The sequence below is a fragment of the Podarcis pityusensis genome (assembly GCF_964106645.2).
Source record: "Podarcis pityusensis genome assembly, chromosome: 2".
Classification (NCBI taxonomy): Eukaryota; Metazoa; Chordata; class Lepidosauria; order Squamata; family Lacertidae; genus Podarcis; species Podarcis pityusensis.
The window spans coordinates 70369774-70651623 of NC_138029.1; the positions used below are offsets into that span (position 1 = coordinate 70369774).

At 45.6% G+C, this 281850-nt stretch overlaps 14 protein-coding genes and 1 long non-coding RNA gene across 31 annotated transcripts; 10 read left to right on the top strand and 5 right to left on the bottom strand.

The window, feature by feature from the left end:
• Positions 1-1189: 1189 nt before the first annotated feature.
• On the bottom strand, positions 1190-20062 carry RGS14 (regulator of G protein signaling 14). The gene is made up of 15 exons (XM_080991512.1): positions 19459-20062; positions 15492-15513; positions 14563-14717; positions 13537-13629; positions 12601-12744; positions 12069-12218; positions 11827-11947; positions 11574-11695; positions 9169-9372; positions 6758-6834; positions 4992-5118; positions 4021-4102; positions 2970-3028; positions 2551-2662; positions 1190-1970 (listed from the first exon to the last, which is right to left on the bottom strand). The coding sequence occupies exons 1-15, from the start codon at positions 19501-19503 to the stop codon at positions 1657-1659; spliced, it is 1827 nt and encodes a 608-aa protein (XP_080847638.1). The 5' UTR covers positions 19504-20062; the 3' UTR covers positions 1190-1656.
• A 3306-nt stretch (positions 20063-23368) lies between these two features.
• On the top strand, positions 23369-41030 carry LOC308470815 (uncharacterized protein). 6 transcript variants are annotated; one of them, XM_080994281.1, is made up of 19 exons: positions 23371-24008; positions 24265-24369; positions 24789-24967; positions 26171-26376; positions 26741-26878; positions 28297-28480; positions 30135-30228; positions 30995-31093; positions 31300-31390; positions 33709-33915; positions 34270-34378; positions 34657-34753; positions 35902-35996; positions 36243-36367; positions 36576-36759; positions 36984-37096; positions 37194-37287; positions 38632-38706; positions 39615-41030. In XM_080994281.1, the coding sequence occupies exons 1-19, from the start codon at positions 23954-23956 to the stop codon at positions 39660-39662; spliced, it is 2298 nt and encodes a 765-aa protein (XP_080850407.1). In that variant the 5' UTR covers positions 23371-23953; the 3' UTR covers positions 39663-41030. The 6 variants fall into 6 exon arrangements, 5 of the variants coding, with proteins under 5 accessions (XP_080850411.1, XP_080850409.1, XP_080850407.1 ...); XM_080994282.1 differs by having other exon boundaries at positions 23372-23667; XR_013982664.1 differs by lacking the exon at positions 39615-41030 and having other exon boundaries at positions 23369-24008; positions 36984-37055; positions 38632-38687.
• A 2755-nt stretch (positions 41031-43785) lies between these two features.
• LOC308471886 (ADP-ribosylation factor-like protein 3) lies at positions 43786-51497 on the top strand. Its single transcript, XM_080996176.1, has 6 exons — positions 43786-44157; positions 45274-45417; positions 45888-46004; positions 46797-46847; positions 47623-47808; positions 47948-51497. Exons 1-6 carry the CDS (start codon positions 44140-44142, stop codon positions 47993-47995), a joined length of 564 nt encoding a protein of 187 aa, XP_080852302.1. The 5' UTR covers positions 43786-44139; the 3' UTR covers positions 47996-51497.
• Positions 51498-51646: 149 nt separating this feature from the next.
• On the top strand, positions 51647-58226 carry LMAN2 (lectin, mannose binding 2). The gene is made up of 8 exons (XM_080996172.1): positions 51647-51941; positions 52490-52608; positions 52744-52861; positions 53610-53689; positions 54122-54283; positions 54815-54929; positions 55180-55299; positions 57256-58226. Exons 1-8 carry the CDS (start codon positions 51662-51664, stop codon positions 57414-57416), a joined length of 1155 nt encoding a protein of 384 aa, XP_080852298.1. The 5' UTR covers positions 51647-51661; the 3' UTR covers positions 57417-58226.
• A 2936-nt stretch (positions 58227-61162) lies between these two features.
• Positions 61163-67300, top strand: TMED9 (transmembrane p24 trafficking protein 9). The gene is made up of 5 exons (XM_080996175.1): positions 61163-61400; positions 61721-61821; positions 62809-62934; positions 63070-63216; positions 64271-67300. The coding sequence occupies exons 1-5, from the start codon at positions 61247-61249 to the stop codon at positions 64418-64420; spliced, it is 678 nt and encodes a 225-aa protein (XP_080852301.1). The 5' UTR covers positions 61163-61246; the 3' UTR covers positions 64421-67300.
• Positions 67301-67669: 369 nt separating this feature from the next.
• B4GALT7 (beta-1,4-galactosyltransferase 7) lies at positions 67670-73843 on the top strand. The gene is made up of 6 exons (XM_080996174.1): positions 67670-67809; positions 68638-68988; positions 70846-71071; positions 71418-71501; positions 71652-71756; positions 72991-73843. Exons 1-6 carry the CDS (start codon positions 67760-67762, stop codon positions 73144-73146), a joined length of 972 nt encoding a protein of 323 aa, XP_080852300.1. The 5' UTR covers positions 67670-67759; the 3' UTR covers positions 73147-73843.
• Positions 73844-74257: 414 nt separating this feature from the next.
• On the bottom strand, positions 74258-81836 carry LOC308471883 (uncharacterized protein). Its single transcript, XM_080996173.1, has 5 exons — positions 81637-81836; positions 80229-80579; positions 77700-77910; positions 76472-76574; positions 74258-74813 (listed from the first exon to the last, which is right to left on the bottom strand). The coding sequence occupies exons 1-5, from the start codon at positions 81684-81686 to the stop codon at positions 74374-74376; spliced, it is 1155 nt and encodes a 384-aa protein (XP_080852299.1). The 5' UTR covers positions 81687-81836; the 3' UTR covers positions 74258-74373.
• A 16996-nt stretch (positions 81837-98832) lies between these two features.
• N4BP3 (NEDD4 binding protein 3) lies at positions 98833-122200 on the top strand. Of its 3 annotated transcripts, none has more exons than XM_080996166.1 (5): positions 98833-98975; positions 115494-115925; positions 117962-118498; positions 120336-120593; positions 121061-122200. In XM_080996166.1, exons 2-5 carry the CDS (start codon positions 115524-115526, stop codon positions 121628-121630), a joined length of 1767 nt encoding a protein of 588 aa, XP_080852292.1. In that variant the 5' UTR covers positions 98833-98975; positions 115494-115523; the 3' UTR covers positions 121631-122200. The 3 variants fall into 3 exon arrangements, with proteins under 3 accessions (XP_080852292.1, XP_080852294.1, XP_080852293.1); XM_080996168.1 differs by lacking the exon at positions 98833-98975 and adding an exon at positions 113837-114239; XM_080996167.1 differs by lacking the exon at positions 98833-98975 and adding an exon at positions 114321-115097.
• A 3824-nt stretch (positions 122201-126024) lies between these two features.
• On the top strand, positions 126025-135296 carry RMND5B (required for meiotic nuclear division 5 homolog B). 2 transcript variants are annotated; one of them, XM_080996170.1, is made up of 10 exons: positions 126025-126164; positions 126563-126731; positions 129463-129608; positions 131089-131223; positions 131548-131648; positions 132068-132234; positions 132525-132690; positions 132768-132870; positions 132998-133152; positions 133688-135296. In XM_080996170.1, exons 2-10 carry the CDS (start codon positions 126593-126595, stop codon positions 133749-133751), a joined length of 1176 nt encoding a protein of 391 aa, XP_080852296.1. In that variant the 5' UTR covers positions 126025-126164; positions 126563-126592; the 3' UTR covers positions 133752-135296. The 2 variants fall into 2 exon arrangements, with proteins under 2 accessions (XP_080852296.1, XP_080852297.1); XM_080996171.1 differs by lacking the exons at positions 126025-126164; positions 126563-126731 and adding an exon at positions 128688-128950.
• A 1773-nt stretch (positions 135297-137069) lies between these two features.
• Positions 137070-139250, bottom strand: NHP2 (NHP2 ribonucleoprotein). Its single transcript, XM_080996179.1, has 4 exons — positions 139021-139250; positions 138834-138903; positions 137710-137815; positions 137070-137461 (listed from the first exon to the last, which is right to left on the bottom strand). Exons 1-4 carry the CDS (start codon positions 139175-139177, stop codon positions 137336-137338), a joined length of 459 nt encoding a protein of 152 aa, XP_080852305.1. The 5' UTR covers positions 139178-139250; the 3' UTR covers positions 137070-137335.
• Positions 139251-139319: 69 nt separating this feature from the next.
• Positions 139320-170773, top strand: BRD8 (bromodomain containing 8). Of its 5 annotated transcripts, none has more exons than XM_080996160.1 (28): positions 139320-139439; positions 140149-140245; positions 142411-142480; positions 142771-142820; positions 143798-143920; positions 144027-144107; positions 144543-144607; positions 145111-145247; positions 145600-145815; positions 147666-147810; positions 149711-149920; positions 150362-150642; positions 151015-151449; positions 152136-152229; positions 152352-152398; positions 153605-153810; positions 154189-154281; positions 155672-155740; positions 156898-157075; positions 157370-157474; positions 158774-158818; positions 163650-163949; positions 164340-164813; positions 165154-165296; positions 166247-166336; positions 167672-167740; positions 169220-169450; positions 170328-170773. In XM_080996160.1, the coding sequence occupies exons 1-28, from the start codon at positions 139421-139423 to the stop codon at positions 170332-170334; spliced, it is 4080 nt and encodes a 1359-aa protein (XP_080852286.1). In that variant the 5' UTR covers positions 139320-139420; the 3' UTR covers positions 170335-170773. The 5 variants fall into 5 exon arrangements, with proteins under 5 accessions (XP_080852286.1, XP_080852288.1, XP_080852289.1 ...); XM_080996161.1 differs by having other exon boundaries at positions 139339-139436; XM_080996162.1 differs by lacking the exon at positions 149711-149920.
• A 1704-nt stretch (positions 170774-172477) lies between these two features.
• On the top strand, positions 172478-186920 carry KIF20A (kinesin family member 20A). Its single transcript, XM_080996180.1, has 19 exons — positions 172478-172617; positions 174493-174651; positions 174935-175021; positions 175443-175562; positions 175881-176019; positions 176120-176307; positions 176405-176549; positions 176947-177147; positions 177323-177434; positions 177630-177701; positions 178150-178293; positions 178512-178677; positions 179943-180098; positions 180619-180758; positions 180895-180997; positions 182149-182359; positions 185070-185161; positions 185369-185506; positions 186314-186920. Exons 2-19 carry the CDS (start codon positions 174511-174513, stop codon positions 186635-186637), a joined length of 2679 nt encoding a protein of 892 aa, XP_080852306.1. The 5' UTR covers positions 172478-172617; positions 174493-174510; the 3' UTR covers positions 186638-186920.
• A 1586-nt stretch (positions 186921-188506) lies between these two features.
• Positions 188507-204053, bottom strand: CDC23 (cell division cycle 23). Its single transcript, XM_080996169.1, has 16 exons — positions 203873-204053; positions 201570-201642; positions 200763-200900; positions 200525-200567; positions 200066-200171; positions 199719-199851; positions 199197-199374; positions 199016-199113; positions 198154-198235; positions 197858-198011; positions 197516-197635; positions 196903-196978; positions 196345-196406; positions 195230-195308; positions 194887-195006; positions 188507-189748 (listed from the first exon to the last, which is right to left on the bottom strand). Exons 1-16 carry the CDS (start codon positions 204010-204012, stop codon positions 189578-189580), a joined length of 1773 nt encoding a protein of 590 aa, XP_080852295.1. The 5' UTR covers positions 204013-204053; the 3' UTR covers positions 188507-189577.
• A 3821-nt stretch (positions 204054-207874) lies between these two features.
• LOC308471890 lies at positions 207875-230493 on the top strand. Of its 4 annotated transcripts, none has more exons than XR_013983205.1 (4): positions 207875-208663; positions 213817-213936; positions 217691-217817; positions 228075-230493. It is a non-coding gene; the product is annotated as an uncharacterized lncRNA (long non-coding RNA). The 4 variants fall into 4 exon arrangements; XR_013983206.1 differs by lacking the exon at positions 217691-217817 and adding an exon at positions 226135-226307; XR_013983207.1 differs by lacking the exon at positions 217691-217817.
• A 23999-nt stretch (positions 230494-254492) lies between these two features.
• On the bottom strand, positions 254493-272791 carry GFRA3 (GDNF family receptor alpha 3). 2 transcript variants are annotated; one of them, XM_080989559.1, is made up of 8 exons: positions 272523-272791; positions 265382-265660; positions 264090-264182; positions 262933-263266; positions 261581-261690; positions 260760-260894; positions 258362-258501; positions 254493-257897 (listed from the first exon to the last, which is right to left on the bottom strand). In XM_080989559.1, the coding sequence occupies exons 1-8, from the start codon at positions 272566-272568 to the stop codon at positions 257757-257759; spliced, it is 1278 nt and encodes a 425-aa protein (XP_080845685.1). In that variant the 5' UTR covers positions 272569-272791; the 3' UTR covers positions 254493-257756. The 2 variants fall into 2 exon arrangements, with proteins under 2 accessions (XP_080845685.1, XP_080845684.1); XM_080989558.1 differs by lacking the exon at positions 272523-272791 and adding an exon at positions 267035-268531.
• Positions 272792-281850: the final 9059 nt, after the last annotated feature.

A 281850-nucleotide genomic window follows, 5' to 3' on the forward strand; every position in this document is an offset into this window, starting at 1 on the left:
GCCAACTACCGCAGCATGGCAAGGAACACAAAATGTGGACACTGGAAACAACGCTGATACCCCGCGCCCAGCATCAAAGTAGATCCCCAAAGGGAGAGGTCACCCACCCACCCATCCCAGAAACGTTGTGCCACAGCGTCCCCTAGCGCTGACTTGAGGAAACGGAGGGAGCCCTGACGCTGAGGAGAGAAGGTGCGCCCCTTCTACTTTGCTCCTCGCGAGCGGAGCGCCCCCTAGCCGACCAGCAACTCAGGAGAAAGACCCCTGCTTCGGAATGACCCCTGCTCTAGGAATGGCCGCCGCCCGCAAGACACAGCTCGCCCGGGCTTACCTGGCTGTTGCTGGGGCTGCCGGTGGCTCTTCCCGTCCGGGATCTCCGCCTGCACTGGCTGCTCCCCTCCCCACTCTCATTCAGACGGTGAGGGGCCGGCACATGCGGTCAGGGGCAGCCAATGGGGAAGCAGCTGCCTCCTCCGCCGCGCTTAGCATGCGAGGCGGCGGCGGCTCGGTAAGCACCTCGGGGACTGAGCTGGGCGAGGGGATGGGGCATATCGGGAGACGGCAACCCCGCCCGCGCGACCTCACCCACACGCCGCTTGCTGGCTGGTCTCCCCAGCAAATGCACACAAGCAGATCGCGATTGCTGAGCAAAGGCTTGCAGAGGTTTCCAGGGACCTAGGAATGTGCGTGTTCTGTGTGCGTGGGGAGAGCGCGGCAACCCCACAACTGGAGTGTTTCCAACCCAAATTTTCATTCCTCTCTCTCTCTCTCTCTCTCTCTCACACACACACACACACACACACACACACAAATTGCCTGCCCACAGAGCACATCTCCACCGTTTTTGGAGAGGGATGGGGGACCCAGCTCCTAACCAGAGACATACACAGCTCCAGCGAAGGAGATTCTGTGGTACAGTTGGTGTGGGCTTGTCGGATCTGCACACCAAACGCTCAACCCAGGGCAACTGGGAATTGGGTTGGGAGTCCTCTTCGCTCAAAGCCGTGCCGTTTCACGTGAAGGATGTGGGAACCTCTCAGGGGCAGCATAGACCCCAAAGCAGTTCTGTCTCCACAACTCCTGCACCCCAGTGTGTCTGCCTTGAGGGCTGCATTCGCAACCCACTGCTGCCACGCTGCCCAGAAAGGCATGTGCTGCCGTGCACAAACTCGCAGAGACTCAGGACAACTTAAGCAACAGTGTTATCTTACATTTTACAAAGACTGAAAATTACAAACTATATACAGGCGTCATCACCACCTGCCACAGAGATGCGGTTGCTGCTGGGGCAGCCATGGGCAGCTGTTTCACAACACAGAGCAACACCGTACGACGGTCTGGTACAGCAAGTGAGCAAGACTGGCATTTTCCTGCCCAGCCAGCATGGGCAGCTCCAAGGGAGGAGAGTCAGCCAGAACATTAGGAGGACACGTTTCTATTCCTGGAAGACAGGCTGGGGGTCCCTAGAGGTGGCTGCAGGCTGTAGCCAAGCCTCGGACCATATTCCTATGAGAGGGGAGGAGTCTCTGTGAGGCAGAACATGGTACCACAACATATACTGAACAGGAGGGACCTGACCTCACTGCAAGGAACATGAGGTTGACTAGGCCTCCTGGAAGGGACTAGTATGGCTGGTGGATGGGGTCATGGAGGAGGTCACATGGCTGAAGGTTTCCCAGCAGGACCTGCTGATGATGGAGTTCCCGTAGGCGGCTTTGAAAGGGAAGCCTGAGATACCAACTGCTTCTTCTGGGCCTGACACTGAGAGACGGTGGCTGCCTCAGCACTGGGGGCCTCAGATGTGGACTTTTTCTCAGGGGCTGGGCTGGATGAGGAGCTGGTCTTGCTGGAGACACCATCTTGTTCAGGCAGCTGAAGGAAGTCAGGTAGTTCTAGATCCTCTTTGGACAGGAGGCCACGCTGGTCATTGACTCTGCAGCTCTGTGCCCGGTTCAGCAGATCCACGAGCCCTGAGAGGCGAGAGAGAAGGAATTTGCTGTAGTTCTGGCGGCCTAACAATAATTTATTATACTAGCTGTCACCTTTCTATTCAACAGCCTTCTTCACATTTAAACCTTTCTTTAAAAAATGGCCAATAATCCAGGCAGAGGGCCTTCTCGGCAGTGGCGCCCACCCTGTGGAACACCCTCCCACCAGATGTCAAGGAAATAAACAACTATCTGACTTTTGGAAGACACCTGAAGGCAACCCTGTTTAGGGAAGTTTTTAATGTTTGATTTTTTTGTTGTGTTTTTAATATCCTGTTGGAAGCTGCCCAAAGTGGCTGGGAAGGTCCAGCCTGATGGGTGGGGTATAAGTAATATATTATTATTATTATTATTATTATTATTATTATTATTATTAACAACAACAACAAAGTAGTGAGGTTGAAAATTGAATGCATTTACAGAAATAAACATGTCAACATGTATGCAGACTGACATAGCACCCTTTAATTCCCTGGGACTGCATTGCTTGCTTCCTAGTCAGTAATAAGCATCTTATTTACCTCCCCTATCTATCTGACAAGTAAGATCAGAGAAGATTTACCTTCCAAGTCATACGTGCGTCTATTCTGTTTGCTCCTAGGAGGCTTAGTGTAGGAACAGGACCCCTCACTGAATGAATCAGATTCAGATTCTGTCTCTACAGAGCTGTCATCCTGGAACCACAGTGAGAGAAGGCACGATTATAACCAGAGCCAAAAATTGCCAACCCGGTACCTACCTAAGCACCATGACATAAGCCTAGCAAAACCAAAACAAGGTGATATGCATGGCTGGTGGGATGGGGGGCAGAAAAACATCTCTGGACATACAAAACTAGTATTATCAGGAATACTGCTAGGCCAAAACTTTTCTCACTGAGATCTACATGCAGGAAGGCTTTGTTCTAAAAATAAAAATGGAGCAGCATTCTGTCATGTAATTGCCCCAGCTAAGGTAATACAACCCATGGCCAAGACTCACCTCACTCAGCTCACGAGAAGGGCTTATTGCAGAATTTCTCACACCAAGAGGTTTCCCTTCTGCAATAAAGCACATGGATATTAAATATCCTGGAGGGACAGCAGAACAAAGAGTCAGACCTTAAGCTCTGACAACAATGGGAGAATGGCTGGAATGAAGGCTGAGAATAAGAGATGATGGAGAAATGGATCAGGATTTCCTGGAAGAGACAACATGGAAGAGGCTGGAAGCCTATAAACTGGGAGCTGAGAGAACATGAATGGACTGTCCTTGAAATGATTCAAGTGTCGATCCATGTGCTAGCAAGAACACTGGCAAAAAGAAGGAAATGCTGTGTTTACAAATGTGTCATGGACTAGGGAAGTTGTGGGTTTGGAGTACAAGATGAGAGGAAGTAGCAATGTTGCCTTCTCTTTTTCTGACACGACTCCTATGTTTTCAGCAGCTGTATGACGAGAGCCCATTCAACAGGGGACTCTCCCCTTCCCTGCTGCTTCCTGCTGGAGAAAATCTTCACTTATCACACAGCTATGAAAGGAGCCCTGCCAGAAAAAAGCGTCAACTTTAGTGGGCCACCTATAAAGTTACGAGACAGAGGTGGCTGATCAGAGCGAATGTGGAGCAGGATGCGACACTGCATGAAATCTGGTATTATCCCCCACCCCTGACAAATATCACCGTGCTACAGCACATAAATGCCCTGGGACATGTGGTTGTGCCTGTGGCCTCACTGCTTATGACAAATGGCTCTTCATCTAGCCTGTTCACTGTGAGTGAGAGCTGATTTCCTCACCACCATTCTGCAACCAACATTGAACAGGCTCATTGAGTGGAAGGTGCAAAAATTAGCGGTCTGCTCATCAACACTGGCAGGAAACACAAGGCAATCCTGTGCATCAGCCTCCCTCCCTCCCAGAGATCCACATGGTATTCATTCTTCCCTGTCTAATACTGTACTGCACAGTGCCATCTACCAACTATCCATTGAAAAGTGAACAAGGTCAAGAGGAGGTCAAGATATTAGCAACATGTGCCTTTGAGTTTCACCTACCTGTATCTGACTCCAGCACAAGCTTCTGAGAAGCCACAGTGGTAACTTTCTCTTCCATATTAAGAGCTTGGGCCTCACCAGGCTGCAGCAGGAGAGCAGAGTTAGAGACACAGCAAGGCAAGGAGTTCATGTCAGGGTGGATGAACCAGAACTGTATACATGCTGCTAGAGTGGGCAGCTTTCCAAAAAGAAGCTGAACAGAAATGGCCATGTGCTGTAGCCCACCAACCCACAAAAAGAATTAATGGTGTCTGAGACACGGGGGATCCCTCTCTAGCCTGGAGAGCTGCTGGACCTATGAATGGCCTGCATTTAGCTGGAACAGAACATTACCATGGACTCTAGTCTGGGTACCAGTCTCTCCTGGCCTGTCACTTCACTTGCTCCTGCTTAACTAGAAGGGGAAAGCATTGTCCCTAATAAGAATGTAAAAGAGCCCTGCTGGATCAGACCATAAGCCCATCTAGCCCAGCTTCCTATTCTCCCAGTTGCCAATCAGGTTGCACCCATAAGTGGAATGTGAGTGCAACAACACAACAACGAGGAACTCCTAGTAATGGTATTCAGAGGCAATTGGTATTCAACGACTAGTAGACACGGGAAGCTCTTATCTTGTCTGCTCTTTTAGAGCCATCCAAGTTGGTGGCCATCACTACAACTTATGGTAGCAATTTCCATAGTTTCACTATGTGCTGAGCAAGGGGTGCTAAAAAAAAACTGGGGGAAAGCTTAAGATCCAAATCTAACTAGAAATTCCATCCCTACAGACCCCAGCATAACCCCACAGAGAGGAAAACTGCAGGGAGGAAACTCCAAGTTCCATACTCCTTAACCATTTACCATACTGGCTGGGGTTTATGGGTCTTTGAATCCAACAACATCTGGAAGGCCACAGGTCCCCCACCACTGGACTGGAGTCACCCAGACTTCATTTCTGTGTCCTGTTTCACTTCCTCAAAGACCGTTCTTACCCGTCGAAGCAGGACTCGTGTGAGATCCAGGCCGTACTTCTCCACGATGGGCTGCAAAGCCTCCCGCAGCTGCTTAGTAGATTTCGCCAGAATGCACACTGTCTTATTCAGGGGCATGATTTCTAGCCTATAAGGAGAAGAAACATCAGAAATATACCCAATGGGCACAGTACACTGCATCTGGCACTGCCACCTTGCATAACTTGTGCACCCCAGTAATCTACCCCAGGTGAAGGATAACCCTCACTTCCTGATGCCTAATGGTAGGAAACCAAAGAGTACAGTTCTGATTCCCCCATTCGAAGCCCATGGGCAAAGTCACAGAAACTGAGCACATAGGAAAGCAGTGCAGGAAGGATGGTAGTTTCCTAATACTGTGCCCATATATGAATCACAGCAAAGTGGGCAGGGAGAAGAACATTCAAGCAGGTTGTCTTGAATGAAATCCTAATGTTGTGAACCCCTTGTGATTTAGGGTCTGAGAGGCAGAGTCTGTTCTGGAGCTGTGAGCCCTGACCTGTGTTCATGGTGATACAGCAAGGTTCACGCAGATGGGGGGAGGGTGCTATCTCCCAAGAGTTTTGCAGACTGGGGCTTGCAACACGTATGGCCTACTCACTTGGCCACCAGTACCTGTATGGGAGACTCAAGGGAGTGTGAAGAAGATAATGGGGGGGGGTGCTTCCACCTAACCCACCCCCTCTGCCTTTGAAAGCCTTAATGCTGCCTGAATTGGGGATACCAAAGGGGCAGCACACCCATTGGGGAAGCTGAGGCCTTGACATTTGGTTGGCACAACCTGATTCCTAGCTATTTTGTAGTGGACTTAGCCGCAGTAGCCAGAGCATCCAGGACTAAGATAAAACTGTGCAAACTCCTTTGTTGTTCTTGCCCCTGTCAGGAGGTGTCATGTTCCTACATTCATTGTACTGAAAAGTTGCATTTTGCATACTGTTTTATTATTGCTGCTATGCAGAGACATCACCTTGCCAACAAAGGTCCATATAGTTAAAGCTATGGTTTTCCCAGTAGTGATGTATGGAAGTGAGAGCTGAACCATAAAGAAGGCTGATCGCTGAAGAATCAATGCTTTTGAATTATGGTGCTGGAGGAGACTCTTGAGAGTCCCATGGACTGCAAGGAGATCAAACCTCTCCATTCTGAAGGAAATCAGCCCTGAGTGCTCACTGGAAGGACAGATCCTGAAGCTGAGGCTCCAATACTTTGGCCACCTCATGAGAAGAGAAGACTCCCTGGAAAAGACCCTGATGTTGGGAAAGATGGAGGGCACAAGAAGAAGGGGACGACAGAGGACGAGATGGTTGGACAGTGTTCTCAAAGCGACAAACATGAGTCTGACCAAACTGTGGGAGGCAGTGGAAGACAGGAGGGCCTGGCGTGCTCTGGTCCATGGGGTCACGAAGAGTCGGACACGGCTAAACAAACGACTAAACAACAACAACAACACCTATGACATTGTTCTTGCAGTTGTTGATTTTGTGATGTATTGCTGTTCTCCTTGTTGTAAGCTGCTCTGAGCAGTGTGTGTGTGTGTGTGTGTGCGTGTGTGGTATGTAAAAGCAGCATAGAGATAAAAGTGGCATCAACAGCAGTAGACAGAGAGGTGTTGGGTTTGCCTATGTTTCACAAATAAAGACGGGCCCCCATCCCTGGGGCAGACAGCCCTGGCTCCATGTCAAGAGGGATTTAGCTACAGAATACATGGCCAATGCAGAGCAGGAGGGGTCTACAGCGATTACACTCACTCAAAGCTGACCCTGGTCTCCAGCTTCACCTCCTGATCCACCAGGACTAAGCTCTCCTGGTTCAGTGCCAGCGGCTTCTGTGAAAAACCAAGCAAAGGCAGACATATTAATACAGCAAAAATTAAAACATGGATGTGTTGTTGTATATATATGGGTATACGCAGTGCTTTTTTAAAAAAAAATGTTTAGGGGTACTCTCATTGTTCCACTCATATTGAAATACTGCCCCTCAATGAGGCCAAATTTAGATTCACAAAGTGTTTAGGTGCATGCATACACCTGCATCCCCCCAGAAGAAAAGCACTACATATTTGAAGTAAAACTAGAAAATAAGGCCACAGGTGTGCATGAGTTTAAAAGCTAATGAGACCAAGGATGCAAGTCTGGGAAAATAGCTTTAATAATCCTGCATGATACGTATTATGAGACAAAACAATCCTAGTGATTAAGGGCTTTTTCCTAGTTTACATTTGTTTGCTTGTTAACATTTCTTATCATCGGTATGAATCACCTCCTAGCATGAATCCATGAACACCACTGTTATTTTCCATATGTTGCAACACATGTGTTGTTGCAACATCAGCGCTTTCTAACATTCCTCATGACGCCTCAACAATGCCTACTAATCTTTCAAGATGCCTTTCTCTTGATCAAGTTTATTTTTCAATTGTTTTGAGTATTTTGGAATCATATTTTTTATTTGATTATTTGTGCACTCGGGTGGTAGTGACAACTCTCTGCAAACAGAGAGGTTACTAGTGTAGTATTCTGGCTTGAGGACAGAGGGGGTCCTTTGTTCAAATCTTGCCCCTACCAGTACTGACAATCTGTCAGCCTCGGTCCTTTGTCTGTGTACCTTATAAGGTTATTGCAAAGGTTACTGAGATAGGCCATGTGCAGCACTTCGAATGCTCAAGAAATGCTGTTTAAATGCTGACTACTGTATTAAATATAGTTCTAAACATGTTTACTGAGAACCTACTTCAGAGAGATGTATCACCTAATAAGTGTGTTTAGGATTGCAGCCTTCTGAAATCCTATACAGTACACAGTTACCTGGGAGAAAGTCCCTTGAACCTCAGTGGAACTTACATCTGAGTAGACATGCATAGGTTGCTTTTTCTTTTTCTTTTGTACCAGGAAGCTTTCTGAGATTATTTCATTAGGAATGACCTATAAGTATATGTACACACGCTGTAATCAGCTATAAGCTGGATATTATTTGCCTAATGCAAATATGCCTTCTGAAATACTTGATATACAATCAGGGTGGATCTCTGGGGCTTACCTGTGGATAGGTAGGTAAATATTTGTCTCTGGCAGCACTTTGTAAAGAACAACATTGAAGGTATTTGAATTTCAGAGGAATTGAAACTATGAAGAGGCCCAACCCCTGGGCAAAAGAAAGATTCACCCTGCAGTGAACCTAAAGTAATTTCATTATGAGTTCTTTCCTTGTCAGCTATGTGGGGTAAAATTAGCTGGCTCAAGGAGATACTTGAAGAATAGTGGGTGTCCCTTGAAAAGTGATGATGGTAGTGTGTAACTCATATTGGTGCCTCTAGCAATCCATCTTCAGTGTCTTATCCATCTATAATGGTATGGGGTTGCTTGTGCGTAAGTTGCCGCCTCTCCTGGCTATGTTGCCTTGTTAAACCTTTCTGTCTGGACAGCCCTTCAATTCATGGCTGCCTCAGTCGCTAGCAGAATCCGTCAGTGGGCGTTTCTTAAACCTTTTCCAACATAAAAGTTGTTGGACACCCAGTCTCCTCCTACTTTCTCTGCGCGGAAGTCTTCTGCGCAGGGAGGGCGTGGGTAGCGGAGGACCAGTGCTCTCCCCGCTGGTGTCCGGTGAAGAGTCTGGGAGCCCTCTCGCCGATTCCCCCATCTGCCCCTCCTTATTCCTGGTGTTGCACTGAATTGCTTCCCCATCTGCTGAGCTGCCTCTCTCCCTGCTGGGCCCTTCTCCAGCATCATTTGAGAGCCTTCCCTCCACCTCTAGCTCCGATGTCAGTTCTCTGACACCATCATTAGTATTCTGAGCCTTCAACTAGCTGATCTTATGGGACAATACTGTACATTCATTATCTCAGTAATTCTTACAACAACCCTATAAAATGGGCAATTGTTGTGCATGGCTTTTGAGACTGAGAGAATGTTGGTTTGCCTCAGGTGGGTTTGTACCTGCAGTGAAAATTCAGGCAAGTACTTCTGAACTCACAGCTCACAAGGGAAGCTACTGCATTGTCCACCAACTGGACAGTTTTTGCCCTTTGAAAGAGGTTACAGCTGCTGTCTCCGTTTATATTTGACCTGGAAATACACACACACAGCATCCCTTCCTCTTAAAATTTCTGCCGTGGCATTCCTCCAGAAGTTATTTTCCTTTTCCTCCCATAGGCTGGGCCTACCTTTTCATTCCCCACAAGATAGATCTTGACATCAGGCAGGTGGAGGCCCCGGCGCTGGCAAATCCCAGCCAGCATGTCCTGGATGGAGAGTCCAGAGCGCACAGGGGCCAGAGAGGCAGTCCCATCGGGAAGGTAAATACAACAGTACTTGACAGGCTGGTTCTGACTGTCAGGTTCTGAGCCAGTCAGGCTCTGCCTGTTGTTCTGGAGGAAGGAGAAATCAACACATTCAGCATCACTCTTTGGCTGGCTCAGCTACTAGGATAAAAGCTCAGGGTGGACACCAGATGATTTCTAAGGTCTGATATATAATATTATCTGTGGGTGTTTTGGGGCTTCTGGACAAATGTACCAATGATAATAGCCATACCCAGAATTTTCATACATAACTGTACATCATTTATCCCTCACCTGTGTGCAAAACATAGTTGCTGCACCATGGATTATAGAGAATGAGGAGATAGAATACTAGAATGTACACAAGTGGCAGGGGGTGGTGGGGTATAATGCCCTTCTTCTGCTTTTCGAATGGGTGCTATTTTTTAATTATTTTTAAACTTTCCTCTATTTAGGAAACCATATTTTGCATCTTGCGAAAATGTTTAGCAGAAGAAGAACTCTGCTAGATAAGACCCAAAGTCTGTCTGGTATCCTGTTTCCCACCACGGTCAATCTAATTGCTCAGACAAGCTCATAACATACAAACACAAAGAGTCCTGCAAGCAGCAATGCATTGTTGCTTCCCAGCAAAAAGTATTGTCAGATCTACTACTCCTGAACATGGAGGTTCTCTATAGCAGGTATCTTCAACCTTCTCAGGCTCAGGAACGACTTTTAACCCAAACATGCATTTGAGGACCCATTTCTTAGTCTCCCTATTGATATGCTAGTTTTGCTACATGCAGGAACTACAACAGGGGAGCAATTTAAATATATGATCCTTCCCTACTACCTACAGTTTGAAGTAATACATTTTAGAATTCTACTCTTGCAATCTACATTTCTCATTCTGGGTACTGTATAGAAAAGTGTAAAAAAAATTCTGGTTCTAAGATGTGTCAGTTTGGCAGCCTAAAGTCCGCAACTCTTGCTTTCATGTCCAACAGCTCCCCCTTTCTGCAGATCTGGCACTGGTGCTATGAATACAGTGCACAGACCTTTGCATACATCGAAGTAAAAAATTCTTTCCTGTAGCACCTTAAAGACCAACTAAGTTAGTTCTTGGTATAAGCTTTCGTGTGCATGCACACTTCTTCAGATACACAGAAGAAGTGTGCATGCACACGAAAGCTTATACCAAGAACTAACTTAGTTGGTCTTTAAGGTGCTACAGGAAAGAATTTTTTACTTCGACTATGGCAGACCAACACGGCTACCCATCTGTAACTTTGCATACATGTCGCTCTTGCAGACTAAGCCTGTAGCGCTAACCACATTTGCCTGCAAATAAGCACCACTGAACCTGGTGAACTGTGCTGAATCATGCCTGGTCTGTTGGCATTTATGTGTAATATCTATCAAAGCGAAAGAAAAATCTGATCTAATCCACTGTCCAAGAAACAAGTACAGTGGTACCTCAGGTTACATATGCTTCAGGTTACAGACTCCGCTAACCCAGAAATAGTGCTTCAGGTTAAGAACTTTGCTTCAGGATGAGAACAGAAATCGTGCTCCGGCGGCGCGGCAGCAGCAGGAGGCCCCATTAGCTAAAGTGGTGCTTCAAGTTAAGAACAGTTTCAGGTTAAGTACGGACCTCCGGAACGAATTAAGTACTTAACCCGAGGTACCACTGTACGCTGTATATGCATGTGCATATACTAAACAATAAGTAAATAAAAATCATCATTTTGCTCCCCCAAAGCTGGTTCCATTGGAACAGGTCTGTACTCTGTAGTTTACATTCATGTTATGCAGATCAGGCAATATTCAGCACCCTGCTGTTCCTGCAGGGTTTTCTAGCAATGCTTCTCCCTAAGGATAATGTCACTCCCTGTTCTCCTTTCACTGGTCGTTGTATTCAGGAGGGGAGGATTGCCTCCCCACCAGCTGGGACTCCCTATGGCTTTAAGCAACATCTTTTCAACAGTTCCAGGGTTCTGCAGCTGCGGAAAATACTGGGAGCTGCCTCAGCAGCTCTTTCCAGGAGCATTTGCAGAGCTGAACTGCACATTGTTGAGAACTCCTCCACACTGCATAGTCACATAGCCCATTACAGATTGCGTGGGGGCTGGGCGGGACAGAGCGTGCAGCAGCCGTGGCAGAACATCAAGCAACAGCAAAACGCCTACTAGCGCAAGGAAGGGAGCGTGACCCCAGCAGGATGGGGTAGGCAACAGCAGCACAGGTCGGTTTTCACTGCCCTGGCCCCCCAAACCCCAGGCTAAATAAGTCCCAGAAGCACTTGCCTCAGTCTGGGAACTGTTGGTGGCGTAAGATGAGAGGAAGCCCAGGTCCAGGCTAGCCGAGGAATTCAAAGAGCCTTGAGACTCACGCCAGTGGGACGGCCCTTCACTGCCATTTCTTTCCTCTAGGACAGAGAATCAGCAGGTTTTTGGAGGATATGTGATCCATGGCGATCGGGCACTTTATTAACCACCCTGATGCCACCCAGAGACACCTGAACAATTGTGGTGTCCCAACTATCGGCTTTGGACTCACCTCCCCAGTGACGCTCTCTCCGGTCCCCTCTCCGAAAGGATCTCCGAGGGCTCCTGCTGCCTAAGTTGCCACCTTCCTCCATTCCTAGTGGCAGCGATTTCCCTGCTTTTAGTTTCGTTTTCTAGGGGGAAGCCAGAGAGCGCATCAGCTCATGGCATGCTGGAGCAGGTTAGGGGGATGAAGTGGGGAAAGGCCACCCCCTAACTTTCCCATGCAGTCCTGTTCAAGAGGAGGCCCTGTACCTTGCCATGGTCGCTTGGGGGGCTGCCACTTCGAGAGTGAGGCCTCAGCTCTGGCAAGGGCTGCCCTTGGCTTTCGGCCTTCGCACATGCCTGATACAGTGGAGACTTGACGAAGCGTGCGTAGCTGTCAAACTTCATCAGGTTGAAGATCTGGAGCAAGAAGCCTTGGGTTAGTCATGTGCCCATCACTGTCCCTGAAGCAGGATGCCCTCCAGGACTTGGATCGCCTCAGAGGGACATAGGAAGCTGCCTTATACTGAGTCAGACCACTGGTTCATCTAGCTCAGTATTGTCAACACTGACTGGCAGCAACTCTCCAGGGTTTCAGGTGTACCTGGAGATGCCAAGGATTGGGCCTGAGACCTTCCACACGCAAAGCAGCTTTTCTGCTACTGAGCTGCATCCCTTCTGTTACCTCAGAAGACTTCAGCAACGATGCTTCGCATTACTGATTGGAGAAGCAGCAGGTGGTGTTCCTAGATTCCCACACAAGCCCACATCTCATAGGCTAGCTAAGGCGGACTGTTCTCACCTGGAGTTGTTGGACGTGAAACATGTCAGGGGTGGGGGTGGCCAGCATCTCCTCACCAATCCAGGCCTGCCTGTCAATATTGACCGGGCTGACTGAATGTCTTGACAGGAACTCATCATAGATCCTCCTAGCCTCCTGGGCCAGCTATGGAGAAAGCAATGTGGGATGAGACGAGTTATGACGTTACTACAGGTAACAGCTGCTCTCTGTGCCACTCTTCTTGTCTCCTTTAGTGTAGGCTATAGGAGAAGAGTGTCAGGGTTCCTCTAGTCATAGGGTTGCATGCAACCAATGCTTGTATGCAAATACTAGAAAAGTATGAAATTGCTATTCATTTGGTTGCAAAATTCAACATTATGCGAATCCTTCCTTCCTTCCTTCCCATGCCTGGTAAAATCTCCAAAGCCAGAGGGAGACTCAAAATGTTTCTGAGCCATCAAAAGGAAGTATTTTAATGTGCTGCATAGCTCCTTGCCCTTCCCTATGACTAGTGACGAAAGCAGGGAAGTATACAAAAAGCCAATTTCCACAATGTGTCTAGGTAGCAGAATCCAGCTTTTTTCAGCCAAGAATTTGGCTTCCTCGGGTACAGAATTTCTTTAGTGTTTTATTTTTAAGCACAGTTCATGTAGTGTAACTGAGAGGCAAGGAGTCATCCTGACATTTCTTAGCATATCCCCTCTTCCAAATCAGGCAATGTGTTTTCTGAGCAATGATAAATGTGCTGCCTGCATCTTGTCTTCATTTTATAAACTGCAGTTTCTAAACCTTGTGGTTAAAAAATAAATATGAATATCCCACTCAGGGCAAATTAGGAACAAACTGAGCTACACTTGCTTATATCCTCTCCCTTTCAGCCCCCCAGGCAGAGAAAGAGTCTGCTTTGTGCTGGTTTTGGGTTTCATCTGCGTTGTCTGGCCTTGGTGATGCTCTTACCTGTTGGGTGCTGCCAGCTGGGATCTGCTGAAACCGTTCACAGGCTTGCCAGAAATATACATTCTCAGCACTAAACTCCTTCTTCAGGAACTCCTAAAAAGAGGTGGGGGTAGAGATGAAGACGACCCTCCCTCTGTCCCAGGACTCTCACAATTTAGTGTCCTGTGTAGATCAAAGAGTTCATCTAGGCACCATTCAGCCAGGTACAACAAATGCAAAGCAACACAAAGCAAAACATTATGTATACTCTACGACAGGCACATACTATTGCAGGCTCACACATACACAGGGGGGGCTGGGGGCGTACCTCTGCTTCTCACGGAAGGGTGAGCCATTTCCTTCTCCATTGTGGAGCTGGACTGGGGGGAGCCTCCCCACCCTGTCCCCGCTCTGCAATGATTATGAAAATACCCCCCCCCGCCACTCTCTCTACTCTTCAGGTGGTCAATCTAATTAGCAGAGAAGGAGCCATTTTGTCCCCTTTGTGGCACTGGGCTGGGTGGAGAGGCTTCCCCCTCTCCACATAGCACCACACCATGGTGGGGAGGGGAAATGCACCACCCTTGCTTGATTCTGCATGCTTTTGCCCCAGTGGCAGCCACCAGAAAATTGGGCCAGAGGCTGACAGGCCACTAGAGAAGGCTTAGCAGGCCAGAAAGGGACGTAGGAAGGAGGGTGCGGGGGGTGCGGTGTGCCCCGGGCGTCATCCCTGAGGGGGTGACAAAATGGCGCACCGTGGGGGGCAGCACATACCGCGGGGCCTGGCCTGCAGCGCGCCTGAGCCATGCGTCTCTCCTGGGAGTGACGTGGTGGCTCAAGGCCCTGCGCTGCCCCAAACGGCAGCGTGGGGCTTGCGTCCGCCAGGTGGACTCCGTGGGCAGCTTGCCGCGGCACCCTCCTGGGTGGATCACTGCGGTGCCCCTAGCTAGCTACACCCCTGAGGCCAAATAAGCCCCATGGACTGACCATGTCCTGCCCTGGGTTGGAGGGAGATCATGATAAACAGAAGTGCTGTGTCTTACTCACAGTAAAGTAGGCCACACCAAGTCGGTCCTGCAGTAGTGTCTCAAAGGATTCTGCCCACCGTGCTACAGATTGCCCCGAAGAAGGAGAAGCGTTCTGGGTGCTTGGCAGACTGTCCACACTGTTATTACTGCCCCGAGCCCCCGAGCTGTTTAACTCTGTGAACAGAGAGAGATTTCAGGTCCTTCCCAAGCCCTAGAGTGACACTGAGTTGGGGGTCTGCCCAACTTGGCTACCTGAGGGAGAGGTCTAGATGACAACCTCATTTCACATATTGCAGGTGCCTTTGGCTCTCCAGATGTGGCTGAACTACAACTTCCATAATCCCAGGCAACTGGTCATGATTGCTGGGGCTGATGGGACTTGTAGTTTGGCAGCATCTGGAGGGCCAAAGGTTTGCTACTCCAGACATACAGAAACCAACTGGAGTGGCAACTGAATATTATTTCAACAAGATGGCATCCTCCACTGCGCCTGAGGACAGCAGGCTAGTGTAGGAGGTGCAGGCCATGCTGTGTGGCATAAGCAGTCCTGTCATCCAATACTTCCTCATCTCTCCCTCTACCCCCAGCATCCTTCTGAGGTAGACACCTAACTCCACATAATGAAGGGGTTGGCCCAGCAACAAATCTCTGGCCTCTGTATACCAGCTGATAAATGTTAGAGCTGGAAGTGGCCAGTCTGTTTCCTGGCAGAATATCCTGAGAGATATTTTGGGCAACGTTTGTTTCACCATCTAGTTGCCTGGAGCTGTTTTATGTAATTCAGACCACCAATGTGAGTGAGTGTGAGCAGGTCTTCCTGTTGCTTGTAGAGTTTACCAACCTTTGCACTGCTCCACCCCTACTAGCCAGTGAGCCCTGCTGTCATGGTCAGGTCTTTAACCTTCCCACATGCCCAGCACCCTTCCCAAAGACAGGCGGCCTACTTACCCCCATCTGACACAGCCAGGCCCTGCAAGAGAAGGATGAGAGTGGTCAAAAGAGTTCTTAGGGAATGCAGAATGCAGCAGGGCCAGTACCGCTGGGGACGGAGGCAGCCTCTGCTCCAGCATCAGACAGCCTTCCAGGACATTCTGCTGCGCACAGCAGATGCAAGACAGCCGTCTGCTACCAGAAAGCTTCCAACCTCAGGACAAGTGCCAAACTGTGCCGCATCCAATCTCCTGTGCTGTTGTGAAACTCTGTCGTGGTCAGAACTCGCTGTAAGCAATGTAAGATAGGTGGGAAGGAGGTGCTGACCTACACGAGAGCAGGAGCCTACCACTACCACCCCTGGACCCAGCTGCCTTTGGGATAAAGTAAGCTGTAAGGTAAAGGTACCCCTGCCCGTACGGGCCAGTCGTGTCCGACTCTAGGGTTGCGCGCTCATCTCGCTCAAGAGGCTGGGAGTCGGCGCCGTCCGAAGACACTTCCGGGTCACGTGGCCAGTGTGACGAAGCTGCTCTGGCGAGCCAGCACCAGCGCAGCACACGGAAACGCTGTTTACCTTCCCGCTATAAAGCGGTACCTATTTATCTACTTGCACTTTGACGTGCTTTCGAACTGCTAGGTGGGCAGGAGCTGGGACCGAAAGACGGGAGCTCACCCCGCTGCGGGGATTCAAACCGCCGACCATACGATCGGCAAGTCCTAGGCACTGAGGTTTTACCCACAGCGCCACCCGCGTCCCAAGTAAGCTGTAGGCCCACCTTATTCTCAGATGCACCCCAGGAGGAATGACCCAGGGCCAATACTATTCCATACCGTCCAACATTTCCTCAGATGAAAATAGGGACATTCTATTCTACATCAGGAAGCTTCTCCCGCGTTTGATCTCCAGCACACATAGACGTCTTATACATATATACATCTGTCACCTTGAGCCAATTACAACCTCTCAGCCTAACTTACCTCACAGGATTGTTGTAAAGAAAAAAAATATGTGAGGGAGGGGACTGTGTACACCTTCAACTGATAAATGGAACTGAAATAACATTTCAGCAGTACACTGCTTTGAGTCCCTGTCAGGGAAAAGGTGGGAAAGAAGAAGAAGAAGAGGAGGAGGAGGAGGAGGAGAAAAAACTGTGAGAATGATCAGGAACATACCAGAGAGTAAATCCTATTGAACTCAGTGGGATTTAATTCTGATTAAAAATGCTTAGGGTTGCCCAGTCGTTACCCATTTACCTGGGAGTAAGCTCCTTTGAATACAGTGGGACTTACTTCTGAGTAGACATGTAAAGGCTTGCAGTGTAAGGCTCCATTTACAATAAAGGAATAAACGCCCCATGTGTTTTCTAAAAAAAGGCTGGCTGCTGAAGCATTTTAATTAAACGATTTAAAACGGACTGGTGACCTTTTCCTTCAGAATTATAGGAAGGGGCTTTGTATGCGCTCCACCATTTCCTTCATTTGATGCAGGTAATTTATTTTCAGTATAAGCAGCACTCCGTTTTTGCACACACACACATATACACACACCACTTTAATTGCTCTCTGAGACATGGAGGGGAAGAGAATGGAAAAGTAGGACATTCCTGGTTCAATCAGAAATGGTGTTCAAAGTGTAACATTACTTGTATAATGGCACCAAAGGGCCACACACAAGACCTAGAGCAGGGGTGGAGTGGGTCAAGTGTGGCCCTTCAGGCCTTTCTATTTGGCCTCTAATTCTTTCTGCTGTCACAATACCCTCTTGAGCCTCACCCCTCACCTGCCCTGCTTTGCACCCTCCCTATTTTTGCCTGACCAGAATGTGTCCTTTGAAGAACTCTGATAACACCTCTTTGGCTTGTCTGAGTATATGTAAACACTAGCCAATCATTGCTCTGCCTGCCTTTGCCTCTGGCACCACCTGCCACTGAAGGAAATGTGGCTCTCAGGCTGACAAAGGTTCCCCATCCCTCAACTCGAGACTCCCATCCCAAGGACCATCCGGATGTGGCACAGAGACCAGCCTTGCCACAGTGCCACAGTCTAGTCGAGCCAACCGCATACAGATGTTGGTGGTGTCCTTTGCCTACGCCATTGCTGTGTGGCACATACAAGGTTCCTCATACTGGAACCTCAGTCTAGGTCTTTCAGATCACACAAATCTGAAAAGGACTAATGGAAGCAGGATGCTGATGGGATACGCCTGACAGATGTCAGGCGAGACAAAACAACTCCCCATATGAGAACGTGAGCAGCCATGCCTTCTTGAAAACCCACAACAGTTTCTACAGAAGCAGGGTTGAATTCAACTTAATATTACATGGCAGTGGGAAACTTCCAGGACACATAGATTATGCACACATTAGCACACACCCCCATACTGGATTCTGCTGTACACAGCCGTGAAGGGGCAGGGATGTCTTCACTTGATAGCCATTGCCTGTTTGGTTTCCCCATGCCTGCAAACCACCACCACCCTGAACTCATGAAGCTGTCATCTGCACATGTGCAACAGCTGTACACACCTCAGCTTAACCGTGAAATGAATGTAGCTTATGTTTTCCAATTGGATGGCACTGGTTTGAAGGGAAATGCACCAAGGAGCAGTATTTCTCAAGAAAAAGTGACGGGATATAGATGTGGATTGTGACAAATGCCTTGTGTACGCAGCTTCAAGCACCAGTGGTGGGCCACAGTAAACAGTAATGTGGGTACCATCTCTGGGGTCAGTATCTGATATTTCTATTTGAATCCACATTATAGAAAGGATGGGGAACCTCTGCTGGACTACAGCTCCCATCATCCCTGACCATTTGTTATACTGGCTGAGGCTGATGGGTGTTGAAGTCTAACAGTGTTTGACAGGCCACAGATTCCCCAACTCTGCACAATAGGATAAGACTCTATGTTGTCACCATAGTCAAAGGGAATCTTTCCATGAACCACACCATGGACTTCTCTCCAAAGGCTCCTACAAGCTGATCCCACACAGAAATTCCACATAGGATCCCCCATCCAGGGCAAACAAAGGCTAAAGCCACTTTCCAGGCAACCAACTGGGTTTCTGTGGCTGGCTAGCAATTATCTCCCATCTAACATTCCTACCAAACCCTGCTATTCCCTAAACAAATAGCTGCCAGGTTTCAGCACCACCAGCTTATCTAACCTGCAACTCCTTACTTTTCTTTTCTTTTCTTTTTTGCTTTTTTTTTGTTGCCTTGCTCACCACATGAGTCTCCGGCATCCAGTTTTGTCAGCCCATCTAATCTGATTACAGCCCTTCCTTGCCTTTTGTGGCTGCCAGTCATGCTGAGTTGTGCAACATGATCTCAGAGACTCTCACGCCAGCCCTCGGTCTTCTGGGCTCACCGCGGCAGATCATCTCTCAGTGCAGGCTGCAGCCTCTGAAAAGTACTGTGATTTCACAGGCCACAGAAACCCTCGAGCTCAGTGTGAGACAAAAAAAAACAATCTGGCCGGGTGTGGAGGGCGAGGGGTTAGCAAGGCAAGAGTCACAGACCCTTGACACAGACCAGCCACGCAGAGAGTGCTTTCCATGTACTCTCCCACAAGTTACAAAGAACGAGGTGGGGCAAACAGGCTCCTTGTCACCAGGCTCAAAGGAAATGAAGTTTGGATTAGCCTTTCTCTAATAGTCAAATTCCATCCTCTCCTCAATATCAGTGTCACAGCCTCCCACTTATCTTCCTGGATGTCAGAGATCCATGAAAAGTAAAGGCACCCCAGCTGGCCCAGAGAGGCCCTGCAAGGAGAAAAACAATGAATGCTGATCTTCCTGGACAAATAACAACCCCAAAATGCATAAACACACAACCCAGATCCTTAAAAGGCTGCTTCCCTGAAGCATCCTTTGCTGGGGACAGAAAAAAATAAAACAGAAACCACATTTCCTTGCAGGTTTGTGAGCTGCAAGCCTCTGGCCTTGCCATCATCCCCCAGGAGCAACTGAAGTGTACTCACTCACCATTCGGCCATTTTGGACGCCCAGGTATTTGGGTTTTCCCAGCATGCCTCGTGCTGCTGTCACAGGTAGTCCGTCTAAGCCGGGACCATCAGCCTAGGAGAAGCCCCTCCCTGAGGCCGCAGCACCGGCCTTCTGAGCATCCCCGGCAGGCAGAGAAAGAAGGAGTGCAGCTGCCTGCCACGCTCACAGTGCTGCACTCACTACCTCTTTTCTCTACCACAGGAAGTGTCACTATGGAAACCAAAACCACAGCTCAAAATGGGGTTTGGAAGAGAGACTCCCTCCTTCGAAGAGCACAGCCCCATCGACACCCACAACAGCCCAGGGCTCTCTGTGAACTGTCCAAGGCTAGAGCATAAATTTCCCCAAAGGATTCTACATCCTGATAAGGAACCGGAGCATTAGGAGCTAAAGGCAAAGAAATTTACTGTCATCCACCACAAGAAACCCCTCGGGGGAAGGAACTGAACAGATGGAAGCAAGGTAACAAGGCGTTGCTTCAGCAGAAATGCAGCAGGAGTGAGAGAATGAAGACAACAATCTGAGGCGAACACAGCAGAGAAAACTGTCCTTGGAGATCATGAGACTCCATCAGGAAAGTGAGGACTTTGTTTCATAATCTCTGCTGTAGCAATATGGCAAAAGAGGTTCCAGCTAATAAACAAGCTTGCTGGCACGAAGTCAGGGGCCTTGTGACTACATATATGATGCCTCTAGGCCTCTAATCCAGGCAGCAATGGATATGACGCCCAGTCCGACATTGTTAAGCGTGATATTGGGATTTATTCACTTATTTCTTACATTTTTATCCCAGCCCTCCTCCAATGAGCTCTGGGTGGCATACATTCCTTCCTCCCCTATTTTATAATCACAACTACCCTGTGGGGAAGGTCATGGAGCAATTGGCCAAAGATTACCCAGCAAACTTCATGGTTCTAGTTAGAGTGGCCACTTTCAACACACATTGCCAGAAACAGAGAACACAGAAGTGCATCTGTTAATTTTTATATAGAGACACCAATTTTAAATACTAACATTTAAATAGAAATACTTCTCACCACAGGGAGGACTGCAGCCAGGTGACCTGTGTGCCTGCTCAGTCTACTCTTGCAATGCACACTGTTGATTGGCAATTCCAAAAGCCCTCCTGCTTTCCCTTTCTCTTTAAATTGAACCTGGATTCAGGGTGACACTTGGATAAAATACAGGAGGCAGGTAAGCCCCATCCCACATAGTCAATCACAAGATGCAGTGCACACACACCATTTGAATGGCAGTGTCCATCAGCTTGGGGGGGGTGGGGGCAGCCCCCTGAAATATTTTATGGGGGGGGGCAAAGGGCCTCAGTTCTTAGGAGTTAGCTCCTATGCCTGGATTGAACTGCCTTTCAAATAGAGGACTGCCCTCTGTAAAGTAGGATATATGCCCACCCTTGTCCTAGATTCTAGGACATGGACCAACACATACCGGCTCTCACTGGGAAAGCTGGCAACCTTTGAGATAGATTTGACCCTTCCAATTAAAACTTTAACTAGCTTCTGATAATTCTTTCAAATTCAAAGCAAGGTGTGATTTTTTTAAAAAATTGTTGTTTCACTTGTAATGTGTAATTGTGTACAGTAATGTTATTGCGTTGTTATGCATATTCTGAGAAAGTAAAGGATCACTGTCAACCTGAGGATATATTTCAGAACACCCATTCATTCTTTAAACATGACATTTGCTCCAGAGCAGTGAAGCTTTTCCTTCTAAGTAATGCCACTTGCATTATAGTACCTAAACATATTGTCCCGGGCATTGGCCTAGTATGAGGAGAATACACTGACCTCCCAAAGTGTAACAGTTGGACATCTATGATCTGGTGCAAGGCAGGGAACATTGATGAGCTTACCTGAATGTGCTGCAAATTCTAGCATGTCATACAAACACAGCACAATCAATGGTACTCCCCATGGGAGGCACTGCAAATAATATTGTAGTAGAGAATCCACAAGGGAGGTTGCTGTATTGTAAACATTCTCAAGATTGCCTGTGAAGATGTGTAATTAGTGCTTGCAGTGAATAGTGGGTTTTTAAAAAATGTTCAAAGTCTAAAGTAAAATTGACCACATGCACCCATCATTTATGCACAGACTATTACCTGTGACGTCTATCTATCTGTCAGGTAAAAGTTCCCAGGTTCCATATGGGCTGCATCAGTCATGAAGAAAACACTCTATTTATGGCAAATATGCTTCTGGTGGTAATTTATAACAGGTAGTTCTCAACAGACAACAAAAATGTTGCCATCAGAGATAGGCTGGTGGATGGTGGGGTCAGGGGGTTGGCTCCCTCCTGTAGCACAGATGAGGGGGTACAAAAATTGCACCTCTCTTGGTTCCTCGGCAGAGGAATCTGGATGCTGGTGGGAGTGGGGAAATGAAAAACTGGGAGAGCCAAAGTTGACACGTTTTTCCACCCCTGGAGAGGAGTGTGTGAGGGTATATGGAAGCCAGCCAAGTGTACAAAGGAAAAAATTGTATTAATTGCTCCACCTGCCCCCCACTTATTTGCATTGTGCCCTGGAAGGTTGTCCCAAAGAGGAAAAGTGTTGCTCACCCTCCACACTTACAGCCAGAAAGGTACCAGTGCCTCTGTTCCTTGAGAAAGACTCTGGCCCACCTGGAAAGTGTATTAATGCATACGAGTGCTTTCGATTCCAGCTTTGTTGAACTCTGTGACATGAAGGCTAAAGCTCTGAGCCCACGTCCCCCTCTTCCTGTCATATGTGCTGCAATCATCTTGTCACTTTTCTAGATCATGTCATGCAACTGGAGCAAGAGGCAGGAAGAATCGATCTGCTACTTGTCTGAATTTTTCAAGCTTTGGACAATGATTGTGGGTGGTTCTCTCCTACTTGGCTATGTTTTGTATCTATATATAGTACTTCAGCAAGTACTTAATATTCATGCCTGACATTCCAGCAAATGTTTAGGTTGCAAATTGCATTCAGTTTTAGTACTGCAGCAGCCAAATTTTTCATATTTTATTTTCATAATCTTTCGTTCTCTTACTGTTCATTTGACCTGTATCTTCCATGGCGCTTCAAATTATATCCACATTATATCCACATTCCCAGTGAACTTCATGCTGGTTGTTGCCTCCAAAGGTACAATACACCAGATGGGGTCTTTCCTCATAATGGGAGATTTGTGCAATTACTGTTATGCACAATGTTATCAGTTGTGCTGTGATACAAGGCCTATGCAATTTCCAGAGAGGGCTTAGTCTATTGCGACAAAAAGGGACTGTGTTCTAAGGACTATGAAGCTGATTGTCCACATTTACAGGGAGAAAAGACCAAGGGAACCTTTCTTAGAGAGAGAGAGAGAGAGAGAGAGAGATGCAACTGTTATTGGGAATCATTGCTGCCTCCAACTGTGGACATAGCTAATAATGACCAGTAGCCACCAATAGCCTTCTCCTCCTCCCATGAATTTGTCTAATCCTCTTTCAAAGCCACCCAAGTTGGTGGCCATCACTGCCTCCTAGGAAGAGCGAGCTCCATACTCTGTGCTGCATTAAGTCCATTTATATCATTCATAAATGAAGTAAATAACAACGCTGCTTTGTTAGAGGTTTTTGTTTTTGTCGATTAAGCAGTATATTACTCTCGTTAAAGAAAGAAAATTAAAGAAAGAAAATTAAAATTAAAATTAAAGAAAGAAAATTAAAAGTCATGGGCATAGCCAGGATTTATGTTAAGGCGGGGTGCAGGACTTTTGTTAGGGGGGCAGAACCGAGCTATATGCGACGCAATTGCTCAGTTAGTTAAGTATTTTTATTTATTTACTTGATTGGGGGGGGGCATCTGCCCTCCCTGAACCTCGCCGGGTGTTAGGGAAAGGTGACCCGGCCGAGCCCTTGAAGGGGCAGCCTTTCAGGGCGGTACCCACGTCGCGCGCGGTTCTCCGAGGCTGCGCGCGAAGGCCGACCCTGGCGCCTGGGAGACTCGGCGGCTCTGCTTTGGACTCTCACGACGCCCAAAAGCCGCCGCGAGGCGGGAGCCCCGGCATTGGCTCCTTCCCGCCCTCTCTGCATTTCCATGGAGACAGGAGCAGGAAGTATAAACGAGAAATCCGACTTCATCTCTCTCTCTCCACAGGCGCCACAGCCGGAGCCTTCGAAGAACCGTCCCCGGGCGCCTTGGTGCGCGCGCTCTGTATTCGGGCAAGTCTCGGGAAGGAGGCGGAGGGTGCCGCGTTGCCGCTTGGTTCTTTTCTTCCCCAGAGACTGCGAAGGAAGCAGCCTGGGAAAGGGTGGGAAGCTGTGGAGGGAACCGTCGCCTCTCCCTCATCAGATGGGCGCAGGAAGGGAGGGGAGAGAGCGAACGAGCAGAGGAAGAGTTGGATGCGTGTGCAGGACTCAACAGACCCTCTTTGCTCTTATAGGATGACAAGAAGCCCCTAGGAGGGCAAGGGTCCCTTTATCAGCAGGTTAGAGGAGAAAAGTTGAGATGGTACAACTTTTCTCACCCACTCAAGAAAAGCTTCATTGTGCCCTTTCTGCAGGTAAAAGTTCATAGGGCAAGTCTTGGGTTTGCTTGTTTTTTAATGGGTCCAGAGAAGATTCCCTAGGGAAACTATTAGCAAGCCGGCTCATTATACTGAGGCTGCTTCCAGCCTGCTACTTAGCAGCAACTTCAGGTTACGCAATTTCTGTCGATTGGGAGGTCCTCACCAAACAAGCTGACTTCCCCCAGAGACCTTGGAAATCTGCCAGATGGGTGACCCTGTGTTTCCCCACATTCTCTGGCCCTAATCTCAGTCATGGCTATGCAAGAGCATCTGAAGGTGAAAGAACGTCATCGCCGTCCCATAACAGCTCTTGGCTACCATTCAGCCCGACGGGAGTGCCTCACCGGCTTTGAAGGTGAGTCCTAGCTAGGGAGGTACATTTTTCCAGTTCTTTGTGAGCATTACAGCATTAAATTCTACCCAACTTCCATGCCTGCTTTGTACAACATGCCCAAATCTTGGACAGTTACATCAGATAATAGGCCACCATTTCCATCCCCACGACAAGAGTACAGCCCAAAACACAGTATATCTATCACCTGCACCAAGAGTCTGCTTTCTGTCTCATCTACATGCTTTCAGCTCATGTCCTCATATGACCTCTGAATTTATGCTTGAGTTCTCATCAGGGAATGCCATGCTAGCACAGTGCCCTCATTCAAAACCCGTCAGGTTTTTCCTTAAGGCGTCGCTCTCCAAATGAGCTGGAGACGTTCCTTCCGAAACGAGCCCCTAGCTAAACAAGCTGTATTGTCACCCTTCTTGCCCTGATAGATGGAGTGATCAAATGGTGGGACGTGGAGAATGGGCGCATGTCCCTCTGCGCCAAGGAGCATGCTGGCCGAGTCACCCACTTCCAGTCCTGGGTGCAGGCACGACTCCTCTTCTCTTCTTCCAATGATGGTTCTGTGCTCGTGTGGGCTGTAGGCGGCACTGTGCTTGACCGCATCCTGGTAAGAACCACACCGTATTACATCCTGGGGTCAGGGCAGGCCAAGAGTAATGACACAGTTGCTTTTCTGAAGTTTGTAAGTCATTGCATGGAATTGACCAGATATCATAGAACAGGGTTTACCAAACTTGAGTCTCCAGCTGTTTTTGGACTACAATTCCCATCACCCCCGAACACCGGTCCTGCTAGCTAGGGATGATGGGAATTGTAGTCCAAAAACAGCTGGAGCCCCAAGTATGGGAAACCCTGTCAGAGAGTGAGTGTGCTAAGCTCTTGCTGCTCAATGAATTCTGGGGATTCCTGGGATGCTACAGCTGCAATTTAGGTAGAGATCTCACTTTCTGCACCTACTAACTGAGGCTTCTGAGGATAAAGGGGAACTTGCCCCAACCAGTATTCCCACGAAGGGCTGCAACTCAGGAGGAGAGCACATGCATTGCATACAGGAAGCCCCAGGCTCAATTCCCGGCTTCTCCAGGTAGCGCTGGAAAGAACATCTGTCTGACAACCTGGAAAGCTGCTGCCAGGGGGGTGCAGACCTGGAGTGCCTAAGCTGTGGCCTTCCAGAACTCCCATCAGCCCCAGCCAAGCCTCAGGGATGATGGGAGTTGTAGTCCAACAACAAATGGAGATCTGCAGGTTCCCTGTCCCTGGGGTAGAAGGCAGCTTCCTAAATATTGTTTGGCTAACTAAACAATCTATGACCTTTTCAGCTGGGGGAGGGGTATTGTTTTTGTTAGTATGCTGTACATTTTTGTGTTTTTATTTTGTAAAGCACCCTGCAATCTTCAGATGAAGGGCCGTATAGAAATGTAATGAATAAATAAAATATTTGAGCCCTTGAAGTGTAATGTTCATTCTGCAAAACAGGCAGTGCTTTCTTCTAGGGGGCTCTGAAGGGTTTTTGGTGCCAACACCTCCCCCCCAACACCAAATGTTAAAAGTGTGGCACTTAATGCAGCAACTTCATGGTGAGTACTGGCACCTTTTATTTCTTTTAAAAAAGCACTGAAAACAGGATTAGATTTTGCTGTCTTCTGGGCCTTGAGTGCCCTGCTGGTCTAACTCCAATGAAATCTATATAAGACCAGTGAGTCTTGCAGGGTGAGAACTAGGCAGTATTGCCTTCCTGAGTCCCTAGAGCCTATTACTTTGTGCACAGTCTTCCTGCACTCAAGCCAGTCCCCGCTTCCCCCCCCTCCAGCTAGGCTACCCTATCTTCACCTTGTCCATCAGCCTGGCTCGGCATCTCCTGCTTTGTGGCAGCAAGGGACGCCTGATGGCTTTCCCTTTGGATGAAAGGAGAGAATCTGGCCACGTGGTCCACATGGCCCAGGGCTTTTCCGAGCACACACACACAGACATCGTGTCCTGCATCGCCTGCCTGGACAACCAGATATACACAGCAGGGTAAGTTGGGAGTTGCGGGAGTGAAGAATGCGCTCCGTCTGCAGATGGGTTCAAAGTACAGACCCTCTGTGATACTTACAGCTTTGTGAAATGCTTCTATCATATGCTAATCGTGTCCTGCAGAACCTTATCAAACAGGCCCTGCTGGAAAGGAGTGAGATGGTCTCCAGCACGGGGACAGTAATAATGTGGTTTCTGGATGACTGTGAAGGACAAAGCAGTGAGTCATACACATTTTCCCAAGGAGGGAATCTGCAGCTCTGCTTTGAAACCAAAGTTCCCTCTCTCCCACCACGGGGAGGTTTAAGCCACACCAGACTCAGAGTCCAGCTTCAGTAGATCCAACAGTCCCTTCCCTTCCCAGGTATGACAAGAAGCTGCTGATCTTTGACACCTATCAGACTCCAGGCAGGAAGGGCCTGACAACCAAGCACTGCATCCCACGTGCCCATCATGCAGCCATCACTCACCTGCTGCTGGTGCGGCAGCAAGAAACCACGAGGTACAAGCTCAGTGCAAAGGGCAGACCACCTAGGCCGTGGGATCTGGATAATGGGTTGTGTGTGTGAAGGCATTTGTCAAGAGGAGCTCTCCTGCTACGTGACCCATGACCGGTCAGCATCTAATTGACTCTCCTTCCCCCCAAACAGGAAAGCAGTAGGCAAGAGTAGCCAATTAGGTACTAGCAGCAGTGGACTGAGGGGAGACTTTTGTGCTGAAGGATAGTCTTATGTACTTGCATGGCACCTTCCTGGTGCCACATTCTTATGTAGAACAGGGGTGGGAAGCCTCAGAACCGGGGCCAGGGGTAGACCTCCAGGCCTCTTTGAATGACTCCTGGGACTTGTCCCAGGCCACCCACCTCCATCCACAAGCTGTGCCCTTGACTGATCCTGCTCTGCATCCCCCTCAAGTGCTTTTGCATGGCAAGAATATGCTGTTGAGCTGCGATAATGTCTCTTGTTCGCCTGGATGTGGGCATGTGTAGAAACCTCTGGCTTTTACTGTAGGAAAGGTAGGAGTCATACCAGTGACTCTGCCCATTTTTGCCTCTGACTCTGCCCACTGCTGGCATGAGGCCCCAGGAAGAGAATGTGGCCTCTCACTCGAGCTGAAAAAAGTTCCTCATTCTGGCATAAGGACAGGGAAACGAGACAAAGCAGGATTCCCTCTTTAGTCACTTAAAAAGGGCAAATCCTGCTGCCCAAAGAGATCTGCTGTAGTGTGGATGGAAGCATTCAATTGAAGGACAAGGATGAGCTAAATTCGCTCTCGCATATAGAAAGTGAGAATCACTGTGCGCTGAATGCACACCTACCACCTTTTATAATGTAAATTCTCTTCCCTTACAGTCCTTAATTCCTGCCTACGCCCCCTCTGATTCACGTTTCCTAGGTTATATTTCTTCTCCATTTTTTAAATAAAAAAAAATACTATTTGGGTTTTGCTCCCTGCTCCTTTCCCTCCCCCTCCCTTTGCAGCTTCCTTCCTTTCCTGAGAAGTTAGCACGGTGGTGGGGAAAGGAGAAGCAGGAGGAGATGCCTCCTTCTCTGAATGGATTTCTGTTGCAGAGGCTGGGGCTCTAAGTAGCAGATCTAGAGCCAGAGGGCTCTGGAAGGATGACGTTTACCACAAAGAGGAACTGGAAGCCGCAGGATGTTACTCAAACCTCTGGCCAGGAGGGAGAGGCTTTGAGTGTGTTCCGCTTGGGGAAGTGTAAAATAAGAACACTTTGCTTAAAGAAAAAAGAAATGTTATATTTTCTCCTGCTTTCAATGATTCACTTGAAAGGGAGCCTTGGGTTTATATAGAGGGTGTGAAGTCTTTGCTTGGGAAATGTAAGCGCTGCCCTGCTCCTCCACTGCACTGCCAAAGTCCTGCTTCCCTGACCCTCCCTCTGGTCTGTGATCTCCTCTGCAGGGTGCTCTCAGGTTCTTTTGACCAGACAGTTGGCATCTGGTCCCAGGATGGGAAGCTCATCCAGCGCCTTGGCCCCTTCACCGGGAACATTACTGGACTCTGCTTCGTGGCATCTGTTGGCATCGTCTGGATCACCAGCGGCACAACCCAGCCCACCCTCTATGAGCCTCAGTCTGGGGAAATAGTGAGCGACTTAAGTGTGGCATTTCCATGTACACCTCCGCCTAAAGATCAATGAACTTGTTATTATAAGGAGCCCTCTACTGGTGATGGATTAGCATTGTGTCCGCCTCAACTAGCATAGGGAGGGAGGGCAAAAGCCCCCCCCCCCCGTGTGTTTTCTTTCCCTTTCTGTCTTTGTGAATTGTGGCCAAGAGGATAAGCCAGCTGACTCTCTCCACATATGCTGCCAGGCTGTGCCAATCAACTCCCACATTTGCCCACAGTCTTAGTATATTAGGCGTGTGCATTAAGACTATATAAGCTAGCATTGTCCAGTTTTTTGTTTTCTTCCAGCAAGGCCACAGTCCTAGCAGAAAACAATTGCTGCCAAGGGTTTGGCCATGCTGTGCAAATGGGGACCGATAAGCCCAGGATCCTGTTGCTCACCCATGTTACACATGAAGCAGGATTTTGTAGGGTGTCTTTTCATGGGCTGCTACTTCAGACTGCAGGAATGAAAGTTGCATGGGGCATATTCAAGTGTGCCATCCTCAACCCACAGCAGCCTGAAGCAGGGCAGCTCACAAAAGCTTTATCACTTGGTTCTGCAGAATGTGCTAATGTGCTATTTTGTCTGGGACAGATTTCCAGACTTGGAAGTCAATTTAAAGCCTGCCATGCAGCCTAGTGCTCCATGCATGGCATGATTTAACTTATTGGTGGTTACCAGCAAAAGATGCCTGGGGACCAGCGCCTTGTGAGGGGAGGGTACAAAAGTAAGCTTTGCATGTCAAAAAAAGGCCCCTGGTTCAGTCCCTGGCATCTCCACTTAAAATGACCTAAGTAATGGGAGCAATCAATTCCTGAGACCCGAAGGAGCTGCTGCCACTCAGAGTATTAAATACTGGGCTGGATAGATAAATAGACTGACCTGGAACAACGTATGTAACATCCCCTGTTCCTATGGGAGCTGTTCTATGGGATGATTTTTCCTTGTAGAATTGCCTGTCCTTAGTTGGCCTCAGCTCCTCATATTGATTAGTTTTTATCATATGAAAAATTACCCATGTCAAAAAGAACACTCTTTGATGGAGCACGTTTCTTTTAACAAGCTTCCTTACCTTGACAGATCAGACCCATTTTGCCTGATTAATGACACGATACAGATGACATAAAAACCATACACAGACGTTTTATATTGAAAAATTACTCTGATCCTCTTCCAAATGTCAGATGGCAGATATACTGAAGATTAAATCCTGTCTCTTCTCATTTCCTTAGCTGTTGTAGCCTCCCATTCTCAAGGCCTCTTCCTGAACATGTTTTTCAATTGCTATTTCCATTGGGTGGATGCTTCAAAAGCCATTAGCGCCTCTAACACTGTATTCCTGGATCTGCAAACTCCCCCAAAAATATATTCAAAGATTACATTTCTTTGTAGCTTTCAGTACCAGATCCAACTGCATTTCACAGTTCCCCCCCAAGTTCTGTCATGTGCTCAACAAAGCTCAAAAATCCACTGAACAAGTGCCCCCAGCACAGCTCTTTTTGATAGGTCTTTGACCCCTAAGTAAAGATGGCTCTTGTGTACCATTCCACGTTTATAGGAAGAATAAGGAGAAACAGGTATTAAATGGTCAGCCTGTTCTGAATTCTTTGTGCTGATCTGCTTTCAGGTTTCACAGTTCATATCCACATTCCAAGGCCGACAGAAAGATGGGCCTGTTCTTCAGCAGCTTCTCAGCCTGCCAGACTCGAGGCATGTGATAGGTGAGTTCTCCCCACAACATCCGCAATACAAGGCCTCATCTGGTCTCTCAGCCGCCAATGTTAGATTCAGCACCTCTTCTTATCTGTAGGCCATGTCCTTTCATGCAGTTAGGAGAAAATAGCTATAGTGGAAGATACTAGAACAGTATGGCACCCAGTGGTGAAAGTGTTGAATTGGCATTGGAGATAGCCAGGTTCATTCCACCACTCAGCCACAAAGCTTGCTGGGCCTCCTTGGCCAATCACCCTCTCCCAGTTTAGCTTATGCCACTGGATTGTTGTGAGGAAAACATGGGGTGAGTAAACTATGTCTTTTGCCCTGAACTCCTTGGAGGAAAGTCATGATATAAAAGTAGTAAAAATTGATTAATTAGTACAAAAGAAAGGGCTTTCATCACAGAAGCAGGCGGTGACTTTGCTAGGCCCGTGTGCTTATTGCATTCAGACCCAGCATGAGTATAGCACTTGGGAGAGACTAAATGTTCCCATGGGCATCTGGTTAATTGTTGTGGGAACAAGTTTTTTGCCTGATCCAGCAGACTCTTCTTATGTTCCTTAGGTTCCCACCACAGGTCCCAGATTTATATCCAGAGATTCCGGTTTCATGCAAACAGGTGCTGTGAGATCTATGCATGCTTTTCTAATTTAACACAAGGCGATTTCCCACTCAGCTTCTTCAGAGATATTATGAGGCTCAGTGGATGGCAAGAGCTTTTTAGAATAACCCAAGTAATTGTAAGAAACACAGAACTTTTCCTTCTTCCAGGCACAGCAAAGCCGCAGCAAATACTCATCTGGCGCTACAGCGAGTTGGGATGCCTGACAGTGCTGCCTTGCAAACACCCCCTGGAGTGCCTAGCTTATGGTAAGCAGCCATATATATCTCTAACTCTGCAACAGCTCCAGCCCCAGATGCACAAGCTCCGTCAGGTAAGGTTCAAAGCTAGAAGAGCCTTATTTGGCTGGGACAAGGGCCGGGGTTGAGTTTTATGTGTCCAGCAATAAAACTTTTGTCTGGTTTTCCGAAGCCCCTACTGCCCCTGCTTGAACTTCTTAATGTATCTCCACCAGCCAAAAAGGAGCCCGTTTTGCTCTTCAGTGGGGACAGCAGTGGGATGCTACAGAAGTGGGAGAAGAGCTACATCTCTCCCTTCATCTACAGGTAAGGTTTCATCCCCACAGACCAAGAAGAGATGCCAGTCCCTGGTGTGTGACGTGGGTTGGGGAAGCCCCTATTGCAAGGTACAGCAGTCAGCAGAGGCTGGCCTAAGAGCTGCAGATTTCTGTTGGTAAGGAGAAGAAGCACAGCCTCTGCCAGAAGAGACTCTGTAGTGTAGCAGGTCTGTGCTATTTGGTGTCCAGATAGAAGCTATCTACTGGTTTCCAGAATAATAGAGGAGCTTAACTACTAAATGTGTTACCCTTGGTCATTAGCTGCCATTGGCCTAGAACACAAGCCCCTGGAAGAGACGTGGTTGGAGGAATGCTATGATCTGGGAGGAGTCTCCCTTGCCATCTCTCACTAGGTCAGTGGGGTGTTGGACTACAACTCCTATCATCCCTGTCAATCAGCCACCCTGGCTGGGACTGATGGGACTTAAGAGTCCAGCAACATCAGGAGGGTCACAAATTTCCCATCTCTGTGGTGGAGTTTCAAAAAGTTGTTCTTCTCCAGCATCTGGATCTAACCATGTCATGGTTAGTAAAGGTAAAGGTAAAGGTACCCCTGCCCGTACGGGCCAGTCGTGTCCGACTCTAGGGTTGTGCGCCCATCTCACTTAAGAGGCCGGGGGCCAGCGCTGTCCGGAGACACTTCCGGGTCACGTGGCCAGCGTGACGAAGCTGCTCTGGCGAGCCAGCACCAGCGCAGCACACGGACATGCCATTTACCTTCCCACTATAAAGCGGTCCCTATTTATCTACTTGCACTTGGGGGTGCTTTCGAACTGCTAGGTGGGCAGGAGCTGGGACCGAACGACGGGAGCTCACCCTGCCGCGGGGATTCGAACCGCCGACCATACGATCGGCAAGTCCTAGGCACTGAGGTTTTACCCACAGCGCCACCCGCGTCCCTCCGTCATGGTTAGTAGTGCTGTTCAAAGACGAGATGCTTGCAGACAAGCAGACACTGGCCCATCCTAGTCCCTCGTGCTCCCTGCCCTGCAGTTGCCCATTCTCTTTTTTTTTTTAAGAATAATTTTTTATTAACCGACCAATCACATCAAATCAAACCAAATTACATAAATTCCAAATTACACAGCCGAATTTTTAATTTTTGTTGGGGGTACCCATATTTCAAGTTCCGAAGGGATCCAATCAACTTCTTGCTTCTTACTGCTGTTTTAATGTCCACAAATCTAACCTTATGATGTTCACAGTACTATCCAGTCCTTTCTTATTATTTTTCCACATCTCTTGTTGTTATTTTCATATATTTTTCCTTTCTCTTTGTGACCTCTGATAGTCTCCGCAAGCTGGTTAGAACAGTTTGTAATCCTGCGTGGATATTATTTTTTTTATCCAGTAGCCATATCCAGAAGTTTTCCATATAATATCACTTCCATACATCAAAACAGTCTTAGCGTCATTAATCTTCACCAACCTGCCTCCTTTCTCAAAACCTCTGAGGAGATTCACTAAGAATGCAGTCTGAGGAACAAATCCATTCTTCCTCCCGGCTATAAATCCTTTGGCAAGATGGCAACTCCGAATTAATTGCTGCGCCATTCCCAAAAGCTCTTATTGCTTCTCAGTCTCCATAAAGCATACTTTTGGTTAAAGTTTATCTCCACACAGACCTTAATCATCCGGCTTGGGTCAGTTCAACCGACGGTTCTAATGAGGAGGGGTTCTTGTAAATCACATAGAAGGAAAGTAAAAAAGGTCTCCCCCCCATTCAGCCCCATTGTCAACATACCCCGCCTTTGGTGTATCTTCATCGTAAAATATTCCTGTTTCTCCAGCCCGTCGTCTTCTTTTGCAGAGGTCACTTAAATTAGCAGACTTCACTCCCCTTCTTCACTTGAAATATGTGCATTTGCTTCTTTTGTTGGAATTAATTATTCCAAGTTGCTGCAACTAGTGCGCAATCAGAGACAGCGTCCAGGAGAGCCGATGTCCACACGGGGGCATTCTGCCTAGGGCCCTCACCCCCTTCTTTCGAATTAGGGGGTGATTTATGGGCACAGCAGGCAAGGGCAGTGTTCCCCATTTCCTTGGGGCAACGAGGGAGGCTGCCTACTCCCATAACAGCCTCTTAATTACCCCGTGTGGGTCGGAGAGATGGTATTGTCGGCCATCTTCCAATGCGCCCCCTAGTGGGCCCTCCGCAGTTGCCCATTCTCCACCTGCTCCAGTCATGCAGCCCCTCATGCCGTTGTGAGCTCCCAGCCTTCTCACCCATCCTCAGCCACAACCCTGTCCACAGCCACAGGTCTACACTCCCCCCCCCCACATCCTGTGTGTCTCTGTTTCTTTCAGCAGGGAGTCCTTCCACCTAAGTGAAGCCCAACTGGAAAGAAGAGGCCCCTTGGCACAGCAGAGGGAGGAGGATGGCAAGGAGAAGCCACAACTTCGTCCAGATTCCCCTCGAAAGCCAGGAAAGGCCTCCGTTGGGCACCAGAGTGGCTACACCAGGTTCCGAAGTGCAGCGAAAGACATGCGAAAAGGAAGCATAGGCTTCACTAGGTAACTGTCATTGTGCTCTGCCCAAGAGTGTGTGCTACTGTAGCAGAGAGGCAACAGCATGATTTGTCTTGAAGAGACCGAGGGACTTCCCTTTCTTCCTTGGGGATCAGGCAGACCTTCACCATTTGCTTTGCAGCAGGGCTGGACAACCTGTGATGCTCCAGATATTGTTGGAGTCATGCTCCCATCATCCCTTGCTAGTATAACTAATGGTCAGGGATGATGGTCACCAAGCTGGCCAGAACAGGGCATGATTTAATTTTGGGGGGAGAGTTGGCTTCTGTAATGTTGGCTGTGAAATGACAGGTGAAAGGTAGTTGCTGCCTTGCTAACGAAGCCCTGGGCCTTTGCCAGGGCTCTCTTTGCTGAAGAGTTGAATATCCTGGTGGTGTCGGCAGCTGACGGGAACATTTATCTCTGGGAGTTTGAGAGCTTCATCCCAGAAGTTGAACCTTCTGCCCAGGTGAGTGCAAACCGCTGTCCTAGCCTCTGCTTCTTGGATGGAAGACAGAAGACATGTGCTTGCAGGTAAGCCACAGGAAGTGAATGGCCCCTGTCCTCCAAGATAAGAAAGATAAACCAGCCAGCCACATTTATTTAAGCAAGCCAACTAGGAGCCGCATGGGAGCACAGGTTTTGGCTCAGAAAATTCCCTTGGATTACAAACAAAAGAGAAGTGGGTGACATTTCTCCTAGAGAAAGGCTCCCTTAATGGTTTGCTATTTTCATCCCATGCTGTAGCAATGCCCACCTGTGTTGGATCAAAATTCTGAAACATTGGCATCAAGCTGTGTTCAAGATGAGAAGACCCAGGGCACTTCAAGCAGTTGTGTAGCAGGTGAAGAAAGTGGTTTGGAGTAAACTCAGAGGGGAAAGAAAAAGAGATGATGCTTCAAAGGTGCACAAAAGTAAACATTGAATGGCTCAATGCACTTTGAATGTATCCTTCCACAAGTACACTTCACAGCCCAATCCTAACCATGCCTAGTAAGTTCTATTAAATTCAGTGGGGCTTATTCCCAAGTAAGTGGGGTGAGGATTGCAAGCTTAGATGGAAAACATCGTGTGGCATGGCTGGATCAAGGGTAGTCTGAGACAAGCCAGTAGTTAGGACTGAAGAGTAAGCCAGAACCAAATGAAAACTTGTGAGTCAGAGTCTAGAAGGAAGATCAGGAGTGGCAAGCAAGTCAGGGCCAAAGACCAGCCAAGGCTGCAGGAACCTACCAGAGCTCAGGAAGACTTTGTTGCTCAAGCAAGCCTCAACTGGACCAGGAAGCCCCTTTACACTCTTTGCTGTCTAGGAGGCTCCAATAGTCAGCCTGAGTGGGTGGAGTCATACACTGAGAAGCTACCACCTGGAGTCACCATACAAGGCAGCTGTCCTGGCAGGCCTATACCATGGTCCGTGGCCAAATGAACCAGAGCACCGTATAGGACACTGGGGTCATCCTCACTTCCACTTGCTCTGCCACTCCCCACTCTCCCCCAGAAAACCCATGGTTTAGCGCTGAATCAGAACAAACGGCAATCAGGTTTTTTGTGGGTTGTCATTTGTTCCAATTTTCCAGGGGTTTTCCAGGGGAAAGCAACAAGGGACAGGCAAAATCATTTGGACTCATGCCTAGAATTCACTGAACAAGTGGAAAACCACTGAGACCTGTGCTTTCTGGACACAGGGCAAACGAAAAAGTGGCAGAGTCCACTTGTTGTACACCTAAGTGTCCCTGATGAATTCTCCCTTCAAACCATGCTGGGGCACTGAATGTTTCTCTAGTTTATTTCATCTCCCCGCCCTTTTGTTTTCATTTGGTACTGGTGCCTCCCCTCCTTTCTTCCCCTTGGAGTAGGGTCTAGCTGCGGATAAAAAGCACCGCAGGCTCGTTTTTTGGGAAGCCACCTTCTGAGTGTGTAAGAGATTCCGGTCCCTGTTTTTTCCTCTTCTCCATCCTGCTACTGCCTCTCTCATGCCAGTACTGCCTTAAATAGGTTTCACCTGCAGAACGGTGCTGTGCGGGCACACAGGCATGGTGACGGCACTTGCCGTGGCAGCCGGCGATGCTGGACTGTACTTCCCCTACCTGGTGAGTGAACCGTAGAATGGACTTGGATGGCATTGTATGAGACAGCCCAGTCTCTGTTGATGGGCAGCAGGGAGAGAGTGGAAGAGAGTGAGATGCTGTAGGAAGACCCTGCGTGGCACATATAGGGAGGAGAGGGGATGTGGGTGAGTGCCAGTGCCAGAGAGAGAGAGAACACACACTGCAAGGAGGGGGAGGGGAGGGGCAGCATTGCAAAGCAAGACTTCACCTTGCTGTATTTCATTGTAGCTCAGTGGAGGATGGGATGGAAAGCTGTGTCTTTGGGACCTGCACAACCACTCTTTGCAAAATGCCTTTTCCAGTCTACCTGAGGACAATGGGCCCATCCTGGATATGGCCTACTCCCCAAAGAGGTGGGTGATTCTGTCTGCCTGCTTATTTGAAAGGTGGGGAAGCCACAGAATGTTCTCAAACAGCACTTTGAGGCCTCCCAAGGAGGAGAGATGTATTGCTGAAAAGTGGGGGTGGAACCTAATCTTTGGGTTCAGGGCCGCTAAATCGATTTTGCCATGTCTTTTGCCATCCCCGCTTCCACAGCCCACACCCTCCTGGCCCGGGCAGGAGGGAATTTGCTTTCTCTTCTAGCACTGGCAGAGTTTTTATCTGCGCTTTCAATCCTCACTGTGCTGATCTGGTGCTCCTGGCTGAGCTCTGTGGGCACAAAGCCGCTGTCGTAGCCTTGGTCTGGCACCCACTAGAGGACAAGTGGGTTAGCGGTGCTGAAGATGGCTCCATTCGGCTCTGGGTAAGCCCTTAATCAGGTGGTGACTTTCATATGTTGGGTATATTCACTAGCAGGGAGGTAGGAAAACTTTGGGCTAGTTGCTGAAGAACTTGGTTGAATTTCTGGACCAATAAGTTTTTGGGGGAATTATACAGATCAGGCAGAAACATTTTCCGGGGAACGACCAGAGAGTCTTCCTCCAGCAGCAGGGATAAATAGGATTTTTCTTTTTACGGTTCACACAGAGCGAAGATGGTGGATGCTGTGTGCAGAACCTGAGAGCCTCCAGAGGGATCACTTGCCTCTGCATCGACCAGGTCAATGGCTGCATTCTTGCAGGGGTCCATGATACCATCAGGTAGCTCCTGCATAAGGAGGCTGGTGGTGGAAAGGAAAGGGATGAGAGGCAGCACATCTTTGAACAGACTGATGGCTCTGCCTTTTTCTCACTGCAGGGTTTATGATCCAAATTCTGGAGTGCAGGTACAAAGTTACACAGGGCACCAAGATTCCGTCAAGGGACTCATCCATGTCCCAGAAATGGAGCAGGTAGGAGAGACAGGGACCACCCACCAGGGGAAAAGGTCAAGAAAGCTGGGGGCTGGGAGTTTCCTCACTCTTAGGTCCAAGTCATGAATGGACCAGCACAAAGCAATGCATATACTGTGATGGTGCATATTGGAGCCATGTGCCTAATCTGTATCTATCAGCATCCTGTTCAGAGAGCCAGCTGCATGTTGATGACATTTAGTGAGGTCAGGCCCACTTTTGAGCTGGGCAGCACTACCAAAAGATTGTCCCCATGCTGTATTCTTGTTGTTTAAATAGGGTATTATATTGCACTTCCAGTCCTCCTACAAACAAACTAGTACTTAATGGAGAGGGGGAATTGTATCCTTTTTTATTTTAGAATTCAAAGCAGTTTACAAGACATTTACCTATCATAGCACAGCCAAGGGGTGGACTGAAGAAACAATTACCTGTTTTCTGTTTCTGTCTGGCTTCACTAACAGTGGCTGACAATAAGCTGAATCCTACTGAGGGAGCAAATATGGCTGCCCTCCTCTAGTTTGTATCTAGGCCAGCAATAGCCATCCTTTGTGGAGCAGGCATAGGCGGCATCTACAAGCTAAGAAAATGCCTCAGAAGTTGCTACAAGATTCTGTAGTGTATTCTCTGTTCACATGGGAAGCACTCAGATCCTGCTCGTGGATTTCCCACGGGCACCTGCTTGACAGCTGTGAGAACAGAATGCTGGATGAGATGGGCCTTTGGTCTGGTCCAGCAGGCCCTGTTCTTAAGTTCTTAAGCTGAACATGGGAAGTCAGATGTGCACACAGTGAGTTGGCTCACCGCTTAAGCCATGAGTGTGCCTCTCAGAGTCCTGAGGATATTGCTGAGGATTCTGGGGCACAGACTTGATTTGTGAACAGCCAGCCATGCCAGAAGCAGAATACATATGTGGCTTATAGCGTGGTTCCTTGAATCATGCCGGGTGTCTGACCAAATGTCACTTGGGTCTTTGGCCAACTAACTTTTTTTTTAGCGTACTCTTTTAAAAAAAGCAGCTTCCTTACTGATTGCTTTAATGCAAATCTGTCAGTTGTGGAGAAGTACACCCACACACCCACATGTGTATCAGGAAGGTGCAATGTGGCAGGAGGAAATCCTGTTCTGATATCCTAGCTTGGCTTGCACTGATAGTGGATCCCAGGCTGGTGCCGCCCACTCTACTCTGCTATGCAGTTGGATGGGAGACCAATGCAGTCTGAAGACCCACATGAGTGAGGACTATCGGTGACCGATGCACTGCATGGAGACACTGAATCCAGCCCCATAGAGGGTGCTGACGCTGTTGCACCCTGACATGTTCTTCTCTCTGCTTCCCTGCAGTATGTGTCGGTCTCTCTAGATGGCACAGTGTGCATGTGGAAGGCCTATCGCCCGGGGGAGCAGCTCAAGGCCCAGGTCAGGTGGTGACTTCAATCTCCTGCTGGGTGCTACCCAGGACCTAGACTCTGAGACTCTCAGCTTCCATTTTAACAAAGAGCACATTTCCACCCTTTGTGGTTGTGCAGGAAAGCTTCAAAAGACATCAGACATGTGTTCAGCATGCTCAGACGCTAGTGAAACAGCTAGGTGGGGCTTCCAGTGGTCAAGGGTGAGGCTTCTTGTGCTCTGCTGCTTCCTGTCCCCTCCCCATAGTCCTTGCTTCTGTGTCTCTCTTTCCTCCCCTTTTACTGCCGTCACAGTCCCTGCAAGCATATTCTGTGAAATGACATTTGCAATGAAAATAACTTGTGCCGACCAAGAACATACAAGCTAATGTGGATAATTAACTGTGATCTTTTCTTTGGTGCTGTCTTCTGCCCGTGCCCATGTCCTGCTGTACTTAAATTAGATTTGAGCTTACACATTCAAGGCAGAATGCAAGAACTTCAAAAGGCCAGGCACAGCCAGTGATTAGGTGCCCCCAGCCAGCCTGAAACGTGGCAGGAAGCTTTCATGTCAATGAGTCATCTCTGTATAAGCAATTTGCACTCATATTCTAAGAAATAATGCAGCCTAGCCAGGAAAGGTTAAAAATTAAAAACAGCAGTGAATGCTGATGCATATTGATTGAAATTCTTTTCCGGACACATGATCAAAGTTGTTAGTGCAGTAAACACGCAGCTGTTAGCCACTGGCTAGGCCAGGGGTAGGCAACCTAAGGCCTGGGGGCCGGATGCGGCCCAATCGCCTACTAAATCCGGCCCACGGACGGTCCGGGAATCAGCGTGTTTTTGCATGAGTAGAATGTATCCTTTTTTAAAAAATGCATCTCTGGGTTACTTGTGGGGCATAGGAATTCGTTCATTTTTTTCTTCAAAATATAGTCCGGCCCACCACATGGTCTGAGGGACGGTGGACCGGCCCATGGCTGAAAAAATTTGCTGACCCCTGGGCTAGGCAGAGCCCAGACAACTTCCCTCCAGGATGTGCTTCAGTTGCAGCAACACCACATTCCCCGTTCTGTACATGCCATACTTTGTATCTGAGAAAATTAATTTTGTCTCCCAGATAGCACATGCACCACTATTGCGATTATTGCTGGAATGTGATTATGTAAGTGTTAGGGGCACCTACTTACTGGCAATGAGAATGGTGATGAGCAATTATAACTCCCACACTGCTTCTGTCTGTTCAATTGTGTGGCTTTCCTCTTAATTTTGTTACGTATCTATTTGCAAACATTTGCCTAGCATGTAGAACAGGCTTCCTCAAACTCAGCCCTCCAGATGTTTTTGGCCTACAATTCCAGAGATCCCTAGCTAGCAGGACCAGTGGTCAGGGATGATGGGAATTGTAGTCTCAAAACATCTGGAGGGCCGAGGTCGAGGAAACCTGATGTAGAACATGCCCACTGGGGAACACAGAAATCTGCTTCATGCTGTATCAGACCATTTACCCATCTAGCACTGCACACAGACAACAGCTTTCCAGGGTCTTATATTGGGGTCTTTCCCAGCCATATGTGGAGATGCAAGGGATTCAACCTGGGACCCTCTGCATGCAAAGAAGATGCCCTACCATGGAGCTACAGCCACATCCCACTGTGAGTGACACAGGTGCTGCTATTGATGCTTGTTATGAGGAACTGAACGCACCAGTTAGGCTGCATATAAAGTCTGATAACCAGAGCTAAAAGCTCTAGGACAATGGAGTCGAATTCTCTCTGTGAAGCTTATTTTTGTTCCCTCTTGGTTGCTAGGCAGTGGTGTAAGAAGAAAAACAATCCATTATGCCAGAATGCCATCCTGTGCGCGCCCGGGTGTGCCAAGCTGGCATTCAGAGGCACACAGGCCAAAGCAGCAAGTGCTTTTCCCCTGACATCAGATCTGCTGTCCGGTTGTATTAATATCAGCATATACTTGTTTTGGGAACCACATGCCACTTTTGAGAGCTACGTTGTGGCTTTCGGTGCTATTTCCTTATCAGGGATTTTTCCATTTTTACTATTTTGAGAACAGAGCTGATTGCAGAGTAACCAAGAAACATCACGTGCCCATGGTAACCAACTGGTCAAGCAATGCTGACCACCAGTCTCAGGATGGTGCTTGCAATGAGAGTATCCATCTACACTGCTAATGGATGCAATCTCTGTTAACTGTGTTAGTGCTGAATTCCCTTGTATTGCCCCTCAAAGATTCATGAAAAAGGGGATTCTGTATTTCTTGCCCAGTTCTTCTACGTGCGACTCTACCTGGACAGTGCTACAGCTGTACAATAAACTTACTCTTCTGTTTTCGCTACTCATGAATTGTACACTCTCTTGTTGCTGCGACGGATCCAAACTTCTGGGGTTTGGAAGCTGATAACTGAGACCATCAAGTGACTTGCAAACTTTAGGGACTCCTGTTGCTGTGCAGACGGGGTACTCCACTCCAAAAGCTTGTACTGTTGGCTATGTAGCCTGATCCCTTCGTCCTGTCAATTTAATACTACTGTATTTCTTGCCCCCCAGCCTCTTTTAACTTCTCTAGTAGTAAATATCCTTTGAGTTAGTAGAGCAGGGATGGGGAACATGTTACCCTCCAAATGCTATTGTACTACAGCTCCCATCATCTCTGGCTGGGGCTGATGAGGGTTGGGTCCACACACAGGTCCTCAGCCCTGTTGCAGGGCATGGCTTTTCTTCACTAAGCATCTGCCACCCATTCTCAAATACGCTGAGCAAAGGTTTCTCACCAGAGGCAGCCCCACAGTACTCTAACCTTCTGACAGTACCAGTTTATAAAAGATATTTGACCTTGTGTGGCTCTTGGGGTGTCATTGCTGGCACATAGTGGGTGGAGCAGCTAGGGAGCATCGAGAGGGGCTTTAACCGTCAGCCCTCACCATCCATCACTGGTCAGCATCCTGTAAATCCATCCCTGCTTTTTTAAAATGGAAGCAAATCTCTTATGGGCACTGATGAGAGCTTTCCTCTCAATGTGCGTGGCTGGTGCTGGGGAAGGGGGAATTCGGATCAGGATCATAGTATGAGCAAAGGGTGTTAGCTCACCTTCCTGAGACAACACCGCCCTTTGCACTTATTTCCTTCTTTTAAAAAATCAGCCACACAAGTCCAAATGTACTATCTAGATTAGCCCTAGCCTGGAGGCTATGGAAGCATGCATCGCTGAGGCCACTCTATATCTGCCAAGGCTGCTTAACCAGCCTAAGCCGGTAAAAAAAAGTGCTCTGTGCCACAGAGGAAACTTGTGCCACTGGTGACAAAATTCAGTTCAAGAAGCACCCTGAAACCATAAACCTGATCCTCCAGAGGGAATGCAACCCCATCAAAAGTGGGGTGAATGCCACTCCCCTTGGCAGACAAGCCACTCACCAGGAGAGACTCGGGTCTTATCTGCATTGAGCCTCAGTTTCTTGGCCCACATCCAGGCCATGACTGTGCTGAAGAAGCACTTGTTCAGTGCTTCCTCAAAGCAGATGGAATTAGATGAATTGGGCTTCCTGCCTCACCTGTCAAAGAGAAGTGGAGCTGAGGGTTATCTGCTTATTGATGACTCCTGGTGGCAAATCTCTGGATGACGTCACTCAGTCGTTTCATGTAGATGTTGAAAAGCACAAGGAACAAGACTGAAACCCGTAGCACAAATGCTCAAGCACTACATTCTGACATAAGCTATCCAGGTAGCAGTGGAATCATTGTAAAATTGTGCCTCTAATTCTCAGTCCAGACAGTCTGTCCAGACTGAGAGGTCAAGAAGAATAAACAAGGCAGCACTCCTCCTTTCTCCTGGCATAAGTCATCCATCAGGGTGACTGAAGTAGATCCAGAAAATCAGCTGGCACCAGGTCTGTCTTGAAACTTTTTCTTAAAGAACAATGCCAAGTAGCCATTGCATCCCATTAAGCAATGGGATTTCAGACTCCCTGTCGGTTAGAATACTCCTACAATGGGCCTACAAGTTCAGAGAGCCCAGTAAATCTATTCAAATTAAAGCTGGATCAAATTGCCTTTCGTGCAATTACATTAATTCAGAGATGCATGGAGGGTGGTTGGCTGTGGAAGGCAGGAACATAAAGTACGTGTGACAAAAAAAATATTTTGAGGGAAAAGCGGAATGCCTTACATTTTCTTCTGGTGGGTCTTGTGGGAATCTTGCTCCTTGGTTTTTGACTATGTTCAGCGGTCTCACAATAATTAGTATTACAATATATCTATGAGGAGTGCGCCTTCCAAAAAAAGCAGCCCCACAAAACCTTAAAATGGCTCTGGTTAACATTAAAAAATGAAAACAAGTGGTGTTTTTTCTTCCCCCCCCCCCCCAATATATTTGTGTGTGTGTGTGTAAATTTTCTGTTTTACAATTTAAAATACTCATTTAAACATCCTTAAAGTATCAATGACTTCCCTTCTATTTCCATGGTTCATTTTGCATATCATAAATTCCTGCATTTACAAAAATTAAACCATTCAGTATTCCATTATTACATCCATCAAAACATTTATACTGTTGAATTTATCTTAATGCTGCCAACATTTTCAAGTGTATACAATTTACCCCCACGTACAGTTCAATAAACATTTTCCAATCTTCTCTAAACGTATGTTCTTGTTTTCTTATTCTATATGTTAAGTCTGCAAGCTGTGCATATTCTGTCAGCTTAAGTTGCCATTCTTCTTTAGTTGGGACCTCGCTCGTTTTCCATTTTTGAGTTAACAAAACACAGGCCGCAGCAAGAGTGGTTTTTTCAAGCAAGGTGAGGAAAGAGCTGCAGAAAATCCTATATAGTAATTGAACGACGGGCGCATATATACCATACATTTAAAGCACACACGTTCCTCCAAAGAATCATGGGAACTGTAGTTCATTCCTCACAGAGCTTCAATTCCCGACACCCTTATCAAACTACAGTTCCCAAGATTCTTTAGGGGATGTCATGTGCTTTAAGTATGCATTAAATCATGTATGGTGGAGTCTGCAGCCTTCTTCCACTGCTGAGCCTACCATTCCTTTGGGATGGGGGGTGGAACCTGAGCAACCTGGTCAGGACCATCAAGTCACCCAGATAGAGAAAATTTCCACCCTGAACTGTGTAAGCCAAGATGCTAACCAAAAATACTCAAGCACCTTGTTACATGTTTAAATCTGGTTGGGCAGACAGGCATCTTTTGCCTGGAGCTTCAGGAGTGGACCGGGTCAAGCCAGGGCGACAGCTGGCAGTAGGGGGATTTACCTAGGGTATTACTAAACACCCTGGGTAAATTGAGAAACACAAGCTAATTCTGGAGTCCTAATCCTCTTCCTTCCCCCAGCTGGAGTGAGGCATGTCAGTCACGCAGTGGGGACCCAGCTACCAGCCTAGAGCGCTTCCACGGCTGGCTCTGCAGAGGATGTAGAGAGCTTGACCATGGGTGAAGTGCAAAAGGTGAGTGAATTTTGATCCTCTAACAAATACTGGGGGGGGGGGGGGGGTTGTTGTAGTATTCACAGAATGACTCTTTCGGCATCTACTCTCTGGCAGGACTTGCTATCAGTCTGCTCCCCAGAACTGGTTCTACATACCCACCATGATGACTATCTACACTTAATATCTGCAACATGGGGGCTGCAACAATGTGTTGTGGGTGTTCACTGTTTCAGTCAGCCATGCCTTCCACGGCAATACTCCCTTCTGTTCCTCCGTGGCCTGTTTTTTCCTCCCCGCCCCCCAACCGCTACTGAAAGTCAGCCAGAATTCTGTGCCTGCTGCACCATCTGTCCTCACTGGGCTGTTTTGGGGATCTCCATCACCACCACCGAAATATTTCTGGTACTTCTGTAAACCTTGAGGTTCCTGCCGATAATCTCCCTCTTGTTCATGGATGGCACCATTTTGGCTACATGAGCAACAGCACTCAACCTCTCAACACAACACAAATGGAATGGTAACCTGAAGCTGCAAAATGCCACCCTGGTGCCCATGGTGGAGGCTGGTGGGACCGTTCATGGGTGAGAGGAGCAGGGGGAATGAGGGTGGTCAAAACAAGGCTATTAAATAATCTAAGGCCTGTGAAAGTGTGGGGGAGTGGACTGTTATTATGATGATTATTTTATTATTGGGCTGTCTGTTAGCATGCTTATTATTATGTTTTTATCACTGATGTTCTATAAAGTATTTTTCATGTTCTACATAGCCTTGATAAAGGATGGTATATAAATTGTTGTTGTTGTGAATGGTATATAAATTGTTTTTGTTTTTGTTGTTATTTTATTTGTTCCCCATCCATCTGACTGGGTTGCCCACACATTCTCGAGCAACTTACATTAAAACATAATAAAACATTACATAATAATCATCATCACAAATTGAGAAAGCTGAACTTTGAGATGTTTCTCTGAAGCTGGTAAAAGCTGGTAAAATGGCCCCATTGTCAGCTGAAGACTGGTGGGTAAAATCAAGTGACTGTGTAAGGATGAAGGCTCTAAAAACATGGTGGGCCTTCTCTAGGAGTCGGTAGCTAGAATAAAGATCCCAGCCAGTAAATGCTGCTTTTGCGCCTAGGGCCTTCTCTCCGTCATCCAGAAGCTTAAAGGCTCTGAAGAGCAGGAGTTGCGAATTGTCCTCCTCGGGCTGGACAATGCCGGAAAGACTACTTTGCTCAAGAGCCTGGCATCGGAAGAAGTCAGCACCATTACCCCCACACAGGTAAGCACAGCAGCAAAGGAGATCAGCACTGAGGGATTGGGATGGGGTGTGCGGCAAGGAGGAATTGGATAACCAGTTACATAAAGTCAATGGAGCAGATTGGCAGTCAGGATCCTAACCAACCCCCTGCTGTTACGCTCCTCTCATCCCCACAGTGTGGAGCTCAGACACACCAGCAATAGCACCTTGGCTCTCTCAGAGCAACCCATCCCCTGTGCTGTTCAGGCAAGCCTTGTAGCTAAGACATTGCATTGGGACGAGGGAGGAGGAGTTGCTTTTAAGTTTCTAATATATGGGCATATTTGATGAAAAGGTTGCCCATCTTCTGAGTTCTCATCACCAACTGGGCCACATACAAATTCTGTGTAGCTTGCAGCAGCGCAACGGGGTGGGGATTCTTCAGCATAGGAAGCATGCGGTCCCTGCTATGCCTCTCCCCTATCCAACCTCTTCTGATTCCTTTTGTGAAGGGATTCAACATCAAGAGTGTCCACTCTCATGGCTTCAAGCTCAATGTCTGGGACATAGGAGGGCAGCGGGCGATCCGGGCCTATTGGAAGAAGTACCTGGGCAGCACAGACCTTCTGGTGAGTGTGGGGCTCAGCCCCTAAAACTGCCTTTGTAGAAATTTGACTGCTGGAACCACACAAGTTACCAAATTAAGGCAAGGCTAGCCCTAATATCCAGTGCCCTCCAGACAGCCTTTTCGCTGTACATTCATAACTGCTTATGTTCATCATGGTATTGGGGACAGGGGACGGCTGCACACGATCCCATGTTCAATACTGTTACATCTGCAAAAGTTTTGGGGTGGATATACTGCTTTGTTTCCAATTGATACATGTCCCATTGCTGAAAGCATTTAACTTTTCATGCTACAAATGTTCCAGATTTGGTGTGGTTTTTTGGTCCTACTTTTGTTCCGTTGTAATGCAAACATTCGCCTCCAGGTGGCAATAGTGTGGTAGCACTGAGCAAGCATCACACAACAACTAATAAAGTGGAATGATGTGTGGATGCTCAAGCATAAATCCACCTCTCATGTGCTATTATTGTATCAATGACATGTTGCACATGCAATGGAACCACCAATCTGAAAGGCTTTAGGCAGTGCCAGCTGATCGGCCTCAGATTGCAGAATTTAGAAGGTATTATCAAAGGACAACTAACTGTTATTTTATTTACTTTATTATTGTGCTTCTACAGCCGCAATGTGTGGAGGGGGTGAGTAGGGCACCATTTGGATTTCATACCTTAGAAAGCAAGATGTCTTGGGGCTGCCTTAAAAGAACCAAAAAGCTTTAGGAGTTGGTAAGAGGAGCTAGGACCAAAGGAATAGTGCTGGGCTGTAGATGATTCCCTTCTTTTCCTCATTTCAGATCTATGTTATTGACAGTGCTGACCAGAAACGCTTTGAGGAGACTGGGCAGGTAGGATAGACAGTTTACCTCCTCCAATCCCATAATTCTACCTATGGCAGGAATTTGGTAATCTGGACTGTGGAGAACTGCACACCTGGGAATGAGTGTTGTGAGGGGTGAAAATATTGTCAAATAATAGCAGAGTCTAGAAGTAGAACCCAGTGTTCAGAATGCTTGCTTGGTGTCTTAACCTCACATCTCCTTCTCCTTACCCCCTTTAGCTTAGCGGGTTCAGAAGGTATGGATCATGGGAGAATCAACTGTACAGTGGTACCTCGGGTTAAGTACTTAATTCGTTCCGGAGGTCCGTACTTAACCTGAACTTGTTCTTAACCTGAAGCACCACTTTAGCTAATGGGGCCTCCTGCTGCCGCTGCGCCACTGGAGCACGCTTTCTGTTCTCATCCTGAAGCAAAGTTCTTAACCTGAAGCACTATTTCTGGGTTAGTGGAGTGTGTAACCTGAAGCGTATGTAACCTGAAGCGTATGTAACCCGAGGTACCACTGTATTATGACCACCACCCGCCCTGTGCTCATAGCAGTTAACAAGGAACAGCTATGACACATCCCTTGAAGGACAAGACCCTACCCCTCTGGGTTTACCATTCAAAAAAGGAGTTTGTGAAAAAGAGTACATTACAAGTACTAGTTCTAGGTAGAGGTGATGACAATTTGTGCCTGAATGCCACAGCTAGCAATATAACCTCCTCTGGGTGGGTCTTGATGTAACTTTGATTCTGATGAGCCTGTTCAGAATCCACTGCGTTCTCTTTATCTTTGGCAGGAGTTGTCCGAACTAGTGGAAGATGAGAATCTCACGGGTGTCCCATTGTTGGTGTTTGCTAACAAGCAGGATCTAGCAACAGCATCCCCCGCAGCAGAGATTGCTGAAGGGCTCAACCTGCACACGTACCGAGACCGGCCATGGCAAATCCAAGCTTGCTCAGCCTTATCTGGTGAAGGCATTCAGGTATGAAGGGGTGTGTTGTGTCTGTGAGATAACGTGGCACATCGTGAAGTTCTGTAGGGAGTGGGAAAGGGAGGTGCTCATGGCTGGAATCAGAGCCCAGAAAGTGCTGCCAATCACTGTCTCTCTTTTATCTATCTAGGATGGGATGAACTGGATTTGCAGCGAGATCACAAGTCGGAAAAAATGAAAATGCTGAGCGTAGGAATGGATTTTCATATCTACAGAATCCCCAGAGGCCACGGCCTCAGTCTTAGTGGTGCACAAAAGTTCATAGCAGAAGGTACCATCAGGACCTGGCCCAAGATTCAAAGATGAGAAAGGATGTTGAGCTGAAATGATTTCCTGAGTTTTCTGAAATATCTGACCTAATAAGTAAATCTCCTCCTGCAAGCATACCGTAATAAGGGATGCAACACTAGATTTTTGAAAATCATCCTGGAACTATAATTGTGATCATGTCACAAAATGGCGAAAATGAACTTAAAAGCAAAAGATCCATATTCTCACTGGACAGATACTGACTATTGACTCTGCAAACAACCTGGTATGATAAGCTCACCTTATTAATGTACTAGATACACCGTTACTTTCAAATAAGCTGTACAAAACGTTTGCACTTGGCCATCACTGGACTCCATGAATGAATTCTACAGCTTCCAGCCTTGCACTTCTATTTACATTCCCTTTTGCATTTACTAATGACAGCACAAGTTCTCTAAGGCTAAATAGCTTTACAATTTCCTTCATTCCTAACTGGGCCACAAAATCCACAGGAAACAAGCCAGGCACACAGATCTCTAGGGAAAACATTTTCCCCTGTGTTAATACCCTCTCCTGTAGAACTGACCTGGAAGAGCTGCTGCAGAAAAGAATCCCTGAAAATTGTGCGGTGGAACTATGTGCAATTCCTGAGCCTCCTACAAAAGACAGAGAAAAATTAGACTGTCCACTTCTCTGGACTGGAAAACAAAAGCACCACCCTGCCAAAGTTTTATCTACCCATGAAGATCTTTGTAGGGGAAAGCAGGGGGAAAGATTGCACACCCTAAACGTGAATATGCTCCGGCTCATTTAGGAACTCCCATCAGATCCTGTCCAGAGGTGGAGCCATAACAGGGGCAATTTTGTTTCAATGAAGTGGCCTGTAGTCTCTAGGCTGGTAATTTCTGAATTCTTGGTTCAAAAGATGGGTTAACTGGGACATATTTCTCACTGCTATATTGGAGTTGTTTGTCTTCAATACCAGGATACACAGATCAAATGAGGGGGCCTCTGGTTGTTTCCACACTAGCCATTTTCTTTGATTGTACATCAAGCAAACTCTGTTTTTGTGGTGTTATCACTAGTGCCAACCCATTGCACATCAGGGTTTTCTGTGTTCCATCTTTTTCCATTCCTGGTTTGTAGTGATATTTTTTGTCTCAAAATGCAGTTCCTGCACAAATAGAACTACAATATCCCTGAGGTTTCTAAGGGCTACCATCCATTTAGTCAATAGATTACTCCTTGCTCATTTGAAAATGGCTAGTTGCTCTTGCTCACTCCTGGCCAAGGAATTCCTGGAAGTAAACCACACTAAATTCAATAGGACATATTTCTTTGTAGACGTGATTATGATCGTGTTGTTAGCCCTTAATTAGTCAGTTCTTGTTTCCTGGAAAGGAGCTTTAATTGTTGTCCAAGCAATAGCTCCTTACATTTTACTTTTTTATTCTGCTACGGTAATTGTACCAACATTTAGAAGAATAAATTGCTGTGGCTTCAAAAAAGGAAATCAATTAAAGCCATTTAAAGGAACGGGAACTAATTAAGGGTCAGTTCTCTGGGCCCCTGCTACTAGAGAACAAGAAGCAACTAATTGGCTATTTTAAAAGAAAGGGGCAGGGAGAAACCTATTCATTAAAGGTACAGTTGCAGGGGAACGTCCCTCTAAGTGAAGATACAATAGGATCTTGCCAGATTTTTATGGACAATATAGCACTATGTCAAGTGCTGTGTGGAACCATAATTTTTATTTCTGCTTCCAGCTGACTGTAGTTAAGTAATGCCTTGTGTAGTTAAGTAAAGTACTAGTGTCAAATCAACTTCTAGCTGAAAAGACAATGAAATGAGGACAGTTCAAAACTAACCAAGGGAAAGGCACATAGATACATACTGTTATGAGTTTGATTGGGGAGGAAGTAGACTGTATGTGAATTCCTTCTATCTCTTGGATCCAGCAAGTGTTAAAATATAAGCCAAGCTGGCTTCCTGGCTGAGGTGATAGCCTCGGTAATGGGCCATTAAGGGAAACAAAGGAAAGGGGCTCTGTGTGAGACGGCACATGAGTGCCCCACCAGCTTGTGGTTAGTTAAAAGGATGAAGCCAGAGTTTAGAGTTGAGTTGCAGTGATGTGAGTTAGAGAGTAAAGCAGCAAGCTGGGCGAAGACAGAGAGACAGAGCAATGTTGGATGTCTGTAAACTCCAAGGCTGTGGCTATGGGAGAAACAAGAGCCTTTTGGGATGTTAATGCTGTGAACCCCTCCTTTGTAGGCTAAGATTGTATATATGTGTAAATAAACTGTATATCCTAAAGGCACCACAGTCTCCACTCTGCCTCATTCCCAAAACGAAACACGAACCCTGGGTAAGTGCATGGAATCCCTGGAATCTCGCATCTCTCGATTTGGGTGGCGTGCAACAATACATTAGAATCCTATTGGAACAACGAAAGAGGCACAGTCACATGTAGCTCCGTGCCGGATGCAAAGTAATGTTGTTTGGATGGTTAGCCAATCTAAGTTGTGAAAAAAAAAGCAAACCAAATTAGGAGGACTCAGCCTGTCCTCCACTTTGCAGATGAAGTCATTTGTATTCCTTTGGACCTGGATGCCACATTCAGTTACTGAGAAGATCAGGGTTGCAAACTTGAATAAAAGGTTGTGGGAGCCCAGGTAAGCCCCGCCCTGCATAATCGATCATATGACACAGTTCAAACACACCATTTGAAAGAAAATGCCCATCAACTTTTGGGGGGCCTGCAAGTATTTTATTGTGGGGGCCGAAGCCCCCACGGCCTCTAAGAGTTGGCTCCTTTGGAGAGGATTGTGGCTAGATCTATGTAGCATTCTGACAAGACGAGAGCCCCACCACTACTGGTTTTGACACATATCTTTCAGAGGGGAGCTGTCTTGTTTGATAGGAGATGTTAATTGCTTCCTTAAGGGATGGAGAGACACCCGCTCCTGCCTTAGAAGGGCCTCTCCTAAAAAAAAAACAAAAAACCCCAAAATACAGAGAGTCCAGTTTAAAGTTGAGCAAGGTGTTAGAGAAGACACGAGTTATTGAGTGGTGGGGATTCCCAAGAACCTTTACGGCTTCTCACTGGGCTGGGGGCCTGGAAATTGCTTTGGTTGCGCTCGTGAACAGCTGTGCTGGGAAATGAAGCTGCGGGTGGGGGCATCCCTGAGGATTGCCCTGGAGCTCTAAGCAGGCTTTAGAACCACCCACTCCTCAATTCAGTCCCTTACTCAACCAGGAGGGAAGCGGAGGGAAGAAGTCGGCCGAGAAACAGCTCACAACCACCTTGCTAACAACCCCCATATTGCAGATTGGAGGGCGGGTGCTGCGGAGGCTGAGAACGAGCAGTCCACGGAAACCTTGCAGCGCCCGATCTTTCCGGGGTGGGGGCAGCAGAGGAGGAGGCGCGACTTCTAACTGCCCCGCTCCAACCACTCGCAAGCCGACACGTTGCGCTCTCGGAACCCCGGAAGGCGGTAGCAGGAGGACACGTTTCACTCTTCACTTTTCCTATCTCTACAGCCGCTGGGGGGCGGAGTTCCGGCCTACAGAGACCGGAGAGTTTCCGACGTCGATGGTTTCGGTTGCCTTGGTTCCCTTTCCTTTTTACCTCCGGGCGAAGGGTCGACCGGAAGCAGGAAGAAGAAGGGCAGGAGGGAGTAGGATGGTCGTGGGTCGGGGAGGCGGTGGATCCGCGCGGTGCCTGCGGGGGTCGGCGGCCGCCATGGCGCTGCCGCCCCTTCTCTTCCTCCAGCTCCTCCTGGCCGGGTCGGTGCCTCGAGGGGCTGCGGAGCTCACAGACGGCAACAGCGAGCACCTGAAAAGAGAGCACTCGCTCATCAAGCCTTACCAGGGTGCGTGGGGTGGGCAGGGGCTGCTGCCCCCCGACTCTTCCGCCCCTTCCTTCTCGCCCGCCTTTCTCGAGCCTTTCTCCATCCTGGTTGCCCCGGTTAACGTTCAGGTCGCGTTGGGCCGAGGGGAAGACTTGGTTTTGACACTTCAGGCAGTAGAGAGGAAAACCAAAGGGCCGCGAAGACAGTACTATTCGTTTTGCACACATTCTCGAAGGACCCTCATAAATAACCAGGCGGGACCTTTCTGTGCCCAGGACAGCCCCTTCAGTTTGAAGGCCAGGAGGGGCAGGGCGGGGGTCGATTGGAGACTGTGGTTTGTGTAATACGCAGATCTTACAGAGCCAGAGGAAAGCCCCAGTTGCCTGGTAAATAATATATTATAAATTAGTAGAGATGTCCATCAAGTTGCCATGAATAATCAGTTTCTGCTGATTATACATGGCCAAAGAACTGGGAGAACAAGTGAACAGTTCCCATCATTTTTGTGAGGTGGTGGTTTTGTGCCTAGTCTATAACTTCTGGTTTCCATGGTATCTTCTTTGTTTTAGGGGTTGGCTCCAGTTCAATGCCCCTCTGGGATTTCCAGGGGAGTACAATGCTGACCAGCCAGTATGTTCGATTGACCCCTGATGAGCGCAGTAAGGAGGGTTCAATCTGGAACCGAGTGGTGAGTGTGTTTTCAGCATGGAAAAAGTGGTAGTGGGATGAGACTAGCAGTGATCATGCCTGCTTAACAATACCCAAAGTGTGAATCATTCTCAAAAGTGCTTACTCAAAAGGGCTACTATATTCTGTCTTCTAGCCCTGCTTCCTAAAGGATTGGGAGCTCCATGTCCATTTCAAGATCCATGGAATAGGCAAGAAAAATCTGCACGGAGATGGTTTTGCTCTGTGGTATACTCGGGAGCGCCTTACTGCAGGTACTGAAGTGGGTTGAATAGTCAGGGTGGTATCCCACTGTGATGAATTCTGGGCCCCCAAATGCAGTTATAAGTGCATAGTTTCTGAGCTACGTTGCTTAAATTAGCATAGCATTATAAGGTGCAGCAAGTCTTTCTGAGTTCAGTGATATTTATTCCCATATATATAAATATATATGGAATTGCAGCCTTATGCCTCTTCCCATATATATTTGTGTAGAGGGATGTTTTTAAATGGAGAAACATTCAGTCATGTGAGCTCCTACCTGCGGTCTGTAGTGGCACAGCCCAGACAGGTTTGCCATCTCAGTGAAAACTAGGCCTTCATAGTAAGCTCTTAAGAATGTTGGGTGAGCACTGCTGCATAGTCTTCTGGGAATTCTTAATTACATATCAGCTCATTGTTGCTTGAGAATGTGTGTGCAAATGCTTTATTGTTGTTTCACAACTAGATCTAAATTCTTACATACTTGACATGTTTCTATAGGAGATAATGCATGTGCCATAGTAGAAAAGCTGCTATTTAAGAAGTGGGGGGACATTCATCATAGTTATATTCTTTGTGCATAATGTTTGAAAATAATACAACCTTTCTTACATTTGCTGGCAACATTCAAGTGCTTCAAACTGTATGGAAATAATGATGCTCTCTACAGATTAATCTGCAGAGTTCTGCCTGGCTGGATTATGTTGTTCAATGGTGCAAGGATGCAGATCTAGTCACCATACTCTGCTTTGTCCTGCTCAGGCCCTGTCTTTGGCAGCAAAGATAACTTCCATGGACTGGCAATTTTCCTGGACACTTACCCAAATGATGAAGCTACAGAGGTAAGTAATGACACACACTGGCTTTGAGGGTTGCTTGTACTTGCAAGCCAAGTACAGTCGTACCTCGGAAGTCGAACGGAATCCGTTCCAGAAGTCAGTTTGACTTCCAAAACGTTTGGAAACCAAGGTGTGGTTTCCGATTGGCTGCAGGAAGCTCCTGCAGCCAATCAGAAGCTGCGTAGGACGTTTGGGCTCCAAAGAACTTTTGCAAACTGGAACATTCACTTCTGGGTTTGCTGCATTCAGGAGCCAAAATGTTTGACTCGCAAGGCGTTTGGATCCAAGGTACAACTTTATGGGGTTTAATATTAACTAACTGGAATTGTCTCACAGACAAGTGGAGCTTCCATATGCATATATATTTGCTTCACAAGTATTTAGGGTAAGAGCTACATGCAGAAGATTTAAAACCATGCTACTTTTATTGTGCAGCGTGTATTTCCATACATCTCTGCCATGGTGAACAATGGATCCCTGGCATACGACCATAGCAAAGATGGTCGCTGGACAGAGCTGGCAGGCTGCACAGCTGACATTCGTAATCGGAACCATGACACTTTTTTGGCTATCCGTTACTCCCGGGGACGTCTGACAGTAAGTTGGCTGGGGTACTACGTTGAATGCATTCTTCATGGGTTGCCTTAGGTGGGGAACCTTTTTGTCCCAGTGGGCCAGATTCAAATTTTCCCCCCGCAACTCCATGGGCCAATTTTGACAACTCGCCTTTCAATCATTTGGAAGTACCAAGCATTGAGTTTGCAAAATGCTTTGTTTAGTGGTTTTCAAGTGCCTGACAACCACCTAGTTGGGTGTTTGGGAAAAGCTATGCAATGGGAATCAACAATGCCTGCAAAGCAGCTTCCAGTAGGTGTTGTTGGGGTAGTCAATGGTCAAGGATGAAAGCTGTAGTCCACGACATTTGGAGAGGTCCAGTTTGGGGAAGGTATCAAGAAATACAAAAGGAAGGTACAAAATATAGAACCAATTGTCCAGACAATATAGTATGGTATGGTCAATTTCTCTTCCTCAGAATTGAAGCTCTAGTGTGCTTGTAAGGTTTTTTATGTGGTTGGGAGAGTGAAATTTGGGTTGTTCTTCGCATCCAAGATGACACGTATTTTGCAGGTGATGACTGATGTGGAGGACAAAAATGAATGGAAAAATTGCTTTGATGTTGCTGGAGTCCGCCTGCCCACTGGTTACTTCTTTGGGGCTTCTGCTGGTACAGGCGATCTATCTGGTAAGGGCTGCTTGCCAAAAAGGAGGAATTGGCTCTGTTGCGTAGATCTAGTGTTATAGGTAAAGTAGAGCCATTTTTAGGTAAAGTGAAGACAATAACATTTGTACTATTGAACTGGGTACTAGAGGATCTTAAGTCAACTTCCTGAATTAATAGCTTCTTTATTTTAAAAAAAGTCTTCTTTCTCTAAGAGATGGCATTTTAAATAAGCTGTACCACCACATTGCAACTTGATGTCTTTGTTTCCTAGACAATCATGACATCATCTCAATGAAGTTATTTCAGCTGATGGTAGAACATCCACCAGAGGAAGAAAACATTGACTGGACAAAAATTGAGCCTAGTGTCAGCCTTCTCAAGTCACCAAAAGGTGAGTTCTTAGTACTTTTGCTTTGAATGCTCATGAAGCAAACGGGAGATCGCTCCCTCGTGTGAGGAAGCATCCCCATATCTCTTCAGGGCATGCTAAATGGTCAGCATTCACTTTCATGGAGTTGTGCTTGACCCTTTATTAGCTTGAAGTGGCAGACTGAAATGAAAATCTTGATCCTGTTTACTAGGGAGCACTTAGAAATCCCAGTGCAATGACAGCTGTAATCTTAAACATACGTTCTAGTATTTATGTCCTTCCGAATTCAGTGAAATCCTCTGAGTAAATATTTATTCATGTGTTATGAACATTTGTAATCCCAAGTTGGGATTGTTGTAAAATGTGTTTACTTGGATAAGCATAAAATCTGTATCATGTTGCTGGCTTGAATTTAATTCTGGGTATAATTCTCCAGAAGCTCTCTTCTGCAGCTCAGAATTTTGACAATCTGTAATCCTGTTCCTGCATTCAAACAATGTGTATTTTGTAAAGAAATGTGCTATGGTGCATGTTGGAAGCACAAGAGGTCCAGAAGGTGACAACATGAGAAAAGGCCTTTTCTGCAGTGGCTCCCCTCCTGTGGGATGTTCTCCTCAGGGAGGCTCGCCTGGTGCCTTCTTGAATATTTAGGACCAGGCAAAAACATTCCTCTTCTCCCAGGCCTTTGGCTAATTAGCCATTCTATGTCCTTTTAAACTGTAGGTGGGGGTTATTGCTTTGTTTGCTAGTTTCTTATGTATTTTTGTGTTTTATATTGTAAACTGTCCTGTGATCCTTAGGTGAAGGGAGATATAGAAATTTAATAAAATAATAATAATAATAAAAGTTGGAATTGATTAAAAAATACTTTAAAATGTGTATAGGTATGCATGTGCCATCCATACCCCAGTGATCCCCATCTGCTCCACCATCCATGAGTATAAAGATATGAAGGGAGTTTTACATTTATTATTATTTTATTATATTTCTATCCCACCCTCTCTCCCCAGGGCGGTAAACATATCCACAATTGGGGGTGGGGATTCTAAAAGCAGCTACAGTTAAAAACATTATTTCATCCCATGGTATCAGTTGCCAAGAGCAGTATTCTTCAGTCACTAAATGCCTGGACACACAGGAATGTTTTCAGATTCCTAGTGAATGGTTCACCTCACTAGAGAGGACATTCCACAAATTAGTAGCCACCACTGAAAAGGCCCTGTCATGGGTTAATACCAACCAGTCTGCCTCTGTGGCGGCACCACTGAGAACATCATTTTATCACCGTTGTCTGAGCATACTTAGAAGCATTCTTGTGATCAGGAACCTTGATAACGCACAGTAGCTGATCACAGGGAGATTTCCAAGTGCATTCAGCCAAATGTGCTTAGAAGCCCCTTTTCAGGCCTTCCTGCTCAATGCAAGACAGCTGAGGGTGGAACAGAGCAATATTTGGAGACCTGTGGCATGCCTTCTTCTCTTTCCCCTACACACTCTGTGCATTCTTGGCAGTGTTAGAAACTCAGATATATAAACTAGGCACCAAATGGCTCCTAATACTAGGCTTACATTTACCAAAATAGAATGCCTTGTTGATATTTTGGGGCCAGATGGCTTGAAATTCATATTTTTCAATACGACTTTTCGGTTCTTAAAATTCATTCTGATTGTGCAGATAAAATATAGCAACGCAGGTTGTGTTGTTAGTGTGTGAAAACAGTCAGGATCCAAGGATCCTCAGGCATGCACCACCAGAGGATGGGAGACGTCAGGTGCCATTCTGGCACCCGGGTATCTTCACTTGGTCACAAGTGGCCAGTAGCCAGGTGCAAAATGCGCCTGGCTCCTGGCAAATTTCGACCGCTGATTCTTAGGGATTGTATTAACCCATTTCCTGGGGTTAATTAGCCTGAGAGTGTGATGTGTGTTGTAAAATCTCTCTCTCTCCGCTTCTCTTTCCCATCCCCTCTCCTTTAGATAACGTGGATGACCCGACAGGAAACTTCCGCAGTGGGCCCTTGACGGGCTGGAAGGTGTTCCTCTTGCTCCTGTGTTCTCTGCTTGGCATCATTGTTTGTGCCGTGGTGGGAGCCGTGGTCTTCCAGAAACGCCAGGAGCGGAACAAGCGATTTTACTAGAGGGGGAAGCAAGCCCACATTCTGGGCATTTGGGAATATTTTTTACAGGGGGGAGGGAGAATTGTATAGACTCTGGCTTCGAAAAGGCTCTTTCAGAGAAATACACGGATTATTTTCATATCTTTTCCCCCCACCTGGCAGCACAAGCCCGACAACATATGTCAGAACAATCAGGAAGGTAGGGGGAGCACCTTTTCTGTCTTTCTGAATATTATTCAGAGCCGTCAGCCCCTCTTTAACACCTTTTTTAAAAAGGGGGGAAAGAACTGTGGTTAGAGGTGGGTTTTCCCCCTCTATGGGGCATGACTCTGTATCCCAGCTAGTATGTGCTGGTGTTTCTCTAACAGGGCAATATTTCCAGAGTCCTGCTAACTGCTGGCAGCAATTTTCTTGCCTGGCCCGTAAGCCGCCTTCAAGGTGGGTGTTTTGAACTGAATGTATTTTGTAATCTCACTGGCCCTGGTACTTCCTTTTAGTACCAGCTCTTTCTCTACTGCTGAAAGTGAGACTAATTTACACCAAAACAACTGGTGACTATCAAATGTGATCTCTCCCGCCCCCGCCCCCCTTTGGTGATGGAACCTGTGATTACATTGGTCTGAGAGAGTGGGAACTTGATTTTTTTCAGTTACTGTGGAGCATATGCCAAAATTTGGTCACAGACATTCAGGTCCTGCTCTGAATCATCGCATTAAACTTCTGAACGAGGTGGTTCTGGTGGTGGGACCTTGCCATAGCCACATAGCTGCGTGTGGATCTGCAAGATGATGGGTGAAAGAGAGGGTGTGTGAAATAAAAGTGGAAAACTGACCTCAGCTGCTGTTTGTCTTAATTTTATGGAGTACAAGTAAGAATGGTGGGTTAATGGGGCCTTTAATGTGATGTAGCCTTGTGGCTTGGGCTCATGTTGGACTCGGTATGTATCCCTTCACACTGCAGGTGGTGAATTATTTTCAGTGAATTATTAGAAATGTAGGTGTGTAAGGAGTTCAGTGAGAAAAAGAGCCTTATTAACTGCATTTTTAGGTGCAGAAAGATTTGCAATCTTTTTGCTCACTTCTCAACTCAGTAAGTAAGGTAAGTGTTCTTCATGTTTAATAATTGGAAAAGTTAGAGGTTATTTAACATAGATCACTTTCCCTTAAAGAACAATATTAAAATGATTTAAGTAAATAAATGATAAAGCAAGGGCATGTATATACACATGCTGCCAGCTGCTTATTCCTGTGCTATGGAAGGCTCTTGTGCTGTTGGCCCTACACTCTTGTCAGTGTCTTTTGCTACAGCCAGGCAGGTGTTTCTAAAAGAGGAGCTTCTGAAGAGCAGTTTGAAGGTAATCCAGACCTTTAGTCTTATAATCTAAAAGACATGACACGCAAGGAAAAAATATGAAAAGGGAGGAGGAAACACACTCATACACCAGTTCTTAAAGTTATAGTTCAGTTAAGATGGAAACAGTTTAGGTCAGGCTTCCTTAACCTCTGCCCTCCAGATGTTTTGAGACTACAATTCCCGTTATCCCTGAACACTGGTCCTGCTAGCTAGGGATCATGGGAGTTGTAGGCCAAAAACATCTGAAGGGCCAAGGTTGAGGAAGCCTGGTTTAGGTAGTTGGCAGTATTGTTGCCATTAGGTAATAGTTGAGGGAAGACCAGATGCAGATGGCTTCTTAGCAGGGCAGATGGAAGGAATATGTTCTCTGAAGCCTGAAAGTATGATAAGTATAATGATAACAACTTTCCACTGGGCAATGATATCTGATTTATGAAAATACTTATATACCTCTATATCATAAAAATATATCAAAGTGGTTTATAAAAATATAAAACCAGTCAAATCAAAACATTTAAAGCCAAAAAATTAAAAACAAACAACAATAGACCATGTTGTGAACTACCCTGATATGTTGTGAATCACCCTGAGATCTATCAGTATAGGGCGTTATGCAAATATAATTAATAAAAATTGTGTGGAGTGTACTCTTAACTGTTTGCATCGGCCTGGCTCAACATAAAAGTTTTCAGCAGATATTTAAAAGCTGGCATAGAAGGAGCCTGCTGACACACTTCTGCCCACCTCTGTGCTTGTTCTTAGAATCACAGAATTGTAGAGTTGGAAGAGACCCCAAGGGGCATCTTAGTCCAACCCCTTGCAATGCAGGAATCTCAACTAAAGTATCCATGATGGATGCTCATCCAACCTCTGCTTAAAAAACCAGTGAAGGAGAGTCCATCACCTGGGGTCATCTATTCCACTGTCAAACAACTCTTACCACAGAAAGCTCTTCCTAATGTTGCATAGTTGGAATTGCCTTCCTTGTAACTTGAATCCATTGGTTCAAGCCCTACATTCCCGAGCAGGAGAAAACAAGCTTGCTCCATCTTCCATGTGACAGCTCTTGAGATATTTGAAGGTGGTTGTTGTTTAGTCATTTAGTCGTGTCCAACTCTTCGTGACCCCATGGACCAGAGCATGCCAGGCACTTCTGTTTTCCACTGCCTCCTGCAGTTTGGTCAAACTCATGCTGGTAGCTTCGAGAACACTGTCCAACCATCTCGTCCTCTGTCGTCCCCTTCTCCTTGTGCCCTCAATCTTTCCCAACATCAGAGTCTTTGCCAGGGAGTCTTCTCATGAGGTGGCCATGGAGTTTTCTTGGCAGGGATACTGGAGTGGCTTGCCGGTTCCTGCTCCAGGTGATCACGTTTGGTCAAAACTCTCCACTATGACCTGTCCATCTTGGGTGGCCCTACATGGCATAGCTCATAGCTTCTCTGAGTTATTCAAGCTCCTTCACCACGGCAAGGCAGTGATCCATGAAGGGGAGGCAGTGAAGGTAGCTAATCATATCTCCTCCAGGTTTCCTCTTTACCAGACTAAACATACCCAACTCCCTCCACCATTCCTTATAAGGGTTGCTTTCCAGACCCTTGACCATCTTGCCTGCCCTCCTCTGCACATGTTCCAGCTTGTCAACATCCTTCATAAATTGGGGTGCCCAGAAGTGGACATAGTATTCTAGGTGTGGTCTGACCAAGACAGAAAATCCAGGCCATTCCTGTTATCACACCTTCAGTGCATTTTGAACTGGGTTTCTGCACTCCCAATACTTGAGAAACTAGCTCTGGCTTATGCTCTGGCTGCAGCAGTTTCTGTTCCAGAAGTCAGGGAGCGAGCCTGAGGCATATTCTAGGACAGCAGTGTCTAAAGGGGTTTGGAGGTGGGAGACTGGATGCCGCTAGCCAGGTGACGCTTTCCAAATGTTGCTCTGGAACCCACATCGGTCCTCTGTCAGCATAACCCAGGTGACCAGGGACGATGGGCATTATAGTCCAAAACATCTGGCAAGACTGGCAGGATTATTGTAATAACCTGCAGTTTTATAAGAGTACAGTGTATATTTAAAGTAGACGAATAAATGAGCAAATTAAGTTAATTTGGATATGCAGAAGATATACAAAATAAATTTAAGGAACCGTAGAAAGAGGGGGGAGGAAATCAAGTTTTGAAATATTAAAATGATTGTGAAATTAGTGAAATGTATAAACCTGAAAAGCATAATTTAATATATATATATATTAAAAAAACACCTGGCAAGGCGCAGGTCCCCGCCCCCGCAACATACGCCTTCGCTTCTGACCAATGGCACACCAGCGCCTCTCCTGCGGGAGAGGGGAGGTTCTCCAGCGAACGGCCCGGCGTCGCTTCCTTCCCGAGGGCTGCTGGGAGTTGTAGTCCTGCCGCCTGAAGGCCGCGCGGCTGCTCAGCCCTCCCGGCTGGAGCGATTACGTGGCTCGAGGAGCAGAGGAGAGGCGGGACGCAGGCGCGGCGTGATGGCGGCTCCCGTGCGCAGCCCGTCGGTGCTCTTGCGGCTCTTGCTGCTGCTGGCCGGCCTCGCCTCGCCCGGCTGGGGCCTCTACTTCCACTTGGGCGAGACGGAGCGCAAGTGCTTCATCGAGGAGATCCCCGACGAGACCATGGTCATCGGTGCGCCTGGCGGGGCGGAGGGGAGAGCGGGGAAAGTGGCGCTAGCTGGGGGGGGGGGGGGGTCGGGTTCATGGCCCGGGAAGGGTAAAGAGGGGGTGGATCTGGGGCGCAATGATCTGGGGGGGCTGCGGGTATTAAAGCTTTTGAGGGGCTGCCGATCAGGAAGAGAGTTGGGCAATGAAACTGGGTGAGATGGGAACACGGGAGGAGATTTACCTGTGTATATGTAAATGGTGATGGAGATTCAGCTGGGAAATTAAGTTATTTAACTGTTTGGGCGGCCAACTTTCCCCTCATCCTATTCCGTTTCTATATCACAGGGAATTACCGGACGCAGCTGTTTGATAAGCAACGGGAAGAGTACCTTCCGGCTACTCCTGGCCTGGGCATGTTTGTGGAAGTGAAGGACCCTGATGAAAAGGTATACGGACACAGAAGATGTCCACGTGTTCTGTTGCACTGAGGACAGATGTGTGTCCCAGATGTATGGTGTAACCACAGACTATTTCTGCTCAGAAGTATAGGGAAAAGGGTTTTTCCTTTTCTGATCTTGGTCTCCTAAGGGCCATTATTTTGATTGTATTCTCCTGGTCTGTTGTCTGGTGTGCTGATACGCAAGTATTTGACCCATAGGAGCCAACTTCTAGGGGCCAAGGTCCCTTCGGCCTCTCCAATACAATAATTGAGGGAGTCAGGGGGCCCCATGGGCATTGCCATTTAAATGGTGTGAATGTGCTGCCTCTTGTGATTGCATATGCAGGGTAGGGCTTACCTGAGCCTCCCCAATATTTTATTCAAGTTGGCATCCCAGACTTGACTAGATATGAAGAAGCAGGGTTGTATTTTTGGTCCCTTGTGCCCTTTTGTGTGGCAGTAGGACTAGTACGTTCAGCTCACTACATCAGTGTTTTGTGAACAGCTTTGGATAATTTGCAGACCACCTCTTTCATCCCCAAAGAAGAGTCTGGGTGCATGACTGTTGAGAGATAACAATGCGGATCTCAAACTTCATGCTGTTGATTTGTTGTCATGGCCTTTTGCTGTGGAAAACCACTCAGCACACACCTGTTGGAGCTACAGATGTTGGCTTTATGGCCTGCAGAACTGGCAGTGTATCATGTTGATATATTATTGTGTGTAGAATAGGCAATATATCATGGTGGAATAGATGCAGCTTGAAGACTTTATCCAGAAGACTTCAGGTACACAATAGAAATCTTACTAGTTTTTAATTATACAGAGCAGAGTATTCCAGAAGCATATGTGTAATCAACCTAAAATACTGGCACTACAAATTTTCAGTGTTTCCTAATTTAACTGATTATGGCTGTGTGAACCCTGGTATCAAAATGGTTTTGGTATGTTTGGTTGACTCATACGTTACATTCCCTTCTGTTCTGTTCTGTAGGTGGTGTTGTCTCGACAGTATGGGTCAGAGGGCAGATTCACCTTTACTTCTCACACACCTGGGGAACATCAGATCTGTCTACATTCTAATTCCACAAAGTTTTCCCTTTTTGCGGGAGGCATGCTGGTAAGAGGATTCATGCAAAGGGAAGATTTGTGCTTGGGTTCATTTGATTTGACAAGCCAGCTCCTGAAGCATCATGCTTTGGTGGGTATCTTCAGGCCCAAGTTTTCACTGTTGACGTTTCGAATTTCATTGCAGAGGGTCCACCTCGATATCCAGGTTGGGGAACATGCCAACGACTATGCTGAGATTGCAGCCAAAGACAAGTTGAGTGAGCTGCAGCTACGTGTACGCCAGCTCCTAGAGCAGATTGAACAGATCCAGAAAGAGCAGAACTACCAGCGGGTATGTGGGTGAAATTTAATGTCATGTTAAGGTGATAGTTCCAGCTTCACAATTTTTTCCACTTGCCAAATGGAACAATCTACTCTCTCCTCCCTCCATGCACTACTCTGGGGATTCTTGCGACCCAATTTGAGAGGACAGGGATGGTGGGGGAAGTCCCAGTGTGCTAGTGGGACTCACTGTGCTGGCTTCTACTAGTGCAACATCTTGGTTGAATCCAGCTCTGTACTTCAGTGGCAGAGCACCTGCTTCATATGCCGAAGGTCCATGTTCATTCTCTGATGCCTCCAGTTAAAAGACTCTGGCAGCAGATGATGGAGAAGACATTTCCTCCTGAGACCCAGACGGCCTCAGCCAATCAGAGTAGACTGTACCCAGCCTAGATGGACAACTAGTCTGTCTTGGCATGGGTAGCTTCCAAAGAGCTTCTCAGCTGGCCTCCAGTAATGCTCTCTGTATAATAAGACTGGGAAAGGAAGTGGTCTGCTTACATGCTCACATCATACAGTTCTGACGTGGGGAAGAGGGCTTCTTTCTAAAGGGTAATACTATAGGGAATATGCACCCTTATTAGTTAAGGTTGTGCTGTTTGCGGAAGGTAGACTTCAGCCACATTCATACAATACGATTAAAGCACTGTGGTACCACTTTAAACAGTCATGGCTTCTCCCAAAAAGTCCCCGGAACAATGGGTTGTTAAGGGTACTGAAAGTTATAGGAGACCATTCCCCTCACAAAGCTGCAATTCCCGGAGTGGTTTAACAAGCAATCCCACTTCATAGGAATTTGTGGGAATTGTAGCAGTGTGAGGGGAATAGAGGCCTCCTACAACTCTCAGCACCCTTAATAAACTCCCAGAATTCTTTGGATGAAGCCATGGCTCTTTAATATGGTATCATAGTACTTTAAATGTGTAGTGTGACTGCGGCCAAACTTTGGTTTCCAGAGTCAGCTGTTCCCCCAACTCATGCTAAAAAAGTATCCTTTTAGCTTTTGATGAATCCTCTCCCCTTTCCTACTCCTAAACTGTTTTCTCCTCTTCTTTTTTCCTCAGTGGCGAGAGGAGCGCTTCCGGCAAACTAGTGAGAGCACAAACCAGCGGGTTCTCTGGTGGTCCATTGTCCAGACCCTCATTCTTGTAGCCATTGGAGTCTGGCAGATGAGGCATCTTAAAAGTTTCTTTGAGGCCAAGAAGCTGGTATAAAAAAAGTGTGGTTTGATATCAGCAAAAGGCCTGCAGTTCCCACAGGAGCCATTCCCAGTTCGTCAGTGCCTGCACGGGTGCTTCTCCTCTCCTCAGTCTTCTTCCACCAGACTTCTTGTTGTCCAGGCTCAGTATCATCTACCTCTCTCTGCCTCTGTCCTTCCATCTCTCTTCCTCCCTGCCAACATCTCAGCCTGCTGTGGTTCCAGGGCAGCAGCTTTGCCTCTTAAGGCACTGTGTTCTCTCCAGACAATCCAGACCTGCCCTCCCTCACTGTCACTCATGTTCTGTGTGAGGAGCTGGGGGGGGGGGGTTGTTTCTCTTGCCTAAGAGTGTCCTTCATCAAAAATCAACTCTTCCCAAGGGCACCCAGGACCTTTTTTTCCAGCCAGCGTCACAAATGACAAAGCCAAGAAACTGATGCCAGTTTTGAGCCCTGCTGTATTTTTACTAGCTCTGACTTCTTGATGCCGCCAGTATGTTGCTTTGAAGAAAAGCACTGAATAAGAAGACCTGGAAGCTCTGCCTGCAGTTCTCCTGTCCTGTATATTCTTAATGTGAATGGGATATGGAATGATTTTGGGATTAACTGCTGTGGGATTGGTGGAATAATAATGGGACACTCTGTATGTATGTGTTGGGCTTTGTGATAATAATTGGGCTATTAACTGAGGATAGCCAAGTATTGAAATTTACTTGATTTATATCTTCCTCTGTAGCTTGCTAGAATTAAATTGGCTTTTCCTGTATATACACAACCACTATTCTTCTGGCAGATCAGATGCCTCATTTTCTTACAAATGTGAGCTTATTGGTTGTAAGCTTGGTTCTGCGCTGCTGGTCTTGCAGCAGGAACATGTGCTGACTTGCTTTTTCCAGCTGTTCCACCAGCCCAATCATCACTCCATTTTACTTGGAAGCAAACCCTGTTAGTTTCAGTAGAATTCCTTTCCCAAGGAACTTTACAGTCCAGGTCTCCTAGGGGTTTGTTTTGCTAAATACATTTATGGACATCCAACAAATTCATATGGTTTGATTATAATTCCAAAATTATTGAAGCATCTTCTCATGACCCCTCCCCTGTCAAAGTTTGAGATTGCTATTTGGGAGGGAGGAGACCCAGAAGACTGTTACATTTAAACTAGGGGGGAGCCAAAAATATGGTTAAATCTCAATGAGACTAATTTTGAACTGGTCAACCATGGATTATTGGCCTAAGATTGAACCATGTGCCCATACACTCTTCCTTCCCCTTCTCCTCCCTTCATTGCACCCAGCTTGGACACTTACATCGTGCTTGTTAGGAATGGAAACTTAACACTTGTGAGTTGCAGCACTTAAGCCTAAGTTTGGATGTTATGAGAAACTGTTGTAACGAGCCCCCAGTTTGGGTGCATGAGAGGGGTAAGGATCATGTGTGTTGGGAGGCATGCAGCTTGTTCTCAGGCCAATATCACTATGGGTGACCTAGCCACCGTATGTAGACTATTTAAGTGATGTCCAGTGTCTTTTGTTTGTAAATGTTACTGGTGACTAAGCCTTTGGAGAAGTGGCTGTGTTGGCTTGGCGTATCTGAGATGGATTTTTTAGGAGACACGTTGGAGACAGAGAAAGTGCAGATATGGTTAAATTCCCATCACAGCAGCACCTATCCATGCCTTCTTTTTGCTATAGAGGTCTGAAGCTCATATTTTGTGTGTCATGATGGCTGAGCAGAAAACTTGAAAAGGGTAGCATATTCTTTGCTCCGCTTTGGCTTCACAATTACCATACTGATTTTACATGAAAGTAGAGACAAATGTACACTTTCCTAAATGTGAAAGGGAATTTTTTTGTTGCCATACAAAAACCAGAATTGTTTACTAGAGGCAAGGGAACAACTGCAGTGGCTTCTGCAATTCAAATGGCACCAGCCTTTCAATTTCTAAAATTTATCTTAATGGTTCCCCCCCCCCCGCCCCTTGCTGCTTTGAATATGTTGTGTTATTAGATTTACAAAAGGGTGGTGGTGGTATGTTGCTGAGATACTTGTGAATGTCCTCAAGTTGCTAAGGAGTTCTGAGCCAGACATAATCTGCTCTGGCCTGAACTGTCTTGATTTTCAGATAGCAGAACTTGGCTAAACATTGAAGTGCTGAAGATGTTCAGAATAATTCTTTGAGGGCATTAAACAGTTTAATTATAAAGCTTCATGACTGTGCCAATATCTATCTTAAAAAAGAAAACAGTTGAGAGCATAGGAAAGCACATTCTAGACTAGGTGTGGGGAACCTTTGGCTCTCCAAATGATGCTGAACTACAGCTCCCATCATCCCTGGCCATTAGCCATGCTGTTTGCAGCTGATGGGACCTGTAGTTCAGTAACAAAGGTTCAGCCAAAGGTTCCCAGACCTGCTCTAGAATGAATGAAGATTGCTGCACTAGATGAGTGAATGCTGGTGTCCTTCTGTTAGAACCAGGTTTGTTGGAAAGGGTCTCTTTCATCTGAGTTTTTTGTTTTTTTTAGTTTCCCAGGTTTGTGATATTTGCAATGGTCTGTGTTTGTGCCACTGACTACATCATCCAGTTGAAGTGGTCTAAGATCCCAACTTCCCTAAAGCCACCTTGACTGTGCTCCTGTGAAACAAGTGAAGTTGCCTGTTTCTTACACTCTGCTGTGACCAACTAAGACAACTTAATGGGGTGACAATTTTAGATGCTGCAGTGTAGGAGTTCAAGCTTTTATGTAGGAGATTAAACAACTAAAGCTCTATGGATGAAGGACCAGTTTTAATGAGTGGCACATACTTGTTTTTTTTGTATTGTGGCTATTTTAGCCCTGGTTGCTACTGTAAAGCAAATGAGAGAGAAGTCAATAAAGATGGTATTTCCTTCTAACAATGACTGCTAACTTTATTTCATGTCAAGATCTTACACTTTCTTCAGAAGTCCCAAAATGCATGTACATAAGAGTTTTGGTAATAGAGTATCAATACTTTGTTGCCAGCTACAACTTTTTTTTAAAAAAAAAAGTTTTCACAAAAACTAGTCATACTACATGCGTCAACTCACCCCAACTTCGTTAATTCATTTGCTCATTCTGGACTGTCTAGAAGCTCCCCATAAGCTGCCTGATACCACTTTCCTCCTCCTCTATTTTTTCTATGTGGTCCACCTCGGCCGGGAAACCGGCGAATCTGCGGTTCCTCGGAGTAGCTGTTCTCGTGTAGGAACGAGTGTTAGGCGGAACAGCCAGCGGGGAGCACGTTTCTAGAGGACCGCTCTAGTCGACGGACCTGGTGTCCACGCCAACGTGTCCCGGCCGGGTTGGGTGGGGAGTCCTGCCGGCAAGGCAGTAGGATGTTCCCGTCCCGGCGCAAGTCTACTATGTATCGCCGCGCGGGTAGCGGGTAAGTATCCTAAGGGAGAGGAAATATATGAGAGGGAGAGGAAAACTAGGAAGGGGGGGGGGCGATGGATGAGAAGCGCTCGAGGACCGTGAAGGCTCAGCGTCTAAGCTTCAGTCCTGAAATACCTGTTTTATCTTCCCACTTTTTGTCGCAGTTTTGAGCGGTCAAGAAATGGTGCTGTGGAGGTTAGGATGGGCGTGAATCTGAATGGCTGAGAAACAAGCTTCGTTCCCGCCTTAACTATACACCGAGTGGCACATCTCTTTGCTTTTTCCTCCATTAATAGTTTACTTCCCCTATAGGAATGAATGGAAAGCACTATATGGGGGGGGGGAGGGAGAGGAGCACTTGAAGCGGGGCGCGGGGAGCTTGTACTGGAGGGGTTTTATGGAGATTGAGCTAGAAGAGACGTCTAAGAGGGCTGTATACTTCCCCTTATCTCACCCTGCCCTTCCTCTTCTCAAATATAGCAAATCTTTTTTTTTTACCTAGAGATGTAGTAACGGAATCTATGTTGTCTCTTGAGTCAGGAAGAAGTTTCTCCCAAGTAACTGGCAATTGGCAACACATTAGTTGTTAGGAAGAAGGGTTTTCAAGTTGGCGGGTTTCACTTTGCACAAGGTACATGCAATGCTTTTAAAGAGCCCATTTTGGATGAATATGGGGAGATAGGATGAGCTCTTGGAGTTGGTGTAACATAGGGGAAAACTTAACAGCATATTTCTGTGCATGTTTACTCAGTAGTAAGTAAGTCTTGCCTTCTTTTGCACATGGAATTATATGTTATGTTTCACTGTGTTGACTTGCCCTATTCTGATTTTGCTTCAGGTCCTGCCGGCTGTTTGGTATCCTACCCCGGAAATTTTCTCTCTTTCAACTCTTTTTTGTTGCACTGTTGCTGGGTTTTCTCTCCCTGTTGTGGCTGCAACTCAGTTGTTCTGGGGATGTGACTAGAAGTCAAAGAGCTGCAGCTACACTGCCTCAGAAACCCTGTACATTGGAGCCTCTCCCTCAGCTTCCTGATGACCCATCATGGGGACCCCACCGTCTAGCAGTGTTGGTGCCTTTCCGGGAGCGCTTTGAAGAGCTGCTGGCTTTTGTGCCTCACATGCATCGCTTCCTCAGCAGGAAGAAAATTCGCCATCATATCTTCATACTCAACCAGGTGGATCATTACAGGTACTGTAAGGTATGGGTGAATGTGAACCCCATGCTGTGCCTCCCCCTCAATGTTTCAACCTAACCTGTATCCCAAATTATTACGTTCTTCTTTGGGTGACTTTGGACATGATATTGATATGGAAGGAAACATTGGGCCTTTGTATTATCTAAAATAGATATTTGCATTTCCCCCACCTGCAAGATGTGTAACCTTGAAATCATATCTGAAGTCTCTCATATCCATCTCTCGTTGAAACAATGCTTGGATAATACAAAATATTCTAAAGGAACTGACTTTCCAAGGTTCCTCTAGCTCAGGGCATGGGAACTGGGGCCCTCAACAACTCCTATCAGCCCCAGCTTTCCTTCTTGCCCTCATCTATACAGCAGAACTGATACTTTCTTTTCAGAGGGAAAGTTTTTGCTTTTTATACATTTCCATAAGGGTGTTCCTCTTCTTTTCTGAAACCATAAGGAAGCATGATATGATGAATGCTTTGGTGTGCTTAAACACACAGTCTTGGAAAACAAAATGTATTTCTTGGATTTGTTTTATAAGAACGTAAGAAGAGATGGTTGGATCAGTTCAGTGGCCTATCTAGTCAAGTTTTGATTTTCTCCATCACTCTTATAATTTCATACCTCATTTCATTCTCCTCCCTTTATTTTCAGAATTCCTGCCTTTCCAGCATGTGTTTTTGGTAATATATGCTAATAATGCATTTCTGCTATTGCACTTAAGTGCATAGTTGCAAATTCTCCCAACCAAATTAAAAGTTAAAATTAAATAAAAGTTTCCTTCAATAGGAAGATTATGATCAGAAAGGGTATATAATATTAAGTCTGCACCAATAGTGCAAAATGCTTGCTCTTTTAACTCTGATTGTTCACTGAATATTAGTACTATTATTGTTGTTACTATTTTGAAATTTATTACCCACCCTTCACTAGCAGGTCCTAGAGCGGGAATTTAAAATTCAGAATTAAAACAGACTGTAAAACAAATCAGTCACTGGAAAAGTGTGGGCCTGAAAATACACATCTCAGGTATCAAAGGTGCATATTCAGCTTATGCCAAAAGCTGCATTGTGAGGGTGCCAGAACACTTCTGTGAGGAGGGGATTCCATGACTCGGGGACTGCCACAGAGATTGCCCTCTTCTGATCCACTACCCCACCAACTTCTGAGAGTGGTGGGACTACAAAGAGAGCTCTCTCAGCACCTGAAGCGATTTGTAGGAATGGAGGCAGTGTCTGTTATTTGGGGCCTAAGCCATTTAGAGCTTTGAACAGTAGCATGAGCCCAGAAACTAACAGTCAATGCAGCTATTTTAAAACAGGAGCTATATGAGTTCTAAAGGCAACCCCAGTATGTAATCTGGCTCCTGAATTTTGAACCTGTTGAAGTTTCCAAGTCCTCTTCAAAGGCAGCCCCATGTAGAGTGTATTGCAGTGATCCAGTCTGGAAGTTAACAGAACAGGGACTGTAGCTGGAAATAGCATTTCTAGCTCCTGAGGCCAGGAGTACCTCAAGTTATGAGTCTGCCAGAATGGATTTGAGAACCCGGTACACATGCCACCTATGCCTATTCAGTATTAATTAGCTGGTGCATATCCAGCTAACCACTACTACCTATGTAGCACCTAAGCCACTTCTCATGATTCAGATGAAAGAGAGAGAGAGAGGTGGGTGTCATCTGCATAGTTTGACTCCAAAACTCCAGATGACAGCTCCCAGTGAGTTCCTAGGGACAGCGTAGATCATCAAACAGTGGTTGGGCGCACAAGCTGAACACTTTTGACAGTGATGGCTGAGCTTTCCTGAATATAATTTTCTGACATAGGTCCCATCTGCTTGCATTGGTCTCTTGGGCAGGTTTAACAGAGCATCTCTGATCAACGTGGGCTTCCTCGAAAGTGGCAATGACACGGATTACATTGCCATGCATGATGTGGACTTGTTACCTCTTAATGAGGAATTGGACTACGGCTTCCCAGCTGCAGGCCCTTTCCACGTGGCATCGCCGGAGCTGCACCCTCTCTATCACTATAACACCTACGTAGGTGGCATCTTGCTGCTCACCAAGCAGCACTATCGAATGGTAAGACCTAAGTTCTTTCTTTTGGGCTCCTGGGATATCTTATACAACCCACAGAAGGACAAAGTCCTTGCTAGTTATTTTCATTGAACCCACCATCCTGAGATTAAGAGTCTTGTGCTCTACCTTCTGAGCAATCCCAGAATCAGTTAGGGGGTTAGACTTGGCACTGTACATTTAATGGCTTTTGATGCACTCTACTCCATTTAATCCTGAAGACGAAGAGTCTTGCGGTAATGGTGTTAGCTGTGGCTTAGTAAAGACAGCAGCAGATATTACTGTCTCTGTCCCAAGACTTGAAGGAGGGAGAATATTTCTGGTTTCAACTGTGCCTTTATTGTTGTTTCAGTGTAATGGAATGTCGAACCGCTTCTGGGGCTGGGGCCGTGAGGATGATGAGTTTTATCGCCGCATCAGAGGCGCTGGACTTCAGGTGAGGCTGCAGAATGGCTTTCGCTGTAGTTTGAGACCTTGGGACTCTAGTTCTGGGTGAGATTTGAGCCTGTTATTCTGCCATGGTGTGTGAATTCTGTTTTGGACAGAGATTTCTGGCTTCAATGTAGGCTCCAACTTTTTATTTCAGCTGTTCCGGCCATCAGGAATTAAAAGTGGATATAAGACATTCCAGCATCTTCATGACCCAGCTTGGCGCAAGAGAGACCAGAAGCGCATTGCTTCCCAAAAGCAGGTGGGAGTTTCTCATGTGGGAGATGGGGGAAGCAGGTGGCTGGGGGTTGGAACTAAAAATACATTGTTTTTCTTACGTGGAGCTGGCCATATAGCTCTGTAGTAAGTCCTGCACTGTTGCTTCCGCTTAGCCCGGAGGGAACAGCATTGAGCAAGATGGTTACATCAGAAGGCACAGAAATAGGTATGGCCTGAAACTCATGGAACTCATGAATCTGTTATAGATTTTTTCTACAAAATGTAGACAGTATTGACTTTTCAAAATATTTAATTTTAAAACGCACATTTCTATCTCTGATGACTGTGGATAAAAACTTTACAATGTAAGCAATAAATGCTAGCATTAGAAACCAGGGAGTGTGCCTTTTGCAGCCAGTATCTCCGTCCTTTAGTGCCTCTGACCTGTTTCTTCCCAGTGTTCATGTGTATCTGCTTTCCCTTCCTTATGAGTGCCATAAATAAAATAAAATGAAATGAAATAAAATAAAAAAATTCAAAAATGATGCCCACCCATTCAGTTTGAACAAAGCTTGTGTTGTAAATTGCTTCAGGATGCCTCACAGGAAGTGGTACAAAAATGAAATAAATAACAGTGGGTGGAATTCAGTATAGCACTATGGTGAATGTTACATCGGTGCACATATTTCTCTCTGCACAACTCTCCTCCTCTCCCTGCATATCCCCTAAATCTGTTCTAAAGGCTTCCCCAACCCTATGGAGATTTGGGGATAGGACAAAATATTGAGAATCTCATCTTCCCCTCTTCCACCCTTTTAAAATCCATATGATTATAGGGAAACATTTTGAATCAAAGTTGGCAGATTTTGCTGAAAGCAGTTAAAGTCTAAGGTTCCTCATGGTCTATGGTCAGGCCTTCTCAGCTTGGTGCAAGTGTGTCTCTACTTTTCTCCCTAGTTTTTCTTAAAAGGAACTCAGCAGAAGTCTCCCATAAACAAAGTAATAGGAATGCCAATGAATTCATGGAGACTTGCATAACTTACTGATTGCACCTTTGGTGTTCTGATGCTGCAGAATAGAAGAGCCTTTGATTATGATCGTCTTAGACCCTTCCCTTTGCCACAACTGAGCTTTAAGTCTGTGACTCTATCCTTCACAACACTTAAGCCTCCTTCCCTGCTTGCTCTGCTTCACACAAGCCCTCTTCATGATGTCATTTTTTGCTCTCCTACTCTGGACCTGTGTGTATGACGTGTGGCATTTTTGTTCCCATGTAGGAGCAGTTCAAGGTGGACCGTCATGGAGGCTTGACCAACCTCCAATACAGAGTGGAGTCACGAACTCGGTTGACTGTGGCAGAATCTCCCTGCACAGTCCTCAACATCTTCCTAGAATGCGACACCAGTGAGACTCCCTGGTGCACATTTGGCTGAGCCGACTCCTGCATAGACTCTTGCGTTACTGCAGCAGCTGGCTCTCAGAATTGTGTCTGGACTCTCCAAAGGCAGATCCTTCTGCAGGAGCCAGCAACAGGGCATGGATGCCTGTGGTCCAATGGTTACAACAAAAGGTCCGAGGATCCACATCAGTTGACAGGTCAGATGCAGAGCATGACCTCTGTGTGGATGCAGGCAAGGTGGCAGAGACGCTGGCAAGATTAAATGGGCTGAGCGCCTGTTCAGAAGGATGTTGACTTGGCAACCTACATCTCAATGGATGGAAGAAAATCTGAGACTAAGGGGCAGGTCAGTGACTGAATCATCCTGCCTATATCAGCCAGTGCTCTAACACTACATGATAACAAGGCAGTGGGACCTATAGACTTGTTGCCCAGGCTGATGCTTAAAGGACTTTACAGAATCACTATCAGGTAAACTTGTTGGAAGTTTGCTGCTCTCCTATTTCAAAATATGTATAGAGACTTGCTGTGAAGCTCTTGCGCACCCCATCTCTTCCTGTGAGGTCTCCTGCTAAGTGGACACTTGTGCTCTGGCTCAGAGAGCATTGTCACTTACCACTGGACCTAAACCCATCGTGGTAAAGGGTCTTGTTACTGGGGTCTTTGAGACACTGAAAGCTGTTGGTTTGCTTCAATAAAGCCATTAAAGGCGAGTGCCTCATGAAAGGAAATCAGCGTGCGTGTGTGCACATAGGATTGCTGTAAGTAGTACAGTGGTACCTCCAGTTACGAACTTAATTCGTTCCGGAGGTCTGTTCTTAAGCCAAAACCACTCATAACATGAGGTGCACTTTCGCTAACAGCACCTCCCGCTGCCGGCGCGCGACTTCCGCTCGCATCCCAGGGCAAAGTTCACAACCGGGAGCATCTACTTCCGGGTTAGCGGAGCTCGTAACCCGAAGCGTTTGCAGGGAGGACGGTACGTAACACGAGGTTCCACTGTATCTGGCATTTTGATTTGCACCTTCTCCCTTTTCTGGCCCATTAAACTTTCTAATCCAGAACCCTCATCCAAACCCATTCTTCACATCCCTGATTGGCCCTGATGTTGCCTGACACGCCTTAAAAACGAAAGAAACGAGCCACACAAGTAAAGAGATATATTGTCTGAATATAATGCATTTGTACACTGTGACTATTCCAATAAATCTCCTTCGCCAAGAGAACGAGAGACAAAAGACAGACCCCCCCCCCCCCAGCATCAGGGAACCAGGCCAAAACACCTGCGAAAGAACTGATAGCTCCTACTCAGGTGCATGCGGCACCTGTGGAAGTGCCTGGTCACAGAGCTGGCTGTAGCAGTGCTGGTTGTCTGCTGGAGGCTGACTGTCGACAGGTGAAGGGTCTGTGCTCGTGGAGGGATGTCACTGGGCCCTGCAACGTGGAGAGGTGGAAGAGATGTTTGCCAAGCCTCCATAGAAATGCCTGCCGCCTCCAGGTTCCTCTCCTCTTTCAGAGGCTTAGACTTTTTCTTGAGCTGTTGAGTAAATATGCTGCTGAACTGTTCAAGGGTACTTGGGTGCTCAGACTGACTTGAGCTGGCTGCCAGGTTCTTAGCATCAGGGGTGAGTTCTTTGTAGTTGCACGAAATAAGCTTCTGCAGCTGAGTTTTGGAGGTAGTTTTTTTGCCAGCCGAGGTTGCTGTAAAGGGTGGGGGTAGAGCCAAAAGGGTTACAGAACTGTGATTTTCTACAGCCCCAAAGCAGTTCCCACTTAACAAAACTTTTCATTAATTGCTTGCAGCTGGAGTGTGATGTATTAGTAGATGTGAGACTCTAGTAGATGTGAGATTCATAGGTGCCTTAGGGTGCCCATTCCCAATATTTGCTACACAGTGCAGGGCATGATTTAGAAGAAAAAAAGACTCAGTTCCATGCACCCCATGGAAATCAAGATTGACTTTCAGCTGGCGGTGGTGCGCCTTTAGCAACTTCCCCTGACTTCTAGGCTTCTATATGTGCTGACTGCTTTGCTGTTCCCAACTAATCTAGTCCTTGTCTAAATCTTCCAGACTTTGCAGACAATCCACAGTGCAGTTGAGTAACGCAACTCAAACTGATAAGCATAATTTATTCCAAGTGCAAAACCAAAGTTTCCTTAGCACACATTCCCCCATGTCACATACTGTGTGTGTGTGTGTGAGAGAGAGAGAGAGAGAGAGACAAAAACTGCTATTTTTTAGGCATGTCATACAATTTCCACTTAAAAAGGTAAAGGTAAAGGGACCCTGACCATTAGGTCCAGTCGTGACTGACTCTGGGGTTGCGGCACTCATCTCGCTTTATTGGCCAAGGGAGCCAGCGTACAGCTTCCAGGTCATGTGGCCAGCATGACTAAGCCGCTTCTGGAGAACCAGAGCAGCGCACGGAAACACCGTTTACCTTCCCACCAGAGCGGTACCTATTTATCTACTTGCACTTTGACGTGCTTTTGAATTGCTAGGTTGGCAGGAGCAGGGACCGAGCAACAGGAGCTCACCCCGTCACAGGTATTCGAACCGCCAGCCTTCTGACCAGCAAGTCCTAGGCTCTGTGGTTTAACCCACAGCGCCACCTGCGTCCCTAATTTCCAGTTACCTGTAGCTAAAAGAACCAGGGCAAATTTGGAGAGTGCACAGTGGAACTCTTGGCTTGTCAGCCTGTCCTCAAACTTTAGAGGGTGGGCAAGAAGTAGGTACTGATCTTAATGGGCAAACCCTCATGTACTGAAAGCACATGTGAGGCGGATGCATAGATTAGCATGGAGCACCTGTGGCAGGCAGAGATATGTGACAGGGTTGGCACCGACTTGGAGACCCTCTCACTGTTGCTGAATGTGGCCAGCAGTGGTGGGTGGGTAATGGCCAGTTGCTGAAGATGGGATGCTGTCTCATTTATGAAATAAAAGGGCTCACCACTGATAACACAGCTTAGCAATCGTTTGATCAGCTAAGCGATAGTTTGTGTCCACTTCCCTGAAGAAAGAGGGTCAGCTATGTTTCAGTTCAGTTTGTACTGCAGATCTTAAAGGTTTACTACATTAGTTGCTCCTTTTCGAAAGCAAGGTTGGAACTAGTGCATGCCTGTGATAAGCGATCTCACAGGGCAGCCTCCTGCAGTCTAGTGCCTTCCAGATATTGGATGCCAACTCCCATCAGCTCCAGCAAGCGTGGTCAGTGGCCAGGGATGGTGGGATCTAGTCCACAACATCTGGAAGGTCCTGCATTGGCAACATCTACATGGAGGTAACTCCCTCCAGTTGGTAAGGTGTTCACAGTGCTGCCTTATACAGCTTGGGCACTTCCTCCTCTCCGTAGTCACCTGCTACCATGTGCAAGGAGCTGCCGCACTTGGATCCAGACTTCATTGATGAGGCCTCTAGCTCAGTGGTCATACTGGAGGAAGATGAATCCTCGTCATTTGTCTGTATAAAAGAGAAGCATACAGAGTTAAGGCAGCAGCTCTGAAGCTTAATTCACCACTATTCAAATGTGCCCAACTAGGGTCACTGCCTACCATCCCCAGCCAGAAATGATGCTCATAATAAAGAGAACTAGGACTTGGTTGACTAGGTTTTCTCTCTTCCTAATGTTCTTATCCCTATTAGAGAAATGTTTGGGGTTTTTTAACCAACGAAAAGGGAAGCGAAGTCTGTCACCATCTGCAAGGAACGGAAACAAAGTGGACCTTGGCGGTTAGTCACTATTCAGGAAGTCTTGCTCGGTATTATTCTATTTGAGGAACAGGGTTATTTGGCTGACCAGCACACCTGAGTCCAGAGATGCTTAACCACTAGTCAGTGGGTATATAGGACGGTAGCCTAAGGCAGTAGACCAAGAGGGTTTTCTGCTTCCCAAGAGGCCATAGTGCAACCTGATGCCTCCGTAATACCTAATGCAACCTCATTTGAACGTCTGTGGTCTCATACCTCACTCCATCTAAAGATTCATACAGCGATGACTTTACCACCAGCCGCCACCTCCTCCCACCCACAATTTGCTCTGCTTACTGTCTGCCTGATGAAGAGTTCTGGAGAACTGAAAAGCTTGCACACCGTTTTTTGACATATTGATTGGCCACATAACGATATTACCCTAATGTGGGTTTTTGATAGCTAGATAAATAAATAAATAAATAAAATTTATAGCCCGCTCACCTGGCTGGGTTTCCCCAGCCACTCTGGGTGGCTCCCAACAGAATATTAAACAGAATAAAACTTCAAACATTAAAAACTTCCCTAAACAGGGCTGCCTTCGGATGTCTTCTGAAAGTCAGGTAGTTGTTTATTTCCTTGACATCTGGTGGGAGGGCGTTCCACAGGGTGGGTGCCACCACCAATAACGCCCTCTGAATGATGGTTGTGGGCCAACAGGGTTGCATTTGCATTTTAGGAACACTTCGCCAGTAATGCAAGTTGTTTACAGAACTCCTTATAAAGCGGAGTTTACTGCCCAAGTGGATTCAGCTTCTGGCTGAAAAAGGAAAGTGCCTGCACCCCTTGCAGAAGAGAACTCAGTAACTGGGACAGGTTCTGTCCTGCTTCACATACCAAGCTGGGTGACTGAGACGGCGCTTCTTTGTACACCTTGTACCGTCTGCCCTTCCTGCTCCCATAGAATCTGGAGAAGAAAGCCCAGGGCCCACGAGAGTTTAACGCTGGCTCACTGGCTTGTGATGAGATCTGTAAGAACTGAATGTCCAGCTGCAACTGTCCTCTTGTCTTCTCCTTCTTGCCAGGTCGAGACTGCAGCACAAACCACCTGCAGAGAGATAAGACAATGGCCTCTATGGCAGGTGTCTAACTTACCGCTCTTCTACTACTGAGAGAGGCAACATGGTGCCCTCCAGGTGTTGTGGAGCACAGGTCCCATCAGACCCAGCCAGTTTGGCCACTGAGCAGGGGTGACTCAAACTGTAGCCTGAAAGATCTGAAGAGTTGCACACAGTCTACCCTGGCTCTATGGGTTACCACTGCAGTACCAATAATCTAACGAGGCCTGCTGGATCAGGCCAAGGCCTCATCTAATCCAGCATCCTGTTCTCACAGTAACCAACCAGATGCTTATGAGATGCACAAAAGCAGGAGCAGAGCCAAATAGCGCTCTCTCCACTTGTGATTCTCAGCCACTGGTATTCAGAGGCATACTGTCTAGGTTAGAAGAGACAGAATACAGCCACCAGGTTGTTCCTTGGTACCTATGTGGTAACACAATAGGGCAACCTTCCTCAACCTGGTGTCCTCCAGATGTTTTGCACAATCCTGTACTACAGCAACTGACTTGGGCTAAAGCAGTATTTCTCAAACCTGGGTCTCCAGCTGTTTTTTGGATTACAACTCCTATCATGCCTAGCTAGCATGACCAGCGGTCAGGGATGATGGGAGTTGTAGTTCAAAAACAGCTGGAGACCCAAGTTTGGGAAACCCTGGGCTAAAGGGAGTTGCAGTACACATCTAGAGGTCTCTGGATTGCAGAAGGATGCTCTAGAGCAGGCGTAGCCAACACAGCGCCTTGCAGATGTTGCTGGACTACACTCACGATTATTGACCTTTGGTTGTGCTGGCTGAGGGTGATGGGAGTCATACGACACAACATCTGGAGGGCACTGTTGGTTTCCCCTGTCACATACAGTGGTACCTCGCGTTACATACGCTTCAGGTTACATATGTTTCAGGTTACAGACTCCGCTAACCCAGAAATAGTACCTCGGGTTAAGAACTTTGCTTCAGGATGAGAACAGGAATCGTGCTCCGGCGGCGCAGCAGCAGCAGGAGGCCCCATTAGCTAAAGTGGTGCTTCAGGTTAAGAACAGTTTCAGGTTAAGAATGGACCTCCGGAACGAATTAAGTACTTAACCCGAGGTACCACTGTACTGCGGTTGAATATTGACCAAGTTGTAACTTACCACAGTGTGACTGTAACCATTTTGTAAACTGGTCATTTGGCAGCTGCTGAGGAGGAGTTTGCAGCTCCTCTAAATTTCCAATTTGGCTGTGTGTTGCAGTGACCTCAGCACTTGGCTGGATCTTTCGGCCTACCAGTTTCCTGTTTGCTTACAGGCTAATTGCTGCAACTTACATTTTGGAAAATGTGAAGTGCCCTATTCTGCATTGGAGATGCTAAAAAAATGGTGTGCCTGGGTGGTTTGCTGAAGGTGGAGCCTGCCAGATTCTGCAAGTGGGCATTTCAAGGAGCGTGACTGGATAAGTGTATTAAATCTCATCCATATGCTAAACTTCCCTACCAGCTCTGAAGAAGACAGAATCCTCCCTCTTGTTTCTCCAGTCAGCTATTAATTAATAGCTTGCCACAAAAGGAGCCTACGAGTGATTTACAAAATGTTAAAAGCATAAAGCATGGCTCAAAATGGGGGGGAATACATTATAAGAAAAGCCATGAAATAAAACAGAACCAATAAAAGAGCAGCAAAAACACACCATCAATAGATAGATTATTACAATTTTGCTATCAAATGCCTGGGAAGTGATAAGTTTCTAGCTGGAGCAAGAAGGACGTTAATTATGGTACCAGGTGGACTTCAACAGGAAAGCATTCAACAAGTGGGGAGCCCCAATGGAAAAGGCCCTCTCCTTTCCTCCCAAGTACTTACTAATATTACAATCCCAGCTAAAATTTGGCACTTTTACATAGCCCTTCAATATACGTGCAGTTTTATGGGAGCTATGACTTAATTAGTTTGCAGCCAGTTTTCGTTCAATATATTATTGTGTGCACATGTTTGTGTGTTCATGACCTTTGCATTGCTGCCTCGGCTGTGCAATGATGCACCTCTTAAAAGGCTTTGCCACATTTTTGGTGCATATGGCGCTAACCATTTTCTTAAGGACCATCATCTCCAAACTATATCTTCCTATACTTCTTGCCTGATGCCACCCCATGGCTCAAAAATGTGAACTCTGGGTTAACCAGCATGGTGTCCTCTAGACTACAACTGCCATCAATCTTGACCACTGGCCAAACTGGCTGTGGATGGTGGAAATTGCATCTGGAGGACACTGTGTTGGTTATCCCTAGCTTGACTTCGCGAGATAGATGCAGGGCTGTCGGGTGATGCTCACTCATTTCTTCTCTTCGTTTTGTCCTGAAAAAGTTGGGCAAGAGGCAAGCATACTCGGCCGAGGAACTGGTTGAAATGATGCAAGGACTGGTGCATGACGGTAAGGATGAGGCCATTCTCTTCTGAGTCATCCAGCACACTGGGCAGCTGCAATGTACACTCTTCATGCCATTCGGGACTTAGGCTGTGTAGTGCTACGGAGGTCCTGAACTTCTGCTTTTGTAGCTGAATCACAACATAGGGGTTGCTGGTGCCAGTGGCGCCCTTGGAGCGTAGAGAGCAGGCACGCAGGACAGTCAGCTGCAGGTGGGTTGGGTGCCAGGCATGCTCCTTTTCTGTGTCCTCATCCACCCTGCAAAGACAAATCCTTTTATTAGTTAGTGGCGGTTGTGAATCGTATAATTGTAGAGTTGGAAGAGACCTGAAGGTCATCTAGTCCAATCCCCTGCAATGCAGGAATCTCATCTAAAGCATCCGTGACAGATGGCCATCAACCTCTGTTTAAAAACCTCCAAGGAAGGAGAGTCCACAACCTCCCGAGGGAGTCCGTTCCACTGTCTTAACAGCTCTTACTGGCAGAAAGTTGTTCCTGATGCTTAGTCAGAATCTCCTTTCTTGTAACTTGAATCCATTGGTTGAGTCCTACCCTCCAGAGCAGGAGAAAACAAGCTTTCTCCATCCCCCATGTGACAACCCTTGAGATATTTGCAGATGGATATCATATCTCCTCTCAGTTGCCTCTTTTCCAGGCTAAACATACCCAACTCCCTCAACTGTTCCACATAAGGCTTGGTTTCCAGACCGCTGATCTTCTTGGTTGCCCTCCTCCACACACATTCCAGCTTGTCAATATCCTTCTTAAATTGTGGCACCCAGAAATAGACACAGTATTCCAGGTGTGGTCTGACCAAGGCAGAACAAAGCAGTACTATTAGTTCCCGTGATCTAGACACTATACCTTGTTGATATAGCCTATAATAGTATTCACTTTTTTTGCCGCTGCATCACATATTGAGCTTGTGATCTATAAAGACTCTACTCATTTGCACTACTGGCAATCCAGATGTCCCTCCTCTTATATTTGTGCAGCTGGTTATTCCTGCCAAAGTGCAGAATCTTTCATTAGTCCCTATTGGAATTCATTTCACTAGTTTTGGCCCAGTTCTCCATGTTCACCCAGTGAGCTTCCTGTTGCAGCAGAGCTTTGAACCCAGCTCTCCCCCCATCCAAATCTCCTTTCCTAATCTAAATTGCAAGGTTACTGTGAGGTTAACCTGGGGAAACTCCATTGGAGCTGCCCTGAAAGTCTTTGAGGGTGAGGTTACAAACATAATAATAGCTGGTCTTCTTAGGCGGAGGTGGGACTGAGTCAACATTTAGCTGTCTAGAGAGATGGAACAACTCTTTACCCGATCCCCGGCAAGGACTTTGTTCCCTCCTGGTTTGCGTCCAGCTCCATGTAGCCAATTCAACTGACATCCACGTCACTGCCTTAATGGCACCTTAATGGCAAGGAATGCCCATTCGAGAATGTGGAATTTGAGGTTGACAATCAGGTGGGCGGAGCTATTATTAGCCACACCCCTATATCCAGCAAATTTATTCTTCTTTCTGATTCCGTATGTTTTGCTCTGTTGTTGTCAGGGCGCAGGCCTTGGTGGTCACGAAAATAGCACCTCTCCACTCTGGCTTAGAGTGGCTAGGAGTCCACCTGACTACACGACCCCACAGGAAGGCAGGAAGGCACTGGCGGAACCGAAAAGCTATGAAAAGCAAACTTTATGAGTTTTTGGTCCATGGTCTCTTGCAGCTTCAGAGATGCCAAGGGACCCAGGGTGCCGGTACAGCTCATGCCAAGGGCACAAGGGAACCTACGTGCACCTCTGGCTGTTGTTAGTACAAAATTCCCACCTTTTCTGCTTAATATTCAGTTGCTAAGGGTACTGGTGGTGATGCTCAGTAATCAAAGGAGACAGTTTAAATCCTAGCCCCTGCCTTGGGGGATGGTGATCGTTTATTTAAAATAAAAGCTAAAACAGTTCTAAACCTGTATGAGGAACCAGAGCAAAAAAACCTAAAAGGAAATAAAATTAGGCCAGCATTTTCACATAGATTTTCAGGGGAAAGTCTGTATGCCCATATGTGTGTTGCAGTGCTATTTTTCTAGAAAAAGAGGTTCCGGCATTCACCATGAACGCCTCCCTTGTTCTTTTATAACGGCAATGGAGCCTGCCTGAGAGGTGCCGGAACTGAGTTTCGGCAAGTTCCGGCTGAAAAAAAACTGTGTGTTTCAAATGGAGATGTGATGCTTTAGAGATCAAGTTGGTTTAGCTGAATTAGGATCCCCTACAAGATAAATGTAAAAAGAAAACCAAACCAAACATTTATCCCCCCCCCCCACCAAGAGTAATTCTAGAAAAATATAATACATAGTATTGTTTTCTCTGTCATTTCTGCAATGAAAACTGAAATCTTCACTCTCTCAAACAGTGAAATCAGTGTCTACAGGACTAAAGTCAATATGGAGTCATGGCAAAACAAGAGAGTGTTTCACCATGCTCAGAAGAACCCTGAAATTTACAGAAGTACAAAACCATAAAAAAAAATCAGCAACAACCAAAAGCTATCAACTGTCTCCCCCTGCCAAAAAAACCCCAAAAAACAAAAACAAAAACCGGCCAAATAAGGACTGAGCATGCTCAGTAGTCATGAATGTCAGGAAATGGAAAGTGGTGAGGTGGTGGTGGTGCAGTGTAGCAGAATACCCTGCTCTGAGAGAATATTGCCTGTAACCCACAATAGGAAATATTGCACAATTTTATTGAAAATTCCACTTGTTACTGCAGAAGAGCAAATAAAACCACCAGTATTCTGGGAGTTTTCATTGGATTTCTGGAGTCTTCGTACTGCTTGTAATCTTTAAAACGCAAACCCTAAACAATACAGAGCTATGCCTATATTTTCCACATGTGTAATTATAATATTTTATATTTTAAAGAATGTGATTTATGATATGCCATGGCTACAATAATTATCTTAATGTTCTGTGTGTTTAGCCCCATGGTGAGGCAAGTACTGTGTAATTATTGAGCTGGAAACAACTTTGTTAACAGATAACCTAAGGGTGGCATCAGTTTACTATGTCACTGATGATTTGTGGCCAAGTAAGTTCAGTTCTTGTCTGTATCTCAGGGGGCGGGACTAGATGACTCTTTGGGTCCTTTGGAGCTCAACAATTCTATTATTCTAATTGCTCAGACAGTAAACAAACAAACAAAAACATTGTCTAAGTATCTAGATTCAGTTTTTCATAAAGCCAACTCTCCTAAGGCTTGTGGTTATATTATATGGTACAAAAATTATCTGATGCGTTATTTTATTTCTTTGATTTGTTTTTTCTCTCCACCAAAACTACTGCTTTCTAGCCTTCTTCCCCAGTCCCCCACTGCTGTCAAAGAGTGCAATTTTGTGACCTCTAAGCAACCCTGAGACTGCTTTTCCCAGAACCATCTGACTTAACCTTGATTTATTATTTTAGTCATGTTGCTAGCCCATTTAAGGCTTGGTAGTTTGTTTGACCAAACTGCGGGAGGCAGTGGAAGACAGGAGTGCCTGGCGTGCTCTGGTCTATGGGGTCACAAAGAGTCGGACACGACTAAATGACTAAACAACAACACAACAACAGTGCACATAATACTCCTTGCTTTCATTCATCTTCACCACAACCCTGTAGGATAGGCTGGTGCATGGATGGAACTGAGGAAGGAAGCTACCTTAAAGCAATATTGGACCCATGCTTGCTTAGGATGTTGGAGAGTGCAGGCTACAGATTGCTACTGGTGATCTACTGTGCTCCCAGAACCCTGTCCATTAAGCGATGGGCTGCTACATACTGCACCAGCTGTGACTGGGACAACCCTATGTAGATCACATTACACTAATCAAGTGCTGAGATTATGAAGGAATTTATGTTACACATAAATAGTAACAGAAATGTGTAAGGCGTAACAAAAATAGGTGAGGGAGACAAAGTGGGTATTTCTGTGCTCAAGCAAAAGGGGTATGCCCTCTTGCCCTGGCATGCTAGGCCTAAAAAAGCCACCTAGATTTACGAAGTGGTTGCTATTCCCCCAACCCAATTATGTTTGTAATTGTGGGATGTAAAAACAACAAGGTCCCTGCACATTTAATCATTGTGTAGAGGAAGGCCTATCAGCAGACGCAGGTTGTCATTCCAACCATACCTGCTGAAGCTTTCTCTTCTATACAATAATTAAAAATCTGTCCTCTTTTTCACCTGGCTGCTAGGTATTGCTGCTGGAAAAACCTCAATGACGAAAGCACAATACTCAACAATTGGAGACAAAGGAAACACTGTTCTTCTTTCTGTATGCCTTTCTATGATAGGGTTGCCATATTTAAAAAAGTGAAAATCTGGACCTTAAAGTGATTTCCGCCCAGACAATGTTTGCAAGGGTCAAATCCCAGCTATGTCCAGGAAATTCCGGACATATGGCAGTCCTAGACATATTCATTTTTTTTCCTGAAGTAAGGTGTAGTTGGTCCCAGGAGAGTGTGTTTGTAACATTTACCAAAGTCATAAATATCTCTAAACACCATGACAGCAAAAAATGGGAATTTATTTAAAGATAATTATGAAAAATGTTGGTCTGAAGTGAAAAAAGACTTAGAAATCTGGTCAAATTTGAAGCTTTCACTGCTAGGCCGTATTGCTGCGATAAAAATGAATGTATTGCCTAGAATGTTGTTTTTGTTTCAAACTTTGCAGATTGTCGACAAAATGGATTGTTTCAAGAGGTGGCAGAAAGATATTTCTAAATTTGTCTGGCAGGGCAAGAAGCCCAGAATAAAATTTAAAATTCTAACGGATGCAAAGGAAAGAGGCGGATTTGCCCTGCCAGACCTCAAACTTTACTATGAATCAGCAGCTTTTTGCTGGCTGAAAGAATGGCTACTTCTTGAAAACACTGACATTTTGGACTTGGAAGGTTTTAACAATGTATTTGGATGGCATGCATATTTATGGTATGATAAGGTCAAAGCACATAAAGCATTTAGAAACCACATTGTCAGGAAAGCGCTATTTAATGTTTGGATAAGATATAAGGACTTGCTAGAAAACAAAACCCCAAGGTGGCTGTCACCAATGGAAGCGAAAGCCTTGAAAAAGCTCAATATGGAGGTCAAATGGCCGAAATATTGGGAAATTTTGGAACAAGACGGAGATAGACTGAAATTGCAGAGTTTTGAAAAATTAAAAAACAAAGTGCGAGACTGGCTTCATTATTTTCAGATAATGGAGGCATTTAAATTGGACAAGAAAATTGGCTTCCAGGTGGAAAGATCAAAATTAGAAACAGAACTGTTAGAACCCAAAACTAAGAATTTGTCAAGAATGTATAACTTGCTGCTGAAATGGAATACTCAGGATGAAACGGTAAAATCGGCTATGATTAAATGGGCACAGGACGTTGGACATAACATTATGTTTGCTGACTGGGAACAGTTGTGGACCACAGGTATGAAATTTACGGCATGTAATGCCTTAAGAGAGAATATTATGAAAATGATATACAGGTGGTACATAACCCCAGTCAAGCTTGCAAAAATCTATCATTTGCCCGATAACAAATGTTGGAAATGTAAAGAAACTGAAGGTACATTTTTTCACCTTTGGTGGACGTGCCCAAAGATTAAGGCTTTCTGGGAAATGATATATAATGAATTAAAAAAGGTATTTAAATATACCTTCCCTAAGTTACAGGGAACCAGGCAGAGGGCCTTCTCGGTAGTGGCGCCTTCCCTGTGGAACACCCTCCCACCAGATGTCAAAGAGAACAACAACTACCAGGCTTTTAGAAGACATCTGAAGGCAGCCCTGTTTCGGGAAGCTTTTAATGTTTGATGTATTATACAGTGGTGCCCCGCAAGACGAATGCCTCGCAAGACGGAAAACTCGCTAGACGAAAGAGTTTTCCGTTTTGGAGGTGCCTCGCAAAACGAATCTGCTATGGGCTTGCTTCGCAAGACGAAAATGTCTTGCGAGTTCCTGGGTTTTTTTTTTCCTTTTCCCCCTCTTTTTCTAAGTCGCTAAGCCGCTTATCTGCTTATCCGATAAGCTGATAAGCTGCTAAAAGTCGCTAAAAGCCGCTAAAAGCCGCTAAAAGCCGCTAATAGCGCTAATCCGCTAATCCGTCAATGGGCTTGCTTCGCAAGACGAAAAAACCGCTAGACGAAGAGACTCCCAGAACGGATTCTTTTCGTCTTGCGAGGCACCACTGTAGTATTTTAATATTCTTTTGGAAGCCGCCCAGAGTGGCCGGGGAAGCCCAGCCAGATGGGCGGGGTATAAATAATAAATTATTATTATTATTATTATTATTATTATTATTATTATTATTACTAAGAAACCAGAGGCCTTTCTCCTGGGCATAGTCGGCCAAATGGTGTTAAAAAAGGATAGAACTTTCTTTATGTATGTAACAACAGCAGCAAGAATACTCATCGCAAAGTATTGGAAGACACAAGAACTTCCCACGCTGGAGGAATGGCAGATGAAACTGATGGACTATATGGAACTGGCGGAAATGACTGGTAGAATCCGTGACCAGGGAGAAGAGTCGGTGGAGGAAGATTGGAAGAAATTCAAAGATTATCTTCAGAAACACTGCAAAATTAAAGAATGTTAGAGTGATGTTGGATCGAAAATAATTGGTTTCCAGCTGTACAGGTTAAAGTTATTGATAGACTAAGATTAAAGATTAGGATTAAAGATGTTTAAGGAAATGGAAATTTGGTACTTAAGAGGTAAAATTTTAATGCTATATTACATTAAGATTAAAGATTAGGATTAAAGAAGTTTAAGTGTTATATATTATATTAAGATTAAAGATTGGGATTAAAAAAGTGGAAAAGAAATTGCTGGACAAACAACTTGGACTGGAATACAAAAGAGGGAGGTATGAGGAAGTCCAGAAAATAAGTAAATTCAAAAACAGAAATGGAAAAGTGATATTGTTTTTAATTGTTCTGGTTTTTTTTTTTGTTTGTTTCTTCTGTATTATGTTTTCTGTGTTTTCTTTTTCTTTTTGGATTATGTATTGTGCATTTTTGTACTTCTATTTCTATGTTTTTCTGTTTAACTTTTTATTGAAACCTTAATAAAAATCATTTAAATAAATAAATAAATAAATAAATATCTCTAAACACGTGGAAGAGCCTGTCCTATAAAACAGTACAATTAAGACAACTGAAAGGAATAGGAGACCCAATCAATGCTGGTTTTCTTTTTGTTTTTTATAAGACAGTTCAAAACAGGGGGCCAGTGGGAGCATTTGGAATTATGAGAAAGTGCCATGGGTGCCTGTCAATAAATGGCTGCCTTGGAGGGGCGGTGGTGGCTCAACATAAAATGACTGCCTTAAGGTGTGTGGCACATCACAAAATGGCTGCCACATCTAATGAGCAGGTAGATAGGACCCTGCCTTGCAACAGCAGCTACCCACAACGATGGGAAAAGGCCCAGCACTTGCTCATGGAGAGCAGCTCTTTGCACCCCTCCCCTGGTCAGAATGGAAAGAAGGGTGGGTGTCCAATCCTGGCACCCAGTGAAATATGGGCATGTTTATGGAAGAGTGTTCAGTGAGACAGTGCAAACAGGAATTGACCAGGAAGGGCAAACATTCTCTTGTGTACTGTGAGTTTTGGAGGGTTTATTGAGACCTGTCATAGGCACCATAGGTGGAACTGCAGGCACCACACTGGCAGCTTTCCATGACTTTGCATGGAAGTATTTAAAGGACCCACAGGTAGAGCAGCTGGGCTAGATTAATCAGTAGGCCAAGCAAGCAATTGAACACAGACCTTGCTCTAGTGCAAAGGCAGAAAGTAGATTGGGCTCTACTGGAAAATGGATGACTTAACGGTAGATCAGCAAGTGTTTCTCTTTAACAGTTATTTAAAAACAGATATGAAAAAAAGCTCCCCCTAAGTTAGGCTGTTAGAATTACTGATCTGTACAGTGGTACCCCGCAAGACGAACGCCTCGCAAGACGGAAAACCCGCTAGACGAAAGGGTTTTCCGTTTTGGAGGCGCTTCGCAAAACGAATTTCCCTATGGGCTTGCTTCGCAAGACGACAGCCCATAGGGAAATCTCCGGGACAGCGGGGAAGCGCAGCGCGTCTTCCCCACTGTCCTCGGACCTCCTCCCGCCGCCCGGCATCGGAACGAATCTCCGATGCCGGGCGGGGGGGGGAACGCCTCCTCCCGCCGCCCGGCATCGGAACGAATCTCCGATGCCGGGGGGGGGGGAACGCCTCCTCCCGCCGCCCGGCATCGGAACGAAGCTCCGATGCCGGGCGGGGGGGCGCCTCCTCCCGCCGCCCGGCATCGGAATGAAGCTCCGATGCCGGGCGGGGGGGCGGGGACACCTTCTCCCGCCACCCAGCTTCGGATGGCTTTCCTGAAGACTTGGGGTGGGAGGAGGGTTTTCCTTCCCACCGCCAACATTCAGAATGCTGTTCTGAATGTTGGCGGTGGGGAGGAAAAACCCTCCTCCCACGCAAGCCCCGGGAACAGAGGGAAAGCGCTGCGCGCCTTCCCCTCTGTTCCCGTACCTGTCCTGAAGGCTTGCGGTGGGGAGAAAAGCCCTTCTCCGCACCGCCAGCCTGGCAAGCGGTTTCCCTAGGAACGCATTAATTGATTTTCAATGCATTCCTATGGGAAACCGTGCTTCGCAAGACGAAAAACTCGCAAGAAGAAAAAACTTGCGGAACGAATTAATTTCGTCTTGCGAGGCACCACTGTATTTTGTAGTAAGTGTAGATTTTGATATGTAAAATGCAGTCTATAGCTCCTGGGTTATTAGCTCCACCCCATGAACCCCCATTTCATATCTGGTTCTGGTTAGTGGATCTTAGGGATCTAGTAAAAAAAATAATCAGAGCAGATCTGTAGTCTGTCCAACTGTGATCTAATATTAATGCATCATGTTAATGGAGATGGGGCTTATACTCCACCCTCAGCCATGCTCCTTTCAAATCCCCATAAAAGTATTGTTAAAATACTTCTATACCACTTTTCAAACAATTATTGTTTCCCAAAGTGGCTTACATGAATTAAGAGAGAGAAATGAGTCTTGTTCTTAGGCATATAAAGAATAGACAAGACACAAAAGGGAGTGGGAATGGAAAGAAAGAGCAGATGATAGACTCCAACTCCCATCAGCCTGAGCCAGCATTGTCAGTGGTCCGTGGTTTTGGGAGCAACAACATCTGGAGAGCCACAGGTTCATTGGTGACCAAAATATTAAGACAGAACTTATATTGAGAGCTGTATCAAGGGTAGCCCAGTGACCACTGACCATGGTGCCTGGGGCTGATCATCCTACCATCCCTGACCATTGGCAGATGAGAGCTGGAGTCCAACAACATCTGTATGGCACCACATTGGCTATCCCTGACTACATGTTTTTGTGTACATGTGTTAGTCTGCAGATACATTGTTGGGAAAGGACACCATTGGTCAGGAGTGAGCTGATATGATGGGAGCAAGTTCAACAGAATAAGGGTCTAAGATTGTATTTTGGGCAGTGAGGGTTAGGAACAGGAATATATGAAGCTGCCTTATACTGAGTCCGCCCATCAGTCTACTGAGCCACTTGGGCTTGCCAATCAGAAGGTTAGTGGTTCGAATCCCCGTGACAGGGTGAGCTGACTTGAGTTGGCTTGCAGGCCAGTGCAAGTAGATAAATAGATACCGCTGTGGCGGGAAGGTAAACGGTGTTTTCGTGTGCTCTGCTTCCATCATGGTGTTCCATTGCATCAGAAGTGGTTTAGTCATGCTGGCCACATGACCCGGAAAGCTCTGTGAACAAACGCTGGCTCCCTCACCGCAACCCCATAGTCACCTTTGACTGGACTTAACTGTCCAGGGGTCCTTTACCTTTACCTTTTTTACACTGACTAGAAGTGACTCTCTGGGTTTGGGGGCAGAGGATTGAACCTGGCATCTTCCACTTGCAAAGGAGATGCTTCACCACTGAGCTGTGGTCCTTCCCCCATTAGGAAGGAGACTTCTAGGTCAGGGCTGCTGTGTATGCCTGGGAATACGTAGGAGGGCTGGGAATGAGGGAAGGCTTTGGAGAGCTTTGGCGCATGTGTAGCTGGAGGAGAACACACCCAGTGTGGAGCATGTGTTAGGAGCACAGCATGTAATTACTAAGCCAGAAGGTGCTTTGCCTGGGTTCCTGTTTTGAACTGAACCGTGGTGGTGTTGGCATCCCTCCCAGGTGTAACCATCACACCCAGCCAGGAGGCTCCCTGACAACACGCCCCCGATCCGGCTTCACAAGCCTGTGACAGCTGGGGAGGGGACGGAAAGTAACAAAAACCAGAACTCAACTAGGAGGGAGCAAGGCTGACTCAGAGCCATTAACTGTGTCATGTCTCATTCGCATAATGGAACGGTGGAACAGGGAAAGGGCTTGCCAAGCCAAATTTAGTTGTATGTCTGCCCAAGGATGGGTGCTTGCTTTGGAGTATTAGGCTTCTTGGGAATCACATTGCAAACCTGGCAGTTCTTGTGCGCCTTCAGGCTGCCACTGCCCACTTATTTCCCCCCAAATCCAGAGTTTTACAAAGCGTATCTTCCAGGTAAATGACATTGCTGTTAGTCCTCCAAGTTCCCTGAGACTTTCAGTCACGCGGAATCTCTGCATAGGGCACTGTTCCACTGAACAACAGTAACTGTTAAAATCTAAATGTATTTGGCACAGCTGGTTGAGTGTGTAGATAGCTATATAACAGAATATGAACAGAATACGCACTGGCTGCAGGGGCCATAGCCATCCCACCCATACCAGCAAAGTAAGGCTATAATATGATGCATGTTTATGTGGCAGTAAGTCCCACTGAATTCAGTAACATGCATAGGATGCTAGGGACTGGCAGCAAAGTATTGGAGGACAGTGCTGTGTGTGCCACATGGCCTGCCCTGTAAAGTTAGCTTGTCCTCTGATGTGGTGGAGGAAGATGTCCCATCAGTCACCAGTGCTAAAGTAAGATTCAGCTGCCATTCTGGTCAGTTTCTGTATGTGGAAATTGGTGTGGCAGAGAGAATGCCATAATGTCCTTCCCTTGGAGTAGGGATGTATCTTGGGCTGGCCCCAATACAACCCTAAACGCCTTCCTACTTCCTGTCTCAAGTTTGGGGACAACATTCATGCACTATTCTTTTTCTTCCTATTACATATACACTATCTTTTGTAGCAGTATCAGAGCTATTTGAAAAACCTCTTGACATCTTGCAGGAAATTGAGATTCTGCCACTGCTGACTGGAATTACAGGGCTGTTATCAACTCGCCCACTTATTCTCCACGGCCAAGATTTCTGTGGGGAAGCAAGGGTCGGGGGGGAGAGAGTTCTGCTTTGTGTTGAGTGAATAATCTTTTGAAGCGAGGAAGAATCCTGCAGGAAGCCACCCGTGGTTGCATTATTTTGAGCCTATAATTGCTCAGAACAACGCTGCAGCTCAAGCAGTGCTGGAGCTATTACATCAGAGAGCCGGAGCTGGAATCCCAGGCAGCTTTCCAGTCCCTGACCTGCAAATGGCTGGGAATTTGGGATGCTTCATGCAGTCAAAATGTTTCATCTTTGGCCAATTCTGTTTCCTGTTATTGACTTCAGTGGGTTTCACAATCTGACTCACAGTGATATATATCAAAGTGCTGTTGTGTTAGCTGCAGGGCTCTGTAACTGGCAAGTCCTGGCAGGTCTAAGCATCTACAGAACAGGAGTTCCGCTAAGGGTTAATTATACAGAAACAGACTGTTCCTGTTGCAGCAATTTGATCTGTGCTCTGAATGAGCCCTTCTTTAAAGTGTATGTATACGCACGGAACAGGATTAGGGTTTGGGGATTGGTGGAACAAATATTACACTGCAACATGGATTGCAGATAGTTTTATTCTATGGACGAAGAAGGGAATTCTGACCATCCATGTAGAATAAGGGAAACTGGCCTTCAAACTGGACACTTAGAAATGGACATTGTACTGTACATGAAGTCATAGGCATATCTATGCACTTGGCCCTGTGTCTCTGGAAGCAGAGATCCAGGTTACTGGTGCATGGGACGTCATAGCATAAACCTTGACTAACTTGTACCCTGTCCCAGGATGAACCTCTCAGGAAAACCAAGTTAGAAGGTAAAGTTGTTTGAAAGATTGAAGTAAAGAAGCAAGAAAGCAATATTCATTAATAACTACATCTCTGTTCCTTAGTAGAAACTGGTACTTTATTTGTACTACAAACATTCATTTACCTCCTTCCGGTACTCCCTTTGGCCTCAAAATCATAATCTTTATTCAGCGAAAACATAAAATTACGGAGAAGGAAGGGATCTCAGGCTGTGTAGCCTCCATGACCCCCAGGCTCCACCACCAAATGTCTAATCTCAAAGTTCACAAGCTAAGGACAGAACCAGTTGTTAACAGCAAAACAATGGGGCTGCCACCCTATAATGCCACTGTAAAGCTAAGGAGAGGAGCGAGAAAGAAGGGCTTTACCCTCCTTCTGCCTACAGATTATTCCCTACAAATGGACCATGGCAGTTTCTAATCATCCCCTGCCTCACTGCAGCTGGGTTTTTTTTTGGGGGGGGGGAAGTCTGGGGGAAATTACTGTGGGTAAAATTGGCTGGTGTAGAAGTTAAGCACCACTCTGTGGCTGAAGCACTTGTGAAAACAATTGGTTATCTTGCATGTGGGAGATTTCCTTGTGGTGCAGGCCCTGCACAGCAGCTCTTTCCAAACAATTTATTTCTTTTTCAGTTTGGGATAAGTCCATACCTAATACCCGGAGCATGATTATTTCGTGCCTGTGAACTTCTCTTCTGCCATATGAATGCAGAATAGAGTGTTGACAAAATGAAACAAATGAGGGTGGCTACTGGAGAGGGTCTTTCCAGTGTTAGCACCCCCAGAGAGGTCTGACTTTTTCAGATGACTTTTGACTTTCAGATGATGACTTTTTCAGATGCCAGGTGAAGATATTTTCATTCATTTTTATTTTATTTTTACTGCTTTTTATATTCGTTGTACTGATGTCATTCTCTGTTGCTGGCTTTATTCTGGGTTAGATTTTAGTTTCCTATTGTATTTTTTTGTTTTTAATTTTTACTTGTAAACCACCCAGAGGACTTTTGTCTTTAGCTGGTATATAAATATTGGAAAATATAAATATAAATAAAGTCTCCCTCACTGATCCTCTTGGGCAGAGGTGCCCAAACTTTTTTCAAAGAGGGCCAGATTTGATGAAGTGAACCAAAATTGTTGACCTTTTTTAGGATTAAAGTTGCTGAGCTTTTGGGGGGATTTTACCCCAGGACATATACTGCCAAGGGGGCCGGATTAAATCGACCGGCGGGCCAGATTAGGCCCCCAAAATGGACTTTGGACATGCCTGCTCTTGGGTAAATAAATGCTCTATTACACCTGCATTCTCCAACATCTTGGCAAATGTGAAGTTGAGAGTGGGAACATATGCTTCCTGAGATAATGTCTGGTTTGATCTTTACATATAATCATGATGGCAGAGAGAGAGGAGTTCCCTTGTCTTTGTGTCTTCATTTGGCACAATCTCCCCACACTGATTCAGTCTGGTGACAGCCTGTTTCCTGTAAATGCCAGACTATTATAGCAGCAGACAAATTCCCCTATTCTGAAAACCCACGATTCTGAGGGAATTTTAAAACACAAGAGGAATGTCAGGACTATTCTTGCACATGGCTTTTGGGCTACATGATAATTTCTGAACACATACATGCACACATGCTTCAAGGTGTGTACACCCACTGCAACGTCTTCCACTCTGAAGAATAAAGGATTGAACAGCCTATTTTCTTTTCGCTAAAAAAACACAGCATACCAGTTGCTGGGAATCGCAAGTGGGGGGAGTGTTCTGCTTATAGGCTTCATCTGGGCAACTGGTTGGCCACTGTGAGAACAGGATGCTGAACTAGATGAGCCCTTGATCTGATCCGGCAGGTTCTTCTTACATTAATAACAAACAATATAATAAAAGGAAAATTACAAGAAAGCCCTTTATGAAAAGAAGAGCCTGGCACCTCCTAGAACTGAAAATTATGCCTTATTTTAAGGGACATCTGGGGTTGCTGTTTCCAAAACTGAAAGATACTCCTATTATATTTTCTGGTCCACAGAATGTGATGAGGGTTGGATTTCATTCCTTCATTCAAATTTAATTTAATTTAATTTAATTTAATTTCGATACCACCATACACCTGGAGGTCTCAGGACAGTTCACAGAAAAGAATGCTGGAGGAGAGGCATCAACTAGATGCTGCCATTGCCAATTCAATGCTGTTTATAGTGCTGAAATATGTTTTTATTAAGGGTCACATTCTGATCTCTACCCTGCATGTTTGGCCACATATGTTATACCCTGGTTTGTCTGTTATGTGGTGATGATGATGATGATGATAATAATAATAATTTTTTATTATTTATACCCCGCCCATCTGGCTGGGTTTCCCCAGCCACTCTGGGCGGCTTCCAACAAAATATTAAAATACAACAGTCTATTAAACATTAAAAGCTTCCCTAAACAGGGCTGCCTTCAGATGTCTTCTAAAAGTCAGATAGTTGTTTTTCTCTTTGACATCTGGTGGGAGGGTGTTCCACAGGGCCCAAAACACCACTACGTGCACTTCTATGGCCAATCAAGTACTTCTAAAAACTATTGTCTGGCAATCTGGGTTGTATTCTGAATGGGCCTATCACTGGCAAGAGACTTAAAATAGTCAAAGAGTCTTATGGCAGCTTAAAGACTGACAAAGGTGTACTCAGGTGGGGATGTCACTTAACTAGTCTGCAAGGTGCCACTGTACTCTTATTATTTTTGCTGCAAGAGGCTAATGTGGCCAGCCCTCTGAAAAAAAATAATAATAAATGTTCCTTCTTTGCTAGGAATCTGTCTCGAGACTCTGGAATATAATGCATCAGAATTTGGGGTTGTAACACAAAACAGCTACTGCAAAGGACAGAGAAACGGTCTGGAGCCAGTTCTGCAATTTTAGATAGAAGCAGAGCAAATCAGCCAGATAGGGGAGTTTTTGCTGAGGCTAGCATTCAGATAGAAACAAAGGAATCTGGGTCAAGATCAGAGACTGTGCTACCTGCTACATGATCCCATTAACTTCCAATATGCTCAACTATATATTTGTAAAGAAACAAGCACTACCGAGGCATCATAAGCCTCCAGTGTTCTTCATCCAAAAGAAACTAAAGCATGTCAACATTAGTCCTGGACTACTCAGTGCTTAGGAAAGTGGGGAACATGTTATGGTATCCACTGTGAAATTTGCCTCATGCACGTGTAAGAATCGTAGGCACTGCAGAGGGACCTATGGAATATCTAGTTTTATTTCTGTGGGGATTCTGTAAATTTATTGTCAAGTGCCTCTTATCCTCGGCTGTGTTGAATTTTGGAACTGCTGATATGGCTGGCTCTGGGATGAAGAATTTCTCTTGTTCCGATAGCTGTAAAGGACAATAATTAAATCAGGTGATAGCAGTACTTACTTAGCCTCTAATTTCAAAATACCTCACCGCCCACAATAGCTGTGGCATTCTGCCTGTCAGAACTACACAGTTTCCCCACATTTTCCTTTTGGCTTCCAGGGCAGGGGTTCTCCGATTGCCAGCATCTAGTTGATGCCTCTCCTCCAGCTCATGATCACGAACCATCCCGGTGGCAATTACTTTTCCATGTAAAGCAATGCTGTCACATCAGGGGAGTGTTTAGTATATTTTTAGCCTCTTTTAATGTGCTTTAGCAGCTGGAAATGAGGGAAGAATTATAGTCAAAAGGTAACAACTGTGGGATCTCATGGCTGAGGAGGAGGGGGCAGCTGGGCTTCAGCTGTGCAGATTAAAATCACAACATGCCTTCCTGACAAAAGTGAGCTTGGGTAAGAGCAAATGCAGGAATGGAGCTGGGTCAGACGTACCAAGACTGAATCTGATTTCCGAGAAGGGTTCTGTTCTCACCTAGTAAGTGAGACCCCATTTGTCTGTACTGAGTCCCCATTAAAGAGACTCAGTAGGGTTCATCTGATCAGCTCTTGAGGCAAGTAGTAACTTTGGGAGGGTGATCGTCATTCAATATGTTGTGGCACCAAAGTGGGATGAGAGACAGGAAGTTGATACCCTTCTGCGTGTGCCAGCATCCCTAATCTGGCCTCCTCTGTAATGGCGGCCATTTTTAAACAAACAATACCACAGATCTATTAAATGCAATCTTGCAAAATCTGTTCTATGCAACCATGCATGTAATATGTTTTTTGGCTCTAAGTAATCTACTTCAGGCTTCATTTATGATAAAATGTGAAGTAAAACAACAAAAGCAAAACAATGTACTTAGGGACCTACTTTCCAACAGTGGGGCCTTTTTATTTTCATCTCTTACTTGGAACAGCTCTTTTGTGATTTTAGTCTTTGCACCAAACTAGCAGTAGTCTTGCTTTGGGTTACAAAGACTGGCTATTCAAAGACTGGCTCAAGGGCATAGATAAATTTTCCAGTTTAAGTTGGACCTCCACACATTTCTGCTAATGTGCATCTCAAAAACATAGATAACAGCTCTACTGTGTTATGCAGAAGGATTATTGGGGAGCCATGAGAGTAGCTTGCTGTTATGTTGTCAGTTCCTCCAGAAATGGCCTTGTAACCACCAAGGGTGTTGTGACTACTATATATTTGTCTTGAATGGAAATGAAAATATTCTGTCCTAACAGGAAAATATTTTCAGTGCTGAACTCAGAAATGATGCAAGATATAGGGATGCCTGACACAGAAAAACTTTATATAGTGGTTATAATCATCTCAATAGGGTATCCCAAAATTTTCTACCTGAGGCAACTCCCTCACCCTGTATCATCATGGCTGCCCCACAATAACAGAATTTTCCCTTTCTGGAGACCTACCATAAATCCAACTCTGAACATCTTCCAGAGGGATTGTAGTATCTTTGAAGCCACCCCCCATTGGATTTTAATGGCTTGAGTTAAATTAGTAAAGGGATAGCTGTGTTTAGTTTTTTGAGCTGGTATTTGTAAAACTGCTATCTGCTGATTTAGAGTTTGATTTCATGCTTTGCTTTACAAAAACCTGCTCCTTCCTTATTTCTGTTTATACTCCCAACTCTCTCTACTACTTCTGATTTATTTTGTTCATTTTCTTTCTTATTGGAATCTGTTAAATTGGGTAATGGGGAGATCTGAGTTGTGTAGGAGAGAGATCATTGCCCTATGAGCTGACCACAGTGACTGGGTTTCCCCTCCATAGAAAGTTAAATCAGAACATATGTTATCCATCCTAAACCTTAGGGATAGTTATTTATTTTAAAAACATGTATATTTTTGTTGTGGTTCTTACAATGGTTTTTATACTGGTTGAATTATATTTGAATGTATTGTTCAGAGGTTGTATTTAAAAATAATACTAAATCTGTAACAATATTGTAATATTTTATCTATTAAATTTTATGCTTGCATTTTGTTTGTCCACCTTCAGGGGACTTGGTCCAGAAAGGCAGCTTATCAATTTAAAACAGTAGTAATAATTAACAAACTCAAAAGAAAGAAATCTGGTGTTATCAAAGTTCTGTGAAGCAAAACCCACACAAACTGCACACAGCATTTTGACAGTATATTCTCTATCATTACCAAACATTTTTTTTACTGATAAGAGTGCATTATGGAATTTATAACAACTTCATGGATTAGGCCACCCTTATTCCCACTTTAAAAATGTGGACTTGAAAGTACAGAGGCTCAAATTTAAATATTATCCATTGGAAGACACTGGGCATTTGTTCTTCAAAAGTACACAGGTGTTCTATTCTCAAACACCCTTTAGCCTTGGTTACTGCATAAAGTTTGGGAAATGAAAACACTGGAAGACAAGATCACACTCAGCACACAACTTCTGGAGTGAACCAGCCTTCAACCCAAAACCTGCAAGCAAACTTTTATCAAAGTGCTATAATTTAAATTCTAGGAAGAGCAATTTCCTGTTTTTAATTAAGTCAGCCCCTGCACTATTCTGCTCCCGGGAGAGTCCCCGTGGGCAACCACCTCAATCTTTCGGATTTTCCAGAGTGATGGATTCTGGCTGCAATCGCTTGCTCTTGATGTCCCAGCTCCGAATTTGCTTCCTGCGTATTCATGGAATAATTCCATGCTTTTGCATTCGTCATCTCAAAAGGTGTAATTTTTCCTGGTCTCGGGGGACAATTTAGCCACTTACGCAGGTGCCATTTTACCTGAGTCAGTGGGAGGGCACCCAGCGCAAGTGGCCACTGAACCTGCCTTTACCCTGCGTCCCATTTGGTTTGGGAGGTTCAAGTTTGCGAAATCCAGGCCGCGCTTTGCCATTGCTCTTGCCGCAGCACCGCGAGGGCCACTGCTCCCTTCGCTGTTACGTGGGTAGGCGCAGATGCCGAGAGGATCCAGACCAGGTTTTGCCTCCTCCCCAGCGGCGCAGCCAGAGACTCCCGGGCTCCTTGCCTGCAGTGGGGTGTTCAAATCTCAGCGAGGGAAGGAAGAGCCGACCGAGGGGCTGCAGTAGCAGCAGCAGCAGCAGGAGGTCGCGGGATGGAGTCCAGCCCAGTCTAGCCGGGGATCAAGCTGCAGGCAGCAATCATGGTGAGTCGCTGCTGGCCGCCGCTCTCCTCGGGGAAACTGTCCCGGGTCCCGGCTTCGGCTGGGACCTGTCCATCTGGCGGGTGGCTCTTTGTTCTCATCCGCTTTCGGACAGTGGCGCTTGCTTCCCCCCCTTCTCCCGGGTCTGAAACCGAGATGGATCTAGCCCTCTCTCATTTCGTTTACACGTGGTTCCCCGATCGTCTGCGAATGCAGCCCCGAGCGAGCAGCGTGTCTTCCCTTTGGGGGGGTCTGGGACGGGCTCAACTGGGTTCCCTTGGGACGGGGTGGCTGGCTCATGGGGCCGGACTGGACTGGAAATGGAGGCGTCGGGGCGCGCAGAGACGGGGGAACCCTGCCCGCCCTCGTAACGCTGCCCCGGGCTTCGCAGCAAAGGAGTTCGGTGGTGAAGATCAGGCTAGAGGGCCGCAGGTTTTTCGCTCCGGCGAAGGCGAATGGCGACCCCGCGACTTGGTGTTGGAGAGAAAGGCGCATCCTTTTATTGGTGAGCGCCGTCGTTCTTTGGGAGTTGCGCAGCAGAGAGGCTCTGCGCAGTAGAATGCTTTCCCGCTTGCTTGCGTGGTAGCAATGATGGTAGGGGATATCTAAACGATCCGTGCTGGGAGCTTATGTCAGTGCAGAGGTTGCCTCCCGGGTAACTTTACATTGTGACATTCATTCTGGGTTAGCTTTCTACCTAGTCGTAGATCTGGATAAACCGGAACATGTACTTGTGCTTGTGTTTGAAATTAAAAAAGCACACAAAACAAACAAAAACCGTGCAAGGACTTGACAAGCGTCACATGTGGCAAAGATCTGAGCAAGTCGCATTACATATTTCTGGCCATCAAACACCCTGACAGTTTACTCCCGGATAGACAGCGGTCTGCTACACTTCTGGGGTAAAGTGCTCTTTCTTACCGGTATTACATGAACACCCACGTTAAGTGCTCCCTGGAAATAAAGTAAAAGCTGGGAAACAGTTGAATTGTAAAGTATCCTGTCTGTTAACTGAGAGTGAGACTAGCTCCAGATATCTAAAAGGAATGAAGTGCCACTTTTTATTCTTTGATAGCCCCACTGCTCTCTCAGCCAAGGAGGTAAAAGCAACAAAAGAGTAAACTTTTTAAATTATTGAAACTAATCTTTACGCACATTGGAATTGCATGGTGTGGTCTGTGAGCACTTCTTCTGGCCTGTTATTTCTAAGGAACCATGAAGGTGATCATTCTCTTCCTTTGTGGTCTCCTGCCTAGCACAGGACAGAGCATTCCTTCCAGAGACCCCCTACTGTGTGACCAGTGAATGCAAGTGACATATTGAGATTGTTAACTAGAGTGAATTGAATGAAACCAGCACAAGAGACTGCTCCCCTTTGCTAGGACTAACCCTATTGTTAGAAGAGACCACCCTGAAGGGCTATGGACCCCCACGAGCAAAAATTCCAGTCCCTTTTGTAACTGGACACCAAACACATGAATATGGTGGCATACAATATAAAGCCAGTGGTTGGCTTGAATATTTGACCTTCCCCCTCCCACTTGTGATCACCTTCAAAAAGGTCATCCTCATAAATGTTAACATTGTAAAGTTTTACTTTAACAACCAGGGAATCCTGAATGTTTATGAGTGACATGTATCTACCCTCCCTCCAGATTATAGTATCTGAAAGTCATTGAGTAATCATGCCCAAGATCACAGGATCTGGAAGGAAAAAACTGAGTGAGTGTGATCAGCATGCTGAAAACACCTGTCTCCAGATCTTCACAGCATGGAAATTGGATAGGAGAAGGGACAAGATGAAATCTTGAAGGACACTGTAGGACATACCAGGACTAGGGATGAGGGAGACATCTCTTCAGTTCACATTCCAATGCAAATTTACCTAATTTTCAAGCCAATAGGCAAACCAGCACACAGTTATTCTTCCAAATTTGCACATCTCTGAATTTGAGATGCTGTTCTCCAGCTAAAAAATGCATATAAAGGAAGAGCGTATATTGAGGGAAAGTGTGTACACAGATGTGTATACTAGTGAAAATAATGTCTAAAAATGTATTAGGGAAGGTTGCCAGCAAAGATGCATGTGTTGGGCAGAAATGTACACAGAAAGGTGTTTATTGGGAGAAATGTGCAAAAAAGTACAGATTTTTGTGTTGACTTAAAAAATATATATAAAACTGTTGTGGAAATAGGAGAAATTGAGTTTAAGCATGGAAAACAAGAAACCTAGACAAAACAAAACTGACAAATTCATCCATCCCTATCAGAGCTGATTATAGACATCTACCATTACCCCTGGAATCCCTGTGCCAGTGGTAGAACAACTTGATATCAGTCCTAGAGATGTATGTCAAGCCCCACCTTCACAACCCCAACACATTATTATCAGCAGCATCAAGTTAGAGAGGTTGGAAAGGCAGGACCATTCGTCCACCAGCATCAGCAACCCCCACCTGCAGATCAAGCTATAAAATACAGAGCACGGTTTGCCAGGATCAGAGAGTGGGTACACTGCAAAAATAGCTTGAAATGATTCATACTGCAAGCCACGCCACACACTGCAGGGGAACACAATAGCCCCCAGGCTCAGTGATCATCGGGGGAAATTCCCAACGTAACCAAACCCTGAAAGTCTAATAAGATCAACATTGCGCAAGTTATTTTGTTGATCTCCAGGCATACATCATCCAGCAGTGCCACAAGCAAAATATAACCCAGATCAGAAACAAGATTGGCTTGCATCCAGCAGGCCATTTATCTTTCATTACTACAAATCACACGCCATTCGGGTGGCTCATATGGCGGCACTTTCTTCTTCACTTGCCTTACCAGATTCTATTTGAAGTGTGTAGTAAAAAGTCCCAGAATATTAGTCAAACAGTAAAGGTTGGAGTCTTGACAAAGGAATCCAAGCCAAATTTGTGGGGTTGTAAACTCAAACGAGAGCTTTATAATGCCCCTGAGTTTGCATGTCTTGCTCTTAAGTGAGCACTTTGTTGCTTTGTACCAGGGGCTTATAAGGCACACACTAAGCTACCCATCTGACTTTCTCTTGTCGCTTTTAATAATATGATGCGTTATAGCAATAGGTAAATAAATAATGTACAGACATGAAGCTGATGACACTTCCCTCCTTTGAGAATGGTGTGCTGCAAAACACAGTGGTCTTCTGGACAGACCTATTTCTTTTTGCATCCACCTCCCCTCCCACCCAATATTATGAAGCTAACAGCACAGAATTGAACCTAGACAATGTGTTTATTTGAAGAAGAAGAAAAAGAAAAAACCCCATCAAAAAAGCAAGATTTGAGGTCTTGCAGAATTTGGAATATCTTTGGCCAAGTGTAATGTCATGGCCGGAGGAAATGTGGGGATGACTAATGGCTAAACAGAACACAACGCTCCATCCTCTGTAAAGATATGCTAGAAAGCTCCTTAAAAATGAGAACTCCTGAAGTTCTGCCTCAGGAACCGGATTCTGTTCGGCATGCTGCAGCCATAAATCCAGGAAGGAGCCTCATAATGTAGTAGATATGAGCACCTGCTCATGTACAGAAGGTCCTAGTTCAGATTGTTGAAGCTCCAGTCAGAAAGAATCTCAGGATCCCATTTCCTGTGAAAGGATGGGGAAAGTGGCTACTTACTTGAAGACCTTGAAGAATCACTCTAGAAAATACAGTCGTCTGATTCAATTTACAAAGAAGGCGATTTTGTTTCTTGAATCTCCAAAGTCTAATAGTTCTTGATGAGTCATTGGTGTATACATGTTTGGCTTTCAGAACAGAGCATTCTCTTTCTGGGATATCTTAGTAGTCATTTTCTCCATTCTTTTTCTGAGCAGTATAGATTGTTAGCTATGTAAAGATATAGTCAATTCATACCGTTTTAGTCTCTGTCATCCTGTTGTTTTGAATGGTATATAGATCATAAAAGCAAGACTGAGGAACAGCTTTAGAAAGTGCTTTCACTATAGCTGCAGGTCATTTAAAAACAAATCTCTTATGCAGGCATAGGCAAACTCGGCCCTCCAGATGTTTTGGGACTACAACTCCCATCATCCGTAGCTAACAGGACCAGTGGTCAGGGATGGTGGCAGTTGTAGTCCCAAAACATCTGGAGGGCCGAGTTTGCCTATGCCTGCTCTTATGTATGTATGTGGGTTTGGGGGGGGGGTTTGCTTCTTTGCGGGACAATTGGGGTCATAGAATCATAGAATTGGAAGGTACCCCGAAGGTCATCTAGTCCAACCTCATGTGCATCTTGTACATTAGCATTATGATGAATTTGGATGATGGGAGTTTGGAATCCAACAATACTGTATCTGGAATGCCACAGTTTCCCGATTTCTGGTGTAGCAGTTGAGCAGTTCTTTTGATGCATGCATTCCCTTTTTGAAGGAGAGCTGATCAGTGCAGAAGCCAAGTCTGAGAATACTTATACTCAAAGGAATGTCTGGGCATTGCTTCTAACCTTGAATGCCCCAACAGAGTCAACCTTACCTGCCCGGGGGTTTCACAAGCTGCTTCCTGTGAAATGGCTATTTTTAGATTGAGAAGGATACAGGAAACATGAGCCACTTCCTTGTTCCAACCATTGCCTCACCTTCTTTGGAGAGGCAACTGAACAGTTTACACGGGCAGTACATGGAATAAGTCTCTCCTCCTCTCAGGGTGTTGGTCTTGTGCCTAATGCTCTCACTTTTGTACTGTAAAATGTGTGCAAACTTGTTGAAGAGCTGCAATTGGGTGTGGCTTCCCAAAATGTATACAGTGGTTGCACATGTAGCAGTTGTCCTGTTCCCCCCACCCCGTCTCCCCACTGCATGAAAGTGCATTTGGTATAGCAAACAGCTCTTGGAGCAACCTCCATGCAGTGGCTCCTGGTGAAGAAATCTGTAGCATTAGATGGTCCACATTAGATGACTGACGAGAGGGGACTGACTTGGTTGAAAAAGTTTGTCTGGGCTGTTATATTGACTGAACTTTACAGTTCTGGTAGCTCCATCTCTAAATAGAAATCGTAGATCTCTGGAGAAGTGCAGGAAAGGGTGATCAAGATTATCAAGGGTTGAAACGCCACCCTCTGTGGAAAGGGGTAAAGTTATGGTACTACATCACTTTGAAAAAGATGATTTATCAAAAAATATGTGGCGTGGAAAGAATAGGTAGTATAATCCCCCTCCATTCCCTTTCATAATACTAAAAGTTGAGGTCACCCAATTGTTTCACAGTACACCCAGTAGATTCAGAACAGAGAAAAGAAAATAATTTCAAACAAAGCGTAGAATTCACTTCCATAAGGTGTGTTGATGGCCACAGGCTTACATAATGATTTTAAAAGGGGATTAGGCAAATTTATGGAGAAAGATTATCAATGGACACAATAGGTAAATAGAACCTCCCAAGTTTAGAACATGTATAGCACTGAAATCAAGTTGCAGGTGGTGGTGAAGCAACAGTAAAGGGCTGTCCTGCCATCAGCTTCCCTGAAGCATCTAGGTGACCATTACTAGGAATAGAACGGTGGACTAGATGGACCTTTGGTCTGACCAGGAGGCCTTTTCTATTTTTATGACATTCACGGTCTCCTTCAGATGTTCAGGATCACAGCAAGCTTCTAAAAATCTGATGTTGATTTAAAAGTCATTCTCAGTGACAGCCACATATTGGAGTCTCTTAATTTGCCGTCTGGTTTATGAGTCTTGGCATAAACTGCAGTCACATTTTTAATACTTGTTCACACCATGAAGCTTATCGCCTTCTCTTTTTGGAGAAAGAAATGAAATTAACATTGACATTCTCAGGAGAGACCAAGAGTTCTTTGGCTCAGAAATGTTACAGCCCACACAAGTACAGTGGTACCTTGGTTCTCAAATGCCTTGGTTCTCAAACAACTTGGAACCCAAACAATGCAAACCCAGAAGTAAGTGTTCCAGTTTGCGAACTTTTTTTGGAAGCTGAACATGCTCCGTTTTGAGTACCACACTTCCGTTTTGAGTGTTACGTTTCCGATTTGAGTGCCACATTTTGGTTTTGAGTGTTACGCTGAGGTCTGTCTATTTTTGCTATTTATTTTGCGTTTTTGTTTTTGCGGCTCTTTTTGTTTTGTTTTTGTGACTGTGTGGAACCCAGTTCAGCTACTGATTGATTGACTGTGTGACTTTAGTACATTGTTTATTGCTTTCATTTTATGGATCAATGGTCTTGTTAGATAGTAAAATTCATGTTATATTGCTGTTTTAGGGGTTGTTTTAAAAGTCTGGAACGGATTAATCCATTTTGCATTACTTTCTATGGGAAAGCATGCCTTGGTTTTGGAACGGACTTCCAGAACGGATTAAGTTTGAGAACCAAGGTACCAGTGTACTGTATTAGTGTGTTTGGATAGTGAAGTTTCAGCTTTTAGGGTCAGGAATCCTTGAACCTGACTTATTCTCTGAGAATTGGACAAGAACCATGTCCATTTAGCCACCACTGCATCCTTACGGTAATGTGCCTCCAGATCTCAAATATCCCCAGTCATCTCTTGCCTTGCATTGCTCTCTTATGTGTGCTTTGTTGCAGTTATCGCTTGCACTGCTAGATCTTCCTTTTCCACCTTAAACCCTTATTTCTACAACAGAACATGCCTATGCATCGCTTCTAGAGCCTAACTATGGATGGTTTCAGATGTTGCATTGGAGCACTGAAAAGATAACGCTCTTTCCATGCTTCTGGGTAGTAGTAATAGCAGCAAACTATCATCTTCAAAAGAAGCTGTATAAGCTGGAAAACCTGTGTAGCACATAGCAGAATGGAAGCAGGATGTGCAAGTTATTCATACATTTCCCCCCAGCAGCAATTTTGGGTAGTATCCAAAGCAATCTTCAGTTTCCCAGACTTTGCCTGCTTCAACTTTGAGCCTGCTTCATTTACCTGTCCCTGACTTAGCCCTGACCACTTGTATTATCCGTCTGTCACTGTCAATTTATTATTACATTACAGATTTGCCCAGTTTGTCCTATTGCTGCAAATAGTGGAACATCAGAAGAACCCTGTTGGATCAGGCCAAAGGAGGCCTATTTAGTCCACATCCTACTCTCAAGAATTGGTTGGCCACTGTGAGACTTGGAGAAAGTCCCCTTATGCAGTTGGAAATCCTTGCAGAGGGCATGTGTTCTGAATACTGCCCACCGTTACAAGTGAGGTCTCTCTCACCATAGATTTGTATATTGGCATAAATGGAAGGGGGTCTGATCCTACAGGGAAGCACTAGTTCCAGTGTGTGACAAAATTATTATGTTATTGAAGTCTGCAGAGGCTAGACTCTTGGCAGTTCCTGCAGCAAGCCAGTCTCTCGCCTCAGTTCTTTTTTTAGCACTTATCTCCACAAGAATTGCCAATTTAGCCCAGTCTTCTGGCAATCACTGGCATTTCAAAATGAGGTGAAAAGTCATGCAAAGCACACATATTGTAAGGTAATATACCTCAGAAATGCCATACCCCTATTTTTCATAATGTGATGGAATTTTGCCCTAAGGCTTGAAGGATTTATTTTCCTCCACCTATGCAGCACCAATTATTCTTGCTCTAGTTACCCTTTATAGTATAGCTGCCCAATTTATCTTGGTTAAATTCTGATACTTAGGTACAATCTGTGTTGGAGATTTCCATAGGTCAGTTAAAAATGAGGTGAGAGTATCCTTTAATCAGTTTGCAACTAGCCCTAAGGCAAAGCAATCCTATGCTTTATTTTTTCTTTTCTTTTTTGGTGAGGGGGGCGGAATGCACCACCATTGCATTGCTGGAACATCCCCATAACCTCTATTTATCAAGTTGGGGACACACACACACACGTACAAATACAAAAGCAGTATTAGAAAGGGAGACATCAAACCGGGCCAGCATTCCTGGGAAAACTGGCACTGCCCACGCTGAATCAGGGATTGTGCCGGCAATGTGACTACACAGCACCCAAGTAATTTCCTGGGCAAGAGGCTTGCAAATATCAAGTGTAGCCCTCCTGCGAACAGGGATTAAAGATTCAGGTAGGGAGGTAAAAACTCTTTGGCCAAGCAGCCCAAGGGAGGGGTTGAGCTGTGTAACAAAAGCAGCCAGCTACAGACACTTGCTGACAGCAGCAACTTTCAGTGACTCACTGCATAGAGCACGGGGCTGGGAAGCAGGATATGAGAGTGTGAGCCCTACTAGAGGGAGGGGGCAAATAGGGCCGTGCTCACCTTTTGTAAGCCTAGACACACACACACACACACACACACACACACACACACACACAGCAGGGAGGGAGGAGGGGAAGGGAAGGAAAAAGCTATGTTGGGGCAAAAGAGAGTGAGTTTCCAAGTCTTGAACCCACGCTGCAAATACAGTGGTACCTCGGGTTACAGACGCTTCAGGTTACAGACGTTTCAGGTTACTGACTCCGCTAACCCAGAAATAGTACCTCGGGTTAAGAACTTTGCTTCAGGATGAGAACAGAAATCGTGCGGCGGCAGCAGGAGGCCCCATTAGCTAAAGTGGTACCTCAGGTTAAGAACAGTTTCAGGTTAAGAACATACCTCCAGAATGAATTAAGTTCTTAACCCGAGGTACTACTGTACCACAGAGCAAGAGGAGCAGACAGTTAGTAAACACACCATGGGGCATTTGTTTTCCTCCCATCCTCAGCCTGAACAACCATGCATAGATGCCAGGAGCTCTGGGACTGCAGAAGAGCAGGCTGGAGGTCCCTGGTTCAAATCCAAGGTGCAACTCCACGCTAGGGAAGGTGAGGGGACACCCTCCACGCACACCAGAATAGCTCCCTTGGTTAAAGTGTGGGGCTGATGATGTCAGGGTTGCAGGTTCGATCCCCGTATGGGACAGCTGCGTGTTCCTGCATTGCAGGGTTTGGACTAGATGTTCCTCAGGGTCCCTTTCATCTCTACAATTCTATGATTCTTTGTACCCAGGCACATCTGTGCCAGTCAGGAGGAGTGCTGCATGCCCATTAACCTGATTCCTGCAGGGGCTGCCTAGCCCTTTTTGCTCACCTCTGCTCTCTGGCAACCTACATGGTCAATCCACCTCCCTCTCACTTTTGCAAGATAGGCCAGCCCTGCCAGGTAGCATCCCAACAGGACCCATTGCTTCTCCTAGCTTTTTGTTATAAAGCAGAGCATTCACTGAGCAGAGAATATCTGGCAGGAGAAATATATCCAGAAGTTTAAAAATATGTGTTCATGTATTTATATATGAAGCATATACAAGAGGCCAAGTGGAAGAAACAAATGTGAAGCTTCTATTGGAAAAGAATGTGAATAGGAAGGAAGCGAATGAAGGTATATTTGGATGGATTTGAAGCAGTATGCGGAGTGCAGAAAAGGTTGAAGAAGTATGACAGTGCTTTTCCTAAGGGTCCTAGAGTCCAATGTGATATTGTAGAAGATGGGAAATCCTTCAATAGATGATTGAAAGGAAACTAAGAGGAAAAAGGAACTAGATGAAGACTTGGCTAGAACCACATGGAGCAAATTCAAGAAAAGGGTGGAGTCCTATGATGCCCACAAAACATTTCAGAAGACAGAGAACAGTGAAGAGTCATTGGACATCAGACTATGAACTGAACAGTAGAGAAAGAGATCTGGCAGGAACTGGCTTCCATCCCAGTTGGCATGACAGGTCTGACTGAGGAATTTCCATACAGATTCAATGCGTCACAGTCCTAGCGTTACGTGAACAGGTTCATCCATGTGAACCAGCCCAACTTCATTTTATTCCAGTTTGTATGCCACCTTTCCAAATTACTGTGTTTGAGGTGGTTTACAACCCTAAGAAATGACAAAAGTTACGCTAGAAATCACTGCTGCCCTGTAACAATTCAAAATATAACCAAAAACAATTAACATTCAATAATTTGTTTCACATATAGTATCAACAACATGACAATAAAAGAAAATCATCCCATCAGCTAATCATGAAATTATTATGAACAAAACAAGATGATATTGGGAAATATTTATTTTATTCCATTCTGTATGTGAATTGCTTCCTATAAAATATCTCAAAAGTAATAAATACATCAACAATAAACACATGTGCGCGCGCGCGCACACACACACACACACACATAGTTTCAAATATAAAAACAATTTCAGTTTGATGCAGATACTGAGTGGGATAAAAATATCCACTGCAAAGGCTTGTTGAAGAACAAAAGGCATTCAATAGACTTTGAAAAGATAACTGAGATGGTGTCTGTCTGATAGAAACAGTATGGAGTTCTCAAGAGTTGGTGCTGCCATTCTAACGGCCCAATTCCTACATTGTACAGAATGGGCCTCTTGATTAGATGGCATATGCAGAAGTCCATTTCTCTTCACAGTGCAGTCATTGGTTGGGCATATAAGGAGTAATATACTCTTATATTCTGGTCCCAAGCTCTATAGGCTTTGCATACTAGCACCTTGAACTTAGTCTGGTAGCTAATTGGCAGTGGGTGTAATTCTTTCAGCAACAGCATAATACGATGGTGATAGTCTGCCTCAGTGAGCAGTTGAGCCACTGCATTTTGCACGATCTGCAGTTTCTGAACCACCTTCATGGGCAGCATCACATGGAGCATCTTGCAGTGGTTCAATCTGGAGGCTACCAGTGCATAAGCAACCATTTTCAGGCTTTCCTGGTTCAACCAAAACTGGTAAAAAAACCACTCCTGGCCATGAAGGTCACCCCAGCTTCTATTTATTTATTTAAAACCATATGCAGCACTTTTCACCATATGTCTCAAACAGCTTACAGAAACAAAAACACCCAATATGCAATAAGTAGAGGGGAGAACATTAGAACAACATTCATGGTGTGAAGGTCTCATGGTTTAACCTGACATCTGAAACTTAGCAAGGACAGTGCCTGCCTAATTTCTAATGGTAGGGAGTTCCTTAGAGTAAGTCTGTTACAATGGAGGCATGACTTCTTGTTGACATGAGTTGTTCTTCTGGTCCATGGGAGAACACACTTCCCCGGATGATCTCACTGATCAACCTGGGACATATGGGCTAAAGCAGTCAGTAAGGTATCCTGAGCCCAGGTTGTTCAGGACTTTGTACATGGTAGCAGATGGAAAGCCAGTGCAAGTCTTCTAAGTCCGTTGTCATGTGTAGTCTATCATCAGTCTAGCCAGAACATTCCACAATAGTTGAAGCTTCTGGATGAACCACAAGGGCATAGTCTTGAGGTTATCAATACACATGGAATTTAGTAGCCAGGTCATCCCTAATCAGGAACTGCCACACTTGGTGGGCATACCAGCAGATAAAAAGAACTCCCCGTTACTGAGGCCACCAAGTTAGTTCCAGGAGTACCCCTAAACTATGTACCTGCTCCTTCAGGAGGAGTGCAGCCCTATCCAGAGTGGGCAACTACCTTCTCTCTTGTATCTGGGAACCAGCCTCTAGTGTCAGTGTTGGATCCAGGAGGACACCCAGTCTACAAACCTGCTCCATTACGGCAGTACAACCCAATAGAAAGGCAACTGTCCAATTATTGAGACTTGGGAACCACTTACCCGCAGCACCTCCATCTTGCAATGATTCAGACTTGTTTTTTTGGCCTTCACCGAGTCCACACTCTGGTCCAGGGCATGCACAGTCTCTCCTGATTCAGATGGGGTGTGAGCCTCTAAGCCAGGAAAGTTTCAAGAGTCTTGGCACTGTGTAGGAATCTAGGCCGCCAAATCCTCTGGGACATCTATTGAAACGCCCCATCCTATGTGCCAGTCAACATGGGATACGATCATTATAATGAGCCTTTAGCTACTGTCGCTACCCTTTGTCATGTGCACTGGGGACCCAATTATGTGCACCAAGGGTGGAGAGCTCTTACTCCTCTGCAAGAACTGTGTCAACATCTGTTAAAGCTGGGCGGGCTCTCTGCCACAAGCCTACTTTGAACAGACTGTGTATTATCAGTACATGTGGGAACATAAATGAGCTGTGTGGAAGTCTGTTGCCATGGAAACCTTCCTCTTTGAGACTGCCTTGATCTACTTGATATGACTGGAGCCGACTTACTGGCCTCTAGGGAAAGCGGAGTCCCGGGTTCTGTTGCCAGTTTGACTGTGGACCTTTTTTGGCACCTGTTGGCAAAGCCCCTTTAACATTGTGCTTCCGTACTTGTGGCAGCTTTTTGACTCAGGGTTATGAGCATGTTGGGCTGATTCATTATCCGATAATTAATGAGCCGGCAGTGCTTAGGGTCATTATCTTGCAGGGTCAGAGCATGAACATTTGGCAGCAAGCTCGTTTAAAATGGAGGTGCAGAGAATGCTCTGAGGTGCTAGCCTTCTTAGAGCCACTGCCCTGGGCAATTCAAGAAATCAGCCCTAATTTGGTAGTGATGGAAACTGGAATATTGAGATTACCTTCTTAGAGGCCTATGAATAAATGGAAGGAAGTGTAGAATAGAGCTCCCCCCTGCCCCGGGTTATTACTTTTGCTTTGTGATGTTTAGCTTATTTTTTTAGTTGATGATTTAAGTGTTTTATTAATTGTAATTGTTTTCCTGATGATTTGTTAAATATTCTATGTTGTTTATGGTGTATTTGTGATGTATTATGCTGTATCATGTTATTGTTATTTATTGTTCATAAACCGCTTTGGGATTCATTTGAATGAAAAGCAGCATAGAAATATAATAAATCACATCATATCAGTGCATTGAGCTCTTACAGTGGGCATTTAGGCTTACCCATGCAGAGGATAAGAGTGCCTTCTGCCATCTTATAGTGCCTTCTGCTAGCTTACCTGACTGGTACACCAACGATGACTATACTTGGACAGAGATAGCCTGGCTTCAGTGATCCTGGTGTGTCTTGGTAACCTAATTCAGTCACTGTGAGGTGTTGTATGTTGGACTGCCTTTGATGATGGTCCAGAAACTACAGATAGTATAGAATACAGCTGCAAGAGTACTATTTGTTATACGGGACTGCCTCTCCTGGGTATGCCTCATGGAGGACCTTAAGGTCCACATATAGCAACACCCTAGAGGTCCCGGGCCCTAAGGAAGTTAGATTAGCTTCAACCAGAGCCAGGGCCTTCTCAACACTGGCTCCGGCCTGGTGGAATGCTCTGTCTCATGAGACCAGGACCCTGCGGGATCTGATTTCTTTCTGCAGGGCCTGTAAGACAAAGTTGTTCCACCTGGCCTTTGGCTTAGAATCAGTTTGATTCCCTCCCCCTCTTTCTTTTTCCTTTCTCTTCCTATGAAGAGACTGCATCCTAATGTTTTAATGTTGTATCTTAATCTTTTAAATTGTATTTTAATCAACTTGTTTTTATTTTTGTTTGTTAGCCGCCCTGAGCCCCGTCTTGGCTGGGTATAAATAAATAATAATAATAATAATAATAATAATAATAATAATAATAATAATTTGGGGCTGGGTACTATGAGCCTATTATGCCAACTACACTGGTGCCCAACGTGTTGCCAGGCCCAAATCAGAGTGCTGATTCTGACCTTCCAAGTCCTTCATAGTTTGGGGTTGCAGTATCTGAAAAACCGCTTTCCCTCCTTATGTACCTATATACTCCGAGATCAACAATGGGGATCCTTCTCCGAGTGCCACCACAGCTGAGATACAACAGGTGGCTATGAAAAAAAACTGGGCTGCTCAGTAGTGGCTTGCCAGAGAGGTTCTCTCTGCTGCCTAGCTAGACAGCTTTTCATCCCCAGGCAAAACCCTTTCCTATTCTCACAGGTTTTTAAAATCTGTCGCTTTTAATTTCTTTATCTACTCTCTCCCCCCCCCCACCTTTTGTGTGTGTGCTTGTTTTCTTTTCTGGAATTTGTTTTCCTATCTGGAATGTTGCTGCCTCTTTTAATGCTGTTTCTGTACTGCATTTATTTTTTGTGATTTTTTTATTGTTTTAATATTTCTTTGCCCATAACACAAAGAATAACTAAAGCAAACAAGCAAGCAAGCAAGCAAACAAACGAACAAACAAATAAATAAATGGATACCATTTTAAACAGTAGATGGGAAGATATAATAATCCCTGGGTGTAGGAAACTATCTTATCAGGACTAGTCTAGCCTATTGCTTGCTGTGCTGGTTTCTGCTCAGGGAGTTTTTGTTGGACTTCTGGGAGCATTCGGAAATATGGCTCTCTACCTGCTGTCAGAAGTTCACCTTTATTTTGCTTCATGTGTAAACCAGACCTTGATCTGTGGCATTGGGAGACCAAACATTCATTTGCAAACAGTTAACAGCAGGCTTTCAGGCTCCCTCCTAGTAATGCCGAGTATTCAAAGCCTTCACACCTGCTCAGGAAATGATGCTGTCCTGCCCATCTTGCCTCCCAAATATCTTTTCCGGTTTCCTCCAATTCAGCTGTTTGTGCTTCCAGCTCATCTCTGAGCATGTTTCCAATTTAGCTCCCTGAAACGCTGCCTCATCAGAATAAATCTGTGCCAAGATACTTAATTCAGTTCTTGCCCTGAGAAATCACCAAACAGTTTAAGACACGAGTCCTGACTTTAGTTACAGGGGACACAGAGGATTGTTACTCCTTATATTATTGCCTCCATGAGGAGGCAAAAATAGCAAGTCATATATGCTTGTTTCTCTACTGTTCAGCTCTGCCAGTGTATATCTGGAGCGAGGTCTGGAGACAAGTATATAGAAACTGGGTGACATTTCTGAATTTTAGGAGAGTGCCCACTCATACATCACCAAGAAAGAGTAAACCCATTACCAAAAAGAGGTAAAAAAAACCCCATACAAACCTGTAGTAAATCTGTACGTGCTAATTCATTCCTTTTTTTAGGATTGAAGTTGTTGAGCATTTTTTACAATTTTACCCCAGAGTTGCTGAGCTTTTTTTAGGATTTTACCCCAGGACATATACTGCCACGGGTGCTGGATTAAATTGACCAGCGGGCTGGATTGGGCCCCTGAAATGGACTTTGGACATGCCTGCCATAGTAGGACACATGGCCACCCTATCTGCCCCATGGAAGCTGGCAAGCATTAGGTTGTGGCAATGAAGATAGAGAAAGTGTTGTGAATCCATGGTTCCATGGCAATGCTGAATCTTTACCTTCCTGCGTACATGGTCATGCTGTGTGAGTGCTGAACTGTGAGGCCGGGCTAGCATATTCTTGAGGCGCCATCAGTGGCCACATCATAGCAAGAGCACACCTCAGTGAGGGAGAGGTGTCAGTGGTTCCACACACAGCAAGAGGGCTGGAATTCAGGGCAGTGGTGGAGCTGACATGTCAGCATCTGGTATGTGCCTGCCTTCCTTTCTCACCTGTTAACCAACTGAACATCAGACTGTACACTTAACTAGCCTAGAGCTAAAATAAAGGTCCTGTTTGGTGTGAGAGGGAAATTGCAGTTGCATCATCACTATCACTCTTACAATATGACAGACCAAGGCTGAATCCTGGTAGGAAGCTCCTTTCCTCATTGTGGTCCCATCAAATGTCATGCCAGACTCATGTCCTGTTCTGACTGGCTTGTTAAGCCGCAAAAATATGCTACCAGCAAAGTCTTATTATATAGGATTCTGACTGCAGTTGACCAAGTGGGCCAGGGGAGGCTATCAGAGATCATCATTAGAGCAGGATGTTCCTAGGGACAGTAGAGGCTGACACCAGCATATAATGTATAGAGCAGTGGTGGGAAACTTGGCACCCTCCATATGTTGTTGGACTCTTGCTCCCATCGGCCGCAGCCAGCATGGTCCATGGTGAGGGATAATGGGAGTTGTAGTCCAACTGCATTGGCCGGAGATGGTGGGGAAGCACAGGTTCTCCAGCTCAATATAGGCTTGCCAAGAGTTCTTTTATTGGCGGCTAAAATAAGGAAATGATTTGCAGTAGCTTTGGTGAGAGAATAACTGGTAGCTGCGCAAGTATTGTCAGTTTTGGAGCTCCTCCTTTGCCATCCAATGTGTTTATTTTCGTTTTCCACCCTACTGCCTGAGGCGGGGGGAGGAGCTAGATATGGGAGTCAGCTTGTCATCAGAGGAGAATAACTTAGGCTTCTGTGGGGAGCAGGTCTGGGTGGATCCTGCCTCCTTGTTGGGAGTTGCTTCTTCCTGCTGAAGCATCTCCCACATTTGGACTCTGCTCTGGCTGGGTAAGTAAATAGGTCAGTAAAAGGGATACAGGAGACGGGGCCCATAGTTAGCTGTAGGGCAGGGGTGGGGACCTTGCAGCCCTCCAGATGTTGTTGGGCATTTATGCCCATCAGCCTCAACCAGCAAGGCCAATGGTCAGGATTGATGGGGGTTGTAGGCCAACAACAGCTTCTGGACTCCCTACCCCTCCCGTAATATCAGTGGCTTCTATTGGTGTGCTTGACTACCAAAGCTTAAGAGAGGACTTGTTTCCTAGCATGGTGTCACTAGGAACTGGTGTGAGGACCTTTCGCTGACAGGAATGGATTGGGATAGATTTTTAGCCTGCTGTCCCCACAGGCTGGTGGGAACAAACATATCAATAACTTGTGTGCCTGTGTGACTTCTTTTGGCAGTGCTGGCATTCCGCTTGTCGTTAAATCTCCATGGCAACAGCACAGGCTTCTCATGTGACCTGTGACCCTGGCAATTGTCTTTTTGATCCTTACTCTCTGGATTCTGAGCCTGACGACGGCAGCATGGGCAGCGTGGGCAGCCTAGTAGAGAAACAGGATTTCTTGCCAACTGCTCCGGGAGGTCTGCGCGGCATGCGTCAGCCAGACGGGCTGCTCCGGAAAGGAATGTCACAGCGTGAAGTTTTTGGCTACTTGCATGGGGGCAAACGGGACACCCGGGCTGAGAAGAAGCACCAGTCATCTGGAGGTGGCTTTAAACGGGACTATGAGAGTGACCGGGAGAACCAGTCCCCCGAGCGGTATTTCCGGGACAATCAACGGGCAGCTGATTTCTCCAAGAGCTCCTTGCCTGAACGTGGACGCTTTGACAAGGTGAGCAAGCTGGGGGTGTGGTTTTAGGAAGGAAGAGAGCGTTTCTTGGCAGAGACTGGAAGGGGAATGGGGTGGGGCTTCTTGGCATAAATCCAATGCATTTTCCCACCAGTAGTCCTACAGTATTTCTGATGTCTTGAAACAGAAAGCCTTTAGCTGTATATAGTGTCCAGCAGTGTGTGATGTGGGGATATTGGATTAATGGGGTGTTCTGGAGGTCAGGAACTTGCTGTTGGACTCTAACTCCCATCAGCCAAAGCCAACGGTCAGGGCTATTGAGGACTGTAATCAAACAATATATGGGGGGGGGGGGCAACAGGTTCTCCACCACTGCATTGGAGCATGGGAGGAGCTAATGGACCTGGAGGGACCTAGATGATGAAGAAGAAGAGTTTGGATTTGATATCCCGCCTTTCACTCCCTTTAAGGAGTCTCAAAGTGGCTAACATTCTCCTTTCCCTTCCTCCCCCACAACAAACACTCTGTGAGGTGAGAGGGGCTGAGAGACTTCAAAGAAGTGTGACTGGCCCAAGGTCACCCAGCAGCTGCATGTGGAGGAGCGGAGACGCGAACCCGGTTCACCAGATTACTAGAGTACCGCTCTTAACCACTATACCACACTGGCTCTCTAAGATCTAAGGAGATGTCGTTTATAGTGGACAGAACAACTAGATTGGCTACTGTTGCTGTACTGTTGCTATCGGTGGACCCTAGGATACACTTGGCCTCATGGCCACCAAATTCCACATGGTCTCCAGTATGCTGCTGCTGCTGGCCAGGGAGTGCCCAGCCTACGTGGTCAAAGAAGTAGGCTGCCCCTGCCTGAAACTTGTTCTTCTTGAAGGCCTATGCCATTTATCTTCAACATCTGAACGAGGAAGTAGTTGAGGGGCGATCAGTAGGGAAAACCAAACTATATAATGGGGCAGCAACCCTTTTTTAGACCAAGGGCTGCAACCCTTTTGGGGCTACATGCCAGTGTTGGGTGGGGCCAGAAGCAGAAGTGAGCAGAGCAACAACAAATGTGAATTTTACTTTTGTGCAGGTGGCTAGTTTCCAGGTGGCAAGCGACAAGCATTATCAATTTCAATCAAGCACACGCTGCAACCAAGCAAAAACATTCAGGGCAGTATTTCCCACCCCCAAATGCAGCAAAATGAGTACACCCAAGGCATGTGCAAATGGATCTACATTGTCTGAGAAAATAGTCCTCTCTGATGAGGGAGTGCACCTCATCATCTGTTCGGTATCTTCTGAGCTCCGAGAGTTGGCAACGCTGATGAACGAACAGGAGACAACATCCCAGGCTCACCACTTTAGCTTCAGCATCAAGTCACACATAATGAAAATCATTCCCAGTAGATTCATGCAGTCTGGTGTGGGGTCTTCCAGGGTAGGGTTGTTCTCTGTGGATAGAGGTTTGTATCTGAGAATGTGATTTGGCCACCGTGGGTTCATTGCGTTGTTACCGGCCATTGTGCACTGCCTATGGCTACTCCGAGCAGCCCCCATCGCAACACCAGCTTCTGCTTCTCTTGATACTCAGAGCACTATTAAAAGAAATAATTTCATGAGCAGAACTACTTCCGCTTGCACAGTGAGACTCCCCCTCCCCACCATGTGAGGTGTGCGCCTCCCCAGATTTGCTCCGGAGTGTTGGGGCAACCCCTGAATCAGATTTGGGGGACAGGGTGGAGGGAGAAGAGGGGGAGATTGTTGCACAAGGAGAATTCTGTGTGCTGATGGAATGTTCACCTTAGCACCATATTGATTTCCACTATAGCGCTATATTGAATTCCATCCTTGAGGCAGGTCCAGTAGCGGGTGTGGCTGAGGAAGGGCGTGTGGCTTGAGAAGAGTCCCAATGGCCAGATAAGAGATGTAGAGGACCACAGTTGCCCCCTAGACCTGCTGTTCTGCATCCCTGCTATATAGAACCAACTCTACAAATTGTGGCAAGAACATGTTGACCTCCTTCCATCCCTGCTTTGCTCATGGGCTGATGTACCTGCTAATGGCTCTTGTGTTCCTTCCAGTGTCGGATAAGACCCTCTGCCTTCAAGGTGGTGTCTGGGAAGAGCTTGTTGTCCATGCCGGGGCTGTCATCAGCCAAAGGCCAGAAGCTGTCCAAGAGCAACGGAAGCCTGCACACGCTGCTGACCCAGAGCAGCACCAGCAGCTCCTCGCAACGCGGCCCTCTCCGCAGCCACCTGCTGCACACCATCAGCCTGGATGAGAGCACCAACTCTATCCAAAGCTTCCCCACCTACACTCCCCGTTTCAAACCTGCTCCAGCTCAGCTCAGTGCTTCCGTAGGCCACATCAACCACATTGGCGGTTCCTTAGACAGGGCTTCTCGGGGGCCACGGGACCCTTTGGCTGTAGACAAAGCACCTCTGTCTTGCAAGAGCCTCAGTCGCCTGCAGAGCTCTGGGGAACCACCCCCTCCGTATGAACCCACATACTCCTTGGAAGATGTGGTGAAGCAGCTCGAGGACCGGCTGACAGAGAAGGGCATGGAGCTCCGCCAGCTTAAGAGAAATCTGAGTGAGAATGATGATCCCTTCACACAGGTGGGTGGATTTTCACCACAGGATGGGCTTACTTGGTCCTGTGGAAACTACAGTCTGCTCTCCCTTTCCTCATTTTGTCTTCTCTTTTTTGGATCTTGCATCATCTTCCATTCCTAAAGCACCCGATCCTTAATTTGCATCCCACATACATCACTGTCAGCCATGTCACCCTTCTCTAGGCTTGCTAGTAGCCACTTTCCTGGATGCCTGTGGTGAAGAAGAATGGCCTCAAGGCAATGGAGAAGCTTTTCTATGGAGTAAGAAAGCTGGTTGCTCCTACACTGCTTTCAGGCTTTCAAAGTGCCATACAGATTACTAACATGGGTATGTTGGGGCAGGTGGACTAGTAACAGTACTTCATTGCAAGGCTGCTTATTTGCAAGACTCTCAGTGTCTGATTTCCACTCCTATCTGGAACCAATTCCTGCCACCAATCTAGTCCTGAGCTACTTTGAAAGAAAGGGTGGGATATAAATTTAATTAAAGAATTCCTTGCACATTCCTCATTAAGTATATAACAGAAATAGAGGAAAGGAAAAAATAGTTTACATAGGAGATGTGTGTGAAGTACCGTGTGTGCCAGTGGAAGGAAGGAAGGAGTAGAGGATGTAATCCTCGTGGTGAAGCTTTTCCACACAGAAATGGGTTATATTGAAATGTGTGTTGATGAGGGATCTCCTCTGTGAAGCAGACTGTAGAGCTGAGAACTTGAGCTCCAATTTTTCTCCCTGGTCTGATTTTATTTATTTTACTATATGTATATGATCATTGAAAAACACCTTCTCTTACATTGGTCCCAGCACCAGTGTCAAGGGAGCTGGACTCCCCACAGTGAAAGACAATGGCCAAATTGTGTTACAGGCAGGTTTAAAAATAATTGTGCAATTATGTTCATAAAAGTGACTTGCCCAATTGTCCCTATGTGAATAATTTGTGTGGTCTAAAATATTAAACAACTACTTTAGGGGGCAAACTTTTCTGCTTGATTTCCTTGAAGCAATTCTTAGCCTCCCTGGGCTGTCAGGTAAATGGTGCTTCATAGCCCCTTTTTGTTTTACTTGGTTTTGTTTTAAAAATTTTCTTTTTTGTTGATGATGTGGAGAGCACAATAGAGTGAAAAAGTGAACTGCCCAGATAATATTGCAGGGTTTTGCTGCCCATCCATATCTTCTGTTTGGAACATGCAGTCTTACTGAGTGTCAAGCTATGCTCTGGGGACAGAATGACTTGGCAGTTCTGCTGTCACTGGACTGTGTTTTGTTCTACCAGCCAAGGAGTTACACATCATGAATATTGAAAAGCTGCTCCTTTTCTGAATCATAACATATGTTAATTAAGTTTATACGGTCATACATATTCAGGTTGATTATAAATGAGCTGACTTATTCTGAAGCAGGCTAGTACTAGCCCTTCTTACCAGTCCTGTCTATAAACAGACTGGCAGCAGAATCTCAGGATGTAGACTCTTCCCAGTTCTGTTATCTGGATCCTTTCAGAGGTAACCAATGTGGTCTCTCTAGATGTTTCCATACTACAACTCCCATCATCCATGACCATTGGCCATGCTGGCTGGGGTTGATGGGGGCTTGGAATCCAATAACATCTGCAGGGTACTGTGTTGGCTACGCCTTTTACCTTGTGATGCTATGGACTTAAACCGAGACATTTAAAGAATGAGTCCTAGAGTAGAATAGATTTGCCTTCCATAGAAAGCCTGAGCTTTCTAGATTGGGATATCTTTTGTACTGAGAAAAGTCATTGATTTGCCAACTGAATCTGGCCAGTCATCTCAAGGGCTGACGTAAGACCTCTCCATGATCTTCTCTCATTTTGACAGATGTATGAGGACAAACAGCGCTTGTGGATGGATGAGCTGGATGAACTGAAGCAGATGTATGTAGCCAAGCTGCAGCAAGTGATGCAACAGGCCCAACGCAGCCAGCGGGCACTTCAGCTGCAGCTCTACAAAGCTCAGCAGGAAAAGAAACGGCTGCAAGAAGAGCTGGACCTTCAGCAGAGGCAGTGCGAGGAGCTGAGGCTGCAGCAGCAACAGGCAGAGCGCTTGAGCCCCAAGTTGGAGGAGACCCAGTGGGAGGTGAGTGGGGAAAACCCATACAGAGCACAGTGCCAATGTCCACTGTGATCCTGGCTCTTCTTTGCTCCTCAGCATGCTCATGGTTCTACTGGTGTCCATGCATCCCCATCTGGGAGTGGAGGCTGCCAGTTCTATTGAACTCTGGTGTTTGTGCAAAGCAGATCAATTCTTACTAGACAGCTGGCAAAGTTTTTGTGGCTACTGCTTCCCTCTTGCCAAGCTGTAGAACTAAGTTTTCATATGCAAAGTCTTACGTTCACAATCCTATCTGAGCAACTCCCAACATCTCTCTTTCTCTCTGGTCTTTGTTCTTGCTTGGTTGACTTTGCTATGGGCATGACATTGTCCTTTGGAAATATTCCAACCCTTTCCCTCTGCTGTGCTGCAGCACCCAGCATCCAACAGCTCACTGCTTCTCTTTGTCTAGTCTTATCCCCTGTTCTCAGCCTAATGTACTGTTTTGACAGGTCTGTCAGAAGACTGCAGAGATTTCATTGCTCAAGCAGCAGTTCCGAGATGCCCAGGAGGAGATAGCCCAGAAACTGGGTGAAATCTTCAGCTTGAAAACACAGCTGCGGGAGGTCCGAACAGAGCTGCAAGCCAAGGACTCGCAACTGGCACAGTTGGGGGACTCTTTCCAAACCTTGCCAGAGCGCAGCTCCCCTGTTCCTCCACGGGACTCTCCCATGCAAGCATGCCAGGACTTTTTGGGTTGTGAAACAGATGACTCTAAAAGTCAGGGGATGCAGGGGGAGAGCGCAGAGGGGGCTGAGTGGCTATGGGGAGAATTGCTGCGCGAGAGGCGCCAGGCCCAGCTACAAGCTGCAAACTTTGAGCAGGAGCGGAAAACTTGGCAAAAGGAGAAGGAAAAAGTCCTGCGCTATCAGCGGGAGATTCAGGCCAGCTATATGGAGATGTACTACCGGAACCAGACACTGGAGAGGCAGCTAAGTGAGTTCCGGCAGTTCCAAGCTGAGCCCAGAAGTATCAGCTCGGAGCCACCTTGGATTGAAAGAGTTGAGTCCTCAAAGATCTGAACAGTATGCAAGGGGCTCTGTGCTGGAATTACAAAGGGGAGAGGTACCACACAGCAGCATGGACCTTGGGGTTTTGGTAGAAGAAGTGGTTAAACTAAAGGACTGGTTAACCTCGCCCATAGAGGATTTTGAAGACTGCTGCTGTCCATGGAATGGAATCCCAGCATTGCACCTGGCATTTTCTGTCCGTCCAGGTAGGCCTTTGCCTCCCTGTCACTGCTGTCTTGGAGGGCAGAATGCTTTCCTGTTGTGTCCTGCTTTGTGCCCACACTGGCACTGTCTGTCAGGATGGAAGGCTTGTTATTGTGGAATGTGAACGGCCACGATTGGGAGCTATGGCCCTTCTTGAAAATGTCTGAAGAAGAATGTGCAAAAGATGGTGCCACCGAGCAATGAGCCCTTCGTGGAGCTTTGGCTGTGTCTCTTCACAACTTGAGACTTGGCCTGTTGTGCTGAGAAGCAGCGGTGGAGCAAGCTTACAACACAAGGCCCACACAACTGGAGCTTCTAAGAGAGGCACAGCACGAGGACCAGCAGCAGAGCAAACCGATCGGGCACCTGGGACGCTCTGCAGGGCCTCTGAGGAGTCTGCCTGCCTCTTCCCACTCAGCCGCCCTACAGCTCAGGGGGAGGCGTGGGCAGACCGTTTGGGGTAGCGTGGAGCCTGCGGGCGCCCAAGCCACCGCATCACTCCCAGGCCCCGTGGTGCCTGGCATTTTGTCTCTCCCCTCAGTGGTGACACCAGGGGCCGGCCGCCCCACCACACACCCCTTCTTCCCCCGCTGAGAAGGTTGAGCGCAAACCCACCTCAGCATGAGCCTTGCCCTGTAGGATTTGTTTACTCTCCATCTGGCTTCTCCTCACCAGGGGCGGAAGAATGACAAAAGAGGGGGGTGACAAAATGTGGGGTGGCACTCACCGCGGGACCTGCAGTGTGCCCGACCCACACGTCTCTCCTGGGAGTAACAAAGTGGCTTGGGCGCCCACAGGATCCACGCTACCCCAAACGGTCTGCCCGCCGCCTCCCCCTCAGCTGTAGGGCGGCTGAGTGGGAGGAGGCAGGCAGACTCCTTGGAGGCCCCGCAGAGTGTCCTGCTCCAGCTGGTGCTGCCCCTGGGCACAGGGCATGCTCGCTGCCCCAGGCACCCGATTGGCTTGCTCCGCTGCTGGTCCTCATGCTGTGCCTGTCTTAGAAGCTCCAGTTGTGTGTGCCTTGTATTGTAAGTGACAAGATGTTCAGCTCCAGAATGTGTAAGTCTGGTCCAAAAGCTCACTGAAAGCCAAACCAATTGGGCTCATCAATCCAGAGGGCAGGCAGGGTCATCTGGGCTTGGGCCAGTTTCTCCATAGGCAATGGGGAGAATGGGGGTGGGACTGTTCTGTCCCTCTGTTCTGTTGCTGCTTGGTGCCCCAGTTTTTGGATTTGAAGGTTCTGGGCCAGAGTGATGAGTCCTGAAATGGAAGTTCTACCTGGCAATTCCTGGAATAAAAATCTGCCTGACACCTTTGGCTCCACGTTTGTTGCTTTCTCTTCCCACTGTAGCATCCCCTAACATTTCTGCTATTGTTGACCATGGCATTTATACTGTAATGAACGTTCAATACACATGCTTACGTTGCTCCACAACCAGTACTTGCAGTCTTACCTAGGCCAGTTAGAGCAGCGAGAAGAAATGGGGCCATGCATAAGACAGTAATGGAGACGACTCTCTTGCCTCTGTTTCTTCGGTAGGGAGGTGGGTGGGTGGGTAGGTAGGGGGTGGTGATAAGAGGGAATCTTCTTGAAGCATTTTTCTGAATTCAAGGGTGGAAAGTCAGTATAATCCTTTATCTGGACTGCAATCTGAGATGATGGAGAAAGGATTGATTGTGGTTTCTAGCATCCTGCAGCTTCTCTTCCTGCTTTAGAACAGTGTTTGCTCACCCAACTGGTAAGAAACGTGTGAGGTGAGCACAGAGAGTTTGGCATGCCCAAGCCATTTGAATTCAGGAAATGTACAGCGTAACTAGCAAGAGCAGAAAACAAAATAATTATCTGCTGGCTGGTAGAGGATTTGACAGATCTGATGACCAAATATTGTGCTGGGTGTGGGATATCCAGTCTTATATAAGACAGCTTCCTTCCCTGCAAAAATTTCTCTAAATTATACTGCAACTGAAGCAGCTAAGCAATTTAATTTATTAGCCTGAGAAACTGGCTGAGATTCACTGTGGCCCCGCCACCTCTAGAAATCTAATGTATTTATTGGATACCTATGATGTGTACTTGGCTCATGTCCAAGCCACAAGCCAAAAGCCAAAGGCCTGGGTTAGTGAATGGTGGAATGGAAATTAATGAAGAAATTGCAAAATAGATTGCATAAGAACACCAGGCTGCATAAAAATACTAGGCCTGGTTGGGAACGTGCTTCCTACAATTCCAGTTGAATTGGACTTCCCTGGTCCCAGGAAACTGCAGAGGCTTGGCTTGTTTTTCTTGTCGGACAGCCGGCTGTTGAAATCCCTTGTTTGTTTCACTGTGCCCACACCAGTCCAGTGCTCTGTTGGCGCCTCATCCAAAATCCCCAAAGCAGGTTTCCACCCATCAATTAGAGCTGTGCAGAGTTGAGGAGCAACCCAGGAGAGGGCGGCACCAAAACTTGGCAGCAAAGCCAGAAACCAAGCTGCTAGCTCAGATGCCACAGGGAAGAGTTGAGGCGTCACAGGGAGCAGTAGTGCTTGCCTTCTAGAGCTGCTGGACAAACCAGTTTCCTGAATTCCACAGGACTGATTCATTCCCTGGAAGGAGATGGGGCCCGGGCAGGTGCCACTGATACAAAGAAATCTGCGGTGCTACAGCTCCAATCCAAAAACACTTGGAAAGCTCAGACGTCCTGGCCCCTCCAGCCATCCTGCATTTGGCATGTGTTTCCTCCAAAGGTCTATGACAACAGTGTTTCCTTCTTGGCCCCCAGCCCAGAAACCTGGTCTCTACAGCTTTTCCTACTGTGGAGACAAGCGTGTCACTCCACTTTACATTTCTTCCCACTACAGCTGGACATAAGACAGCCTCACAAACATGTACTGTTCACTTTGGTGTTTTTCAGTGGTGGGCTTGTTCCTCAGTTCTGCTATTTCATTTCCTGGACCTGTAGGTGAACATTGCTCAACAATCCTTTCCCACTTTTGTGGTTTATATCCAGCAAAGATGTGGACACTACATTTTTGTCACAAGCCAAGGTCAGAGGTTTTCTGTAGACTAGCTCCTGTTTTTCAGCTGCTGTAGCTTCTGTCTATAAAGTGGACTGCCTTTGTCAACACTGAGGCACCCAAACGGGTACTGATGCTCCACTGCAAGTCTACTGTACTAGCATTGTGGAAACATAGCACAATTCATCTGCATAAGCAATGGCCAAATTGCTGTGCATGAGCTGGGTGTTTAGCTGTTTTATCAAATTTTAATCAAGGTGTGATTGAAAAAGAAATGCACACATAAGGAAAATAAAATGTCTGGCACATGTTGCTCATTGTTTTCAATGTAATGCCCCAGCTGAAAACCTTAGAAGAGCAATGAGATACCATGTGCATTTCATAAAAGTCTAGTGTTCTCTAGTGTTCTCTAGTGTTTTCCAAAAAGTAAGGGACCACTGCTGATTTGCCTCTAGAAGAATAAATATATAGGAAATGAGTTGTTAAGCCTTCATATAAGCCACCAATAAATGAATGTACCATTGGTAATGGAAAGCAGGGATACTTCTTATTTTCCCTTCTTGCCCCAATGGAAGTAAGTCCTGTTTAACGCAATGGGACTTACTACTGAGTAGATGTTTATAGGGTTGCACAGTAAAGGTAAAAACCAATACACTGAATTTAAGTTGGAGGTGTAACTGGATGCCACCAGAGCTCTCCCAGAATTGGGCTTATATGGCTCTAGATAAACCAACAGGCTACCTGCATTTTGTATTGGGTGAAGTTTCAAGGGCAGCCCCATGCAGAATTCACTACAGCAACCAAGATGAATATTTACGTAGACATGCTCCTTGAGCAAATATTAAAGGTTGGTACCACCTCTGACACCTTGAGCTGAAGAATTAACAGAAATGCTTCAGAAAAGCCATAGTAAAACATGCCAGGGCTGTGTCACCAGTTGGAGCACTAAAACTGCTAGGATTGGTTGTTTTTAATAGGTACCTTTTTAGATAATGAGCTACTTTTCACATACCGACAAGCCTCTGCCTGATCTGTCACTGCAGAAACACTTCGTTGGGCTTTCAAACTAAAAGTGGGTTCTGATTAGCTCTAAAAATGGTTCACTCCAGTCCTGCACTGCACGTCATCCGAGCCAAGAATGGTCCGTTCCACCCAGCTGTTGCCCGTTGATGGTTCATTCCAGGCACACCCTATCCGAAAATGAGGATGGTTTGATCCATCATTAGAGAACTTTAGCAGTTATGCCTATATAGGACCGCACCAGGGAAGGAGGCGGCTTGATACGCAATTATTCTTCTGTTGTTCCGGTCCGGAGAAGATTGACGTCTCATTCCGCGACTCTCAGGTTAGCTGTTCTCTTTCCCCCTTCCCCACCCCGGCTGTCCCTGGAAATGGTGCCGTCCAGTGCTCACACCGACCAGTAAAGGAATGTGCCACTGTAATATAAGGGGTGTGCGTGTGTTCTCCACCCCCACAGTACGGTGGTCTAGTCTCGCCCAGAGCGTGTGTTAGACCTATGGTGTCCCTCACCTTCCCAGTTTGAACGCTCCGGGCCGTGAAATACACACTCCCAGCCCATAAGGGGCTGCCACAGTACCTTTCTCGGCCAGTACCAAGCGGTTAGGGAGGCCGGGGGTGGGTGGGGGGCTTCCTTTCCGTTCCCTCTCTTTCTCCTTTTGGCTCGGGTCTTATGGCCGCGCCGGGCCAGTGACTGATTGGGCGCTCTTGTCCCGCCTCCTCCAGGGCGCGCGCGGCAGAGGCAAGGCCGGGGCGATGGAGCGCTGCGCCTGCGTGGAGAGGGAGCTGGACAAAGTGCTGCAGAAGTTCCTGTGCTACGGCCAGCACTGCGAGCGAGGTCTGGAGGAGTTGCTGCGCTACGTCAGCCAACTGAGGGAGGAGCTGGGCGCTGCAGGTACGCGCGGGGGCCTCCGTCTGGCGGTGGCCAGTCGGCTCCTGCCTCTGAGGGAGCGAGGAAGGAAGGCGGGAGGGTCGAGGGCGGCGTCGGGAGCGGCTACAGCTGGCGGCTTCTCGAGTGTACTCCTCATTAGTTCGAAAATATAAGCCCCACCGAGCACAGAATGACCCACCCACATTATTTATTACATTTATATCCCGTTCTTCCAAGAGAGGGTGGCCTGTTTTGTCCTTCACAACGACAACCCTGTGAGGTAGAGCTTAGGCTGAAGGGGAGTGGCTGGCCCAAGGTCGCCCAGTTTGGGTTTAAGAGTAGCTAGCTTCATGTGGACACTATGGACACAACCCTGTCGTGTAAGGTAGGTTAACTTGATATTGTGGCAGGGCTGCTCCTTTTCTTTTTAGATGCATCAAATGTGTGAAGTGTTATCCTCAGCTGGCAGATATATAATGTGGGTGGGTGGGGGAATTTGTAATCCCTGGAGCCCCAAAGGCAATGAAATGTAGCTGCAGGGTGCATCATTTGCTTCAGTCATTTTACAAGTGAATTAGTTGTGAGTCCCTGTCCAAGGAACCGGAACAAATCTGGTTGCATTGTAAGCTTGAGTTACCAACAGTGGAGTGTGTGGTGTGCTCCTTGTGGTAGCTGGAAGCTTGTGTGCTTCCTAAAGGAAGTGGTCAGTAGGTTTCTGGGTTAAGATAGGACTTGTATTGTCCATTCTGTAGCTACACAGTCTAACACATTTCTAACTTCTTACCCTGCCATCAGCCTGGACCAGTCGTGGAACAGGTTATAGTGGTACCTCGGTTTACAAACTTAATCCGTTCCTGAAGTCTGTTCTTAAACCAGATACGTTCTTCAACCAAGGCGCACTTTCCCTAATGAGGCCTCTCGCCGCTGGTGCCTTTCCTCCGTTTGGCTTCCATTCGTAGACCGAGGTAAAGTTCGCAAACCAGAACACTACTTCTGGTTTTGTGGAGTTTGTAAACCGTGTAGTTCGTAAACAGGACTGTTCGTAAACCGAGGTATCACTGTACCGTCTTGGAAGTCCTCGAACCTTTTGAAACAGAAGCCAAAGAATGGTTGATCGAAGACAGCCATAAATATTGTATACGTTGGCATAATGTAGAGTTGTTCAGGTATCAATGGTAGTGCTATTGACCTGAAGATACAAATTTCCCACAAATCTGAGGTAACTGTGGAGGAGGATGTACTGAAATATCTTCAGGAATGACAGTACTGGTAGATTGTGATCCATCTTGGTAGGGAAGTTGACATTTACAACCTCAACCTCCACCTCTTTGCTGGAACAGTGTCTCTGGGAGACTATCAGTACATTGAGACTTCAAGGAAATCTCTGACAAAAGGGAAATTTTGGCATGAGTTTGCTGAACCAGAATTTATCAGTAAAGTTGTTTGTTTAGGACTCAGAACCAAGGTTTTCTCTAAGACTAATGATGATAAATTGGCACAGCAAAGATTGTGTTAACCAATGAAAGCTATTGTTTATGTTACTAATAGATTAGTGAAAAGGTTGAATGTCTGTTTTGCTTTTATAGAAGGTTCTCCTGTTTTCTTGAAGCACATTATACCATAATTTATATATCATCTATTTGAAAGCAGCAAGATTCCTAGAATTGGTTTTGAGTGTTCCTGCTCTAGAAGCAGTGGGAAAAGCCAGTGTGGTGTCATGGTTAGAGTGCTGGACTAGGACTTAGGAGACCACTTTATAAATCCCTATGTGACCATGAAAGCTCATTGGATGACCTTGAGCTGGTCACTATCTCTCAGCTTATCCTACCTCATAGGGTTGTTTTGAGGATAAAAAGGAAAGAGGGAGAATTATATATGTCACCTTGAGTTCCTTGGAAGAAAAGTGGGATAGATGTAATAATAAATAGATAAAATTAAGATCCCACCCACCCATAGCCCCATAATCTGTTCATTCTCTTACTGGTGAGCATAAATTTCTCCCAAGACTAAGATCTGAGGGGAAACTGTTGGCTTCTGTTAATTCCTACCTGTTCCAGATCAGATTTGTAAGCAATAAGGAAGTCTTGCTCTATAGATTACAGGTAATTTGCATCTTACATGATGGTTCAGTTCTGGGAGTCCACATGTAAATGCAAAAATGTGCAAAACCGGGAACTGGTCAGCTTTGGGTGTGAGGACTCCAGGATGTTGCCAGAGCCCTAGCACCTCCTTCCCAAAGCCAGGTAAGTCGGTGATCACAGCCTTGTGCGGGTGGGTGGAGAATAAATAAATGGAGAGTGGGTTTCCCCTGCTCTCCATGTATTTAATAATTCTTCTTCCTTGGCGATCACTCGTAGCCGACTAAGATTGTCTTCCATAAACACAGTTTTAACAATGAGTCCATAAGTGACTGTGGAGGCCAATGCTGGCTCCACACGTCCTTCCACAGTGGGGACATTGGGCGGGAGTTGATCTCGGTGTGGATTTGCCAAGCATGCCTTCCTCTTAGCACGTTTCTCCCTTGCATCCGGAGTTTGAGTGTCTTCAAAGCGCATGACACCTTTGGTAAAGGCTGTTCTCCAATTGGAGTGCTCGCAGGCAAGTGTTTCCCAATTGTTGTTGTTTATACTACTTTTTTAAATACCCCGCTGCACACAGTTGCAATCGTGTAAGTAAAATAAGTGTAAGATTCGAGTTACCTGTATGCTCTTGAACTGGCACCCACACTAAGATATAATTGCTGCTTCTCCTGCAGCCTTGCAACAAACGCCACTGTCTGCTACTCTCTCCCTGGTTATGTCCCAATGCTGTAAGAAGATCAAAGACACAGTGCAGAACCTAGCTTCAGACCACAAAGACATTCACAGCAGTATCTCTCGTGTGGGCAAAGCAATCGATAGGGTGAGTAGGTTTCAGGAGCAAGGTGGGAACCCAAGCATTTAAAACTGAAAACTTGATGAGTTTTGAGAGCAAATGTTTTTCTTGTATGTGCTCCATCGCCCTATATAGAGCTCATTATTGAAACATGGGTCTTTAATGGATTAGTGCAGTGTGCATCTTCTCTTCTATATTGTGCTTTGACTACATCCACACTGCCTGATTTTATCCAGGCCCACAAATGTCTCCCTGTTTTTCCAACTTGCAGAACCAGTGTCTTTCCTCTGTGTTAACACTGAAATCTAGAATTCTGCATAAAAGAATACAGTCATACCTCGGGTTGCGAACACTGCAGGTTGCGCATTTTTGGGTTACGGACGCGCCGAACCCGGAAGTACCGGAACAGGATACTTCCAGGTTTCGGCACTTGTGCATGCACAGAAGCGCCAAATCGTGTCACGCGTGTGCGCAGACACGGTGCTGTGGGTTGCGAACGCTCCGGGTTGTGAACGTGCCTCCCGCACGGATCACATTTGCAACCCAAGGTTCCACTGTATTAGATTGTCCAGAGTTCAGTATTTCTAGTAAACACATGTGTGCTTTGTATTGGCTAAATAAGGGTGGCTCCTGTTTTTTCTTTTTCTTCACAGACATAGTTCAAATGGGATTAGTTTTGGTTTTGCAGGGCTAGGAGTGAAAGCACGGGGGGCATTAAGCAGAAGAATCAGAGTTGAATCTTGTGAGAATTTCCTTGACTATTGCCAAGGAGAGGGATATTATTTAAGCCTTGATAGTGAACACGACTAGAAACCATTGCAAACTCTGTTCATGCCATGATAATGTGATCTCTCTGCAGTTGCCAAGATGGCAACCCACCTTGCTTTCCAACATGCATAAGTTCCATCAAATGACTATACCCCCTTTTTAAACTCAGAGCTGAAGAACTAGTGGCAAGCACTGTGGGAAGCCCAGATCATGAATAAGTTTTTGGAGTTGAAACCAGTAATTCAGCTGTTGTCATTTAAGAAATTGAAGGAAGTTCTCCTGCCTCAACTGAGGATTGGGCCTAGGGTCCCTCCCCATCAGTATCTATGGAGAGGAAGACTTAACCCATGTGCTTTCCTTTTGCTGTTAAATCAAGAGCATCCACATTTCTCCAGCACACAACAATCCTTTCTACCTATCCAATTCCTTGCTCTGAGGTTCCTTAGCTCTGTTGCTTGCCTGTCGTCTTTTCTCCCAGACTGTTTAAATTACTGGAAACAAGTTACTGACAAGAATGCCCCTGAATTTGAAAAAAGACTTGCATGGGGTGCAATATGGCTGCCACTACTATGTCCAAAACTTCAGTATACTTCTCTAGCTGTCTGTAGATACTGCCAAATTCATAGTGATATGGGATGACAGCTAGTACTCAGTGCCGATGGAAAGCCACTTATTTCTACTACTTGTTCTGGGGCTTTCTTTAGTGCTTGTGAATGACTGACGCCTTGTTCTGTTCCAGCATTTTGATGCTGATTTGTGTGGCATTGTTCCTGCTATGGTCTGGGAGTCTCAAGAGAAGCAGATCCTGGTGTTGGCCATCATAGAGCACCTCTACCAACAAGGGATGCTAGGAGTGGCGGAGGAACTGTGTCAGGTACAGGGGTTTGAGGAGATGGAAGTGTAAATGTTATTTGCATGGTGTATGGGAACCGATAGTTGCATCTCTACATTGTGCCACGGCGCTGCTTGGTATTGACCATTGAGATGTGCCAGGAAAGGTCTCTGTTTCCTGCTTGCATATGCAGGAGGATCAGAAGCTTGAACCTGCCAGCCAGTTCCACTGCAAAGTACAACAAGCTGCCTATTCCGCTGCCTCTTCTATCCAACCTGCAGAGGATGGATATGTACTTGACAGCCTCCCTCTGGGAATATTTACCTTGCCTTGAGCCTTGTTCTAATTTGGCTTGCCCTTCCACAGGAATCCACTGTGAATGTGGATGTAGACTTTAAAAAGCCATTCCTGGAACTTAACAGTATATTGGAAGCTCTGCACAAACAGGATCTGGAGCCTGCTCTGAGGTAAGAATGATGAGCTATATTCTGTTTCCCCTCTTAGGAATAATAAGTACAGTGGGAGAGGAAACAGAGTCCTAACAGAATGATTTTGAAGTAGGGCCTATGGCAAGGGCCATTGGGGGAACCACACTCTTCATTATCAGTGAGCCTATCCACTCTGTGGGTCTGCCATCTTTTCTCTTCCAACAAGCACCAAGAAGTTCTGCTTGTTTTGTTTTCACTCATTATCTTCTACACAAGGCCAGGGTATTCCTGTAATAAGATACCTGAATTTGTGAGCTCACAGCATGCTGAGAAAATGCTGCTTCAACCTGCCTCAGACCAGGTCGCCCACAAATATTAGCTTGGATTGGAGTAGCACCCATTCTAAGGGCAGCTTTATATGTAGATGATGGCATTGAGCAGTGTTGTCTCTTGCTCAGTTGGGCAGTCTTCCACCGACAGCAGCTGGCAGAAATGAACAGCAATCTGGAGTTCCGGCTGCATCGACTCTACTTCATCAGGCTCCTTGCTGGCGGTTCAGGCAAGGAGCTAGAGGCCTTGAGCTACGCACGCCATTTCCAGCCCTTTGCTCACCTGCATCAGCAAGGTGAGGCTGTTTCCAGAAGCCTACTCTGCTACTTGCTCCTTGGGAGGAGCTTTCTTGCCTTTAGGCTGTTTCTCTGGGCCTTGCCGCACCCAATAGAATGGGCTCATATTTTGTTGCTTCAAAGTGTTTGGAGTTTCCCTTTTTAGTAGGGGAAGTCTTGGGAGTTGTTGACTCAGCCTGGTCATTGTCATAGGTATCACCATTTCCCAATAACTGGTTCCATAACAGGCCAGCCCCGTTAGCAAAAGTATGTTTACCTGAGTGCTGCTTCCTGCATTTGTCATCTGCAGAGATCCAGGTGATGATGGGCAGCCTGGTGTACCTGCGTTTGGGCCTTAAGAATTCTCCATATAGGCATCTTCTGGATGAGAGTCAGTGGACTGAAATTTGTGAGATATTCACTCGTGATGCCTGTGCCCTGTTAGGTCTCTCAGTGGAGTCACCTCTGAGTGTCAGGTAAAGCTTGTTATGGGTGGGACTGGTGGTGGATTGAGCAGTGCTGAGCTATCTCCTCCCTCCTTCTCTCTCGGCAGCTTTGCTGCAGGATGTGTAGCACTGCCGGTGCTGATGAACATCAAGGCTGTGATTGAGCAGAGACAGTGCACGGGTGTCTGGAGCCACAAAGATGAGCTGCCTGTGAGTGCCTGGCCCATTCAGGGGTAGGGTGCTATGAGAGAGCTGCAGGGTGGGGATATTTTTGTGAAATAAAGTTAACTATAACAACCAGGTTATGGGCCTAATTATTTTCTGCTTGTTTTATCAGATTGAAATTGAGCTTGGGATGAAATGCTGGTACCACTCGGTCTTTGCGTGTCCCATTTTGCGACAGCAGACAACTGATTCTAACCCACCCATCAAGCTCATCTGTGGGCATGTTATTTCTCGAGATGCCCTTAACAAGCTCATCAATGGAGGGAAGTGAGTGGTTTTTACAAACTGTAACTTTCCTCAATTCTGGGAGGCTGTGGATGACGAACTCTTGCCTGAAAACTTGAAGTATCCAGGCTCTCCTACCTGTGAAATGCTGTGGTCACCTCGACAGGAGTAGATTCCCCACACAACTCATTTCCATGTACCGTAGGTCCAGGAAGTCCCTTTCATCTTGAAGCAGTTTATCACTATCATTTTATTTTTTTGGGACTACATGATAGTTTCACTGTGTCTGCTGCCCTCTGCTGGGTAACTAGGTCATACTGCAGTTGCTATAGTAAGGGGGAGCTTAGTACTGCTCCTTGTAGTTTCTTAGTAACTGGCAAGCCCAAGGCCAAATCAGACTTGTTAACAGGGCAGAGAGGAGAGTGAGGTAGTGGACCAAACACCAGGACTTGCTAGTGGTCTACTGGAAGTATGGGTCTGGGTCAGCTTCCTGCTTATCTGCTTTAGTGGTCTGGTAGGACTACTTGCCAATGAGAATTCTAAGGCCTTGTTTTGATTCTGATCTTTCTTTGTGCAGGCTGAAGTGTCCATATTGTCCCATGGAGCAGAGCCCTGCTGATGGAAAACGCCTAATCTTTTGATAATGGCATGCCTTGGAGATGTTCTGGTGAAAATAGGCTATTGGGATAATGCTTGATGGAAGGTGGCATATGCTGGCAGGAATGGTCTTCTGCTGTGAACAGTATTAGCTGCTACATGTTGGGAACTGACTGTAGCTCACTGGGCCAGAGGAGAGCAATCTTATGTCTACTGTAAGCCAAGCCACATTATTCTGTACTCCTCACAACATACAACTTCCTAGGATTATTCCTGGGAGCTTTAACTGGCAGTGATCCTTCCTAGCAAGATGGTTTACACTCTCCCCATGCATAGCTCTACTTGTTGAGATACAGCTTGTATCACAAATAGTACACAGGGAGCTGTTGCTATTTTTAAAACACTTCAAGATAAATCTAGGTCTTTTTTTCTGTTTCAATCCATCAGTTTGAGGGGGGGGGAGCCTTAGAGCTGCCTTTCTCTTCCCACTGCCCAATATGTGCTTTTGACAATGGGAAGGATGGAATTTAAGTTGGGAGAAGTATGCTGGAAACTTGGCTTACTGCTATTTTGAAGAAAAGTTTAAAATAGGTTGGAAATGCAATGGTGAAAATATTTGAATCAACAAAGGTGGAATTTGGGCCCTCTGTGTACTAATACACAGTGTAGCTCTTCAAAAAACAAGGGATAAGTAATAAGGTGTATTGTTTCCTAATGAAAATAACACAAGTGAAAAACTGGGACAGCACTATATTAAAGAAATTCATACTTTATGACAGGTACATGATAGCAGCTTGCTGCTTTTGAGTGTTAGAAAGCCTAGCAAAGCTACTTTATCCATTGTGAAGGAGTAGAAAATGGAGAAAGTACCATGACTTTGTGCAGGTTGAGAAAGCTGGTAGAATAGTAACTATCATTGAGACATCCTTAAAAGTAGGTATACAGTCTATTTTATTCAAGAAATTTGAAGTAATCCTTTCCCCTGTTGCTGACAATTCACAGCATTTGCAAGTACTCATTAAGGTTACAGATACACATCAGAACCTGACTAGGTGAACTATTTTAGGCAATGGTCCTAAAAAACCTCTGTAATATGGGAGAATGGGGGTATGGATAATTAACAGGGATCTTGAATCTGATTTAGAGATTTGAACTCCCTTGGAACGAGACCCGAAAGTAATATTAAAACAACTGGCAGAGTTTAAATCTGTGTTGCTTGAAGTCTGAACTTAGCTCTGAAAGCTGAGCCCATTTTTATTAGAACGGTGAGGGTAAATAGTTTAAAGCTGTAGGCGCAGGAGTTGGTGCCTACAAGTTGCACTTTAATTAGATTTTTGTTGTTGTTTAAAAAAATGCAGTAGTTTGGAGTATCAGTCTGGAATAACAATGGATGTGAAGATCTGCACTAGCCTGGGGAGAGACGTTTAAAGATACTTTTATGATGCCACAGAAACCCTTTGACATCAAAGGGTTTTTTTCACAATGCATGTATTCTTAGTTTTTCTTCCTCCGAGGCACCAGGAACTGTTAAACCCAGGATAGAGATGGATGGCATGGAAATACAGCTAAATAAATTTCTTTTCAGCAAACTTGTGTATGGTTTTTGGTGTTGATATATTTAGAACAAAAAAGAAACATTTTCCTTAAAGCAGACACATTCTTGACAATATTGCTTTTAAAGCCTCCCAGCAGAGCAAAACTCTTACACAAGTGTTGTAGTAGTAGTAGTAGTAGTAATAATAATAATAATAATAATAATAATAATAATAATAATAATTTATTATTATTTATACCCCGCCCATCAGGCTGGGTTTCCCCAGCCACTCTGGGTGGCTTCCAACAAAATATTAAAATACAACAGTCCGTCAAACATTAAAGGCTTCCCTAAACAGGGCTGCCTTCAGATGACTCTAAAAGTCTGGTAGATGTTTTTTTCTTTGATATCTGGTGGGTGGGCATTCCACAGGGCGGCTGCCACTACCAAGAAGGCCCTCTGCCTGGTTCCCTGTAACTTGGCTTCTCGCAGCAAGGGAACCACCAGAAGGCCCTTGGCGCTGGACTTATTGGAACTGTCCATCTCTCTTCACCATGCATTCTGTGTTTACTTGTATTATTTATTTTTATTTTATTACCGTATTTTTCGCTCTATAGGATGCACCCGACCATAGGACACACCTTGTTTTAGAGGGGGAGAACAAGGGAAAAAATTTCTCCCCCTGTGCTCAGCGCCCCTTCAGCGAAGCGGCAGGAGAAACGGAGCCCCTTCCATTTCTCCTCCCTCTCTGCTGAAGCCAGGAGAATCTTGCTCTCAGCTTCAGCAAAAGGAACCCGAAGCCTTTGGAGCGCAGCATGAGTTCCCGCTGCGCTCCAAAGGCTTCAGGCGGCTATCCCTGAAGCCTGGAGAGCAAGAGGGGTCGGTGCGCACCGACCCCTCTTGCTCTCCAGCCTTCAGCCAAAGCAACGCGTAGCCTCCGGAGCGCAGAGGGATTGCTCCCTCTGCGCTTTGGAGGCTTCGCGTTGCTATCACTGAAGCCATGGAGCCTGCATTCACTCCATAGGACGCACACATATTTCCCCTTAATTTTTGGAGGGGGGGGGGGAAGTGTGTCCTATAGAGCAGAAAATACGGTAAATATATATCCCACCTTTCCTCTAAGGCGCTCGAGGCGGCATACATGGCTTTCCCTCCCCATAAACACAACCACCTTATGAGGTAAATTAGCCTGATGGCAGTGACTACTAGTCCAAGGTCACTCAGTGAACTTCATGGCAAGTGGGGATTTGAACTCTGAACTCCCAGGCCCTAGTCCAACACTACACCACAGTGGTCTAGATTACATAAGATTGGAGAAGGGAAATAGCTGGAGGCTAACTAAGGTTACACTTCTATGGTCCCTGGAAGGGCATCTCAGAGGCGCTATTTCTTTTGAGGTAGGGGGCATCTCTCAAAGGCAGAGAAGCTGACCTTGAGACCCTCCTCTCAGGAGACTGAAAAGTTCCACAGGTGGTGCTTCTTTTAAAAGTCCAAGGATGTTTAAAAGGGAGAAGCTGTGGACTTACAGGCCCCAACGTTCTCCTGTTGCCCCAGCCCAGGGGAACAAACTATGCCAGCCCTCACACTGAAATAAATGGGACGGACACTGCTGAGGGGGGAAAACAACACCCACTGCCACCACCTGCCCTGACAAAACAGGGATATTGCAGTTTCTCTACCATGTGTGGATTGATCAGCTTACACATTAAATTTAAAAATCATTTATGTATCAAGTGGAAGAATGTAAAAGTTGGTGAACACTTCACCTTCGCAAGGATAAGTTGTGGTATGTAGGGGTAAATAGTGTGTTGTAATACACTACACAACATTACAAGTGTTTTAATTAGTTTAATCTCTCCGCCTTCCCCCCCACCCAAGCTTCACAAACTTCCCTTGCTGCAAGACAAGTCAATAACTTCTTTCTAAATCAGCTGCTTAATATCTGGCACTTGAAGCGGGTATGAGCCACAGGGCTGGTGACAGTGCCAACTGCAGTATTCTCTTCATTGCACGGCTCCTCTAAAATCAGGGTCAAGCTACTGCCCAGGCAAGTGCCTGTTTGTCAGTCTTAGTAGCATCTCTTACTGATGTTCTTCACAAAGGGAGGGGAAGAGCCTCCACCTCTTCCATACACTCATCATAGGCTTCCTGATATTCCTCATGGGGCTTGATCATGATAACGCACGTTGGTCGCTTTGAACCTGCAGCTGCTCCCAAGTCCTGAAAGAAAAAAATAGGAAAGCAGCATTCAGTTTCCTAATTCACATACAAGTTTACCTTTTTTACTTTAAGCAGCAAACGGACCATGTACCAATTCACATGGAGAAATTATATAAATGCCAGCTGCGTGAAACTGCTCTTCTAGAATAACCAAGATTTCTGTTCCTTATCAGGATGCAGGTCTATGGTGAAGAATAAAAATTCTACAAGAATTGGAAGCCGCCTTCTACTTCCCCACCCTACATTACCGTTTTGGAAGGGATGTAGACATATGGAAGGCTCCTGTCTTCACACATGATGGGAATGTGGCAATAGACATCAATAGGAAGTGTGTCTCCTGCAAGAACTGTGATCCTAAGAGAGACAGACAATGCAGCATCAGCAACAAAAATAAGACCAGAGCAATGCAAGTAGAGAAGACAACAAACACATTAAAACAGATATATTATGAATCCTTCCAAATATTTGATATTGTAATACAGGTATAATCCTGTGTATACGTATCAAATTGTGCTTCATCTCTGCAGTCATCATTTGCACAAATAAGAGATTTCAAGCATGCATGTACACACATAAGGGAGCAGATGAAATAGCTCACTGAGGCAAGTAGGTGCATGCAAGGCAAAAAACTTACTATGCAGAGCCAACTGAAAACGAGGTCTGATGAAAAGGATTAAAATCTGTTTTTGCTGGGCAAAGTATACTCATTTGCATGCAAGACACCCTTACTCATTCACACACACAACCAGATTGTTTCTCTGGTGATGATGCCTTCAAGGATGAAGGCCTTCTAATGTTACAAATCTGATAATCCCTGAAAATTAGCTATGCTAGCTGTGACTAAGAGGAGATGTGTATTAGCACAGCCTTCGCCAATCAGGTGCCTTTCAGGTGTTGTGGACTACAACTCCCATCAGCTGTGCTGGCTGGGGCCCTGAGCTGTAGCCAAAATATCTGGAAGGCACCAGTTTGGCAATGACTGCACTAAAAGCAGAGTGCCTTCAGTCCCTTTGTGTCTTGCACCAACAGAATCACAGGATTATAAACTAGTTGAGGATTATTTGAAAGCTTGCAACCCGGAACATCTCAGAAAATGTCATCTACTGATTCCAAAGCTCGCTCTCTCTCTCTCTCTCTCTCTCTCTCTCTCTCTGTGTGTGTGTGTGTGTGTGTGTCTAAACAACACATAACTGCGTGTCTATATCTCTCCCCGATAGATAGACAGACAGAGGATTTCCTAACACGGCGAGAGTAGGGACCAGACCTGGCGAACCAGACTGGCTCCGAATTCAAGACCTGAACTGCTAGCGTCAGGCAGCGGCATGGAGAGGGAAAGAAGGCACATCGCGTCGCAACGGCGCGCAGTTCTTACCCCTTCTCGCCTTTGTTGATGAATTTCTGGACCTCTTTCACCCCACGCCGGATCTGCTTCTGCTTCGATGCTGCAAGTCAAACGGGAGAGTTTCCAGCAAGGGTTGGTGGACGGAGCCCTCTCCCACCGCCCACGAAAGCCGGACTGCCCTCCTTCCCCTCCCCTCCCCCCCCTCCTGCACGCGCACCTTTCTTGATGCACTTGTACAGCTTGCGCGTCAACTTGCGGGAGGCCAGAGGCCGCGCGATGGCGTTCACGTTCTCCACCAGCTCGTGGTACGACTTCTCCGGGGTCGCCTCGGGCTCCGGCTCTTCCCTCGACTCCTGGTGCTTGGCTTTGCCCATCTTTGCCGCCGAAAGAACACAGACCCACGTGCGGCCACTTCCGCTCCTGACGCTCCCAGAGCAAGGAACTCTGGGAAGGCAACCATAGAGCTCAAGGGGAGGGAAAGACCTTGTTTCCGGTCACCCGGCCGGCTCTGCCATCATCCAATAGAAAAGCGGCTTTTAGGAAAAAGTGCCGCCCTCTCCTTCCTCTTCGGAGCAGGTTTCCCAGCAAGCATCGCGCTTGTTGGCGTCTTCGGGAAGATGGCGGCGGGGACGGGTAGTGAGTGGGGGTCTTTCTTTGGGGAAGGAGGGGCTGGCGCGGAGAGGGGAGCTGGGGTTGGCCCCTCCATAAAAAAAAAAAAAAACTAGAGAAGGATGCCTGTTTCTTGGTTGAGCGAAGCTTCGTTTGTTGTGTCAGGTGTCAGGCAACTTTTAACATGACTTTAAGAAGGGTTGGTTGGGAGGTGGCTTGTCTAAAAGGCCTCCGATGACAGGTCAGTTTTCTCCTTAGCTGAGGTACCCAGGAATAACAGCATAAGGTAAAGGTAAAGGGACCCCTGACCATTAGGTCCAGTCGTGGCCGACTCTGGGTAGTAAAAAGCCTTATGCTTTGCCAGACAAACGGCTTATTTGTTCATACTGACTGGCAGTGACTTTCCAAGGCTTCAGACAGGAATCTTCCCTACCACTAAATGAAGGCACCTCTTCAGGGTTTCAGATGGGAATGTTTCCTGAGGTTAACAGGAAATTAGCCCTGTGACTTTTTGCATGCAACATATATTCTCTGACATTGAGTTGTTACCAGTAGACTTTTCATTGAATTGACTTTTAGTGTGGCTTTTTGGGCGTGGGGCATGGAGGGTGTAGGGGCTTGAAAACCAAACTTTTAAAAGCAGCATGGATTGAGATAGATTTAATTTAGTTTGAGGGTTCTTTTTAACTATGTGGGCATGTTGCAACACCATAATGTTTATCTTTTTCCACATCAGAGCACAAGTTGCTGAGTGCTGGGCCTACAGAGCCATGGTCTATCCGGGAAAAACTTTGCTTGGCTTCTTCGGTCATGCGGAGTGGAGACCAAAACTGGTAAGAAACTGGAACATAGTTTAATAATAATAATAATAATAATAATTTATTTGTACCCCGCCCATCTGGCTGGGTTTCCCCAGCTACTCTGGGCGGCTTCCAACAAAGATTAAAAAAACATTAAAATGTCACACATTAAAAACTTCCCTGAACACAGCTGCCTTCAGATGTCTTCTGAATGTCAGGTAGTTGTCAGGTAGATCTCTTTGACATCTGATGGGAGGGCGTTTCACAGGGCTTTGCTTCTCGCAATGAGGGAACCACCAGAAGGCCCTCGGCACTGGACCTCAGCGTCCGGGCAGAACAATGGGGGTGGAGACACTCCTTCAGGTATACTGGGCCGAGGCCATTTAGGGCTTTAAATGCATATTTGAATGCATATTGTTTAACTGTATTACATATTTCATAAAGAATCCTCAATTGATTTGTGGTGGCTCTTATTCCAAACACAAGAAGTAATTGAATGCCCTTTGTGATCCTAACTTTGCATGTGTTGGAAAAATGGTTAAAAACAGAATTGTAGGATTGCAAGACTAGGAAGCATACCAAAAACCTACTGAGAAGGGATTTTCTAAACATTAGCCAATGAGCTTGAACATATAACCCAGCTACATATTACGTAGTCAACTATGCTAAAATAATCTTGTGTCAGATAATTTCAAAATATAATTCTAAATATATAATCAACAATATACGTTGGTGAAAAAAGGGGAGAAATGGTTTAGGAAATGGGCTTTAATAGAAAATTGAGCGGGTATCTACATCTGCACTGTGTCGTTATTCATATGTAGTAGTAGTTCAGATGATTGTTAACACCAAATAGTAATACTGACAACTGGATAATTTGGGCTTCCAATGAAAAACTGATTTAGAAGGATGAAGGTGTGCTTTTATATAGAGGTTCAAGATGGGGGAAGCTGTTCTTGGGGACTATGTGAATATCTCAAAGGGTCTCAGAGCTGAACTGCGGGTAGTTTTCTGGCAAGCTGTTAATAGTTCAGGAGGCTTTCACGTTTCTGCTTGCCAGTGTTCTGTTATCCTCTTGCAAGTGTATTTAGCATCATCCTTCCAGTCATGGAACTGTAAGTACAAAACCTACAAGGCAAGGGTGGTGGTGGTATCTTAGCTGCACAGCAGCAAAATCAACCACTCTTTCTAGCTCCAAATATGGGCTACAGGTGGTTAGACTTGTAGAAGTCAGTTGGCCCATAACCTGTTATATTGGGCCCACCATCTGAGCAGAGTATGCACAGCTCCAGCAGAGTCGTCCAGCAGAACTTCAAAGTCTTCTTCTCTTCCAGTAGTCAGTATTTTCCAGAGTTCCCTGTTAAGAAAACTCCTTTCTCACACAGTTCAGTTCAAAGTATAAAGTATTTATTGTCTCACAGCACAAGACAAGCATAGGCACATTACTTACGTAAACTTTAAGAAATGCTGCTACATCATGAACTTATTAACTACAAAGCAGTTCTCTGATCTTAGAGATAAACCTAGTAATGATCCAAGTTTGCAGACAGATCCACTAGCACTTTACCATGCTATCTCACCATGCTATACTTTACTATACAGCATGTAACATCCACCAAGATGATAAAAGCTCACACTAATGCAAATGCTGCTGAATCCAGCCTTGGCTTTATAACTACCACTGCACATACACACATTCCTAGAGAAAGGGGAGGGGATAAAACGTGCTATAGGCCTTTGACCTTTGACTGTTTCTAACCACCCACTTGCTGCTGGGTTTTTCTTTAAACAAAATCCAAATGTGGGAGATGGGTTTCTCAAAACATGGCCCAAGCACTTGGTGCAATTTCACCCATTTTTTTCTAAGTTACACTAACACAGAAGAGTATAGGAGATTTGGCGGGTGTGTGTGGAATAGACCTGTTTTTTTCTGAAAAGAAGTGGGGAATGAAGGAAAGTTTCCCCCAATTTTTGTGGACCTTCACATAGGCACCCTAACTACCACAATGTGGGGGAGGAGGGTTACTTAAAATGAGCTCTAGTTATGGGGCACAATGTAACATAGTCATTTTCAGAAAGTATTGCATTATCTGTGGGTCAAAGTTTCCCCAGTCCAATCAACTGGTGACCAAACCTTCCCCACTATATTTTGCCCAGCAAAGGAGGGAAGATCTTGAAACTTTCTTCTTTTTCTCTAGGGTGTCTGTCAGCAGAGCCATCAAACCCTTTGCAGAGCCAGGCCGCCCACCTGATTGGTTTTCCCAAAAGGTAGGGTGCTTAAATTTCACATCATAATAGGCTTTCATTTCACCTATGGGGAATACCTGTTCCGGGGACTCCCTGTAAGGATCTATTGCATGTTAAATGCGTAAAACATGTTTAAAATCGTTTGCCAGGAAAGTATACTTCCTAGCCCACATATCTGGAAACAGCTTTAATATGTGGAATGTGTGTTATATAAACTACCCCAAGTTTTTGTCTCAACTCAGATTCTTAGTGCTGTCTGTTGTGATTTAATCTTCTGAAATCTGTATGCACTTTTATTATCTTTTTTTTAGCATTGTGCATCACAATATTCTGAGCTTCTGGAGACCACAGAGACCCCAAAGTGAGTTCAAAGGCCAAACCACCTCTTTGAGTGGGGTGGGACAGGGCAGGACTTCACATTGCAAGGAAGATACTGTGTAACGGTAAACTACTGCGTTATAGACTATTAGAGAACTGAAGAGGAATGACAGTTTGAACACAGCATATGAAAGTACCTGAAACGCTGCTTCCTGACCATCTTTCTTTTTAAGTCTGGCTCCCAGAAATTATAGTAACTTGCATACTTTACCTAAGCTAAATTATTTGGTTACAAAGAAAGATAATGCACTGGCAGAACAATCCAAACCCTGGCTGGGCAGTCACAAAACATGAAAGAAGGGCACAGCCACAGTCTCATCTAGCTCCATCCAGACCCATAGCTCATGCTGGCCAGGTGGAGGGTAGACAGAATGCTGGCGGAGCAATCAGGCCCATTGCCATCAAATGACAGCAATGAGGCCAGCTTGGAATCAAGTGGATTCTGGATTAGCTCAGGCTCTTCTGACCACCTCCAGAATGCTGCGTTCTGGTTTGGGGAGTACTGTAGATGTGTTTCTCATATTTTTGTAACCTGTGCTTTACTTGGGGGTCAGTTTGACATCATTCCCTGGGAAAGAGCAGTAGGATGCTTAAATCTGCAAAAGTCACTCAGCTTTAGAAGCCAAACACTTTTTCATATATGTTATTGTGTCTTGTGACTGAATCATTTGTTCTGTTTTATTTATGTTTCAGTCCCTCTAAATGGTACAATGTACAATGTTTGGGAAGGTAGGCTTCTTGCAATTTCCCATACAAATTTCCAAAGTGGCTGGCTGATACTTAGGCTGTAGTGATCTTTTTAAGATTGCATTTCCACTGAGTTGCAGAATAGCAAAAATGGGAAAGAGCTAATTGGAACAAGGAAGAATAAGGTGGGATATGTGAGGGCAAAAGGTGCTGTGTATGGGAAGATTGAAAGCCATTACTGGTTGCTAGATTGTTTTCTCCTTTTTTGTGTAGAAGAAAGCGTGGTGAGAAGGGAGAAGTGGTAGAAACTGTGGAAGATGTAATTGTGAGAAAACTGACAGCAGAACGGGTTGAGGAGTTAAAGAAGATGATTAAGGAGACACAGGAAAAGTACAGGTACTTATCAGATTTTTTGGAGTCTGGAGCTCTTGAAAACCCTGGTTGCTTTAGGGCATGTGAATAATGATAACGTGGATCAAACCTATCTGTGTTGTCTCTACAGGCAGCTGAAGAGGGATGCAGAACTGATCCAGGCAGGGCACATGGACCATAGGCTGGAGGAACTGTGCAATGACATTGTGGTGTGGGTTATCTTATTATTTCCCTGCTACAGCTTTTCTTTCTTTCTGGGACTTCATATCTGAGCCCTCAGATTTAGTTCTTAGCATTGCAACGAAATGATTGAACTTACGCTTCTTGGCTTTATGGCATCATTATCCCATGTGGTGCAATTGCCCAAGCTTTGTAGCATTTGCTCACTTTCTCTCCCTCATCCCATGGCTTGCAAGGCCTTGTGGCTTTTGAAGTAGAGCTTTGAGGGCATTCTTGGGAAATGGTCCTGATATCTGGCCTGACATTTTTAAGGTCTTGGCTGAAAAGCCTGCCTCAGGGCTTAATTGTGAGCAGTTACTTATTATATTAGGGACTGTGGGATATCTGTCTTAACACATCCATGGGAAGCACCTCCGTTTTGCACCCAATAGCCTAGTGTAACATTGAACTTGGTTATTTTTTTCAGGAAGAAAAGAATGGAAGAGGAGGAAGCAGAAGTGAAGAGAAAAGCTACAGATGCTGCTTATCAAGGTTAGTTGGAAGCCAGTTTTTGATCCCATAGAACCAAACTCCTGGAGGTAAACATGTTTAGTGGTGCAACTGAGCTGAGACAAAGAAAGAGGTCTTACAGGTAGATGGATGGGGTCAGCCTGATTTCCTCAGTCTTTCCTTTGTGAAGTGGAAGACAGTGTATGATTTTCGGAAGCCTCTCCCTTCTTCAAAGACTGTCCTCAGTATTAGATGCCAGGTTTTGGTTCAAGAATCCTAAGGGAAGGCAAAATGCCAGAGGGATTCTTCTAAGACAAAAAGATGAAGTAAGAAAGCTTCCTGGATTAGTGATGAATAATCCACTGAGGAAGAATTTGCTACCAGTTGCGTATTCTGATTCTTTATGCTGGGAGAAACGGCAGGAATTCATTAGCACCAAGAATGTTTGTGATGGTGTTTTGGGGATCATTTCATCTTGTGCTGAGATTTCTTATCTATCAAGGTGATTCTTTGAACTTCTTGACTGAATTTTCGGCATTTTCCAGCTCGTCAGGCAGTTAAGAACACATCACGAAGACCTCCAGGAATTATGGTCCGTTCTCCTGCAGGCTCAACCTCGCCAGGAGCAGACTACAGTCTGGGTGACTTATCTCAACCCACGTTGGAAGAGGCTAGTCCAGGGGTAAGGATATGGCAAGAATGAGAAACCATTGAGACCCTATAGGTCTCTCTGCAGTTTTCCCAGACTTCTTGCCCCCCCTTTTTTCTTTTATAATGTTGATAGCTTGCATGCAACCTTTTCCAGAGAACAAAGCCTGCTTTGTGCTGTGTGGCAAAAGGTTGAAATGCACTTTGGTGGTAACTGCTAGTGTAGGTCTGAAAAGGTGGAGGTGCACAAAGGGCTGAGGGGAGCAAGAGTGATGGAGGAGGTGCTTGGGGTATGCTTGGTCATTGGCCCCGGTGGGAGGGGTGATTGGGACTTGTCAGGATGATGAGGATGTGGCATTGAACAGTGTGGTTTTTCTCTTTCTCAGGTAACTCCAGGGACATTGCCCAGCACCCCAGTTGCCTCCTTCATTGGGATCCCTGACACCCCTATGGGCTCCACCTCCCTGGATGCCCCCATGACCCCAGTCACAGATGATTCAGCCCAGAAAAAGATGCTAGGACAGAAAGCAACTCCGCCTCCTTCTCCTCTGCTTTCAGAGCTGCTGAAGAAGGGCAGCCTCCTGCCCACAAGCCCCAGGCTGGTATGGAGTTCCCTGCTTACATATGCAATAGTCCTGGTGAATCTCTGTGACTGACTTTCACTGGAAAGGGCAAAAGGCCCAAGCATTTTTCAAGGGGGAAGCTTAGATAGGCCTTAAATGCCACATGTTAATTTTGGCTGCTATATAGCAAATTTTCCAAGCTCCACAAAGCACTATGCATGCAGCATCTTAGTCATTTATATGATAACCCTATATGGCAGGCCAGTATTATTATCTGCATGTTATAGCTGTGGGGAAGAGTGACTGTCCTAAGTGAGTTCATAACACTAAGATGACATTTGAACTGGGAATTTTTAGTTCATGAGTAAACAGGGTTGAAGACCATACACAGCGGTATTAAGGAAATGCAGTTGCAGATTGGTTGGGATTTTTATTGCTTTTTTTAAAAAATTGTTCTAAATGGAGATTGGTTGTTTCTTTAAAAAAATATTTATTATACTTAATATGTTGTTCGAACACGGGGCTCCCAGTGATTTCTCATCCAAGGGATTTGATCAGAACCACAATGGTTAGCCTCCAGTGCTTCAACATTAACTGCTTCCTGATCACTCACTGGATTTATTTTTAGTGTGGTTTGTTTAATAATTTAGTCCTAAATATGTTGTAAATCACCTCGAAGTATGGGAGAGGTGGGATAAAAATATTTTAAGTAAACATTGAGCCTACAAAAGAGGAGAAGGAGGCAATCAAGCTGCATACAGTGAAATTAAAACTGTGTGTGTGTACGTACACACACGCAGAGAGAGAGAGAGAGAAAAACTATTTTATGTAACAGAAATTATATACCATTTACCAGAACAAAAAAGACTTTTAGATGGTTTACAACATCTTATGACAAACTAGGCATGATTTAGTGCAAGAACTTTAGGAAACCTCACACAATTACACAATAATTTGTATTTTTGCATTGCAATCCCATGCACCCGGGTAAGTGTGTATGGGATGGCAGCCATAATGTATTTTGTTTTGCTCTCTTAATATATTTAGAGCTTGTTCACTGCCTGCATGTGGCGGGATCCCCAAAGAGCAGGGGTGTGTGAAGAAACTGTAGCCCTCCACATGTTGGACTCCAACCCACATCAGCCCCAGACACATGGCCAATTGTGTTTGGGCTGATGGGAATTCTAGTCCAATAATCCACAGAGGGCCACAGCATTCCCATCTGTCCCATAAAGTCTATCTTCTTTCACCATTGGTGAGTGTGCATGGGCAGGTGGAATGGACACTGTGTGGAATGGGAGGATTTGCAGCCATATGGGGATCCCTTCATATGAGTAAGGTCATCTGGGCTGTGTGTGACCATCTATGCAATGTAATCTTTGCTTCATATACACCTTGGTTATTTTTTCCTTCTCTCCTGTGACTTTTTAGTACATAGTGTTTCACTTTGTGTTTTTAGCATTGATTATATTGGGGAGGTGGGCTTGGAAAAAAATCTGTCTTGTGTTTCCAAGGAAAGCTCTGCAATTTTCTCCTTTTTGAGCTGATCTTTCCTGTCTGGCATTTCTAACAAATTAAGCCCAGCTAACCTGAATTTCTAGCCATGGATGAGAAGCAGAGTGTTATTTCTTTGGATGAGAATGAGGGAGTTTTTTGTTTTGGATTTTCCTTGCCTCTGTACTTGATTGACTTTATTTACTTGATTGACTTTATCCATGTTGCTGGCTCCTTGCTTAAATGCTACACGGGAGCAGCCGGAGCACCTTGGCGGAGCCAGCTGCAAGAACCTGAATTAGTTTTATTGGTAGTACAGGCAAGACCTTGTTGTATGTGGATAGCAGTGGGAGAGTCTGTGTATTGGTTTTTAGTATGTGAATATCCTTTGGCAGGTGGGTGAGAGCGACATGACAGTAGTTTCTGGTCACACAAGCAGCTCTGGTCTCCTCCTGGAAGTGGGAGGGGTTCTTCCAGGGCTGCACGGTGGAGAAATGCAGTCAGCTTCAACTACTGTTCCTGCATCTCCTGCTGCTTCAGGTAGGCCTATTCTGCTATTGTTGTGTTTTTCTCTCTTCTGCATTCGCATCCTAGAGTTGGAAGGGGCTTCAGAAGATATCCGCCGCTACAGTGTGTAATTTCTGGTCTGCCATTTGTGTTGAGAACAGCAGGGGATGTCCTGTTTCAAATAATGTGAATAAATCAAGAACATATTCTATGAAAGCTGAGACCTTGGAAGACCAAATATGTAATTTGCATGGCAAAGCCTTTTGTCAAAGCTTTGCTTGTATGTGTCGGGGCTTTGTGTGATGTTTGATCATGTTACTTTGTGTTATGAATGTTATTGCCTTGATTCTCTTCCTTAAATCACTTTGTTCGCTTACTTCCCCTTAATCTCATGTTTAGCTTAATGTTCCTTTCTACTTCCTCCATTCTTTTGGTATGTTTGTTCTTGGTATGAGCTTTCGTGTGTGCATGGTATCTGAAGAAGTGTGCATGTACACGAAAGCTCATACCAAGAACAAACTTAGTTGGTCTTTAAGGTGCTACTGGAAGGAATTTTTTTATGCACTTTTGTATGTATTTAACTGATAGTTTGAGACTTTTATCTGAGCCATAGTGTGTCCTTTTCCCCTGCTCCCCCTTTCCTCCCTCCTTCCCTACCTCTCCGCTGCCCTCATTGTTAAGCACCTAGTGGTAGGCTGGTGGTGGGGAACCTAATTAGGTCCGCTAGACCTCAGCAGTTAGCCCACTAGGTTGAGATCTATAGGTATAGGGTGGTATACAGATTTCATAAATAATATTTTTCCCTTGTTTTGACATCTTATGGCATCAAGTGCAGGAAAGTTCAAGCAGGAAAAGTTTAATAATAATAATAATAAGAGGAGAAAAAGTGTGAATATATTCCTGAATCTTCTGTTGGAGCCGGGGTTTGAAGTTTGTCATGTAATGTCCTACGACATCAGCTAATTAACCCAAGGAGGCTCAGCCACTTTTGGATCCAGCTCTCCAATGTGATCCAATTTCTCACCCCTTGTAGATGCAAAAGGATAATACAAACATAAAGATTGGTGCCAAGTGCAGCACAAAGTATCCTGAGAATTTCAACTTTTTAAAAAAGTAGTTTTCTGGCCCATTTTAAAACAATGTTAAAAGTGTGATTCCTGAGGAAAATGCAGGTGTTGGGGAAGTGATGTATTCTATATTGGTTGCAGAATTCACCTTCTCTTGGTCCAAATATTTCCAGAGCACTGTTAACATGGTGCATATACAGGCTTGGCTTCAGAGTTCTGCATCAGACTTTGTCTGCTCCAGCCCTGCTACATGACATAATATCTTGATTGCTGCCTAGCTTGGTCCTCCTTTTTTTTAAAAGATCATTCTCACAATGATAAACCTTATAAAGAAAGAAATGTGGGCTCCAAGTCTGCTAAACACTCCGGATTCAGCAGACGACTTGTGTTGAGCTTCCATGAAAGGCCTTTTATACTTTACTAGCTCCCATGGCTCCAGAATCCTGCTCACTCCCTTCTTTCCCCTATCCGATTTCATCTATACCAAAATATTGTGAATTCTGCACACCTTTAAATACTGAAAATTGAATTTAGGTTTTGCAACTAAAGGGAAAGCTATGAAAACCTCCTATGATTTGTTCAGTGTACGAAAACGTGGTTGTTTTGCCCCAGATTAGGATTTCTTCTAGTGGTATAAAATGCTGCCTTTCCTCTTTTAAAAGCACACATTGATCCTTGCTTGTATATGCTCCTGAGCCCTGCTAAGTGACTCCCAGGACAGCTCTCTGTGATCCGTTTTGTGACTTGTGTCGGCGTGTGTAACCCTGGTGGGCATGAGCTGGTCAAGAGCCCAAGGATTGCTTGCTCTGTAGTATTCTGTAGCTTCTTGGCTAATGTGCTTTCCCCCTTCTTCACACTTTTGTTAGGTGCTCCTACACTTTCCCGCCTTTTAGAAGCTGGTCCAGCGCAATTCACCACATCGCTTGCTTCCTTTTCTGCTGTTGCCAGTGAACCTCCAGGCAAACTCCTGCCTCCCCCTGTAGAGTCCGTGTCTCAGGCAACTCTAGTCATGGTGCCCACGCTACAAGCACCAGCTGCTGTGCCACCCGCCGCAACTCCCGAAAGTGTAGCGACAGGTGCGTCCTTGCACTCGTATGCCCGTCCATACCTTGCGGAAGGCTTTCCCTCTTAGGTTCGGTAGAAGGTCTATGTGGATGTGGGCTGTGGGTGTCTCTAAAATCTGTAGCCAGGTGGTTGATTTTGGGATTCATTGTGCCAGAGGCCCGAGGTTGTTGAGAAGAGTCCCCCTTGTGTTTCAGGCAGGGTGCAGGAACTGATAAAGGAAAGATGATCGGGGGTGAAGTTAGCGAGCGAGCGGGATAGAGCTAGACTCCCATGCTAAGTGATGGTTCCTGCTCTGACTCTTTATCATTTGGGAGGGTGGGGAAAATAGGGGCCATCAGCCTGCATGTGCCTTTATTTGGGGCTGTAGAATGTGTTTTGGTTTTCTTGATCTGACCCATGCTGCTGGTTGCTGCAGCTGCCAGGCTTTCACTTGACTTGTCACTCTTGTCCAGTGAGTCAGCCCAACACCTGTGTTTCCATGGAGGCAGTGCCTGATCCTCACACTGTGACAGTGTCAATGGACAGCAGTGAGATTTCCATGATCATTGATTCCATCAAGAAAGATTGCCTGGGCTCTGGGGCATCTGGTGCTGTAGGGACTTCCAAAGACCACAGCATTGATGGGAAGGAAGACCTAGATCTGGCTGAGAAGATGGACATTGCAGTTTCCTACACGGGGGAAGAACTGGACTTCGAGACTGTTGGGGACATCATAGCTATCATTGAAGACAAGGTAAAATTATCTAGAGGCTTGGTCATGCCTCTCACATGAAATCATATCACATGAAATCATAGTTAAAATAAACTTCATTTGTTTTAAACAAGGGTTAAACCTTGCTGGGTTCAGGTGACACTACAAGGTATACCCTGGCTCAGCACAACTGGAGAGTCATGAGGCATCCACAATTTTAGCAGCATGTAGTAGCATGCTGCTCATTCATATTGTTTAAATTACTGTTTTAATGCGACATGTGAACTAGACCTCTACTCTCCCCTTGTGTTTGGCACCCTAGCCTGTTGAATAGATGGGATAGTGCAAGGACTTTCTTTACATCTCCATTGTTCTTATGGCCTCTGATTGTTGCCTGTATCGCTGTTGGTAAAGGTGGACGACCATTCTGAAGTCCTGGATGTAGCAGCAGTAGAGGCTTTCTGTGATGAGATTGAGGATCCTCAGTCACTGACCGACCCCTGGGAGCACCCACTCCAACGAGAGCACCCAATCCAGCAGGAGCACGAGAAGCAGAGTCAGATCCCCCCAATGGCTGTGACTGTAAAGCAGGAGAGACCAGACTGTGAGGAATCAGAGACTAAGGGGATCAGAGATCTGATGAGCATTGGGGATCTGGGAACAGAAATAAAGACGGAACCTTCTGAGCAGGGACAGATTCATCTGAGCCCTGAGGAAGCTTCTGCACTAGCAACCAGAACAAGTGAAGCCCCTGAAGATGAAGAGACACGGGTTGCTGGTCTGGAGTGCTCTGAAATGGAGATGGAATCCTCAAAGGTTGAAATGGATCATGGCACAGTGAAGACAGAGGTAAATCGATGAAGAGGCTTCTTGGATATAACATGAATGGGGAATCGGTTGATAGATGAGGTATGGGAGGAGAGAGGGAGCCCCTAGCTTGAAGCTGTTTTTCAGACTTATGCTTAGTGCACAGTAACAAGCAAATTTGTTTGTTAGCCAAACTGACTTGACAAACGAACTGTATTCTCTGAAATCTGTGCTTGGGCATTCTTAGATTTACCCCAAATAAAAATCTGGCATGTATAGATTATGCAAATTGCTGAAATTGGGGCAGGGGTTATGGGTATTCTTGTTTTGCTAGCCAGAAGGGAGTGGCAGTGAGTACTGAATCCCCGTCCCCAGTCCCTCGGGAATGTTCTTCAACTATCCCTGTCACTTGGAAGACATTACCCAGCAAGTATATTGTGCAGTCACCCTTTCTTTATCATTGAAATCTGGATTCACAGTCAGCTGAACACTTCATTCTCCCATTTCTTTGTACTTGTGGGGCTATAGTATACACACAGTTTTGGCCATATGTTAGATCCTTGGGGAGCCACTTGCTCAGGTCTGCAGAGCTTTGCTGTGGATGCAGCTGTTTTGTTGTTCAATTGCTGTCTGCCTTTAGAGTCCTGATGGTATAAAATAGGACTTAATGCTGAGTTGTGTAGGAAGCTGGTCCTGTTGCTCATGTTAGGCCATTCTTTTCTTTCTAGCTTCCCCCTGATGATGATACTTCCTCCCCACATGCTCCAAGTGCAAGTGAAGATTCCTCACAAGCAGATCTTCACCACAAATATGAGCTTTCAGGTAACCTGACTGGCTTGCTGGGGAAGGGGGAACTGGTTGTGACACTGCTAGGGAGGGAGGCTTGTATCTGACTGCCTGAAATTATTGGAGTTAAAAAAATTTCCCCTTTTCCCCCCTTCCAGAATCAATGAAGGAAGAAGCCCAAGCTCTCTTTGAGAACCAACTGAAGGTATTTTATTTACCCTCGGATTTCTTGACTTACATGCAGAATGAAAGTAGTAGTCAGCTATTTGCATCTGAGGCCATAGGTGGAGAATGCCAGAATTAATTTAGAGTGTGATCCCAATATATACCAGGTTCTCAAAAATTACAGATGAAAAGGAAAAGTTGAGTTAATCTTTCTGCAGGCAGAGATCCGGGCCTCCCTTGTAGCTATGCTATTGTGTGTTAATATTTATTCCTATCCTGTTTTTTCTGGCCAAAGACCCTCAAAAGAATGAACAAAGTATTGTGTAACAAAATGCAATATAATTAATATCTGGCAGCAGGCTGCACTGGGTGGGGGGAAGTAGTGGTGCAGGGATTCAAGTAGTGGTGCAGGGATTCATACCAGCTCTGCTGAGAAGCTAGGCTGCTTCCTTCAGCTCACTTAGCAGCAGCCATTAACATCCAACAGTGGGGGAGGAGAAGTGCAGGGCCATATCATCTGAGCAGCTGAGAGACCAGCAATTCTGGCACCTGTTTGTGAAGATTTCCACTCCAGCTGCCCACTGGAAGAATTTGAAATGAAGAATTTATACTTGAGTTTGTTTTTTCTTCCTCCCACCCAGTCTGTTTCCCTTTTGTGTTGTGTACCTCTAAATTGTAAGCCTGTGGGCAGGGTCTCTTTGGGGAGGTTGGGGTAGGGAGAGTTCTGTTGCAAAAGTGGAAATAATTGTGCTAATAGGATGAGGTACCATCCTTCGTCTTAAGCATGTCAAAACCTGGCAACAATACCATCCATAGATTTTAAAATGCTGGCATAAAATTACAGAAATCAAGGGGAAGGTAGCAGAAGCTGAAAACCTCAATTGTTGAAAAAGTCTTGATGGAGAAGAGTGGGCTTTGCCATCCTTCAAAAGTAGGAGAGGGAGGAAAAAACACCTGCCTTTTGATAGAGGTGCCACTTCTGTGAAGGCCCTGTGACTTGGGGTGGGGGAAGTGGGACAGGGTCCCTTCTGTAAATCTTAGCAAGCAGATAGACTCGTGTGGGGAAGTTAGTTGAAAGGCATTCTCCCTAATCATGCTTCCCTAGTATGCTAGGAGCAGATGTTTGTTCATATAGCTTTTCCTTTTCCTCTGCTGTCTTCTTTGGCAGCTGGTGCAGATGCTGTTATTGGCAGCTGCACCTTAGTTGTGCTACTTGATTTGCTGGAATCTTAATCTTGTATCTAAGGGTGAAGAGGATGAGGAGGATGGTGCCAGTGAGGCTGCCAGTCTGGAAGAGCCCAAAGAGGAAGATCAGGGTGAGGGATACCTCTCTGAAATGGACAATGAGCCCCCTGTGAGTGAGAGTGATGATGGCTTCAGTATCCATAATGCGCCTTTGCAGTCTCACACTTTGGCTGATTCCATTCCCAGCAGCCCCGCCTCCTCACAGTTGTGAGTATTGGTGAACCTACAACTACTCACTAGATAGCCCAGAACATGCAACTAGCCTGCTGAAAGTTGAGACTAACCTTGTCCCTTTGTACAGTGGTATGTAGTGTGAATTAGCTGAGACCCATGCAATGTAATAGTCACCTTCTTCTTCTTCTTCTTGTACTACTTCTTGGCTGTATGGAGAAGCCTCAAGGTTAGACTTTTGCTTGCTAGGAGACCAGGAAACATTTCTTTTTTTCTTTTTTGTTAACTTAGATAAATTTGAAGTAGGAGGGGATGGATGTTGGAGATCGTGGTTAGTTGCTAGGCCATAATCTGTATGCTTTGCTTTAGGAGCCTTTGGGTGTCCTTTTCTAATAGATGCCTTTTCCTCTTCAGCTCTGTTTGCAGTGAGGATCAGGAGGCTATTCAGGCCCAGAAGATCTGGAAAAAGGCTATTATGTTAGTTTGGAGAGCAGCAGCCAATCACAGGTAAATCAACTTGAATCCAGTGTCCAAGTATGTAGAACAGGAATGGGGAACCTTTTTGGCTCCATGGGCCAGATCTTTTATCAGGATCTGCCTTATGGGGCAAATTTGACAGGTTGGCAGGGCCATCCACCTGTCAAAATCCCTTGTGCTTTGCGAGTCTCCCTGCGCTCCCCCTTTTTCAGCTACTGATTGCAGAGGCTTAAAATGGGAGCAGGAGGAGACTCAGAAACCCTTTTCCAAGTCTCTCTGCAGTTCCCATTCAAGCCTCCAAGATCGGGGACTTAAAAAGGGTGGAGATAGACTTGCAGAAGGCCTTAAAACAGCGCCCACGTTCCTGTTTGAGTCTCTGGAGCCACAAATGGGAGTGCAGGAGCTACACTAAAGTCTTTGAAGTAACTTGGGATTAAACTGCTGCCTTGACTGCATGGACTAGTTCCCTGCTGGGAATGCGTAGCCAATGCAGGATTAGACCCTGTCCTCCCACTCATCAACTGATGTCACCAGTTATGTCAGCTGATGGGTGTGTGGGTGGCCATGGTTTGGGAGAAATGACCTGGCAGTTCCCTACCCCCGATGTAGGAAGAGGAGAGACTGCTGTGTCTGTGTCTGTTGTACTAACATTCATTCTAGAAGAGGCATTTCCTTGTGTGAGAGAGAAAGGGGAATGCCTCTTCTTAATAGGGTGTTTGCCATCTGCAGTCCTTAGAAGTACTTGCACTTAATTTTTAAAAAATCTGCCTGATTAATTGGGCATCTTTTTAGTTGATTAATTGCTTAGATTAATATATTTTAAAACTTTTAATCAATTAAATGTTGCAACTCTAGGCATTTCCATGTGAGCCTTTAGTACAAAACCTGGCAAACGCCATGAAATTTTGAAAAACTAAGCTGTCAAATTGAAACATAAACCCTCAGAACATGCCAGGTACTGATGGCTATGGGAGCAAACTGAGAAGGTATTGAGTGATCTTACCACATGGGCATCTGCAGCAGAATTCTGGTAGCCTATCTTCTATGTTCAGCGGGTGTCATATCTTTGTGTGGTGCAATTCACAGTTCATCCATCTGCCTGCATATCTGCTACTGCTCTATGTGCATATTTCTCAAGTCCCAACTACACTTTGCCAGTTTGATGGAACTGGTACAAAAATATGCATATATAACACTGGTATGTAGTTTCCTCTTTGTGTATCTCCAGTCATAGAAGGTGGATTTTCAGGTGTAGAATTCTCTTGGCTATAGCATATTGAGCAAATGAGTGGAGAGAATGTTGAGAAACAGTTCTGTGCTTCTGTATGTGGAAGTTGTGTTACTTCCACTGACCTTGTATGTACTCAAACTTTCAGTAGCTAGTCCTGTGTTACTCTCTTACACATTTTTTGTTGCACAGGTATGCCAATGTCTTCTTGCAGCCCGTGACCGATGATATAGCTCCAGGTTACCACAGTATTGTACAGAGGTGAGTCACCAGTTTTTGAATTACCGTATTTTTCTCTCTATAACACGCAGATTTTTTCTCCTAAAAAGGAAGGGGAAATGTCTGTGCGTGTTATTGAGCGAATGTGTGGTCCCTGGAGCTGACTAGGGCAAGCGCAGGAACAAAAATCAGTCAAAAATCAAATCGCATGTCGGAGAAGGGAAACCTGAAAAGAGGAAGTTGCTGCTTTCCTGCATTCTGCCTCAGGGTCTTACTGCCCACCCGCTTGTGTTTCGTTGCTGTGTTTGCTCAAACTGAACAAAGAGCAGGCAAATCCCCTCCCCTCCAGGCAAGCAGAGGGGAAAGCAGAGCGTCCTTCCTTCCAATTCCTCTCCCTGCTCCTCGCAGGCTGCCAGAAAACATGCAGGTGGGAGAGAGGGAGAGAGAGAGGGAGAGAGAGGGCTGGCTTGGGTGGGGTGGGGTGGGGGGACTTTTGCCTTTCTTTCCTCCCTCCCGTTAAATCCCTCTCCTGCATTCTTATGCTCCTTGTCCCTTCTGTGTTTTTCCTTCCCTCCCCATTTAAAATGCAGTTACAAAGCATGGATCCACATGGATCCTCAGGATCTCTGCATTGGGTCACCCCAAATTCACCTTCAGATCACATAGCATGTCCATGGCTACAGCCTGCCCCCCAAAAATCACGCACCCACTGTTGCTTGGGGCTGCAATGGTGCAAAAACGTGGTTACAAAGCATGAATCCACAGGGATTCTCAGGATTTTTGCATTGGGTCACCCCAGATTCACCATCAGATCACATGTCTGTGGCCACAGCATGAAGCACAAAAATGATACATCCACTGTTTCATTCAGAATCCCCCCCCCCCCTTGTTTCCCTCCTCTAAAAACGATGTGCGTGTTATGGTCAGGTGCGTGTTATAGAGCGAAAAATACGGTAGTGTTGATGCCATCTGTCACAGATCTGTCCTGGACATTAGTCAGCCTGCAGATTTCAGACACTGCCAGCATTTACCTGGGACAGTCTCTTCAATCTAGCATTAATAAAGTTGATCAGGTACAATGATCAGATTCTTGGCAGAAGTGGGGCGAACAGCTAGTTTAGTTCTTTTTAAATATATTTTAAGATTGTATTAATAAATTTAATTTCTTCGGTAACGTTTGTCTGGTGTTTTATTGACAGGCCAATGGATTTATCAACCATTAAGAAGAATATTGAGAATGGGCTAATCCGGACCACAGCAGAGTTCCAACGTGATATCATGCTGATGTTCCAAAATGCTGTCATGTACAACAGCTCTGACCATGATGTATACCACATGGCTGTGGAAATGCAGCGAGATGTCTTGGAGCAGATTCAGGTAAAGCCACAGTCGGAAGTTTTCAGTGGGGCACTGTTCCTATCCTGATGTATGGGAAGCACTGAGTACCCTAGGGAAGATCTTTATTGTCTCATTAGCTTTTAAGATCCTCTTGGAGGTTAAACCTGGTGTCTGACCATCCCTGCATGATTTACCATTCCTACGATCAATCAAAAGGAATGCAGGCTTAGAAACAAACCAGTAAACTGAAGTTACCTCCATTGTTTCTGTAGCAAGCCACTAAACTTGCATTCATGTTGAGAACCTTAATAGCTATTATGTGGTTTCTTGCAGCAATTTCTAGCCACACAGTTGATCATGCAGACGTCTGAGTCTGGGATCAGTGCAAAAAGTCTGCGTGGACGAGATTCCACTCGGAAACAAGATGCTTCAGAGAAGGTGGGGGCTAACAAGAACCTTTGATTTGTTTGGGGGAAGTTGTTTCAGCCATTTGATAGATGCATCCATTTGAGGGGAGCAGAGAAGCTTTGGAATCCTTCATTTAGAAGTCTCTTTCGGAATAGAAGTGGGCTTACCCTTTTGGTTTAATTAGTAACAAAGATGGCTGTGGCAGTCCCTCTCCCTTGCCCCCATAGCCTGCATTTTTCAATATCTAGTACACTGAAAAATTAATTTTTCCTTGAAGTTGAGGATTGCTACCAGATGAGGAGGGCTGGCATTTCAGTGTGTGAAGAGCAGCTCTATTCTGTTATCTGAGTGGTGGGTTAGAGACAGAGAAGTCACTTTTCCAAAACTTGAAGTCAGGAGCCCAATCGAGACATGCTTTTTTGGTTTAGACCAGGGGTTCTCAAACTTTCTACCCCCAGCACCAATTTGAGATGATTGAACGTTATTGAGGTGAACCAGTCAGAAGGTAGTGGCAGAGGGAGGAAGAGCTTGCCATAATTGGCTAGCAAATTGCTGTCCTTGTTCCATAGCTCACCTTTCCTCAAGCTAAGTACAAACATTAGTCTGCAAGTATTGTGGCTGTTTTCCCATGTTAAGCCAGATTCACTGATTCAGATATTCTAAGTGGAGAAGTCTTTTTCTTTTATATTTTTCCCTTTCCCCCTGCACATGCATTTTAAAGCAGTATTACCCATCTCTTCTTATTCTCCTTTCACACTCAACTTGTACTTATTTCCCCACCCACCAACCAACCAACCAACCAACCAACCAACTCAAACTGCCTGTTTCATTCCTCTTCTCTGGTCCTTTTACATTCACTTTTTCCTATAATAGCTTTCCTTTCTTAGACCCTTCTTTTTTGTTCCCAGTTTGTTTATTTTCTTATTAGTATCAATAATAATAACAACAACAAATATTAATATTTTATCTTACTTTCTAACTTTCTTCAACACCTCTTCTGTCCCTTTTCCCTGAGAGGAGGGAGACCTTCTTTACCTCCTCCCCACCTGAACTTTCCTGTGTTCTGATTAGAATTTGCTGGTGCTGTCTTTGGTCCAGCCAAAAGGCTATAGTCCAGTTAGGAGGCAGGGAGGCAAGTGAGGAAGCACAGGGGGAGGCTGTGGCACTGAGGATGCTGGAAAGTGGCCCAAGGCCCTCTGGTGGGTCCCAGACCATGGTTTGAGAAACAGTGGTTTAGACTGCCACGTTGTCTTGTCTTCTTGTCTTCCTGTGTGTAGATGTGTATATTTCCATCAAATTCATTTGCTACTTCTGTTTGTCTTTTAACAGGACAGTGTCCCCATGGGCTCCCCTGCCTTCCTCCTTTCTCTCTTTGTAAGTACTTAATGATTACGCTTTCAGCAGCACAATAACAATATGGGGACATTGTCTGCATGATGAGGGGCTTTCTAAAATTACAATCAGACTATGGTATGTCTGGGATGCTGAAACATAAGAAATGTCTCTACCCCCTTTTGCTTCAGTGTATTGTTTCGTGATTGGATGTCTGGGGGAAAGTGGGGGACTTTTTGTTATTTCTGGCTGCAGGCTGCTCACTTCCTTTCATTTCTTCAGTCTGTCTCCTTCCATTCTGGCTTTGGGTAGATCACAAGACTCTACATTTAAAAAGGCAACTCTTGCTTAGAGAGTAAAGTTACGCACTAAAGTCCACATTGTAGAGTAATATCCTTGGCTTGCGGCTCTTCCCTTGTTTTCTCTGCATCCCTATGTTGGATTTAATTATTCACATCTAAAGCTTGGTTCCTGCCTTCATAGCTCACAGGACTCTCAGAGCAGCTTTCTGTAAGACATAACGCAACAATAAAATTGTGAAATTATTCAGAGAATTGCAGAGGAAAAGATCCCCAGGAGGGGTTGTCTCAATAACATCTTCCCCTGCTGTAAAGAGAAATCTAGTTACATATGAGCTGCTGTTTCATACATACTTCTTGCAACAGTTTGTGTTGAAGCCTCCTCCAAACTATGGGATAGTTCTAGACAGTGTACATTGCAAGAAGACTAAAATACAGTGTTTTGTTTCCATGGATGCAGCCATGGTCCTATAGTAAGAAAGCTGCTGTTCTGCCCAAAGATGTGTTTTGGCAGGTTCATCCTCCACCCAAGGGAATGCGGGTAGGGATTGTTTTCTAATGCCTATTTATTAAAGACAGAGAAGCATGAGGAAAGGCAGCCAGATGGAGTGGGCAGCAGATGGAAGTGATCTCTCTAGCTTCCGTACATTCACAGAGAGCCGCTGTGAGGACATGCTAGGGAGATAGTGGCAGGGTCACCCACCTGGAAGAGAACTTCTGTAAAGAGCAGCAGTTGATCAGGTATGTTAGCCGGCATCCTTTCTGCCCACTGAAAGAAATGACTTGCAACTTTTCACATGGGGCAAACACATCATCACCTATGCCAATGCCAAAAGTCCATTTCCCCCTTTCCCCTTTTGAGTTCACATGTAAACTCTGTAGCTGGTTTCATAAGGTAGTCCTCTGTGTTTTAGGAAGGCAAGTGGCACTGCCTGTCTGTGCAGTCAGTCTTTCCTGGCAACACAGATGGCACCCAGCAGTCTTTCCTTTTGTCACAGTCTTGCTAATAACAGTGCCTTCCCTTCTCTTTGCATTTTGATTAGGATGGGGGAACCAGAGGGCGGCGCTGTGCCATTGAAGCAGATATGAAGATGAAGAAATGATGCTGAAGATAGGAAACAGCCCAGTCTTTGGTGTCTGGACCCAGGAAGCAAAATGAGAACCTTCCTGATCCTGAGGATAAAATGGCTATGGACAGGGAAGGGCTGACCTATCAATAATAAAGAATATCTATCATCCTGGAATGTGTAACCAGGGTAATCCCAGAAACAAGAGAGCAGCCCCACTGCCTGTTGTAGGGCAGCAGTATTGGGGTCCTATTAGTGTCCTCATATTAGCTAGCAACTGGTGGCTAGTACGTACTGTAATGTGAAGTGTACAGATTTTTTGTATTTGTGGAGTGTAAATGTGTATAATAAACTGTAGTAGAGAATCCTGTAGAGCAAGGTGTGCTGGCTGCATTGATTTATTTACATTACCACCCTCTCTAAGAAAAACTTGTTTGTAAAGACCTACACATACTGTGAATCAATGTTTTGACTACATAGTCCAGAATGACAAATCCATCAGCTAGATCAGACCTGCCAAGCAATTTCAAACAGGTCTGCTAGCTCCCATCTTCTTCCCCATCATAAAGAGAAGTCTCTCCTCCCAGCCCAGGTGCTGAAAAAATAGTTGCCTCTGCTCTTCAGAGATCAATTGCTGAAGAGCAAAAGGAAACAATTGGATTTTTCTTTCTGGAGGAGTTTGAGCTAGTCTATCAAACCCAGTTCTGTGATAGATGAGTTTCTACCTGTCTCTGGGTACAGGATAGTCACATCAATGTTGGCCATGGCCCTCTGCTGGCATGTGGTAGTCCATTACTGTCTCTTCATTGGCAGAGGTGTGCTATGTGTGCCCAGACACACCGTAATGTTTCAAAACATGAGGTCATAGCAAGGAGGAGAGAGCACGGAGCAGCAGCCTGGCTGCCTCAGGTGACACAACCCACAGGGAAGCGGCTATGGGGGGAGAGACTAAGGCAGAAGTGGGGAGGAGGGAAGCAGACAGAGAGACAGAATAAAAAGCCTAGAAAGGACCTGCAGTTTCCTCCTTCCTTACTGTTGCTGCTGGAGCTAAGTATCCCACCATTGCTTACAGATGCAGGCAGAAGCTGCAGCCTTTTTCTTTTGCCTGTGTCTGTTTCATGGCTCTGTCTCCCTCCAGGCACCACTTGCCACCTTCCTAGGACAGGAAGATGATGAAACTATAATCTGTTTTGGTCAATTTGGTTTAACTCATCTGTTTAAAGGTCGTGACATTTTGTTATCACGGCAGCAAAAAATTGGTATTTTTTGTTTAGTTGTTAATTTAAAAAGTTACATTTTAGTTGCTTCAGTTTATCAAACAATGTCCTTTATGATTATGTATTCAATAAATATTCATCCTTAGAAAAAATGCAAAAACCCTACATACACACCCTCATTAAATGTGCTGCGCACAGCTATGCTCATTGGTAGTGACTTTGCAAGGCAGGGATGGGGAGCCTGTGGCTTTCCAGATGATGTTGAACTTCAACTCCTGTCAGCTCTGATTATTGGTCATACTGACTGCACTTGATAGAAGTTGGAGTCTAACAACAGGATCTCCATGCCTGATCCAATATCATGGATAGGTTTCCCTTCCCAGCCCTGCTACTTAAGAACTCTTTCTCCCTTGCCCACTTTTCAAACTGGAGACGCCAAAGACTTGAAACTATGATTGTTTAGGTCTTATTGGGGCAGCCAGCTGGTGTGCAGAGGTCTTCATTGTGGTTCATACCTTCTGGGAGTGACATGTCATTGTTTGGCTGCAGCCAGAGACAAACGTGCTCAGAGAAATGGATGTGATTTTTCACCTTTGTACAGTAGGCTACATTACAACTGTGTGGATGTTTCTATACACCTACAGTACACCTGTCCTCCATACAAGCAAGCAAGACACATTTTAACCCAGCAAAAGCAGTCAAGGAGGGCACAGGAAAATAATATAATAATATTTTACTTATATTAAGACAGTCTGGGCGGCTTCCAACACATAATAAACGTTAATAATAACAATCTGATCCAATATAAAAAAATCACAACTTTAAAATAGACAACTTATATCAAACAAAGCAACAATCAACAATCAGGATCTAATAATACACAGTAAAATTAAACAACGGCAAATAATTAAACAGTTCACACATACCACAATAAAGAATTTACCAATCTATAATCCATAAAAATAACAGCAAATCACAATGCATGAAAACCATAAAACATACAAAACCGTGTAAAAGGATCAAATTGAAAAACACAAATTATAAAACTACACCCACACCCACCCACCCACACATATATCCCTGAAATCATCTCTTCCTAGCTGCTGCTGTTCTCAAAGTCACAGTCTGGGAAAGGCTGGGTGGGGCAGATGGAAACAGCAGTGCCTGAGAAGGAACAGAAAACACATGAGGGATGTGGGCTGAGGAGGGGAAGTGGCTGGGGGAGAGTCCTGAGAGTTGGATAGAGAGCCCTGGGGACCCACCTAGGGCTCCTCAACCTCAGCTTCTCCACCACTTTTTCGACCATGAGATCTCAGCAAACGCTTCAATGTGTTCCTCCAAAATATATGTCTACTAAAATTTATATTGTCACCAATGAGAGTAAAATAAGAAACCGTCATAATGTTTTAAGACATCCTCAGGTTTTGTCAGCAAAAACGACTTACTGATTTTCTCCATCCTGAAGACTCTTTCAGGGATAATCAAAAGAATAACTGGATAATCACCAGTTAAGTGATCCCAGCATAAGCAATACAGTTTCCCCAGGGTGGTGTTAACGGAAGGCTTTCATGACTTTCACCTGCAGCATCTTTATCTCCTCCTTTAAACCTAGATAAAATTTTGAAATCTTGACTTCTAGACACACTGGGTTGTAATAAGCCAATGGCTTCCAACTCTTTTGCAAAATTGTGCTATCAATGGATTATAGTTCTTAGAAAGGATCTGCCTTTTCTATTCGCCTTGCATTGAGAGAAATCCACCTCTCCTCCTTTACCTATTATGCAGGAACATTGGAAGCTGCCTTGTACCATTCTAGACAATTCGCCCACCTAGATCAGTACAGTCTGCGTTGATTGGCAGTGGCTCTTAAGGGTTTCAGGCAAAGGACATTCCTACCCGTACTTGGAGATAGCAGGGTTTGATCCTGGTCCCTTCTGCAGGCAAAGCAGGTGCTCTGCCATTGAGCCACTTCTGGGTTGCCCTGTTCCCAATCCCCCCTGCTAGCAAAGCTGGTTATATAACCCAAGGCTTCAGCAACCCACTCGTGGCTTACCATTTGGATTGCTGTGGGACTTGGCAGATGTGCAGTGCCACATAGACAATTAGAAGCTAGGGGTAATTTTTGGTTAAAGTTCTCTTTCAAGTCACAGCTGAGAGCATTACCACAATAGATTGTGTATTTCAGGGTTTGAACTTGGCTCCTTTACTACCTGCTCGACACCTGATCTGATCTGAAGCTAGCACGTGAGCGAGTGACAAACCCTCTTCCCATCTCATGTACCTCTTGTAGATGGGTCACGTGTGGACCTGGCTGGAGTCCAAAGATGAATTCTTCACGGAGTCTGAGAAGAGCAGCAGCTGCCAGTCTCCCCAGGGCTCCACAGGCTCTAGCTCAGATCTTGACCTGGAACTAGGCTGCTGGAGAAAGGGGGAAGAAACTGCTGAGGAAGAGGTCGAGGAGAGCAGCAGCCAAGAGGAGGAGAGTCAGCTGGGAACGAGTGGTCCTCTGGCATGGGAAGGTGCCAGCAGAGGGGACCAAGAAGAGGCTGGGAGGTACAAGCAGGATGCTATCTTGAGGTTCCTGTCAGAGGTATGGCTGCTGATGGGTGCAGTTGAGGAAAAGGCGGAGGTGGTGGTGGGTGACCTTGTCAATTAGAGGGGACTGCTGAAAAAATAGTGCTCCCAGTCAACGTGGCAGACTGGCCATTTCTGAATGCAGTTGGGTAGAGATAGAGGTTCAGGATAAATGTGTTGACAAGGGTTGGTGTCTGCCCTCTAATTCAAAAGTGGAAGGGTGTCTTTGCCCAGATGCACTTCTATTCACATGCCCATGGAGTGCTATTCTGTGTTTTGGCTGTGTCTCTATCCTATGCCCGTTAGGACAAAAGATGTGTTGAATGGACAGATCTGCATATAGTTCTGTAATGTCACTAATTCTGTAATGGTCTTAAGCTGTTTAGCCTGTCACCCTCTCTTCCAGGTAACACATTTGATGGAGCCCCTTTGCATTGGCAGCACATACCTGGCCCAGGGTCCACAGGCACTTTGCAGTGCTGGGGAGCTGCCTGGAAGGGGATTGCTGGATAATGAAGGAGACATAAAGGTATCTGTGACCCACCAAGAGGAGGAAGTGGCTAAAGGAAGTCAGCTTCAGGTTCTGAAAAAGAGAGCTACTTCTCAGGGAAGGGGAAAGTTGGCATTTCAGGTCTCAGAAGAGTTGCCAGTTATGAACTGGGAAGCAGAAGGAATGGAAGAGCAACAGCATCTGTGTGAGGAGTCAGGAGACTCTCAGATTCAAGATGACAATCCTGATGGGGATTTGGAAAAGAAGATGCTGCATAGCCTTGTGGAAAGTGCAGGAGAAACAGATGAAGATGACTACTCATTAGAGCTTACAAATGATACTTCCTTCAGTTGGAGAACGCTGAAGGATGGGGTGCCACAAAACGTAGAGGTAAGTGGTGAAACTCTCACAAGTTGAGTTTTAGGTCTCTGTTTCTGTGCCTCATCTCCCCATTTTGGGATAGAGGTCATATTCTTTGGAAAGGAGAAGCACAGTGAAGTGAAAGTTGATAAGCACCAAGGGAAAGAAGAAATCTGTGAGCTAGCCATGATTGTTGGTGGGAAGGGGGAAAGTGAGAACAAGTTGCTTGGGAGGGCTTAGCTGCATTTTCAGGTGGGGTGGAGAAAAGATGGATCCACCCAGTTAGAATCCTCATGGGCATCTGACCCTGAGTTTGATATTCCATTTGTTACTTTGCCAATTCAGCTCATGCCTATTTTGTGTTCACCAGGAAGTGGCTGCGGAACGCACTGAAGAACAAGCTGAAGACTGGAAAGATTGTGACTTCCACCTGAGTTACAGCAACGATGACTCCAGTCCCTATGGAACACCCTTGATGAGCTCTCCTACCACAAGTACAGCTTCTTTGCCTTTGTGAGTAATGGTGGCACAAAGCTCAGAAATGGCATCATGCCTACTCTTCAGGCTTAGTACTTTAAGTGTAGCCAGTCATCTCTCCGTGCAATCCTGCACAGGTCTACTCAGAAGTAAACCCCACTGAGTTATGTGGGCCTGGCTCCCAGCTAAGCTTATATATAGGGTTGCAGCCTAAAGCTCCCTCTAGAAGAGGCGCGGGGAACTCTTTGTTAGGAAATAACTGGGGAATACTAGTTAATCCAGATATTCCATGTGTGGGGGAAACTACAAAAGAAAACAAAAAACGGCTGACTGCCTGAATTAAAAAAACATGGGGCTGACTCACTCTGTAGTCAAAAGGGCCCCCAGCAGAGTTTAAAACTAAAATATATGCAGTGTTTGCAAAGCGTGGCAAATATAGGTTGTTAGACCTTTAAATGTCCCAGTATTAAGCACTGGGTACTAATTGTGTTCCCCTGTCTCTACCACTCTCAGAGTTAATAGAGCACAAACTTTCATAAGTTTAAATGCTTTACTTATATTAAGTAAAGGTCACACTCATGCATCAATCAATGCTACAGAAAAAACAACACAGGTAAAAACTTATTGAGTACAAAATACGGAAAGGGTACCTTCAAGCATGGAGTTTGGACAGGGAGCGCCAGCCTCATGTGTCTGGTCAGTTGCATGGTTCAAAAAGAAGAGGGAGAGAGGAGCAGGGAACAAACAATACTTCCCTCCTCCTTGAAGGTGAGGGGGTGTACCTTAGCTGTGCCTTCTCTAGAAATTTACAGTTCTGTGTTCCTTAACCCCTTCATTTACTAACTTTCATTGGTAAGTTGTACAAATTTCTTTTTCCATCGGGGCCTAACAAACCTTAGCTGCATCACCGGTCCAATAACACATTTCATCCCACCAATTTCTTTTTCCTGATGGGAATAAATCTGTTCCGTTTCTTATCTGTATAGGATGCGGCTGAGCCAAGATGACCCTCTCCAGCAGCATTTGCTTTTCAAAAAAACTTTGTTGTCCATCTGGAAGATGGTGGCTGGCCACAGGTGTGTTATTAAGGTTTATGGAGGCGAAGAGGACTCAGGCTGCATCCACAGTAGCACATCTTCATGGCTGCTTGATACTAACCATTCAAGAGCTAGTGCAGGTCACACAGCATCTTGCGATTTGTCTGTGTCTGCATGCCACTTCCTGTGAGGGTCCTCTCCTCCCCCCAATTGAAGAGATGCAACCTTTTGCACAGTCTGGTCTAGACTGAAATCTCCTGCTGTCCCACTTCCTGACGCTGCAGTTTTCCTCTTTCAAATTGCTTCATTTCTTGGAGTGGTGTAGCGTTGCATCTATACATTCAGTAACCTAGGCACCTTGCTTATTGCATTTACTGCATCTGCTAATTTTTTTTAAATAGCAGAAATCGTATCAGACTTGCTTCATGATCCTAAAATCCAATACACTCCTGAGATTATCACCCTGGGGTTTTTTTTTTGGCAAGCAGCATCAAATTTATTAAGGTGTATTTGGGTAAACAGGAGCGACTGCCCGTATCTGGTGGTTATTAAGAGGGTGAACCATGTGTGTAAGGTGAGGGGTGGGTGGATTGAAATTTAAGAGGAGGAAATATATAAATAGAGGAAATGTGCCAAAATTTAGTACTGATACAGTGAGAGTAAACCTAAGACTTTAAAGCCTGCATGGAAAGACCAGAGGTGGATACTGAGGGAGTCAAAGCTCAAACAGAAGAATGTTGTGGATCAAGCTCAGAGAGAACTGGTGAAAATACGGGGGAAGACACTGGGATCCCAGGACCGAAGCCCGGAGGAAATGGAGTGTCCTATATGTATTAGGGTTAGGAATGTAGGAAGCCACCTTATACCAAATCAGACCATTTGTCCCTCTAGCTTAGCATTGTCTACTCTGACTGGCAGCTATCCTCCAGGTTTCAGACTAGGGACATTTTCAGTCTTGTCTGGAGACTGAACTGCAATCATTTGCAACCAAAGCAGATGTTCTTCCATTGAGCTACAGCCCTTCCCCGTAATTAGAATTGGAAGATGGAACAACAGCTGAATGTGTCCCTTTTTCTCAGCCCATCCTGGCCTGATTCTCTTGGTCCGACATTATGCATACACAGCATTCAGAGCTGCCCCCTGTAAAGCACAAACCTGTGCATGGTTCTACCCTGAGCATTTCACCCTTCCTTTCTATTTATTATATTGTGATTTCTTAGCTGATTGACTTCCATCTGCCAATCACTGTCATCCCCACCAGTCATTCTGAGATACAGAAAAGGGTGTGGCATGAAGTCCGGTGGTGAGTCAAGGGGTTGTGTAATGCACATGGGGAAGCCTATTTAGCTCTCTTCATCTCTGTCTCCCCCTTAGATACAGCGGCCCCTTTCTGAAGCCCGTTTCCGAGAAGCAGGCTCCTGGTTACAAAGATGTGGTGAAAAGGTCAGCTGAGAAAGTGGAGGGAGAGCTGGTACGGAGAATAAGGCTGTGGAGTGGCTACAAGTCACAACAACTGCCATGGTTGCAGTTCCAGCCGAATTGTCCAATGCCAGAGTCTATGATAATGTTACGGGATCAGTTTCAGCTTATGCAGTCAAGTTGATATGGATAAGATGCTGGTGGCAATACGTCTGCCCACATGCCCTCTTCACCCCTGTCCCTCCTAGCTTCTTAAATCTACCAGAGGGGGTTTGATTCCTTGGGTCCAAGGCATGGAGAACATTTTATTGTGTGATGGGGTGGTTCCAGCTGCCTTGAAAGAGATGGTGGTGTGAACACTCTTGAAGAAACTGGCCCTGGGCCCTTCAGACTGGAATAACTACCATCCAGTTGCAGCTACCAATTTCTTGGTGGTGGAGAGAGTAGTGGCAGGGCAGCTGCAAGCATTCTTGGACGACACAGAGCATTTAAACCCATTCCAATCTGGATTCAGGCTTGGCTATGGGACCGAGTCATCCTTGGCCACCTTTACAGTGAGCAGGGCAAGGGTAATGCAGCTTTGTTCTTGCTTTTCTGGCTCTCAGCTGCGTTTGATACCATTGTGCATATAGCCTCTTGGACTGGCTCCATGGAATGAGAAACGGGGGGTTCCAGTCCTACCTACATTGAGAGAGTACTTTTTGGCCCCTTTGGTGGTTAAATTATGGGATGCTGCCAGGCACTATTTTATCCCCTATGCCATTGAATACCTATATGAAGCTGTTGGGAAGCAGTCATTAGGCATTTTGGAGCCAGATGCCATCAGTATACTTATGACACTCAGCTCTATTTCTCCATAACATCTGGATCAGGAGAAGCCTGCCTGGATGCAATGGTGGGACTGATGAGGTTCATGAGTCAGTCTCCCATTCCCTCCCCTCACCCACCCAATAATTATTATTGATTGAAAAGCAGTGAGGTAGAGGATGGGATTGGGATTGGGACTCTAGTACTGGGGTAGATTCCCTTAACATGAATCACTCCCCCAGAGGCTATTATTTAGATGAGAAAAGACAGTTGCCTGTATTGTACCCATCTTCCTATCTACCCACTCTGTAGATAATAGCAGCTTTAGTGTGTGATTTATGTATTAAGAAGCAGTATGGGTATGTGAAGGGTTAAACCCACCCCCAGAATCATCATAGACCTGATCCAAATTGAGGGAAGGGGCTGATTTCAACCAAAGAAAAGTATGTTTGAAGATTAAATCCACTGTACAACACAAGCCAGTAACTGCCACCATCCACTGATGGAGGAACAGAAATTCTTACTCTAAGGATTGGATATTTCCTCTGAGAGCTATCTAGGCTACCAAGTTAAAATTCTGCCAGTTTCCAATCTATAACCACCCAAATCCTTCTCCGAGAGACAATGTATTTTTTTTCTTAAGAAGTTGGCCAAAATGACAGACAATTGCAACTCACTTCTCCCTCCTTTCTGAAGGCCAGCTGATCTTTCCTCCATAAAGAGGAGCCTCTCCAAGGGCCGCATTCAGAATATGGTGCAGTTCCAGCGGGATCTCATGCTGATGTTCCAGAATGCCATCATGTACAATAACTCCAACCACCATATACATCGCATTGCTCTGGAGATGCAACGAGAAGTCCTGGAGCAGCTTCAGATGCTGGGCGAGGCACTCCTGTGCTCGGAAGAAATGCAGGGCTTTGTGAGAAGGTGGGAGGATTGTGTTCAAAGGGGAACAACCACATCAGCCTCCCCTTTGCCATGTTCCCATACCTGTAGGGAACAAATGAGTGGAAATCCAACCATTCACAGGATGTATGGCATCTCTGCTTGTGTCTCCCAAACATGAGTGCTATTCATCTCAAGGTGAAAGCCTCTTCCTTAGATTTCCCAATAATGAGTAGAATTTTCTGCCAACCTGCAAGGCATAAAGGTAAAGGTAAAGGAGACCCCTGACTATTAGTTCCAGTCGTGACCGACTCTGGGGTTGCGGCACTCATCTCGTTTCATTGGCCAAGGGAGCCAGCATACAGCATGTGGCCAGCATGACTAAGCTGCTTCTGGCAAACCAGAGCAGCACATGGAAACGCCATTTACCTTCCCACTGGAATGGTACCTATTTATCTACTGGCACTTTTGATGTGCTTTCGAACTGCTAGGTTGGCAGAAGTTGGGACTGAGCAACGGGAGCTCACCCTGTCACAGGGATTCGAACCGCCGACCTTCTGATCGGCAAGTCCTAGGCTCTGTGTTTTAACCCACAGCGCCACCCGCGTCCCTTCTATATGCAAGGCATATAGATGATTAAAAATTCACTTGGCTCCCTAAGCAGAAACATAGTAAACTGCCTTATATCAAGTCAGACCATTGGTCTATCTAGCTTAGCATTGTCTACGGTGATGGACAGTGGCCCTCCAAGATGTCAGACAGGGGTCTCCCAGCCCTGCCTGGAGATGCCAGGGATTGAACCTGGTACTTTCTGTGGCCCTTCGTAATGAAGTTTATGTAGGCATAGATACAGGCTATTCTGGAACATGATAAATCCTTAGGGAACTGAGAGATTTGCTGTCTTTCTTTCAATTTATAGATGTTGAGGAGCCAGAAGAATCAGGCTAGTCCAGGGCCGAGAAGCTGGATTTCAACCTTGCTACCTTCAGTCTGGCTCTACAGAAAAGTTGTTGAGATAACCACAGTTCAGCAGTCTGATGCCCCTCCACTTCCCTTAGAGCTTTTGTTATCTATTATATGTCCCAAAGTATTAGTCATAACAGGTTTGTATGTATTAGAGAAGTCAGTTTTTAGACTACAGATACCATGTTTTTTCCTGCTGTTTATTCCTGGAACCGTGCTGTCTTGTCCTCACCCAGGAGTCTCAGTTGAAGTTTAATGGATGAAGAAGAAAGTTAAAGAACCTACAAGCCATAGCACAGGCAAGACTTGTTGTCCCCCAAAGCTAAGCCCCGTTTTTGGTAGCAGGCACCAACAAGGGGCTGTAGAACGTACATTTCCAGAAAATAAAGGTTATGTTGTGTATTACCGTTCCAGAACAGTTCTGTTCTAGATTCTGAAAGATTTTTTTTTTAATCTGTGTTGGCTTCCTTTTTAGAAAATTCTAAAACTGAAAGAGCATGCAGTTATCTGCAAACATTATTTTGGAGGCAAAAAACCCCCCAAACCCTACATGATGCCACTGTTAGTACCCAAGCAAGGTAGCTTTGTTGGTTTCAACATTGGCACAAATTAATTCTGTTCATGCCTCCCTAACAGAACACTACTCTCTGAAGTTGCATCCATTGTACTCACCTTTACCAGTTACCAAGTAGTTATCACTAGGCTTGGCCTAATTTGGGAAGGGCATAAAGGATATTGGGAGTTCTCCACCAATAATGATAAATTATTTGTGAATGCCTGATATAAAAGGAGAGGAGTAGATAAAGACCATGAGGAAAGAAAAGGGGAAAACAAATACCACAGCACGCTTCGCTTCAATTATACCTGTAAAAACAGGATCACCTTTATGACAAGTCCAGATATAATGACAGCGGCTTTGCAAAGTACCAGGAAACTGTTAGACTCTGCCTCTTCTCTGTCCCACAGAGTTTGAGCATAATGCAGCAGAAGCTAAAGTTGGACTGGGGAGAAACTGTGTGTGTGTGACTGACGGTAAATGTGGTTAAGAGGAAACATCCCTAGCAGCAGGTGGGGTGTGCAATGCTTGGTGCATATACTATTTTGCAGAGCCCCAGCACCTGGTGGGCTGCTACCAGATAAAATCCATGTATGGCAGGGGTGGGAACCTCAGGCCCAGGGCCAAATGTGGCCCTCCAAGCTTCTCTGTGGCGCTAAGGATCCTTCAGATGCCACATCCCCTCCTAATCCACACTTCTCCATCCCTCCCCAAGTGCTTTGGTATGTCCTTAAGCTAGCTTGTCAGGATGGCATCCTACGAGTGTAGAAATGTCTCTTTTGTGTGGCTGGAATGCGGCCTATCATATAAAGGTAAGAGTAACACCTTTTGCCCACCCACTGTCATCTCTAGCCCTATCCACCACTGGCAAATGGCTCCTGGAAGTTTTCCCTTGAGATAATGTGGGTGTTTTTTTTTACTAAAAAAATGTTCCCCATTCCTGGTGTAAGGGATCTGGACAAGGTTATCCACACTGCAGTTAGAGCAATTGCAGCAGGGCCCATGCCTGCAGTGGGCCCCAGATTCTGAGCTTCCTTTTTTTCCCCCAAGAAAAAAGCAACAGTCTTTTGGAAGCTGAGTTAGGAATCAAAATGTGACTGGAGAGGGCCCTTTTTTTACTTGAAGTCAAGGATGCAGGTTTCATATAGCTCGCCTGAGCAATTCCCGATGTCTGAAGGGTCCCTCACCTTCCATTGTGCTTGTCTGTGAAGTAATCCTCTCCTTTTCCTTGGAGTTTGTGTTGTAAGGGGGTTGCAGCCAAAGGTAGCCCCCCCCCCTTTTTGTGAGATATTTGGAGGTGGGTGGGGGCAAAAATTGGCACTGGAATGGTGGCAGGGGTGATATTTTGTGGCCCAGAAGGGTTTTAATAGAGGGAGAAGAACCAGACCGGAGAAGACTGCCCGCTCCTCCTTCCACTCCTCCCAGACTGAGACTGAACTACATGCGACAAGGGCCAAGATGAGAAACAGCCTCGCGTTAAGCTCCGCGCTGGCCCCGCCCCGGGTAGGTGATTAGCCGCTGAGTTTTGCGCGTCCTGATTGGCTGAGCGGGCCGACCGCGAGGTTTGAAAGAGCAGGAGAAGCAGAAGAGGATTTCGAGGGCTCCATTGTGGCTCGTACAGACACCGGCGATCGAGCGGACAAAGCTTGGCGGGCCGGGCAGAGGAGAGCACGGAGCGGGGGAAAGCCTGGTGAGAGCGGGGAGAATTGCTTTGGACTCAACCCTTGCTACTGGTGTCGGGGAGAACGCGGCTCGGGCGTGAGTTGCTCCTTTACTTCTGCAACGGCCGCGGCGGGTGATTTAAGTCTCCCGCTGCCCCTCCTAATGTGAGCGCTGAGCATGTCTCATTTTGGGTACTCGTGAAAACCTCCCCCCTTCACTAGGTTGGCAGTCGTATTCGTAATTCTGGGCATTTATTTACCCACCTTATTCCAATTCCTCTTTATCTTATGGGACCTGGAAGATACGTTACAGACGCTAGGCTTGAGGCGGGTCTCCTGAATTAAGTTGCTCTCATAGGGAAAGGAAGAGGTGGATCCCAAAGGCAGATTAGGTCGAGTGGCATGTTCTTTTTAAATAACCCTTTGCAGAAGCTGGTTAAAGAAGCTACGCTTGCACGAAGGTCACATTCGTTGCTGCTACAATAGTGTCTGAGCCAAACAGTGCACTTTCTAATACTCCCATAACGAAACAAAGTGCCCACATGACAGTGTTTTCGCTGTAGTCCTAACCCCACTTCCTTGGAACTAAGTCCCAGTGGATTTATTTCTGAGTATATGTAGTTGGGAGTGTACTTAAGGGCTGTCCCTTGGTTGGTATTCAACATGTGTTGAATACAGAAGGTCCCAGGTTCAGTCCCTGACATCCTCAGGTAGTGCACAGACTGAGAAAGATGCTCTTTGAAACCTTGAGAGCTGCACTCAGCAGGTAGAAGAGGCAATACTGGGTCCATATGGAGCAATGGTCAGGTAAGGTACCTCCGGATTTTTTTCTACTTAGTTTTTCCTAGAATGCAATGCATCTCTAGCCGAGGTATGTTGCTGGTATCCCATCTACTGTTTGGCTAGTGGAGGTTGTGAGGGTTGTTTGTGCTAATGGTAATTATCCTCTAATTTAATTCTTTTCTGTTGAGGTTGTAATAGAAAGGTCTTATATAAATAAAAAATGTACCAAGCAAACACGTACATAAACCACATGTCTGAAGCAGCACAGGAAGACAGTCCTGAAACCATTTTGACTCCCAAACTGACCAAATGTTTCTCTGCAAGGAGGGGGAGGGAACCTTCCCATTGTCTCAGGAATTAAGTAATTACCATCTCAAAGGAATAGCCAGACTATCAGAAAAGGCAATCAGATAAGGCATTATCAGATAACCTGGCAGACAGGAGAAACAACAACATTCAAATGTCTGTTGTAGATCGCCTTTTCTGTGATGTATGTATGATTTATGGAGGGCTGGTCTTGAGCTCCAGAGCAGGGAATTTCAAAATGTCTGGGCACACCTTTGTTCTGGGTCCTCCTCCTCTCTTCCTGTGTGTGGGGGAGCACCCTGTTGCAACAGTTAATAAAGATCTGGCTTACTAGCTGCTTTGCTTCTCAATATTCTCTGGTTGGCCTCTGTTATTTTCTCCTACCGATGGAGAACCTACAAAGGACTCTATAAGGGCTCTTGTGTACCCCATAAGGGAATAAGGACAGATTTTGTTTACATCATGGGCTGCTTCTTCATTGTTTTAGTTTGGGAATAGAAATCTTGCTGCAACAATAAAGCGATCAAGGCTTCCTAGCTGCTGTTTTGCTTTGATTTGTCCGGCTATGGTTTCTTGCTTGAACCTGACCGATTCAGAACCCGCAGGGCTAGGCCCTAGCGAAGCTGGGAAACGATTTCAGTATTGTACCCCAAGATTATATCCTTATCATAGGCATCACACATTTTGCAGTTATAGGAAGTGTTGTTATAATTTATTTAGAAGTGGCAAGGAACCTGGAAACCAGTGGCAAAGTCTGGCAGTGGAACTTATGCTTCTTTTTCTATTCCTCATCCTATGATGGGCTTCTCTTGCAGCATCAGTGTGTAGTCACTATGGCCTCCCCAGTAGGGCTGTTATCTGATGAAGAAGCTGTCACTTCTCCTGTGCTGGAGTCCACTGTGGCAGAATGTGGGGCTGGCTTGTGCCGAGACCTCTTGGCGGAGTTCTCTGCCATCTCTTCAAGCAGTGAGCAGGTAAGACCAGTGAGGTGAAGAACTAAAACCCTTGTTTGTGCTCCCTCGGGGGTAGCCAATGTGATGCTCTTTAATATGGTTGGACTGCAGCTGCCCATCAGCCCTGTCCAGCAGGACCCATGGTTGGGAAAGATGGAGCTGTAGACCAACAGCGTCTGAAAAGCACCTGATTGGCTACCTCTGGTCTGGTTTCAAAACAATTAAAAAACAGCAAAATGATTGGGCTAGTATTGCCTACCTCTCCTAGGTATGAACCTAAAAGTCACATGTGGCTTCTCCACAGGCCGCTTCTGATGACAATGGAAAAGTGAAGGTATATGCAAGAGTGCGACCCCTGACACCAGCCGAGATGGAGAAACAGGAAGATAAAGTGAGTTTATAGGCAATGCATGGGCCAGCATCTAAGGTGGGGGGGGGGGCTGCTTTTGCCAATCTCCTGGGAGGGGATAGACACTGGTCTCTGCCCTTATCCAGAGGTATAATCACACCAGGAGGTTGCCTCCTTTCGCTCTCTGGCAAGGGGAAGAGTAGTCTGGCCCCAGCCTATCCCCCTCACCAAGCTGCAATTCCCCGAGTTCCTTATAAAGAAGGATTGATTGTTAAGCCATTCTGGTAATTGTAGCTCTGTGAAGGGAATAGGGGCTCTTAACGACTCTCAGCACCTTTTAAAAAAACAACAACACAGCTCCCATAATTCTTTGGGGGAAGCCACAAATGTTTTAACTAGTATCAGGGGGTGCGCCTGCTGTGGCAAATAATGTTGAATGCAGAATGTTAACTGTCCTCTCTAGGGCTGCGCCTGTATTGACGATTCCGAGACCCTTCTTCTCAAAGCACCAAAGGATTCCTTCACCATGAGAAACATTGAACGGGGGCTTGGTCAGGCGGTGCACAAATTCACCTTCACTCAGGTACATACTTGGATCTTGGGTTTATGTAGGATTCAACATGGACACCAGTTTTTTTTTAAGGATTTTGCAGGGCTCCACTGAGGAAAAAGTGGAGAAGCAGGGGCAACCCTTCCCCTCTTCGTTTTACTTCCTAACTCTAACCCCCTGAGGGGGAATGTGTGGCCTGCCTCATATTTTGACCTGCAACTCCCATCAGCCCTAGCCAGCACTGCCAATGGTCAGGGATAATGGAAGTTGTAGTTCAACAATGTCTGAAAGGCCCCAGGTTCCCTTTCTCTGCTCTCTAAAGGGACTAACCTGTAACATTTGGGGTTGCAGATCTTTGGGCCAGAGGTGGGCCAGGCGGCTTTCTTTGATGCAACGATGAAGGATGTGGTGAAGGGTGTGCTCCATGGGCAGAACTGGCTTGTTTACACCTATGGTGTCACTAATTCAGGGAAGACTTACACCATCCAGGGTAAGAAGCACTCAGTCTGTGCTGGCTCAGGCAAGCACCTCTGCCTAGTGGCGGGGGGGCACTTGTCTCAGTGTCTGCTCACTTCTTCTTTGACTTGCAGGTAGTGGTGCTGATGCGGGGATCCTGCCTCGCTCCCTGGCCATCATTTTCAATAGTATTGGGACACGGTTGTACCGCGCCATGGATCTGAAGCCCTTCCTCTCGAGTGAGGTGATCTGGCTGGACAGCAAGCAGGTTCGACAGGAGGAAATGAAAAAGCAGGCCCTGCTTTGCGGCAAGATGAAGGAGGTGAGTGTCCCTCCTGCTCGTCGAGTCTCTTGTGATAAGAAGAAAAATGCCCTGATCTGCAACTCAGTGGTCTTCCTTCCTTCCTTTGGAATTACAGGAGGAGCTGTATACTTCTCTGAATAGAAGTCACAGCACAGCATCCCAGCTGCAAGCAGGCACAAGCGGAAGCATTGACAGTGGCTTAGGTGGCCTCTCTTACAGCTGCCAGTCTGCCAACCTGACAAGCACCAGCCACCTAGAAGGTACCAAAGCCAGTCTTCTGTCACTAACTATAAAGCAGAAAGCTGGACTGTTGCTAAAATCTTATTTACCATTCAGTAGAAGATTTGTATTTTACCACTCTCTGATTTCACACGTGAGGGCATGCAAAGGCCTTCAGAAGAGTGAGTGGGCTAGCAATGAAGGGACTTACAGGAGACTTAAAATCAAGGCAGATTCAGAGGCATGTGAGAAATTTTGCAAGGGGAGATGCCTATGGCCTTCTTTAACAGGGCGACTGCTGTGTGTTAAAAGGGGGGGGGGGAATTATAAAGTTAATGGGGAGCCAGGCGAGGGCATTGGGAAGGGACATTGTGTCTTTTGGATGAATTTCAGCTGTGGCAATCACTGGCAATATACACGTTTGGTTTTCATTGACAGAGACAGGGCCTCGCTGGGCTGACCCAGATAATGTCTCAGTGCTGGCACAAGACGATGTGCAGTTTTCCATCTGGGTCTCCTTCTTTGAGATCTACAATGAACAGATTTATGACTTGCTGGAGACGACCACACTTGGCCCAAACTGCAAGAGGCCCACCTTGCGGCTGTGCGAAGATCAGACCGGCAACCCCTACGTCAAAGGTAGAGACTGGCCAGCTTACCCAGCCAGCGGTTTTCCCATAGCTTGATCCACTGGCAGTCTGTGGGTGGCAGCATTGGTAACGTGGGCTGTGTAACGGAAGAGGGTCTTGTCTGCTTGCTGAGGGTGATCCCTCGTAGAGATGTGAAGCCTGAAGCCACATATTCCTGTTCCCAGATCTGAACTGGATCAATGTTCAAGATGCTGCTGAGGCCTGGAAACTGCTGAAACTGGGCAGGAGAAACCAGAGCGTTGCCAGCACCCACATGAACCAGCATTCTAGCCGCAGGTCTGTAACAGCACCATAATTTTATTTATTAGCAGAGGGGTGGGGTGAAACCTCAGGATTGGCAAAACATGTCTTTCGCACAAGAAAACAAAACCCATGGAGGTAGGAGGGCAGGTCTGTGTGTATGAGATAGGGAATGGGGGTGACAATCTGAGCCCAAGCTACTGGTTTTCATTACTCTTTTGCTCTTTGCAGTCACAGCATTTTCTCCATTCGCATTCTGCACCTCCAGGAAAGCAGCAGTGGGATGGAGCCAAAAATCAGCGAGTAAGTCAAAGTTTTTGCATGCAGCGAAGGGCAGAATTATGAGTTTCCCTGTCAGTTGGCCGAAGGGCAATCTCATTTAAGGGTAGGGGAGTTCAGAAGGGCAAATGGGGTGTGTGGGAGAGAGTCCTCCCCCCCAGTCACAATGGGCACTTCTCAGACAGACGCCCACAGTATGTGTCGGTGTAAAGCTTTCAGGGGCTTTTCCAGTATCCCTGCAATGTGCCAGACCTGGAATGAAAATCTGTAATTAGTCCCCTGTTTTGCTTACCTGAAGCAGAGCAACCTAAATCTTCCATAGCGCTGAATTAACAGGTTTTAGTTGGGTGTATTTGGCAGTGGTTGACATGTCTGGTGTGCAGGATTTCTAACCTGAAGAATGCAACACTTGGGTCTGGTAGGATTAGACTTCCTGTATCCTGATACTGACACCACCCTCCCTCCTCCCCAGGATGTCCCTCTGTGACCTGGCCGGCTCAGAGCGCTGCAAAGAACAGAGAGTCGGGGACCGCCTGAAAGAGGCAAATAACATCAACACCTCCTTGCACACGTTGGGGCGTTGCCTCACTTTGCTGCGCCAGAACCAGCAGACCAGGTAAAGCTCTTCCTAGCTCTCAGTCTGACAGCTCCTCATGGCTCTGACTTGAACCCAGCAAGGAGCGCTTCCTGTAGGATGTCCTCTCCAACTTGAGATGTTGCTGGTTGTGTGTAGGGTTTGTCGAATTTGATTCCCGGCAGGTGGGGTGCCGGCTATGGTTGCTGCTTTTCTGCTCCATTTCTGGGGCTTAAATCCTCTTCCTGTATCCTTAACAGGCTGAAGCAGAGTGTTGTTCCTTTCCGGGACAGCAAGCTCACCCGTGTGTTCCAAGGCTTCTTCACAGGACGTGGGCAGTCCTGTATGATTGTTAATATCAACCCATGTGCTTCATCGTACTATGAGACTCTTCACGTGGCTAAGTTTTCAGCTATTGCTAGTCAGGTGAGACACAAAGTTGTTGAAGGTAAAACTAGGTGCCTGCAAGGTTCCATAAATGTTGGCTGGCCTTTGAAGTTTCACTGCTAATCCTTCCTCTCTCTCTCTTCTCTTCTCCCCTCCCCTCCCCCCGGTGTACCCCAAAGTGTGCTTGTTACACTTGTACTCTCTCTCCTACACCTCTTACGTGTTTCCCCATTTTCTTTCCTTTAATAATGATAATAATTAATAATAATTTATTATTAATTTATTATTTATACCCCACCCATCTGGCTGGGTTTCCCCAACTCCCAACAGAATATTAAAAACACGATAAAACATCAAACATTAAAAACTTCCCTAAACAGGGCTGCCTTCAGATTTCTTCTAAAAGTCAGATAATTGTTTATTTCCTTGACATCTGAAGGGAGGGCATTCCACAGGGCGGGCGCTACTACCGAGAAGGCCCTCTGCCTGGTTCCCTGTAACCTCACTTCTCGCTGGGAGGGAACCGCCAGAAGGCCCTCGGCGCTGGACCTCAGCGTCCGGGCAGAACGATGGGGGTGGAGATGCTCCTTCAGGTATACTGAGTCGAGGCCGTTTAGGGTTTAAAGGTCAACACCAATACTTTGAATTGTGCACAGAAACGTACCTATTTATTTGTATTTATTGCATTTGTTTACTGCACTTTGCCTGTAGATCTCAAGGCAGTCCACGACATAAAAATGCAAAATGCATAATAAAAACCAGAATGGAAACAAACTAATAAGCCCCCAGACCCCAGCCTCTCTTCTCCAGTATCTTCTCCACACCTTACCTTGGCAACCTTTGGCTAAGTTCAGCAGCACCTGCAATTCCCTCTGAAGGACCCTTGGGTGCTGGTGTGCTATGTAGCACAGCTGGTTGGCTGCAAGAGAGCAGAGAAACGGGCAAGATTAGGGAATATGGTATATCTCAATCCTTGCCAGGGAAGAAACAGACTTTCCATAGTATGAGGAAGGACAGATAGCTGATTGTACTTCTAGGGAGGGCTAGACGTGGCTTATTAACCTCCAGGCATGGATGTCAACTGGGGCAGGAGAATTTCCGACAATGTGTTAAACTGGCTAGGTTAAACATAAGGCTGTAGCACATGGGTGGGAAAGCGAGGGCCAGATGCAGGCCTCTGCCTTGGCCCTGGGATTCTCCCTAGGCCACATCCCCCTGTGCTATCCTCAGGTGCTTTTGCCTGGCTGGGATGTGCCCATTGCTCTTTGGAATATGCCAACAGCAACACTTTGTATACCTTCCAGATCCTACAAGCTCCTACAAAGCTCCTGTCGATTCAGTCTCTCATCAAGGAGCACAGCCTCCGGGGGAAGAAGATCGCTGAAGAAGTACCATATCAAGAAGCTGAATCGGACGAAGAGAGCGAGGATGAAATGGATGTGACCACATATGACAAAGAGGCAAGTGCTCGTTTGTCTGTCACTCACTGAGAAAGTCTCCCATTGGCAGGGTCCTTTGGTAGACTGGAGCAGTCAGAAAACCTCTTATGGACCCAGCCAAGAATAGACCGTGAAGTGTCAACTGAGGTTCAAAAATTCTGTGCCCTCACGCAGGAAAAAATGTAAAGCTGTCTGATGCAATGATAGCCAGTTACCACTAGGCTCCTAAACCTCCTTTGGATACTTACTTGCCCATTGAAAATTGAGTAGCTGTAGTAATGCTTGGATGTCTGGGGCAATTCCTCAACTTGGCTGTTCTGGAAAACCTGGGACTCAGCTACATTAGTCAAAAACCTGCATTTTAAATGCGTTATAAACATGCAACACCAGATGGCGCTGGCGTGCACAAAACTTTTCTATGCGATTTTACATACAGGGTTTTTTAAAAAATTGTTAAATGATTGAATTTATGACTTACAGCGTTTTATTCCTGTGTGTAGATCCACCCCAGTTGTCATGTTCCTTTCCTCTCTTCCTTCAGGACTTGTTGCGTGTGGTTGAAGCTGTGCGAGACCTTCTGCTGAAAGAGCGGCAGGAGAAGTTTCAGCTGGAAATGCGTCTCCGCGATGAGATCTGCAATGAAATGATGGATCTCCTACAGAAGAAGGAACAGTGGACCAGGTACTGCTGGTGGCAGAGGGCTGTGGAGGCACGTCTCCTCCTTTCCAGGATTGGGCCTTGGCGGTCCATCCCACATCTTGTCTGTTCTTGATATGACTCTTTCCCTGCCCACCCACTTTCACCTTCCTCTCTGCAGTGAGCATGTGGACATCCAAAAGGAGATGCTGGAGGACGTTTATGAGGAGAAACTGAACAGTCTGAAGGAGTCACTTACGGACTACTATCAGGAGAAGATTGAGGTGCGTGGGGTGAAAGAGCTGTGGGAAGGAGGTGCTGGAGGGTTTCCTGAGGGCAGGACATTGCAGTTCCAAACCTTAGCACTGACCTGAAGCAAGGCACCCAGTTTTATTGGCATCTGCAAAACTGCAGGGCCTCATGACATCTTTTAAAAGATTTAACAAATTTATAATGGCATACGTGTCGTCAAATGTGCGCTCTAAGTCCATGAAAGCTTATGCCAGGGACACCCCAACGTTTTTGGAACCAGGGGCACATTTGGAAATCTCAGAAACTGTCATGGGCACTAATCAAAAGCCATTTTACATAAAGAAAAAAGCACACCTGCCAGTTCTCAGAACCCCCAAAACACCCACACCATGCTCCCCAAAACAAAGACAGGCAAAAGCATGCCATACACCCCAAAATAAGGCAACCCCCACAAAAAAAGCCTTTTAAAAGGACAATTGAAGCAATTCAGGAAGAGCAGAGGGTGTTTGGGGGGTTCAGTGAGGGTGTCTGAGGGTTCCATGGTCGGAAACCCTAGCTTATGACATGGTGATTTCAGTCCACACAGAAGAAAGTTTGGGCAAGCAGGAGTGACCTGTGCACAGTTCAGGAACGTTTTCATATAACTGGAGAATGGGGGGGGGGGGAGAGAAAAATGCCTTTCCATATGTGTGTGGAACAGATCTGATCTGCGAAGAGACTAGCTATCTCCCAAACAGCCTACTGAAGGCTTATAAATAAATATGCAAGAGGTTTGTGTGTGTTGCCCTTGGAGGAGTGAACTACAAATGTGATTTGATAGGTTCTGTATGCAGGCGCATTCGTGGAATCCTTTGCACACTTGGCACTGAAACCTGGCTCTGCCATGGATTTCTGGGTGCATGAGAGTCTGCCCAAATGAGAATCCCACAACCCTGCAGGACAGGGATGGCAACCCATGGCCCTTCCAGATGTTGTTGGGCTCCAATTCTCCAGGGGTGATGGAAGCTGTGGTCCAGTAACAACCGGAGAGTAGTTGCCGGTTCCCCATTCCTACTATAGGAGATTCTGGGGAAGTTTGATCAGCTTATCTTCTGCTGCTGCTGCACATTCTCATCTCAAGTTGGCAGGCTGCATCTTCCCAAACAGAGCCTTTCCTGTAAATTGTCTTGTTTGTCTCCCTCAGAGTCAGGATGAAAAGATAAAAGAGCTGCAGGATGCCTTGCAAGAAGCAAAACGGCAACAGCAGCTCCAGGAGAGAAAGGAGGCAGATCCGGAGCAGACTCCTCGCAAATCCAAACGACTGGCAGCAGCAACGCCTGCCCAGAATCAGGAATTGCTGCAGGCGAAAGCCAAGTTAGAGCAGTGTCAAGCAGAGCTGCAAAGAACTACAGAAGGTGAGGCGTTCTCCCCCTTGTAGTCGCATGGGCTCCAAGCAGGTGGTTGTCAAGAGATCAGACTGCGCAAGCTGACCTAGCATTTGGGAACCTTGGCTTCTGTGAGTGAGCGGCCAGGAAGTGTTAAAGCACACCTAGGATATCTGCCTATTATTAGTGTGGGACCCCTGCTCCTCCTTGAGAGCAGGTCTCCTTTTAAGAAGCTGTATTATAACAGGTCAGGCCGTGGGACCAGTTTTGTCTTTCCCATCCACCGATATATGACTTTTAAAGTGGAGGTACCTGGGAGGGAACCCAAAAAGCTTTGCATGCAAATCCCATTCCCCATCTTTATCTCTGTAAATGGTTGCACATTGCAAGAAGTACAAGGAATGGAGACTTAATATTAAATACTTTTTTAATATGGCAGGTTCCCACCTGACAGAGGTCAAAATTAGAGGGGGGGGGGGAGAGAATCCAAATAATTGATTTAAGGCCATTTTTGTTTAATATTTTAAATGCCCTACCAAAATTATGCACTTTGATCAAATTATAAATTTCTTTGAGCATGTTTCTTTGCAAGACAATTGAAATACTCGTAGCCCTGAAATAGCAAGGTCTGGGGTGGTGAAAGCCAAAGAAGGGGGATAAAGTCCCCTTGACTATTAGGATCCCACCCGGTCGTCATCCTTCAAATGCTCCCCCTGCCCCACAAGCATGAGGTCTAGAGACATACCGTATTTTTCGCTCTATAACACGCACCCGACCATAACACACACGTAGTTTTTAGAGGAGGAAAACAAGAAAAAAATATTCTAAACGAAACAGTGGATGTATGATTTTTGTGGTTCATGCTGTGGCCACAGACATGTGATCTGACGGTGAGTTTGGGGTAGCCCAATGCAAAAATCCTGAGGATCCATGTGGATCCATGCTTTGTAACCACGTTTTTGCGCCATTGCGGCCCCAGGCAACAGTGGGTGCGTGTGTGTTTTTTGGTGCAGGCTGTAGCCATGGACATGCTATCTGATCTGATGGTGAATTTGGGGTGACCCAGTGCAAAAATCCTGAGGATCCATGTGGATCCGTGCTTTGTAACCACGTTTTAAGTGGGGAGGGAAGGAAAAGCACTCGAGGAACAAGGAGCACGCATGGGGTGTGTGGAGAAGGATGCTGCTAGTAATGCAGGAGAGGAGTTTAAGGGGAGAAGGAACACGCGTGGGGTGTGTGGAGAAGGATGCTGCTAATAATGCAGGAGAGGCTCCTCTCCTCTCCTGCTTTGCTCCTTTAAAACAAGCAGGCTCTGCTTCTCTCCCTCCTCCCCAGCTCGGCAGCTGCCGAAAGGCTCACACTCCCACTTAAAGATAATTAAAAGCAACACGCTAAGACAAACAAAGGAAACCACGATAGTAACCACTCTGAGACAAATCAAGAAAAATTGCGACCAACACTCTCCCCCAACAAGAGCAGTGAGGTCCAAACACACACACACACACACACACACACACACACACACAACCGGCCCTAAAGTCACAGGGGCGCTGGAAGTCGCAGGGGCACTGGGGGAGTGAACGGGAAGCAAGAGAAGGAGAACGATCCCTCACACACAGAGAGACACACAGAGTATCAATCCTAAAGTCGCAGGGGCGCTGGGTGAGCGCAGGGGCGCTGGGAGAGTGAACGGGAAGCAGCAGGAGGAGAACAATAGCTCAAGCACACACACACACACACACACACACACACACACACACAGCCCCTACAGTGGCTAATCCAAAATCGGACAGCAAAAAACTGCAGGCAGGGACAGAGAGCACGGGGTTGTTTTAAAGCAGCCAACCGGACAGGAGCCGCTTACACTCGTGTAAGCGGCTCCTCTCCTCTCCCGCTCTGCTTCTCTCCCTCCTCCCTGGCTGGGCTCGCTGACAGGAGCCGCTTACACCCGCTTTGCTGTTTCAAAGCAAGCCACGGACTGCTCACGACTGCAGCAGATTCCCCTGCCATCCGTAGGCATTCGCTCCATAACACGCACAGACATTTCCCCTTACTTTCTAGGAGGAAAAAACTGCGTGTTATGGAGCGAAAATTACGGTAATGCAGAGACGAACCTGGAAAATATACAGTAGTACCTCAGGTTACATACGCTTCAGGTTACAGACTCCGCTAACCCAGAAATAGTGCTTCAGGTTAAGAACTTTGCTTCAGGATGAGAATAGAAATTGTGCTCTGGTCGCACAGCGGCAGCGGGAGGCCCCATTAGCTAAAGTGGTGCTTCAGGTTAAGAATAGTTTCAAGTTAATTACGGACCTCCGGAACGAATTAAATACTTAACCTGAGGTACCACTGTAGTTCATTCCTATGTTTAGTGCCCCTAGTCTAGCAGTATATTTTCTAAATCTTCACCATTTCCTATTGTAGGGTAAACTATTTTGCTCTCCTCTGGCCTGGTCAGACTTCCAAACTGCATTCTTGCTATAGGACATGGCTCTGTAGCAGAAGGAAGGGGATTAAAGCGATGCACAACTTCTCTAAAAATAGCATTGTCGGGGTTCAAATTTGGCTTGAAACATTGCTCCTTAAACTGAAGAGTGTGGGAAAAGGCCTGGATAGCCTGGCAGTTCTTGGGGAGTATGTTCAGCATTGCACATTTAAGAATTCAGCTCTTGTATTGAGGACTGGCAAAAATAATTTTAACGGTTGGGCTAAATTGCAATGATCTGTGGTCTGTCCTTAGAGTTGCGTAAACACCAGAAGATGCTGGAGCCGCCACTTTCCTCAAAGCCCATCACGACAAATGTGGACCGGAAGCTGGAAGAAGGCCAAAAGGTAACTGCCAGACCTTCCTTTCCTGGCATCTGCCAACCTCCTTCCTTTACCCTGGCCTGAATGGCACTGTCTCTGAAACCTTCATCTGCTGCCAATGGGTGCATAACTTCTTGTTCTCCCCAACCCCAACTTGCCACTGTATGTAGTCCAGTCTTCCTTAAGGGGCTGGATGCTACCTTGTGCTTGAACTGTTCTTCCCTCTCTCAGAATGTAAGGATGCTGAGATCTGAACTGCAGAAACTAGGGGAGTCCCTCCAGTCAGCCGAAAGAGCATGTTGCCACAGCACAGGAGCCGGGAAACTCCGTGAAGCTCTCTCAAAGTGTGACAACATCCTGGCGAAGCAGGTAGGTGAAGGAGTCTCCCAAATTTCAGCAGCTTACAGGGGGCATGCATGCTCTGCTACACAAGATTTAGTTTTGTCCATTTTAGTCAGTTTACATTGGTGCCTATAGACTGAACCATAAAAATTTCAGATCCAGCAGCACAACGCACACACGTATATCCAAGGTGACCTTTGATTTGATGGTGGAAAGCCTATGAAATAGATAGATAAATCCTTAGTGTCCTTAAGGTTCTGTGCCTTGATCCATTTTTATCTTGTAAACTGCTCTGAGATCTTCAGATGGAGTGTGGTGTATAAATTAAATACGTTGTTGTTGTTGTTGTTGTTGTTACTACTACTACTATTATTTATTTGTACCAAGATTGTGCTTGAAAGTGCCAGATCTGATGTTTATGTTTTGGTCCATGGAGACAGATGCCACTGGCTGGGGAGAAATGGGGGGGGGGGGGGGGAAATACCATATAAAAACATTGTGCCAGTTTTAAAAAAACATTAAACCATTTTCTGGAGTAGTTTGTTTGTGCTCACAACCACACTGCATTACACAACAGTAGTGACCATAGAATCAACTCCTTCTCCCTCAGTTGTCATAGACCAGTCCACAGGATTTGGTGGCTGGCTGAAGCAGTCCCAGAGGGCCCTTGTTAAGGTCCAGGCACCTGTCCTCTTCATCTCTAATGTTTCTGAGTCCATAAGCATTTTCAGAAGTCTTCACATTCAGGGTAATTGGCTGAAATGATTGGCACCTGTCTGACAAGAGGGGAGGCTCCATCTTCATAAAACTGAATTTCTCCACTGGCTCTTCCAGGACCAGACTTTGGCTGAGCTGCAGAACAACATGATGCTGGTGAAGATGGATTTGCGGAAGAAAGCAGCCTGTATTGCAGAGCAATTTCACACTGTGCAGAAGCTCCAAGCAGCACCGACCTCTTGCAGCAAAAAACGGTTTTGTGCCAACAATGAAAATGTGCAGCCCAGAAGTCAACCTCCCTTCAAGAAGCCTTTCTTGCACAATTTCCTGACTTGCACAACAGCCATGCCTGCTGTAGCAATAGAGACCCCCTATAGTAGTATCCTACGTGCCCGTGGCTCTCCAACATCTAAATCCATGGCTTTTGGCAAAAAACACTGACTTTTGGGGGGTTGTAGTGTACCTGGGCACAAGCAACCGGTTGATAACTTTAATATTTTCCTTCACGTTAATGTGTTGAGGCCTGAGCTAACTAAATCTTTGGCTTCCCAAAGATGGTTACTTACTATGCATGCCCTCCGTTTCAGGCCAGCTGCTACTCCAGTGTATATGGAACCTGGATTCATATTCCTTATGTTTATCACCTCCAATAGCTTATGTTATGCATGTGAAATGTTTATTATCTATGTTAATTGTATAATAAATGTACCTTGTGTCTTCTAAAGCCTCATGTCTATGTGAACAAGCTCTAATGAGGGAAACCTTTCTGGCATTTGTTTTTAAGTTTCTTCTATTTGCCTGGTGGACTAGGCTCCACAACCACGAGGCCATAGCTCTCAACCTTTCCCTTTTCTTGCAAGGAATCCTATTCGGAATAAGGGAATTTCCCTTAAAAAAAAGGGAAACGTTGACAGCTATGCACAAGGCTGGTTTTTGAGTCCCTCTGGTAGCCACAGCATGAAACTTCAATGGTTAATTTGCACATGATCTCTAATACAGAAAGTATTCAAAATGCAAATCTTTTAATGGAACAGGCAATGTATCCTACTCAGTTGTGCATTTCTGGACAAAGGTAATCTAGCTCCTTGGGAGTGGGTAGAAGAACAGACTATATTTTCCAATAGTACTACTCTTAGTATAAATAAAAGTACTTAACTGATGCTATATTGGATTCCCAGCCTTAAGACAATTATGAGCAGTGCAAACTATTCCAAACCAACAAGACAGATATAACTACATCTGTTACAAAGTCTGGCCTGCTAATTCTGGTTCTTGACTGAGGGCACAAATAGAAAGGACTCCTATGTTTTATTAAGGTTGTAGTTTTAAATCATGGCTATAATTCTACAGCAGTGGTGAGAAACATGTTGCAGGCATCACATACTGACATCAGGGCAAGATGTCTACTCTAAAAATACCCGGTTTAAACTGATTCTTAGAGGTGGTAAAGTATTGTAATTTTCCTATATTTAGTCTTCTAAAAAGCTGAAACCAAGGCATATACTATTAGATACTGATAACATACACAGTAGAGCAAATTATGTGTACTACATTTTCTAAAAGCCACTCACCAGGAAATTACCCTAGAGACTTAACTGTTACTTAGGCAGTGGCACAGCAGGTGTGGTTCTGGAGAGTCAATAATTAAAATTATATATGATTTACACCAAACCTCTATACAATTTTGACAACCTATATACCCTAAATAGGCAGAATCCTTATTTACATGGTGTCTGGGTTTTGTTTTGCATATATTGCAAGTATGGTGCAGATTGGGATGCAGTGGATTAATAACTGCATTAACGTGAAAAATGTTAGCCTCCATTATCATTGGTTTTCAGTGCTAAGCAAGGCTATCTAGGATATAAGCTAAGTTAGTACAGTGCTGGCAGAGCTGAACCAAGATATTTTGCTGCCTAAGGCCAAGGTAATTTGGCACACAAGATAGAAAATCCCACAACTGCTTTTCCCTGGGAGTAAAAATACATTAAAAATAAATTTATTATTTACAGTCCTTTCACAGCACCTAAAATCAGCTGTGACACTGCCCAATGGTAGGGGTGGCCTTGAATGTTTGAATTTGACGCGACAGATCTGGGCCCAAATTTGTAGCTGACTATGAATCAGTCTCAGCCTACCCACCACCACCACCAATTGTGATGATAAAATGAGGGCTCTGTATAAACCCCTGCCTGCAAGGATCTCCAGATAAGATAAAAATTAACAAAATGTGAGTGCTCTAGCCCCAACATCTGTGCTGTACAACAGAAGTCAAAGTTCTGTGTTTTACTAACATAAATGACAAGAATGTGTAGTAAAAACAATTTAATAGTGGAAGCAGAATTCAAGCTTGCTCAACTGCAGACAAGTCAAGTTTGCATACCTGAATTCTCATGTCAGCTGAAGAAAATCATACCATTGTTATTCTTTACCACTTAGTTTTTTCTGCTAAGTCACATTGAGGATAGATCACAACCATTATTTTATGTCATAGGATCATATTCAACAAAACTGCATCCCTGCTGGGATACTAGTTTACAACACCCCAGCTTCTAGTTCAAAGAACTAAGCAATAGGTTTTTTTCTACTGACCAGTTATGTTGTGTTCCTGGGCAACAAAAATGTGTGGATGAGTTTTGCCACTCAAATAGTGGTGGATACTTCTAGAGCCCGTATATATGGATAAGCTATGTCAACACTGCACTCTTGTCTTAATGAACACATAGAAGTCCCACCACTTCATTGTTACCAGGCTACACAACAGCATCGGCTGCTGCATTAGTAAGGGAAATGATGGGATATGAATTACTACATTTTTCACCCATGTCTCTACATTTGTGCTAGACAAACGGCAGTCCCTTTGCTCTCTCCACTTGCTCCTTTTACCAGCTAGTGAATCTAACACAGCGATTTTGCTTGAAAAGTAACTAAAACCAAAAGGAAAAGGGACCAACTGCTGCAAGGACATTCTTTCCATCATGAAATAAGAGCGAGGCAGCACCATTTCTCCTCCAAAAGATGACACACTGGTAGCCAGCAAGACATTACAAAGGAATGCCATGAACATGACAGGCAGAGAAGCAACTCCAATTGATGTCAGTGGAGGAAAGTGACTTTGGAATCCCTTCTTACACCAAGATGTCATGCTAGAAAGGAGAGGCATAACAGGAGTAGAATGGATTCAGTCACTCACTATGAAATATGGTGCCGCCAGCCTTTGATGCCCGCAATGTAACTATCTTCAACAATGAGTTATCAGCCCTTCTAGGAAGGCATCACTGGATACAGAACTCTCCTTAGAGAGGCAGTATTAGAAGGAAAACCCAGGCTCCAGCTGGATTACATTTGCAGTTCACATCAGCCCAGAGGGGCAGGCACACTTTAAGGTGTAATATTGGACAAGTTCAGGGGTGACACACGGCGTGTTGGAGTGTTATTGGCAGATAGTGAAGAAGGAAGCAAGAAAGGTGTGGCAATCTCTGTGGACGAGGTCTCCCCTTGATTTCGTAACTGTAAGATTTGCCGCAAGAGGGCCTTCCCTTCTTCTCTTGTCTGCAAGAGAAATGAAGTTGCATGAGCAAAGAGCAAACACAGTGCAATAACTAGAAAGGGGGCACATGGGTGTTCCTGTGCAAAGATCAGCCATTCTGAATTGCAATCAGACTTGTGGTTCAATGTCAGATCTAGCAAGCCTTTAGATACTCCAAATCCCATGATATATTTCTCCCTGAAGTGGCTACTCCAGCAAACTATTCACTAACTCTGGGGTGGGGAACATCTGGCCCATGTGCCAAATTTGGCCTGCAAATCTGTTTTCTCTAAACCATGCCCACCTGTCCCATACCCAGTGTCCTATGTGACATCAGGTGTGGAGAAGGTAGAGACATGGCTTTGTCAGCTGCACAACCAAGTTTCCCTTTAAGAAAGCTGGCTGTCAAGCATTTGGGAAGTGCTGAACAATGAAACTTTGACAGGAGAGGTAGGGCAACCCACCTGTCAATCATCTGATATTGCGATGCCACCCACCTGTCAAGGTTGGCCCAACGGGGTAGGAAACATCTGGCCTGCTGTGCCAAAAGGATTCCCCATGCCAAACCAACTCATCAACAGGATTCTAAATACTTTACTTCCTGTTCATGCTTTCTCTTTATCTATTTCATGGGCAAGCTAACCTGCAGGCCATATAAAGCCCACTAAGATGTTTTTGGGTGACCTGCAAGCACATATCTGCACATTTTCATGTTTTATCCATGTAACTAGCAACACATTTCTTACCAGGCAAAAACTAGCTACCTCCATTTCCACAAGGAATGAAAACTTGTTAGCAGATTTCTTTACTTGCTTTTCACACAGCTCTTGTCATGATCTGGTGTATTATTGATTGGTTCTATTATTAGAGGTAGATGGGTGAGCTCTCTGACAATCCTGAAGGATTTAGATTATTGTTCTAGAAAAGAGTTGGGCTTTCAGTCTCTCTTTTAGGTTCTTTCAAAATCCTGTGTAAGTATGACTTAACACATGTGTGGCCTCAAACCATTATATCCATAGCCAAGTGTTACCATAAAGCACCAATGCTGCAGCAAGCAAAGGCTCTAGCAGCTCAGCCAGCTGCTTGTGGCTGGAAAGCCAGACAGGATGTTTGTGACTGTTGCCATGGGAACAAAGGGGCAGTCCATTCTGTACTGAGCACCGGATGTTAGCTCAGTGTGTGTGTGTCATATGACCCGTACTGGATGTACTTGGGAGGAGTTTCTCCTTGCTGTTGTTGAGTGCAGACATGATTCTCTGTACTGATGTAAGAGGCAGAAATAAATGATGTAAATAGTTTTCTGTCTGCTTCTTTCCCCTCCCTGGGGACACCAAAGGGGAGAGAGGAAGAACGGTGTGTTCCTCTCATACATCTGAGAAGAATCGCCGGACCTCGCCTGCTTATCAGCAGAGGTTGGGAGACGCGGGGAGGTCGACAGGAATATCTGCCGGTGCCTACGCTTGTGGCACATTCCTCTGACCCAGGCAGAATTCCAACAGTGGCAGCCTTCGGATGGTTGCGATTCATCGGACATCTGCATGAGAGGCTGGTGGATTGTCCTCCTCTGCTCCAAGGAGGAAGAGAAGCGTCTGAGAACAGCCAGAGGCTCCACAGACAGCTGGTGGAAAGAAGAGGTGTTTTCCAAGCAACGGAGCTCAAGGTATGCTGCATTTCGGGCTAAAAGTGTGAACGCAGGAAGATTAATTCCCTGGTTCACGGAGCTGCGTTTCAAAGAAAACAAAAGCTCCGGAGGAAGAGGCCTGCAGCTTGAAGGCTGAAGCCTGCATTCCACAAATTTTTGTGGTAGATAAGATGTCCTCTTGAAATGCATTGTTGCTAGGCAACGGAAAGTTGGAAAGTTACTGGCAGAGGGGCTGGACAGTGAGCCTGGGAAAGCGAAACAAAATCAGAGAATGTTTTGGCTACAAGGTTTACGAGCTCTTGGAAGGGACTTTTCAATAGCAGCCTGAGTTTAGCTGCCAGGTGCAAAGAGCGTAAACAATTTGCAGTTTGCTGCATGAGAAAGAAAAAAACAGCTGTTGGATTTTACAGCTTGTTTGGAGGTGAAAGAGGCTTGGCTTCAAGATGGATGCCAAGAAAGGGGGAGGTTTGCCTTGCTCACCTCCCTTAACCCCTGACAATTATTCATCTTGGTCTGTAAAGATGAAGGCCCTGCTGCAGAATCAGAGGCTTTTTGATGTAATTGAAAACCCCATCCCTGCAGCACCAACCGGAGGTTGGGAATCACGGAATGTAAGGGCCAGGACTGCTATAATTCTGTGTGTCTCAGATGATCAGTTGGTGCATGTTCAGCATTTAGAAAATGCGAAAGAGGTATGGGACACGCTGCGTACAACGCATCAGAGAGATGCTGGTTCTTCAGCGTTGCTGTATTTTGAGAAATTGACCAATCTGAGACTTGCGCCTGATGGAGATGTTCAAGCGCACCTGACAGAAATGAAGTTTCTGCGTCAACAGATGGTGGAACGCAATTTTCGTCTTCAGGAGGAAGTGTTTTGCTTCATGATGATAAACAGCCTTAGCCGCACCTACAAGGTTGTTGCCAGTCAGCTTGGTTCCCTACCGGCCGCGCAGCTGACCGCGGAGAGAGTTTGTGCTGTGGTCCTGAATGAACACGACAGACTTGCTGCACTGGAAGAAAAAGACAGGGGGAGGGAAGAACAGAGTTCTAATTCCCCCACTGCTGATGCTACTGGGAAGCATGGTGTAGCATTGAGTGCTGTCCGATGCTACAATTGTGGACAGACTGGGCATCTACAGCGAAACTGTAAGAAGCCGCGCCAGTCAAGAGGAGCAAAGAGCAGCTCTACGAAGCCTCAGGCGTCAGGCAAAAGCCGTACCAAGTGCCAGGTGAAACCTGCAAAGGCTATGATGGCGAAAGGAACCACGCCAGATGTTGGGAACTCGTTCATAATTGACACGGGCGCCACGGTTCATATGTGCCCGCACAGACAACTATTTTCGACGTTGAGGAAGCAAAGCTTCACTGTGAAACAGCCCAACGGTCAGGAGTTGGAAGCGACTGGAATTGGGACTGTGTATCTTGAGAGTCTGAACTTGACTATAAATGATGTTTACCTGGTTCCAGAACTGAGATTTAATCTGCTGAGCGTGTCGCAGATTGCAAAGAAAGGACTGAAACTGTCCTATGATGCTAAAAGCTGCAAGATCTACAAAGATGGAGAACTGATTCTTACTGCCAAAGAGAAAGATGGACTGTATTTGTTGACTTTTGATCAAAGTGATTACATGAAATGTAATTCTTCTGATGTTTCTAACGAAATCTCTCTAGCAGGTGTGACCAGTGTGAGCACCAGGAAGGTGACTAAGACCAAGAAGGTCGACAGAGCATTTCAGCGGGTGTATGCTGATGTGATTGGTCCTCTAGAACCATCTAGAGGCGGTGCACGATTTTACCTTGTGTGTGTGGATTGTTTCACAAATTATTCTTGGGTTTATATGATGGAGAAACCGCAAGAAACTTTAGAAAAGTTTCAGGAGTTTTGTGACAAGGTTAAAAGTATGCATGATGCTAACATTGATTGTCTTTTCACAGATGAGAAGCAAATTTTTCTGTTACAGAAGTTTCAGAAGTTCCTGGATGGAAAAGGGATAGACCACAAAGTTGCAGTCTCGCAAGAAGCGTGGAACAAGGGGGTCTGTGTAAAAGTGAACAAAGAATTGCAAAAGGGAATGAATGCGCAATTGCTGAGTTCACATTTGCCACATGAATATTGGGCCGAATCGCTAGCGTCCTATCTTCATGTGTGGTTGAGAAAAGTCTCAACAGAGTTGGGATGTTCTCCTTTTGAGAAGCTGTTCAATAGAAAACCTTCTGTTGCCTATTTTAAGGTTTTCGGGTCTCATGTGAGAACAGAAGCTCCAGGTGGAGTAAAGAATGCCAGAGGCATTTTTGTGGGTTATGAAAAGGGTCTCTACAGAGTAATTTTGTCTGAATCTGGTCAGGTGATTCTCACAAAGTTCCTAGAGAGTGCTCCAAAGCAAGAGCGGATAGTACAGACATTTCCCGCAGGAAACGATGATGATGATGATGATGAGTTTGATCTTATTGAGTTCAGTAGTACTGATGATGACAGCGATAGCTCAGACAGCTCAGTTGTCACAGTCATTGAGAGGAAATCTCACATAATGACTAGACCCTCAGAAGAGGAGGATGAACCATTGATTAAGCTTAGTACTGGTTCTCCAGAGAGTTCAGAGGCTGAACCAGAAAGCACAGAAGAGCAGCAACTTTTACGTAGGTCTGAGAGAGCAACGAAGGGTGTACCACCCAAGAGGTATTCAAAGGAGTTTGCTAACCTTGCATATGTTGCTATTGTAAACGACCAAGGACAGATTGAAGCTGTGTCTGAGTCAGAGACAAAGGCACAACAGAGAGGTGTTAACCGAGGTAATGCGAAGTCACACAACCAGAGAGGTACATTGGTTAAACCAGTGGCGGGTAGTTCCAAGGGTGGAACTGAAACAACAGGGGAATGTTATAAATATAACAACTGTTTGTTTTCTTCTCTGGATGACACTTTGCTCGCAGCACACATTGATACTTTAGGGGGAGTATGTTACCATAAAGCACCAATGCTGCAGCAAGCAAAGGCTCTAGCAGCTCAGCCAGCTGCTTGTGGCTGGAAAGCCAGACAGGATGTTTGTGACTGTTGCCATGGGAACAAAGGGGCAGTCCATTCTGTACTGAGCACCGGATGTTAGCTCAGTGTGTGTGTGTCATATGACCCGTACTGGATGTACTTGGGAGGAGTTTCTCCTTGCTGTTGTTGAGTGCAGACATGATTCTCTGTACTGATGTAAGAGGCAGAAATAAATGATGTAAATAGTTTTCTGTCTGCTTCTTTCCCCTCCCTGGGGACACCAAAGGGGAGAGAGGAAGAACGGTGTGTTCCTCTCATACATCTGAGAAGAATCGCCGGACCTCGCCTGCTTATCAGCAGAGGTTGGGAGACGCGGGGAGGTCGACAGGAATATCTGCCGGTGCCTACGCTTGTGGCACATTCCTCTGACCCAGGCAGAATTCCAACACCAAGAGGGGTCTCAGTGGTGGCACTGTGGGTAGAAGCAGGAATTGGACCCAGTGAAGAAGTCCACAGATGATGTGTTGGGTACTCACGTCATTGAATGCACAGCATTTCTGGGCACAGGCTGAGGCTTCATCCCAGAGTTTACACTTGAAATAATATTGAGCCAGGTAGCGGAAGGCAGTGCTTACTTCCAGGTGCTCCACTATCTCCTAGAATAGAATAAAGGTATTTGTGGTTTGGTTCAGGGTAAATTCATTTCTTATATCAAGATTTAGTATTAACCTGGGAGAAACTGAGTATTTACAACTTTTTATTTAAAAAATCCAATTTAAATACAATGTTTTTCTTTTTAAAAAAACAACAACAGCTGTTTTTATCCACTCTGTATATCCTTCACTCTTTCATTCCCAAAATCATTTGGAACTGACTCACCCCACAAGAATAGATATCTTGTATGTATTTGATATAGCACTGAGCAGCTTGCTCCGATTCATTCAACTGTTCATGAAGCCTGGGAAAGAAGAAAAAAAAGGCAAAAGTGTGTTCTTGCTTAAAGGATAAGACCACCGCTATAAGAGAAGAAAAGGGACGCGGGTGGCACTGTGGGTTAAACCACAGAGCCTAGGACTTGCCGATCAGAAGGTCGGAGGTTCAAATCCCCGCAACGGGGTGAGCTCCCGTTGCTCGGTCCCTGCTCCTGCCAACCTAGCAGTTTGAAAGCACGTCAAAGTGCAAGTAGATAAATAGGTACCGCTCCGGTGGGAAGGTAAACGGCATTTCAGTGTGCTGCTCTGGTTCGCCAGAAGCTGCTTAGTCATGCTGGCCACATGACCCGGAAGCTGTACGCCAGCTCCCTCGGCCAATAAAGCGAGATGAGCGCCGCAACCCCAGAGTCGGCCACGACTGGACCTAATGGTCAGGGGTCCCTTTACCTTTATAAGAGAAGAAGCTACCTCTTGTCCACTATAAGTATTCAGTATGTAGTTGATGGGATTATCCTAATAACAAATGACATGCTTTGGAGTAAGCCTAGGTAGCCTATCAAATGTGAGCTGCATTTATGGGGGGAAAGACATTAAGCAATGTCTTAATCTCTGCGCCTGTCACTCACAGGTATTTCCCAGGGGTCATTTTCATCAAGGTAGGCAAACATTCCATTTCCTACTGTAGCAATTTTAGTTTTATATTTATCTTGATATACATTATAAAATACTTTTTATACTTAGTTTATGTGTAGCCATTTAATTATTGCCAGTACCTGTATGAATGCACACTGTGTGACGCACCAAGAGCACATGCCGATACCAAGAACTATGGAAAAACCACTAGTAGTTATCCAGAATATTGCTGCCATAAAGGTCAAAGATAATCTGGAGTACTTCCCCTAAATAATTTCCTGGGATCACAAGGACTAAGAGCTATGCAGAAAGACAGGAAACATCCACATCATAAAGTCTGCAGACTAAGATTTCAGTCCAAAAGGCAGTGGTCAGATAAGGAGGTTTTGCCAATCTATCCAAGAAAAGCAATATAAAACTACTACTTACTTTGCTAGTTTCACCAGTGCCATTTTTTCCACATCTCCAACAGCATAGGCTCTCCAATAACACTGTCAAGAAAAAAACAACAAATGCAAAACTGTCTAGTCCAGAGTCAGAGGTGATATTGCCTACACTCCTGCCTAGCAGAGATGAATGAATAGTATGAAGCATATCAGAAGTAACATAATACAAGACTATAGGAGTGATAACTCCAATAAACCTAGCTCCAAGTTTTGGACAATATTTCCCTCTTTTTTTCGAACAGAGGATGAAGAAATAATGCCATCTGAAGATCTGATTGCTATTATTACATGGAAGAAAAGTGCAAACAGAATAAAAGCTCAGTTCTGGAAACTGCTCAATTTTTAGCACTTTCCCCCAGTACCTATGTTCCAGCTACATAACCTACATTCACCAGTCCGTTCTCAAGAGGCAATGAATGGACAGAGGCAATTCAATTGTTATGACAAAACAGCACAGCAGAAATACACTAGCATTTCCTTTATCTGGTTCAGGATAATCCCCACTGCTGCTGCTCAAATGCAAATCCATGTCCCGCCCTACCTTTTTGGCTTCCACTAGCTGATTCAATTTCTCGTAACATTCTCCAAGAGCTACCAGCATACGGGAATCATTGGGCCTGTGAAAAACATGAAACTATCAGCTGGCTCACAAAAAGACCGAACAAGCTCAGACTTCTAAAGCTACCTAAAACCCAATGAGCACTAACCCTCACTTTTAAATCTAGTAGCACAACAGTCTTTTTTTTGTCAATGTCCCAAAAGAAGAGACTAAAATCAAACACTTAAAACCCAGCTGTTGGGACTTGTTATGATTTCAAAATTGAGTTTTAAAATTTGGATTGTCCCATGCACCCTTCCTTTAACTGTAGAGTAGGAAGAGTCTGGGAGCAATGGAGAGATACGGGTAGCTATATTAAGTGCCAAATTCTCATTATTTTTTTGCAAAAGTAAAGATCAGATTATCTTTTAAATGACATGTAAGATCCCCTGCCTCCGGTCAATCTGCACTGAAACATTAGATTTTGTAATTTTCAGGGCAGACATGGCAATGCGCATCCCTATTTCATTTACAGCAAGCTGACTCCATACACTGATAATGGCAGCTACTAAAAAGAGTTAGACACAAGGACAGTATCTATACTGGGCAGTTTTACCTGAGCTGATGGGCCCGCCGATAGTAATAGAGACAGTAAAAGGGCATCTTGAGGATCTCATATGTTTGCCCCAATCCGTACCACGCTCTGTAGTCTCTTTTATTCACTTCTATGGCATGTCTAGAAGAGAGAAAGCCACAGGAATTCTTTGAAAGAGAATATAGGCATATGGCACAAATGGAGGTAAGATCATAACAGTCTGCATTTGTTAAAAAAGAAAGGCACAAGCAGAATCAATTGGGAGAGTAACAACAATAGAAAAAGATCTTGTTAAAAGTACTCCCCACCCCAGGTGGTAACCAGAAATAAGCCTTCGTTTTTGGAAGGCATCTGCACACGCACCTATATGCCTGAATAGCTGCTGATGTGTTTTTCATTTCCATATATTCGTGTCCCATGAGGGTCCATGCTCCAAGGTATCGAGGATTCAGCTTCAACGCTCTCTGGAAATAGAGAGCTGCTTTTTCATGCTGTGAGCGCAAACTATAGTAGTTCCCTATGGCAAAAGCACAATGAAAAGTGAGCAGAGAGCAGCCAGGGACTGGGAAACAACAACTCTGCTAACACCCTTTCATGTGAAAGAGGATCATGTCCTGCAGCTTCCTCCCATCCCTCTTCAAGCAAGCAAGGCCTCTCACCAATCACACAGCAGGTCTCAACACGGTACTTGTCAATCTCACATAGGTTGTGGGCCAAATAGCTCAGTTCAGGCTTCATACTCTAGTGGGATAAAGGAAAGTGGTAAGCTTAAGGACAGAAACCGGTGGGTGGGGGTGGAACTGCAGGGATGGAAACACACTCTTGTAACACCAGTGCATGAAAAGAAAGAAGGAACAGCATTTCAAGCCACAAAATCAGTCACTAGATTGTCTGAACTAGGAGAGTCCAACGAGAACAACAAATCTTGGGATGTTTGGAAGTCATCAGCAACAGGGACTACCAAAGACTTGGCAATTTCATACAATATCCAGAATAACTTCACAAACCGGTTCCAGGCAACTGGAACATCTCCCTGTAGCAAATGTTTCCTGATTCTGTTTGCCGTTATATACTTTCACTTGATAGTGCAATGCTGTTATTTGCTTACAGACCAAATTTCCCTACTGGGGTTTACCGCTAAGAAAACATGAGTAAGTTTAAGGGATATAGACAGAAAAGTTCTCTACACAAACTGAAGGATTGCGAGCAATTTAAGGTTGAGGTAGGGTCATATGCAGCAGCGGCCAGCATGGTAGTACAGGAAGTGACTGCCTACCTGGCTCCCCAATGCAATGCATTGCTGCCAGTTACCAAGACGTCAGGCAGCAGGGAACTCAGCACAATACAGACAGAGCAGCTCAGCCAATCCAGTGCTCCTCCCACTGTGCCAAGCTCCCTGCTCCCTCCCACTCTCCCCTTCAGTAACATGGCTTTGGGAAGACTGCTGAGCAACTCCATCCTGCCCACACCACCCACTACTCAACCTATAACGTATTTCAGATTGAGAAAAAAAGTACTCACCCTGACATAGAGCAGATTAGAGAAGGTGTCCATATTTTCTATCCTGTAAGGGTCTTGTTTTCTTAGTTCATTGAAGATGGACAAAGCTTTATCAATATCTGAGGAAAGAGAAAGGCAGGCACTGAGAAAAAAAGCAGGAAACAAAACACCAGAAGGCCCAAATCTGGAAGGATTCACTGACCTCTGATATTGTGATAGGCCACTGCAATCTGAGAGATAATGTAGGTGCTCTTCGAAAATCCTGCATCAATAAGACTCTGGTACTTCTGCAAGGCCTCATCTATCAGCTGCAGCTCTGTGTAGATGTGTGCCAGGAAGAACTCCTTTATCCAGGTATCTGGCAAGGACAGGAACTTCAGCTGGCAACAACCACAAACAAAGAGGGACACATTTAGAGAAGCAGTCTACAGCAGCCCCCAAGAACTGCAGGAAAGGTTACAACATGGGCTCGGTTCTCTCTACCCACTCAATGGAAAGAATGCTAACACCTCCAAGTGCTACTGAATTACTTAAGATTTGCTGGCAAATTCAAGTATTCCAAATCAGAAAAACCACCAAATACTGTACTGACCTCATGATAGTTCATGGATCAAATAGTACCAGAAAATAGTGGCCGGATCTGAATTTATATCCTGCCTTTCCTCCCAAAGAAATCCAGGGCAGCAATCATCACACACCTGCACCCAAGAATCCCGCAAATTACCATTTCTTTGTCTGTGATCAAGTTACAAAGCTCCAGCCAGGCCCCCCAGTGCAATGGTAAAACATGGGTAGCTTCAACAAATACATCAATGGCCTCTTTCACCAGGTCCAGCTTTCGCAGCACAACTCCATACCTAGGGGGGTACAGAGAAAGAGTAAGAGAAACACTACTAGGGCAAGAGCCTATGCCATCCCCATGCCCTAGTCTGACATTTTGTGTGGTGAATTGCATGCACACAAACATATAAGAATCTCTATTCATTTCACAATCCCAACTTCATCATACCTGGATGTAAACATATGGCTATTCCCTACAATATGTCATTAGTGCATCACTTCAGTGCTTACAGATAAAGGCCAAATCCATCCAGCTCTCTGGCTTTGCGTTTCTTGCTAAGCTCTACCCGTAGCTCTCTTAGAACTTCATTCTTCACTTGCCCCTTTTCCAATGGACCTGTAAACAGAGTAATCTGTTATTTAGTACTATTAGCAGTACGTGTTTATAAAACCATTTTTACATATTGTACTGCAAAGATTCTGCCAAATTTTTGTTTAAAGAAAATGGTGGTACTATTGCAGAACTTTTTGAGGACTACTGCTTTAGACAGATGCTAAACTAGCTTAAATATAGAACAATGTATGATGGGGAAAGGGAAATTTATTTAACAGTTAAATTTTGCTCATGTTTTGCATTTTCTTCTTTAAAAAGATTAATCAATAGTTGAAGAAAAAATAATTTGTAGTCTTGGAAACCGTAAATCAAGCGTTAAAATCCAAACTGGAGAAAGTTGTGTGTTGGTTTCTTACCCAGACTATCCACTGTTTCATCATCCTTCTTTTTTTCACCTGACTGCAAACAAACAAATTTTAAAAAGAATTTTAAGAACCAGCAATTTTCTATCATGAGATGTTCACTTAGACATGACATGGGTCCAGCTACTAGAAGCAAATAGAAAAAAACTTCACTTTCTAGATATATCACATAATCTTTATGACGAGAAGGAGGAAATCAAGGAATGGGAACTGATTTATCTTATTAACTCACCAGGTACCTGGAGTACATATATAGGAAATAGGCCTTCTGGCTCTTGCAGCCCCGGAGGAAGTAAGCAGCCCTGTCATACTCTTTCAGATCAAAGTAAGATTTAGCAAGGGTGTAGGCATCCAAGTCACGAGCATCCTCCTAAGGACAAGAAATTAAAAAGTTAAATTCCAATGTAATGAATTCCTTAGACACCTTCGTTTGTCAAGTAACAAAAGCAAATGCTTTTCTTGCTTCTGGTTTCCACTGAAAAACAAAATACTGGGTTGAAAACAGCAGTTCTCAAATGACGTCTGGCTGACCAAATTCCTATTCTCTAATACAATATGAGCTTCTCTGAGAATAATAGAAAATCAGTTTAATTTTATGATATTTTAAGCCTTGATGACAAGAGAGCAAAGGGGGAGAGATTAAGCCCACACAAGCTAAAAAGAAGGGACCCTAAGAAAGCAAACTGGTTGCATTAAAAATTGTTTGCCTGGCAAGTGACCCTAGCACTGCTAGAAGCAATATTGGGAACCAAGGGTCCTCTAATCTTTGGATTGCAGCCAGAACCCTTCCCTCCAACTCAGCTACAAAGAACTGAGCATTAAATAAACGTACACTTCTCTCATCCCTTCCTTAAACAAGTAAAGCCTTCAAGTGGATTAGAAATGCAAACTGACTTGCAAATGGAGCCTGCTTGTCTTTTTTCTAAGCATTACTGTTTTCAATTGCCACAACATTTAAAGTTATGATTTTATAGGATAATACATCAGAGCAGCCTCATGTTTTATGTGTTGCAAAAACGAGCCCTCCTCCCGTACGTACCTCTGTGAGTTCAGGTGCAGGAGGCAGCTCATTAAAGGGCAGAGGGTCCAGGGCAAAAGCCAGCTCTGAGGCCCTACAACAAGAAAGCCCACTGCAGCTTAAAAAACACCACTTTCTGCCAGTCTGGCTCACTATACAGTGGTACCTCGGGTTACAAACGCTTCAGGTTACAAACGCTTCAGGTTACAGACTCTGCTAACCCGGAAGTAATACCTCGGGTTAAGAACTTTACCTCAGGATGAGAACAGAAATTGCGCGCCATCAGCGGGAGGCCCCATTAGCTAAAGTGGTACCTCAGGTTAAGAACAGTTTCAGGTTAAGAACGGACCTCCGGAACGAATTACGTATGTAACCAGAGGTACCACTGTACTCATTACATACAACAGGGGAAGGGAACCTTTTTCTGTACAAGGGCCATTTTCCCTCATATGCAACTTTCCGGGGGCAGCATGATGCTGGGGTGTGCGTGGGTGTGTGTGTGTAGAGGCAAAGAGTGGGAGGCACAACTAATGTGACTCTCACCTTTGTACAAGAGGCAGCCTCCTATGTTTCCAGGCTCACTGCATCCAGGCAAAAACCCTTGAGGACATAGAGGAGGGCCATAGCAGTGTGTAGCCTGGGAAAGAGCCATAGCCAGCAGGCAGTTTCAAGAGCAGGACACAGCAGCTTGATGAGCTGCATTTGGCCCCCAGGACTAAGGTTCCCCAACATGGACAATAGCATGCACAGACTTCCCATACACAGGGCTGGATTTAGGTTTGATGAGGCCCTAAGCTACTGAAGGTAATGGGGCCCTTTATATGTCCAGCTGTCCTTTGTCAACAACAACAAATTGTTGCTGTTTTTTGTGTTGAATATATGCTACAGTGGTACCTCGCAAGACGAACGCCTCACAAGACGGAAAACCCGCTAGACGAAAGGGTTTTCCGTTTTGGAGGCGCTTCGCAAGACGAATTTCCCTATGGGCTTGCTTCGCAAGACGACAGCCCATAGGGAAATATCCGGGACAGCGGGGAAGCGCAGCGCGTCTTCCCCACTGTCCTCGGACCTCCTCCGAAGCCGGGCGGTGGGGCGGGAACGCCTCCTCCCGCCGCCGCCGGGCTTCGGAACGATGCTCCGAAGCCGGGCGGCGGGGAGGGAACACCTTCTGAAGGCGGGCGGGGGGCGAAAGTCTTTGTTCCCCCCTGCCTGCCTTCCCGGGAGAGCGGAGAAACACAGCGCGTTTCTCCGCTGTCCCGGAGGGCTTTTGAAGGCAGGCGGGGGGAGCAAAGACTTTCGCCCCCCGCCCGCCTTCAGAAGAGGTCCAGGACCTCTTCTGAAGGCTGGCGGGGGGCAAAAGTCTTTGTCCCCCCTGCCTGCCTTCCCAGGGGCTTTTAAATCGCCCCGGACAGCGGAGAAGTCCTCCGCTGTCCCGGGGCGATTTTAAAATGCCGCCCGCCAGCATTTTAAGATCGCCCGGACAGGGGAGAAGTCCTCCGCTGTCCCGGGGTTTTTTAAAATGCTGGGGGTGGGAAGAAAAGCCCTCGTCCCCCCCCCCCCCAGCCTTCAGAAGAGGTCGGGGGACAGACTGTCCCCGGACCTGGTCTGAAGGCGGTTTCCCTAGGAACGCATTAATTGATTTTCAATGCATTCCTATGGGAAACCGTGCATCGCAAGACGAAAAACTTGCAAGACGAAGAGACTTGCGGAACGAATTAATTTCGTCTTGCGAGGCACCACTGTATATGGTAATTTATGGATCTAACAGGTCCATACACGACACAAAACACTGATGCTGTATGTAGGTTTTATTTTATTTGTTTTTTAGCTTGTATTTTGGAAATGTACAGCCAGTTTTTTTAATTTAATTTTTTTGGGGGGCCTCAAGCGAGTGGGGCCCTAAGCTATAGCTTGTTTAGCCTATATGTAAATCCAGCCCTGCTCATACATCCTCACATGGCAGGCGGCCTGCAGCCCGATATAGCTGGCACTGCAGTGTGCACATTGTGCACAGACCCATCATAAGCCATAATACTTAAGCAACCTTAGTAACTACCAGAACGGCGCTCCCCCAAAACAGACAGTCAGCCCCCTACTATAATTCAGCTGTGCAATAGCCGAATGACACCTGGCCATGCCAAAGAGCACGCTGCCGAGGTCTTTTATTCCTCGCCCTTCCCTACGGCGACAGCATCCCGTCGCCCCAGAGCGCCCCTTGCAGCCTGCGGAGCCCCCGTTCTGCTGGAGACCCTGCACGCAGCCCTCCCGCGACTCAAGAGAGAGCACGCGCAGCCCTTTCTCCGCCACCGCCGCGGCCTCCTCACCACTTCCCGCTGTGCTGCAGGCCGCGCTCCCGGCTCCGCTCCGCCACGTCCAGCAGCTGCTTCTTGATCCCGCGCAGGTCGGAGAAATCCGCACTGGTGGACCCGGCCACAACCGCTGGCACCGTGGTAGTCGCCGCCATCTTCCCGCAGACGCAAGCGCCGACCAACCAAAGGCAAGCCTCGCTCCTCGGCTCGCGCGCGACGCAGCCCCGCAACCCTATTGGAGGACGCCGCTCGGCTCCTTCGCGCGACCTTCCACTAATGAAAACTGGAGGCCTGGAACTCCTGGACCCTGATTGGCCGAGAAGTGACAGCCTGGAGGAGGCGCGAGTGAGATAAATTCCGAGCCCGCCGATGGTTCTTCCTCGGTCTCCCTCTCCTGCAGGATGAGTGTTGTTGCTCTAGCAGGGGGAGGCAAACTAAGGCCCGGGGGCCGGATCCGGCCCATTCACGTTCTAGATCCGGCCCGCGGACGGTCCGGGAATCAGCGTATTTTTACATGAGTAGAATATGTGCTTTTATTTAAAATGCATCTCTTGGTTATTGTGGGGCCTGCCTGGTGTTTTTACATGAGTAGAATGTGTGCTTTTATTTAAAATGCATCTCTCTCTGGGTTAGGGTTAGGGTTAGGGTTAGGAATTCATTCATTATTTTTTTCCAAAATATAGTCTGGCCCCCCACAAGGTCTGAGGGACAGTGGACCAGCCCCCTGCTGAAAAAGTTTGCTGACCCCTGCATGGCATGCAGGAGCTTGAACTAGGCACCTGCTCTGCGATTTAGGGAGCAGATTAGAGTACGTTTATCCTACCTACGTCTGGGTAAAAAATGGTGCAATACCTCAATATTTATTTCCTTGCATTTCCTAGATATAAGGAAAATAGGTATTTGTAAAACATGAATGTGCAATCAGAATGGGCCTAAAGTTCTGGCTCCTATTCCTTTGCAATCCTAGAAACCTAAAAAAAAATACCAAAACCCCCTGGTTTTTGCTTACTGACAAGTGATTGATGGATGATCAACACGGTGTTTTCCCGTCTAGCAGATGCACACCCATAAGCTGTTCTTTAGCATTATTGATTGTATTGCACATAATCGTTGAATAAATCTGGTATACCATGAAACACTTGGTGTTTTGAAGTTGTAATCCTATGATACTTTCCTAGGAGTAAATCCCATTGGATTTAGTAGGATTTATTTCTGAGTAGACATACATGGGATGCGGGTGGTGCTGTGGGTTAAACCACAGAGCCTAGGGCTTGCCGGTCAGAAGGTCAGCCGCGACGGGGTGAGCTCCCGTTGCTCGGTCCCTGCTGCTGCCAACCTAGCAGTTCGAAAGCATGAAGTGCAAGTAGATAAATAGGTACTGCTCCAGCGGAAAGGTAAGTGGCGTTTCCGTGCGCTGCTCTGGTTCACCAGAAGTGACTTAGTCATGCTGGCCACATGACCTAGAAGCTGTACGCCGGATCCTCGGCCAATAAAGCAAGATGAGCATCGCAACCCCAGAGTCGTCCGTGACGACCTAATGGTCAGGGGTCCCTTTAGACATACATGGGATTGCATTATAAACCTGGATGATCCTAGTCTTGTTATTACACATACAGCCCAAATCTAACCATGCTACTCAAAAGATTCATTAATTTTAGTGGAATGTACAGCCAAACAGGGTTTTAGTTGTACCATGAATTATTATTTTTTGTATGGTATGATTTTATTGATTTTACAAATAATCCAGGCTGAGGCAGATAAATTCCAAAACCATATAGATTGGTATGGGTAGAAGCTCTGAATGAAATGTTCTGATATCATCTAATAAAATAGAAATGACAATTTGTGAAGAATTTAGAGATAAAAGAAGGATTCAGTAACTATATCTCATGTATGGTTTTTGTGGGTATGTAGATGTAGTTTATTCTGCATTTGTGGGTTTTTTGTTGGGGGTGTTTACATGGCCTCCCATGGAAATGACTTGATGGTAGTGAAAATATCTGTTTTCGTGCTTGCCGATCAGAAGGTCGGCAGTTCAAATCCCCACAATGGGGTGAGCTTCCATTGTTCAGTCCCTGCTCTTGCCAACCTAGCAGTTTGAAAGCACATCAAAGTGCAAGTAGATAAATAGGTATCGCTCTGGCAGGAAGATAAACCTTGTTTCCATGCACTGCTCTGGTTCGCCAGAAGCAGCTTAGTCATGCTGGCCACGACCCGGAAGCTGTCTGTGGACAAACCCTGGCTCCCTCTGCCTATAGAGCGAGATGAGCACCGCAACCCCAGAGTCGTCTGCGACTGGACCTAACAGTCAGGGGTACCTTTACCTTTACCTGCGCTGCTGGGATTTCCCTGCACTATGCCTAGTCTATCACTTGCAGTTGCTGTTTACTTTTGTGTGAGTTAAGAGTCCTTAGTCTCTGGCTGGACTACGCTCCTCATCCAGTTGGGCAGTAAGTCCTGCAGCAAGGGATGCTGGGAGTTGTGGTCCACCAGTGTCTGCTGGAGGCTACTCCAAGAGTGCTGCAGGAGACCCCTAGCGGTGCAAAAGTGTATTCCGTTTCTAACCTCACAAAAGAAATAAACAAGGCAGAGGGTGCTTCTATGCAGACGCTCTTTTCAGGAGGAATTCACATACTAGTAAATTCAGGATGTGCAATTAAAGTTGATTTGCAGGTCTTCCAAAAAAGTATTATCTTTCCCTATTGCAGGTTTGTTGTGCAATAAGGAAATTGAGGGCAAAATGCCGTGGAACGTGTGAGAAAACACTTGCTTTGATGTCACATCTAGCCTCTCCACAAACAAATCTGAGCAAATGCTCATTAAACTGCTGACATTGTCTAATTGCTCAGCAATCATATCAGGATGAATGCTCAATAAACAGGGTGTCTGGCAGTGCCCATAGCAGAAAAAGGGCCTTTTTCAAAAATTGGACATTGTATGCAGCCTGAATTAGTAACAATGGATAGATGCCAGTTGCAAATAAATATTATGCAAGCTTGGTCATTCCAAAGTATTTAGCCTTATTTACTAAATATAAGTAATTAGATCACTCTGTAGGCCCTAAAGTCTAATGCATCAGGAAATTTTCTAGTCCAAACTGAAAATTCCCTTAAATTGTATGGAGTAATTCAGAAGTTTCCAGAAAACCCATATTACTGGAAATAACTTGTTTTGTTTCTTTGCAAAGCTCTTTCTTCCTGCTACTCTTTAAAAAGCTTCCTGCATATAACCCTCTCTCCAAAAACACAGAGCACTGATTTCTTTTGCAACCTCTCGCCACTCTGAATGTCTCCACAGAGATGGGAGAATTAATATTACAGTTTTCCACATACACACCATCCCTTCTCACACTCTAGTCTCTGTCATAAGGGTTCTAAGTTAACGCCATAATGATCTCACAGAGGTGTGCATTAGGGTCAGAAGTCAGCACCATAAAATAAAAGAATTGATTAGCGCGATGCAATCAGACTCGCACTTTGATTATCATGCTGGGGAAATGTTCTGATATCTTTTAAATCAGCAATTGTCAAATCTCCTACATTAACCTGGATCTCTATGGGTACATAAATGGTCTATGGCTACTAGGAGCTATATACAGATAACTATGTAGTTACAGAAGTATACAGTTATTTAGAACCCTGTCTGAGGTGTTTTCTGAAATGGATATTGCTTTGTGTGGTTTGCAACATTTTCTTATGCAAAATTAGGCTGACCAAAGCCTGCTGATTTCAGTTGGATGAGGTACACCTGAAGTATACATCATACCTTTAAAGGCTTTCCACAGAGAGCAGCAGCATAGGCAAGTGAGGATTCTGCTTACAGAAGCAGACCCAGAAGGGAGGTACCAGGTGGCCTTGAGAAAGGATGTGCTAGGTGGCCTCTCTCCACTGCCCTGCCCAAGGAGGTTTTGAAATGTATTAAATTGGGGAAGGGAGAAAGGTCACTTTGTCAAGGACAATTCAATTTGCATCCATTCTGATCTCTGCAGGTAGTAGGGATGGGCGATATCTGGTTTTTAAGATTGTGATATATCACCAACTAAACATCACATTATACCAATATATCACGATATCTGAAATCAGGATGGAGCTTTGTAGAGGCATTGGCTGGCTTCACGGTTTTTCCCACATTGTGAGTTTTGCATAATACACACCCACACCCACACACCATGATTTGTGATATATGGCCAGGTCAAAAATTATGAAACTGATATCACAGTGTGGACTTCAAACTAGTTTGGGACGATATATCAATATATCAGACCCTCCAAGTGTCCCTATTTTCCAGGGACATCCCTGATTTAGAGTAGCCACCCCTGTTTCTTATTTGATCCTGGAATGTCCCACTTTTCCTTAGGATGTCCCTATTTTCATTGGATAAATGTTGGAGTTGTCTGCAGGGAAGGTTTTTTTAATGTTTAGTGTTTTATTATGTTTTTATATATGGTAGAAGCTGCCCAGAGTGGCTGAGGCAACCCAGTAAAATGTGCGGTGTATAAATAGTAAAATTATCATTATGGAATGGGACGTCCCTATTTTCATCAGAGAAATGATGGAAGGTATGATATATCGCCCATCCCTTGCAGGTACCATACTTATCAGTGTCAGTTGCAGGAGGCAGTGGAAGACAGGAGTGCCTGGTATGGTCTGGTCCATGGGGTCACGAAGAGACGGACACAACTAAACGAGTAAACAACAACAAAAACACCAGTTTTATCATCCCATTGTTCTGACTGGCTATTAGGCGACTTGTTGAAAGCTTGGGCACTTCTGGTTGGCATGTGCCATGTGCACACAAGCAGACTGGGTAAGTGATTTAACTGATGGACAGGCAGCTAGATCTAAATTTATAAGGCCTCTCTCTTAGCAATTCCCCTCGGACAGAGCTGAGTGCTCACATTATTTTTGGTTCCAGTTAGTGAGCAGAAGATGGCGCTTTGGGCTTTTCCTTGAAAGCTGGAGTGAAAAGGGCGAAAGGGTACTGATTGCTAAGAGTTCAGTAATCCAATTTCTCCAGACTGGCTTCATAATGAGAGCTCATAATTCATTCTGTCACTCTACTATGTAATAGATGCACCTTTTAAGTGACACCCAGGGCTGGCTTTTAAAGCAGGAGGCTAATTAAATACGCCGCGCATGAAGCTGATAACATCTGAGAGAGCTGCAGATTAACTTAGCTGACATTAAGTGGGGAGACGTTGGGAAAGCAGGAGTTAGTTCATCACATCATTGCACAACGGCACGATTTTAGACTAATAATCTCTGCTCTCCCCTGGAACAACCTGCTAGTGAGAGAATGACCGAGAATCAATAAAAAGATGAAGGGTAATGTGTCCATTACATGAATAAATTGCTAAGATGCAACAATTATTGGGCTATGAGCGTTTATTTGTAAGGTTATGGACCCCAAGCCCACAGTTTATGCTAAGAGAAATTCAGCCAGAATAATCTTTGATGGGGCAGAGAGCATTGTGCAGAAGTGGACCAATGTTGCATACTTATGAACAAATTTTGAACTCCTAAGAGGAACGGAAAAATCATTGCCCATCTATAACAGCTAGTAATGCACATTTGTACTGTATCTGAATTTTGTGTGTTAGTTGTATTCATTTTAATGGGTTTTTACACAAACCTCTTGTGTTTCTAAATTCCATTTCTGTCTAAAGATAACTAGATTACGTTTAACCTTTGATTACTTGGACAGGCTTGCCAGTCTGAAACCAACGTTGGCTCTCCTTTTAGGGTTTCTCTGGGCAGTATCTTTCTCAACCAATTAATTGGAAATGCTGAACCCAGCCAGGAGCGGGTGGGTAAGGAGCTAGAAATGAGATGTACCAAACAGCACTTCTTAAACTGTACTGTAGGTCTTTCTAGGACTTATTCCCACTGTATAGGATTGCATCTTTAATCTGTTTTGCCAATTGGTAAATTGCTTTCTGCTTTGGAGTCTCTTATTTTCTTGGCTTCTTATCAGTCTGTACTTCAGCCTGTCTCTATTTGCCTGCTCTTCTCTATTTTCTTGATTCTCTTGTTGGTCAGATTAATCCTATTTAACACTTCCATTCCTTCTCTCTCTTGATCTTTCCCCACCTACTCACATTAGCACCCCTCTCTCCTTGCAAGTGTTGGAACAGTATCTGGAAATGTGTATTTTCTCCCCAAACCTGAGATCTCCCCCTCTTCTCCTAACTTTGCCTTCCCCATCCTTTCCCTAATAGTCTTATTTTTCTCAGATCAAGAACCTGTGGGCAGGGTTTGCTCTTTTTAACTTAATCATTGTGCAGTGACGGGTGGTGACTGAGGATGATGATTACTATTCTAAAATAGGCCACTACTCAACTAATGTTTAAGGTAAAGGACCCCTGGATGGTTAAGTCCAGCCAAATACGACTATGGGGTGTGGTGCTCATCTCGCTTTACCGTCTGAGGGAGACGGCATTGTCCACAAACAGCTTTCCAGGTCATGTGGCCAGAATGACTAAACCGCTTCTGGTGCAATGGGACATCGTGACGAGTGCCATAGCGCATGGAAACACCATTTACCTTCCCACCGCAGCAGTACCTGCTCACCCTGTCACACAGATTTGAACTGCCAACCTCCTAACTGGCAAGTCCAAGAGGCTCAGTGGTTCAGCCGACAGTGCCACCCACGTCTCAACCAGTATAGAACAGACCCACAACAATGTATATATAGGTCACTCAGCACAGCTCCCACTGCTGTCTTCTCAGCATAAAGACTTGTAGATAAGACCATGGGGAGGTGGCAAGTCCTGTTTAAATTGTATCCTAAGTGATTCCATTCTACCTTGTGTGCATTAGCCCTTATGATAAACTACTACTAGCAACTGAAGTAGCAAGACTCCAGGCTCACAACTCTTATTTGCCTAAGTTTATAGTTCTAAGATATGAGAGTATGTCACATTTTGGTCTGATCAAGCTGCAAAACTTAACCTTTTTTATTTTATTTTATTAACAAGTGTCTAAATTTGAGGACCTCTTTGAGAGGGAGGCCCCAGGCCAAATGGCCCTCCTGGACCCATCATTAACAGGTCCTGGGCAGACATGCCCTAAATGAGCAGGTGCTGCTGTAGATAGTGGCTGCAACAACTGTGGTGTCTCACAGTATACTAGTGAGGTCTGAATGATGGTCCACAATTTATCCTCAAGCACAGTAAGAACGAGTCATTTTTAATCAGCTGCTCAGCAGGGAGAGAGGTGCCACACGGACCACAGAAAATGGGGGAATAGATCCCAGGATTAAAACCCACAGTCAGTGTGTGTGGAAATGTCATCTAATGGGCACTGTGGGTTCCCTTCTTCAGTAATGAGAGAGAAAGAGCTTACAAGGCATTGAGGTCTTGCAGATGCTTAGAGATTGATGAGAACTCTTAATGCAGAGTTCCTGAGAGTTTCTTCATTTTCATGGTTGTAGAAAAAGGTTTGTTAAAATTAGATTCAGAATTCAAACTTGGAACATGATAGTTGTTGAGAGCGGACTTCTCTCATACATTTTTATCTCTCTTTAAATTGTGGTTGGAATTGATACCTGAGTCAGCGGATTTACCTTTAATTAGAAAACTTTGAAGACTGTTTTGAGCTTGGATTTTATTTATGCAGGGAAACAGAAGGATGTGATCCTTTAACAGCTGTTCACATGAGCTCCTGAGTTCACTCCTAGTTACCGCAGTGATAGAATGAAGATGGAGAATATTCAAAATACAAGATAAAATGATTTTAACTTACAGAATATGTCTGTAATGAGCACGAAATCTCCAGCATGATAAATGAGATGTGAAAGATGTCTTGGGATCTACTATTCACAATTTTATCCCCTGGGATAATATGGGATGTATTTCCATAAGACATAGAAAGGCAGCACATACATTAAATATGAAAAACACATATTCTTTACAATGCACAATTGACCTATGGGACTAGGTTCCTTTGGGAGGAAGGATGGGATATAAATTCAATAAATAAAAATAAAAGTCAACTGCCCCAACAGATCCCTGAAAATACATAAATGTATAACAAGTAGAGCCAGGAGGAATTATTGAAGATGGTTTTTTTAAAGTGTTTTAAAACTACTTTGGAGCAAAGTGCTGGTGTGTTAGACACTTGGAACATTCCCTGCAGGCAGATATATCCTTAATTGGGTCCAGGTCCAGATTAATTACTATGCTAAGCACGCTGCAGAATGGTATTAAGCTCTTGTAGTAAAGCTGGGGTAGCTATGCTCCCCCCCCCCCCCCGTTCTAATTTACCAAAGATGCCTGAGGTGTCAGAATTAGGAGAGAAATAAAAAGCAGCATAATACCATTCTATCAGTATGTAGATGAACAGGGACAGGGTCCAAAACTAACCACCAGAACATTTCCTCCCACCCTTTGGTAATGTTTTATATTGGTAATGTTTTTCGCTTCATAGTACTGTAGCACATTAGTATATGCTGTCTGATCTTCTCCCCTTCAATTTAGTTGAATTTCCTTCTCCCCCAACTGAATGTAGGCACTCTGTACCAATTATTATTGCTACTTATCATTCCCTAACAAAATGCCCATAATTTTAGAAGCTATGTGGTATGGGAGGGATGGGCCCTTATATGGACACTCTGGAATGTGCAATAGAACTCTGTATGCACTCTACATGAAGAAATACCATCACTTCCAGGGCACAGGTGGGCAGCCTGTGGCCAGGGACTGACTTTTGAAAATGTATTTCCCCCTCTTTCCATGTAGTTTCACAATAATTGTAAGTGGTAGACCCTTATTTGAGAAAAATAAACTGATGTGGATTTATTTATATTACTTTTTTCCTAGTGATGTGGCTTGGGGAGTGCGGGCGGCTGTGGTCTAAAGCACTGAGCCTCTTGGGCTTGCCGATCAGAAGGTCAGCGGTTCAAATCCCTGCGACAGAGTAAGCTCCCATTGCTTTGTCCCAGCTCCTACCAACCTAGCAGTTCAAAAGCATACCAGTGCAAGTAGATAAATAGGTACCGCTGTGGCGGGAAGGTAAACAGCGTTTCCATGTGCTCTGGCACTCATTATGGTCCTTCATACGCCAGCAGCGGTTTAGTCATGCTGGCCATATGACCTGGAAAGCTGTCTGTGGACAAATGCTGGCTCCCTCGGCCTGAAGCAAGATGAGCGCCTCACATAACAACAACAACAACAACAAATCATTTATATCCCACACATCTGGCTGGGTTTCCCCAGCCACTCTGGGTGGCTCCCAACAGAACAACAACAACATGATAAAATATCAAACATTAAAAACTTCCCTAAACCCCACAGTTGCTTTTGACTGGAGTTAACCATCCAGGAGTCCTTTGCCCTTTTTCCTTACTTGGCATGTCTTTGGGATATATGGTAATATTTCAAGCCAATTACCACTGCCTTTAGCTTTTAGTTCTCTATGTTACATGATTACTGCTTTGCAAAAGTTTGTAAATTATATGAATATTCTGTATTCATTATTATTGGGAGGGGGCTCAAACAAAATGGAAAACAATAAACAATAAAGCATAAACAATTATGCTTTTTTAATGAAAACGTAAGTTACAAAGAATAGAAAAAATGAAGAGTAATAGTATCAAAAAGAATGTTATTGTTTTATTTATTAAATGTATAGAAACTTATTATGGCATAGGCTTCTGCGAACTAAAGGTCATTTCATCAGCTACAACTTAGATGAGAGCCAGTATGGTACAGAGGGTAGTGTATTGGACTTAGGGTTTAGAAGACCCAGGTTCAAATCTCCGTTCAGCCATGAAGCTCACTAGGTGAACTTGAGCCATTCACTGCCTCTCTCAGCCTAACTCTACCTCACAGGGTTGTAGTGAGAATAAAATGTACATCACGTTGAACTCCTTTCAGAAAAGCGGGATATAAATGTCAAAGTAAATAAAACGATAATAAATAGTTAAATGTGACACAAGACTCTATGTTGCTTTTGCTGCAGGAGACTAATGCAGCTGTCTACTCCCCTGGAAAAGAATAGGAAGGCAAGAGTGGAGAACATCTGTTAAATAAGCTTGAGAAGTGCAAACAAGAAGCGCCATGATGTGCCTCAGCTTCTGAGGTAAGTTGAGCCCTGTAGAGGGGGCTAAAGCTGCAGCAACTGCCGGTCCTTCACACACGGCCTGGTGCTGCTTGCTATAGCAGGCAATTATGTACCACAGTTCCAACTCCAGTCTCCAATTGTCTCTCTCTTCCACCTCTCTGCTCATTTCCCCTCTTTACCCCTAGCTAGACATCTTATAAATCAGCTGCTTTGTGTTGCAAAAACCAGGCAGGCCGTTTCATTGGCTGTTGCCAGGAAGATGTCTCATGTGACTGAGGTACACACACATCCGCATGGTCCTTGGTGGTGGTGATGATTAGCTCTCAATCTGAAGCATCTAATATCTGGAGAGCCTGTTAACATGAGTAATAGAACACAGAGTTTGACTTTCCAATTATTTGATGCCGTGCTATCTGTGCTCCAGCCCTTAGGGGACAATCAATGACAGAATACACTTAAGGGAAAGCAGGGAGCAGCACTGATTGAAAACAGACCCTTCCTCATTACAGAAATGGCAGTAGCAAACCATTCATTGCAAGAGTTTATTTATTCCTGTCATCTTTTGCTGGCAAAAGGTGCTAGGCTGTTAGCCCTCGAGACAATTCTTCCATCTGCAAACCTAGAGCTCTGTGCAGCAGAAGCCATATCTCACGGCTGAATTTCAAAAAACAAGGATTATTTCTGTGACTGATAATGAAACCTCGTCTCCATGGCTTTTTCAGACTGTGACCTCTGTTGAGATTGAGGGCTGGTGGCTAGGTTGTATGGTGAACTAGGAACGCCTGAGAGCTAAGGCATTATGAAATTATCTTTCTGCATGGAAGGTACTAAGTGGAAATGCAATAGGAGCAGGTTACTCTCAGCATGTGCTAAATGTATACTAGTGATAAAAACAGAAGATCCTGCTGGATTAGGCCAATGGCCCATCTAGGCCAGCATCCTGTTCCCACAGTGGCCAACCATATGCCCATGGGGAACCTGCAAGCACATGAGCACTCTCTTCTGCTGTGGATTCCAGCAACTGCTATTCAGAAGCTTTACTGCCTCCAACTGTGAAGGGACGCATAGGTGCTACTGGGATCCCGTGCCAATTTCTGTATCCTAGGCTGGATCTAGACACATCAAAGAAGCATTTCAGGTAGGGAAGAAATGGGACTCTGCAGCGTCATCTAGTGGCACATTGTTATATCGCATATACAACGCATATAAATCGCTTTTTCTTTACCGATCTAGCTGAGTCCCCAATACAGTGGTACCTCAGGTTACAGACGCTTCAGGTTACAGACTATGCTAACCCAGAAATAGTACCTCAGGTTAAGAGCTTTGAGAACAGAAATCGCGCAGCAGCAGTGGGAGGCCCCATTAGCTAAAGTGGTACCTCAGGTTAAGAACAGTTTCAGGTTAAGAACAGACCTCCAGAACAAATTAAGTTCTTAACCTGAGGTACCACTGTATCTCCTTATGCGAACAAAGAAGCTTCCAGATCATCTCTATTTTTGAGTGGAATTCAGTCACATACCAGCAAAGGATCAGACTTCTGAGATAAGGAAAGTGACGGAAAATGTGGGATAACACTTGCTTTGATGCAACATTGTCTAACCTGCCCACAAACCAATCAGAATGAATGTTCATTAAATAGCCAATGTTGTCTTATTTCATTGCAAACAAATCAGGATGAACATTCAACCTTAATAAACAGGTTGTCTGGAAACATTGTATATTTATATCAATCTGCAAGCCATGGAGATTTCCCCACTTCTTGTCGTCTATGAAAAGTCACTTGCCTTATGAGTGAGTTGGGGGTCTCAATCCACCCAGAGTTCACTGGGCCCAGAATATCCTGTTGGCACCCCTGAATGACAGGGTCTTGAGAATGCTCACTGAAATGAGATTGTTTTCTGGGCCCAGGGAAATTTATCTGATTTATAGTTTGTCCCTTGTTTCAGAACTAATCATCATGCTTTTCCTGAATTAATGTATGTTCTACTCATGATTCTGGTGTAACCTAATATTATGCTAAATTTATTCATTTATATTCTGTCTTTGCTCCTTGGAAATATATATATTTTCTCAGCCAGTCTTTTCTCTAGGCACTGATAAGACGCAGAGTTTCTGCAAGATTGCAGCATCACTTGTCTTCAAATTATGCCACAGAATGTGTCAATAAACCCCTACACACACCGCCACGCATTGGTAATTCTGATGTGGTGTACAAAAAATAAGAAAATGTGGGGAACTATGGAGTGTCTCCATTGAGTTGTGAAGTAGCTAAGAATGCAGAAGATCAGAAAAAGGCTCCAATTCCAGAAAAAAATATTTCTTTATAATTTAAAATATTTGAAGGCCCTGTCCCTGTACCTGCCATAGGAGTGTGCACCAACCATAAAATCTGGCTTGGATCACACAATTCTGTGTTTTATAAAACAGTCCATTCTGGATGGAACAATTTCAGTGGCTGCTGGATTCGTATTAGGAGTTCAAGTCTGCTTCATTTCACCTCATGGGAAATTAAAAAAAAACTTTTTCTCTTTTGGCAGAAGTAGATGGCATTTGCATGCATAGTAGCTCATCACGGTGGCTAAAGCCTAATTACAGGCAAAGAGGTCCAGGGTCTTTAAAATGTGACCTCATCCCCCCCCCCCAAAGGAACAAATTATAACTTTTTAATTTGGGGGCAAAAATGGATGGCATATGTATTCTGAGGGCAGGTTTAGGTTTAGGGTGGGAATCATCACTCATTATATTTAGTGGCTGAAAATTGCATATATTATAGATACACTCCTGTTGGGCACGGGGAACATATAGGTTTACGGAGACATATAGGTCTACGGACTTTGTGCTGGGCACCTTTAAAATGGATTTTGGAGTAGAAAGAACTAAGGGATTCACTTTCTGAATATAAAAATTCCCTTTGATTACAAGCTTGACCTGTCAGTCATTATGGGGCACTCCTCCTGTGCCTTTTCTCTGTTTGCTCTCCCTTCCTCCAGCACCCCACCCAAATATTATGGTATCTTTAGAGATATTACTTTTGCTTTCAGCAGACACTTGTCTGCTGTATTTTTTGATGTCTGGATCGCTGAAGTCCCACAAAGCACTTCAGGGCTCCTTGCTTCAACTTGTACCATATTGTAAAGATCCTGCTTCACCTCTGACAAGTTCAAAATGCCTTCACAAAGTATCCCATTTTGATTTGGGATTTGAAATTCATCTGAATCTGCTCTCACACACAGGCAGGAAAGTAGGGCTTCTGAGGCAGGTCTCAGGCTGTGGGCACAGGCAGTCATCATGAATCCTTGTCCCAAAACATTTAGGGCTTTAAAGTTCAATTGCAGCACTTTAAGTTGGGCCCAGAAATGCACAGGCTGGTCTCTACATGCCCTAATAGAAACCACCTCCTGATCAAATTTTTTAAGTACTCTTTTAAAGCAGTCAGTCGGTTAAACCACAGGAGTGCTCTAGACAATGGTTGCAGAAGACACCATTGCTAAACCACTTACATGGCAATCATGCTATTGATTATAATGGGAATATATGCTGCTTAGTGGCTCAGCTATAACCCAAAAGCTACATTAACCTGGCTAAATACTCTTAGGGTGCAATACCAGTTTGAAATGCTTGTTTAATATGCAATAGAAATGCAATTTCACTGAGGTCTGATTATTCTGCACCTCTGCCCTGATCAGCTTGCTGCATGAGTGCCTCTCTCTTTCTTCCTTAAAAAAACACACCCCACACCTCATTTTTCTGCATTTCTCTCATACCTTTTCAGCACTTAATTCCAGGCATCTAGTGATCTGTCTCTGACTTCACCATTACAACATGGTGACTTCATAGTTGGGTTCAACGTGTCAAGAATGCTATTAATCTTTCCCCGCTTGGGTTCATATAACTCTCAGGTGAGATGAGTGATACAGTTAATAAATTGGGATGGAATAGCTGCAGTTGTCTCTAGGGCACTCTGATTCATGCAATGTAAAGACAGACACCTCGTCTTCAGCTCCTTCTTTTATAAATGCCCCAGGAATCCATTAGCAAAATGCACAATATCTAAAGCCAGCCAAAAAGCAGTCTTTGTTGCCATCACCAGTGCATGCAGCGAACTCCAAATCTAAAAACAAATTGAATCAGAGCTCTGAGATTCCACATGTGCTCAAATCCTGTCTCATCCCCAAAGGAGCCTTTATAGGAGGAAAAGTTTGGTAAACATTACTTTGGAACAAAGTTGAGTTGTATTGATTAGATGTGAAGTGACTCCAAAATACAGTGTTACCTCGGGTTAAGAACTTAATTCATTCCAGAGGTCCGTTTTTAAGCTGAAACGGTTCTTAACCTGAGGTGTGCTTTCACTAAAGGGGCCTCCTGCTGCCGCTGCACTGCTGGTGCACGATTTCCGTTCTTATCCTGGGGCAAAGTTCTTAACCTGGAGCAACCACTGCCTGGTTAGCAGAGTTTGTAACCCGAAGCATCTGTAACCCAAGGTACCACTGTACAGTCATACCTTGGGTTGCGAACGTGATCTGTGCGAGAGGCACGTTTGCAACCCGCAGCGTTCGCAGCCTGAAGTGCCGCGTCTGCACATGCGCGTGATGCGATTCGGCGCTTCTGCACATGCGCGTGACGTCATTTTGTGCTTCTGCACACGTGCAAGCACCAAAACCCAGAAGTAACCCATTCCGGTACTTCCAGGTTCGGTGCGGTCCACAACCCGAAAATGCGCAACCTGCAGCGTTCGTAACCCGAGGTATGACTGTACCTCCCTTTTGTTATGCACCTAAATAAAGGCACTAGAATGCTAATTAAGGCCAGAGGGTGGCAGCTATGTCGATATCCATCTGCTTGGTGCTTTACCCAAATCAAACCCCAAAAGTGGAGTTAACAGATGGTGTGGTGAAGCAACAGCTGAACTTTGCTGCCCTATACAAGCAGGCCAGCCTCTGGTTTCAGTCCTCAGTGCCAGCTAGTGGCTTTGGGACTTATTGTACACCTCAAATGCAAAAGACCATGGATGTGATTGCACACTGCAGGAACAAAACTACAGTTGCAGGCTTGATGGTGGCTTTTAGGGAGCAGCATTGTAATTTTAGATTCCCCACCCCCAAAAAATAATAATGTAGGGTTTTGTTGATATATGTATATAACTTACCGGTATTTCCTTATGTTAACTGTCTGGTTCTAAAGGAAATGATTGTCAAACAATGAAATGCTTAGCACATTCTTCTTTCTTTTAAGTGTTAAATATGGGTCAAAGTACAGTGAGTGAGGTTAAATGCAAATTGCATCAGCTGGGGGGCTTGATTGTTAAAGTAATTGGATCAGGGCAGGCATGGAGTGGTAGTTAACCCTTTCCTTCCCCTGCTGCAGTCCTAAGGAAAAGTCCTCTTCTGATGTCTGAGTTTGTTTTGGTGCCTCTTCCCCCCACCCCCACCCCACACCTCAAAAGCAAATACTAGCTTCAGAAGAGAGAGGATCTCTCAGGTCCACACAATGGTTTCATTCATTATCGGATCCCATCCATTATTAGTCCCCAACTGCACTGATGCAAATTGCATTTTTCTAAAAACCACACAGAGGCATTTCACCTCAATCATCCTTTCGCCCTGACTCATCATTACTAGGGAGCTTTGGAATACATGGCAAGTTTATGCAATTCTGACCAGTCATTGAACTCCTTTCTGGGAGTGGACTTGTTGTACAGGGAGTGGACTTGTTGTACAGTACCCCTGGTCCAGCAACTAATAAAAGAATGATCAGAAAAGAATGAGTGGAAAAGTAAATAAAAAGCACCACCAGGAAAGAAATCAAACACCGGCACAAAGAGAAACCACTCCCTTTTCCATTTGCACTTGCCATTGTTACGAAAGGCATTTGACTTCCAGCCCATCTATAGAAGCATCGGGGGATGAGAAGAGTGTGTGGTATCAGATATCTAGACAAAAATCAGGTAGCATAAGAACACTAGCTCCTAGCCCTTGTGATCATTAAGAACCATTTGTAAATGCATGTGCAGCATGTGGTGGAAGATTTGCAGACTTGGAAAGGTCTGTTTTGTTGAACAAAGAGTCCAACGGCCAAGAACTTCTACTAACCCTCCTGTGGGACCTGAAAGGTCTGCTGCCCACAATCCCTTGCACATTATAAAGTGTCCTGAGGCACAGCCCTTCAGTCTCATGCAGTTTTACTGGCACACATACACTTACATACAAACAGATGGATCAGGCCAGCGGCCCATCTGATTTGGCATCCTATTCTCACAGTGCCACCCCAATACCTATGAGAAGCCTACAAATGAAACCTAAATGCAGCAGCTGAAGTGTACTGCCTCTGACCAGGGAGGCAAAGAATATCCATCGGGGTTAGTAGCCTTATCCTCCATGAATCTACTTGACTTGCTGAGGACAAAAGCTGGGTCTGCCCTTGAGGAAGGGCTACAGATAGTTCTTGGTCCTTCTCCATTGGCTGCAGCTTCTTCGGCCCTACACTAACCAGTCCCATTCTCCATTTCTTTTTCTTCCTCCCTTTTCCTCTCACCATGCCCAGAACAGCTCCCATGCTTGTCAAAAGCTGTTGCACAGCTATAATAAAATGTTATCTAGGCTCAGCTCCGCATTTGTCTGGGGGCAGTGCAGTGGGCTGGAAGTCACGTGACCTGCTCAGAGCACATAAGCTGGTCAACAGGGGCTCAAAGTTCATGAATGTCATGAATTTAAAAAACAGCGATCTTTCCAAGATCTGAGCAAGCTTATTTGGAAACGAGCTCCTTGGAAATCAGCGGGGCTTCCCATCGAGTAAATGGGCCAAGCATTGGAGTGTATTACATAGCCTTTCTCCTCTGTTGTCCTGGTCCAGGTTCCTTTCATTTAGCACTTCATGGGTCAGACTGTTAGTAGCAGCATTCCTGGATGGAGGAAAGAGGGAGGGTGGTGAGAAACGTCCACTTCACTAAACTGAAAGGACATGTGCTTACCCTGCAGGGAAGTGGAGCCCACAGGTTTGCTCTGCCACCCGTCAGCTGCATTATCTAAGCATGGCCTACTTTGATGGCGTCTGCCATAGCAGATTTCCTGTGAATGGTGTTCCACATTAGCAGCACACCTTGCCTCCCAATGTTCACTACACTCATTAGCCAATGCAAAGTGACACTGTACCCCGACAAGTCTCCTCTGTCTTGTTGCATTTTTCAGAGAGGCTTCTCTCCCCTTGTTTTATAGAGCTTCATGCTTCCATCAGATCAGATAATGGGGCAACTGCTTCAGTCCTGAGCTTGTTATCGCCCTTGCTAAAATGTGGACATCTTTCCTGCCTACACCTTTGGACTGAGCACTTAGGAATTGTCATTAAAACCTCTTCACAGCAGTTGCCTACATTTTAAACAAAGAGTGATTATTACTAGAGCTACAGGTTTTGTCAATTAATCAGTTCATTTAATTGTTCTTGAGCGGTCAGAAAACTTCCGACCAATTACCTGGGCAGAATATTTTTTTCAAAAGGAAGTTTACTTTTAATGCAAGCACTTGCAGTTAAAAATATGTGTATGGCAGCCATCTTCTTTGAAGAGGCATCCCTTCTCTCATATAAAGAAGGGGCTATCTCTTCTGAAATGGTGTAATAATGGTGGTTTATATAGACAACTGTTTTAGTTCCCCAATTGTATTCTTCTTGTCCTTTGTATGATATTCACAGTGCTCTTCAGAACTCGGACAATACTCTCAAATTTGAGGGAATGGAAGTTATGTCTGCAATCCCATACTCACTGACAATAACTGCCATTGAAAATGATTCTGGGTAGACACATACAGAATTGCACCATGAATCTTATTTCTGTTTTTTCTTAAGTCCAATTCATTCTTGGTTGGGTCCAAGGTTATATTCCTCTAATCTACGAAACAGTGAAATGTGAGCATTGGCTCCATTTTATTAATAAGCTATATGAAAAGATAGAGAGGCAACCCCTCATCTTTGCTTTTCAACCATACCGTTCATGGTGATATATTTGTGTGGTCGCCATTCTCTCAGAAAAAGTAAACCCTCTTTGATTAATTTAAATATATATGCAAATTCAAAACTGCCTGTTGTCTAACATTAGGGCTCACTTGTCACTGTCCCAAGGAAGTGGAGAATGATTTGGCCCTTTCAGCATTGGCCAAGTGACCAGACATCATGAGGTTCCCAGAAAACTCTGGATGGATAACAACCCTAATGATGAGATGAGATGAGATGCTTTCAAGCTAAACTAATTGGGCGTATTGGAATTCCTATTTTTATTGGCCACATTCAGATAAAAGATAAGATGGTACCATGTACATTCTCATCATGGAGCAGTAAATCAGCCAATAAGGTTTATATGCTGTCAGTACATTAGCTGCAAATGTAAAACTTATTTCCTGGATGTTGCTTCGTAAGATGCACTATTAGACAATCTGAAGAAAATTAAGTCATAAGTGTTGCAGGCTTACAGCATCAGCATCATACATTTTATGAGAGTCATTGGGTTTGCCAGATAGAATCAAGCCCATCAGCTGTGTTTTACTCCAGAATCTGGTTTCAGAAACTTTCCAAATCCATTCATTCTGGGGAAAGGGAACTTTTAAGGTGGCCAGAAAATCAACTGGGGGTTATGAAATTAAGATCTCACCCAGAATAACTTTGGGCTGGTTTCTTGATGTCCAGTGCATTTCCCTCCCAGTCTGATAACTTAAGTCAATTTCAGCGGTTGAAGGGTATCTAAGGCCTTGTTTATCAAGGAGCTTCTTGTACTGCAGATCTGATGCCTTGGGGCAGAAATGCAGACTCTTATATTGGTAAATGTGTGCTCCAGTCTCACACTGTGTATCATGAGATAATGGGAATGTAGAGAGGGACACTTACAGAGGACAATTGGTTGGTTGGTTGGTTGGTTGGTTGGTTGGTTGGTTGGATGCAGGGGTGCTCAGCCCCTTCCATGTTTGCCTCTTCTTTCATGCACCTTCCCCACAATGTCCTAATTCACCATTCCCATTACAAGCTGACCATCTTGTTATAATCAGCAGCAGATGCTGGAAACCACACCGAGCAAGTTGGAGTTAACTCTTTATTAGCAAAAACAGGATCTGCACAGGAGCGTCAGGCCTAATGAGCACAGCAACTCTTCTTCATGAAGCAGTTGTGGAGACTAGAGGTCCCTGTCTCCCCACATCTGCCTAAGTCTCCTCCTCTTCAGGGTTTTCCCCAAGCAATCTGAGACTTTGCCTGCTTGAAGCTAACTTCTCTGCTCTCTTCATGCCTCTCTTGATTCTGGGAGACTATGGGGAGAGGAGCTTGTTGCAGCATGAGGGGGAAACACCCATGACTCTTCACCAGCCTTTTGGCCTCCCTCCTTCCACTCTCCTGCTTCAGCCTCTGCCTCTGATTCTGGACTTCTCTCCGCCACAGACTGGGCTGAAAGTTGGGGTAGGATCATGACTATATATATCTGCAGCCATTAGGGCTGCCATACGTCCGGATTTTCCTAGAAATAACCGGGATTTCAAATGCAGAATTGATGTTTGGGATGAATTTCTGATCTTTGACCCTAGCAGCCATCACTGCAGTTACAGTTAAGTGAATGCAGTACATGTACACATCTACTTTTAGATAGAATAGTTAAGAATCTGCCATCCTCCTTTGCACTTGGACGGAGAACCAAGAACCCTAAGTGTGCTGTTATTATTAAAAGAAACATAAGAACTGCTTCATTTTCAACACTGCTTTTAGTATGGTCAGACAACGGGAGTTAAAAAGCTTTGTTGATGCATAATTACAGTGAGAAGTGCAATTTTCTAAAGAATAACAAGCACTCTTTTTCATGATTGTAGTTAAAATGTGATTATTACAGTCCCTTAGAGCCAACGATGCTTAAATGCAGAAGAGGCGGGAAGTTACATCAGTTGCAAATAAGAGAATTGCTGATAAGCATCTGAGGACCAGAATGTAGAACTACTGCAATATTTTCAGAAACAGGGAGGGGCAGGTAGAGCCATGCAACCTCCTGCACTGCAATCCACTTTCAAAATGATTCTCTTCCTCCCATTGCTCCTTGATCTACTCTCCCAGTCCCTATAGGGCAATCTGTATCACTGCTGTATTCCAAAATTCACTTTCCCTAAAACAAATCTGACCCAGGCCCTTTGTTATTTTTTAGTGGCCCCAGTTCTTGGAACAGATACAAGAAGCTGGGCTTTCTCCAAGTCAAGAATCCAGCCTTTCTGCATCATTTTTCTCAAGCAAACCCTGTAAAACTCTGCAGAAATAGTTGTTCTAATTGGTGGTTGCTGCTGTGTCTGTGTGCTCTCTGCTAAACCACACACACCCTGCTTCAATGGGCTTCCTTATTATTGCTTCATACCCAGCCTAGTTACGGGAACATGCGGCAGAATTGTGGTCAGGCATCTGCCTCACTAGAAAGTTGCTGCTGAGTGGACTGTGGATATGTTCCTGTCTCATTTATGTTTGCAAGGAATCAGCTTTGTTAGACATCTGCTGAGGCCTTAGTGTCTGCCACTGATCCCCTGATTCACTGCTGCTGACCAGGAATGGCATCAGCACTTGTGCAACAAGAATATGCAAAGCCCTTAGCCGGCAAGTGGAACTGAGATGGTTCCCTCCACCCTCCTGAATGTCCTGGAGCCTGTTGAAGTTAGGTTGGCCAGAGTTCAGAGGAGGGCTGTTTCCATTGTGGCACCCGTTTTGTGGCATGAGCTCCTTATGCTTTGGAGCTCAGGTGAGCAGCAAAGATGGGTGCTTTCACAGGCAATTGAAGGCCTTCCTACAATCGCCCTAACTGTATGGACTGGAATGTAAGTCCACATGACATGCCACCATCAGCACAGGCACGAACAGATCCGGTCTCCTTGTAGAAGTGCTTCCTTGGAAGCACTGTCTTCTTACCTTGAACAAGAACCACACAAAAGACCAACCCTACCCCTTTAAAAGTAGAGCCAGGGCACGTGTGTCAGGTGTGGAGGCAACACATTTGCTTTGCCTAGCCAAGTTTCCACTGGTGTACCTTTTGAGCCTTGCAGCCTGTATTCCAAGACAATGAAGTGTGCTAATTTCCTAAATAATACTTTCAGAATTTCCTGAACCAAGAGTCCGTGTCATAGGATCACGGAAGGATCACAGGAGATCCTAACCCTCTGCAATGTAATGTCTTTTGCGTGAAGCTGGAAGCCTAGACAGGAGGAGTCCTTAGAATGCACAGGACCCTAGGAGAAAGCATGGCACTTAGAAGTGAGGTTTTATAGGGGAAGTAAAGTTTTATATGTTTGTAGTGGTGCTAAGTATTCCATCTCCTGCCCCACACCTCTATGAACTAGAAAGGGATGTCCCACCTACACTGTTTCCCACAGCTTTAAGCAGAATCTGCTGCTGTTTTCCTCAGTTATTAGCATGTTGATGCTGCTGATCATAGAAGCGTAAAACTGTAGAGTTGGAAGGGACCACAAGGGTCATCTAATCCAACCCCCTGCAATGCAGGAATCTTTTGCCCAACATGGGGCTCAAACCCAGGACCCTGAGATTAAGAGTCTCGTGCTCTACTGATTGAGCTATGTTCCTTGCTGCTGTTTTATATACAGTACCGACACACACACACACACACACACACACACACACACACACGTGTTTTATGTTGAAATCTGACTTGTGAATTGGTTTTATTCAAGAGGCAGGATATAAATATTTTAAAGAAATGGTATTAAAAATACAGTTGACCTTGAATCATAGCTCCGTGTCGATCAGTTTCTTGTTTCCAGCCGGCCTTGGAACCAACCCTTGAGATTTCCACATCCCACACACTGCCGTTTCTATGTAACTAGCACTCTCAATATTTTCAAAGTAGACGCTTGCAATGTTGGACTTCTGCAGTCCTCCATTCTGGTAAAAGATAATGGCTCAAAAGGTGTGTGTGTGCGTGTGTGTGTGTACAGATATCTAATGAATATAAATAACTCAGTTTCAGAGACATAACAGTTAATAACTGTAGCAAATAAAAGGACTCGGACAGCAAACCTCCCAGGAGTCTTAGCTTTCAGTGAGTGACAGGTACATTAACTGGAGATGATTGGACTGCATCCAGTCAGTTTATAAATGGAGCAGTCAGGAGTAGTAGAAGCACATTGCAAGCATGTATAAACACGAGATTTATCCCGGGAACATTTAATTAAACTGGAAAGGTAATGTGTAACTCTTCCATTTCAGGGAGCACTACATTGGAGTCAGATGAGTTACTGTACAGGGGGGAACACTTTGTCAAGTTCAGGGTATGCATACAGCATGTATGACATGTGATGAAAGCAGCCGGAGAAATGCCACTGCTTCTCTTCTTTGTCTGTTAAACTGTGCTGGACTGGTTGGTTTAAGCAGGGGAATTGGTAAGTCGCTGCAAAGACACCTATCCTTTAGAAGCAAGCAAACAAATAAAGAAATTAGTATGAGAAAACATTGCTTTAAAATTTATTTTATAGTATCTTGTTTTCACTGTAAGGCCCTGATGAGTCTGCTGGACTGAAATGTGGGGTATAGAGGCAGAAAAGAACAAACTGTGTTTATCATTTGTGGTTTGTTGGGATGGGGCGAAACAAACCCTGAACCTTGGCTCAGAGGTAATGCTAAACCAGACCATGGCTTGTCTTCCAACAGTGCAGCAGCAGCAGCAGCAGCAGGAGTGGTGGGGATCAGTGGCAGAGGAACCCTCTCCGGCACCCGGGGCGGCACAGCCTGTACAAACTGCGCATGTGTGGCATCCCGTATGGACTGCACATGTGCAGTGACTGAACAGGATGCTGCACATGCGCAGTCCATACGGGCTGACGCTCGTGCATGGTGACGGTACAGGCTGCCACGTGAGCACCATCCCATACGAACGCCGCACAAGCGGCGCCCATATGGACTGCAGGCCCCCTTGGCTGCTCTACAGCTGGGGGGAGGCAGGGGCCATCTTGTCACCCCTCCCAGAGTGGCGCCCGGGGGGACCCGCCCCCTCTTCCTACGCCACTGGTGGGGATGAGGGAGGAAGCGCTCACAGCTTCAGCAGTGAACATTGGTACACTGCACAGAGCATAGTTTAATTTAGCTACGCTTTAAAGAAATGTGCAAACCAGACCAGAGTGTTATTCAGTAACAGGCAACCTGTGCTGGGTCATACAGGCCTGTCACGAGGGCATTTGGAGCTGCTGGTTTTTGCGTTGCAATTTCTGAGAGTGTAATTTTAGAGGTTAGAGCAAAGGAGACAGGGTTAATCGAGCAATATCTTCCAGCATACACTGTAATAAAGCCCTTCTGTGTGCTAAGTAAATGCCAGCTTATTTCCGGACTATGCTGTAATGTGCTAGCTGCGCAATTATATTTTTCTTGAATAACACTCTACAAGCAGCCTGCTGCATAGCATCCTTGTTCTGCTGGACACCACCAGCCTAATGAAGCTGAGTTCAGTGAAACTTTGAAAGAGAATGGGCGAATCTGCCAGTACTGGTTTCTCTCAGTTTCCTATTTTTAAGTTCAGTTCACCACATTTCTTCATCAGGTCCTCATGAATATTCACCAGTATTTTAGTATGAATTTCTCCAGATATACACATTTTTGTAAGCTATTTCCCATAATATAATGTTGAGAAAAGCAGGGCTTCATTGTCCAAACTAGCTGCAGCTTGCAACCACTTGAATGCTAAGACAGCCCCACAGGTTGAAGGTTCATGGGGATCCCAGACCTACACTGGTGATATATTGGTTAATTCAAGAAAATTTAACTGCACACACACACATCACTGTCTAAGTGGAATTGTTCAGTGAAGTAGAATAGTCTCGCTAGTGACATTCCCTATGCCCATGTAGCTATGTTTTTTTCTTCCCGGCACTGTATTCCATGTTGCTAAGGTAATTTCCCTTTCTGAACGTCTGTGGCCCCACATCACCTCTTCACCTCAACTCAGAAATCAAATGCAAAGGTTGGAATTACCACTCCAGGAAGCCTCTCAGCAGGGACAGCAAACTCTGAACAACAGCAAAAAAATAAATAAATGTCCGAACATTTGCTACCTTGAGATGTTAGTCTCACCCTGATCCTTGGTGGGGTCTGCATGCAGTCTGCTTAACTTTCTTCTCGTTCTAAACTCTCTCTCTCTCTCTTTCTCTCATTTTTAGGTGAGCAAAGAACATCCTTCCAGAGCAAGTCTGTAAAAAGCTACTGCCTTCTTGAAAATTGCTCTGAAGAAGACACACCTTTACCACAGGGCCTACTGGAAGCTGCCAAATGATAATGGCCAGGAAGAGGGGTGGTGTTCTGTCAAAGGATCTCATTTACTTAATTGTTTAGCCAAAAGCTGAAATGTCTGGAAACCACAAAGTCATGGCCCTTAGAAGTCCGCATTGTTCTGTACTCTCACAACATTATAATAGAGTGATTTCATCACCGTTATTTTCATCTTTTCTCTCCTTCAGTTCTTTTTAAATAGTAAACTAGTGAGGCTGTCCTATAGAATGATGGCTCTATAGAATATATTGAATATCCTTTACTGGACCAAGTAATTGTATAAAATAGGAATGCTCTCCAAACCTTAACTTTAGGAAGAGTTGTTTAGAGCAGCAACAACGTTAAAATCCTCCTCTGCCTTTAACAACAGCCCAACATGCGGATGTAGTCGGAGAAGCTTAACCTGCTATATGTCTCTGGATCAGGCTAGTGATATAAGTACAGTAAAAATAAATAAATTTAAGTGGCAAGTCTAGTTTTGGACCAGAGGTTATAGCATAACAAAAATCACCCTGAACAACTTAGCATCATCAGCAAATTTGGCTACCGCACTGCTTACCCCTAGCTCCCGCTCATTTATGAACAAGTTAAAAAGCACAGTGCAGATGACAGAATTAGATAAGCTTATGCTATGCACTTCTGTATTGAATAAACATGACGGAAAACATTTTAGAGAAAGCATTGTGTTATTAGCGCCATTTGTGCAGTTTCATGTAATATTGCAATGTCAGATATCGGCCAATCATGGATGTTATTGATTGGGCATTTTCTGCTTATTGACCTGATGATTTCAAGCAGGTTCAACACAGTTTGATTTGTGTTCTTTTCGGAACATAAATCCACGCTAAAAGGTTGGCGGTCATTTGGTCCGATTGCTGGTGATTTATCTGTTCAGAAGAATTTTAGGTCTGGGAAGAGGGGGCTGACCCATTAATTTGGCAACGAAGGTGGCAGAATTGGCCATCAGGAATAGTTCTGAGTGCCTCCACTTTCTTGCCAATAACACTTGTCAAATCTTTCAAGGCCAGTTAATTTTTTGGGGGGGAGGGGGAAATCACTATTAATATGCATCAGAAAATAAGGAAAGCTATAATTAAAGAGAATGTGGCTTCCTAGGCCCTGGGCTGTCCATCATATATGGAGAGCGATTCTGCTTAAAGCTGACGTCTTGTTTAGCATTGATAATTCTAGAAAGAGTCCAATTAAAGTATTTCAAGAAGACATCCCAGTGCAACTCTACATTGATTGTGTTGCTAATGTATATTGAGTTTTAGCTAAATACAGCCCCAGGTGCTGTACTGGAAAGCACAGGAGCTTGCTGTCCAAAGCTCTTAATCTTTTTTGTATCGATTTGGCCGCTAATGATATAACCTTCTCCTCTAATTAACTGACATCTGCATTAGGCGGAACAAGAACTCCCCTTTACCAGACTTTGCCCACCTGTTACCTACTCAAGTTTTTGTGTTGAGAAATATGGCCTCCTCCTCGGTGGTCATTGTACCCAAATCTCATTCCCCACAAGGACCATCATGGGAGAGAACTGCATGCTCTCCAAGTGTCCAGGGACAGCCCTGGAATTGTGAAAGCCATCCTGGCTTCTGATTTGATCCCAGAACGTCCCTGTTTCCCTTGTCAGTGCCAAACTCAGGGAGAAGGATGAGCTGGTGCTTGTCCCAAGTGACAGCAGCGGTGGCAGCTGTGAGGGAGCATCCCATTTCCTCTCCATGGCCGTTGCTGCCAGCCTCCTCCCTTGGGCAGCTTGTAGCAGCTGCTGGAGAGCAGACAAGGAGGACGAGAGGCTGTGGCTGCTGAGGCCTAACCCCCCGTGTTGCACCAGCTCTGAAGGGCAAGCAGAGGGCAGGGCCACCCTGGGTGGAAAGAAAGGGGGAGCAGAATGGAGCAGAGCACAAGGAGTCTTGATTTTTAAAATGCTTTGTGCATCCACATCTAATCTTGCCCCATTCTAAAATTTATTAATTGGCGTGCATTTTTAGTTTGGCAAATCTACCAAAGGTTTGTTTGATAATGGGAGCCATCAGCCAGGGAGAAGACAATGCCAGTATGGAGGGGGAAGTTACCAGGGTAACGCAGGGTGGGGACCACAGGAAAAAAGGTGTCCTTTTAAACTGAGGTTTTGAGCAAGGGTTTTTGGGAAGGAGAAAGGAGGGGCCAGAACTGCCGGGGAGATACTGCACTGAAATATCAGGGGACATGACTAGCTGCTGCTTTGACCCCAAGCGTGCTGAAGCCATGAGAGGAGCCACGAGAGACACCCTTGGGGAGTAATGTTTTGCACTTCCTCCATCGAAACTCAGGTTGTAAATATGTGTAAAGTAAACTATATTCCTTAAAGATACTAGTCTTCGCTGTGTCTCATTCCAAAAGATCACAAATCCTAGTTAAGTGCCAACACCACTGCAATATTGCTACCGCTTAGCAGAGATTGGGGTGGCCTGTAACAATATCATTGCCCCCTTTAAAACCATGTCAACAGTACTTTGCTACACAACGTAACCAAGGTATAGCCAAGTACAATATATTTTCTTGAGTCCTCAAAAAATTGGCTTACAAATCTGAGAGTACCTGCTTTTCAGTTATAACCATTTAAACATTTTTATCTCGTGTTAATTGGTATATGAGGTAAACTGTAACTGCACGATATCATCCGGCCAACCTCAGATGACATACCCAGATGAGATACCCTATTTACAGGGGCTTTTTGTTTGCATACACTGCAAACATCCTATCTGCATCCTCAGTGGGAGATTGTAAGAACAAACATCCTGGTCCATTCAGCAGGAAAGGTTTTATCTCTTCTCTGGTTTTTAAGACAGCCCAATCACCATCTGACTTCACAAAATTCATTACTAAAGTTGTTGTTTTTTTAAATTAAAAAGCTGGATCTCAAATACTTTTTATTACTAATTATTGTGAATGGGGGAAGAAAATAAACATCAAAGAAATAAATTGCCATATCCCTCAATTTCTATAAATACTAAATGACATACTGAAGTGGGTAGTTCATCTTGCACAGTTAAGTAAACTTTCCCTCTGATGGAAGGAAGCAATATCACTTGTCTTGTGTATATTGCTGGATGGCCTCTCCACTGTTAGTTTATTGCTTTCCAGATTTGATTTGTAAGATTCATGGTTATGGGCTGATGGCAACATGCACCCTTGGGTGGTACAGCGAATGGCACTGCTCTGGGCTTCAGCTTGCCAGGTTTAGGGTTATAGCCAATTATGTTCTACTCAAGAGTAGTCCCACTGAAATTAATAAACCCGTTCCCCACATACATTAATTTCAGTGGATCTGTCTAGAGTAGGACTCATGTTGGCTACAGCCCTTAGCATGGGAGAAGGATAATGCACCTGTCACATTTTATATAGCAAAGAAATTTTAGCATGCAACTTTCCCCACCCCATGCTGTGAAAAGTGATTGAATTTTTCTATTCCACGTCAGCAGTGAGGACTCAGGAGCTCTGTGGTGCCATGAGCAGGTGCACTGATACTGTACCTTGTGAGTAAAACTGGTACGGGGTTGGTCATGGTGCCCCACACGTAAAAAAATTGTGAAATTGCTCAAACATACGCTGTGTTAATGGAGCACTAATGGTTGCAAATATCCTTTTATCAGATGGCATGCATAGGTTTTGGGACCTGCCAAAGATGATTGAATGCTGTTTAGGTCATGCCTCTGATTATCAATGTGCTTAATAGCTTTCTGCATTTATGACAGCATAATGGATAAAAGCAACATGTGATGAAATCATTATTCTAATTCATCAAATTCTAATTCATCAAGGAACGGGAGAAACTCAAGATGTCTTGTTGAATTTGCCCTTTTCAACAGGCTCAGAGGGCAGTGGCCAGAGAACTACAGTTTGCAGAAACCAATATAACATATACCATTTGCATGATCCCACAATATGCTGTGCTGGGTGTCTCTGTTGTCTACAACAACTTGCCTTCTGTTTGCATGTTGTTCCCCAGTTGAATGAAGAGTCAAAAATAGAAGTCTGTCTGTAAAACGCCATTAATAAGAGAGTCAGACATAGCACGCACAGCAAGAGAAAAGGTGATGGCATGGAGCCAGTGCAAAAATTGAGGGCACAGTCTCTTCTGCTGTACCTTTGTAACCTTGAAAGGATGTGCACATAGGTGTATGTGAAAGCAGAAGCTGGCCTTTTGAAAACAGAACTTTTCCCCAACTATGTAGGCAACCAAAATATTACTTTGTTGGGTATTATGTGAGCTTATGCTCCTCCACAGCTGATCAGTATGCAGAGCCAAGGTGTTTAGTGACTTGTCCCTTAATTTCCATTTCCAAAGGAAGTATTGATGAGGTTCCTGCATGGTTCACCTGCCATGCCAAGAAGATTTCTATATCGCTGGAGTCCCTTAACTTCGCTCTACAGGTGACTGCAGTGGGCACAAACTCTTTGCGAGCACGACAGCAGAAACGAATCTAGCGCTACACTGGCTGTCCTCACTGACAGTATTTGTCTGCTTTTAAAAGTTCTCTATCCCATCCAATTTTTCTCCCATTGCTTTCCCAGGGAAACCCCACTCTTTAGGACCAATGGTCGTTTGCTCCAAGTCAGCACTAAAGAGTGGGTTTTGCCAGGGGAAAGCGGTGGAACAAGAGTAAGTCTGGGTGAGCCCTCCATTGTTTTCAATAGTGACTTACATCCAAGGAGGAGTGCTTCAAGCTGCTTCAAGGCAGGGATTAATCACTGTGTCCTACATTTCCTAAATCTCACTGACTTCCTGTCTTCTCTTGGCACAAACTTGTGTCGTTTGCATTCCCACATTCCTCTGGTGTGCCTAGACTTCCATTTCAGCCTAGCGGATCCCTAGCACCAACCTCTACTGTTTATGCAGCAATACTAAGATCTCCCTGACTCTGTCATAGAAACTAGTTAAGCAAACACTATTGGTCCAGGCAGTGCTCTCCCCCCCAAAAAAAAATATTTAGGGGTACTCACAATTTTCCTACTCATATTGAAATACTGCCCTCGATGAAGCCAAACTTTGATTCACAAAATGTTTAGAGGTATGTGTACTCTCCCTGCCAAAAAAAGCACTGGGTCCAGGCAGCAGGGATTTGGGCAGCTGCTATATGAATTTTATGCTGTCTTACTCCTCTATATCTTAACAATTGCATCTTGACAATACAAACAGCATAGCTATTTTATTATTTAATGCCATTTGGGCACTTGAAACAATGGATGTTCTTTCATTTGAATCCAAATTGGGACTTGGTGGTTTTTGCTAATTCCTCCAGGTAATTCAGGTAAGTAAGTATACAATGCAACCTCCTTATGACGAGCCACAAATTTCAATATAAAAACTCCAAATATGTTGTTACTGTGGTTATATGTGTAGACATGCATGTAAGCATAACACACACAGACTTGGTAACAAAAGGAGCATCCTCTAGTTGGTGACCCCTGGAAAGGCACGCAAGTCCCTTATTCTCCCTTTGAGAATAGGAATAGGTAGTAACCACTCTAATCAGGTGCCTGGTTCCCCCCTTACTCAACTGGGGGGCACACCTGCAGCATTTTCCTTTTGTACAATTGCTAGCTGATGCAGATGGTGAAAGAGAGCAAACCAAACAAATGCAAAAAAATGTTATTTTTAAAAGAGAGGAGGAATCAAAGGTCAATTTTCCAGCGACATATAAAAAAACGTGCAATTCTTACAAGAACTGCTTCCCCACCCCAAAAAGAAAAGGCTAAAGGGAAAGAAGACAAATGACACAAATACGGTACATTCCCTTTGGCTGCAGAATAAGTAAAGCATGGGCTCAGTGCGTGTCCTTCTGCTTGAAAGAATAAGTATAGAAACCAGTTACAAACAAGCCAGGAAAACCTAATGGGGAGAAATGCCTGCCTGTAAATTTGACAATGTTACACATCCCCCTACATATAACTTCAACACAGATCAAATCTAGTTAATTAAGACAAAGCTACTAGGGATGAGCAACCCAGAAAGAAGAGAGCTGCTATTTAGCCCTTGGTATCTCCCTCACGGCTGACAAGCTCTTCTTCTTACTCTTGTGTCAACTAGGCCCTGTGCTTCTTGCCAACCTCTTGGTGGGAGCGTTGCTTGGATAAAGATTTGGCACATTCCATCTTTGTAGGTGACCTGCCAAGGTTTATCTAAAGAACTGGCATGATTTTTATTTTGTATTTTTTAAACTGTGGCTTTGTCTTTGGTGGATATCGTGGCAGACTGATTTGATTATTATTTTTGGAAACTGGAAATGTCATAAGTTGACAGTTTAATGGCTGAAAATTACAGGCATTTCCCTCCACGCCCCCTGGTGTGGGGGTTTTGTTCCCAGACTCTGTGTGTATATGTGAAATTACGTAAAGTGGGGAGGGTGCTGTTGAGAGAGATTGGGAAGTGGCTCTCTCTCAGCAGATCCTGTCCACCCCACCCTTGAATGTGTGCACCCTGCCTGCCTCTGGTGACCAGAAAGTTGAGCTGGGGGTCGGTGGGTTGGTGTCTGGGTGGCCCCCAGTGCGCAGAGCCGCTGCAGGGCACTCTCAGTACTCTCCCTGTTAGTGCTAGAAGTTGCTGGATACGGTTTGTTTTTATCTGCGTGGCTTTCCTGAAAAGATCCAATAGTGCACACAGCAAGCCACAAAGTCTAAGCAGAAAGTGTTATTGACAACAGTCCCAAGGGCAACGTTAGAGAGGAGTCCAATGATCAAATGCAGGTTCAGGTCCAATGTAATGAGAAAGGTTCAAAGTCAAACGATTAGGCCAGGTTCCCATCTCTGAAGCAGATCCAAGGTTGGAATCCTGGAGTCAGCCCCAAAATCGCAGTCTGATGCAGCTCCCAAAACAGTCAAGCCGTGGTCCATCAACTTCTCTTTTTGTTCCTTCCAATCTTACCTGATGCACCTGAGCTTGCTCCAGCTGAGGAGCTGTGCCTCTCCCCTTAACGAAGGATGTGGTCGTCACCTGCCCTGAGCTTATTCAAGCTGAGGGGCCACAAAACTCCTCCCACAGCTAATGTCCCATGATCTCCACCTGATCAACTATAAGCTGGGCTGTGTTGTCTTGCCTGCCACAGCCTCTTAAAGTGCACTTACCGCTGTTCACGACGTCTCAGAGCCCGTTGTGTTCACGGAAAAGGGGGCACCTTGGGGCATAGCTGTCAACTTTTCCCTTTTCTTGCGAGGAATCCTATTCAGAATAAGGGAATTTCCCTTTAAAAAAGGGAAAAGTTGACAGCTATGCCTTGGAGTCTGGTGGTGTGTACAGTTCCCCTGTCTCCTGTGAACTGTCAGCTGCCCCTTCAATGTTCTCTGGTGTCCCCTGAGTACCTCCTAAGTCTCCAACCTCCCCTTCCCCCTCTTCAGCTTGTCCCAGTGTGCACCAATCATGGTTACACCCTTTGTCAGGATCCTCTTCCCCTTCCTTGATGTCCTGCCACTTTATGACAGACAATGGGCAGATCCACACTGACGTGTAGGTGGGTTCTCACAAGGCAAGGCACAGTGATAATAGCACTAATCTTTATTGAACTAACTGGACAACGGGGCAAAGTGACTGCTTATATACATTTCTGAAGGCCTGGGCTGCTCCCACTCCCAACGTGATTGGCTATCTAAACTTCCAAGCAGTGAATCATTACTCAGAGTTTAAGGGCCAATGGCAGAGGCCCAAATCCTGAAATGTTCTGTGATTGGATATCATGTATCGAATCAGAACACAGGGGCTCAGAATCCTTAGTCCAGACTCAAGTTCAGACGAACACAGACCGCTGAATACATAACATGCACTATGCATCTAAAGCACATTTAAAGTACATGGTTTCCCTTAAAGCACTTTGGGAACTTTAGTTTATCCCCACAGAACTACAACTCCCAGCATTCTTAACAAACTACAGTTCCCAAGATTCTTTGGGAGAAGCCACACACTTAAAATGTGCTTTCAATGTATAGTATGGATGCGACTGGTGTCTTTCATCCTGTTCTGGTCTCACTCACCATTTATTAGAACTTCTCTTTTTGTTTCTGACAGTGTAAGCATGTTTGATTGACCATACACCCATATATTCAGCAATCCCCACTAATATTAATTCTTTCATTTCTTGTTGCTTGCGTTGGTTTTTGACCTTTCACAGCATATGGCTGTTTCCCCCCCAGCCCTGCAGAGATTTTTTTCAGTAATGAATAATTCCTTGTTCTGCTCCCTGCTCCTCCACCAACATGCTCCAGCAATGTTAATGGAGTTTTGAAAAAGCTAAAAACAACCAAAGGGAAGGTGAGACAAAGAAAAAACTGTGAAAAAAGTGCTGTAGAGGTGTGTAGGCTGTGATTCTGTGGAAGTGTGAAAAAGCCACAGAATGCAACGTTGAGTGCAGAATTTTGTGTCTAGCAGAGATACAGTTCAGTAACATCTGCCTGCAATGGTTGGTGACTCTCAGCAGGAAGAGGAGTTACTGAATAGATAAGCACAGCTTCAGTGCCCTGCATAGCTTCTTGCTTCTCCTGTCAAATGGCTGAAGCAGAATAAATAATGCAAATTGGAAAGACTGCAGAGTAAGAAATAAAGCACAATGGGAAAATACGCACATTGTGTTAATTTGCATAATTTATTCAGGTCACAGAACTCTGCTTTTATGTTGCAGAATTTGGATTACCTTAATGCAAAATTCATTTAGGGTTTTTCCCCTTAGAATAGAAATAAATATACAGCTCTGACTGTATCTTTCAGAAGCTGAATAGAAAGAATGTTCTGGGAGCTGTATTTCACATCCACAGAGGAGTTCAGCAATCTGGCCCCAGGATCACATAAATACTGTCTACCATGGCTTGTCCCTGCGCTGCAGGCTAATTGGGCTTTGAGAGTTTTTTTTTAATTCATCCTCCATCTATCTTTGCTTAATTTCATCTCATTATTTCCTAGTTATGTTCTTTGGAACGCCCCAACTAACAGCACTTGAAGCGGAGCGACTAGGCTTGATTTAATTTCTGATCCATCACTCCCTCTTCTTTGAAGAGACGCATGTGCGTAATGAACCCTGTCACTCTGAGTTAATAGTGACCCAGAGTCTAGCTGCATGCCTCAGTGGCAATAATTACATATTCCATTAGACCAGGGCATGATGCTCACAGAAGCTGGATTCTTTCCAAACCTCAGGTCCAGAAAAGTGGGAAGGAGTGAGAGGGAAGGCAGCAAGCACAATACAGGGATGCTAAGGGCAAGTTTTAAGGATTAGCAAAAGGTTGCTTTGCCTCATGGAATGACTTGTTTCTAAAGGCTGCAGTGTGTGGCTGATTCATCAGCGACCTGCCAAGAAAAGTGATAATAGAATAATACAGAAAATTGTTTGGGTTAATCAAGGCTACAGAAGTCTTGATGGAACATCAGAAGAAGGTAATTATCAGTGAGTGGGATCCATAGTAAGGGGTTAAAGCAAATCCTGAGGAAGGTCAGAAATGCAAGGTGAGGCAAACAGATAATTGCACAATTTCAATGGAATAGTTCAAAAGAAAAACTAAGGGAAGAAAAACAGTTCTGTACAAGGTAAAACCAAAGTCAAAGGAAGTCTTTCATCCAACTGTGATATGTTTGGAGTACCATATATTTAAGGACAAGGACAACAGAGGTGTTTTTATTGGGTTAAATAAAACTATAACTGAAGCAAGAAGATGTCTGAAAAGCAATTAATTTGTTCAAATTCCTAGCCAGCTCTGGCAAATATGAAAATTTACCAGTAATTGATGGACATTATAATGCACTTGGGTCATTTATTGAATAGTTCTGGTGGTTCTTGAAATGTAGCAATTAATGCCTAATGATTATGTTACAACTTGAAGCTTGCTTTTGATATTTACACCTGGAGCATGGTAAATGTTATTGATTAATGGGAAATGAAGTTGACATTTAGTCACTTAGCAAAAGTACTTACTTGGCCATAAGATCAGCAGTATCTGTCAGAACAATTTCTCATAATTACTATAGCATACATGCGTCTAAATAACTGAGGGAAGCTCAATGTCCTTCTGTGAGCACCCTTCCTGTGTCATTGGTTGAGTTGCTCTGATGTCATAGACTGACTGGTCACTAAATTTAACTACAGCAGAGAAAAGGGTCAGTCGCAGAGAAAAGGAGGACAAACAGTACATCGTCTGCGAGGGAAATGGAACTGGACATGTAGGCAGAAGAGATATTTTGTGTTCATAGCAGCAAGCAAGAACAGAGGCAGAAAGATCCAGGGCTGTCTGGGCGGATGAGGAAAGCACAGAGGGCTGTGAACGTTTGTGGAAAGAGATTTCAAGAGGCATGGCAACTAAAGGATAAATGGCCGAGAAGACCAGGTGGCAGAAGGAACATTGGCAAGGCAGGGAATCAACTCAGAAGGGCTTGTGGGATGGAAGCTCAGAGCTGAGCTAAATGGGAACAGATGAAGGGAAATTGGGGGAAGGAGGTCTTTAGTTGGCTGAGGCTGCATACACACATCTTTAAAACACATCCCCCCCCCCCCCAGACAAGAATAATGGGAAATGTAATTTAGCCCTTACAGAGCTACAATTCCCAGTACCCATAACACACTACAGTTTCCAGGACTCCTTTTGAGTGGGGTATGTGCTTTAAACGTATGGTGCGCACACAGCCTGAAATGAACATACCAAGGTGTATTTATAAGTGGGAAGAGGAAGGGGATTCAAAAAGCTAAGAACTGGGGAAGCTTGGAAACCAGAGGGACAAAGGGCTAGAGGGAGACTAAGAGGAGAGAATTCTGTATATTGTTGTGAAACAGCCAACTTCAAACTTCAGGTGCCTTGTGTAGTATGGACTATGCTACATGTCTACTCAGTTCATCCTAAGAGGTGTGGGTTACTGTTAAGGGATGTTTTTGGCAGGAAACCAGCACATAAAGGATGGACAGGGATGGCAGGGATGGTGGGCTGTGGGCAAAAGTAAATAGCATGAAGGTCAAGACAAACAGTAGAACAGTGTGTTTCAACCTTGAGTCCTGGCTGGGGATGATGAGAGTTGTAGTCCAGCAAAATTTGGGGATTACTGGATCGAAGAACACTGCAGTAACAGACCACTGTTGCAAATAAACACCTGCTTGGACAGGGGTGTGGGGAAGTGATTATAATACCCAGGGAATCAAAATGTTTGGGGTAGAGGCACATGAGAATTTCCGCCTCAGAAATAAGATGCAAGAGCTTTAACCTCCTCAGATGTCTCTGCTAAACCTTACATTAGGAAACGGAGGTACTTAACTGCTCTCATTTGAAGCAAACACTTTCCCCAAAGATACAAAGATTTAAACCCAAAGAGCTGTAGTCTGGGAAAAATAACATCCATAATTCTCTATTTCTGAAAAAAGGAGGGGGGAAAACCCCTCAAGCAATTCTTCCTTTATTGCCTTGAATACATAATGGATCCCTAGGGATCTCTGACAGAACCAGTTTCTCAGAGCCACTAGCACTTAGCAAAATTGACTTCAGCTAATCAAAAGATTATTTCAGAATCCCTTGGTCTCTGGCTTTTGCTGGCTGCTAGTCTGGGAGGCTGCAAAATAAAACTGTTATCTCAGCCATTTAGAATTCAGGGAAAGTCTTAAGCCCCCTCACCCACCCTTAGTTCACATCTGCTGGCCTGTAGTGGAATGCTGTGGGGGTGTTCAATGAGAAGCAGGGGAAGGACACAAAGCAGCTGGAGTTTGGTTCCATAATGCAGGAAAAAACATTCTTCCACAATTAGGCAAAGGAAACACCCCCTCACACTTCATAATTCATCAGTCATGTTCACGCAGGGAAATAACTCTTATTTATAGGTAAGAAGGACGCAGGTGGTGCTGTGGGTTAAACCACAGAGCCTAGGACTTGCCGATCAGAAGGTCGGTGGTTCAAATCCCCACAACGGGGTGAGCTCCTGTTGCTCAGTCCCTGCTCCTGCCAACCTAGCAGTTCAAAAGCACGTCAAGTGCAAGTAGATAAATAGGTACTGCTCCAGCGGGAAGGTAAACGGCGTTTCCGTGCGCTGCTCTGGTTCGCCAGAAGCGGCTTAGTCATGCTGGCCACATGACCTGGAAGCTGTAGGCTGGCTCCCTCGGCCAATAAAGCGAGATGAGCGCCGCAACCCCAGAGTCGGCCACGACTGGACCTAATGGTCAGGGGTCCCTTTACCTTTACCTTTATGTTGCAAAGCCACAGTCTGGGAGAACTGGTCATGTTTTTAAACCCCAATTAATATCAGTGGGATTGAAGCAACTGTGACAATTGTGTGTCAGATTGCGGCCCATTTCTTCAGCGAGTGGCTCTGCTTAGTCATATTAGAGCTCATTGAGACTACTCTGATTTAGCACTAAAGAGCGGGTTTTCCCTGAGAAAGCAGCAGGGCAAGTGGAAAACCGCTTGGGCCTGTGCTTTCTAGGCAAGGGCCAAGCTGAAGTGTGGACGAGCCCTCAGTGAGTAGGGATGGGCAAATTTTGGTATCTCATTTTTCTGATCTTAAATTCACTTCACATTTCCACAACAATCTGCATTTTTTTAGAGGCTTCAGAATTTTAGTGCAGATCTCTCCTAATATAGTGCATTTTTGTACACCGTTTGCACCCAATGTGCCCACTTTTGCATAGCAATTTTCCTAATACAACACTTTTTTGTATGTTACTTTTGCCAATGTATGCATTTGTAGGCAGATTTCACCCCAGTATATTCATTTCTTTTGCACATTTCTTGGCTGGAGAACTCCCTTGCAAAATTCAGAGATAAGCCGATTTTGAAGGATGACTGTGTTTCAGTTCACATATTGTTTTGGAAAGTGTGGATTAGGTAGGTTTACCTTTAAATGCAGATGTAGCCAAAGTTCTCCCCTATCCCTAGCTACACATGCAGTAGAACAAAGTGATACAGTATCACCTCTAAGGTGGTAGAATGGACTTCTGCTTCACTTCCTGGACGCTTTTTGAATACTTCCTTCCATTAAAAAACAATAACCCTCCAGTAAACTAGGCTGGGCTAGAACTGTTCCCTCTGCTGTTTGATTTTTCCTTTTCTAAGTTGAGGCTGTGTTGGTCTCCTTACCTTCTGCCCTACCAATCTCAAAGGGTAAAAGTCTCACATATCCCACCCACTTTAAATTCTGGCCCCATCCACCACTGTCATGCAGCCTTCAAAAGGTTGTTCATGAGAAAGTGCACCCCCTGTAGTAAACCCATCAAAACCAATGGACTGACTCCTTTTTTTTTTTTTAATCTGCAAATAGTTAAGCACAAATCTTTCTGGCACCATATTAGAGGAAGAAAGACTTGTTGCCTACAACAGAAGAGGAGTTATGCAAGATCTGGCAAGCCATGCTAATGAATAAATTGGACCATTATAAATGTGCCTGGGAAAATACAAAGCAAACTGCATTTGCCCTGTGTGATCAAGGGTGACCTTTTGCTGAATACTGGAACATTAATAGATGACGTTTGGCAAGAACTATTGTCTATAGCTTAATAGAGCAGCGTGTTGACTTATTTGTTAAGCTTTGTTTACATTATATGTTATCTGTAAATGGCATATATATGTGAAGGTCTTTTTGGGGTAATAATTTAATAAATGATTAATTAAAACAGAAAGTTTTGTGAATCTGCTTCGGGAAATGGAAGACCTGGCTTTCTTTTCCAGAGTGACCAAGCAGATGCCTTTGAGAAGCCCACAGGAGGGACATGAATGTCTCTCCTGTTGCTGTTTCGAAAGGTGTCCAGAGCACTGTCTAGCCCTGTTGTGTTGGATAAGTTTCAGTTAGTAAGGCTCAAGGATGTGGACAAGTAGCTTGTATCAGGGCAAGTACTTCCCCCTCTTGGCTGAGGCTGATAAAACTAAGAGTGAGGGGGCCAGGGAGGTGATTAATGCCTCATTGTGAGAGGGTGTGGTTCATGCCTGCTTGAAAGAGGCAGTGATAAAACCACTCCTCAAGAAACCCTCCCTGGATTTGGGATGTGAGGGTGATCTGGCTGCGACATCTGTCACCCCATTGATCGCCAGGGTTGATTCGGCTGATCTGGGTGGCTAGGCGGGTGTCCCCTTCCTCCCTCACCGCTCCATGTGCGTCCCTCCCGAAGCTGCGCGCTCGGTGGAAGAGGACGACCATCCCAGATAGAAGGAGTGTACCGTTCTTCGGTCAAGGGTATACGATAGCTGCGCTCCCCTGCTAGAACCTCCAAACAAGAAACCCTCCCTGGATTTGGAAAAACTTCTGGCCAAAAAATTTCTGGCCATCTGTCAATCACCCCTTCTTGGGCAAGATCATGGTCCAGATCCAGGTGCTTTTGGAGGAAACCGAGTTTGGAGCAGCTATTTTTATATATTTTGGCAATATCCAGTTATTGTTTATTGGAAAGAAATTCTGGAGAAAACAAAGGATTTATCCAGAAGTGAACCTTATTGCACTATTTGGAATTATTGTTTTGCTGCCTGTCGTCTACAATGTGACTAGTGGAAAGTTGGAAATCAACGACAACAAAATTTACCCTTGGAGTGTTATGGATATGGATAAAAGCTTTACTTAAGAAATTCAACTATTTTAAAATTGATAACATAGGCAGATCATCAAATAAGGTTGAAGAACACTGAGTTTTGTTTTCAAACCATTGGAACCCAAATTTTCAAGGTAATCTTTGTTACAGTGCAACATTTTGGTAAGCATCGCTGCCCCTCAAAAAAGAAAGGCAAGGGGGATATTGAACCTGGTTTCCGCAGCACACAGTGTGGTATTTGCTGCACAATAGTAGCCACAGATAAGGTACAACTGCCAGACATCTCAGATGTTTAGCATCATACCATCAAAAATTCTTTTCTCATCACTACTGAGATGTGATCCATTTGTCTTCTCCCTGCTTTGCCTCCTGTTATGTGGCAAACCCCATATATCACCACAATTCGAGGTTGAAATGCAGGGGGCGGGATTTACCAATGCAGACAAAACCCAACCGCCACTGCAAAACCAGAGCGTTGTACAGGAACACTGTGATAAAACAAATAATAATAACAATAACAATAACAATAACAATAACAATAACAATAACAATAACAATAACAATAATAATATTTATACCCCGCCCATCTGGCTGGGCTTCCCCAGCCACTCTGGGCGGCTTCCAAAAAAATATTAAAATACTGTGATACACTGGAATGGAAAGCATCGCCAAAAAACTTGCTAACTTTCATTTTGCTTACAGATACCTACTGATTTGTCAGACGAGCCCTTCATTATAATTTTATCCTCATGCCAGGGAATGCATGACATGCTAGATTTCTGCATGCTATGTAGCTGCTACAAGTACAGAACCAGCAAAGGGTAAAACCATCACAAAGGATAGGGCAGGAGACCCAGTTCCCTCTGCACTGATCATCTGAGCCACGGCTGCACTTTTCTGGACTCTGTTTATATTGATGGGATGTAGCCAACGCACAACGCCGCTGAAGGTTAACTTACTAATTAACTTTGATTCAGTTGCAAAAATCAATATAACATCCCTTAGTTTATCCATCTCTGCATGTGCTTCAAACTGAGCATCGTTGGCTTTCCTGTTTCCTGCTCGCACACAGCCTCTGAACTTGACACTGTGTTTTTCTGTGGTGTGGAGCTTCTACTTTCCTCAAGGCAGAAGCAATCGGCGCATCTTCCCACCCAAAGCCCCTTTTGCTAAGTCATAAATTCCTGACAGCAGATGCTTACTATAAAAATTTAGAACCACATCTGACTTTTATTATATCACCTTTTACCAACGGTATGCTTTTAAAAAGCCACTTGGAAGAAGGCTGAAGCCAGGAATTATCTTGTTTAGACTTTGATGGATAACGTCATCTTGCGCCAATTCTTTTGCCCATAGGTAAAGGCCTAGTTATCTTTATCATTTATCAGGTACACCATTTTAGTACAACTGTTTAAAAAGTAGGACAGAAACCCCTTTCCACCTTAATCAGACAATAACTCATTGACTCCAAGTGAGCCTTCATCTTCTAATTATTTAGTACACAATTTAATGTCATTAAACATCTTTTGAGTGGATGGAATTGCTCTAAAAGCCTTCACTCCAGAGTTCTAATATTAGGTTCTTGGCAACCATCCCTGTGTGTGAAAAGCAGCCAGTTTGTTTACCAGGAATTCAGACTTGCATTACAGGGCAAATTAGCAGCCAGCTATTAGTCTCTGATTCAAGCACTTAACAATTACTGATCATCTCCTCCCGGTCTGTGGATAATGGAAGAGATCAGCTGTAAATGGAAAATATGAAGGACTGTTTGCTTGTGGGCACTGGAGAGAGAAAGCATGGCACAGAGTAACCTTCCTTGACCCTAAGGCCCAAACAGGAAAAGGCATTCTGGAGGACCATCTCCATTAGTATCCCAACCAACAGGTCACTAAAACAGACTCTCCTTTACCAGTGTAAAAGTTCAACTACAGCACCCGAGGCAGGCCTGGTTCATTGCTCCTGCTGTCAAACTACAGTGGTGCCTCGGGTTACAGAAGCTTCAGGTTACAGACGCTTCAGGTTACAGACTCCGCCAACCCAGAAATAGTACCTCGGGTTAAGAACTTTGCTTCAGGATGAGAACAGAAATTGCATGGCAGTGGTGCAGCGGGAGTGGGAGGCCCCATTAGTTAAAGTGGTACCTCAGGTTAAGAACAGGTTTCAGGTTAAGAACGGACCTCCAGAACAAATTAAGTTCTTAACCCGAGGTACCACCGTACTTCCCTGAAAATAACTGCAAAGCAACAGTAACCATATGTTAGTCCATCTGCATCTCTGTAAGGTCCTTACAGAGTGTCATATCGTGTCGGTTTCATAAAGCTGCACAGAATAAATTACGGATGTGGAGACCACCTCTTCAATATCACCTCCACATCTCTGAAAAAGTTATTAGTGGGGTTGTCACCTCTGTCTCAGAAGGACCCAGTTAGGACACACAGCTGGGGGCCAGGGGAGAGCCAAGGCTGCACCTGGCAGCTCTCCATCCATATCTGCAGAGGCCTGTCTCAAACTCACTTGAAACAAATTATTGGGAAATAGTAGAAAACTGCAGGTTGGTGTTTGACTCAAAAAATAGGTTTAGTCCCTTATGAAAGCTACTGCAGAGTGCGTGGGCGCTCTTAGGTTTAAATAATTGAGAACTTCCACATTCCATAATAGGACTCTTTTGGTGGGTCAGCAGATAACTCCTTAATTGCTTATGGATCAACAGTTCACCTACGGAGCCCAAAGGATCGTCTCTGGTAGTTTTTGCTGATAGTTATCAATAATGAATAATAAAGGGGCATTAAAAAACAAACCAATTATGGAACAATCTGCTTGTAAGTAGCTTCCGGAAGAGATTTTTTAAAAAATTAATCGGCCATCTGCCCTGCTACATAATGACCATTACCTGACCTATTTAAAAAGAAAGCCAAAATATTTCTAGATGACCATGTGACACATCATGTAGCCAGATACCATCATGCACCGCTCAGCATTAGGGATGCAAGGAGGCATAGTTTTCCTTTCTTCCCTGCATTCGTCACATGCAGCAGTGTTTCCGTTCTGCTGCAGTTTGTCTTCTGTCAAAAACTATGTTACACCTCTCACTGCGATGAAATCTTATAACTTACATAAGTTATGTTGCCATTACATTATTCCACCCCATTCATTTCAATGCAAAGGAAATGCAATGCAGATCGTTTGCAGAGTGACACCAACAACAGTCAATGCCAATCATATTCACTGGACAGGAGATGAATAAATGAACACTGGCAATTTCTGCTTTCATTTCTGTTTTCATAAGAATTCTCCTTACTCGGCATAAACTAGACAGGGAGCTGCTTCTAATCTGGGCTCATTAGTGAGTGCACTTGTATCATGAAACATGTAATTGTGAACATGCTTATATTAGATTATAGCTAAGTTTGTGTCCGAGCCTGTATCTAATTGTGTTTTATTAATTTGATGTATTTATATCCTGCCTTTTATAATAAAGTCTTCACAAGGTGTCATACAGTGATTAACAAATTAAGCGAAGTATTAATTCTTATTAATAAGTTGAACAATTAAGTATTGATTTATAAAGCACTCCAAAGCAAGTATACTTTTTAAAAAAGTACATTTAAAAGCATATTGGATCAATTGGATGCACAACCAAAAGCACTGAGTGACATAACAACAACAACAACATCCTGCCCATCTGACTGGGTTGCCCAGATACTGGGTGGCTTCCAGCTTATATAAAAACGTAATAAAACTAATGTTTTAACATAAAAACTTCCCTCTACAGGGTTGCATTCAGATGTCTTTAAAAAGCTTTATAGTTACTTGTCTCCTTGGCTTGGGGGTTGCATAACTCCACACCCTCCAACATTTCTCTGATGAAAATAGGGACATCCTAAGGAAAAGTAGGGCATTCTGAGATCAAATAAGAAACTGGGACGGTTTCTGTAAATCCGTGACTGTCCCTGGAAAATAAGGACACTTGGAGTGTTGGGGTTGGGGGTTTAGTGAACTTTGGTTGCTTGCTGCCTTGTATTGTCTTTGGATTATTAAGAATAATTTTAGAGAATCTAATTTCTTTCATTAAAGCATTTGCATTCTGCATTGAAGCTTTTCAAGCAACCAAGGCAGCTTATCAAGTAATAAAAACAAACAATAAAAAAATCAATCACTGAAAAGAAAAAGCAGATAAGGGAAGCACAAAAGGGAGTAATAAGTAAGCAATAAGCAATCATCCGCTAAATGCATGGGCAAATAAGACAGTTTTAATCTGGCGCCTGAAGGATATAGAATGTTTGTGCCAGGCAACTGTGGGGACTCTGACCGCAGCCCTCTTGTAGCCCCCCCCCCCCGGTCCCCAGCTGTTCAGGACTTTACAAGTTACAAAACCAACCCTTTGAATCACACCTGGACACAAGCTAAGAGCCAGCGAATATATTTTAGCACCCGTAAAATGGGTGCAGTGTAGTAGATCCCTGTTAGCAACCTGGTCACTGGAATCTGAGCCTACCAAAGTTTCCAAATGTTCTTCAAAGGGAAGTCCATGTGCAAACACCACAGCAATAATTCTTGCGTGTTATCAAAGTATGGAAAGTTGTGAGAAGGCTCTCTCGAAGATGAGGTGCAGCTGGCAAAGCAGTTGAAGAATGGGACTATGTGCCAGAGATGCCATTTGTCACACAAAGCCATTATCACTCGCTGTTGACTTAAATAGCATTTGCCAAGCCCTACTCATCAGCACTATTTCCATCTTGTCTGGGTTTAGCTTGTTAGCCAACCTATTGTTTCAAGTGAAGGCATCTGTTCAGGACATCCACTGCTACATCTAATTTATAAGAAAAGCAGAGCTGGGTGTCATTGATATGCCAACAACACCTAGCTCCATAGCCACAGATGCCACTGCACAAAGCCAAAGTCCTCCACCTCCACTTTATGAGACCTGTGTGTTATATAGGAGTGGAACAACAGAAGCATAGTACAGTGGTACCTCGGGTTACATACACTTCATGTTACATACGCTTCAGGTTACACACTCCGCTAACCTAGAAATAGTGCTTCAGGTTAAGAACTTTGCTTCAGGATAAGAACAGAAATTGTGCTGTGGCAGCGCAGCGGCAGCAGGAGGCCCCATTAGCTAAAGTGGTGCTTCAGGTTAAGAACAGCTTCAGGTTAAGAACAGACCTCCTGAACGAATTAAGAACTTAACCCGAGGTACCACTGTACAGTATATCTAATTCCCAATCCAAATTGTCCCAAATACTAGGACTGATGGTACTGAAAGTTGCTGAGAGGTTCAGAAGAATCAACATCACACTTTCTCCTGATGTAGGTCATCTACCAGGGCAATCGGCTACCTCATGTCACCCAGAAACATCTGGAACTTAACCACCAGCAGTGGTTAAGACTTTAGCAAGGGAGGAAGAGGTTAATTAGCAGATTCTCCTCTCCAGTCAATGCAATTTGCCTTTTAAAAAACAACACAGAAAACCTGCATGTTAAAGATGCATGTCAGGTGCAGTTTGGAATGAATGTCGAGTTCTATGTTCCACTAAGTGCTTAGCAAATAAGTCACAATGAACTATCTGTAACCTGTTGGCGTTCACACTGGGGACTAACACTCTACAGACCCTTTGCTACCTAAACAGTTCCACTGGACTGCAGTGTGTGGATGCAATAGTGGTGGGGAGACTTCTTTCTTTGCAACCACCAAGTATGATCTAAAGTGAGATCTAGCCTGTGTTTGATCACATTTAGAATGTGTCTTTTGTTAGGATATTTCCATTCCACCTTAAAAGGGAGCAGGCTTTGTGAGTCACAGAGTCTGCGCATTTCCTGTTCACAGGAAGTTTATGTTTTCTATTGCTTTCGTTTCTCTCTGTGTCAGAGACACTGAAGCAGGCAGTCATGTTTTTCTTTGTTCTGATCAACGCTGAATAAAACTTGTAAATAATGCTCTCCTGAGTGCGACTTCTGCTGTGCATTATCTGCTGATAGAGGGTGTGCATCGGCTCTAGAATGTGGCAGGCTATTTCTGGAGCTCATGTCACTAATTGCTGATACTGCGTGTCTATGGGAGATCGATGGATCGTCCGACAGCCGGCTTGGGGGCCATGATGGACTTCATCTCCCTGGCAGTATCCCAACAACAGGTTTTGGGCCCAGGTTCACGGCACTTACAAGAGAGTAAGACTGCGACGGACTGCTGAGAGGTATGTGGAGGGAAAGCGAAAGTGAGGCTTTTCGTTGCCGCGGCAGAGTCTCTTTGATGTCCGGCTGGCCTAATTGGTCTGGAAGCTGCGCCAAGCAAGCTTCGTGATTTATGGCTGCCGAGATAAGGAGCCTATGAAGTGAATAGGGCTCACGGCTCAAGTGAAAAGCTGGAATGGAGTTTTTCCACGCTTCTGAAGCTTCTGAAGCTGCTGAGTGCCCAAAGTTAAATCGGCACAATTATGAGACCTGGGCTGTGTGGTGTGAGAGTTTGCTGCGTCAGTTTGGAGTGTGGCATACTGTGTCTGAAGCCCCTCCAGTTCCTCTGACAGATAGATGGAGAGCCCACAATTTGAGGGCCATAGACGTAATAGTCTTGTCCGTCTCTCTGGAGGACATTAAAACGCTTGCTGGCAACACCACTGCACGTCAGATGTGGAATGCTTTGAAAATAGCCCATCTGCCAGTCATCCCAGCCCAGAGTTTGACTGCATCGGAGGTCCTGACTGTGGGTGAATGCAGGGATGCCGAGGGCACCGTTTGCAAACTGCAGGGGGAAGCTGACTGTGATGTCATCCCAGGCAGCATTCCAGCCTCCAGGGGGAGCCAAGGAGTCGGCAGCTGAGAACTCTGTTTCTGGTGAGAACCAAGGTCATCGCCTTTGCAGAGGCCGGAAGGCCAGAGGTAAACAGAGCAAGATGCCTGCAGATGGCCCGAAGCAGAAGGGGGGTGAAGAGCCCACGCCAGTGGAAAACAAGGCTTTGTTTGCTGGCATAGCTTCACCAAAGGCTAAAGGCAAGTTTGATGGCCAGGAGCAGGGGGGCAAGCAGCAAAAGCCCACACCGGTGGAAAAGCTGCTCCAAAGGCCAAGGCCAGGTTTGTTATTGATTCTGGATGCACCCGCCATGTGACAAAAGACCGGCATCTCTTTATCTCCTTCAAACCTCAAGAAGGTGAGATCCACCTGGCTGACGGAAAGATGTTACGAATTGCAGGAGAAGGGACTGTGAGACTGGCAAGTCTGTACACGACCATCAAAGATGTACTGTATGTTCCAGGTGCTGCAGACAATTTGCTCAGTGTCCCACAGCTTACTGGGCGTGGCTTTGAGATTTCCTTCAAGAGGAGCGTCTGTGTCATCAGGAAAGGCAAAGAGGACATTTTGCATGCAAAGTTTATAGATGGATTGTTCTGTATAACTTATGATGACAATGGTGCTGTTGTGTCTAATGTTGATTCTTGTTGTGTTGCACAAACTAACAAAGTTCTTCATGCAGGATGCATTCATGATGCACACAGAAGATTTTGTCACATGTCTTGGCAGGCGCTGGCCAAGATGCCTAAGTTGGTTGAGGGTTTGAACATCAAACACTGTAAGTTTCACATGAAATGTGTATCTTGTGCAGAGAACAAGGTGAAGGTTGCTCCAAAAGGCAAGGAGTCTAGCAGGCAGGCTTCCAAACCCTACCAGCTAGTCCACGCAGACCTGGTTGGTCCACTTGCGCCCTCTTTGGGTGGAGCGAGGTACTTCATGGTTCTAATTGATTCTTTTTCCAGGTACATTCATGTGTTTATGCTCGAGCAGAAATCGCAAGCGTTTCCTAGGTTCAAGGCATTCTGTGCTTGGTTGGAGAATGTTCACGGTAAACGTATTGGCTGTCTCTTTACTGATCGGGGCGGGGAGTTCACTTCTCAGCAGTTTGAAGCTTTTCTGACTGAGAAGGGAATCCAGCATGACTTGTCAATGCCTAGATCGCCATGGATGAATGGACTTGCGGAGCGAGCAAATCAAACGTTGCTGCAAGGAATGAAAACATTGTTGCATGATGCCAATCTCCCTGATAAGTATTGGGGGGAGGCTCTGTCGACCTTTGTTTACACTTTTAACAGGAGATTGTCATCACCTATTGGTTGTACCCCCTATGAGAAGATGTTTGGTAAGAAACCCAACACCAAGCACATGAGAATCTTTGGTTCTGACATGTGGGTACACACCCCACAGAGCAACAAGCTTGGGAAGCGTGGGGCACATGGTTTGTTCATGGGGTGCAAAAAAGGAGCATACAGGGTATGGATGACTGACTCTAAGTCCATTAAGTTCACAAAGAGTGTTGAGTACAATCCTAAGTGGGGGGGAAATGTGGGAATTTTCCAGAGTTACCCAGAGGAGGATGAAGGTGATGTGAAGAAAGCAGATAATGTTGAGGAAGCTGAGGAAGCTGAGGAAGCTGAGGGATGATGATGATGATGATGAGCAGAGTTCGGATTCCAGCTCAGTGGGCGGCGCTGCTGCTGGTGTCAGTGACAGTGATGACACAGCAGACTACAAGAGCGCAAAGGCCTCAGTCAGACCATCTGATGCGTCTGACAATGAACTGGAAGAACCACTGTTCACCATTGGTCACTTTTCTCCTAAGAAGGAGGAGATGAGTCCAGAAGACTTGCGTCTAGTACGCAGATCTGAAAGAGCCACAAAGGGCAGACCTCCAAAGAGATTTGCTGATGAGTTTGCTAAGACAGCAACTGCTGTTCTTAGTAGCTCAGAGAAGGTGTGGGAACCTTCAAGCTTCAAAGAGGTTCAGGAGTTAACCTCTAAAGATGCTGAGCCTTGGCTAAATGCCATGAAGGCTGAAGTTGATTCCTTGAAAAGGAACCAAACTTGGGAACTGGTACCGGTAGTCCCAGGAATGAGACTGGTTGGCAGCAAATGGGTCTTCAAGGCCAAGACAGACCAGAATGGCAAGGTTGTTAGACACAAAGCCAGATTGGTTGCCAGAGGTTTTTCACAGGTACCAGGACAGGATTACCACGAGACGTACTCTCCCACCGTCAAATATGAGAGCATTCGGCTGATGCTCAAGATAGCTGCAGAGGAGAAATTGCATGTTTCCCATCATGACATTAATACAGCTTTTTTGTACGGGATTTTGGACGAGGAGCTGTTTATGCTTCCACCTGATGGGATGCAGATACAGAAGGGGATGGTCTGTAAACTGCGGAAATCCTTATATGGTCTCAAGCAGAGTGCCAGGTGTTGGAACACAAAACTCACTGAGACATTGCTTTCTCTAGGTTTTCACCAGGGCAAAGCTGATCCATGTGTGTTTGTCAAGGAGGAGGGGCAAAACAAACTGTATTGTTTATGTTTTGTTGATGATCTTCTGATGTTTTGGAATAATCAGGCTTTGTACCAAAGCACCCTAGCTCAGCTGAAGGAGCACTTTGACATGAAGGATCTTGGTGAGGTATCCAACTATCTTTCTCTGCAGGTGGAGAGGGACCAAGCAGGTAATTTTCTGGTACACCAAACACAGAAAATTGCTGATGTATTAACCAGGTTGAATTTGGTTGATGCAAACCCAGCAGACACACCGATGGTGCAAGGTTACCAGGTAGATAGTACTGCTGAAGCGTTTTCTGACACAACGCTGTACAGATGCATTCTAGGCAAGTTGAATTTCATTGCTAGATGCTCAAGACCTGACATTGCTGTAAGCACTAACCTGCTTAGCAGACATGCTAACAATCCTACTGTTCAGGATTGGAAAGCTCTGAAGCGCATAGCCCGCTATTTAAAAGGGACATTGCACTACAGGCTGAGGTTCACCAGTCAAAAGACTGGAGGTCTTGAAATCTTTGCAGATGCAAGTTTTGGAAGTGACACCATGGATGGTACAAGCACTTCTGGAGTATGCTACATGTACAACCACTGTTTGTTTGACTGGCTGTGCAGGAAGCAGACGACAGTGAGCCTAAGTTCCTGTGAAGCAGAACTCAATGCTCTGTCATTTTCACTCATGGATTGTGAATGGTTGATGCAACTGTTTAAGGACATCAGGGTTTCTGTGAAATGTCCTATACAAGTGTATGAAGACAATAGATCCTGTTTGGCTTTGCTGAACTCAGAGAGTTGCAAGCAAAGAACCAAGTACTTGCAGATTAAGCTACATCGTGCAAGAGAGTGTATTGAGAAAGGACTCATTCAGGTGTCCTACATGGCAGGAAATGAAATTCCTGCTGATCTGTTGTCTAAGGTTGTTAACAGAGAACAACTTAAGGTTTATGTACAGAGGTTGCAATTGGGTTGAACCACAGGTACTACAGGTTACACGGAAAGGGGGAGGATGTTAGGATATTTCCGTTCCACCTTAAAAGGGAGCAGGCTTTGTGAGTCACAGAGTCTGCGCATTTCCTGTTCACAGGAAGTTTATGTTTTCTATTGCTTTCGTTTCTCTCTGTGTCAGAGACATTGAAGCAGGCAGTCATGTTTTTCTTTGTTCTGATCAACGCTGAATAAAACTTGTAAATAATGCTCTCCGAGTGCGACTTCTGCTGTGCATTATCTGCTGATAGAGAGTGTGCATCGGCTCTAGAATGTGGCAGGCTATTTCTGGAGCTCATGTCACTAATTGCTGATACTGCGTGTCTATGGGAGATCGATGGATCGTCCGGCAGCCGGCTTGGGGGCCATGATGGACTTTATCTCCCTGGCAGTATCCCAACATCTTTCTCCACTTACATTCTACTAATTATCCCTGCTGCTATTACTCCAAGTTCCCTGGGGTACCAGAAAGCCATTCAAGGGTGTGTACTTAGAAGAGATCGCATCCATTATCTGGTTTATCTCATTTTTTCCACAGATCAACCAGGGCTTCAACAGGAACACATGCCGAATCAACTATAAACTCTCCCAAGGCTATGATGAAACAACCAACCTAACCTTTCCCCATCTCCAGAGGAATAGCGAACCTATAGAATAGTATCTGTTTAACAAAGTTGGCACACTGATGAACCTATTTCTTCACCAAGTTCTTAGACTGGTCTTTGTTGGCAAGTGTGGTGGAAGCTTTATAGATAAAGGTTATCGCCGAAATCTTGCATCACAAGAAATTGTATTTTCACAGCATGGCCTTGAGCAAGTGAGTGCCTGGTCCCTCTCCTGCACCACCAGGGCAGTTTCTGCATGTGCTGTAGAGGGAAGTGAGGGGCAGATGGAGCTTGTCAACCTGAGAAGGTAGCCAGTCTAGAAGGAAAACTCTTATCCTAAACCTTTGCTGCCTTGTGGGCTATCTTCAGGAGAAGAAAAGGCTAAGGCGTAAACCCTACACAAATCTGGAGTGGAGTCCCTAAAAGGGCTGGATGCCATCTTGCATGCCTCCTTCTGGCAACTCCTGCAGCCAAGCTGGTGCTGAACATATTGCTCTGCTTGTCTTTGGACTACGTCTGTGAAGCCAAGAGGGGGTCGTTGTCTGGGAAGCCCAGGATCTCCATACACACCACCACGACTTGCACCCTGGGGAGGTTACTGGTGCTGCTAGCACAGCGGTTTGGCTTCACCCCTGGAGGCACACTCCATTGTCTCTCAAGGCAGATGAATGCCAACACATAGAGAAGTTGAGGCTTGAGGATCAATGCTTCCTGTGTCAAGTTATATAAACATAATTGAATTCTAACACCATAGGTTGCCAGGAGAGACTAGACCTATCTCTCTGTTTTGGTTCCATTTTCAAACCTGTTGTGTGAGAGCTGCCTGCACTGTGCCATCACTAGATAGAACTGACATTTTGTGCATTTTTTGCTGAATGTAAAGGAAAGGAACTCCCAGAGTTGTAAGATAAACTTTATTTTGGATATTATAGTCTGAACCACATTTGTAAGATATTGCAATGTACATTACAGCAGCTCTCAATGCTCCTGCTTCCTCTGTTTGCCAAGAGACCTAAATTGTATTTTGAAGACGGATAACATTTTAGAGATTTCTATTGCCCTGAAGCTTTAACAAAGGCATGAGAGTTGCTGGTGTATTCAGTAGAGACAAATTACCATTGTTACTATGTTAAGTAGCAGGAAATAACATCACAACATTGAAAAGTCAACAGAGACTCAATACTGTGTCACTTCAGCCAGATACGGAAAATGGAATTTCAGTGGAATGTACTAGAAATAAAAGCAGTTGGGGCATGATCCAATCCACTGCAGATCCAGCAAGCAGTTTTGCCCCTTCCCCCACTTACCCATGTAGGAGGAGAAAGGGACCACACTTCTCTACCACAATACAGCCTCCCTCCCTCCACAGAGCAAGTAGTTTATGTTCTGGAGCACAAGTAATTTATAGTGAAGTGACGGGGGAGCGGGGCTGAAAGAGGATGGTGAGACAGGTACGTGGACCTAAGAAGGCACCCACTTACTCTAACCAGGGAGAGCAAGAAAACAAAGCTCAAGCAAGGGTTGCCAGCATGCCTGCAAGTACCTACTATGGTTCCCATGGAAGGTCTCAGTAAATAATCCCCTTAAAAATCCAGTGCACAATTTTGCTCAATTGCTGCTTGCACTGAGCCCCCCAGTCTAAAATCATGCCCACATTTCCATGGATGCCAGCACTGGACACCCTCCCTTACATTCTGAACAGAGAGAAGGTGCAAAGACCTTCTCTCTTTGAATGCATAAGAGGCTGAGGTTTTTCCCCCCATTGATGGCAGGGCTGTGTGCACTGTTGTGGGCCACTCCCACACCATTTTGTGGCCCTGTCTCTTTTTCTGTTCTTTTAGATGTGGCAGCCATTATATATTCTGCCATGCCCCAAGGTAGCCATTTTGTGTAATTTAAACACCTCTGGAGCCGCCATTTTATGACTGGTGCTCACAGCAGTTTTTCAAAATTTCACAAGTATGCCCTGGCCTAAAAAGGTTGGTGACCCCTGCGCTACTGGGACCAATCCCACCGCACAAGGGTACTGGACCTATTGCGGACTGGGTTGTGGACTTGAAATCTTACAATAAGTATGCTTCTTAGCTGGATAAAATTGCTGAACTTTATTTTTGTAACTTGCTATGTTGTATAAGTAAGCCTGATTTGGCAACTGAACTAGAATAGAGAACAGTGTTGTGAAATGCAAATTGGCTTATGAGAAAGCATTTACAAATGAAGTTTAAGACTTCCCATGATTTTCCACTCAGGACTTGCTTACCCTAAGGAATGTTGTAAAAACATTTGCACTGTTGCAAAAGCTTTCAGCTTATATGGATACTAAGCCTGTTCCAAGGTCTGGGTTCCCACAACACTTCAGGTGCCTGGATTCAATACATATTCTGTGCCAGTATTACACTGCCAAACCCAATATTTATTTTTTTTCTTGTTTTCTTTTTTTTAAAAAAACCAATAAACTTTTATTGTAACCCTTTCACATTCCTTGCCTTGTTTAAGAAGACATGCTTTCAAAGTTATTTGTACAGCTACAACCAGCTACAAACATTTTAAAAACGCTAGTCATACTTCATGTTACGTTTGCTTCAGGTTGCACGTTTTCAGGTTGTGTCCCGCGGCGACCCGGAAGTACCGGAAAGGGTTACTTCCAGGTTTCCCTGCGCACGCATGCACAGACACGCAAAATGACGTCACGCGCATGTGCAGAAGCAGGAAATCACAAACCATGTGTGCGCAGATGCAGGTTGCGTTCTTTTCAGGTTGCGAATGGGCCTCCGGAACGGATCCCATTCGCAACCAAAGGTACCACTGTACAAGCAAATCCTTTTTTGCCTTCAGTAAAGAGCTGGAATAATAATAAACACCATTACTACTGCAGAATGGATTGGCAGGCCTTTCCAAATGATACCTCAATGTTTGAGACAAAATTTATCAGTAAATGTACATAGAAACAGAGCCTATGCTGGTGGGCAGTACAGAGACCCCTTCACTGGGCACAAATAAGTAACTCATACCTGGATGAGAAAAACATGAAATTCACAGAGGCATTGTCGTCACTGGTTGATGTGGTAGAACATTCACAGAAAGATGGATTGTGCCCTTGTTCCCCACCCACTCCCAAATATAGGGCAGGAAACTTTGGCAACCACAACATTGTCTATTTTTCTTGGGGAGTAGGAGAGAAACAAGATGCAATACTGACTGCATCTTTCACAGCCACCAAACAGTAACACCGGGAGGTTGTAGCGGTTAGCTTGCTACCTCTTCCAAAAATTTAAGCCAGCCAACAAGGAAGTGGTGACACAATGGGGGTGTGAATTATTAATGTGTGCCTAGAAATGGACAACATTCCACTGCAGCACAAATGAACAGCAGTTTACACCACACAAATCTTTACATCTGGAATTATTACATTATGGATAAATGTCTGGTGCTACAGAATGTAGAGAAACACATGTGGAGGGATGCTTGGTAGCCACATATGGAAAAAAATATTTGCTCTGCAGCTCAGGGGAGAGACTTCATTGCTCCGAGGAAACTCTGGTGGGTAAAATCTTAGTAAGCCTGCATGCAAATTCCTATGAAAGCCTAGAAGGCTCATATAATACCAGACAGGAAAGTTACTAAGATGAATACAGAAGCCCAGCCTAGCTCTGAGGTGTTAAATGTCTCATGAGTCACAACAAAGGGGCAGAAAGGGTTAAGTGCAGAGGATACAATTTAGCATCACTGTCAAGTTTTGTTTTGTATGTCTAAAGAAATGGACATGCGTACACACATGGCCCTGAACACCACCAAAAAGTAGAGAATCCAGATTTGGGGGCAGAAGCCTGAAGCCAGAAATAGCATTTCATTTGCTAGTCTAGAGGCAATGGGTGCCTTCCTCTTAAAATAAAAAATATTGGAAGGCAATAGGTCCCTAGAATCTCCAAGCTGCCTGCTTTCTTTTCCTTGTGGGCACTGGAAAGAGAACCAGCACCCCTGCTCCTTTCACAGGCAGGCCAACATTGCATAGAACAGCGAGTGAAAGTGGCAGAGTTCTAGGCAGAAGGGGCTGAGCACTGGGAAGAGGCTTGCGGTGGTCAGTGCTTCCTCTTTGGCATGAAACAATGTCCAGTTTCCCTTCTCATGGAAATACAAGTCAGGAGCAATGCCAGATGTATGATATTATGGCGGACAAAGTAACAGAAGGAGCAGCGTGAAGGTCAAAGTGAGTGAAGAAAGATGAGCTCCAGAGTAGACAGAGTTAGGAAACGATCTTCCGTCTTGCATGAGGACCTCTGGCTGCATCTTACTTTTCTCAGCTTCCTAGAAAGGCAGAGAGAGAGAGAGAGAACTCATGACTGGATACATCTGCTGTCCGTCACAACATCTCATTTGAATCCCTCCTTTCCACACCAGCACCATTTCCACTTGCATGGTGTCCCCTGCTCTGCTCAGAAGACCTGAGGACATCCCTGGGAACAAAGGTGCCAGCTTCTTTGCTCAACCTTCTCTCACAATAGAACACACTTAACTAAAGCAACCTTGTTATGCCAACCATTTGCTTTACAGGCGCATAACAACATACCTGATTCCACTTACGCTACAGATCAGGAATGGGAAACCTGTGGTCCTCCAGATGTTGCTGGACTGCAGCTGCATCGTCCCTCATTACTGGATGGATGGGAGCTTGGAGACCAGCAACTTCTGTGGGGCCACAGGTTCCCCATATCCCTGCTACGGATTCAGAAGAAGCTGGCTTTGTGTCAAACAGAAGGAACGGTTCGTACCCAACGCATTTCTGAAGTGAAAACTGTGCCATCTGTGCTGGTGGCGTCTCCCTGGAAATTCAGGGAAGGTGTGAACTGCAGCTGCTCCTGAACATCCATATTCCTCTGGTTTAAGATCATCTGAGACTGGATTGCACTTCCTGTAAAGCAGAGAACACGCAGGAGATTGTGTGAGGACCTGAATGCATGTATACAGAGTCAGGTTACACATTCTGAGTCCCGGAGTCTTTGAGCGCCAGGTGTAACTAACAGGATAAATTATTGTAAGACAGCCATGCACTGGTGCCTGGAAATGGCCTGAGAGGGAGCCAGCAGACCTTTTCTGCTCAGCTTTGGCTATGCATGCATCTAAAGTGGGGGGAGAGAACATCAGACCCAGGGGCCAAATGTGGCCCTCCAGGGGCTCTTCCAAACCCCATGAATCACCCCAAGCCATGCCCCCTTCCCAGGCCACACTCTCAACAGCCCTGCTCTGTGCTCTTGAGTGCTTTTCTCTGACTCAAATATGTCCTTGAACTGCACCATCGCCTCTTGCTTGCCTGAATGACAGAGAGAAGTGTTTGTGTAGTCATGTATGGAATTCTCTGACTTTTTGCATGGCTTGAATACAGCCTGCTGAACCAAGTTAAAGGTACCCCTGCCCGTACGGGCCAGTCTTGCCAGACTCTAGGGTTGTGCACTCATCTCACTCTATAGGCCAGGAGCCAGCGCTGTCCGCAGACACTTCCGGGTCACTTGGCCAGCGTGACAAGCTGCATCTGGCGAGCCAGCGCAGCACACGGAACGCCGTTTACCTTCCCGCTGGTAAGCGGTCCCTATTTATCTACTTGCACCCGGGGGTGCTTTCGAACTGCTAGGTTGGCAGGCGCTGGGACCGAACGACGGGAGCGCACCCCGCCGTGGGGATGCGATCGGCAAGTCCTAGGCGCTGAGGTTTTACCCACAGCGCCACCCGCGTCCCGAACCAAGTTAGGAGCCACTTTTATTAATCCACTCATTTTTGCCCCTGGCCCCACCCACTTATTGGCATGTGTGCCCCCCTCCCCCAAAGTTGCCTACGAGGGGATATGGCTCTTGAGCAAGAAAACACTGCACACTCCTTGTGTACAGTTTGAATGATTTTAGTGAATCAACAAATTTTTTAAATTGATTTTTGATTGCCGAAGCATGTGGCAATTAACCCACTGCAAGTCTACTCCGGAATTTGCCACTGTGCTTTAGGTGTCATGATTTAGCTGGGCTGCTGTTTCCATGTTGTAGGGGAGCATACAGGGAACACAGACCAGCCAATGTCTGCAGGGGCATGGCTTATCTTCCTTCCAAAGGGGAGCAGCACGTTTGGTCAAAGAAGAGCCCAAATCTTAAGGGGGGGGCATGAAAAACTTTTCCATAAATATAATCAACAGATAAGAAGCCGAGGTATTAAATGTTTAACAAGCAAGCTTTGGTTCTGTTTTACGTCCTCTGTGAGCTTTTATAGTCATAAAATATTTAAATCTTAGCAAGACCAAACATTTTAAGAGATGCGTTGACAATAATAGACAGAGAGGAGGACTTGGACAAAGTTAGGGCCAATATCTGATTTTATGCTCAAGCAGCAGGATCAATGAGCTGATGTAAAGTCCACTGGACTAGTTAGAACAGATGAATTTGTAAATGCCGGAGTGATTAATTAACAGGGGTGGGGAGCCTCTGGTCTTCCAGATGCTGTTAGATTCCAACACTTGACCAGTCAACATGGTCAATAGTCAGGAGATATAGGAGCTGTAGCCCAATAATAACTTGGAGGACTACAAGTTTCCCATCCCTTGCTTGATGAGCAACAAGAACCCTAGAAGTACCCTAAAGGATCAGAATAAAGGACCTTTGTTTCCAAAAGAGGCTGACTAGATGCCTCTGGTAAATTTGTATGTAGGCAAGAGGCCAGTAGCTAGATGGGAAGGGGTAACTATTGCTAGACTCCAACTCCCATCAGACCCAGCCAATTTGCCCTCAGGGATGATGGGAACAACAGCTGGAAGGCCAAAGGTTTCCCACCCCGGAACAAGATGTCTCTGTTTGTAGCCAACTTCTGACATACAACCTCTAATATTATGGATGTTTCTAAACAACGAATAAGTTGACAGATCTTTCTTTTATGAACTTCTCTGATCCTTTATAAAACACATTATTATCTTGAGCGCCTTCAATGAAAAGGTGGATTTAAATTTAATATATGCATAAAATCCAGTGGCAGTGAATTCTCTGGATAGAGAAGTACTTTGTTTTGCCTGTCCTGAATCTGCTGCCAAATTAAATTAATCAGAGAAAAGTTGACTTCTAGTATTATTATGAAAAGGGGATAACAATTAATAGGGGTAGATGGACTAAATGTCTGGCATATGTTTGGATGGCTTACTGAGGCATCTGTTGCTGGCAAAGGAGCTGAGGACTTGCTCACAATCCTCCTTCTGATTGCCACTGTCCTTGCAGGAGCACCACAGTGTGACTTCAGTACTGGAATTGCTGGCATAATTGGGGGTCATAGGTGTACCTATTTCAAGACCGAAAAAAAACAAAGAGTCAGAATTTTCCCATATGGAATACCAATGAGTCAAAAGATACAGACCCACCAGACTAGGCATGCTTTCCATAACCCCAGAATGTGCTATCTCAATCTGCTCAATTCAACATCCTGCCAATCTCAAACTCTTTCTAAGGATTTCTGATGTGAAGTCGCTCTGTGCTCCAGATTGGCAGGAGGGAAAGGTATAAAAATATATCTAATTTTAAAAATTGTAATTAACTAAAGCATGACCACACTGTTGCTGTGGTCAGCCAAATGCTTCATAGGAAGGGCATGAAGGGGATAGTGATCCTGTTTCTGGCATCAGTATATCAAAATCAGAGGTGTAGTGCTTCTAGACATGGATACTCCATTTCGTTACCATGGCTAATAACCACCTAACATAAGAAACTGATGGTTAATGTTCCTCCTCCAACTTCAGAGTGAACGTGAAAGTGGAATAGTATTCAGCTATAAGGGGAAGGAAGATGGACCAAGTCTTCAGAAGAGGGAGTTTCCTACAGCTCAGAGAAGCTTATGCTCCTTTCTCACTCTCTGTTCCATAGACCGGGAAGGCAGGACCTTACATTGCACACACACACCCCCCCCCCGGTATGTCTAATGGTATAACCCTCATCAAGCTCCCAGTGAATTCCTCTGGGCCCAGCACATACCAACCATCCCCATGTAAGCCTCCAGGCATGCAGCATGGTTGTGCGGAGAGCAGCCATCTGAAGATGTGCCTGAAGGCTTGCATTGCTCTTGGAAGTCTGCCAGCCGGGATCTGGTGGAAGATAACAACTATCAGAACGAGGGCTTTCTTTACCACCACAGAGATTGCTTTATTCATTTGTCCTGTAGTTTATAAACCAAAGTCACTTTTTATGCAAAGCCAAGCAACATCATAGATCTTCATCTTAAAAGTAATACAGTGGTACCTCAGGTTACAGACGCTTCAGGTTACAGACTCCGCTAACCCAGAAATAGTGCTTCAGGTTAAGAACTTTGCTTCAGGATGAGAACAGAAATTGTGCTCTGGCGGCGTGGCGGCAGCGGGAGGCCCCATTAGCTAAAGTGGTGCTTCAGGTTAAGAACAGTTTCAGGTTAAGTACAGACCTCCAGAACGAATTAAGTTCTTAACCTGAGGTACCACTGTAGCTACATTAGGAATGGGCAACTGATGGCTCATGGCTTACATGGCCCCTGAAGCAGTGTTTTCTGGCAACTGGTGGCTTAACCAAAAATACTTTATAGAACAGACGTGTTAGTCCTACATCTCTCACATGTTTAATGTAATATACAAACATACAAGGGGACCAGGTGGCGCTGTGGTCTAAACTACTGAGCCTCTTGAGTTTGCTGATTGGAAGGTCAGTGGTTTAAATCCACGCAATGGGGTGAGCTCCTGTTGCTCTGTCCCAACTTCTGCCAACCTAGCAATTCAAAAGCCCACCACTGTAAGTAGATAAATAGGTACCGCTGTGGCAGGAAGGTAAATGGTTTAGTCATGCTGGCCACATGACCTGGAAAGCTGTCTGTGGACAAACACTGGCTCCCTCGGCCTGAAGCGAGATGAGCGCCACACCCCATAGTTGCCTTTGACTGGACTTAACTGTCCAGGGATCCTTTACCTTTTATAAACATACATATTGAGCATATGCTCTCCTTAAGAGCAAAGTCCTTCTTACTAGATGGTCTCCAATTTTATTATGAAACTGACCACCTCTGGCTCACAGACATCTGTCTGGAGAATAAAGTGGCTCTCAAGTATGTAGAAATTGTCCATCCCTGATTTAGGTGATGCTTTTCCTGATCTGCTGTTTCAAAAACAAAGATTGCATTTTAAAATTAAAATGTGTATAGACTGGGACTATCTAAATTGTTAGGCATTATGGAAACATATAGTTTTATTTCCTTCTTTTACTGTATCAAGTGTACAATCCGCCTGAGGATCCAGTTACTTGTGCCTCATACAACTAATAGCTTACTATGGCGGCCACCCCAACGCCCTTGGTGCCAGACCTACTTGCAGATATTGTCCTTCAGACAGGAGTCCAACAGGATGAGGCAGTTTGGCTTGCTGCTGCTGCTGCTGCTGCTCTGGAAAGAGCACTCCGGGACAATGGTATTCCAGCGCCGCTCACCACAGACCTCGTCTTGACAAGGGCAGAAGAGAAGGCTCTTGGTGAAATCCGCGCTGATCCTCTCAAAGAAATGTCTCAGGTGTCGGTGGCATCTGCGCCGATCACAGGTGGTCTCTGTGCTGCAGGTCTGGGCATAGAGTGAGCGCAGACGCATGCACTTGTGGTTCAAGTGGCAAACGTTTGTGGCATGCAGGCAGGGATTTGTCCTATCCATAGCTATATGGGAGCCAACAAAAGTCACAGAAAGACAAGAATATGTAGTGGGTTCCAGAGATTATTTCCATGAAGATGTGGATTAAACACGAAGAAAATGTAGTCGAAGCAATTTCCAATATCACTTTGCAATTCAGAAATTCATTTATTTACACCTGCTTCCTTTTCCTTCATAGTTTGCCCTGTGTGAAGCTTTAGATTGTAGACTCCTTGGAGTAGGCACTTGTCCTTCTGTGCTCTGAAAAGCACCATGCACACTGGTGTTGCTGCCCTGGGTAATCTACCCAGATACTCTGTGCAGCATCAGAGTAGACTTGAAGGCTGGGGGAAGCAATCACATGGATGGGTTCTACCCTTATGCAGAACCTCATTTGGGAAGATTTTATACTAGGCCAGAGTTTTGGTGGGTGGCGCACTCCTATTCTCTGTGTACACACATCAAAAGGTGTGATACCTTCTACATACCCAGTGAGTTTTCTTTTGGCTGCTACTGCTGTTACCTCTCAGAAGATTCCTCTCAGACTAAAACTTTTTTTCTGTGGAAAATTTACCTCACAGGACTACTTTATCTTTGAGAGTCTTATACTTTCTGCTTTCTGTTACATTATAATAACAGTTGTTTCTGCTTTTCAGATTTGAGTTTGTGTTTTATTTTTGGTCTATGCTGATATCCCTCACCTCTAGACCCTGGCATCCTAGCATTAGTCTGCTTGACGCTACCTTTACATTGCTTATAAAACATTTCCTTTCTCCCTAAAAAAACTCAGCTGTAGTATGTAGGTCCTGAGGAAAAGAAAAGACAACCAAATTTTAGTATAGGTTCTACCTGAAATCCTAGTTGACAGTTTGTTGTAATTGGTCTTTGAAGAGTCTTCATTGTCTGCATCTTCATAGGGTGACACCTCTAAATGAAAGTCATCTGTGCAAAATAAATTTATTTACTTAGGAGTCACACTATAAGTTATGTGTGTAATGAATAAAACAGAAAATCACAAAATATGAACTCTTTAAAAAAGGTAACCAAGGCAGAAGAATGCAACTCTAAACATATCCATTTACATAAAAGCACAAGAGCAATACAAAGCTAAAACACATGTCAATCTAGCACAGATTAAAATTCTTTCAGAGCTAAATTAAAAACAATGATACAGCATTAAAAAATAATTTCATAAAAAACTGGGTGAATTGAAAACTATTTGCCTGGTACCAACATTTATTAATGTAAGTGCAAGGAAAACTTTGGAAAACCACTAAAAATAATTGGCAAAAAAGGGAAAATGCCCCAAGGGACAGCATGCCCTGTTCAGGGAAGTTTTAAATGTTTGAAGTTTTATTCTGTTTTTAATGTTCTGTTGAAAGCCATCCAGACTGGCTGGGGAAACCCAACCAGATGGGCAGGGTAGAAATAATAAATTGTTGTTGTTGATGTTGTTGTTGTTGTTATGCCATAAAGGAGAGGCCACAACAGAGAAGGCCCTCCACCTTCAGCATTGGGAGAGCACTTGCAGGCAGCTGCATGTGGAAAAGAAGTCTATCTACATGTTCCCAGTTGGCTCCTTAATGCGGGGGCCGGGGCACATAAAACTAAGCAGGAAATGCTTAAGATTTTAATTAACAGAAAGAGAAGAGCCACACCTTAATATCCTGCTCAGTCTAAAAAACAATTATGAGGGATCTTTTTTGATTTTGACATCTATTTTAGAATATTGTCAATGTAAACATTCAAATATATATGTTTTTATTCTTTTTGTAAACCAGCGTGGAAAATAAAATTTCAAGGTAGCAAAAATTAAGCAATGGGTTTCTAATAGCTTTCTATTCTTTGGGAGGAGCCATAGCAGAAGATCCAAAAATCAACCCCCAGCACCTCTGGTTAAAAAGAATTTCAAGAAACAAGGCTAGATGTAGGAAGACTGAGACCCTGGGGAGACGCTTTCTAGTCAGCCAGACAATTGCTAGTCTTGACTTGGTGCAAATATTTTTGTTTTGTTTTTGCAATCAGGTCCAAGGGTCTTCTCCCAGATATTCAGGTATTGCTCTGGAGTGGGGCACACAATTCTTATCCTCCCGCCACCAGTGATAATACAAAATGAAAAGTGAGCAAAGCTTCTATCTCACCAAAATGAACAGTCCAGTAGATGCGCAGGCACAGCTGCTCCAACTTTCGTGTGCGCCGGTGACACTTGCATTCCTGAAAATAACTGTTTCTTACAAATGTTCCTGCCGCGAAGCATCTGTTCCTGGTTTCTTGGTCAGGGAGGAAACTGCTCTTGGAAAAAGACTGGGAACAGTTTTGCAAGGTCTGATAAGCGGCGCTGCAGGCAGGCTCAGCCAAGCAAAGGGTCTCTGCTGTTATACAGGTGTGCGGCTGATCAAGAGAGAGAACAAGGAGGCCTCCTGTTCAAGTAGAGAGAGTGTGTGTTAGCATTTCATAAATTCACATACTGCAGCCACTTTCTCATCCCTTCAAGGGCACAGGCATAAGCTCCTGCTTTTTGCTGAATTAAGCAATCTGGAATGTTTATACTGCCACAATCACTAATGTGGATTAGCACACATGTATGCTTTGCCTATCCTGTTGTTCATATTATCAAGGTGGGGGGGGGGGAGATGTGTGGGATTCAAGTAACAAGTCCTACTGGAGGAAGCAAAGACAAGGACTCCAGCTAGTGCAACAGGACTTCCCTCACTGTCCCCCCCATTGGCTTTTTTTTGGGGGGGGGGTGAGTTCAGTCAGAGCTGTAACTACGGGGTGGGGGGTAGTCTTTCTCTTGCCCTATGTTAAGCCTCCAGAGGACTCCCACTGAGGCTGTGTGTGTGTGTGTGTGTGTGTGTGTGTAAATGTAGGGGTGGGGGTGTGCCAAACTGGGTCTTTGACCCGGGTGAAATAAAGCCTAGTTTCGTCCCCGATTTGGAAGAAGTCTCAAAACAGTGTAAAGCGGGAAGAGAAAGGGTGCTGTTCCATCTGGCAAGCTGAAAAGCTTGTTCTGACAAAACAAACGCCATAGTGCTACACTTAATTCTTCCCATTGCTATAGTATGGTTTTTATTTTGATATTCCAACGGATGTGTATGAGAGTTCTTTTTACAAATCTACATTTATCTACCTCTTGCTGTTGGCAACTGCTAATTGCTAGCATGTAAAGATCACCACTCCTTGCATTAAATGCTTTTTAGAAGAAAGGAAGATCTCCACACTTTAATCTATTCTTCTGACATAAAATCAAGAGTTTCGAAAGCCTTTTTTTAAAAAAAAGCAGCAGTGTCCAGTTGGGCAGGATTATACTTTGGTGTTGAATTTTGGTGGAAATCTACATTTTGGTGAAATAGATGGGCCCAGTCTTTGACAGCAGTGCTGTTTGAACCTCCAGTCCACTTCAGCAATTTGGCACCAGCTCCAGACTCACGTCCTGATACTTACATAAGCGACAGAAATGACAGCTACAGACAGACTTCCTGGTATCACGTTTGGCATCTTACTATAACCACTAATAAATAGACTCATTTCAGGTCCAACCAGTTACTGCAGTGGTTTCTATATTTGAATGTGAGCCAAATGGAGAACAGCGCGGACTGAACCATGCTTGAAGGGCAGATGTTCTTGTCCTTGAAAAATGACAGTTGCAGAAATGAAACGCTCCTCAAATTTCTATCACATACAACAGGGGTGGGGGAACTCAGGCCCAGGGTCCAAATGTGGCCCACTAGATCTATCTGGCCCTAGGGGCTCCCTTGAGGTCTGAACTCCTCTAGCTTGGCCTTATCCCTCACCAGCCTTGCTCGGTGCTCTCCTCAAGTGCTTTTGTCTGTCTGGAATGTGTCCTTGGATTGTGATAAAGCTTCTTCCTTGCCTGGATGGAAAATGGAAAGATACGTGCGCATGAGGGCCTTTAGAAATCTCTGGCATGTGTGTGGTTGGGAATGGAGCTTTCGGCAGAAAAATAAGAGCCCCATCCACTTTTGTCTCCGGCTTTTCCCACCCCTCTCAGGTGTGTCATGAGGGAATGTGGCCCTCAAACTGAAAAGGTTCCCCACCCCAACATAGAAATATGGCCCCATTCTAAAACACTCATATTCCTGTCCACCATCTCTCATTTCCCCCAGTGTGCTTTTGATTTACATTCAGTGTTTCTCTTCGCATATTGATTTTCAATTTTTATTATGGCTTGGTTAACATCTATTGAATCCCAAGCATTCTTACTATACACTTAACAACAGACTTTAGGAAATTCGGACAGATCACTTCCACAGCATACACTTAAAGCACATGGGCTTCCCACACAGAATTGTGAGAATTGTGACTCTGTGATGGGTAGATAACAGTTTCCAGGATTTTTTAGAGAGCCATGTGCTTTAGATGTATTTTAAATGTATGGCAGGGATTTGACTATAGAGCATCCCACAGAGATATGCAGGGGAAAGGGGGCAACTGTCTTACAAAGTATAGCTGCTGCAACCATCTTCCATGTCTCTCCCACCACCACACCTCATATGGCAGGAGGAACACAACCATCTGCAGGGATACCACAACCATTCATGTAGGGAAGGGAGGAAGGGCCAGGCAACTGTCTAATCAGGGCAATCACAGCCCACAATCCAAAGAGCAGCCAGGTGGATGGAAGTGTTGTGCCAGTGATAGGCTTACCCCTGGGTGTGGGGGAGCACTACCAACCACCAACCTTGTCCTACCTGGGCAGGAAGTCCCCTAAACCTTGCGGATGGGAGTACAGCCAACAGGAGTACAGCCCACTACAGAAACAGAAGCTGGCTGCAAATGAGACATGCACCAGGGAGGAGATGCAGAAGTAGAGGAAGGTAGGTGGGGCCAGGATGGATAGCTGACTGCCTAGGGAAAAAAGAGAAATAACAAGCAACAAGGGGTCAGGCAACAGGTCCTCTTTGCCCAGTGTGCCCAACAAGGACTGCAAAGGAGCTTCCAACACCAGCTGCTGGTGCACAACCAGTTTCAGCTATAGCACTCTCTGAAGCTGAAGTGGGACAGTTGTTCTACTGCAGGGTTGGCTCCTCACCTGCCATCTGGTGCCCAAGGCCCACAGCAGCTCTAATGAACCTTTGCAGTCTGGCATTAAGCGTAATGTCTTGGATCTGACAATGCTCGGCCTAGATCCTCTGTCGCCGCCTGGAATTTTAGGGTGCCACTTGCAGAAGCAAGGATGCAAGGAGGTAATGAGCGCCAGCACAGGTCACTCTTTCTGGATCAATTAAGCCCAGGGGAACAGCTCAAAGGCAGGTAAGCAGATGAACTGGGGCAGGCATGGCCAAACTTAGCCCTCCAGATGTTTTGGGACTACAACTCCCATCATCCCTAGCTAACAGTGGGAATTGTAGTCCCAAAACATTTGGAGGGCCAATTTTGGTCATGCATGAACTAGGGGTTTAAACCACAAAAAAGAAACTGAGCAGTTTCTCTAGAGAAAATAATAACCTTCACCATTTTTACATGGTGATTAAAATGCTACATGCTGCTAACTACCATACTGTTTACCAATGCCCTGTGAGATGTAAAAGGGAGAAGCAAGGGATACAGGGTCATTAGCTATGATGTTCTGCATAATTTCAATAGAGAAGTAAATGCTGACAGATATAATGCCACCAAATGCTGTTTCAATACACACAGAAAGTCAGTTATATAGCAGATGGGTAGTGCTAAACATCACATTTCACTACTAAATTACTCTTTATTACTCAATCAAGAATATTATCCATGCTGGCTATATACTACCTCCAGAATCAGATTCCCTCTGAATACCAGCTAAAGGGGAACAACATCAGGAGAGTGCTGTTGTGTTCAGCGGAGTTGCCAGAGACAGCTGGCTTGTAGATATGGGAAATGAGATGCTAGACTAGATGTACTTTCAATCTGCTCTATCAGGACTCTTATTGTGTTTCTTACCGCTTGTGATGAATACTGATTCAACATCTCTCAGTACAGGTGGTCAAACATATCTCCCAGGTCATTAAAAGTAGCCAGTGGTAATAAGGTAAAGGTAAAGGACCCCTGACAGTTATGTCCAGTCGCGAACGACTCTGGGGTTGCGGCATTCATCTCGCTTTACTGGCCAAGGGAGCCGACGTTTGTCCACAGACAGTTTCCCAGGTCATGTGGCCAGGATGACTAAGCAACTTCTGGTGAAACCAGAGCAGCGCATGGAAACGCCGTTTACCTTCCCGCTGGAGCAGTACCTATTTATCTACTTGCACTATAGGAGCCTGCATTCGCTCCATAGGACGCACACACATTTCCCCTTCATTTTTGGAGGGGGAAAAGTGTGTCCTATAGAGCGAAAAATACGGTATTTATCTACTTGCACTTTGACGTATTTTTGAACTGCTAGGTTGGCAGGAGCTCGGACTGAGCAACGGGAATCTCCGTCGTGGGGATTCGAACCGTCAACCTTCCAATCGGCAAGCCCTAGGCTCAGTGCTTTAGACCACAGTGCCACCCGCATCCAGCCAGTGGTACAGCCAGTGGTATATCTATCTAAAATTAATATAATCATCATTGTGTTATGTTTCTAGATTAAAGTTTGTGAACCAATTCTGTGGGGGATCCAAGGAAGGAAATTTGGTTTCCCTGCAAGTGAACAATGCATGTGGTTCCATAAAGGCTGACCCTACTCCTGTTTACCAAGCAGTATATTTTCATTTACTTGTTAAATTTCTTTATTGCCCTTCATCTGAGGATCACAGGGTGGTTTACAATATAAAAAACAAAAATGCATAATAAACACCCATAAACACACACAGTTTAAAAGGCCATAGGTTGTTTAATAAGCCAAAGGCCTGAGAGAAAAAGAATGTTTTTGCCTGGCATCTAAAGATATGCAAGAAAGCACCAGGTGAGCCTCCCTGGAGAGAGCATCTCACAAGCAGGGAGCCACCACAGAAAGGGCTCATTGTATCCTTTCTGTTGAGTAAATGTGCATAGGATTGTAGCCTTAAAACTCTATATTGCCTTATCCCAAAGGTAAGAGTTCAATTCTACCACGCAAACTAAAGATGAATACAAGTTTCAAAAATAAAAGAAGTCTTCATATTAGTTTAGTCTGGAATGAGTCACTTGTGAATTATGTTAATACAGGGTAGAAAGCAGAATAGTGTTTTCATGTTTGACAAAGCATTTTGACTCACTCCCATGCAATCTGTGCATGTGTTAATGTTGTTAATGCAGGAAAGTGAGCAGATTAGAGCTATTCTAACAAAAGTATGTTTTATATTTTCAGATCACAGATACAGTAAACACAACAGCCCTTTCTGTGATATTTTCATTCATGATACAAAAAACCCCACCCCATTACCAGTATTTCCCTAGTTTACAATGTCCTGTTCGAGGTGACGCAAGGACAGAGCAGCTGACAGTTAACCATGGACAGTACTGGACTCAGTTTGGTATTAGTTGCATGTTCAAACCGAGGGGCAGGTTAAGAAGCAAGGTCAAAGGCAATCTGAAGTCAAAATGTGAGATGTGGGGGAGGTCTTGAATTGAACAGCTAGGTAGACAGGGATGCGGTCATCAGGGCAATGGAGCAAATTTACGGCTACAGCACTTTGTGCCATGAACTGAATGATTTTTAGTCTGAGCACAGCAGCAGGGCATCTGGGTTGCCTGAGGATTTGGTCTACTCGTGAATAGCTTTTTTCACACAAGTATCACTTTACTCTGGTGTAGTGCTTGTTCCTCAGGCTTGCACTCCAGTGCCTAACTAAGCCTTCACCTTCAGGTGCCTGTGCTTCCTAGGGCTCAGTGGCTGTCCAACATCCCCCGGCGCCTTACTGCCCCATGGCATGAGCTGCTTTGGAGAGCTCTAGGTCATCCTTGGAAGATTCCACCCGCAGCAGCATGACAGATAATGCCATGCTAAAATTCACATCAGATGGAATGTGCATTTCATTTTAAAATGGTCCTCTTCATCTTTCCTTCCTGCATTAGCAACCCAAGAGCTGTCCATGTTTGATTAGACCTTTCTATGTTATATTAGACCAAGGATCCACCTAACAGTACTCTGTATCAAACAAATCTGTCTGGGAAGCTCACAGAGCTAGACGGAGATAGCTGTCCCCTGATGTTGCCCCTGACAAGTGTGAAACGCAATTTAAAAACCAATATAGCCAGTGTATGATATGCAAATTAAATGCAGACCATACATATGCATATATTTAAAATATATATAAACGTCATGTGAAAAACCCTTCTGATCGTATTCCACAATCGGAACATACACAGATCTAATTTCGGGCCAATTTATAAGAACACGACCCCATCGAGCAGGTGAGTTGCACATTGCAAACTGCTCCTACAGCGCGCGGCGGAGCGGCTCTGATTCTCTGGCTGAGGAAAGGGTCACAGCCCTTCTCTGGCCGGCAAACAGCTTGGCAGCCACTTGCCGAAAGTTTCTTCGACAGAGAAAACAGCCTGGCACTCGAAATGGAAATCTGCGATCAAATCTTTATTCCCGCAAATCAGCTACCCCGTAAGCAACAGGCACTTTCTCCCCTCCGTTAGCAAGCGGCGGAATAGGGACTGCGCTGTTCCTCCGTAGCCTATTCTATGGCCGTACTTTCCTCCGTAGCCTATTCTATGGCCGTACTTTCCCTCTTTCCTTTCTCTCCCAGCACCCATCAATAACGCCATCGGGGATCTGCCTGGCCTGAACACACCCAAAGTGATTAGCAAACAGGGTGGTCAGACAGTCCTCCCCGTCGCCGCCTGCAAATCCGAGACGCCGAGCGCGCGCTGGATCAGAAACCTGAACAACTGTCCAGACACCGCCCCGCCGAGAGACACGCGCAGCCCGATCCTGAGCGGGCTTACATGGAAGCAAAGTCCGCTCAGGGGGCTCGCCTCCCAGCAACACGGGCATAGGATTCCAGACCCTCTTTGCCTTGGGACAGGAAAACACAGGAAAACACACACACACACACACACAGAGAGAGAGAGAGAGAGAGAGAGAGAGAGAGAGAGGATGGTCCTATTAGAAACAGCGGGCGCAAAACAAAAGCTAAAAGGCGCGGAAGGACACACAACTTCTCCCTTGACCCGCCCCAGAGTGCCCGATTCTCTATGCCCGCAACCCCAGAGCCAGTCCCGCACGACGGCGAGGGGCGCCAAGCAACCCCCCATGAAGGGAGGTGGGGTAGGGTGGGGTAGGGTAGAAAACATACAGCAGATCCAACACCGCCTTTTCCCCGCACCGGACCCCTTTCTCAACGGCGCCCGCCCCCCACGACGCCCCATTACCGGTTCGGGAGAGCAGCAGCAGCCCCAGCAGCAAAGGGAGGCCCATGGCGGAGGGAAGCGCAGCAGGCGCAGCACGCGCGGTCACTCCACTCCGAGCCGGTCTTGCGAAGGAAGGGCTCACATGCTCCGCTAGTTCAGCGGGGACTGGGCAGCCTCGCGTGGCCACCTGCTGCCAGCCTGCCCTCGTCGTCCCGCCTTCGCGGGGACTCGCCTTCTCAGCTCGCGCTGGGCAGGTGCGCGCGCGGCGCTACAGCGGGAGGCGGGAACTCGCCGCCGGCGCGCGAGGGGAGGGGCGGGGCGCAGGAGTAGCGCCCGGGCGGAGAGCGGCAGGAATGGCCCGCCTCGCGCTAGGGCGCTTGCTCTCTCTGGGTGGGGTAGCGGTATGGATTGGGAATAGGGGACGGGGTCAGCCCCCTCGCGGCCTTGGGGTTTGGTTTTTGGCGCTGGGAGGTCGCTTCCCCTCACACAAGGAGGCGGAGCGGCCCCTGTTGCCTTTGAATTTTGTGAGCTGTGGAACCTCGTCCGGAAAAGCAGGGAGGACGGGTCTATTTTTATTATTATTGCCAGGACCGAAAACGCCGCCCGGGAAAACGGGCGTGTCGCCTTCGCTTTTGTCGCCGCTCAGGCGTTCTTCTGGCGCGCGCGCATTTCCTCGCGCCGTGTTGCTCTCGCGCTCGTGAGGGGTGCAAACAAATAAACGAGCTCAAAACCAACACTGTTTGAACTGTTTGCAAATATTGCTCATGCGGCACGCCATTTTAAAACATAAAGGAAGCATATAAATTTCACCCAGTCTTCCTTCAACACTTCAGTTAAATCTGAGAGGAGGGAGGGAGCAGATTTAGCACACAGCGTTATTGGTCCATCTAGACCAGTGTGGCTGCAGCTCTCCGGGTTTTCAGACAGGGGTCTTGGCCAGTCTTGCCTCTGCTGGAGGTGACAGTGATTTTTGCATGTTAAACTTGCTCTGGACCAGTACTACTTCTTAAGGCCCCGCCTGAAGCTGGAGAGTTGCAGCTATCTCTCGGACATTGATCTGTCTTTGTGCGGGAGAAGAAGAAACTTAACCAAATGCAGCAGCAAAACGTCAATAAATTATTGGGTCACACAATTGTTGGATACATTCTGATTTGGGAACTTTTTTTCCGCCTTACAACAGGGATCAATCTGGGGGACTTTACTTGAATTCCCAAAACGTTTGGGCATCCTTGAGAGGCTGGTGTAGGGAATCAAATGATTTTCACTATCAACAGTATTCCACACCAATTTTCTATATGCACTAGTATTCTGAAGTCAAGTATGAGCAGTGAGATAGCTAGGCTTAACAATGAAATCCTGTTTATCATGGAGAAATACCAGGTATCTCCAAAAGAATCTCCCAGAACTGAAGGATTGCACAACAGAAAGGAATATGAGGGCATGGGAAGTCCATACACAATTCTACTGCAACAATACTACAATAAACTTGATATTTCAACTGATCCATTATTCTAATTCACAAATATAATTTCAGCTCAGACTTATATTTTAGGTCCTTCATGGCTCAGGCTCCTCAGAAGTGACCTTATATCTAAAGCATTTTTATATACTTTCATTGAAAACCAGTTTTGAGTTTCCATTTTCAGCATCCTGCAGGTGTTATTTCATACAATATCTGAACAGAAACTTTAAATACTGTGTGGGACATTGCCTCCCATCCTTTAACAAAGGCTTGTCCCCCAGGTATGTCACCAAAGTCAGTCCCTTAAGACATCTGCTGCCACCAACCCACTGAATAGTAGGTCTCTCCCTTTATATTTTATGGGATGCTGGTGGCGCTGTGGGTTAAACTACAGAGCCTAAGGCTTGCCATTCAGAAGGTTGGCAGTTTGAATCCCTATGACGGAGTGAGCTCCCGTTGCTCAGTAGAACATGGACAGCATGGCTCTGCCATTCACCTACCTAGGAGAGCAATTGGAGAGGTAAACTTAAGACTGTAATTCCACATAGCTGAGTATAATGGTATGGGGTTGCTCGTGCGTAAGTTGCCGCCTCTCTCCCTGCTATGTTGCCTTGTTAAACCTTTCTGTCTGGACAGCCCTTCAATTCGTGGCTGCCTCAGTCGCTAGCAGAATCCGTCAGTGGGCGTTTCTTAAATCTTTTCCAACATAAAAGTTGCTTGACACCCAGTCTCCTCCTACTCTCTCTGCGCGGAAGTCTTCTGTGCAGGGTGGGCGTGGGTAGCGGAGGACCCGTGCTCTCCCCGCTGGTGTCCGGTGAAGAGTCTTGGAGCCCTCTCGCCGATTCCCCCATCAGCCCCTCTCTTTCCCTGGTGTTGCGCTGATTAGCTTCCCCCTCTGCGGAGCTGCCTCTCTCCCTGCTGGGCCCTTCTCCAGCATCATTTGAGAGCCTTCCCTCCGCCTCGCGCTCCAATGTCAGTTCCCTGACATCCACCTCCCTCCCAGGACCCCCTCCACCCCCAGCCCAACCCGTTGACCCAACTTCGTCCCTTTCTTCGGCCGACGATGCGGGGAACCCCCGGAAGGAGCTGTCGCCATCCTCTGAGGATTCAAAACCCGCTTCCCACCTGCTCTGATCCCTTCCCGCGGGGTGGGCCTCCCAGTCTGATTCTTCTTCCTCCGAAACCTCTCCTCCCTCCCCCTCAGAGGCAGAAAAACCCACAAAATCCTCTTCATCGTCTGTAGTTCCAAATTGCTCCTCCCAGAATCTCGCCAGTGGTTTGGGTTTGTCCAGGAACAGGCGGTGGAATTCCCCCACCAGATACCCGTCATCGATTGCCTCCGCGGGAACCCACGTGTTTTCCGACCCGGGTTCTCCCTCCCAAGCTACCAAGTACTCCACCTGGCGTCCTCGCCACCTTGAATCAAGTATTTCCGTGGCCAAGTGGTGGTGCTCCCTCTCTTCTACCTGCGGATGTGTGGTGATTTCTCCCTCTCGCCCCGGGAATTCCCGCCCCTCCCTGTATGCTGAGAGTAGGGACCTATGGAACACCGGGTGTATTTTCATGCTGTCAGGCAACCTGAGCTTGAATGCCACGGGGTTCACCTGCTGTGTTACCTCAAACGGTCCCAGCTGCCTGGGCTGCAACTTCTTGCACCCCCCCTTAAAGGGTAACCCTTGGGTTGACAACCACACCCTGTCCCCTACCCGTATGGTCTCCCCTTCCCTACGGTGCTTGTCTGCCTGCCTCTTGTAAATTTCCTTGGCCCGCTCCAAGTTCATCTTAAATTGCTGGTGCAGGGCCTCCATTTCTTCCACAAACTGCTCTGCCGCAGGTACGCTCCAACTTTCCTCCCCACTCCCCGGGAAGGCCCTGGGGTGACACCCATAATTGGCCATGAACGGGCTCATTCCCGTGGACACATGTTCAGCGTTATTGTACGCAAATTCAGCCAGCGCTAGTTTCTCCACCCAATCGTTCTGCCTCTCGCTGACGTAACAGCGTAGGTATTGCTGGAGTATACTGTTCGCTCTTTCTGCTTGCCCGTTGGTTTCCGGGTGTCTCGCCGTCGAGAAGCCCACTTCGACCGGTAGCAAGCTCATGAGCTTCCTCCAGAACCGGGAAGTAAATTGTTTCCCGCGGTCGGAGATAACCCTCGAGGGAGCCACATGCAACCTGAAGATGGGATCCACAAACAACCTGGCTGTTTCCTCTGCCGTAACCGCATGTGAGCAGGCTATAAAATGGCACCTTTTTGTCAGTAGATCGACCACTACCATGACTGCTGTCTTTCCCCTGGACTTGGGCAAATCGGTCATAAAATCAATGGATACCACCTCCCAGGGTTTTCCCGGCGTGGGTAAGGGTTCCAGTAATCCTGCGGGGGCAGCCCGCTCCCCCTTTGCCCTTTGGCAGCGCTCGCAACCCCGTACATATTCCCATACATCCTCCCTCACCCTGGGCCACCAGAACTGCCTGGTGACGAGCATCATGGTTTTGTGCTGTCCAAAGTGTCCCACTGTGGGGTTGTCGTGGAGTTGTTTGAGTACCTTCCCCCGTAGGGTCTCCCCCGGTACATACAGCGCCCCCTTATAGTACAGCACCCCTTCCTTCTCCTCTAAACCCCCTTGGTTTTCTCTTCCATCTTGGAGTTCCCGGATTTTAGTTTGTGCGAACACGTCGTTTCTGGTAAGTCCAGCCAGTTCTCGTTTCCCCACCAAGATTCCCCCACACACCCATCGGTCCTCGGGGATCACGTGTCGTACCTCCGGCGGCCCCTCTCCTTCCCAGTACTCTGGCTTCCGGGAGAGAGCATCTGCTCTCACGTTTTCCTCTCCTGGTACGTATCGGATTTCGAAGGAAAACTTGGAGAACTCCTGTGCCCATCGAATCTGTCTCTGGTTGAGTACTCGTGCGGTCCTCCAGTATTCCAAGTTCTTGTGATCTGTACAAACCTGGATCTTGTGCTGCGCCCCTATTAGTAGATGGCGCCATCGACGAAACGCCGCATAGATCGCAAGCAGTTCGCGGTCATACACAGTATAGTTCTGCTCCGATTTGCTCAGCTTTCTCGAGAAAAAGGCACACGGTTTCCATTCCTGCTTGCTCCTCCCTGGCTGCAAAAGAACTGCCCCAATGGCTCTGTCGGATGCGTCAGTCTCTAGCCTCATGGGTTTCTCCAGATCCACGTGCAGGAGCTGCTCTTCCGATGCGAACGCCTTCTTCAGTCTTTCAAAGGATTGCTGGGCCCCCTCTGTCCAGACGAACTTCCTTTTGCTACTGAGACAATCTGTGATGGGCGCTGTCAAGTGGGCGAAGTTCTTGATGAACTTCCTGTAGAAGTTGCTGAACCCTAGGAACCTCTGCACGTCCTTCCGGGTTTTGGGAGCCTTCCACTCCAGCACTGCCTGCACCTTGCTTGGGTCCATTGCTAGGCCTTTGTCTGACAACCTGTACCCCAGAAACTCGACTTCTCTGGCGTGAAACGGACATTTTTCCAGCTTGACCCACAACTGGTGCTTCTGCAGTCGTTTTAGCACTTCCCTGACGTCTCGGACATGTTGCTCCTCATTGTCCGAATAGATCAAGACGTCGTCCAAGGAGGCTACGCAGTTCTTGTACAGCAGGGACCCCAGCACGTGGTGCATGAAAGCTTGAAAACAGGCGGAGCCCAACTGTAATCCAAAAGGCATAACTAGGTACTCAAAGGCCCCTAGGGGTTTGAACATTGTGGTCTTCCATTCGTCCCCCTCCCTCATCCTAATCAAATTGTATGCTCCCCTGAGGTCCAGCTTGGTAAAAATTTTCCCCTGCCTCACCCGTGTTAAAATGTCGTCAATCCTGGGCATCGGGAAGGTCACGGGTTCCGACACCAAATTGATGGCCCTATAGTCCACAACGAGCCTGGGTTTATTTGTGTCCTTTTTGTCCACAAAGAACACCGGACTGCCCCCCACCGCTTTTGATTCTCTTATGAAGCCTCTTTTCAGGTTCTTGTCAATAAATTCCCGCAACTCCTTCATCTCCCTGTCCAACATGGCATACAGCTTACCCACCGGCAGCTGCGCCCCCGGGAGCAAGTTGATTTGGCAGTCAAAGGACCTATGGGGGGTAGTCTATCCGCCTCCTTCTCGCTGAATACCTCCTGCAGGTCAGCATATTGTGGTGGCACCTCCCCTTTCCGCTCCACAGCTATCCCAGCCACCCTGGCCACGGTCATTCTTGGGGTTTCCCCCCCTAGACAGTGTTCCAAGCAGTAAGCGGACCCAAAGGTGACCGTTCGCTGATGCCACGCCACCACTGGATCATGTTGTGCTAGCCAGCTCATACCTAATATTATTGGGGGCCCTGCCAGTGAGGCTACATGAAAGGCGATGGTCTCCGAGTGCCTGGAAACCCTCATTCTCATTGGTGGGGTCTGGTGTGTCACTTCCCCTCCCAGCAGCTCTCTGCCATCAATGGTGGTTACTTGCAAGGGGAAATCCAAGGGCAGCAGGTGGAGCTGGTGCTCTAGTGCAAAGTCCTTGCTGAAGAAATTGCAGGAACTGCCTGAATCCAACAGCCCTTTCACCTTGACTGGGTGCCCATTCGGGAGTTCTAGCTATAGCCGCCCTGGGGGGGTCTGGTTGGGGCACTTCTATTGGTTGCTGGCCTGGCTGCTGTGCCCGCTGAGTGGCAGCCAAGCGTTGTCGTTTCCCTGCTCCTTTCCGTTTTGCACCTCCTCCTCACCCCCTGTAGCTCCCACCATTCCTTGCCAGGCCTTTCTTTGAGGGCAGACCCTGGCAAAATGTCCTGGCCGCTGGCAGAGGAAACACTTCTTATTAGTTTTCCAATCCTTTCCCTCCTTCTTGCGACCGTCGCTGGAATTTGAAACCTCCCCCGCGCACGCCCCATCTATTTCCATTGCCTCCGCCGACGGGGAAGGCTGCCTTGGTATTTCGGGAATGCGGTAGTCATGGTAACGTTGCTCTCTCCCTTCCCGCTTCTCCTGAGCCCGCGCTTCCTGCCTTACACCAATCGCAAGCACAGCCTTGGTCAGCTGATCCATCGACTGCGGGCGGGGTGCGCGGGAAAGCTCGTCCTTCACTGTTGGGGACAACCCCTCCTCGAACAACATTTGAATGGGTTCAGAGTCCAGTTCCCACCCGAGCCGGTGAACTAACATGGCAAAGCGTGACCAGTAGTCTCTAACTGACTGGTGCCCCTGTTTACAGTTCATCAGTTCCTGCCGAATCACACTTTGCTGTACATCACTGGAGTACATTGCGTCCATTGCCTGGAAGAATTTCCTCAGGTCCTTCAAGGCGGCATTCTGCGTTGCCATTAGGGGCCTGATCCATTCCCTGGCCCCATCCTGCAGATGCCCGACAATATAAGCAACCCGTTCCCCGTTGTCTGCAAAATCATTCTGCTGCAGTTCTAACGCGTACTCTATTTCCGTTCGGAACGCACTATAGTCCTGGGGCTTCCCTCCAAATTTGTGTACTAGTCCCGGTACCTTCCTTGCTATGGGGGTCGGTCTGACCTGTGCATCTTGAGCCCGCCTTTCGTCCAGCCGCGCCGTCAGAAGAGCCACATGCTGCTCCAAATCTCGGTTCCTTTCCACCAGATTTTGCACTCCTGCTGCTCCCTCCGTGGCGCCAGCTTCTCCGGTTTTACTCATGATGCTGCCTGCTGCTGTGCACAAGCAACGTCAGGGACTGACGGATTGCTATAATGGTATGGGGTTGCTCGTGCGTAAGTTGCCGCCTCTCTCCCTGCTATGTTGCCTTGTTAAACCTTTCTGTCTGGACAGCCCTTCAATTTGTGGCTGCCTCAGTCGCTAGCAGAATCCATCAGTGGGCGTTTCTTAAATCTTTTCCAACATAAAAGTTGCTTGACACCCAGTCTCCTCCTACTCTCTCTGCGCGGAAGTCTTCTGTGCAGGGTGGGCGTGGGTAGCGGAGGACCCGTGCTCTCCCCGCTGGTGTCCGGTGAAGAGTCTTGGAGCCCTCTCGCCGATTCCCCCATCAGCCCCTCTCTTTCCCTGGTGTTGCGCTGATTAGCTTCCCCCTCTGCGGAGCTGCCTCTCTCCCTGCTGGGCCCTTCTCCAGCATCATTTGAGAGCCTTCTCTCCGCCTCGCGCTCCGATGTCAGTTCCCTGACACTGATGGAACATTGCATTGAATTTAGTGGGACTTGCTTGTAAACATGCTTTGTATCATCTGCTGTAGACTGGGTCAACGTCTTCATGAACCTGTCCACTATGGTTCCCAAGGTCTCACACTTTCTTCTAAATCTGGAGGTTCCCTATGCCAGAGCTTTTCAACCTTTTTGAGTCCATGGCTCCCTTCATCAATTACGTACGTTCTTCCTGCGGCACCCCTGTGGGGCTCAGGAGCCCAGTTATGTCACCAATTGCCTGCAGAGCTGGCAGCCTCTTACCCTTTTTCGAACACCCTCCCTTGTGGAGCATTCCCTCAGCCTCCTCTCATTTTCCCTCTCCTTGGGAGTCCTCAGGGCAACAGTCTGTCTCAGCTCCTGGCAGTCAGCACCCCCTGGCCAGCCACAGAGGCACCATTTGCCTGGGGAGCTTGTAGCCAGGGATACTGCAACAAACAGCCGCAACAGGCTTTGGGAGGCAGAGACAGGAGAGGACACCAGAGAAGGGAGGGAAGGAAAGAGGGACAGAGGCCTGTGTTGCCTGCAGCACCCCTGAACATCGTTCAATGCACTCCAGAGTGGCACAGCACACTGGTTGAAAACCCCTGCCCTATGCAATTGATGTAGATTTGGATTTTCAGGGTACAGGGAATCTGGATTTAGGGAGGAGAAAGAGTGGGGCAGTAGTTGGGAGGAGGACACTGCAAGGATGAGGGAGAATTAAAGGAAACACAACTGGGTTCACAATCCACATTAAGCCAAGGTATGGTCAAAACAGATCAGTAACTGCTTGTTTTGTACTATTATTGTTCATCATCTTGTTTGTATTATTGTGCATTGCCCTTTTCATCTTTTTGCTCACTGGAGTACATTAATGGTATATTTGTGGGTCTTATTGCTCTTTGTCTTTGATACATAGAGACCCTTATTGCTTAGTGTACTGTCTGAATTGGCACTGGTTGTACTAATACTTTCTCGTTTTAAGATCAGACTGATCAGATCAGAAATACCACACAAAAACCATTTCTGTTTGTAGCAACTGTTTGCCCACCATTTCAACCTCTGTCCCTATCATGTTGAGCTTACAGGCCTCCGTTTCCTTCCGATGGCAGTGTAGTTTTAAAGGTTCTTATGTTTATGCATTGCCATCTTCCATGGAGCACAGGTTTACCTCCCCAAACACTTATTTGTGTCAGGAGATTCAGCCAGATTCTGATCAGGAGGAGTTCAGCCTTCAGCCTTATCAAAGTGATCCCTGCCTCTAAATCTGAAATGTGTTAGAACTGGATAGGCTGCAGATCCTTGTAAGAAAAAGGCTATTTTAAATAAGCTGGCAGGCACCTTTCTTTGTTTTAACTTTACATTTTCTAGAATTCAGCCCTGCTGTTGAAAACAGATCCTGGGGCTCAGCCCTGGCACAAATGAAACCCTGGAGGAACGTGTGTTAACTTGGCTCCTGTTGCAGCCAAATAAAACTAAGTGTTCTTTAGCAACTTCTAGGTTTCACAAGTCTTACGAAGTGACATAACAGCTGCTGAAAGAAATTTGGAGCTCTTGTCAGCTTCTCTTTCCTTGTTCCTAATCTATTTATTATTATTATTACTGCTCAATATTTATATCTTGGCAACTCAAATAATTAAACAACACTTTGAGAAGAAATAGCTTTAGACAGGGCATGTGCAGTTTCCTAACCATGCTTCACGTGTTTCTTTGTCTACAGTGGGCTGTCAAGAACAGAAACTTCTC

Coding starts and splice junctions, on each gene's coding strand:
- LMAN2 (XM_080996172.1), top strand. CDS start 51,662: ATGGTTTCGGTTGCCTTGGTTCCCTTTCCTTTTTACCTCCGGGCGAAG. Junction 51,942..52,489: donor GCTCATCAAGCCTTACCAGG/GTGCGTGGGGTG, acceptor TCTTTGTTTTAG/GGGTTGGCTCCAGTTCAATG. Junction 55,300..57,255: donor CCTTCTCAAGTCACCAAAAG/GTGAGTTCTTAG, acceptor CCTCTCCTTTAG/ATAACGTGGATGACCCGACA.
- N4BP3 (XM_080996166.1), top strand. CDS start 115,524: ATGGCAACAGCACAGGCTTCTCATGTGACCTGTGACCCTGGCAATTGT. Junction 118,499..120,335: donor ATGATGATCCCTTCACACAG/GTGGGTGGATTT, acceptor TCATTTTGACAG/ATGTATGAGGACAAACAGCG. Junction 120,594..121,060: donor TGGAGGAGACCCAGTGGGAG/GTGAGTGGGGAA, acceptor CTGTTTTGACAG/GTCTGTCAGAAGACTGCAGA.
- B4GALT7 (XM_080996174.1), top strand. CDS start 67,760: ATGTTCCCGTCCCGGCGCAAGTCTACTATGTATCGCCGCGCGGGTAGC. Junction 67,810..68,637: donor TATCGCCGCGCGGGTAGCGG/GTAAGTATCCTA, acceptor ATTTTGCTTCAG/GTCCTGCCGGCTGTTTGGTA. Junction 71,502..71,651: donor TCAGAGGCGCTGGACTTCAG/GTGAGGCTGCAG, acceptor TTTTTATTTCAG/CTGTTCCGGCCATCAGGAAT.
- LOC308470815 (XM_080994281.1), top strand. CDS start 23,954: ATGGTACAACTTTTCTCACCCACTCAAGAAAAGCTTCATTGTGCCCTT. Junction 24,009..24,264: donor TCATTGTGCCCTTTCTGCAG/GTAAAAGTTCAT, acceptor CCCTAATCTCAG/TCATGGCTATGCAAGAGCAT. Junction 33,916..34,269: donor GGAAGCATAGGCTTCACTAG/GTAACTGTCATT, acceptor GGCCTTTGCCAG/GGCTCTCTTTGCTGAAGAGT.
- LOC308471883 (XM_080996173.1), bottom strand. CDS start 81,686: ATGGAGCTGGACGCAAACCAGGAGGGAACAAAGTCCTTGCCGGGGATC. Junction 80,580..81,636: donor AAGTCCTTGCCGGGGATCGG/GTAAAGAGTTGT, acceptor TTGTCTTTGCAG/GGTGGATGAGGACACAGAAA. Junction 74,814..76,471: donor CTCCTTGCACATGGTAGCAG/GTGACTACGGAG, acceptor CACCCTTTACAG/CAACCTCGGCTGGCAAAAAA.
- KIF20A (XM_080996180.1), top strand. CDS start 174,511: ATGGCCTCCCCAGTAGGGCTGTTATCTGATGAAGAAGCTGTCACTTCT. Junction 175,563..175,880: donor ACAAATTCACCTTCACTCAG/GTACATACTTGG, acceptor TTGGGGTTGCAG/ATCTTTGGGCCAGAGGTGGG. Junction 176,020..176,119: donor GAAGACTTACACCATCCAGG/GTAAGAAGCACT, acceptor TTTGACTTGCAG/GTAGTGGTGCTGATGCGGGG.
- LOC308471886 (XM_080996176.1), top strand. Junction 46,005..46,796: donor TGGGCAGCACAGACCTTCTG/GTGAGTGTGGGG, acceptor TCCTCATTTCAG/ATCTATGTTATTGACAGTGC. Junction 46,848..47,622: donor GCTTTGAGGAGACTGGGCAG/GTAGGATAGACA, acceptor TATCTTTGGCAG/GAGTTGTCCGAACTAGTGGA.
- BRD8 (XM_080996160.1), top strand. Junction 147,811..149,710: donor TGCATCTCCTGCTGCTTCAG/GTAGGCCTATTC, acceptor CACTTTTGTTAG/GTGCTCCTACACTTTCCCGC. Junction 163,950..164,339: donor TCTTGAGGTTCCTGTCAGAG/GTATGGCTGCTG, acceptor CCTCTCTTCCAG/GTAACACATTTGATGGAGCC.
- NHP2 (XM_080996179.1), bottom strand. CDS start 139,177: ATGGGCAAAGCCAAGCACCAGGAGTCGAGGGAAGAGCCGGAGCCCGAG. Junction 137,816..138,833: donor ATCAACAAAGGCGAGAAGGG/GTAAGAACTGCG, acceptor TGTCTCTCTTAG/GATCACAGTTCTTGCAGGAG. Junction 137,462..137,709: donor TCTACATCCCTTCCAAAACG/GTAATGTAGGGT, acceptor TTTTTCTTTCAG/GACTTGGGAGCAGCTGCAGG.
- GFRA3 (XM_080989558.1), bottom strand. CDS start 267,170: ATGCCAGAGATTTCTAAAGGCCCTCATGCGCACGTATCTTTCCATTTT. Junction 263,267..264,089: donor ACTGTCAACTAGGATTTCAG/GTAGAACCTATA, acceptor GCTCCCATATAG/CTATGGATAGGACAAATCCC. Junction 261,691..262,932: donor CTGAAGGACAATATCTGCAA/GTAGGTCTGGCA, acceptor ATCTTCCACCAG/ATCCCGGCTGGCAGACTTCC.
- RMND5B (XM_080996170.1), top strand. CDS start 126,593: ATGGAGCGCTGCGCCTGCGTGGAGAGGGAGCTGGACAAAGTGCTGCAG. Junction 132,235..132,524: donor TGCTCACCTGCATCAGCAAG/GTGAGGCTGTTT, acceptor TGTCATCTGCAG/AGATCCAGGTGATGATGGGC. Junction 132,871..132,997: donor GCCACAAAGATGAGCTGCCT/GTGAGTGCCTGG, acceptor TTGTTTTATCAG/ATTGAAATTGAGCTTGGGAT.
- TMED9 (XM_080996175.1), top strand. CDS start 61,247: ATGGCGGCTCCCGTGCGCAGCCCGTCGGTGCTCTTGCGGCTCTTGCTG. Junction 61,401..61,720: donor CGACGAGACCATGGTCATCG/GTGCGCCTGGCG, acceptor TCTATATCACAG/GGAATTACCGGACGCAGCTG. Junction 61,822..62,808: donor TGAAGGACCCTGATGAAAAG/GTATACGGACAC, acceptor TCTGTTCTGTAG/GTGGTGTTGTCTCGACAGTA.
- CDC23 (XM_080996169.1), bottom strand. CDS start 204,012: ATGGCGGCGACTACCACGGTGCCAGCGGTTGTGGCCGGGTCCACCAGT. Junction 198,236..199,015: donor CTAATCTGCTCTATGTCAGG/GTGAGTACTTTT, acceptor TTATCCCACTAG/AGTATGAAGCCTGAACTGAG. Junction 196,979..197,515: donor CGGCGGGCCCATCAGCTCAG/GTAAAACTGCCC, acceptor TGTTTTTCACAG/GCCCAATGATTCCCGTATGC.
- RGS14 (XM_080991512.1), bottom strand. CDS start 19,503: ATGCTGGGAAAACCCAAATACCTGGGCGTCCAAAATGGCCGAATG. Junction 13,630..14,562: donor TTGGTGTGGCCTACTTTACT/GTGAGTAAGACA, acceptor ACCTCTTTTTAG/GAGTTCCTGAAGAAGGAGTT. Junction 12,745..13,536: donor CAGCTGGCAGCACCCAACAG/GTAAGAGCATCA, acceptor CTTTCTCCATAG/CTGGCCCAGGAGGCTAGGAG.